This window comes from Biomphalaria glabrata, chromosome 5 (genome assembly GCF_947242115.1).
Source record: "Biomphalaria glabrata chromosome 5, xgBioGlab47.1, whole genome shotgun sequence".
In the NCBI taxonomy this organism is placed as follows: domain Eukaryota; kingdom Metazoa; phylum Mollusca; class Gastropoda; family Planorbidae; genus Biomphalaria; species Biomphalaria glabrata.
The window spans coordinates 19,999,726-20,237,873 of NC_074715.1; the positions used below are offsets into that span (position 1 = coordinate 19,999,726).

The following is a 238,148-nucleotide window of genomic DNA, read 5'->3' on the forward strand; positions in this document are numbered from 1 at the left end:
CAGATTTATCGATGGTCCAGGGTTCAAACCCTGCCCGCTCCCATCCCCCGTCGTCCTGCGGGAGGTTTGGACTAGGAAGTAATTATCTTCAACTCTGAATGAACATCCGAAACATGTAAAACATTAAAACAAAACAAACAAACAAACATCAGGGGAAATAAGTCTTATTAAAAAGGTCACAAGCTTCTTATTAATAAATCAAGCTACATTCATAGATTCGCGCATTGGTACAAAAACATTGCATCTAAGGTCACAATTGAAAAAGTATGAAAGTATAATGTATGAAAAATGGATCAATATATAAAAGATTTTTCATTTATTAAGTAACTCATGGAATAGCATACTGATTCAAATGTTGTTTTTTAAAAAGAATTTTAATACGAACTCGTTTCAATTGTAAGTTTAAAGACAAAAAAGGAACTACTTTATACCGCTCAGTTTTTACACATCTTTATAAAGCTATACACTTGACAACAATCTAAATTACGATAAATAGAGGCTAGACATAGATCTAGATTTAGATTTAATTGTATTAAACAATTTGAACAAAACTTACATTTATAATTTATAATAATTGTATTTACATTTATAATCCATTAATAAAATATTTTATCTTCTAACAGCTTGGGGGTAAAGATTTATTTATTATGTAAGCAGTAGTATCACATCAAGAAGTGAATCTGTAACCCTACTAATCCTGATCACAATACTTACCTAGATCTAGTAGATCTAGATTCTATTTATAGATTTCAAGATCTTGCCTAGATAAGGCTATAGATTTAGTTCTGGATCTTTATCTAGAGTCTATTTAGTCTAGCCCTAGTTTAGGATGGCTGCCTGGTCGCGCGGTTTGCGCACTTGACTGTCGTTTGGATTTATCGATGGTCCAGGCTTCAAACCCTGCCCGCTCCCATCCCCCGTCGTCCTGCGAGATGTTTGGACTAGGAAGTAATTATCTTCAACTCTGAAGGAACATCCGAAACATGTAAAACATTTTACAAACATATGGTCGAGATCTAGATTCTTGATCGAGATCTAGATAGATCTAAATCTTCAAAAGTCTAGATCCAGATCTAAACTAGATCTATATCATATCTAGAACTAGCCATGAAATCTAGATCTTGTCTAGATCTAGATTCTATATATATTCTATATTCTGGATCTAGTCTAGTCCTATTAAGTAGGCCTAAATATAGGCCTAGTAGTGTCTAGAGCGATTATGATCAGGATGAGTAGGCCAACTAGTGGTTAATAATATATTAGCCTATTCTGTTCGCATGGGGAACTGTTAAGTTGTGCAGGCCCTACTACGTCTACTCCAATGTATTAATCAAAATTGTTGGGAAGAAATAGGTACCTTAAAGCAGTGGCATCATTAGGGGGGGGGGCGAGGGTGCGGTCCGCAACGGTCTACACCATTTTGGGGGTGATAACCACAATGGAAAAAATATAGCTCCCCTTCTCTCCCTTCTCCCCTTTCTCACCTTCTCCCCATCGATAAGTCCGAATAACAGTCCAGTGCGCAGCCCACACGACCAGGCAGCCAATTACACTCTTAAAGTATACTATGTCAGTTACTAGTAGAGGTACACCAGATAGTAGCTCCGGCTCCGATTAAATAGTCGGCCATTTTTCACTATCCAACCATATCACTGCAAGATAGTTGGCGTATAGTAAAAAGTACACCTAGTACCTATTTAATATGCATGCATAAATTAGACATCGTTCCATTTAATGTCTGTTATAGAATGTATTAAGGTTTATATTTAAAACATAATAATGTGCTTAAAAATAGAGCCTGTATGAATATGCACCAAACATCTGTTATTATAAAGACAAGGCGTGTTAATATAAATAGAAATGAAACTTGAATTACTTTTTCTAACGTGTTAACTTCCGTAAGGTGTCTTGATTTGATAATGATATTCTTAATAATTTAAGACTGTCAAGTAACTCCTCGTTTTCACTTTTTTTTTAATACTTACGATGCCTGCTTAGCTACTATGTATCAGACAAATACATCCATAAACACTTACCGTGCCCTTTTGTTACAGTTACCACGATAAAATCCAGTAACAAATTGTTTTTTTACATACGTTCTTGCACAATAAAATAAAAAAAAAAGATGTGCATGTGTGTGTATGTTTGTCTTGTATTAAAACCTTTAGAAAGAAAGCTACTTTCATGGTTTGCAATTCTAATGACTTATTATAAGGGAAAAACTTAAAGTTCAGTTTAAAATCAAATAAAAGTAAACGACCTAGGTACCAAGGGGAAAATATGCTGAAGTGTTAATAAGTTCTTGACCTCTGTAACTAGTATACGGGTACAGTATGGCTGCCTGGTCGTGCGGTTTGCACGCTGGACTGTCGTTCAGATTCATCAATGGTCCCGGTTTCAAACTCTGCCCGCTCCTATCCCCCGTCGTCCTGCTGGAGGTTTGGACTAGGAAGTAATTATCTTCATCTGAAGGAACATCCGAAACATATAAAACATTAAAACAAAACAAACAAACATCAGGGAAAATAAGTCTTATTAAAAAGTGAGAGTGTGGATGAGTTTTTTTTCTTCTACCAGATCTAAACGTAAATCTCAATAATAGGCTTACAGACCACAATGTTTGGGCAATAGGCTTACAGACCACAATGTTTCGGCAATAGGCTTACAGACCACAATGTTTCAGCAATAGTCTCAATAGTCTTACAGATCACAATGATTCGGCAATAGGCTTACAGACCACAATGATTCGGCAAAAGGCTTAAAGACCACAATGTTTCGGCAATAGGCTTACAGACCACAATGTTTCAGCAATAGGCTTACAGTCCACAATGTTTCAGCAAAAGGCTTACAATCCACAATGTTTCAGCAATAGGCTTACAGACCACAATGTTTCTGCAATAGGCTTACAGACCACAATGTTTCTGTAATAGGCTTACAGTCCACAATGTTTCTGCAATAGGCTTACAAACCACAATGTTTCTGTAATAGGCTGACAGACCACAATGTTTCGGAAATAGGCTTACAGACCACAATGTTTCGGCAATAGGCTTACAGACCACAATGTTTCGGCAATAGGCTTACAGACCACAATGTTTCGGCAATAGGCTTACAGTCCACAATGTTTCGGCAATAGGCTTACAGACCACAATGTTTCAGCAATAGTCTCAATAGTCTTACAGACCACAATGTTTCGGCAATAGGCTTACAGTCCACAATGTTTCGGCAATAGGCTTACAGACCACAATGTTTCAGCAATAGTCTCAATAGGCTTACAGACCACAATGTTTCGGCAATAGGCTTACAGACCACAATGTTTCGGCAATAGTCTCAATAGTTATACAGACCACAATGTTTCAGCAATAGTCTCAATAGTCTTACAGACCACAATGTTTCGGCAATAGGCTTACAGACCACAATGTTTCAGCAATAGTCTCAATAGGCTTACAGACCACAATGTTTCAGCAATAGTCTCAATAGTCTTACAGACCACAATGTTTCAGCAATAGTCTCAATAGTCTTACAGTCCACAATGTTTCGGCAATAGTCTCAAGAGTCTTACTGACTACAATGTTTCAGCAATAGTCTCAATAGTCTTACAGACCACAATGTTTCTGCAATAGTCTCAATAGTCTTACAGACCACAATGTTTCAGCAATAGTCTCAATAGGCTTACAGTCCACAATGTTTCAGCAATAGTCTCAATAGTCTTACAGACCACAATGTTTCAGCAATAGTCTCAATAGTCTTACAGACCACAATGTTTCAGCAATAGTCTCAATAGTCTTACAGACCACAATGTTTCAGCAATAGTCTCAATAGGCTTACAGTCCACAATGTTTCAGCAATAGTCTCAATAGTCTTACAGACCACAATGTTTCTGCGATAGTCTCAATAGGCTTACAGTCCACAATGTTTCAGCAATAGTCTCAATAGTCTTACAGTCCACAATGTTTCTGCAATAGGCTTACAGTCCACAATGTTTCTGTAATAGGCTTACAGACCACAATGTTTCGGAAATAGGCTTACAGACCACAATGTTTCGGCAATAGGCTTACAGTCCACAATGTTTCGGCAATAGGCTTACAGACCACAATGTTTCAGCAATAGTCTCAATAGTCTTACAGACCACAATGATTAGGCAAAAGGCTTAAAGACCACAATGTTTCGGCAATAGGCTTACAGACCACAATGTTTCAGCAATAGGCTTACAGTCCACAATGTTTCTGCAATAGGCTTACAGTCCACAATGTTTCTGTAATAGGCTTACAGACCACAATGTTTCTGTAATAGGCTTACAGACCACAATGTTTCGGCAATAGGCTTACAGTCCACAATGTTTCGGCAATAGGCTTACAGACCACAATGTTTCAGCAATAGTCTCAATAGTCTTACAGACCACAATGTTTTGGCAAAAGGCTTACAGTCCACAATGTTTCGGCAATAGGCTTACAGACCACAATGTTTCAGCAATAACCTCAATAGTCTTACAGACCACAATGTTTCGGCAATAGGCTTACAGACCACAATGTTTCAGCAATAGTCTCAATAGGCTTACAGACCACAATGTTTCAGCAATAGTCTCAATAGTCTTACAGACCACAATATTTCGGCAATAGGCTTACAGACCACAATGTTTCAGCAATAGTCTCAATAGTCTTACAGACCACAATGTTTCAGCAATAGTCTCAATAGTCTTACAGACCACAATGTTTGGGCAATAGTCTCAATAGTCTTACTGACCACAATGTTTCGGCAATAGGCTTACAGACCACAATGTTTCAGCAATAGTCTCAATAGTCTTACAGACCACAATGTTTCGGCAATAGGCTTACAGACCACAATGTATCAGCAATAGTCTCAATAGTCTTACAGATCACAATGATTCGGCAATAGGCTTACAGACCACAATGATTCGGCAAAAGGCTTAAAGACCACAATGTTTCGGCAATAGGCTTACAGACCACAATGTTTCAGCAATAGGCTTACAGTCCACAATGTTTCTGCAATAGGCTTACAGTCCACAATGTTTCTGTAATAGGCTTACAGACCACAATGTTTCTGTAAAAGTCTTACAGACCACAATGTTTCTGTAATAGGCTTACAGACCACAATGTTTCGGAAATAGGCTTACAGACCACAATGTTTCGGCAATAGGCTTACAGTCCACAATGTTTCGGCAATAGGCTTACAGACCACAATGTTTTGTCAATAGGCTTACAGACCACAATGTTTTGTCAATAGGCTTACAGACCACAATGTTTTGGCAATAGTCTTACAGACCACAATGATTCGGCAAAAGGCTTACAGACCACAATGTTTCAGCAATAGGCTTACAGACCACAATGTTTCGGCAATAGGCTTACAGACCACAATGTTTCAGCAATAGTCTTACAGACCACAATGTTTCAGCAATAGTCTTACAGACCACAATGTTTCGGCAATAGGCTTACAGACCACAATGTTTCAGCAATAGTCTTACAGACCACAATGTTTCAGCAATAGTCTTACAGTCCACAATGTTTCGGCAATAGGCTTACAGTCCACAATGTTTCTGCAATAGGCTTACAGACCACAATGTTTCTGCAATAGGCTTACAGACCACAATGTTTCTGCAATAGTCTTACAGACCACAATGTTTCTGTAATAGTCTTACAGACCACAATGTTTCTGCAATAGGCTTACAGACCACAATGTTTCTGCAATAGGCTTACAGTCCACAATGTTTCAGCAATAGTTTCAATAGTCTTACAGACCACAATGTTTCGGCAATAGGCTTACAGACCACAATGTTTCAGCAATAGTCTCAATAGTCTTACAGACCACAATGTTTCTGTAATAGTCTCAATAGTCTTACAGACCACAATGTTTCTGCAATAGTCTTACAGACCACAATGTTTCTGTAATAGTCTTACAGACCACAATGTTTCTGCAATAGGCTTACAGACCACAATGTTTCAGCAATAGGCTTACAGACCACAATGTTTCTGCAATAGTCTTACTGACCACAATGTTTCTGTAATAGTCTTACAGACCACAATGTTTCTGCAATAGGCTTACAGACCACAATGTTTCTGCAATAGGCTTACAGTCCACAATGTTTCAGCAATAGTCTCAATATTCTTACAGATCACAATGATTCGGCAATAGTCTTACAGACCACAATGATTCGGCAAAAGGCTTAAAGACCACAATGTTTCGGCAATAGGCTTACAGACCACAATGTTTCAGCAATAGGCTTACAGTCCACAATGTTTCTGCAATAGGCTTACAGTCCACAATGTTTCTGTAATAGGCTTACAGACCACAATGTTTCTGTAATAGGCTTACAGACCATAATGTTTCGGCAATAGGCTTACAGTCCACAATATTTCGGCAATAGGCTTACAGACCACAATGTTTCAGCAATAGTCTCAATAGTCTTACAGACCACAATGTTTTGGCAATAGGCTTACAGTCCACAATGTTTCGGCAATAGGCTTACAGACCACAATGTTTCAGCAATAGTCTCAATAGTCTTACAGACCACAATGTTTCGGCAATAGTCTCAATAGTCTTACAAACCAAAATGTTTCAGCAATAGTCTCAATAGTCTTACAGACCACAATGTTTCGGCAATAGTCTCAATAGTCTTACTGACCACAATGTTTCGGCAATAGGCTTACAGACCACAATGTTTCAGCAATAGTCTCAATAGTCTTACAGACCACAATGTTTCGGCAATAGGCTTACAGACCACAATTTTTCAGCAATAGTCTCAATAGTCTTACAGACCACAATGTTTCGGCAATAGGCTTACAGACCACAATGTTTCGGCAATAGGCTTACAGACCACAATGTTTCGGCAATAGGCTTACAGACCACAATGTTTCAGCAATAGTCTCAATAGTCTTACAGATCACAATGATTCGGCAATAGGCTTACAGACCACAATGATTCGGCAAAAGGCTTACAGACCACAATGTTTCGGCAATAGGCTTACAGACCACAATGTTTCAGCAATAGGCTTACAGTCCACAATGTTTCTGCAATAGGCTTACAGTCCACAATGTTTCTGTAATAGGCTTACAGACCACAATGTTTCTGTAATAGTCTTACAGACCACAATGTTTCTGTAATAGGCTTACAGACCACAATGTTTCGGAAATAGGCTTACAGACCACAATGTTTCGGCAATAGGCTTACAGTCCACAATGTTTCGGCAATAGGCTTACAGACCACAATGTTTTGTCAATAGGCTTACAGACCACAATGTTTTGTCAATAGGCTTACAGACCACAATGTTTTGGCAATAGTCTTACAGACCACAATGTTTCGGCAATAGGCTTACAGACCACAATGTTTCAGCAATAGGCTTACAGACCACAATGTTTCGGCAATAGGCTTACAGTCCACAATGTTTCAGCAATAGTCTTACAGACCACAATGTTTCAGCAATAGTCTTACAGACCACAATGTTTCGGCAATAGGCTTACAGACCACAATGTTTCAGCAATAGTCTTACAGACCACAATGTTTCAGCAATAGTCTTACAGTCCACAATGTTTCGGCAATAGGCTTACAGTCCACAATGTTTCTGCAATAGGCTTACAGACCACAATGTTTCTGCAATAGGCTTACAGACCACAATGTTTCTGCAATAGTCTTACAGACCACAATGTTTCTGTTATAGTCTTACAGACCACAATGTTTCTGCAATAGGCTTACAGACCACAATGTTTCTGCAATAGGCTTACAGTCCACAATGTTTCAGCAATAGTCTCAATAGTCTTACAGACCACAATGTTTCGGCAATAGTCTCAATAGTCTTACAGACCACAATGTTTCTGCAATAGTCTTACAGACCACAATGTTTCTGTAATAGTCTTACAGACCACAATGTTTCTGCAATAGGCTTACAGACCACAATGTTTCAGCAATAGGCTTACAGACCACAATGTTTCAGCAATAGTCTCAATAGTCTTACAGACCACAATGTTTCTGTAATAGTCTCAATAGTCTTACAGACCACAATGTTTCTGCAATAGTCTTACAGACCACAATGTTTCTGTAATAGTCTTACAGACCACAATGTTTCTGCAATAGGCTTACAGACCACAATGTTTCAGCAATAGGCTTACAGACCACAATGTTTCTGCAATAGTCTTACTGACCACAATGTTTCTGTAATAGTCTTACAGACCACAATGTTTCTGCAATAGGCTTACAGACCACAATGTTTCTGCAATAGGCTTACAGTCCACAATGTTTCAGCAATAGTCTCAATATTCTTACAGATCACAATGATTCGGCAATAGTCTTACAGACCACAATGATTCGGCAAAAGGCTTAAAGACCACAATGTTTCGGCAATAGGCTTACAGACCACAATGTTTCAGCAATAGGCTTACAGTCCACAATGTTTCTGCAATAGGCTTACAGTCCACAATGTTTCTGTAATAGGCTTACAGACCACAATGTTTCTGTAATAGGCTTACAGACCACAATGTTTCGGCAATAGGCTTACAGTCCACAATGTTTCGGCAATAGGCTTACAGACCACAATGTTTCAGCAATAGTCTCAATAGTCTTACAGTCCACAATGTTTTGGCAATAGGCTTACAGTCCACAATGTTTCGGCAATAGGCTTACAGACCACAATGTTTCAGCAATAGTCTCAATAGTCTTACAGACCACAATGTTTCGGCAATAGTCTCAATAGTCTTACAGACCACAATGTTTCAGCAATAGTCTCAATAGTCTTACAGACCACAATGTTTCGGCAATAGTCTCAATAGTCTTACTGACCACAATGTTTCGGCAATAGGCTTACAGACCACAATGTTTCAGCAATAGTCTCAATAGTCTTACAGACCACAATGTTTCGGCAATAGGCTTACAGACCACAATGTTTCGGCAATAGGCTTACAGACCACAATGTTTCGGCAATAGGCTTACAGACCACAATGTTTCGGCAATAGGCTTACAGACCACAATGTTTCGGCAATAGGCTTACAGACCACAATGTTTCAGCAATAGTCTCAATTGTCTTACAGATCACAATGATTCGGCAATAGGCTTACAGACCACAATGATTCGTCAAAAGGCTTAAAGACCACAATGTTTCGGCAATAGGCTTACAGACCACAATGTTTCAGCAATAGGCTTACAGTCCACAATGTTTCTGCAATAGGCTTACAGTCCACAATGTTTCTGTAATAGGCTTACAGACCACAATGTTTCTGTAATAGGCTTACAGACCATAATGTTTCGGCAATAGGCTTACAGTCCACAATGTTTCGGCAATAGGCTTACAGACCACAATGTTTCAGCAATAGTCTCAATAGTCTTACAGACCACAATGTTTTGGCAATAGGCTTACAGTCCACAATGTTTCGGCAATAGGCTTACAGACCACAATGTTTCAGCAATAGTCTCAATAGTCTTACAGACCACAATGTTTCGGCAATAGTCTCAATAGTCTTACAGACCACAATGTTTCAGCAATAGTCTCAATAGTCTTACAGACCACAATGTTTCGGCAATAGTCTCAATAGTCTTACTGACCACAATGTTTCGGCAATAGGCTTACAGACCACAATGTTTCAGCAATAGTCTCAATAGTCTTACAGACCACAATGTTTCGGCAATAGGCTTACAGACCACAATGTTTCGGCAATAGGCTTACAGACCACAATGTTTCGGCAATAGGCTTACAGACCACAATGTTTCGGCTATAGGCTTACAGACCACAATGTTTCAGCAATAGTCTCAATTGTCTTACAGATCACAATGATTCGGCAATAGGCTTACAGACCACAATGATTAGGCAAAAGGCTTAAAGACCACAATGTTTCGGCAATAGGCTTACAGACCACAATGTTTCAGCAATAGGCTTACAGTCCACAATTTTTCTGCAATAGGCTTACAGTCCACAATGTTTCTGTAATAGGCTTACAGACCACAATGTTTCTGTAATAGTCTTACAGACCACAATGTTTCTGCAATAGGCTTACAGACCACAATGTTTCGGCAATAGGCTTACAGTCCACAATGTTTCAGCAATAGGCTTACAGACCACAATGTTTTGTCAATAGGCTTACAGACCACAATGTTTTGTCAATAGGCTTACAGACCACAATGTTTCAGCAATAGTCTCAATAGTCTTACAGACCACAATGTTTCAGCAATAGTCTCAATAGTCTTACAGACCACAATGTTTCGGCAATAGGCTTACAGACCACAATGTTTCAGCAATAGTCTCAATAGTCTTACAGACCACAATGTTTCAGCAATAGTCTCAATAGTCTTACAGACCACAATGTTTGGGCAATAGTCTCAATAGTCTTACTGACCACAATGTTTCGGCAATAGGCTTACAGACCACAATGTTTCAGCAATAGTCTCAATAGTCTTACAGACCACAATGTTTCGGCAATAGGCTTACAGACCACAATGTTTCAGCAATAGTCTCAATAGTCTTACAGATCACAATGATTCGGCAATAGGCTTACAGACCACAATGATTCGGCAAAAGGCTTACAGACCACAATGTTTCAGCAATAGGCTTACAGTCCACAATGTTTCTGCAATAGGCTTACAGTCCACAATGTTTCTGTAATAGGCTTACAGACCACAATGTTTCTGCAATAGGCTTACAGACCACAATGTTTCGGAAATAGGCTTACAGACCACAATGTTTCGGCAATAGGCTTACAGTCCACAATGTTTCGGCAATAGGCTTACAGACCACAATGTTTTGTCAATAGGCTTACAGACCACAATGTTTTGTCAATAGGCTTACAGACCACAATGTTTTGGCAATAGTCTTACAGACCACAATGTTTCGGCAATAGGCTTACAGACCACAATGTTTCAGCAATAGGCTTACAGACCACAATGTTTCGGCAATAGGCTTACAGACCACAATGTTTCAGCAATAGTCTTTCAGACCACAATGTTTCAGCAATAGTCTTACAGACCACAATGTTTCGGCAATAGGCTTACAGACCACAATGTTTCTGCAATAGTCTTACAGACCACAATGTTTCAGCAATAGTCTTACAGTCCACAATGTTTCGGCAATAGGCTTACAGTCCACAATGTTTCTGCAATAGTCTTACAGACCACAATGTTTCTGCAATAGGCTTACAGACCACAATGTTTCTGCAATAGTCTTACAGACCACAATGTTTCTGTAATAGTCTTACAAACCACAATGTTTCTGCAATAGGCTTACAGACCACAATGTTTCTGCAATAGGCTTACAGTCCACAATGTTTCAGCAATAGTCTCAATAGTCTTACAGACCACAATGTTTCAGCAATAGGCTTACAGACCACAATGTTTCAGCAATAGTCTCAATAGTCTTACAGACCACAATGTTTCTGTAATAGTCTCAATAGTCTTACAGACCACAATGTTTCTGTAATAGTCTTAATAGTCTTACAGACCACAATGTTTCGGCAATAGTCTCAATAGTCTTACTGACCACAATGTTTCGGCAATAGGCTTACAGACCACAATGTTTCAGCAATAGTCTCAATAGTCTTACAGACCACAATGTTTCGGCAATAGGCTTACAGACCACAATGTTTCAGCAATAGTCTCAATAGTCTTACAGACCACAATGTTTTGGCAATAGGCTTACAGACCACAATGTTTCGGCAATAGGCTTACAGACCGCAATGTTTCGGCAATGGGCTTACAGACCACAATGTTTCAGCAATAGTCTCAATAGTCTTACAGATCACAATGATTCGGCAATAGGCTTACAGACCACAATGATTCGGCAAAAGGCTTAAAGACCACAATGTTTCGGCAATAGGCTTACAGACCACAATGTTTCAGCAATAGGCTTACAGTCCACAATGTTTCTGCAATAGGCTTACAGTCCACAATGTTTCTGTAATAGGCTTACAGACCACAATGTTTCTGCAATAGGCTTACAGACCACAATGTTTCGGAAATAGGCTTACAGACCACAATGTTTCGGCAATAGGCTTACAGTCCACAATGTTTCGGCAATAGGCTTACAGACCACAATGTTTTGTCAATAGGCTTACAGACCACAATGTTTTGTCAATAGGCTTACAGACCACAATGTTTTGGCAATAGTCTTACAGACCACAATGTTTCGGCAATAGGCTTACAGACCACAATGTTTCAGCAATAGGCTTACAGACCACAATGTTTCGGCAATAGGCTTACAGACCACAATGTTTCAGCAATAGTCTTTCAGACCACAATGTTTCAGCAATAGTCTTACAGACCACAATGTTTCGGCAATAGGCTTACAGACCACAATGTTTCTGCAATAGTCTTACAGACCACAATGTTTCAGCAATAGTCTTACAGTCCACAATGTTTCGGCAATAGGCTTACAGTCCACAATGTTTCTGCAATAGTCTTACAGACCACAATGTTTCTGCAATAGGCTTACAGACCACAATGTTTCTGCAATAGTCTTACAGACCACAATGTTTCTGTAATAGTCTTACAAACCACAATGTTTCTGCAATAGGCTTACAGACCACAATGTTTCTGCAATAGGCTTACAGTCCACAATGTTTCAGCAATAGTCTCAATAGTCTTACAGACCACAATGATTCGGCAAAAGGCTTACAGACCACAATGTTTCAGCAATAGGCTTACAGACCACAATGTTTCGGCAATAGGCTTACAGACCACAATGTTTCAGCAATAGTCTTACAGACCACAATGTTTCAGCAATAGTCTTACAGACCACAATGTTTCGGCAATAGGCTTACAGACCACAATGTTTCAGCAATAGTCTTACAGACCACAATGTTTCAGCAATAGTCTTACAGTCCACAATGTTTCGGCAATAGGCTTACAGTCCACAATGTTTCTGCAATAGGCTTACAGACCACAATGTTTCTGCAATAGGCTTACAGACCACAATGTTTCTGCAATAGTCTTACAGACCACAATGTTTCTGTAATAGTCTTACAGACCACAATGTTTCTGCAATAGGCTTACAGACCACAATGTTTCTGCAATAGGCTTACAGTCCACAATGTTTCAGCAATATTTTCAATAGTCTTACAGGCCACAATGTTTCGGCAATAGGCTTACAGACCACAATGTTTCAGCAATAGTCTCAATAGTCTTACAGACCACAATGTTTCTGTAATAGTCTCAATAGTCTTACAGACCACAATGTTTCTGCAATAGTCTTACAGACCACAATGTTTCTGTAATAGTCTTACAGACCACAATGTTTCTGCAATAGGCTTACAGACCACAATGTTTCAGCAATAGGCTTACAGACCACAATGTTTCTGCAATAGTCTTACTGACCACAATGTTTCTGTAATAGTCTTACAGACCACAATGTTTCTGCAATAGGCTTACAGACCACAATGTTTCTGCAATAGGCTTACAGTCCACAATGTTTCAGCAATAGTCTCAATATTCTTACAGATCACAATGATTCGGCAATAGTCTTACAGACCACAATGATTCGGCAAAAGGCTTAAAGACCACAATGTTTCGGCAATAGGCTTACAGACCACAATGTTTCAGCAATAGGCTTACAGTCCACAATGTTTCTGCAATAGGCTTACAGTCCACAATGTTTCTGTAATAGGCTTACAGACCACAATGTTTCTGTAATAGGCTTACAGACCATAATGTTTCGGCAATAGGCTTACAGTCCACAATATTTCGGCAATAGGCTTACAGACCACAATGTTTCAGCAATAGTCTCAATAGTCTTACAGACCACAATGTTTTGGCAATAGGCTTACAGTCCACAATGTTTCGGCAATAGGCTTACAGACCACAATGTTTCAGCAATAGTCTCAATAGTCTTACAGACCACAATGTTTCGGCAATAGTCTCAATAGTCTTACAGACCACAATGTTTCAGCAATAGTCTCAATAGTCTTAGAGACCACAATGTTTCGGCAATAGTCTCAATAGTCTTACTGACCACAATGTTTCGGCAATAGGCTTACAGACCACAATGTTTCAGCAATAGTCTCAATAGTCTTACAGACCACAATGTTTCGGCAATAGGCTTACAGACCACAATTTTTCAGCAATAGTCTCAATAGTCTTACAGACCACAATGTTTCGGCAATAGGCTTACAGACCACAATGTTTCGGCAATAGGCTTACAGACCACAATGTTTCGGCAATAGGCTTACAGACCACAATGTTTCAGCAATAGTCTCAATAGTCTTACAGATCACAATGATTCGGCAATAGGCTTACAGACCACAATGATTCGGCAAAAGGCTTACAGACCACAATGTTTCGACAATAGGCTTACAGACCACAATGTTTCAGCAATAGGCTTACAGTCCACAATGTTTCTGCAATAGGCTTACAGTCCACAATGTTTCTGTAATAGGCTTACAGACCACAATGTTTCTGTAATAGTCTTACAGACCACAATGTTTCTGTAATAGGCTTACAGACCACAATGTTTCGGAAATAGGCTTACAGACCACAATGTTTCGGCAATAGGCTTACAGTCCACAATGTTTCGGCAATAGGCTTACAGACCACAATGTTTTGTCAATAGGCTTACAGACCACAATGTTTTGTCAATAGGCTTACAGACCACAATGTTTTGGCAATAGTCTTACAGACCACAATGTTTCGGCAATAGGCTTACAGACCACAATGTTTCAGCAATAGGCTTACAGACCACAATGTTTCGGCAATAGGCTTACAGTCCACAATGTTTCAGCAATAGTCTTACAGACCACAATGTTTCAGCAATAGTCTTACAGACCACAATGTTTCGGCAATAGGCTTACAGACCACAATGTTTCAGCAATAGTCTTACAGACCACAATGTTTCAGCAATAGTCTTACAGTCCACAATGTTTCGGCAATAGGCTTACAGTCCACAATGTTTCTGCAATAGGCTTACAGACCACAATGTTTCTGCAATAGGCTTACAGACCACAATGTTTCTGCAATAGTCTTACAGACCACAATGTTTCTGTTATAGTCTTACAGACCACAATGTTTCTGCAATAGGCTTACAGACCACAATGTTTCTGCAATAGGCTTACAGTCCACAATGTTTCAGCAATAGTCTCAATAGTCTTACAGACCACAATGTTTCGGCAATAGTCTCAATAGTCTTACAGACCACAATGTTTCTGCAATAGTCTTACAGACCACAATGTTTCTGTAATAGTCTTACAGACCACAATGTTTCTGCAATAGGCTTACAGACCACAATGTTTCAGCAATAGGCTTACAGACCACAATGTTTCAGCAATAGTCTCAATAGTCTTATAGACCACAATGTTTCTGTAATAGTCTCAATAGTCTTACAGACCACAATGTTTCTGCAATAGTCTTACAGACCACAATGTTTCTGTAATAGTCTTACAGACCACAATGTTTCTGCAATAGGCTTACAGACCACAATGTTTCAGCAATAGGCTTACAGTCCACAATGTTTCAGCAATAGTCTCAATAGTCTTACAGACCACAATGTTTCAGCAATAGGCTTACAGACCACAATGTTTCAGCAATAGTCTTAATAGTCTTACAGATCACAATGATTCGGCAATAGTCTTACAGACCACAATGATTCGGCAAAAGGCTTAAAGACCACAATGTTTCGGCAATAGGCTTACAGACCACAATGTTTCATCAATAGGCTTACAGTCCACAATGTTTCTGCAATAGGCTTACAGTCCACAATGTTTCTGTAATAGGCTTACAGACCACAATGTTTCTGTAATAGGCTTACAGACCACAATGTTTCGGCAATAGGCTTACAGTCCACAATGTTTCGGCAATAGGCTTACAGACCACAATGTTTCAGCAATAGTCTCAATAGTCTTACAGACCACAATGTTTTGGCAATAGGCTTACAGTCCACAATGTTTCGGCAATAGGCTTACAGACCACAATGTTTCAGCAATAGTCTCAATAGTCTTACAGACCACAATGTTTCGGCAATAGTCTCAATAGTCTTACAGACCACAATGTTTCAGCAATAGTCTCAATAGTCTTACAGACCACAATGTTTCGGCAATAGTCTCAATAGTCTTACTGACCACAATGTTTCGGCAATAGGCTTACAGACCACAATGTTTCAGCAATAGTCTCAATAGTCTTACAGATCACAATGATTCGGCAATAGGCTTACAGACCACAATGATTCGGCAAAAGGCTTACAGACCACAATGTTTCGGCAATAGGCTTACAGACCACAATGTTTCAGCAATAGGCTTACAGTCCACAATGTTTCTGCAATAGGCTTACAGTCCACAATGTTTCTGTAATAGGCTTACAGACCACAATGTTTCTGTAATAGTCTTACAGACCACAATGTTTCTGTAATAGGCTTACAGAACACAATGTTTCGGAAATAGGCTTACAGACCACAATGTTTCGGCAATAGGCTTACAGTCCACAATGTTTCGGCAATAGGCTTACAGACCACAATGTTTTGTCAATAGGCTTACAGACCACAATGTTTTGTCAATAGGCTTACAGACCACAATGTTTTGGCAATAGTCTTACAGACCACAATGTTTCGGCAATAGGCTTACAGACCACAATGTTTCAGCAATAGGCTTACAGACCACAATGTTTCGGCAATAGGCTTACAGTCCACAATGTTTCAGCAATAGTCTTACAGACCACAATGTTTCAGCAATAGTCTTACAGACCACAATGTTTCGGCAATAGGCTTACAGACCACAATGTTTCAGCAATAGTCTTACAGACCACAATGTTTCAGCAATAGTCTTACAGTCCACAATGTTTCGGCAATAGGCTTACAGTCCACAATGTTTCTGCAATAGGCTTACAGACCACAATGTTTCTGCAATAGGCTTACAGACCACAATGTTTCTGCAATAGTCTTACAGACCACAATGTTTCTGTTATAGTCTTACAGACCACAATGTTTCTGCAATAGGCTTACAGACCACAATGTTTCTGCAATAGGCTTACAGTCCACAATGTTTCAGCAATAGTTTCAATAGTCTTACAGACCACAATGTTTCGGCAATAGTCTCAATAGTCTTACAGACCACAATGTTTCTGCAATAGTCTTACAGACCACAATGTTTCTGTAATAGTCTTACAGACCACAATGTTTCTGCAATAGGCTTACAGACCACAATGTTTCAGCAATAGGCTTACAGACCACAATGTTTCAGCAATAGTCTCAATAGTCTTACAGACCACAATGTTTCTGTAATAGTCTCAATAGTCTTACAGACCACAATGTTTCTGCAATAGTCTTACAGACCACAATGTTTCTGTAATAGTCTTACAGACCACAATGTTTCTGCAATAGGCTTACAGACCACAATGTTTCAGCAATAGGCTTACAGTCCACAATGTTTCAGCAATAGTCTCAATAGTCTTACAGACCACAATGTTTCAGCAATAGGCTTACAGACCACAATGTTTCAGCAATAGTCTCAATAGTCTTACAGATCACAATGATTCGGCAATAGTCTTACAGACCACAATGATTCGGCAAAAGGCTTAAAGACCACAATGTTTCGGCAATAGGCTTACAGACCACAATGTTTCATCAATAGGCTTACAGTCCACAATGTTTCTGCAATAGGCTTACAGTCCACAATGTTTCTGTAATAGGCTTACAGACCACAATGTTTCTGTAATAGGCTTACAGACCACAATGTTTCGGCAATAGGCTTACAGTCCACAATGTTTCGGCAATAGGCTTACAGACCACAATGTTTCAGCAATAGTCTCAATAGTCTTACAGACCACAATGTTTTGGCAATAGGCTTACAGTCCACAATGTTTCGGCAATAGGCTTACAGACCACAATGTTTCAGCAATAGTCTCAATAGTCTTACAGACCACAATGTTTCGGCAATAGTCTCAATAGTCTTACAGACCACAATGTTTCAGCAATAGTCTCAATAGTCTTACAGACCACAATGTTTCGGCAATAGTCTCAATAGTCTTACTGACCACAATGTTTCGGCAATAGGCTTACAGACCACAATGTTTCGGCAATAGGCTTACAGACCACAATGTTTCAGCAATAGTCTCAATAGTCTTACAGACCACAATGTTTTGGCAATAGGCTTACAGACCACAATGTTTCGGCAATAGGCTTACAGACCACAATGTTTCGGCAATAGGCTTACAGACCACAATGTTTCAGCAATAGTCTCAATAGTCTTACAGATCACAATGATTCGGCAATAGGCTTACAGACCACAATGATTCGGCAAAAGGCTTAAAGACCACAATGTTTCGGCAATAGGCTTACAGACCACAATGTTTCAGCAATAGGCTTACAGTCCACAATGTTTCTGCAATAGGCTTACAGTCCACAATGTTTCTGTAATAGGCTTACAGACCACAATGTTTCTGCAATAGGCTTACAGACCACAATGTTTCGGAAATAGGCTTACAGACCACAATGTTTCGGCAATAGGCTTACAGTCCACAATGTTTCGGCAATAGGCTTACAGACCACAATGTTTTGTCAATAGGCTTACAGACCACAATGTTTTGTCAATAGGCTTACAGACCACAATGTTTTGGCAATAGTCTTACAGACCACAATGTTTCGGCAATAGGCTTACAGACCACAATGTTTCAGCAATAGGCTTACAGACCACAATGTTTCGGCAATAGGCTTACAGACCACAATGTTTCAGCAATAGTCTTTCAGACCACAATGTTTCAGCAATAGTCTTACAGACCACAATGTTTCGGCAATAGGCTTACAGACCACAATGTTTCTGCAATAGTCTTACAGACCACAATGTTTCAGCAATAGTCTTACAGTCCACAATGTTTCGGCAATAGGCTTACAGTCCACAATGTTTCTGCAATAGTCTTACAGACCACAATGTTTCTGCAATAGGCTTACAGACCACAATGTTTCTGCAATAGTCTTACAGACCACAATGTTTCTGTAATAGTCTTACAAACCACAATGTTTCTGCAATAGGCTTACAGACCACAATGTTTCTGCAATAGGCTTACAGTCCACAATGTTTCAGCAATAGTCTCAATAGTCTTACAGACCACAATGATTCGGCAAAAGGCTTACAGACCACAATGTTTCAGCAATAGGCTTACAGACCACAATGTTTCGGCAATAGGCTTACAGACCACAATGTTTCAGCAATAGTCTTACAGACCACAATGTTTCAGCAATAGTCTTACAGACCACAATGTTTCGGCAATAATCTTACAGACCACAATGTTTCAGCAATAGTCTTACAGACCACAATGTTTCAGCAATAGTCTTACAGTCCACAATGTTTCGGCAATAGGCTTACAGTCCACAATGTTTCTGCAATAGGCTTACAGACCACAATGTTTCTGCAATAGGCTTACAGACCACAATGTTTCTGCAATAGTCTTACAGACCACAATGTTTCTGTAATAGTCTTACAGACCACAATGTTTCTGCAATAGGCTTACAGACCACAATGTTTCTGCAATAGGCTTACAGTCCACAATGTTTCAGCAATAGTTTCAATAGTCTTACAGACCACAATGTTTCGGCAATAGGCTTACAGACCACAATGTTTCAGCAATAGTCTCAATAGTCTTACAGACCACAATGTTTCTGTAATAGTCTCAATAGTCTTACAGACCACAATGTTTCTGCAATAGTCTTACAGACCACAATGTTTCTGTAATAGTCTTACAGACCACAATGTTTCTGCAATAGGCTTACAGACCACAATGTTTCAGCAATAGGCTTACAGACCACAATGTTTCTGCAATAGTCTTACTGACCACAATGTTTCTGTAATAGTCTTACAGACCACAATGTTTCTGCAATAGGCTTACAGACCACAATGTTTCTGCAATAGGCTTACAGTCCACAATGTTTCAGCAATAGTCTCAATATTCTTACAGATCACAATGATTCGGCAATAGTCTTACAGACCACAATGATTCGGCAAAAGGCTTAAAGACCACAATGTTTCGGCAATAGGCTTACAGACCACAATGTTTCAGCAATAGGCTTACAGTCCACAATGTTTCTGCAATAGGCTTACAGTCCACAATGTTTCTGTAATAGGCTTACAGACCACAATGTTTCTGTAATAGGCTTACAGACCATAATGTTTCGGCAATAGGCTTACAGTCCACAATATTTCGGCAATAGGCTTACAGACCACAATGTTTCAGCAATAGTCTCAATAGTCTTACAGACCACAATGTTTTGGCAATAGGCTTACAGTCCACAATGTTTCGGCAATAGGCTTACAGACCACAATGTTTCAGCAATAGTCTCAATAGTCTTACAGACCACAATGTTTCGGCAATAGTCTCAATAGTCTTACAGACCACAATGTTTCAGCAATAGTCTCAATAGTCTTAGAGACCACAATGTTTCGGCAATAGTCTCAATAGTCTTACTGACCACAATGTTTCGGCAATAGGCTTACAGACCACAATGTTTCAGCAATAGTCTCAATAGTCTTACAGACCACAATGTTTCGGCAATAGGCTTACAGACCACAATTTTTCAGCAATAGTCTCAATAGTCTTACAGACCACAATGTTTCGGCAATAGGCTTACAGACCACAATGTTTCGGCAATAGGCTTACAGACCACAATGTTTCGGCAATAGGCTTACAGACCACAATGTTTCAGCAATAGTCTCAATAGTCTTACAGATCACAATGATTCGGCAATAGGCTTACAGACCACAATGATTCGGCAAAAGGCTTACAGACCACAATGTTTCGGCAATAGGCTTACAGACCACAATGTTTCAGCAATAGGCTTACAGTCCACAATGTTTCTGCAATAGGCTTACAGTCCACAATGTTTCTGTAATAGGCTTACAGACCACAATGTTTCTGTAATAGTCTTACAGACCACAATGTTTCTGTAATAGGCTTACAGACCACAATGTTTCGGAAATAGGCTTACAGACCACAATGTTTCGGCAATAGGCTTACAGTCCACAATGTTTCGGCAATAGGCTTACAGACCACAATGTTTTGTCAATAGGCTTACAGACCACAATGTTTTGTCAATAGGCTTACAGACCACAATGTTTTGGCAATAGTCTTACAGACCACAATGTTTCGGCAATAGGCTTACAGACCACAATGTTTCAGCAATAGGCTTACAGACCACAATGTTTCGGCAATAGGCTTACAGTCCACAATGTTTCAGCAATAGTCTTACAGACCACAATGTTTCAGCAATAGTCTTACAGACCACAATGTTTCGGCAATAGGCTTACAGACCACAATGTTTCAGCAATAGTCTTACAGACCACAATGTTTCAGCAATAGTCTTACAGTCCACAATGTTTCGGCAATAGGCTTACAGTCCACAATGTTTCTGCAATAGGCTTACAGACCACAATGTTTCTGCAATAGGCTTACAGACCACAATGTTTCTGCAATAGTCTTACAGACCACAATGTTTCTGTTATAGTCTTACAGACCACAATGTTTCTGCAATAGGCTTACAGACCACAATGTTTCTGCAATAGGCTTACAGTCCACAATGTTTCAGCAATAGTCTCAATAGTCTTACAGACCACAATGTTTCGGCAATAGTCTCAATAGTCTTACAGACCACAATGTTTCTGCAATAGTCTTACAGACCACAATGTTTCTGTAATAGTCTTACAGACCACAATGTTTCTGCAATAGGCTTACAGACCACAATGTTTCAGCAATAGGCTTACAGACCACAATGTTTCAGCAATAGTCTCAATAGTCTTACAGACCACAATGTTTCTGTAATAGTCTCAATAGTCTTACAGACCACAATGTTTCTGCAATAGTCTTACAGACCACAATGTTTCTGTAATAGTCTTACAGACCACAATGTTTCTGCAATAGGCTTACAGACCACAATGTTTCAGCAATAGGCTTACAGTCCACAATGTTTCAGCAATAGTCTCAATAGTCTTACAGACCACAATGTTTCAGCAATAGGCTTACAGACCACAATGTTTCAGCAATAGTCTCAATAGTCTTACAGATCACAATGATTCGGCAATAGTCTTACAGACCACAATGATTCGGCAAAAGGCTTAAAGACCACAATGTTTCGGCAATAGGCTTACAGACCACAATGTTTCATCAATAGGCTTACAGTCCACAATGTTTCTGCAATAGGCTTACAGTCCACAATGTTTCTGTAATAGGCTTACAGACCACAATGTTTCTGTAATAGGCTTACAGACCACAATGTTTCGGCAATAGGCTTACAGTCCACAATGTTTCGGCAATAGGCTTACAGACCACAATGTTTCAGCAATAGTCTCAATAGTCTTACAGACCACAATGTTTTGGCAATAGGCTTACAGTCCACAATGTTTCGGCAATAGGCTTACAGACCACAATGTTTCAGCAATAGTCTCAATAGTCTTACAGACCACAATGTTTCGGCAATAGTCTCAATAGTCTTACAGACCACAATGTTTCAGCAATAGTCTCAATAGTCTTACAGACCACAATGTTTCGGCAATAGTCTCAATAGTCTTACTGACCACAATGTTTCGGCAATAGGCTTACAGACCACAATGTTTCAGCAATAGTCTCAATAGTCTTACAGACCACAATGTTTCGGCAATAGGCTTACAGACCACAATGTTTCGGCAATAGGCTTACAGACCACAATGTTTCGGCAATAGGCTTACAGACCACAATGTTTCGGCAATAGGCTTACAGACCACAATGTTTCGGCAATAGGCTTACAGACCACAATGTTTCAGCAATAGTCTCAATTGTCTTACAGATCACAATGATTCGGCAATAGGCTTACAGACCACAATGATTCGTCAAAAGGCTTAAAGACCACAATGTTTCGGCAATAGGCTTACAGACCACAATGTTTCAGCAATAGGCTTACATTCCACAATGTTTCTGCAATAGGCTTACAGTCCACAATGTTTCTGTAATAGGCTTACAGACCACAATGTTTCTGTAATAGGCTTACAGACCATAATGTTTCGGCAATAGGCTTACAGTCCACAATGTTTCGGCAATAGGCTTACAGACCACAATGTTTCAGCAATAGTCTCAATAGTCTTACAGACCACAATGTTTTGGCAATTGGCTTACAGTCCACAATGTTTCGGCAATAGGCTTACAGACCACAATGTTTCAGCAATAGTCTCAATAGTCTTACAGACCACAATGTTTCGGCAATAGTCTCAATAGTCTTACAGACCACAATGTTTCAGCAATAGTCTCAATAGTCTTACAGACCACAATGTTTCGGCAATAGTCTCAATAGTCTTACTGACCACAATGTTTCGGCAATAGGCTTACAGACCACAATGTTTCAGCAATAGTCTCAATAGTCTTACAGACCACAATGTTTCGGCAATAGGCTTACAGACCACAATGTTTCGGCAATAGGCTTACAGACCACAATGTTTCGGCAATAGGCTTACAGACCACAATGTTTCGGCTATAGGCTTACAGACCACAATGTTTCAGCAATAGTCTCAATTGTCTTACAGATCACAATGATTCGGCAATAGGCTTACAGACCACAATGATTCGGCAAAAGGCTTAAAGACCACAATGTTTCGGCAATAGGCTTACAGACCACAATGTTTCAGCAATAGGCTTACAGTCCACAATTTTTCTGCAATAGGCTTACAGTCCACAATGTTTCTGTAATAGGCTTACAGACCACAATGTTTCTGTAATAGTCTTACAGACCACAATGTTTCTGCAATAGGCTTACAGACCACAATGTTTCGGCAATAGGCTTACAGTCCACAATGTTTCAGCAATAGGCTTACAGACCACAATGTTTTGTCAATAGGCTTACAGACCACAATGTTTTGTCAATAGGCTTACAGACCACAATGTTTCAGCAATAGTCTCAATAGTCTTACAGACCACAATGTTTCGGCAATAGTCTCAATAGTCTTACAGACCACAATGTTTCAGCAATAGTCTCAATAGTCTTACAGACCACAATGTTTCGGCAATAGTCTCAATAGTCTTACTGACCACAATGTTTCGGCAATAGGCTTACAGACCACAATGTTTCAGCAATAGTCTCAATAGTCTTACAGACCACAATGTTTCGGCAATAGGCTTACAGACCACAATGTTTCAGCAATAGTCTCAATAGTCTTACAGACCACAATGTTTTGGCAATAGGCTTACAGACCACAATGTTTCGGCAATAGGCTTACAGACCACAATGTTTCGGCAATAGGCTTACAGACCACAATGTTTCAGCAATAGTCTCAATAGTCTTACAGATCACAATGATTCGGCAATAGGCTTACAGACCACAATGATTCGGCAAAAGGCTTAAAGACCACAATGTTTCGGCAATAGGCTTACAGACCACAATGTTTCAGCAATAGGCTTACAGTCCACAATGTTTCTGCAATAGGCTTACAGTCCACAATGTTTCTGTAATAGGCTTACAGACCACAATGTTTCTGCAATAGGCTTACAGACCACAATGTTTCGGAAATATGCTTACAGACCACAATGTTTCGGCAATAGGCTTACAGTCCACAATGTTTCGGCAATAGGCTTACAGACCACAATGTTTTGTCAATAGGCTTACAGACCACAATGTTTTGTCAATAGGCTTACAGACCACAATGTTTTGGCAATAGTCTTACAGACCACAATATTTCGGCAATAGGCTTACAGACCACAATGTTTCAGCAATAGGCTTACAGACCACAATGTTTCGGCAATAGGCTTACAGACCACAATGTTTCAGCAATAGTCTTTCAGACCACAATGTTTCAGCAATAGTCTTACAGACCACAATGTTTCGGCAATAGGCTTACAGACCACAATGTTTCTGCAATAGTCTTACAGACCACAATGTTTCAGCAATAGTCTTACAGTCCACAATGTTTCGGCAATAGGCTTACAGTCCACAATGTTTCTGCAATAGTCTTACAGACCACAATGTTTCTGCAATAGGCTTACAGACCACAATGTTTCTGCAATAGGCTTACAGACCACAATGTTTCTGCAATAGGCTTACAGACCACAATGTTTCTACAATAGGCTTACAGTCCACAATGTTTCGGCAATAGGCTTACAGACCACAATGTTTCGGCAATAGGCTTACAAACCACAATGTTTCTGCAATAGGCTTACAGACCACAATGTTTCGGCAATAGGCTTACAGACCACAATGTTTCAGCAATAGGCTTACAGTCCACAATGTTTCGGCAATAGGCTTACAGACCACAATATTTCGGCACCATCTATGGTTGAAGCTATAAATATGTATACTTGTTGTTCAAGCTGTTAATAAAATATCGTTTGCCAATAAATATTAACCTACAACTATAGATTCCAACTATTAACTAACAGCTACAATGAGTATTAAGTCATTCATACCAGAACCAGAAGCGGTCCATGGCCTTTAAATTACCAGCCAGATGACCAGTTGCTGATCTCAAATTCATGAACACTAACATCCACCCACCATACAAGCCCCAGGGATTGCACGTTACTTTTGAAAGATTTATATTTATAGTTCAATATACATTTGCTATTTTACATTGACCATCCCACACACTACCTTTACAGTTGGTTTATCGTACACACAGACACACACACACACTCATGTTGAACAGAATAGTTTGTGATCTCTTAATAAACGCTATTATGATTTAATTCATCTATCAATACCAGAGTTTAAAGTAACAATGTAAATATAAGGAGAAAATTGTAATAGAAATATAGATATGTTATTTAACTGTTTTCCAAAATGTTCAGCAACACAAGCAATATACAAGACACGTAGGTATCCGGCTCTAGCCGAATATCATATTTTACTATCCGGTGATATCTGGCTCCGGCCGAATATCAGAGAGTGCTATCCGGTGCACACCTAGTTACTAGTCCTATCAACTATTCTTATCTCTAGAAAGTAAGAACAAAAAATACTTGAATAGGTTCCACCCACCAAGGTTCCATGACGTTCTGACTTGAATACAGGTATAGTAAAAAAAAAACTAATAAAGAAATGTGTATTAAATTAGTTTCTGAACTTAGTTGAAAAAGTTGAAAGATGTTTCATGTTGATTTTTGAAACTCTACGACTACATTATGTATGTACGTACTTATGTACACACGGCGAGATTAATTTGTGTACATTTGTACAGATATACTGTACTCCAAAAAGTAAATGCGACCTATAATCTTTTTGGATGACACCTACAGCAATACGTATGTCTGAAACGTCCTTCAGGTCACTGAAAACAAAGTAAGTCTGCGAGACGGGCAACTGACAAAGAATGCTTTTAGATATTTAACACGAATCTTTGCCTAAACACAATTCTGGATGCTAGCCATCACGGGTCAGCCAACGTAGCCTGGGTCAAGCAGTTTTTCCATAGTGTGTTCCCTGAAAGTGTCGTTAGACACAGACAGTGCATTTCTGAGCAACATGGACAAAACTAATGAAGTCTTCTTGAATACAATCGTCATCAACAATCCTAAGGCTCTAAGACAGTGTCTGAGATATCCCCAAAATACCCAACAAGGGCAGTTAATCAGCATGCTGCAGCTCGTATTTTTTGTTTTCTTGCTGCCACCAGTGCTTTGGTGATCCAAATCAACATTCTGACTCGGACGATGGCATGTGAAGAACTATCTTATATCCTCTGCCATCATAAACCGGTGGACGTGTTTAAGCTGTTATTTTATCGAGCACTATCACTAACCGCTATTCCGCAAAAAGTACATTAATTTGGCAAGATGACTGCACCTTTCACTGTTGTTTAAAAACCTTTTTATTTATCACATCGAAAGACAGTTGGCAAGGATTTCTCTTCCAGGAAAAAAAAACAACATATTCTAGGCCTTAACTAAATATTATATAATTATGTGACAATGAAAACAAATAGTCATGACTAACGTGCAATAGAATATTTCACACCCTTTAGAGTGCAAAGAAATACAAGGCTATAATAACGTATTTTAGGTCGATGTTATGGAGTGCACATGTTGCTTTTATGGTAACGATAAGCAATTGGTTGTGAATGATGCAACATAGGTGGCATTGTCGTCATTTGGTCTTAGGGGAGACGAATCCAGAGCATGAGACTGAAAGGTTGTGTTATTGTAGTTTTCATTACAGTTAGATTTTTTAAAAAGAAATATTATTACTAGTAGTCTAGTACATTTTTTATCATGATTTTATCTAATTATAAAAGTTGTATTTAGTTTTGTTCACAAAAAAAGTTATACAAGTTTTTAAAAGTTTTTTTGGTTAAAATATAATACGCCTACAATGATTTACTTGTCTACCAGCAGTTTGGTGCTACAGATCAAGGACCAGTAATAGCAGTCGGCCATCATCTCCCAATAGACACATTGTAGTATATGACCAAAAAATAGCTTATCCTTACAACTGCACTTTAATGGAAGCACTTTTTGTTAAGCTGTTACTTACAATTAAATCGGTTTGAAGGTGTAAGCAAGCAAACTAAAAACAAAAAAAAAGCTTATCTAAAGGGGTAGAACTCCGCCCTATATCTATCAAAAATGTAATGTACAAGTTATTTGCCTGATTTGATATCAAACATAATAATTAATTACCAATAATTAATTGGCTAATATTTTTTTTTGTTTAGATTCATGTTTTGTTAGGTAACATTTTAAAGTATCAACTTGATCGGAGAATGTGTGATGGAGAAATAGCGTTAACAATTATTTAAGGGGAATAAAGCCAACAATCTTGGTCGTTTCTGTGAACACTGAAGGATTAATTTTCCTTGTTGGTATCAAACAAAATGATTATTAATTAATTGACTGTTTATTTTTTTTTATTCATGTCTTGTCTGTGCCAATAAATTATTTTGAGAAGTTTCAACTTGATCTGAGAAGAAGTGCTGAATAAATAACCTGTACACACTTTTTACCAGACAGACAGACAGTCAGACAGACGGTGTAAATTGGATTTAAGCTTTGTAAAAATCGGCTAAATTTTGGATACTTAGAAAAGAAACCAGGGGTGCACTAATATGGTAGGCTATCAATTCCTGGTAATCATGGGTTAGTCTACACCACATATACTTATCCTTTCAACTGCACTTCAGTGGAAGCAATACTTATTCAGTTGCTAATAAGAAGTTAATTGATTTGATGATGCAAAAAAAGAAAATGGTTAGAATCTTGCTACTCAGAATATAGTAGGGTGCGTGTAAATAGATAGTAGATACTTATTGTAGAAAGACAGCATTAACTCTACATAATAGCGGATTTTCTTTTGGTCTCATAGTCATCGTACAAGTGATGTCCCAATAGTCATGAAACAAATGAAGCCCCAATAGTCATCAAACAAATGAAGCCCCAATAGTCATCAAACAAATGAAGCCTCAATAATCATCAAACAAATGAAGCCCCAAAAGCCATCAAACGAAAGAAGCCTCACTAGTCATCAAACAAATGAAGCCCCAAAGTCATCAAACAAATGAAGCCCCAATAGTCATCAAACAAATGAAGCCTCAATAGTCATCAAACAAATGAAACCCCAGTAGTCATCAAACAAATGAAGCCCCAATAGTCATCAAACAAATGAAGCCCCAATAGTCATCAGACAAATGAAGCCCCAATAGTCATCAAACAAATGAATCCTCAATAGTCATCAAATGAAGCCTCAATAGTCATCAGACAAATGAAGCCCCAATAGTCATCAAACAAATGAAGCCCCTTTGTTTATTAGCGGCCCCCGAAAGGGGAAAAGACGCTATTAGTTTTGTGCGAAATGTCTGTCCGTCTGTCCGTCCGTCCCGTTTAGGTCTCGTAAACTAGAAAAGATATTGAAAATCCGACATCACAATATTTTAGACCATTCAAAGTTCTGATGCAACGGCTACTTTTTTTTTTCTGAAAGCAAAAAATCTAATGTTTAAAATCAGTTATGCAAACTTTTTTTAAAGAAAAAAAGCTAATTAGTATGCATTATAAGTTAGACCTAATTTAAAATGAATAGTGATCTTATAAACTTCATTTTTCTGAACATTTTTTTTTATTGAGGAAATCTTTTTTTTGAATTTTTTTTTTGAGTATTCGAATAAGAGATTGAGCCTTTTCAAAACAATTAGATCAATTATAAGACATCAGTTAGGCCAGGGGAGGCGCGGTGGTTGAGCGGTAAAGCGCTTGGCTTCCGAGCCGGGGGTCCCGGGTTCGAATCCTGGTGAAGACTGGGATTTTCAACTTTGGAATTTTTGGGCGCCTCTGAGTCCACTCAGCTTTAATGGTACCTGACATTTGTTGGGGAAAAGTATAGGCGGTTGGTCGTTGTGCTGGCTACATGACACCCTCGCTAACCGTAGGCCACAAAAACAGATGAACTTCACATCATCTGCCCTATAGACCACAAGTTCTAAAAGGGGAACTAGTTAGGCCAGGTTCACATCTAACTTTACATTCACTTACACCTATCCTTTGATCTGCGGGACCGTTGGTGCACTACACAAGATCTGTCAACCTTCTTTCTCCATTCTTATCTCTCATTTGTCTTTGCTAATTTCATTTGGATGTTCTTTCTGAAAATATTGAAGCCTGCCTGGGTGGACCACTTCAGGGGCCGATTTTGAGTTTGTGTTTACACACAAACTGTCTTTTGTAACCTTGTTATATTATTACATTATGTTTATTATAAAAAGATTTGCATTTAATAAATCATTGTTAGAACCTCTACTAGCCCTAAAACTGATTCGCCAAAACTACCATAGCGTAAAAACGGCTGCGCCAAAACTTTGCATATCCCCCATAACCTGCAAGTCACATATAACTGAACAGTCAACCAAAGTATGTGGCAGTTGAAGCTTGTTGGCTTAGAGTTCGTGATAGCTTAAATCAAATAAAAAAAAAACAACATTCAATAGACGAGCATTAGGATGTAAGGGAGAGCAACATGTATACAGAAGACAATTGAAATTAATCATAATTAAGGCCAATTTCGCACTATCACAACCTTATAGAATACTATTGTAAGGACCCTGTAATCATTTGCAATGTTTAATTTTAATTTTTTTTAAATAAAATCATTCTTTCAATCTACTTATCTTTATTATTGATACAATTTGTCGACGTTTTGGAAAAAATACCAAATTTAAATCTGTCCAATAAGGGATTGTCAACAGTCATCTAACACTTATATGCTGTTTTTTCTTTTTTTAAATAACCTATTATATAAAAATACAATTTTTTGACGTGTTGGCAAAAAAATCAAAAGTTTATTATCAATCTTACACTATATTTAATTTTCTAGCTGAAACGCTACGAAAATCTAATTATCGTTAATCTTATGTTCCGAACTTTAAGGAAAACAACTTTCTAAAACCAAAGTATGGTATTAAAAAATCTCTCCACAAGGTTAAAATACATCTAATTTTCAAGCATCCCAACAATTTATTAATATTAGGCAGATTAGATTATTCCTGAATTAGAATCTATAAATTGCTATATATTATATTTTGATGTATATATTAAAACTATTGTGATGTTTTGGAAGGAAAATTAAAGGTTAAATCTAATTTTCAATATATTTAGTCTTTTTTAATCTTTGACGTCATATAGAATGAATGCACCAATGTCTAAGAACACAACTCTCTGGTGCAAATAAATACAGTTTTTAGTCTAATTAGTAGAATTGATATTCTATATTTTGATCTAGTCTATATAATTCTAGACGAGACCTAGAAATTCTAAATCTAGAATCTACAATGACTTTAATTAGAATTTAGATCTAGATTTATTCTAAAAAATCAAATCTAATCCAAAAAAAATATATATGTATATTTAGATTTAAATCTAGCGAGTAGATGTAGTAGGATGGCTGCCTGGTCGTGCGGTATACATGCTGGTCTAACGTTCGGACTTCTCATGTTCATACCCTGCTCGCTGCCATCCCACGTCGTCCAGCGAGGGGTTTGGACTAGGAAATAGATTATATTCAACTTTGAAGGAAAATCTGAAACATGTAAAACATTTTTTTTTAAATTCTTACAATGCAAAATGAATCTTTGAAATATTATTACTTTGGACAATAAAAAACATATCATGTTTTGAATATTCACTGCAAATTGGCGGATCGAATATGAAACCAATAGCAGCCGTCTCTGTGTTTGTGTGATAACACAATCTTTTTGTAATTTTGTTTACATTGATTCATGTGTGGTCAGGTAAAGGAAATAGTTGTGCGAAATTTCAGCTTGATCTGAGATTGAATGTGGGAAACTTTTTACCAAAGTGAGTTGATATAAGCTTTGTAAAAAAATAATTTTGTCTTATAAAGTAAACAAGAAATAGAACTCAAAGCTACAACAAAAATGTTGGTCTATTACTAGCCACTTCACCAGAACCTTAAAAGATCTAAAATAAAATGATATCGGATTTTCTTTTCTAGATTTTGCGGATCAAAACGGGACGTTAGGACGAACGGACAAACCACACAAAACTAATAGCGGCTATGCCCTTTCTGTGGCCACTAAAAATATTATAGAAAAGGAAATTTTAGAACGCAGTGATTTCTGTTCGATAAACAAACTAGGTAATACGCCTTTTAAATTATAGTTTATTTTAGCTACACATCTAAATTTATTGATATGTAAATGTTAATAAAAAAAAACAATGTTAAAACTAACATTCAAATAGAATAATTATAGGCCTACCATTTTTTAGCGGCCCCCGAAAGGGGAATAGATAAGGGGAAAAGGCGCTATTAGTTTTGTGTGGCTTGTCTGTTCGTCCGTCACGTTTACATCTCGTAAACTAGAAAAGATATTTGAAAACCGACATCATGATATTTACGACCATTCAAAGTGAGGATGCAACGGCTACTGATAATAGTGATAAAAAACAGTGAAAAAAACTGTCACGTGACAGCCTGTGTGTATTACGTAATTTGAAAAGAAGAGATAGAGAACAACGTGGCTAAATGTTATTTGTTTACGATTGGTGAATGAGGTCCATTAGATCAATTAGATAATTATTATAAGACATCAGTTAGACCAGGTTCACATCTAACTTCTCCTTCACTTTCAGCTAGCCCTTGGTATGCTGGAGCGTTGGGGCACAACACAAGATCTGTCAACATTCTTTTTCCATTATTCTCTGTAATTTGCCTTTGATAGAATTTCATTCTGATATTCTTTCTGAAAATATTGAAACCTGCCTTTTTACCTACCTAGCTGGACCACTTCGGGGGCCGATTTTGAGTTTGTGTTCCCACACAAACTGTCTTCGTAACCTTGTTTAAAACAAAAAAAACATTTACAAAAGTGTTGTTACGAAAACTCGCTGGTATGTAAAGAAGTTATTACATGAGTTTTAGTAAATTGTCTCTAGATAAAAAGTATTCCAATGTTCTAAATGAAATCGGCAAGCACCGAAAAAACGGTCCATCGGCATAGCGATCATTTTGAAAATGACCGAAAAAGAGGTCAACCGGTCTGGTAAGGAATTCCAGCTAACCGTCGCTCAGCGTGGCGCCTCCGTTGAAACGTCTTTTAGTGAAACTAGATATGCTAAGTACGAGTAGAGAAACAGGCCCTTGTGGGATTCCCTGGGTGAGCTTTTTTTTTTTTATCTTACTCGGGGTTTAAATGGAACAAACAGCCCGCACCCCAGTCCAAAAAGTCCGCCACGCCGTTCCACAAAGGGGACCGTCATCAGTGTCCGGTTAGCTGGAGTAGCGGTCTCTGCACGGAACAGTGGCGGTTACAGTATAGGAATATGAGACAAGCTCCCCAATGGTAAGTGCTGCTCCCGGCAGCTTATAGCGAGTGGACCCAGGACTGGGGGCGGTGCGATGTGTACGTGGTACGGTCCGGTTTTTTCCGCCCAGTCACCATTATGGCCGCTACTACTGAAAGCCCTCAGACAGGACACGGGGTGGAACCCCATGTCCAGGCCTGGTTGTTGGATAAAAGCCTTTCAACGGGATAATGGCGTCCTTGCAGGCGCCGATTCCCTTCTAGACTTCATTGAAGGTAGTGTTAACTACGACACAAGGTATCGCCACTCCATCGAGGACGTAGAAACAATAGACCACATTCTGTATGAATTTTCGCGTTCTGCATGAAAGACGGGACAAAGATTTGATAGAAAGAGAAAACTGGTTTGTGTGCAGCATTAGGGCTGTCCTTGTACGGGGACAAGGCGACCACTGCCCGCTTCCTTTCACGTGCTCTAAGGGAGTACTCTTAGTAATGGGGTTTCTGATTTGGTAGCGTTAAGTCGGAGGATTCAAGCTCTTGTCGCTTCAGCGTGGCGCTTCCGTGGAAACATCTAGTAGTGAAACTAGAAAGGATACCTTGGCTGAGCTTTTTTTTTTTAATCACTCGGGGTGGGGATGTAACACATAGCCAGCACACCAGTCCAAGTCCGCCACGCCGTTCTACAAAGGGACCGACATCAGTGTCCCGTCAGCTAGAGTGTTTGTCCCTGCACTAACAGTGGCGGTAACAGTCTAACAGAAAGAGAAACTCCCCATGGTTAGCGCTGCCCTAGGCCACTTTTAGCGCGTAGACTCAGGGCCAGGGGCGGTGCGCTGTGCCCGTGGTCCTGAGTCTACTTAATTTGCCCAGTCTAAGGCCGTTACTACTGGGAGCCCTCAGGACAGGGGTGAAGAGCCACACGTCCAGGCCTGTTCGATGGATAAAAGCCTTTTTAACAATCAATGGGATAACGGCGCAATCGGCGCCCGATTCCCTACTGGACTTCATTGAAGGTAGTGTTAAACCTGATAACTTCTCAGCACTTTATCTGTCTCAAAACATTTGTCGTAGGTGTGTTGCGACATATATCGCGCAACCAAACCCCTCTACTTTTCGAAATCAGCATTTGTTCTGAGCAGGATATCAAGAGCGAGGAAGTTCCAATCTGTTACGTGGTCCAGCCAGCATTTCTTTACACAGTGAAAGATGACAATTAGCCCGAATACTTATTTTGGTATTATTCAAACACCAGGTAGGAACTAGTGTGTAGTTTGATAGACTATGTAAAATTATCATTAAGAAATAAGAAATAAATAAATTCAAAAGAATAGTTTTATTAATCAACTAAGGCAGACAACATCTTCTCCTGTTACAAAGTTTAATGTTCTTAGCCAGAACTCCTGAAACTTATGATATTTTTTTTTGTTGAATCAACGTCAAATATTTATTTTAAATAATTTATAAAGAATAGTAAATATGCATACTAAAATATCTCAAACATTCATGTCACAAGAAAAGAAAAACAACCTTCCATCGTAAATATACAGTGGCATATTTAATTTTTAATATCAGATTCTCCTTGCAAATTAAATTAACCTAATTCCAGTTATGCGTAATATAAACAAATATACTTATAACTTAACAAGTTTATATGTATGTTATAAATAATATAAAGAGAGTGTCACATTTTCGCAACAACATTAAATAATTATAGTTGCCATTTCTTCTCTTGTCAATGTCTTGAAGTATGAAAATATATAATGACCCAATTTATCTAATCGAGTTATTTAAATTAAGATATCAAATACTTCAGAAAGTAAAATATCAAAATAGAATAATTTCGCATGAATAGTATAATTTTTGTTTAAACCTACGTTGAAAGGTATATTTTAAATGAAGCACTTTTTAGCGGCCCCCGAAAGGGGAAAAGACGCTATTAGTTTTGTGCGAAATGTCTGTCCGTCTGTCCGTCCGTCCCGTTTAGATCTCGTAAACTAGAAAAGATATTGAAAATCCGACATCACAATATTTTAGACCATTCAAAGTTCTGATGCAACGGCTACTTTTTTTTTTCTGAAAGCGAAAAATCTAATTTTTAAAATCAGTTATGAAAGCAGTTTTTTAAAGAGAAAAAGCTAATTAGTATGCATTATAAGTTAGACCTAATTCAAAATGAATAGTAATCTTATAAACGTCATTTTTCTGAACATTTTTTTTTGTTGCAGATTTTTTTTTTTTTTTTTTTTTTTTTTTTGAGGATTCGAATAAGAGAGTGAGAATTTTTCAAAACAATTAGATCAATTATAAGACATCAGTTAGGCCTGGGGAGGCGCGGTGGCTGAGCGGTAAAGCGCTTTACATCATGCCCTATAGACCACAAGGTCTAAAAGGGGGAACTAGTTAGGCCAGGTTCACATCTAACTTTACATTCACTTACACCTATCCTTTGATCTGCGGGAAGTTGGGGCACTATACAAGATCTGTTAGCCTTCTTTCTCCATTCTTATCTCTCATTTGTCTTTGATATAATTTCATTTGAATGTTCTTTCTGAAAATATTGAAGCCTGCCTGGGTGGACCTCTTCGGGGGCCGATTTTGAGTTTGTGTTTCCACACAAACTGTCTTTTGTAACCTTGTTTAACTTCTCAATTTAAGTGCATAGGATAGAACAAGTTTTATGTATTTATGTGTGTGTTTTTTTCAATATATGCTATATGCTTTAAAATCTTGGTTATTCCATTAAATTGTTTTATGCTTATGCTTATACTATATTATGCTTATATTCAATAAAAAAAAGTTAATTTTTAAACAATGAATTCAATCAAACGAAATTAATTAACTATTATAAAAAATGATACTCTCAGGCATACATTCTTTTGGAGTCTGTTGGTTTGAACGTCTAACACTGTTTATTGATTTGTCCATCTCCGACTACAACGTCCTCACAGTAAGAAACATTCACAGAATCACTTTGACTTATGTTGACACTTTCAGCCAAGGTATTGACGGATCCAACGTCAAGCCGATCAGTTTTTAGAGAGAGAGGTCCTGTATTGTTTAGACTTAAAAAAAAAATAAGCAAATATATAAAATAATAATAAAAACAAGAATTTAATGTAAGAACTGTATATTGGTAGCTATAACTATCAACACAATAATATATTTCCTTTAATCAATATCGAAATAGATTAATTAATTACCAATAATTAATTGACTAATTTGTTATTTTTTAAATTGATTCATGTTTAGTCAGAGATCTATTGATACTGAAGCTTTTTTGGTATCAAACGAGATAATTAACTACCTGTATTTAATTGGCTAATTGTTGAATTTTGTCATCGATTCATGATATTGCTAGGAACAATAAATAAATCTGTAGTTTCAACTTGATCCCAGAAATAGTGGGGGGGGGGGGGAGAAAATATGATTTGTTCCAAATTTGAAGCAAAAAGTGAGTTAATATAAACTTTGTAAAAAAAATGAAAGTCAGGAAAGATATAGTAAGAAAAAAAAAAAAGAAATGACATTAAAGGTTATTAGTGAAAGCTTCATTTATATCTACAAAACAAAATAATCGCGTGTTAATCAAAGCAAAAAAGGAGTTAATATCTCAAATATTATAACAATAATAAGGCTTGTCATCGAGTACAAAGATTAATGAGGAATGCAATATTACTCATGGCTACGCAATCCAAACTGTGACCTACATATTTTGCCACATCCAGGACAAGCATAACCATTGATTTTCTTTTGGTCTCAAATGCATATCCCGCGGCCCTTGTGAGTAACCTCCAGGCTCTAGCTGTCTCATTCTGAGGACGCATGCATTAAGGTGTTTTCTTCTATGTCATCTAAGGCAAGTTGACGCTTAAGCTGGTCTTTAAAGAGTTTCCGTGGGGCACCTCTGCTACGTCGACCACCTTTAAGCTCACAAAAAAAAGACTGCATACGTTTGTCCCCCATACTGGATACATGCCCTGCTTAGCGTAACTATCGGACCAATTGAAGTCCCTCTATGCAGTCCTTTCCAGCGTTCGCAAGGATATCGCTGTTTGTAGAGCGGTCATTCCACCGTATGTTCATATTATCTTTGCTGAAAGTGCTCAAGTAGTTTTTGTTGCTTTCTGTATAACATTCAGATCCGCTTGGTAGACAACTAGTACATATAGTAAAAAAAAAAAGTTCCCCATTCACACCTTGTGGTCTATAGGGCAGATGGTGTGTCATGTGGCCAGCACAACGACCAACTAACGTCAGGTACCAATTAGATTTGGGTGAACTCAGAGGCGCCCGAAGATTCTGAAATTAAAAACCCCAGCCTTCACCAGGATTCGAACATTTGACCTCGGTTCGGAAGCCATGCGTTTTACCGCTCAGCCACCGCGCCACGTATATACTTATTAATAATAACCCCTTAGAAAAGTGTTCTATGTTTGTGTTCATTTCTGTTTTTCCTCTTCTTTCACATTCACTTATACCTTGATCTGTTAAACCGTCCTTCTCCATTCTTCTTCATCTTTTTGCCGTGGCCAAAATCTAAATGGCAGGTCTGTCCAATCCCTCATGTGTCTTCTCATCGCTTTTTTTCTCTCTGCGTCGTCTTATTTTTTCTTGGTACTGTTCCCTGATGGAAGGAGGATTCATCACCCGTCGCCTCGGCGTGGCGCCTCAGTGAAAACGTCTAGAAGTGAAACTAGATAGGCTAAGAACGGGAAGCGAACAAGGCCTCTGTAGGATAACTTGGGTGAGCTTTTTTTTTTTTATCTCACTCAAGTTTAGGATGGAACGAAATTCAACGACCCAGTCCGAAATCCACCACGCCGTTCCATAAGAGTCCCGTTAGCTGGAGTGGTGGTCCCTGCACGCAATGTGGCGGTTACAGTATAGGAATATGAGGCAAACTCCCCATGGCCACTAAGAGCGAGTGGGGACCAGGACAAAGGCGCAGTGGAAGCGGTACAATTGCCTTACTTGATCCATGGTGTGTCCAGGCCTGTTCGTTGGATAAAAGCATTTCCTATGATTAACGGGGTAATAGCGCCTTCCGCGCCGATTCCCTACAAGTGTTTATCGAAAATTCCCTGATGGACGTTCTCTAAGAACCTTGCAATATCGCTCTGGAATTTTAGTTTGCGTATTTTGACAGGTTAACAGGTCATTGTGAGCTTCAATTGCTGTAATACTCCTTTCTCTACTCTTTTTGTTTGTGCAGCAGTCTTTGAATGAAATACCTAGGATCTCTCTATAGCAACTCATTTCCACTGCTAGGATCTTCCTTTCTAGTTCTGCAGTCAGCATCCAAGGTTCGTAAGCATATAAGACCGTGGCCATGACCAGGGAGCGCATCAATCTGATTTGAGTGTCGAAGGCTATACCTTTGTCTGTCCAGTTTGTTTTGAGTTTTGCAAGGGCTGTGCAATTCTGGCCAGTAATTCCTCTTCTTATCTATTTTAAAGGCACGTTTTGATCTTACAACGCAAATGTATTCATCGGGGGAACAATCTTTTTTTTTTTCTTAATTGATTCCTCCTAGACAAAACGATGACATTTTTATGAGCGCTAACTTCTCTATCAATAATGAATAAATGATAATTAAAAAATTACCCACTATAAATCTCCCTAAATAATATAAAGGCATATCCTGCAACATTAACATGTTTTAGTATTGACTAGAATAATGGATCTGGTTAAAGATAAAGATCTAGTAACTATATTATATATTGCTGAATATTTTAAATATTATAGACATGGATGTATATTGTTACAAATCTATTTTAGCACTTCAGCTAATGATTTCTAAATCAAACGGGGAGCAAATATTAAAATCGAGTACGCGAATTTTCCTATAATGTGTGTTCAAAATAAACTGAATTTATTTTAAAAGGATTTAACTTTGAAAACAATTAAGCTGTTTAGACCTAATGGGTACTATTTTTTATAAAGAAAAACATAAAATATTTTTTTAGGAAATTCGTTTCAGCAGTTTTCAAAATCGTTGTTAAACTAGTTTCTTTAATTCAATGCATGTATATTACCCTTTAAAAAAAAATAAAATACGTTTAAATATCTAGCATTTTAACGTTTTAAAAATAATTTTATATATTCTTTCACACTCATAGAGCAACGTAAGACACATATTGTAAGGTGATTTAATAGAAAGCAGGAGAGCTGCAAGTCAGCTATTTATAAGGTTTACTGATATCTACAAACGCGACATCACGCTCTTAAAAATCGTCAACAGTTCAAAGAAAGAGCTACTGGATAGATCCACATGAAGAGCTAGCCTTAAGGAAGGGTCTTTGATTGCAGATACGTAAACAGTAGAAGTACAATGAAGGGTGAAAATGATACAGTGTCTGGTGTTTACAGATGCCCACAACCTGTGACCACAGCTGTGTATCAAAGATTGGCCTCGTTAGTCACACAAGAAATCGCAAGGAAAACAAATACTCTATTGCGGTGTAAAATGCCAAAGACATAGAGCAGCACTGAAATAAATTAGTCTTTTGCATTTATAAATGCATCTAAGGCCATTAAAGACACGAGGGTGGGTGGAAAAAGAACATCGACCTACTATATCTAGTTGGTACACAAACTAAAATATGTCAATATATATGTTACTGGGTTCATTTACTTACACATTATTTATGTTGAACTGAAAAATACACTGTGTTTGATTATTGGTGTGCCTCATTGGACTGAAATCATTGAAATATTTTAAAATTACAAAACATACTGAATAAATACTAACTTCATGTGCTGTTTATCTATTCTAGCATATATTTAAATTTTAAACAATTCTTACTTGTTACTTCTCGATTGCATTCCAAATTTGTTTCTTTTGTTAACTTTCGCTCCAGAATCGGATAAAAGTTGCACGAGTTCACTTTCATTGTATTCGGCTGCCATCATGAGTGCTGTCCAGCCGTCTATATTTGTTTCATCCACTTTGGCATGGTGTTGTATTAGAAGTTTTACGGTTTCAATGTGATTATTCTGTGTTGCAATCATTAAAGGCGTATTTCCTTTGTTATTTTTCTCATTCACATTGGCTCCAGACTCTAGAAGTTTTTCAATGACATGAATATGTCCGTTTTGAGAGGCTAACATTAATGCTGTCATCCCTTTATGAGATTTCTTCTGTGCGTCAGCGCCTGACTCTAAAAGTTTATGCACCGTCTCGCTATGGCCATGACAAGAAGCGATCATTAGGGCTGTATATCCTTCATTGTTACTATCATTATAATACATTTGAGGAAAAGTAGTTTGAAGACGAAGAGGTCTGACAGAATTATTTTCTAAGGCATTTTGCATTTTAATTGGACAAGTCGCTCCAGATTTTAACAGTAATCTTGCAGTATCTATCTTTCCATTTTTTAAAGCAATAGTTAATGCATTTAAATTATTTTTGTTGGTTTCATTTAAATTGGCATTATATTGGATGAGGAGTTTGACGATTTTATTTTGGCCAGTTTTTGAAGCCATCATTAGAGCTGTTGTGCCATTTTTGTTTGATTCATTTACATTTGCATTGAACTGGATTAATAGTTTCACAATTTCAATATGTGCAGTTTGAGCAGCCAACATTAGTGCAGTTTTACCTTTGTGATTTTTGTCATTAACTCTCACATTACAGTTTAGAAGTGTCTTCACAGTCTGTAGGTGACCATTTTGAGCTGATTTCATTAACGCTGTCCAGCCATCGTCTGTACGTGTATTTACTAAAGCTCTGTGTTTTAATAGAATCTTCACCACATCATTGTGTCCATTTGCTGAAGCTAGTAAAAGAGCTGTCCATCCATTCCTTGCTTTTTCATCAATCTTTGCATTGTGTGTTAAAAGACAGTTCAGAATATCAGCATAACCATTTTTTGCAGCTATCATTAATGCTGTCCACCCAAATTTATCTTTTTCATTAATATTGGTATTATATTGCATGAGCAAATTTAAAATGTCTAAATGTCCATTCTGTGATGCTATCATTAGCGCTGTCCAACCAGAAAAATCTTTCACATTTACACATGATTTTGATTCTAAAAGTATCTTTAAACTCTCTGTGTTTCCCATATCAGAAGCTATCATGAGTGCTGTCCAGCCTTCATTATTATCTCCCGTTACACTTGCCCCATACTTTTGTAGAAGTTGAATTATTTTAATATGGCCGTACTGAGAAGCAATCATTAATGCAGTGAATCCTTTATTGTTTTTTTCAAATAAATCACCTTCGTTTTTCACAAGAATCTCAACCATTTCAGTGTGTCCGTATTTGGATGCTAGCATCAATGCAGTCCAGCCTTTTTTGTTTTTTTCGTTGACTCTAGCTCCAGATTTTAGAAGTGTCCTAACTGTATCAATGGTTTTATTTTGACAAGCCAACATCAGAGATGTCACGCCATTTTGATCTGTTTCATTTATTTTTGCTCCATTATGAAGTAACAGTTCAACCATTTGAATGTGTCCATTCTGTGCAGCAAGCATCAAAGCAGTTGAACCGCTTTTGTTTTTGGCATGGACATTAGCTTCTGAATTCAATAAAAGTTTTACGGTGTCAAAATTTCCATTTTGATACGCTTTCATTAACGCTGTCCATCCATCTTCATTTGCATCATTAACATTTGCTTTAAACTGTATGAGAGATTGAACAGCTTCAGCGTCTCCATATTCAGCTGCTATCATTAGAGCAGTATTCCCATAAATATCTGTTCCCGTAACATTTGCTCCATGTTCCATAAGTTGCGAAATAGTTTTCTTTTGGTTATATCGCGAAGCTTTCATTAAAGATGTCCAGCCGTTTAAATCTCTTTCGTCAACATGAATGCCTGAGTCCAAAAGAGACTTGACTGTTTCTACTTGACCATTTTTAGATGCTTCCAGTAAACTCACGGTGGTGTCAATGTTGTACTTCTCAAAATGTTTACAACATTGCATCAACAGTTCAACCATCTCTATGTCTCCATTCTGAGAAGCTACCATCAGTGCTGTCCAGCCATTGTCTACTTTTTTGTTTACATGAGCCCCAGAACGTAACAAAAGTTCTACTGTCTGAATGTCTTTGTTCTGTGTTGCTACAATCAGTGCAGTCAATTTCTTATTACTTTTGTTTACATTAGCTCCAGCTTGTATAAGAATCTCAGCAATGGAAGTATTTCTTTGTTGACATGCAATCATGAGTGCTGTGTTTCCTTTTTTATCTTTTTGATCAAGATTTGGTTTTGCTTTAATCAGAAGTTCAACTGTTGTTTTGTGTCCGTAATGGCAGGCTATCATTAATGCAGTTTGTCCATGTTTATTTTCATCATTAACTAAAGCTCCCGAGTCTAAAAGGAGGCCAACTGTTTCATTGTGTCCAATCTCACTTGCTGTCATTAATAATGTAAAACCGTCTTGATATATTTTATTGACATTTGAACCATATTCAAGAAGTACTTGAACAGTTGCTGTGTGACCGTTTTCACATGCCAGGAATATTGCTTTTGAGCGATGTTTGTTTACGAAATCAACATTTGTATTAGATTCCAATAGCAACCTTACAATATTTGATTGCCCTTTTCGACATGCTATCAATAATTCTTTGGGATCGTATAGAACAGTTTTATTCTGTGGACGTTTTTCTCGTGATGTATTCTCAATATTTTTATCTGTACTAATGGAAGAATTCAGTTTTAAATTAACATAATTTTCAGTTTTATTTTGTTCTACTTTGTCGCCTTTCTGATTCAAAATTAAATGTAAATCAGACTGAGAATTCTTTTTAGTTTCAGATATGTTGATAGAATCTTCTTGTATTTGTGTTGATGCCTCCATATCAAAAGTATTTTCTTCACATGCAGAACGCATACTATTTGAAGTTAAGTAAGTACGCTGACAATTACCTTCCTTTGCACATTGGTTATCTGGTGAAACGGGACTCATTTTGCAACTATGATATTTATCTGTATTATATTTTAAAAGTAGTTGATATATTTCTGGTTTACTATTTCGTTCGGACACTCTAAATGCTGAGTCACCATCTTGATTTTCTCGATAAATATTAGCTCCTGCATTTAATAACGCTGTAATTGTTGTTAAGTGTCCGCTTTGGCAAGCAAACATTAGAGAAGTCCAACCAAAAATATTTTGATCATCAATGTGTGCCCCTTTTTCGAGTAATTTTACCACCAGTTGAGTCAGTCCAAAATGAGAAGCTATCATTAGAGCAGTAGATTTATCTTTTGTTTTTTTATTGACATTAGCGCCTTGACTGATGAGCTCTAAACCGACTTCAGTTTGTAGACTTCTGCAACTAATCATTAAAGCTGTCCATCCTGAATCATCTTGGGCATCAATGAAATGTACATATGCCTTAGATTGTAGAAGTGTTTGAACTATATCTAGGTGTCCATGATACGATTCCATCATTAACATTGTCCAGCCATTTTTTAATTGTAAAATCTGAAATGATCCAGCATTTAGAAGAGCAACAACACTTTTGGCATCTCCCTTCTCACTGGCTAACATTAGGGCTGTTTGTCTATCAAAGCTCATTGTATTTACTTCAGCGCCTAAAAGTATTAAATATTTTACGATATCTGCAAGACCCCTTTGTGCTGCCAACATTATAGACGAGAACCCATCTTTATTTACCAAGTTTAAATTTGCTTGGCATTCGGATAGATATTTGATTGTTTCAAGATGTCCATTGAAAGATGCCAACATGATGGGTGTCCATAAATCTAAGTTTACCTCATTTACACTTGCCCCACATTTTATTAGAAATTTTACAATCACAATGTGACCATTGCTAGATGCAAACATTAGTGCTGTCCAGCCTTTCGAATCTTTTAAGTTGATATTGGCTCCTGTTCGTATTAAACGTTTTACAATGTTAAAATGTCCGTTTTGAGATGCAATCATTAGCGATGTGCAACCTTCTTGATTGCAACTATTTATGTTTGATGTCGACTTCTGGATTAGACATTCGACTGTCTTTAAACATCCATTTTGAGATGCATACATTAATGGTGTCCAGCCTTTTTCATCTTTCACATTGACATCTGCTTTTAATTCAATCGGAAACAGATACATATTTTATCTGGATGGTTCTTGTTATTAAGGTAATTGAAACTGTAATATTAAGAATGCATATTTATTTTTATTCATCAATCAATGAAATCTTGTGTTTCTAGGAAAAAAAACAGGCAAAATAAAAAAAATACTTTAAAAAAAAACAAACTTATATTAACCGTGTATCTATTAATTTGGATCAGTCATATAATTAAATTTGTAATATGCCTCAGACAGCCATCTAATAGGGGGACTAATTTAGTTTATACCACATCTTAAGTCAAGTACTATTTTTCCCTTGTTTAAAATACCAAACAAAGTAATTTATTACCAATATTTAATTAATTAATTGGTTATTATTTTAATTGTTTCTTGAGTTGTCAGGTAAAAGAAATAATAGTGCAAAATATTAGCTTGATACGAGATTGGTGTCTGAGAAATATCGTATACAAACTTTTTGCCAGACAGACACACAGACAGTGAGTTGATATAAGCTTTGTAATATTGTTAATTATTATCTGGTGGTTATTTTCTAACTTATATGCAATTTAATGCACTATATTCGCTCTCTCTTTTTTCCTCCCTCTCTCTCTCTCTCTCTCTTTCTCTCGTGTTAACAGGGCTACGCAGAATCAACTGTACTCCATATATTTTACTACCTCTAATGCACTGATTTCGCTGTCTTTGCCTGTCCTCTTCAGCGGTGGCTTTCGTTTGATCTCCCAACCACTGTGAATGCTTCCCATAGAGGCCGATCTCTTTGCTATTACCTGCTAGTAATGTTCTATGTTATAGAGATTTAGTCTTTCAAGCCTGTCCGTGGATAGTCATGTACAAGAAATAATTGTACAAAATGTTAACTTGTTCCGAGCTTAGGTTTGGCAGAAATATTAGTACAAAAAGTCTACTAGACAAACTGACAGTTAGACAGACAGGCAGTCAAACAGAAAGACAAAACGAATTGTAAAAAGGAAATATGATGTTGTAAAATTCTCGCTTCAACTTACTTTGTTATAACATTCACTTTTAGATATAAAATAATGAATCTCCCTTTTCAACTATAAAGAGATTCTGTCTAGACTATTGCTTTGTTATCTCCATTTTCTCTTGCCTAAACCAAACATATATAACAGAAAAAAAAAACGCATCTCGCGTCACTGTTTCGTATATATACATGTTATATCACCACAAATGACACAAAGTGTGTAGTACACAGTACTTGTAACCACACACCTATTACAACGAACATAACCATAATTTCCTAACCTGATAAGATATGTTTTTAAAGCACAAAACTGCGTCCTAAGTTTCCATAAATCTGTCTCTAGGCCCTAGTGTGCCAATAATAGGTACACCTTTCCGAGATAGTTCTTAATATATGTACGCTTTCTTACTGTTATGCCTGTTAAGTCCCTGTTCAATTTCTTGACACTTCTTCTCTATACACTTTTTCTTCGCTTCTTTCAATTCCCTTATCAACCCGTATGTTGAAGCTATTGTATTTGTGGACATATTTTGGATCTAACAACTTTTCCCCCTTTGAAGCTCCCGTCGCTTGTCACAGAGTTAAAGTATATCCTCTGTTACCCAGTGTTACCATAAAAGTTGAAATAAAAGCTTGCTCTTTCAAATTGGTCATTGAAGTTATCGTAATCTCACGACAATGTCTTTCTTCTGTAATTTACGTTTTAAGAAGCAGCAACGCTGACCTAAGAGACTGAAATATATTTTAAATCTTGAGGAACTGCCTATAACTGTCTAGCTTATTTTAAAGGTTGAAAAAGAAAAATATGAATAGATTTAATCTTCTTTGTTAAGAATCTAACTTTGAATTCTGACACTTGGAAGCTCATTTAATGGCTAATTTTTAAAATGTAGGTTAAGGGAAATAACCGCAACTCTAAAAGTGGAATAAATATATTAATATAAAGAAAATATACATTTCTTTGTTTTCTTAAAAAGAAAATGACAATAACATTGAGATAATCAATGGATGGCTTCCTGGTCGTGCGGTTTGCGCGCTGGACTGTCGTTCTGATTTATCGATGGTCCAGGGTTCAAACCCTGCCCGCTCCCCGTCCCCCGTCGTCCTGCGGGAGGTTTGGACTAGGAAGTAATTATCTTCAACTCTGAAGGAACATCCGAAACATGTAAAACATTTTACATACATCTGTCACGTAGATCTGGTTGCTCAACAGTAGGTCAATGATGTGTTAACCAGTACAGTGACTAAGTAACTAAAGCTATGGTCACTTTTGTATTTTATTTTTATAGTGATATCTTCGGTAGACTGTTTAATAATTTAAACATTTATAAAAGGTAGGCCTAAGATTTAAAATATTTTTAGTCATGGGAGAATCATTCGAAATTAAAGTATGTGTAAATAAATATATATATCTAGATTTTATATTTGTTAAGCTATGGCATCTGTAGTAGACGGTCATTGACTTGTAGCACCAAACTGCTGGTAGACAAAAAAACACCTTTGTAGGCATATTATATCTTAACAAATAAAACTTGAAATAACTTGAATATGGTAGACTAAGACTAAGAGACTAAGACTGCTTTATTGATCCTTACGAAATTTGTTGTGATTACAAGGACTCGTTTCTCATATAAAGACAACACAACAGAAAAATACACATAAATACAACAGACAACATAAAGAGTTCATTCAGCGACTACACACAGGTATCTTGGTGCATTTCATGTTCCCTGATCAATGAGTGGCGGTGATAGAGTCTAACCGAGTGAGGTACGAACGAGTTTTTGTACCGCTCCGTTCTTGTTTTGATTGACAGCAGTCGCCCACTTCGCGACGACCTGGCGTAGTTCTGATGGAGCGGGTGGCCGTTGTCTTCCAAGATTTTTTCGATTTTTCTTAGGCACGTTTGTTCAAAAAGTTCCTTTAAATGTGGTAATGTTGTGAGTGTAATTTTTGATGCTTTTTTAATGATATTTTCTAGACGTTGCAACAGTTTAGATGAGGCGTTGCCTTGCCAACAACTTATTCCGTATGTTAGCAGATTTTGTACAGTCGCGCCGTAAAATGTCTCAAGGATCTTCTTATTTAATTTAAAACTGTTGAGTTTGTATAGAAAAAAGAGTCGCTGGGCTGTTTTCTTTGTCAGAGTTCCAAGGTGGTCTTCCCATGAAAGCTTGTTGTTGATGATAATGCCTAGATATTTATATGCCTTTACTTGTTCTATAGATGTAGTGTTTATTTGCAGTTCACGTATAGTTTGTTTTTTCATGTTGAACAATCATAGACGTTTAATCATTACGTAACAAATAAGGTAAACAGAGGCTATCCAACCATCAATACAATTAGTTCTGTCTGTCTGTCTGTCTGTCACTCTTATTAACGTAGCCGGAATCAATTGCCTCCTCTCATTTATCTCGTCCCGAGACATGAAGTTAAAACTGCACTCCTCTTTCCTTAGCACTTTTGGAGCTCAAAAGTGCCCTACTTCTTTTCTATCATTGTGTCTGCCTCCTTTTTCTCAGTCTGCCTTCATTACCCATCACTCTGTCTCCTTATCTTTAAAATCTCAATATGTCATAGACCAGTCCTTTTGCCGTGGACTGCGAAGGGTAAGGGAGGGGGGGGGATAAAGAGATCCTGAAGTTTGAGTAGGTGTCTATCCGAGAATAAACTAACACAATACATCACTTTGGCTCCAAGTTCCTCTAGACCTGAGGCCAAGATGGCCCGCTCTGGGTCAACTGGCCGGTCACGCTGAGCTACCAGCATAGGTCATCGACCTATACAGGAGGGCAGTGGCTGGAGGGTCAATCAGGGAGCGGCTGTATCGGACATGTGTCCGATGCAGCAGCTGACTGAGTATGCCACTAGTGTAGCCCTGGTGGGCGCATTCTGTACATCCGAATTGCCCGTCCGCTTGTTGGACTCGATTGCGGGTCGGGAGCACAGGTGTCAAATTACTGCTAATGTCCATGGATAAAAAAAAAATATAAAAAAAACTATTTGCCACAGATTTGTGTCTGAGCAAAAGACGTCGAATAGAGGCAAAAAAGGAGGAGGCCACAAGAAGCTGTACTACCTGGCCATCATTTCTGTTAGTCAGGTGTACAGAAGAGGGGATACGTCTGACAAAGATTAGCCCTTTTCTCATCTATAAGGATTTTAAGTCAGTAGTGGAATAGCCCAAGAGTGTATCTAAACTACACAAGTCATCGGAACTTTTCTTAGAAGTTGATAATAAGATACACTCTGATAGGCTTCTACGATGCAGATTCATCTCCAAGTGGAAGTCATGCCACACAAGAGTCTGAACACCAACAGAGGTGTGGTCAGCTCTAGAGACCTGCTGGAATGTTCCGAGAATAAAATAGTGGAAGGAATAGAAGGAGTCACCCATGTCCGGCGCATTACCAGGCGCAGGGATGGTGAGGTCAAAACCGCCACTATTATCCTCACATTCGGAACTATGACACCACCAAAGTATGTGAAGGCAGGATACCTACGAGTTCCAGTGATACCCTACATATCTAAGCCCAAGAGGTGCTTCAAGTGCCAGGATTATGGACACGGCGCGGCAGTCTGCAAGAGGAACACTGTGTGTGCCAGATGTGTAATCTCCCCTCACTGGAACGACCTCAGCGGTGGAAGCTGAATAAAGCCGATTGGGACCAATTCAAAAAAAAAAGATGCTCCGAGGATTTCACAGAAAATATTCTTAATGAACAGAATCCAGCTGATACCTTTGCTATCAAGCCTTGATATTGTCAGGAAAGTTATTCCCTTAACCTCCACAAACCCAAAACAGCCTAGCAAACCATGGTTTGATACAACTTGCAAAAGTGCTATTGGCGATAGGAAAAAACGGCTGGCTTCATTTATTAAGAATCCTTCAAAGGAATTCTTGGAGAAATTTTGTCGGCAGTGTGGATGCCAAAACTTCTGCTAGAGCGGTTTGGAAGGCAGTAAAGAGGGTTAAAGGGAAAGAATCAAATGTAATAGTGCATTTGAAAAACCAAGGACGAACTGTTACGTCCCCCAGAGATATAGCTGACTGCCTTGCATCATCAATAGCAGATAAATCATACACTGCACAGTACAGGAAAATAATAAGAAATGCACAAGTAGATAGCTTTTATATAAGAGTATGTTTACTAAACAAAATGACCGCCGTTGCCATGGCAACAACGTTTTCAAACTTTTTTTTCTAGATTTTTGATAGGGTACTCATACATAACATTCCTGTATAATATCATTAGATTTGAAGCACAAATAAAAAAATTGGTCTCTAAGTGTTTCCCCTAATTAATGTGGCATGCATTTTTGTAATTTATGGGGAATCCACCCAGACCCTGAACTATTTATACACAAAAAGAAAATACAGACCCAAGCATACTACAAGTCCACTTTAGGGAACTGCAGTAGAGCTACGGAGATTGTGGCACCATTTACACTGATGGATCCAAAATGGATGGAAAGGTCGCGTGTGCCTGCTCCTTTCGGAACAAAAACGTAAACTCCCCGATGGCTGCTCCATCTTTACGGCCGAATTACATGCAATATCGCTTGCACTTATAACCGTCAAAGCATCAGACAGGAGAAAATTTATCATATGCTCCGACTCCAAATAAGCTTTGGGGCGGATGAACTGACATTCTATTGGTACTTAAGAGCTAAAGCTGCTGGACCAAATAGCAGCTGACCATAGAGATGTCACCTTCAACTGGATCCTCTCCCATGTGGGCATAGAGGGAAAAGAAACGGCAGACAGGGAAGCAAAGAGAGCCCAAAATCAAGCGGTGTCAGGAACCCAAATTCCCTGCTCGGACCTGAGACATAGTTTCGCCCCTGCTACCTATCGAGAGTGGCAGGATCGGTGGGAGGCTGAGACCCACAAAACCTCAGACAGATTGTGGTGGATGTCAGGTGGCAGCCCACATCTAAGTGTCTGACAATGCGTGGAAGCACGACCATGTCCAGACTTAGGATTGGCCACACCTACATCCCGCACTCCTCTGTGTTGAAGAGAGAGGTGCCCCCACTTTGTGAGTACTGTGACTCTCGTCTCACTGTGGAACATATCCTCATTGATTGCCCTAGATACCAGGATATTAGGGGAAAGTTTTTTAGAGCGCACAACTTAAAAACACTATTCGACAATGTCGAACGTGGGAAGGTACTGGGTTTTGTCGGGAGGTGGGATTGTCTACGAAGATTTGATTGTGAAATTATGTACATATAATATTTACAAAAGATTTTTACTAAATTATTTAATTTTCAATACCTTTATAATAATAATAATAATAATAATAATAATAATAATAATCGCCCGGATCTGCTGTTCATCGATAAAAAAGAAAAAACCGCTACCATTATCGATATCGCCGTACCACTGTCTCATAATTTAAGAAAAACTGAGATAGAAAAACAAAGAAAATATGGGAACCTAGGCTTGGAGATTAAGCGTCTATGGAAATTGTCCAAAATAACAATATACCCCATTGTTATATCAACCGAGGGGATAATAACAACTGACCTCACAGACACCTTCAAGGCCCTTAACATTCCTAGGAACATCTTCGTTGCCTGTCAGAGGGCGGTACTGCTGCAGACCTGCCACATCACCAGAAAATTCCTCAGTGGAAACTGTTAAAGGGACTACGATGAATTTTGTTTCTCTTTAGCGAAACTCAACCCTGGCAGCGCCAGAGAATGACTACTCGTTCATTTCTAACATAATAATAATAATAATAATAATAATAATCATAATCTTTATTGTCCGTATGGAAATTTGTCTTACAATGTGTGCATTACACCAAACAAAAAACATTATAACTATAAGAAACCAAAGTGTACATTCACACCAGACTCACTCATAATTTACATGTGACAAAGTTTATACCAGATTGTTCTTATTTAATTATTTGATTGCCAGGGGAACAAAAGAGTGTTTGTGTCTGTTTGTCTTTGCTATCGGTGTCTTGTATCTCTTTTGTGATGGTAAAATCACAAAATCTTGACACAAAGGGCGATTCTTTATTTCTAGGATCTTGTTAGCTTTTTTATAGATGTTTGTCTCAAACAGCTGCCCAAATGGGGTTTGTTTTTTGCCAATAATTTTACCAGCAGCATTTAGGATTCTATAAAGTTTATTTTTATTTTTAATGCTCAGATTGCCATACCATATTGAAACTTAAACTATTGCAGATGTGAGCGTAATAAAACATAGCCAAGGCCTTTTCGCTAACATTAAACATTACTATTTTAACTGTGAATAGACCTTGTTTTTATTAACTTAACTAAATAAAATTTAGCCCTTGTGGTATGAAGGGAGAGTACCTTTTAGGGATTACGGGCACGACATGGCCGATGCCGATGTGCCAAAAAACTCAAAACTCTTAACCGTCGGCCATTGAAAGAGATGAACTTTGCAATCTGCTCCATACATTTTTAAAGTCTGAAATGGTTAAATAACTACAATTCTACTATTTTTGAGACAAGAAAAGGTTTGCCTCCAACTTTCAAATTTGGCTCTAAATAATTAAACCAGCTTCTTACTATCCTCTATATTTAGCCTGGAACCTTTTTCATTATTACATATTTTTTCAAAATAGTAATGCCTCAAAATAATTAAGCCGCCACCCCCTTCTTTTTTGTCACCTGCAATTAAACTGCCCACATTTTATCGCTCCATGTTTGGCCTGTTAGTTCTAATAACTGATAAGTTTATACTGAACGACTCACTTTAAAAATACCTCCCAAACAAACTCACTTCTTGTAACATATTGGTATAATATGTACTTTTGCACACTAGCGCGTCAGTGCAACACAGCTTATGTGTACGTAATAAATGGAGTTCCTAATATGTCTTCCCCATAGACATAAATAAATATAGACTGGCCAATTAAAGAGTTTTATGAAACGAAAATTTGTGACTTGCAATTTTGTGTACTTTATTATAAAGAATTTATAAGCAGTATAAAAGTTAAGTATTCATTTCTATACACACCTATATATATTGTAAATAAAGAGGCAGTGTAGTTTTGTTTAATCTCTAAGAATGAAGATCATGCAACTTTTCATAATTCGGAAATCCGAATACAATAGATATAGATGTTTTCAAGTTACATGAAGTTACTTCCTTTTTCCAGTCTATATTTATTAATGTCTATGGTCTTCCCTCTTAAACACTAGTTTGTTATTTGTGTAATACACATATTTTATTGGAAATTTTTGTAGAACTTCTTCACCCCTCCCCCTTTAATCAAAATGGACATTGCTCAAATCCTTACCATTAAATCGGAGACATTTCCCCATTATTTTTTTCCGTCCCTAGAATATTCAAGCTTCAAGATTTTAATTAATTATTTTTTGGGAACATTTTGCACACCGTCTTGTAAGTCTACATCTAAGATCTATCAATGCAATAGTATCAAGTCTTGTGGTTCCGCAAGTTTTTTAACGCCGGAAGTGGTAATGGTTTTAAGCGCATCATAACCTATAAAGTGCTTCAAATGGCATGCATCTTAAATAGCCTCTGACAACTAGTCCATCTTCTGGCTTTCACGTCTGATTCAGATATTGAACCTGGCAGTTACCGGTTATAAGCTCAAATGCTCTATTGGCCATTTTCGTTGGTGGGAAGTATCCTAGGATCCCAATGGACAGCTACCGCCCCCCTTTAAGCTGGCAATAAGGTGCAATCCCGTCATGCGTCGTCCTCGTTGGGGTACACGAGGATAGAACCAAATCTGAAAATCAGGCAGAAAGCCAATGTACCAGTCGACATGAAGAAGAAAAATAGCTCCACTCTCAAACTGGGCACATGGAATGTGCGTACTGTACAAACTGAATTTAATGTAAACTTGCCAGACATAAAAGATGCCAGAAAATCTGCATTAATAAATGATGAACTGTCCCGGCTGAAAGTAGACATTGCTGCTTTTCAAGAAACTCGTTTAGCTGACTCTGGTTCAATTAAAGAGAAAGACTACACCTTCTTCTGGCAAGGTAAAGCAGAAAGCGAAGTAAGGTAACACAGATTACGTCCCGCAGATAGAACACACGGCTGAACACAGTGGACTGAAAGGAAAGGTTCAGAAAGACTCCTGTCACTACGTTTTCTATGACAACCTTTCGTCTACTTCTGAATGAAATTCCAAATACTGAACAGGTTATCGTTCTTGGTGATCTCAATGCGCGCATACTCGCTCCAAATACTGGCACCATCTAGATCTAATCCTGGTAAGACACAAGTGTTTCAAATTTGTCAAGCATACCTGGTCCTATCATAGTGCAGTGCCACTTTTGCGTTATAACAATCTACACATCAGAATGAACATCCGAACCATGTGAAACAACAACAACAACAACAGAACAACATCAGACAGACTAGGAGACGTGTTCCTAACTAAAACTACATCCTGGGTGTAGATCAAATGGTATGATTTGTGAAACATTCAAAAAAAAAAGTTTGGTGCGTGATTCTGTTTGATAAGTCAAGTTCAAAGAATCACAGAGTTTCTAACATCTACAATGTGACAAAATATAAAGGAATGAAAACACTAAAACGTCACTAAACTCGTATATATAATTATTACGTCAAGTACGGCATTATATCAAACCGTGACATAAAGTTATCACTATAATTTATTATTTAAAATATCATTATTATTACATTGCAAAATTTGACTTCGGATGCATTTACAAAACATGTCAGGAGTATTTTCTTTGCAATGAAACCTTTTAGAAAAGGAATGCAAACTTTGCTTATTTTAATCACATGACATATACATATATGTGTGTGTGTCTCATCTTTAGTTGAAAGCTGTAAGTAAAACATTGTCCTTTTAAAGTTTGACTTGACTCGTTCTGTTCGAAAGTTTGTTTGGGGTGCACGTTTCAAGGTGAGCCACACTCATTTTGTGTGATAGAATGTTTTCATTGCTTGTACCTGAGTTCGCCACTCTCTGTCTGTAGGATTGATTATTCCCCTTGCTTGATTCTGTGGTAGGCATTTTGGTTTGTCACTTCTTGTATCAGGACTAAATCTTTTTCTACCGTCTGATAAATTGATCTCTTTACATTGTTAATCTGCAGCCATCTTAGATCTATAGGATAGATTTATCTTATCATTTCTATCAGAATAATCTGCTTTCGTTATATATGATATATTTTCCCTTCTTGTATCATGATTTGTTATTTTTGTTTTGATACTTGTACTTGAATCGGTATTTTCTATCTTTGTACTGCGTGCTACTTTTTCCTGATTCTTTGTAACTGGGTTAGCCATTTTTGTTCTGTTTGATAGATTTATCTCATTACTTGTATCAGAATGTATTTTCTTTCTGTATGTTATATCTATGGCCCTATTTGTATCTCGATTAACTTTTTTTGTTCCGCTTTGGCTTTTTTAGCTGTATTTGAAACATTGTTTTCAGAACTTGAATCAGAGTTTGTTCTGCAGGATACATTGTTTTCATTGCTAATATCAGAGTAAACCATGTTTGTTCTGTAGGATACATTGTTTTCATTGCTAATATCAGAGTAAACCATGTTTGTTCTGCAGGATACATTGTTTTCATTACTTGTATCAGAGTAAACCATGTTTGTTCTGCAGGATACATTGTTTTCATTGCTAATATCAGAGTAAACCATGTTTGTTCTGTAGGATACATTGTTTTCATTGCTAATATCAGAGTAAACCATGTTTGTTCTGCAGGATACATTGTTTTCATTACTTGTATCAGGGTTTACCCTGTTTGATCTGTATAATGGATTGCTTTCTTTTATTGTATTTGACTTAGCCATGTTCATTGTGTAAGATAGATTGTTCTCATTACTTGTATAAGAGTTAGAAAAGGTCGTTCTGTATGATAGATTTCTTTCCTTATGTTTATCAAAGTTAGATTTCTTCCTTCTGAATGATACGTTAGTTTCATTAATGTTTTCAGAGTTGGCCATTCTCTCTCTGTGTGATACATTTTTTTCTTTGTAAGATAGATTGTTGTCAAAACTTGTATCAGAGTTAGCCATATTCGTTCTGTATGAGAGATTTACTTCACTAATTGTTTCAGGGTCGACTTCACTGATTGTTTCATTGTTATCACTATTTGCATCAGAAGTAAACATTCTATTTCTGTATGATAGATTGTTTAAGTTTCCTACACACTGGTAAGCCTTTGTGTTATCATCTGTGAATATTTGTGAGCTATCGCCATTCAGTGTAGACTCTATTAGTAGTTTCGGTGTGGTTCGAAGATGACTTGCTACCTCAGCATGGCTTGGTGTGTTTAGTTCATCATCCACACTGGCCCCGTGTTCTAGAAGCAATGTCACAATGTCACAGAATCCTTGTTTACTGGCCACATTCAACATCGTAGAGTTAAAGTTGTCCCTTTTATGTACACTTGCTCCAGATTGAATAAGCAAATGAACAATCTCTGTATGTCCATAATAGCAGGCAGCCATCATAGGTGTCCAGTTTTCTCTGTTGCCTTTGTTAACGTCTGCCCCATGGGCAATCAGTAGTTTGACCGTTTCCGCGTGTCCTTTTTCGGACGCTATCATCAGGGCTGTTTTACCAATATTATTTCTGGCATTAACATTTGCCCCGGATGTTATAAGTGTCCGAGCGGTCTCTGTTCTTCCTGCAAGGGATGCATGCATCAACGCATTCCAGCCATGGGCATTTTTCAAATTAACATTAGCCCCAGATATTAGAAGAACTTTAACAATGTTTGTATGTCCTAGGTAGGAAGCATCCACCAGGGGAGACGAGTAGGCTTCCCCTCGTCCCATTAGAGTTCTCTGCCGCTAACCTTGTTTGGTAATTATGGTAAAAGATAATCCTTTTGGTAATCTTTTTTTTATTATTATTATTGTTGCTTTCTATTCCAAGTAAAAAGATATGTCTTACTAGTGTTGCTTTCAAATGTTTATAAAATAAATTAAAAATTTCTTTGCTGTTATGTTTGTTAGGATTTCGAACTTCACAGACGATGTGTCGTTATATTCAAACTGGTTATTTTTCTGTGTTTTTTTTTTTACCATGAAACGTTGTGACCTAATAGAAGAAACGAAACAAAATATTATTGTCCAACTTTAAAATAAAAACGATATTGAAATATATAAGACATTGAAATAAACAAGACAATGAAATATACAAGACATTAGGAGTTCACTATTTACTGATATTGAAATACACCACGAGACTCCAAGTGCGTCTCTATTTGTGCTCTGATTTAGACTCTATGGAGAGATGACTTGCTTCATTGCCTGACTACGTGAAATACTCATGAAGATTGTGATGGAAAACTGGCCGAAATACTGAAAGGAGACATTTTGAAGGGCCCTATACAACAAATACATTAAAGGGTAAAAGGATCGAATGTTGTGGACATCCTGGAGTTGTTTGTCCTACTTAAGACCGCTGACGACAATGTTGTTTACAATGTTGTTTATTTTGCATCATTTACATCCAACCGCTAACTTCTTCCCACCGTCACCATAGAAACACACAAACACACATTCCATTACACCGATGAATTTTCGATTGCCGAAATTGTCAGATTTCAAAAGATTACCTTCCAAGAATTTAACAGTTTAAGTGAAGAAAAGTATATTTATGATAAGATAAAATGGGTCTGAGTGGTTAAAAGCTTGGCTCCCGTGTTCGAATCTCGGTGATGACTGTGATTTGGAATTTCGGGACTTTTAATTCGCCCCTGAGTCCACCCTATTCTAATGGATACCTGGCTTTAGTTGGTCGTTGTGGTGGCCACATGACACCCTGCTCATTAACCGTTGGCCATAGAAAAAGATGACCTTAACATCATCTTTTCCATAAATCGTAAGGTCTAAAAGAGAAACTAATAAGATAAGATAATAAGATATTGTGTTAGCATTTCAATGGAATAAAATTAACACTAGACGTAATAAAAAAAAGTTATTGAAGTAAAAAGTACAAACTATTTGATTTCAGCTTTCACATATTGTAGTCAATTACATTGTAAGCCTGAACTAGATTCTAAAAATAGATGCACTACTGTATACAATAATTACAAGAATTTAGGTCAGCGTTGTGTCTGGTGACAGATTGTGTCAGACTATGAAGTGTTGGAGTATTGAGGTTCAACAGTAGTATCAAAACTGAAACATTAACGAAGCATATAGCTATGTGTATTGATAAAAGACCGTCATCATTTGGTTCACATCGGGACATAATTATTCCAACGGGAGTACAGATGTAATCTCTAATTACTTTTCCTGATACAATTTTTCCCAAGCCTAATCCTATGAAGATACAACTAAAACTTCAGTCTCACGCGAGTTCCCACAGGTGCTCGGCTTCTCAGACACTCTCCAAATAACTTAACAAAACTTTCATCATTATGTTTTAAGTATTAATCAATTCTAAAAGTCTAAATAAGTATACTAGTAATAAACAGGCTAAATAAATATTCATACCTTAATATCCAGAAATGTAGAACTTGTCTAGCTCTTTAACAATTTTTTTAATGAGCCAACGTTCAGTTTAGTGTCATACAATTTCTGAAACTAAAATGTGTTTTTAGTTAATGAAATTCTGAACTGAACTACCAAGATCAAGAAACAGTTTTAAATAAGAAATCAATAGAGGCAGGATTTTAGCTTCTAATTACCCGAAAATATAAACTGCCCTTAAGTTCAGAGATCAGAGTTATCGGTCATAACTTGTTTTCTGACTTTTTTCTTTGCAAATTATTGGAAAAAAACAAAAGGAAGCTAAACACTCAAGACCATAAAATTTCAACTTACAAAGTTCTGAGTCTGCTTTTATGGATTGGAAATTCTAACTTCCGCAATGTAATATCTATGTGAATAAGTTTCTAGTATATAGGTTTGTTTACACTTAGAAAACAACTGGCGCGTGAAAGTCGCAGAAGTGAGACCTAAGTATTGCACAAACCAGTGTAGCACGTATTTGGTGTGTTTGAAACACGTTTCACATAATACACTAGAATCCACTTACGGTGCGTGGTATTTTATTTACATGCTTAATATAGTAAAAAAAAATGTGAACTCCAGACTTCAGAAATGTATCGCTAGCAACTTTCCGACAGGAAGTTAGTCAAATCGTGTGATAGTCAAAAGAGCTGAGCTCTTCGAACTCTAGGCGTGTAACTTTGCTTGAACAAAACGTTCTGTCTGGAAGAGGTCCAGTCAATGTCTATGTAAAACTTTGCTATTTCCGATATAACCGGCACTCCAGGCGCATGGACTAGAATGCACGGCCGAAGGCCGAGCACACTGGGAACCTCCGCCATTTTCATACGTTGTACCCAGCTAACCGTGCAAAGAACTCGCCTTTAGTGTAACGGTCCTCTGAGGAACGGCGCATGGATTTTCGACAAGGACCACACTGTGCAATGGGAAAACTCTCTCATTCCCTTGGACACTCCCACAGGAGTTTTGTTTGCTATTCGTTTAGCCTAATCACTTTCTCTAGTGATCGTTTCCACCAGAGTGCCAAGTTGAGGCAGAATAGCGTACCCGGGAGTTAGTCGTTAGTTGTATGTAAATTAGTTTGCTTTTCCCAGCCAGTAAGCATAGATTTGATTAGTAAGTTTTCTAAAGTCTAGAGTTTAACCCTTAACATTCCAAACTTATGGAACACAAGTAAATGGTGTTTTAAGGAAGATCCCCTTATTTTCATGTATATAGAAACTGCTATTTAAGAGATACAAGTTTAAATATTTTTGAAGAGAGGAGGGGAGGGGCTGAAACTACAATTTACAACATTAAAAGTAAAGTAAAATTCCCCTTTTTGATCTATGGAGCAGGTGATGTAAAGGTCATCTGTTTCGGTTGCCCACGGTTATTAACTAGGATGTCATGTGGCCAGCACAACGATCAACCTCCTTCACTTTTCCCCAACTGTCAGTTACCCATTAGAGCTGGGTGGACTCAGAGGCGCCCGAAAGGAAAAATACCAGTCTTCACCAGAATTCGAAACCGGGACCCCCAGGTTCGGAAGCCAAGCGCTTTACCACTCAGCCACGGCGCCTCCTTTACTACATTTACATATGGTAATAAGTCTCAGTATTTACATTGAATTAACTTATGTAACCAGACAATGGCTACTAATAAGCTTGTATTTCGATGACCACACAAAGCTTTATTGACACACATCTAAGCCCGGCATCATGTCATCTTATGAACATATCAAGAAACTTGATTATATTTGTGTGTAGACATGTACATGAACGTTTCGATTATTTTAATGAAATACAACATGAACATGAAATGTCCATCAGTGGACAGTGTAACCTTCTTGAAGACAATTCTGGAGACGGTGAAAACAAACAACAATCCCTGCATATATAATTCGTTTTAAATGTAAACTGTTTGAAAGTGACCTGGGCTATTCCCTCACGTCAGCAGACACATTTGTATCAAAGTATCTTGCAACCTTTTTGTTCATTTCGAAGCTATTTTATTTCCTGTGCACCGTCTTGTCTTTGAACATCAGTCCAAGAGTTTAACGTCATCAGAGAATTGATGACTATTTTGTTATATTGATCCAAACTGCATGCTCCAATGATCACAGTTAGGAATGTCAGTCTCAAGCACTGTACGTACATGTCATACAGGGCACTCATTTAGCAATGGCCACAACGACAAACACTTGAGCATTTTTAAACGCACTAGTTTTAACACTCAATAGAACATGTTATAAAAACCTGTTTCTGTTGTTGTCAGGGAAGATAACTTATTGCATCTATCATCGCAACAATCAACGTGATAATCGGACTCTGATTAGTTCCCTTAGTTTAGCCAAAAAAATAATGATCCTTCCCATATTGTCCAAAGACCAAGGATAAAATTAGGTCCTCCTGAGATACAACTTCTAAACTTACTGCTAGGCAACATGGGAGGTAACAAAACTAAACAAACAAGCATTACAATAAAGAAAATAAAACTGATCGCAATTAAAATACACATGATCTAATTTTATATTACCTAGAAATAAAATATGACTAATTGAATACCCACATACGTAAAATGATTGTAATAATATTAATGATAATAATATTGATAACAATGAAAAAAAGAAGAAGAAGAATCATGATAATAATAATAATCATAATGACAGTAACCTCATTAGAAAACAAAAGTGTAAATTTTAAGCAAATTGAGAATGTGACCATATACTACGGAGAGTGACATATTTGAAAATGTTTTGAAATGGCAAGGTTTAACATTGAACTTCAACTCTAGACCCACGATCCCTGCCTGCTTGACGAACCACTCATTTTTTGCGCCTTTTTTTCTTTCTTCTAATCCTATTATTTACAGTCAGATTAACCTGAACCTTTTGCAAGACCAATGATGAGAATTATTCCCCTCTATTTTTTGTCTAGGTCGTGAAATTTATAGAGTAAGAAATTTCCCGTAGTTACGTCATTTGTTACCCTGGCGTGACGAATCGTTCCATGGATAGAATAAGACTAATTAAATTTTATGTCCTTTATATTAGCACAAAAATTACTCTTATTTGTGACCTACATGTTTTGAAAAAAAAAATTACTATTTTGTTTCAATAGAATATAATCTTTAAGATAGTTGTCGCAACTCTGTAAGGAGGACTTGGACTTTGACTTAGTTCCTCCGGCGCCGTTGGATGTATAGGGCGGCAAGCTCTCTACACATAGATCGGGTTACATGCGACTTCCACAGCTTCCTCCCAACTGTCGCTGATTTCAGAAGAGGTGTTTTAAGTACGACGCCCTCATTATATATAGACAGCCTTGTTTCTGCTTTCCTCTTTTCTACGTAATGGCTGACTTTATAAAATGTGTGGATACATGTATTTTATACTTCGAAAAGTCTCTACTCAAGAATAAAAATCTCTGAACTAATATTTCCTTTCGGGGTAGCTCCGCTGTGAGTGTGATTCCACCATTCGTTACCACGCCCGAATACCATCACTGGAGCGCCGCTAGAGCCTGGACACGTGGCTGTGGTGTATGTAAAGCGTGTTTGACCAAACTGTCCTAGGCTCTCCTCTGAGCAATGTCCAAGTGTCACGCACTTTGCGCAGCCGTGTGGATGTGAAACAATGACAACCAATCTCTGGCCGTCTGGGCTAGCCAATGAATATTTCTCTTTCACCGTCTTAAAGAGGTCTCGGTAAATCCTCGACATCTGCCATAAGATGTCAACCACGCCAATATCGTGTGTGACGCAACGTAGAAGACATCTATCTCCGTCAGTGTCTGCCCTGCCTCCAACAATGTCAACCGCTTCCAAGTTAACGCCTCTGTCTTCATCCGAATCGTAGCAGAGAACGCACTCCGTAAACTCCGCCTCTGAATTGTCAAACACGACATGCGTGGCTGTGTGCACAATCACGGCCGCCCAAGTCTTTACGGGTTTTCCCGATATTTTGCACGCCTTGCAAGGGCAGGCTTGGTCGTCGACGTCTGAGCGTTTGTAAAAATCTACACATCTTCCGGTTCCTGTACGAGCAAACTTATCACTGCCTCGGCATTTGTGAAATGGATATGGCGTGGCAGTCTGAGGGAAAACTTTTGGTCTGTTTGCGCTCGTGAAAGAGACTTTGACTTTAACTGTCAGCTCCGACAGGACTTTGACAAGGTCTACTATTCGAGGATCTTGGTAACAGTTGGGGAGATTTCTGATACTAAAGTCATTGGCTGGTATGAATGACTCATGGTTGGGATTCTTTGTGCACTGCTTCTTGTACTTTTGAAGATCAGTCTCGTCAAGAAACGAGATCTCACATTCATGATGCCCTGATAGAAGAAACAAATAAAGAATTATATAAAATGTTTATACAATCTTTATGTTCATTTTTGATCATTATCTATTGTAAACTGGGAATTAAATCAAGTCCTTAGCATAGGATTAATTGCTTGGATGTCTGTTGACCAAAAACAACAAACGATTCAAATCCAATCCGTTGATGACAACAACGTTGAAGACGAAACAAAACATTTTTTTAAAAAAGTAAAGATCCCCTTTCAGACCTTTTGGTGGCAAATAATTCAAGGGATCCTTTTCAAATTTAATAGAAAACGTGTTAAAGATGAATGTAGAGAAATTAATTTGATAGCTTTATATATATATACATTTGTGTATAACAAAAAGTTTTTGTTTACTAACTATATTCCAACATTAACCTCATGAGAGTGGTTTCCACTTCACTTCTGGACAAAGGAGGAGCATGGATCTTTTTTTTTTTAATTCTGGTCCAAGGAAGTTTTTATTTCCTTCAAAATATTGTTCTGTTTCCTACCTTGTTGTTTTCGTACTTCATCTTCTAGCTTGACCCAATCTATGTCCAGGTCCATGACTCAATTTATGGTTCCTAAGACTCTGCAGACAATCAAAATACATTTTGTGGGAGTGTGTGATATTAACAGAGACGTAAAGACTAAATGTCCTTACAGCAACTAGACTTAACACTTGAGGTCCAGGTGGACACTTTAAAAAAAATATAATATAATAAATAATAAATAACAGGATTTCAATATCAGAGAAGAAATTAAGAAAATACAAATTTAAAAACAAGATGTCTTCGAATGTTCAACATATCTCTCAAGTCAATGAATGTCTACTGATATTCAACATATCTCTCGAGTCACTGAATGTCTACGGATATTCAACATATCTCTCGAGTCACTGCGTGTCTACGGATATTCAGCATATCTCTCAAGTCACTGAAATCTTGTTGAAATAATCCCAAGATTTTAACTCGTGTCTCATGCCATCAGTCGTCCACCTCTTTTAAGTATTTCATCTTTCAATACATGCACACATGTACTCTGTATGCGCAACGACACGATGCCAGAGACAGACATACCCTTTATATAATTTGTGAATAGTATTTCACAATCATATTATTCAGTGCTCTATGGTCCTATTCTACAAGTGGATAATCAGAAAGAAAGGGAGGGGATGTATACGTCAGGTTTCAGCGTGGTGCGGCATCCCCGTGCAAACGTCCGGTAGGGGAAACGACTATGCTAACTTGGATAGAACAATGCCTTTAGTGCAGCGGTTCTCAACCTTTTGTTCTCGGTGACCCCTTTTTACAATCCTCCAGTCTGCCGCGACCCTCCCTCCCCCCTGCATACACACTCAGCAATAGAAGAGTAGACAAAAACAATCCATTTTTCCAAAGGTCTTTGGCGACCCCTGGCAAGTCGTCAATCGACCCCCAAGGGGTTGCAATCCACAGGTTGAGAATCCCTGCTTTAGTGGGTCTCGCAGCACGTTGTACAAGGGGAGGTAAGCGTGGTGATGACCCTCCCATGGCGAGGGACGGTACATTAGAGAAACAAGGAGGAAGCCCCTCCATTGGCATGGAAGCAGGAACCCTTGATGTTGGCTAAGAGAGTCGTATCTCATTTAAACGGATTAATTCAAATAGATCATCTAGTTTAAAGAGGACTTTCTGACAGAGGGGTCGATACAGAATCAATCTCTCACTGCTGGCCTCTTGGTAAAAACCTTTCCTTTGGTTAAAGGGTCAGAAATGGACACTAGACGAATTGGTATAATAGTGATATGACTTTACCTGAGCTAGATACAACAATTTGAACATGTAAATCTTTTGTTTTGAAGTTAAAACAAGAGCTGCCTTAAGGCAGTCCAATGCAACTAAGTGTCCATTTGATTTGATTCAATTAGATATTTCTTTTTCTTGACCTTTTGTTTGAGTCTATGATCTAGATGTTGAACCATATTTTACAATCAAATATACACATAGATCTATATGTCACCATTCAAGATTGTCGCATGCCATAATAAATGCCAAATAGAACGTAGCCCTACCTGCTATGAATATGTAGATTACTTGACACAGTCTCGTGAACACAGTCTCGTGAATATGTCAATATAATATCAAAGTAACTAGAGTTTCTCTTGCTTATCACTGCACTGGCTAACACATCATTGGCCTACTTGTGTGCTGCCGGATCTAGCTGTAGCCGAACACAATGTGTTATCTCAAATTCTCAATGACATTGTCATGTCCTAGATAAGAAAACAGGGAATGAATGCTTTGTTTATGTAAATCCACGCAAAGCTGTGGTTATTTCCCTTAATATTACAACTTTATTTCGAAATTAGACATTCAATGAGCTTACTAGGTTCTAAAAGTTCTTTTCTTAACTTTTTCTCTCCTAATCAACGATACCATCGTTGATTTTGACATTAAATTAAATAATGTTTACTTTTTAAACTTGACTTTGAATTATATAAAAAGAACATGCATTTCCCTTTAATTCTATACCAAAAACAACAGTTTCTGATAACAAACAATGAAGCTATTGAAGCCCAATCATAACAGGGTAGTGAGATAGTATGAGCAAAATGAAGAATTCCTTCCAAAACGTGGAAAAATAATTACGGAGAGAAAGAGTTAACAAGGAATATAAATATATATTATTCCCCTCATTTGACAGCTAAAATAAAGGTTTTCTTAACATGTGGTGCATCGGGATACATATATGTGTACAGTGGCGAGGAGTGCCTGGGGGTACACGTGGGATTTTTTCCTACTCTTTACTCACATCTCTTCCTACTAGCAGAGAAACACACAGTTTGTGATATGCAGTTCTTCAAGACTTTAAATATTACTAGAACATGGTCGTGAGATTTTAATAATTTCAAAGCAATTATTGAAAAGTAGATCTAGGTACTAGCTGAACTTTTACAGTCATTAAAATAAATTCAATGTTGATATGTTAATGAGTGCTACTGATATTGTAATCCATCTTCATCCTAGTGCTCATAAATATTCCAACTCTGCTTTTTACCAGCTTTGTTGAACAAACATCGGACCCACGGGGCTGCCCTGTGAGATTCTATTGTAAAATACATTTTTAAGTTCTTATAAGATGTCTTCGGTCTTCACCTTTGTCTATATCATAGTCTGTTGAACCGTTCGGGCACCATGCATGATTTGAGGACCGTCTTTCTCCATCCTCTGTCTTTTGCCTGTAGTCCTCCCACCGTTTTCCTTGTCTCTCTCTCTTTTTCTTTGCTTGGTACTGTTCCCTGAAGGAAGGTCTTCGCGAGCCCTGGGGACCTTGTGATGTGGCCATTAAGTTATAGTTTCGACAGTATTCAGCAAATGCCATTGGTGGTCTTTTTTCGAATCTCCTCATTCGTGATGCGGTTTTCACGGGTGATATCTAAGATGATTCTATAGCATCTCAATCTCCATGGCTAGGATATGTCTCTTTAGTTCTACAATTAGAGTCCACATTTTGCAATCACATTAGAACGTGTTTAGATTGTGTATCTCAGTAGTTAGCAGGTATACGTTTCAACAGTCCATACGAACAAATATATATATATATCTTATTTCTCTCTCAAATCGTTAATGTAAAAGTCACGCTAAGAGGCACACTTCAGTTAAATAGCTACACATCTGAGTCATTCACACTTCAGTTAAATAGCTACACATCTGAGTCATTCGCACTTGTAGTCATTTTTATTAAAAATCTCAACACTTTTGTCCACACAGCTTCACACTTTTGTCCACACAGCTTCACACTTCTGTCCACACAGCTTCACACTTTTGTCCACACAGCTTCACACTTCTGTCCACACAGCTTCACTCTCTTGTCGACACAACTTCACACTTCTGTCCACATAACTTCACACTTTTGTCCACACAACTTCACACTTCTGTCCACATAACTTCACACTTTTGTCCACACAACTTCACACTTCTGTCCACACAGCTTCACACTTCTGTCCACACAACTTCACACTTCTGTCCACACAGCTTCACACTTCTGTCCACACAGCTTCACACTTTTGTCCACACAACTTCACATTTCTGTCCACATAACTTCACACTTCTGTCCACACAACTTCACACTTCTGTCCACACAGCTTCACACTTCTGTCCACACAGCTTCACACTTTTGTCCACACAACTTCACATTTCTGTCCACATAACTTCACACTTCTGTCCACACAACTTCACACTTTTGTCCACACAACTTCACATTTCTGTCCACACAACTTCACACTTCTGTCCACACAACTTCACACTTCTGTCCACACAACTTCACATTTCTGTCCACACAACTTCACACTTATGTCCACACAGTATACTCCCTATCAACAAAGAAAGATCTACATAATCGAATATATGCGTACAAATAATGAGCCCGATTTACTTTACCAGTTGAACTAGATTAAAAAATAAATCTTACAGATGATAGAGGAAAAAACAGGTGAAAACTAAATACAAGTAATAGCAGATCAAAGTTTGAAATACATCAGTCTGGTTGAGACAGAGACATTGCTCATAGAATTTACTTTAGGTATACTCGGAAGAAAAACAACCCAAACCGCAGGCTCAGTTTTGGTCAATGAGTTCAGTTTGAATTAACAAGACAAAATAGAAATCAGTCATGGAAGAAAAGTTCGAGCAAAAAGTTTTAACATTTTTCTTCGTAGTCAAAACTTTTGTGTTTTTTTTACTTCATTGACATGACATATTTTAGTCCAACTGTTTGCGACTTCACTTTCTGTTCATTAACGTTATCATCTTGATTCTAATTGAACATTTCCTATGAGTCATCCCATTCCCCGCTTGAAAGTTTATTTACTTCTTGGCTAGAAAAACTCATCTTGAAACGATTCTAAATGCGTATAATAATGTAATAGTGTCAGTGATTTGATAACTATGTACATAGTATATTATATCTAATATATACACCACCACTCAGGTATAGATGGGATAAATACTTTGAACATGGCAGCCATTTTTTGTGCTATCACTTGTGTACTGATTTCTGTTGTATCTTGCGATCTTCTATGTAAGTAAATTATATAATAGGAAACTTGTGTAATCATTGTTGTCAACAATAGTGTCATCAGACACCGTCTACAAAGTAAACATAACAGTCTATTCTAATAGCAACCATATGCAGGTCATGTTGAGCAACATGTTATAAATATAGACAAGACTTTTTACGCCAACAATCAGGCACGTTTACAATATGTATTTCTGAACATGAGTGTGATCTATCCATCCAGCGCATTACAAAAGATTATGCTCAAAAGCCTCGACTAGAGTTCACAATTTAGTATCAACCCGTCCCATGCTTTCTTCATTTAATTTTCTTTCTAAGCGAAACAGTGTGGTACAGGTATAGATCAAAGGATTTTGAGTTTGGAAGTTTACAGTGCAGGTCAACACTTAACCCAGGAGGTTACAGCCCAACTAGCTGGATGAGGTGGGTGCGGCAACGTAATCTATTCTAACTAAAAAAAAGTCAATCTCGATGTTGAACTTGAGAACAAAAATGAGATGTTTTCAAATATTAAACAATACAATACAATATGTCCTAAAAAATGTTAACATTAAATTTACATTAATTATAAACAATGCTTATTTTTCACCATATATTTTTTGTTGATCGCCAGGTATGTAATTTGGCATTAGGACAGTAGCGTCAAATAGTTTGATTTTAAAGTTTATTCATGAAATATAATTGGAAATATTTGTTTCTAAAATTGAGGAAGAAGCATAAAAAATTAATTTGATTATAGCCTCAAAACAATTATTTGATTAAAACATTCTGTTGATAAAAGCAATATCTCCAAACTAAAGTTTTTCAACATTTGTTCTCAATGACAGATAACAAAAGTCGCTTCAAATAAAAAGTTTCTCATATTTATTCGTTTGTTATTTGTTGATAATCAACGTGAATCCCAGAGCTTAAATACATTCATTTTGAAATGGTGGTGATTGGCATGGTCAGTTCTACCGTTTTAGGGATATATAGAACTGGATGTACTAGTAGTAGATCAAACATAAGTATCTATAACAAAATGTCAACATTTGTAGGCCTACCACACAAACTGTCTTTGTAACCTTGTTGTTGTTTTTCTGAAATACTTTGAGAGAATTTCTTTCATCCCATTCTCACATTTTCTTTCACATTAAGTTTTTGTCTCTCTCTCTGATCTGGGTTTATTGCGAAGATTGATCGTGTCTCAATTATCTAAGTTGTCTCTCTCTCTGATCTGGGTTTATTGCGAAGATTGATCGTGTCTCAATTATCTAAGTTGTCTCTCTCTCTGATCTGGGTTTATTGCGAAGATTGATCGTGTCTCAATTATCTAAGTTGTCTCTCTCTCTGATCTGGGTTTATTGCGAAGATTGATCGTGTCTCAATTATCTAAGTTGTCTCTCTCTCTGATCTGGGTTTATTGCGAAGATTGATCGTGTCTCAATTATCTAAGTTGTCTCTCTCTCTGATCTGGGTTTATTGCGAAGATTGATCGTGTCTCAATTATCTAAGTTGTCTCTCTCTCTGATCTGGGTTTATTGATCGTGTCTCAATTATCTAAGTTGTAGATTATTCTCGTCTATTCTCTTTGCCATCAACTATCTATTAACACAGACCAAACTGGGACAAGGGGAGTTAAAAAGTGGCCGTTTGAATGAGTTTAGGAGGTTTTGTAGTTTGAGAACAAACACTTGCACAAAGTATTTACATACAGGCACAGCGTTACTAATGCAGGCAACACATGATACATAGAGAGAATAGTGTACAATGTTTATTATACAAACAGAATTCTAATTAATAGAAAATATAAATTTACTCAAATACTGCAATGAGTGGAAGCGCAGTGGCTGAACGGTAAAGAGCTTGACTTCCGTACCGAGCGAGGTCTTGGAATCGAATCCTGGTGAAGACTGGGATTTTTAATTCCGGTATATTGTCCACCCAACTCTAATGGGTAGCTGACATTAGTTAGGGAAAGTAAAGGCGGTTGGTCTTTGTGCTGGTAACATGACACCCCCGAAAAACTGTGGGCCACAGAAACATCATCTGCACTATAGCTCGCAAGGTCTGAAAGGGGAACTTTTTTTTGCACTTTTACTGCAATGAATGTTAATTAAATAAGTAAATGAAATTTTATTTTATTTTTATTTTATTCGCTTATTAGCTTTTTTCCCCCTTGTCTTCAGGTACGAAGGAAATCAGTGTAGGCATACAAAATGAAACTTTAAATTCGGTGACACTATCACTGACAGTGTCAGTAGAAGTCAACATGACAAAGTGGACTGCGAGGGCGTGTAAATATGGAAATTCAAGCAATCAGAACTGTAAAGAAATATCTACTACTCCACATGACAATACGACTACTCTTAAAGGTCTTGACAGTAACACAACGTATCAATTAATAATAACTTTAACAACAGTGGATACAACATTGCATAGCTGCCCACATCCGTTCACAACTCAAACTTCGCCGAAGAAAAGAAAAAACAATACAAAAAATCCCCAAAAGTTGGACCCAAACGATTCTGATAGACTTCAAGCTTTCGATGAGACATTAATAAATATTAACATTAATAAAACGACCTTCACTTTGTCAACTGCCGATCTTGAGGGGACAACTGAAGCGCATCTAACAGCCAACTCGCAGACTTCATTTACAGATCAAACAACTACACTGTTCCAGTCATCCCCAACAACCAATTCAAATTTCGATCAAGTTCTAGAAACAACTGATGCGTCAACCACCAGAGCAAGCGTTTTAAATAGCACTGTCAAGGCCGTTGCTAGAGATGACACGAAACAAAGCACCATGGGACACGGTTTGGTTTGGTGGATAGCTGTGGTCGGTGGGGCCGGACTTGCAGTCATTATCCTACTCTCTTCTTTGACCTTCTTGTTCTATCGACCATGGCGGAAAAATAAGATGGTTCAACTGTAAGTACACAGTACCAAGCGATTCAATCTAGGTCCTAGATAGAACGAAACAAAAATAAGATGGTCCAACTGTAAGTACACAGTACCAAGCGATTCAATCTAGGTCCTAGATAGAACGAAACAAAAATAAGATGGTTCAACTGTAAGTACACAGTACCAAGCGATTCAATCTAGGTCCTAGATAAAACGAAACAAAAAGTCATAATTGTTTTAGACTTATTTGGTTGTAGACAGGTCATTGTTGGTCGCTACTATTATGTAACATGACTATTAGAAGACAAATAAAATAGAAACTAGTAAAATATATTTAATAAATACTTTTCTAAAGCTAACAATTCATGGACTGTTTCGTAAGAGCGAATATTGTAGGCCTACTCTTAATAACTACAGAATGAGAGATTTAAACAAATATGGAACATTTTTAACCTTACCCCAATCCTCCTTCGGAACTTCCCACAATTCTAATGATAGGCTTATAGATCTGAAAATAGAAGAAGGTGCGCAAATTGAATAAGGCCTATATGCTAAAATACCCAAAGATGGAGTCTGTTCATGATGAAGATTGTTTAATCATGTAGCCAAATTTATTTTTTTTTGCTTTGTAAATTGTAAATGTCAAATTAGATTTTTCCCAGTGTGTCCTCATAGCTAGTATTTCTTGTCCGAAAGGGTAAGAGTATATACAATTCAAATGATATGCCTATAGATCTAGACTTCAAAGTTATCAGCTGTCAAATTTCTAGGAAAATTGTTAGAGTGTTAGAGTCTTTTTTGAGATCCGTGTCCAGGTTTTTCCAGTTTTTTTTTTTTTTTACCCATGAATTTGCAAACTGAATAAAGGAATTGCAAAAACACTTTTATAAACATAGCTTATATTGAGAGAAATAATATCAACTAGTTTGAATCAATCTTCTAATTAATTGTAAGTAGAGCTAGACTTTTATGTCTTTGTATCTACACGTTACATGTTCACCGCTCTTTCATTCTTACATTTCTCAGAAAAGTAAACAATAGCAGTAATACAATCCCACTCATATCAAATCTATATATTTATACTATAGCTAATGCCTTATTTGAGCAGTCACATTAACCCTTGATAATCAATATTTATCCAAAATTTAATGTTCTGCCATTCATAATTGATTCATTTCTGTATTCAAACTTTTAATGTCTGAATCCAATCAGACGGCGACATCCTCCAAAGAAAACGAACGAAAACTTATACGGCAAAATGAAAACGTCTGCCAGGACGTCCAACAGTTTGAAGAGAATCCGCAAAAAGAACAGCTGCTACAGCAAAGTTCTGGACAAAGAAACAGGAGGAGAAGATGACCAGTACCAGAGAACTCAGAGTATCTTCAGTTGGGGAACAGAGTTTGATGCATTTGAGTAAGTAGTTTAGGTCAAGTTCTTTTACATTCAGCTTGTTTGAAATGTTAATTAACTTGTGTATGAAACTGTGTTCTGGAAACGAGGCATGGCTCAATTTGATTTAAAATAACATACATTTGCATTGCATGCTCTGTGGTAGAGTCTAACTCTCCAAGTAGGCCTAATCAGTAGATCACGACATTGGACCATGTTATTTATAGTATTTGTTCTTTCCTAATGAACTGAAAAGTGATCTATGCGACTGCTAATTGACTCATCTTTAGACTCGACAAAACCCAAGTAGGACGTCACGGAAATAGTAAAGTGTGTTCTCTTGGATCAGTAGCTGCTAGATCAAAATGAACCAAAGAGCTACTCAGCTATCACTATGAAAGAAAAAAGGGCGGAGACAGACAATCGTCATTTCCTGTTATTCCTAGTCTCCTGAATTTAATTTCGAACGTTTACATTGACTTATTGCTACTACTACTATGATTACTCAGATTTACTCGCCTATTGGACCAACAGTGAAAACTCTGGTTTGACAGTTATAATTCTTTAAAAAAACGAACGATCTTAAAATTAAATGAAGCTATTTGGTGCCTAAACTTGACTAAAATGTGTCTTTGTATTTTGAACATGCTATAGCGGGAATTCCCACTCTGACCTCAAATGTTTCTTTGTATTCAGTAAAGAGTTGAATAACGAAATAGACGTAGAGGAACATTTTGGACATTTTCTTATTTAGAACTGAGCTGGATTTAATTGTATAGCTCACTGGAAGGTCTCCTTTCCATATTGAAGTAATATAAGTAACGAGCCGACCCGCGGCCTAGCATACGCCCCTGTCCTTTTTTTTCTGAGCCTCGCTCTCTGTCACCGCAAAGGTTGCTTGGGGTAACTGTAGTCTGACTTGCAATTATCTTTCCATGACTTTTTGATCGAGGGTTAGACTCGGTGTGCTTTCGTGGTGTCCCGCATGGTTGTCGACGAAGATAATCATATATATATATATATATATTTATATATATATATATATATATATATATATACATAGAATGAGAAATTAAGTTTACACCAAATTCAGCTTCTTTACTTGTTGTGATGCTACATTTTGACTATTCAATACACATACAATGTAGATGTAAATACACAAGGTCTCGGTTACTAATTGTTAGTTTACCATCTAGTACTATTGCATATATTTGTATTATTTGTTAAAAACAAACTACACTGATGAATCCATTTATGAGGTAAAAGTAAGGGGAACATAAATAGCACGAAATAAAAGAGAATTTGTTTGTATGACTTAAGGACATTTGATTTCTTCTACTACCCAACAATGTGTTCATAATGTAAGCCTATTGGATAAGATAAGATAATTTTTATTGGTCCCAACAAATGCAAATTCAAGGTAAACAGAATTTTATCACTAGGATTCGTTAGCCTTTATAGTCGCTAACGTGACAGTCTAAATAAACTGTGACTTGTTTATGTGTTGCAGTGAGGTCTTCACTGTTCTGTCTGGTTAAATAATTACAAGACAATGACACTAACAACATTACGACAAGAATGTCTTTGTAATACCCTGCAGTGCCTGTACGTTGAAGGGAGAGTACTTGTTCAAACGACTATTAGCTCCGTGTGAACGATTGAGTCCCTTTGTTTAAAAAAAAAATACAATATTATTTCAACGCCTATCAACAGTTTTAATCAACACATAAACCATAAATATACTTAATTCGCTATTAGCAAATTGCTCACGTCTTTGGCAGCGATCCACTTTTGATTTCAAATGAGTACCAAACTACCATTCATTGCTAAAAGATGAGGATTACGTAAATGGGCTAATCAACCCTGCTGACCCCCTCCCTTTCACCAATTGAACTGTAAGATTAAATAGAAAAAGAAAACAATGGTCAATGGACTAGCGTATGTTGTTGCGTATCTATCGCTTTCAGTGTTTACATGTTTAGAATTATTTAATGTCTTCGCTTATCTGTGTAGTTCAATTCATTGATGCCAAAGACGGCAAAAGACGCTTTGCTATGCGGCCCGCCGAAACATAGGCGTAAAGTGTCGAGATGGGCCTTTTTTTTTTAAAATATGTTTTAATAACAATACAAATATGATGAATGTTTAGTAAAGTTATCCCAGAATTCAATACATTAAAACTTTTAAAATATTAAAATATTCTTATTTTTTACGATTAATGGTCCCTATGGTTCCCTATTGGTCATAGGCCTTGGTAAGTTGAGACCCTTCGTGTTATTGTCGCTACGCCGATTGGCGGTAATGTCAAACTACTAAATCGTTCATATTTTTATGAAATTTGAAACCATTTTCCGAGGCTAATGCGAAATGTTCTTGCTAGCAGTGATCTCGGCAATGTGAAGAATGCAGTTGATATCTTCAGTCTCACTATTACAACACCACATGGGGAAGTGTCTTCTTTATAACCTAAGGGACAAACTTCACGTTTCAGTGGGTTTTTCTATGCGGCCCGCGACATGAGAGTCGGACATTTTTTTGAAAGAAAAGAAAATGGTAAGGCATCACTGCTCTGTGTTAATTTCGGGTTAAGCTACAGGGAAGTTCGCGGCTCACGTTCTAACTGTATATTTATATATAGTCATTGTCACTTCAGTCAAGAGTGACATAACTGGAGAAGTGTAATATTCTAGTTAAAAACATATTCCGCTGATGTTTATACCGCTATAATCAAGGTCATCAAGTTGGATTAATAAACAGACTTTCTTAAATAAGTTGAAATCATTTGATTGATATGTTTAATATTTTTTTCGAACATTAGACAACACTTTCAGAAAATGAAATTTAAAAAAAAAGGGGGGGGGGAGTTGTTTTCCTTTAGCTTGAATAAAAAGCAAATAAGGTTGTACATTGAAGAAGTTTTCATTAGTTCTATCATAGTGTATGTATAAATCTACTCATTTCTTTTGGATTCCTCTAACGATGGTTCCTTTAATGTATTTTTAGCCCAATATCTGAACGAGACACTGTGTCCACCAAGGGAGGCTACGCCAATACTACGCTGTTGTTCAGCCAAGCGAACGTGCAGGCTCTCACTAATACTACTTCGTCTGAGTCTGACCTGGGAACCGGGTGCAGCCCAAACTGTAGCTCTGATGAACTGCTGGGCAAATATATTAATGCTAACACGATTGTTTAAACATTATGAAATCTTTGTTTAACTAAATCTGTCAAAATGAGCTCAGAGGATCAGACAGAGTCAATTATAAGTGTACAAAATTTAATTAGCTTAATTATTGGTAACTAATCCTACTCTTTGTTTCAACGTATAGTCTTAGATGATTTTGTTGCTTAATTGTAGCATGATTGCTTTACAATAAAGGTTACTCTAATAACGTCAGCCAACCTTTTACATATGATATTCTTTGACAGAGATAGCGTGTGGGCCTATGTAATAACAAATTCCCAGAGTTTAAACAAGAAATAGCCTTGGTCTTGAAGTCTTTGATCTAATGCCAGGGCACAACCTACAGACCATTGTAATGTACTGACCGTAGCTGCACCCTAGCCCGAGAGTCATGTGATATGCGTGTTTTTACAATATTTATATGACCATATAGCCTACATTCTAACATTCAACAAAATCTGTACTAATTTTTTTTATTAATTTTATAAGAAAAATGAAAAGGAATTCGTAGTACATTAAAATTACTTTGAAACTATTTTTTTTAAATTGACAATAAGATGTTTGTGAGGAGAAAGAAGTTTATCACTACTTTGAAATAAGTAGCCTATTTATTTGTTGTTTATTGTTAACATCTGTTAAGTTATTGTTTGACGCTATCTGGAATCTATCATCCGTGCAGGTCAGAACAGCGTCGTCAGCTAGAAATTCAAGCTCGTGTAGTGTTTCGAAGGGTAACTTGTGAGATGTCGTTCCAGGCTGTTCCCAAGCACATTGTCAAATCATCACTAGAGTTTATGTCACGTCGATAATTCTGAAGGTCTGTTAAGAACAAGCTACAAATCAAAGCACGCATTTTATTTGTGATCTCATTTGACCAGGGGCGTAGCTTGGGTGGGGTAGGGAGTCCAAATTCGAAAGTTTTCCCGGCCCCTTCTTGAGGGGCCCCAAAATAAATTTTCTATTTTTTTTTTACTTTTAATACTAAATATAACGCCGTTGCCATGTAATCTTGCTATACACATGGAGTCAAAACTATGAACAGCACGCCGTGAGGCGCTATGAATGACATTTGTCACGTGTTTGTCACGTATTTGTCACGTATTTGTCACGTGTGCATTATCACACCAATAAACAACGTTATTTTTTCCACTAAAAAGTCTTAATAATTATTTTTTGTTTATTTTACTTATATACTGTACCAATAAGATTTTAGACTTATCTATTTATTACTCTAGACAGAGTTGCAACTCGAGCCGCCGAAACTAATTGATCACCTGTCTGGTTATTATTTTCATCGTTTCATATATTATCATCAACTATGAATAATTGTACAAAGTTTCAACTTGATCGGAGAATGAGAAGTGGGAGAAAAAAACGTGTTCAAGATTCCACCCAGACAGATATAAGCTTTGTAAAACAAAAATACAGCATTTTACGTAACCATGCATAGTCACATGACCTTATAGAAGTGTAAAATTTGAGTCATGAATATACATACATACAAATATAGGTCAGGGGGACAAGAGTACGTAGGAGCTTGTTGTTTTGCAGACTATAACTATAAGTTAGGTCGACTTGGCGTTTTATTTAGTTGCTTTGACATAGCGCAACTATAGCATTCTCAGTGCAATATGGTCTTTTGTGGAAAGGGGGGGGGGGGGTAATGGGGTATATGGAAAAAAGTTTTTCGGTGCTGCCTTTAGGAAGTCGGATGTTGAGCCCCTCGATAGATAGCCAAGCTGTTTAAGCCTCTCAGTTAAACATCCCACAGACTTCCTAACCAAGCCAAACATGTAAAATGGCAATCCTAATTTCTCGTAGGTTAATATTTTACGCATTGTCCATTTTTTCTCAAGCACTCACGCTAGACATACTTTCAGAGACATGACGACATGTTTTATTCTTTTTGATTTGTAAAATCCTTGAAATCCATTTTTAAATAATTGAACCCAGTTTCATGGAAATAGTTGTTATTTGGACTACCACGAAAAAACAAACGTGAACATTTTCTATTAAAAGACAACGACACATGTAGGACACAGGTAGGACACAGGTAGGTCACATGTAGGACACATGTAGGACTACGTGATAAGCATGTCGTAAACAGCTTTAGCTTCCCGTGCTAGTTTCAACAGTGACTTCTTCATAACTAGGAGCAATCTTTTGAGTTGTAGCCTCGGTATCAACTCTGTCATTATCAGTGCCAGTTCTTTGGAGAGTCGTTTCTTTGTCATTGGGAACACTTGTTTCTGCGGTATATGCATGGATTCCATCATCCTTAGACGCTTTCCATTCTATTGTAGTTTCTGTTTCAGAACCATCTCCCAGCCCTGCAAGAAACATGTGATACGATGATACTATTGTCAATAATATTTGGACAGACACGTATAAATATATATCTTTCTGTGTGTATATTGACATTATTGTCTCAGAGCATCAGTTCAAACAACAAGTTGATTTCTTCGGAACGTTTGTCTTTTATTATGAATGGGAACAGATCAAGCGAAATAGGAAAAGTACTTTAAAAAATTTTTAGAGGAAGAACTCCACAAGTACAATTCTCTCTCTCTCTCTCTGTATATATATATATATATCAATAGTGTAGATGTTTTTCAATGTCGAACAAAATAATTACTTACCATTCATTAGTTGACTTATCGTTTTTTTTTTTTAAATAATTTCTTTTTTTGTTCAGTACAATAAACAATGTTGGAAAGTTTTAAATTGATCCGAAAATGGGTGTGGGGACATAACGTTTACAATTATCTTGGTAGACAACCTCTCTCCTCCCCCCCCCCCCCACCCATACACGTTGGTATCAAACCACTAACTGATCTACTGATTTGTTAATTTTTTTTTTTATTAATTCATATTTTATTTAGTACAAGAAATCATTCTGAAAAGTGTCCACTTGATTCAAGAATGGGTGTGAGAGAAAGAACGACTTTCATGACCTGGTTGACGTTCTCCCATTAGCAAACTTCCAGTGAGACAAAGAATAGAAGGCACTTTGTGGGAATCTAGAACTCTAGGACAGAATCTAGAACTCTAGGACAGAATCTAGAACTCTAGGACAGAATCTAGAACTCTAGGACAGAATCTAGAACTCTAGGACAGAATCTAGAACTCTAGGACAGAATCTAGAACTCTAGGACAGAATATAGAACTCTGGACAGAATCTAGAACTCTAGGACAGAATCTAGAACTCTAGGACAGAATCTAGAACTCTAGGACAGAATCTAGAACTCTAGGACATAATCTAGAACTCTAGGACAGAATCTAGAACTCTAGGACAGAATCTAGAACTCTAGGACAGAATCTAGAACTCTAGGACAGAATCTAGAACTCTAGGACAGAATCTAGAACTCTAGGACAGAATCTAGAACTCTAGGACAGAATCTAGAACTCTAGGACAGAATCTATCTTGAAACAAAAAGTCTTGGAAGAGATTGAGAAACAAATAGGTCAAATAAATAATGTCAAGGTCGCGCTATGAAAAAGAAAAGCTATCTTTTGCTACGTACAAAAGAGATTTACAAATTTGGGTCAACAGTGACAAAGAGTGAACAATAATGTTTTTAATAGTTCGTTTACCAATACCTTCATAGTCTGTACAACACATACAACAAGCAGCTTGCTAATTTTGTCTGAAAATCTACAATTTTGTTATTTAAAACAATAATCCTCGACAAAAACTTACCGAGGCTGTAATGGCTCAAAGCTAGTAAAAGCAACAGTAAAGACACCCAAGAAACCTATCAAGAAATTTAAAAATTTAAAAAATTGAAATGTCTTATTCAAAATGTCCAAGATCTTTATGCAATGTAATATGAGCAACTAAGGAGAGTTTGTATTTTCTTTTGACTGCAAGTTTGTTTTGCGCATTTAGCCAAAAGTAATTTTTTTAGGCTCTGAAAAACATAATTGTTTATACACATCAATGCATTGAAATATTCTATTCAGTTTCTCGTCTTGGTTGATTAAATATTGAAATCATTCATTATTAATAATGGAAGTAGTACATCTTTTTTTTTTATTAAAAAACACTTAGATTTGAGAAGGCTAAGAGGCATTAACCGCTGGCTGGTCTATTGAGGGGAGTTCGAGTTCTGGTTCTGTCTCGAGCCGAGTTTGCTGAGCATCTATAGGCAAGACAAAAACATTATCCCAGGTATCCCCCTCCCATCCCACCAGAGACTAGAGAGCACTGAGCATGAATTAAGACGCTAAGCAACTGTAAATTAAAAAAGAAAAAGAAACGTGTACTTCGGTACTAGAGTACTTGGTTAAAGATAAAAAAAAGTGCTGACAAATAGATCATAACTTTGAAAGCGTGTTAACATTGTTCAACTTGCGAGAACAGTGAAATACGAATGTGATAACCAAACAATGAATGGAGCAGTTAAACAAATATAAACATGCAGTTTTGTTCTTTTTAGTAGGTAATGTATCATGTATCATTTGTTCATCACTGATTAGACAGACAGACAGAACGATACATAAATATTTGTTTAACTCTTTCTCTCCGTAATTATTTACCACATTCTGTTGGAATCAACGCTGGTATCGTCAGTTAGGAGAGAAAGAGTTAAAGCATCCTCTGTCTTATTAGATTTGGCAGTCCTTAAGTATATCAATGTCTTAGAATGAATGTCCTCTAAATATAGTTCTGTCTTTTCATTTTGTAGTTCACTATATGGGTAGAACACGACGTACTAGACTCAAACCAATGCTCTTAGGGATCATGAAGCTGATCATCAGTAGAATTAGTAGACTTATGGCTTCTCGGAGGCTCCATCCAATATTCCATATAAGCGTCTAAGGGAGGGGTAAAACAATTAGGCAATGGTAATTATCACCTGCCAGCGAAAGGCTAGCTAAATACCATGTTATAGGCCATTCCATTATAATTCTAAACCATGTTATAGGCCATTCCATTCTAATTATAATACCATGTTATAGACCATTCCATTCTAATTATAATACCATGTTATAGGCCATTCCATTCTAATTATAATACCATGTTATAGGCCATTCCATTCTAATTATAATACCATGTTATAGGCCATTCCATTCTAATTATAATACCATGTTATAGGCCATTCCATTCTAATTATAATACCATGTTATAGGCCATTCCATTCTAATTATAATACCATGATATAGGCCATTCTATTCTAATTATAATACCAAACAAACAAAATAGTTTTCTAAAAATATACCACTTTTAAAAAAAAAACAGCTTATTGGAGGGAAAGAGTTGCACTTTCCCTACAAAAATCTCACTACCTTAAGATTTATTTTCCTTTTTTTTCTGTATGAAACAGAAATAATTAATAACCACTAATTAAGTTTTTTCTTATATTGATTTTCTTTTTAGAGAGAATAAATAGTTGTGCAAAGTTTCTACTTTCTCCGAGAATGGGAAGTGGGAGAACTTACGTGTACAAAATTTGTACCAGACAAACAGACGAACAAAGTTGGTATAAGATTTGTAAAAATGTTTCTTATTCTAAATGTAAACAATTAGATTTAAAACACGAAATTAATGGTGCACTAAAAGTATTTATATCAGAACGCTTAAAATTTCTGAGGAATATAAAGTATCTTACATTAGGTTTACTAAGTACGTACCATGCTCACGGTCAGTGTTTGTGTTTGTGTGGAGTTGTAAGTAGCTCAAAGCTTCAGCGTTTAAAGTGTCCGCTTTTTGTTACAGTTGTGGTCGAGGTCATAGGTTTTAGATTTCCATGCAGTAATTAAAAATAAACTAAAAAATCGAAGTTGTGTAATCAAACTTTGGTGGGCTAGAAGTCACGTCATTCAAAGTTACCTTTAGTACATTTTTTCTTTCAATTTTAAATTCCTTATGAAACAAACTATGATCAAACTATAGAGATTTTTCATTGTCAACAGCATGAAATGTGTGCCCTGCAAAACATTATTTTCATTATTACAAAACAATAAGTCTACTCATCAAGTCAAGTCAAGTCAAGTCTAGTCAAGTCTAGTCGAGTCTAGTCATTAGATTTTTGGACACGTCTAATCATCCACCTCCGTTAGACACAAGTGGAAGAGAAATGATTGTGTACCTAGACAGCGTCATGCAAGCGTTGGGAATGTCTTTCATGAGCTAGAATGCCGAATAGGGAAAAGTTAAAGCTACACATATTTATAAAACAAATAAAGCGTTACAATAACATTCAATAATAAATACCATGCAATGGTGTATTTCATTTTAAAGTAACATTTCCCGGGTTTTCCCCGACATTTCCCGGGTTTTCCCCGACATTTCCCGGGTTTTCCCCGACATTTCACGAGTGTTATTTTTTTCTTACCTTGCATATAACATTTTTAGTCAGTTGTTCTTTTTTAATAAGAGATATTATTTAAACTGAATATAACATTTAGTTTCGACAGAGCAGCCTAAAACTTATTACATTAGTATATGCTTAAAAAAGGGTATAAATACATCACTAAATGCTGCTTTTATTGTCATGACACTGTTTCCAGTGACAAATTTTCCATCTAGCCTATTGCATAGATTCATCCAGATTTAATTTATTTAATATTAAAAATGCGAAATCGACATAGACGTCAAGAGATTATCAAAATTGCAGATTGCAGGCCTACTTTAGGCTCATTATACAACTAAATCACTATACCTGCGTGTATGATATGCACATAATGTACATCTATCTTATGACTATAGGGACATTATAGGCTTCATCAAGTTTGCAAACTTTGGGATATAATTATGCTAAACAATATATTCCATCCTTATGTAATAAATTAGAAGAGTGGCCAGGGAAAAGGAGCGCCGAACCAACAAAAAGCTGAGAGAAGAAGCAGGCTTATCTGCAGCTGACCTAAACCACCCATGCCACGAGGATTGGACTTTACAGTCATCTTCGAGTACATAGGAAATGAAAAATGTGCTCATCTTCGACCACGAAGGAGGAGCTATAGAATAAATTATAGACTTGCCTTCAAAATAAGAAGATACTTGAGTCTTACACCTATTCATGTGGAGGGAGGGGTGTGCACCTGAGGTAGGGAGGACGAGAACCATTTATTTACACAAAAATTAATGATCTTATTGCGGTTATAAAAAAATGTTTGAATGATAACAAATTAAATGAAAACGTTTCAAAAATTGAAATTCAAATTCGAGACATTGTTTCATTTTCTAAGTAGGACGTCAGACAATATAATATAAAGTAGGTGGCTATAAGGGTGGCCACATCTCTCAAGAATGTAGAAGCTATTTTCCTTATTCGATATCGACCATAATAATTAATTACCAAAAGTTAATGACTAATTGGTTAATTTTTTTTATTGATTCGTGTTTTGTTAGGTAGCCTAGATAATTGTTTAAAGATTCAACTAGATCTGAAAATGAGTGTGGGAGAAATAACGTGTTCGATTATCTAAGGGGACGATACCCTACAAATTTAGACGTGTATGTGAATACGAAACGATTAATTTACCATGTTGGTATCAAACAAAATGTATTATTACCAGTAATTAATTGACTAAATGATTAGGTATTTTTTCTAATTGATTCATGTCTTGTCTGTTCCAATGAATAATTGTGTTGACATTTATTTATGTATTTGTGAAGTAAAAATGACCTTAACATAATCACATACCATTATAGACGCCATATATTCACCTCGAATGTCCCTAGCACTAACAGTATTGGCCAGTGCTGCCTCCTTGTTTATTAGACACTATTATTATTATTATATTATTGTATTATTATTATTAGGTTACCAGACACAAGCACACCCAGAGGAGGACAAAAGAGGACAACGCCGTACAAAGGACAAGCACACCCAGAGGAGGACAAAAGAGGACAACGCCGTACAAAGGACAAGCACACCCAGAGGAGGACAAAAAAGGACAACGCCGTACAAAGGACAAGCACACCCAGAGGAGGACAAAAGAGGACAACGCCGTACAAAGGACAAGCACACCCAGGGGAGGACCAAAGAGGACAACGCCGTACAAAGGACAAGCACACCCAGAGGAGGACAAAAGAGGACAACGCCGTACAAAGGACAAGCACACCCAGAGGAGGACAAAAGAGGACAACGCCGTACAAAGGACAAGCACACCCAGAGGAGAATAGCACTAGGGAAGAAGGAGTATATTTATACTATTTAATGAAACAGTCCAGCCAATCAAAGACTATATTTTGTTTCATCATTCTATTAGACACATTTTTGTTCCCGAGAGTACATCATTAGAACGTAAAAGTACGTTGTGGAACTCCATGAACGACATGTTTTGTTATTTAAATTGTACATTGTAACAAAAGTGCCTCACTCCGAATCACTGGAGGAGTTATGTCCCTCTTTTGCCCACTGCACGCTGATTAGCAACAACGCCATTTCAACTTTATTAAATCTCGGAATGCAAAAAAAAAAAAAAAACACTAGCATTTAAACTGGTTTTCTTTTGAACATCCTTGAAAAACAACATTTGTTCAAGAATGAAGTGGTCCAAAAGAGTGTCATCTTAATGCTGTCTACCTGTGTGTTGGTGCTGCTAATTCGGAAGATTAAGGATAAAACTGATTGATGGATAGTATGCCTACCCAGCTGTTGTGAAAAAGTCGGACGTTATTAATATATTAGGCCTGTGCCTGTCGGACGGAGGACAGGGCCTCAAAAAGCAGGACATTATTTCTTTTTACTCGACGTCTGGCAACTCGAATTGTATTAGGTAATTTTATTTTGTATTTGTAAGTTTTGATTCATTTTTTTAAATATATTTTTGATGCTTTGAAATTGTTTTTTTTTTTTTTAAATTTAAAGTGTAGGCTTCTAACAATTTGTGGGTGACTAAATTAAGGAAAATTTGAAAATAATTTAAATTAAGAACGAATGGCTGTTAGAAAAGTGGTTATAATAATAGTGGTCATGGGCGTAGCCAGGGGGGGGGTTGGGGTTCAAACCCCCCCCCCGAAAAGAAATCCCCCCCCTTTCGGGGGGGGGGACTCGGAATTTAATGACTGTTTTTTTGCTTTGATTTTGTTTATTTTAGGTGAGTTTTTAATACTAAACCATCACTTGCCCCAGCACAACCAAAGGGGTTTTGAGTTTAAAAACCCCTAACAGGAGGGGGTTTTGAGTTTAAAACCCCTACCAGAGGGGGTTCGAGTTTAAAAACTCCTACCAGGGGTTTTGCGTTTAAAACCCCCTACCAGGGGTTTTGAGTTTTAAACCCTGTACCTGGGGTTTTGCAGTTAACTCCCCCTCTTCTATAAAACAAAACAAAAAAAAATGCAAAGGAAAATACCCTAATTCCAAGAACACAGTTAAAACCCCTCTAAAATTTACGATAAACCCCCTCTTTAATAATAAAAACAAAGCAAATTATACACTCAAAATGTTATGAGTGTAGTCAAAGGGGTTTTGAGTTTAAACTCCCCTCCAGTGGAGTTTGAAGCTAAAAAATACCTCTTCAATATAAATAAAAGCAAATTACTCACTCTAAAATCTATGAGCGTAGCCAAAGGGGTTTTGAGTTTAAACCCTTCGTCAGGGAGGTTTGAGTATAAAAAATACATCTTCAGTGTAAGAAAAAAAGCAAATTACGCACTCAAAATGCTATGAGCGTTGCCAAAAGGGATTTTGAGTTTAAACCCCCATTCAGAGGGCTTTGATGCTAAAAATACCTCTTCAATATAAAAAAAAAAGCAAATTACACACTAAAATTATTTGAGCGTAGCCAATCCAATCTGGGGTTTTGAGTTTAAACCCCTCTTCTACAGATGGCTTTTTTAAAAGTTTAAAACCCCTCCAGATGGTTTTGAGTTTAAGATCCCCCTACAGAGCATTTTGAGGTGGAAAACCCCCAACAGATGATTTAGATGATAAAACTTCTCTTTTCGATATAAAATCTAAAGCAAACTACAGTCACTTAATTCCAAGAGCGTATTCAAGAGAGGTTACACATTTTTACCAGTGGCAGGGCTCCATTAATAAACTGCAGTGAATAGTCATCTGCCGAAATTGAAAAACTCTAAATGTGGCTCAACAAAGATGGCTAAGACAGATTTTAAGAGTCAGTTATAGAGATCGGGTCTAAATCAAGGAAATCCTATGCCGAACTGGGAGTCGACCCCTTAGTAAGATTGTGAGAGAGCGACGCATGAGGTTTGCTGGACATGTTCTCCGACAAAATGAATTATGCATAAGAAGAGTTGCAATGATATCCTAGTACAACTTGACGCCACTCATTCATGGAGGTCCTCATGGCAGGTAGGAAGAGGCTTCAGACATTACCAGTGACAGATTTTTATGGAAACAGCTTGACGTCAAATGCTCCGAACGGCGCGGGAGGGTCTAAGTCAGTAAGAATAGCACATTAGGTTTTTGAAATAAAACTTTTTAATAGCAGGAAAATGCAGTGTAGATACCTCAGAATATGCATTTTTTTGGCTTTCAATACAAGAAATAGTGCTTGGCGGCGGGGCTTCGCCCCGCGCTGGGGGAGCTCCTAGCGCTCCCCCAGACCCTCTTGGCGGGGAATCTACAATTTTTGGAAACAGCTTAACAGCAAATGCGCCGAACGGCGCGGGAGGGTCTAAGTCAGTAGAATAGCACATAAGTTTTTGAAATAAAACTTTTTAATAGCAGGAAAATGCAGTGTAGATACCTCAGAATATGCATTTTGTTGGCTTTCAACACCAGAAATAGTGCTTGGCGGCGGAGCTAGGAGCTCCCCAGACTCCCTTGCTAGTAATGGCGGGGAATCTACAATTTTTTCACTAACTCATGGAAGAACCTATTCTAGGGCACAATAAACGTCTTCCGAAAGAATGAAGGGTCAGAATGTAATACAAATTATGTACACACACACACACATGAATACCCTAACCAAACCCCCCCCCCTTTCCCCCCGAAAAAAAATTCTGGCTACGCCCATGATAGTGGTAATATATAATTATATATAATATATATAGGTCTGTGAAGTCATCTTTTTTTTCAACACTTGAGTTGCATCCCTTAATTTTTTGTTTGTTTACAAAGTTTCATGTTTGAAACAATCGTGTTTACAAGTCTTCAAGTCAAAGACTATGATGAATACTTCTAATAGTATGAATTTGGTAAATGAAGATCTAGATTTATTCTTTATTATTACACCACCTTGTGAAATATTGAAGATCTATATATAGATTATAATAGGTCTAGAGGTATGATTACCCTATATTCTATATTATATATATATAGTATACTACAGTATAGTCAGAGAGAGATCTAGTATATAATATATATAATATAGTTATAGTTATAGTGACACTAGATCTAGAGTCTAGTACGTAGTGACTAGTCACCTAGTGACTTACTCAGACTTACTCAGTTACTGACTTACACTACTAACTACTGACACTACTGTGACTAGACTCCTCTAGTCACAGTGACGGTGACCAACAGTTACAGTGTAACTGTAGTCTGTATATTATTTATTAATTTATATTTATATTATTTACACTAGTCTGTATTTTAGTGTTTACTATTTAATATATAGATCTAATTTAAATAATTTAATAAAGTGAAATCTAGATATACTATCACTACCTAATTATCTCTTTAGACTCTAAATAGTAGGATGGCTGCCTGGTCGTGAGGTTTGCGCGCTGGACTGTCGTTCGGATTTATCGATGGTCGAGGGTTCAAATCCTGCCCGCTCCCATCCCCCGTCGTCCTGCGGGAGGTTTGGACTAGGAAGTAAACTATCTTCAACTCTGAAGGAACATCCGAAACATGTAAAACAAACATTTTAAATACTCCAAATTCTTGAGATCACGAAGGGTATGCTTTTATATGTTAATCAGTGATGTGTGATAAATTTCATGCCTGCAACATTATAATATTGAAATTTTAAAGTCTAATACATCTACACTAGTATAGCCATATTATAGAAAACTACTTAATTTTGACTTAAATTACATTTTCAGCTTTCTCTCAGTATTGACACCTCTGGCCAGATTTTGGTATTATCTGGATCAAAAGCATTAAACCTATTCCTAGAAATAAACTAGATTTGCTCTATCTAGTCCTAGAAATAAACTAGATTTGCTCTATCAAATGTATGATGGTTTGCTTAAAAAAAATAGGTCTACATTTCCAAAAGCTATTAAACTTTATCAAAACTACAATATCTCAAAAGTTTTTTTATTTTTCTTTTGTCTCCACTGGGTAGGCCTAGTAAAAATGTAATTTATCGATAACCAACCAAGCCAATTTAATCTGTCAACAGCGGCCACTTGTATATTATTTAAGCATAATGTGGAAATTTGTACTGAATTTAAAAAAAACATTTCATTTAGCTCTCTTATAATTTAGCTTTTTATAGGCAAAATTTGTTAGTTTCAGATAGATGAAATAAAATTAATATCACAATATCCTGTACAAGTTATTTTATTTATTGTTGTATTTCATAATTATGTTTATTTTAGTGATAATTTCACTCAAACAAAACTATTTGTTTATTCCAAAAGGGTCTAGTCCCAATAATTTCAGGCTAACAGGACTCTACTGTATATTTATATGTGTATATATATATATATATATATATATATATAAAGAAGAAAGTAAGGCATGTATGTATGTGACGAAAATAAATAAAAACGACTTGACCAATCTTGATAAAACTTGGTAGAAATGTTCCTTGGGTACTAATTTAGACCGTAGTCGTGTAGTGTATGTATTGTAGCCCTAAAACGAACTTAAGACCCTCAAAAAAAGTAAAGTTGTCCGACTCTATTAAAGCTATAGTATTTATGGATCTAGTCTTTGTTTACAATGTTGACATGAGAAAAGATTGAAAGGATGTAGATCTAGATCTAATTTTAAGAACTAAACTTTGCACTTATAGTTTGTTTTTTTTGACACATGAAAATACAAAATTTTATATAGTCTATTGATTTCATTATTTAATAAAATTAACCTTCAAATTTGTGTTTCAAAAGCATTTTTACATTAATTCGTTATTTATATCTTTATATCTTCTTTCATTAGACATTGCCAAATGGATACAAATTAACACATCTCTCTACTGAATCTATTCCTAGTTGTAAAACTCTTATTCAACTCTAAGATGATAAAACTTCTTTTCGCAAAGATAGTTTTATGCTTTAACACATGAACATACTAATTATAGTCCATTCATTTCAAGTTTTAATCAAATTAACATTCAAATTTGTTTTTCTAAAGCATTTTTAATACATTCGTTCGCTGTTCGCAAATGCTGTACATGTAGCCGCGTTGAGATAGGCCTATATTCATTCATGAAAAAAGGTCACGCAGAGCAAAGCCTTCATGCAGCACAGAATGAACTCTATAAAAGCCATTTTTAACACTAGATTAGTCTAGATCTAGATCTTTGTCTACCTCAAGATCTACTTTATACTTTAACACATGAACATACAAAATTAAGTCTATTCATTTCAAATTTTAATCAAATATATGTAGGCCTACAAGTAAATGTTTTAATTTGAAAAAATGGATTTAAGTAGATTAGCTATTTTGATTTGATAGCTTCATTCACACTATTTTTACATTTACACATTCGCTTTATTTATTACATTATTATTTCGTTAATTGTTTTAAAAACACTCTCAGTGACTATATTGACAGTAATACGCAAATAAAGACCTGCGGGTCGCTGGTAAAATATGTCTAGTATATGTATATATATATATATATTGATCTATATAATATATTTGTATGTATATAGTTATTATTTAGCCTTAACATAGTCTATATCTATATTTTAGTACATACTATATAAATAATATTCTAGATCAAGTCTAGTACTAGACTCAGGAATTGCATTGGTCAAGATGTAGGCCTACTGAAAATGGTAGCCAAAATAATATGAATGGTTCTATTTAGTAAAGGAAACAAATCACACAATATAATTAATTAAATTTTTTTAAATATGGCAGCAATCTAGATCTAGATTAATACTGGCACTCAAATAATGAATTTTTATTCTATAAACCAAGATCAACTGATTTATTGACCTTGAAAAAAATAATTTCTGTAGGCCTACAGAAATGATTATGTTAAACCTAGGTTTAATTCATTGGGTAATATTGATATTTTCTCTATTTATAGTTATTTTTGTACACATTGTAGGCGTAGACACTAAAAAAAAAGAAGAATACAAATAAAAGAAACTCTGACAATGGCTCAAGGTTCAGAATCACAGTTTGAGTTTTTCTATTCCAAATCATCTCCATTCAGTCAACATCATCCTTCAAAGTTTGTCATTGATGGTATCACTTTCAACTGCGCAGAGCAGTACATGATGTACAGCAAGGCAGGTTGGTTTTATTTTTGTTATTTCAATTCATCATTATTATTTCTGTCATGGACTTGACTTGTTTTAGTTTCGAATCCATAGTTGTATCAACAACATGTTAACTTCCCACCCATAAAGACACATTCATCTCCCCTCATCTCACTCTGATGGGGTTGGGGGGGGGGGCATGGCATGGACTTTTATCCAATGAAAAGAGTTTTCCTGAATCTCTAGCTGGAGAACTGAACCCTCACATTGAGCCTGTAGTAAATAGACTTATACAGTAACACTGTTATCGTCTTCCTCATTCTCATTATCTCATTCAAATGATTAGACCAATGTACAAGATGAACTGCGCAGTGGTTTCCAAATGAGGCAGCTCTCCCTATAGATTTCTTTCTATATGGGTGTTTTGAGGCCAGTGTCTTGTTCAAGCCTCTTGGTAAAAAATGCAGCTTTGAAGGACATGGTCAGCATTCTCAAGTGATGGCAGATTTTGCTAGTTCCAATTTTTTAGCTTCTGGAACATAGGCTGTCTCATCAATGTTGTAATGTTTGTATTGTTATATTTGAAGTTTTCATATTTCAAGTAGGGCCTAGGTGCTGTAAGTCAAAGTATTCACTTTGTTATTCATTGAAATCCAGGTTATATACATTTGCATATTTGACAGAAAAAAATTAAGATATAAGACATGGAAATTCCTAACATGACCATTACAGCCTATTGTACACTAGTTTCAAAATAATATGGTCTGAATTACATGAAGGCAATTTTTGAAACAAAATGTTGAAAGACAAATTGGTCCTGAGAAATAAATAATAAATTATGTATAAATAATTTTAAAAATCCAACTAGCAATGTTGTAAAAAAAAATTCAGTTAATAACTATATATTATTAAATAACTATATGATATAATATAACTATATGTAATAATATAACTAACTATATGATATAATATAACTCTATGATATAACATAACTATGTGATATAACTGTATGATATTAATTAACTGTATAATATTAATTAACTGTATGATATTATATAACTATTAACTATATGATATAATAAAGCTATATGATATAATAATTCAGTGGTCTACCTCTTTTACTAATTATTTAAAGTCCTCAATTTTGTAAGTCTACACACTTCTATATCCTAATGCTGACTTAACCAAGCACAAGTTAATGTTTCAAGGTGTGAGTTCTTACAGTTTTAGCTTTGGGATGATTTTTATTAATAGACCACTTCTTATTTATATGCTTAGCAAAGTCAAACTTCAACTAGCACAATATTTAATCAAACTATTTGACTATTAGATATTAAAAAATGTTCCCATTTTAATTATTTAATTATTAATTGATCATGTGGGCATTATCCATCAGACCCTTTTTTTCATGTGGGTAGAAAGTTAATAATATAAAAATAATCATTCCAGTTTCTTTATAAATTGAATTACTCATTAAATGATGGACATAATATCTTCAACATTACAAACTATGAAGTACAACACTTGGTCACCATACAACATCATGTTTCAAGGTTCAAAGGTAGACTGAAAGAGAACATCCATCATTGGACAAGATGTTAGAAAATTTAATCACATTTTAGACTATCATAATTTTTTAATATTCAGGTTTAGTTTCTACTTGTGTTTACTTTTATGTAACTTTATGTTTTTATAGTGAGAATTTGATTACAGATACTAACATTTGTTGGAAACAAAAATATGTTGTTGTTTTGTTTTTCTCTGATTGTTGTTTCTTTAATTATATGTAATTTTTTTTTCCTTTTTTTCTTCGCATAGTTTTGTTCAATGACACAGAAATGCAACTGAAGATTTTGTCTGCTCCTAATCCCAATCAACAAAAGAAATTTGGAAGACAAGTTTCAAATTTTGATGAGAAAATATGGAAATCGAAATGTGAAGACATTGTCAAGAGAGCTTCAATAGCTAAAGTGAGTACCTAAATTCTTATCTTATCTTATATAATACAGACGTAACTTCAAAAAAGAAGATGATTACGTCCTACGCGTCATGCATTTAGTTATGCATATTAACCAATGACTTAAATTCTGCCAAGTCACTGGTTTTCCTGGCTAGCTCAGGCAACCCATTCCATGCTCTAATAGCACTAGGGAAGAAGGAGAATTTGTACAAATTTGTCCTAGCATATGGGACGAGGAATGTGCCTTTATCTTTGTGTCTTTCAGAGTATTTTATTAAATTTTGCTTTTGTATTTGAAGATTATGGTTCAGTGTTTTATATATAATTGCTACTTTACTTTTGAGTCTTCTGTCCTGAAGGCTTTCTAAATTTAGTGATTTTACTAAAGGTGTTACTCTAGTCAAATGTGAATATTCGTTTGTTATGAATCTCACTGCTCTATTTTGTGTCTGTTCCAGTTTCTTAATGTTTTCTTGAGTTGAGGGGTCCCAAACGGAGGATGCATATTCTATTATTGGCCTAACCAAGGTTAAATAACATTTTAGTTTTATGTTCTTATTTGATTTATAGAAATTTCTTTTAATAAACCCTAATTCTTTGTTGGATTTTTTTAAAGTTTCGTCAATATGTGGATTCCATGACAGTTTTTCATTTATTATAACACCTAGGTATTTTGCGTTTTTAGTCTGTGTTACTGGTTTGCCATGAATAATATAAGTGGAATTAATTTGTTTTAGTTTTATTGTTACTCTTAACAACTGACAATTTTCTGGGTGGAAAGACATGCTCCAATTTGATTCCCATTTCTGTAATTCATCTAATTCTCTTTGTAAAATATCTGTGTCTTGTGTTGTTTTTATTGTTCTATATATTATGCAATCGACTGCAAATAATCTGACTTTTGTTCCTGAAGTAATGCTATTTGGTAAATCATTTATGTAAATTAAAAATAGTAGTGGACCCAGACTGTTCCTTGAGGTACACCTGAGTTTACTGTTATCATTGTTGATTTAGAGCCATTTATTTATTTAATTCAGCTTTGCCTATTATTGATATTAACCTTATGTGCTTGAGGTTGTGTGCAATATCTTTCTGCAAGTCAGCCAAGTTTGATTGTTTGTTATGGTGGCCTACACTGTCATACAAAGTTTGATTGTTTGTTATGGTGGCCTACACTGTCATACAAAGTTTGATTGTTTGTTATGGTGGCCTACACTGTCATACAAAGTTTGATTGTTTGTTATGGTGGCCTACACTGTCTTACAAAGTTTGATTGTTTGTTATGGTGGCCTACACTGTCATACAAAGTTTGATTGTTTGTTATGGTGGCCTACACTGTCATACAAAGTTTGATTGTTTGTTATGGTGGCCTACACTGTCTTACAAAGTTTGATTGTTTGTTATGGTGGCCTACACTGTCTTACAAAGTTTGATTGTTTGTTATGGTGGCCTACACTGTCATACAAAGTTTGATTGTTTGTTATGGTGGCCTACACTGTCTTACAAAGTTTGATTGTTTGTTATGGTGGCCTACACTGTCATACAAAGTTTGATTGTTTGTTATGGTGGCCTACACTGTCATACAAAGTTTGATTGTTTGTTATGGTGGCCTACACTGTCTTACAAAGTTTGATTGTTTGTTATGGTGGCCTACACTGTCATACAAAGTTTGATTGTTTGTTATGGTGGCCTACACTGTCATACAAAGTTTGATTGTTTGTTATGGTGGCCTACACTGTCTTACAAAGTTTGATTGTTTGTTATGGTGGCCTACACTGTCTTACAAAGTTTGATTGTTTGTTATGGTGGCCTACACTGTCATACAAAGTTTGATTGTTTGTTATGGTGGCCTACACTGTCATACAAAGTTTGATTGTTTGTTATGGTGGCCTACACTGTCATACAAAGTTTGGAAGAAGAGAATTTGTAACCAGAACCAATTTAATGTCAATTAAACAAGCTTATGTGTTTGCTGTAATCTACTGTTGAAATAGCCTCAAATATGTGTTTCAAATTTTTTTTTAATAAGGCTTATCTTCAAGTCCAAAGATTAATGAGGAATGTAGTATTTCCTGTGACTTTGCAGCCCCAGCTGTGACCTACATATTTTGCCACAAAACAGCGCAACCATAACCATTGTCTGCAGGTGGTTGATTCATCAGATTTTCTTTCAGTCTCAAATGTATATTCCTGAGGCCTTTGTAAGTGACCTCCAGCTGTCTCATTCTGAAGCCACATGCAACCAGGTGCTCTCTTCTATGTCAGTTAAAGCAAGTTTCCGTGGGGTCACCTCTATTATGTCGGCCACCTTTCAGCTCACCAAAAAAAATACTGCTTTTGGCACATGTTCGTCTCCCATACAAGATACTTGCCCTGCCTAGCATAACTGTCAGACCATAAGAATTAATGTATTAATTTATTGCTGAACTATTATTAGATTGAAGCTGAACTCTAGTACTTCTGTTTTAAATACATTTTCTCACTGATTTTATTAAAGATGCTGCAAGCTTTTTATCTACATAGTGCCGACAAGTTTTAATTTTGTTCTAATGCTTTTTGCTGGCATATGTCTTGTACCATTTCACCAGAAATAAATAGGCATTAGATTAGTAAATCATATGTTCATTGTTGAATTTGATTAAAATTTAATGTCTTAAATAATGTAAGTTTATATCTACTGAATGTTTTTATTTTTATTTGATACAGAAACAATTATCTTTTTAATTTACCTTTTTTTCTTTCTTTTCTTTCTGTTCTTGTAGTTTCAACAAAATGAGGATCTCCAAGAAGAACTCTTCAAAACCTTTCCCAAATTACTGGTTGAGGCAAGTCCTAGAGATACTATCTGGGGCATTGGCTTAGGTGTATCTAATCCAAAGGCTCATGACAAGAAAACATGGCGGGGGCAGAATAAGTTAGGTTACATCCTGACTGAAGTAAGGAACCAACTCATGGATGACCAGTCTCAGGAAAAGAAATAAATACTACAAATGAACTTTAATTTCTACCCTGACAAAAAGAAAAAGGCCAGTACTTATGTTGAGGTATTGCAACCAGCTGTTCTATCATCATACAAGGGCTCAATGAACATTTTGTAACACTTACCCCCCTTTAAACAAAACAATAAGTGATATTATATAAAATATGTTATATATTTTATGATGTTATAAAATCTTAACTTTGCTGCAAAAGAGTTTTCAAATCCCTTTAGTAGACTCCCCTTTTTTATCTCCTTCCATATAAGCACTAAAAGCAAATTATCTCCAGTCAATTTTGAAATGCATACAGTCAATCAGGTAGCCCACATAATGATACAGACATGGCCTATGAACACGTCTAGAAAGTCCCAAGGAAAACTGAATGATTTCTATCAGGCATATTTGTTTCCTTTTCATTTACTGCTAGATAATCTTTTAGCATCACACTCTTTCAGAAATATAGAAATAAGTTTTGGTTGTGAACATGTAATAAGAAAACTTGATAACATTTCAAAATTGTCTCCCTCTTTCTTTTTTTAAATGCTGACTCACAATCACAAGAAAACAATGGTCCACACACCCCACTGTCCACACACCCCTCTGTCCACACACCACACAGTCCACACACCACATGGCAGAATGTTGAGTGCTGCTGTAATATCATCTATTATTTTATAATATATATATATGTATATTTTCTTTGATATAAATAAATGTTCCAACAAAGTTGTTTTTTGTATTTCAATAAATATTTTGTATTCCAATAATTTTTAACCTCATTTCATTTTTGTTGAATCACTATAGCAATACAAATTATTTTATTTTTGTATTTTGTTTATTCTAGCTGTGCTCTATGTCAAAGAGGGATTTGTTTTAAACTATGGCTAAATCAAACTGTGATGAGAAGTTATGATTGTTAAATTATGGCTGCAGCTTTAGTTGAAAAGAAGTTATGGTTGTTAAATTAAGGAGTCTTATTTTTACCTAGAAAAAAATTCTATTCAGGGTATAATTAAAAGTAAAATTTGATACAATTTCTAGAGTCACATGCTGTCAAGAATGAACCTTCTACTGCAATATAGTTTTTTACTTAATAGAAATCATAACTAATAAGATGGGAAAGAATTCTTCCTCACATTACAATAGGAGGAACAATCAGCATTGTGGCCCCTCCTACTGTCCTCCCAGATCACCATATAGATGAAAAAAAGTAAAGTTCTTCCTTCTTAGATGTATAACTTATCTATATACCAAATTTATATTTTATATAGACAGTAGATTAAGAAGGAATGCAGTATTTTTTTGTGGCTATAAAGACCTAGCTGTGATCCAGTGCAGACATAACCATTGTCTACCCATGGTCGGTTTAAGTTCTCTTTTCCTATGCCTGTTTTGGGCAGTAGATTTCCTTTTAGATTCAAATGTTTACCTTTACTCAGTCGTTGGATTGTGGCTCCAAACATCTAGTACAATAATCCGATGTAGGCTTATTTTATCTAAAATGTAGAACTTTAAATAACTTGAAATAAAGTTAAACAGACCTTAGGAGCAAACTGGCATAGAACTTTTAGTTAAACACAAGATTCATCTTGAAATGAGATATAGTTGGAATAGAAATGAAGTGATCATTTTAACAAATATCTAACTCACAACAAATGCATGTGTTTACTAGTTTCCCTAGATGTATTATATTTGAGACCTAAAGAAAATCAGCTGCCAAGGACAGACACAGACGGCGAAAAGAAAATCTCAATCAACCACTGGCGGACAATGGTTATGCTTGCCTTGAATGTGGCAAAATTTGTAGGTCACAGATGGGGCTGCGTGGCCACTGAAAACACTGAATTCCTCTTTAATCGGAGACAAGCCTTAGTATTATTATTAGATGTATTATACAGACTGATAAAGAAACTTTTTAAGCGTAACTAGTATTGCTTCTTGTTTTGTTTAGCTTTATAACTTTTTTTTTACTTATCTGTAGAAATGGCTTATAAATTATGATTAAAATTCAAAACTAGAGATATTTTTCTTGAGCCACACATTTTCTTTGCCTCCTTACAGCTGTCCATCTCTCTAGTTAGAAGAGAAGACAAATTTAAAATGCTCAAATAGAATTTAATTACCTGCTGTAAAAGCAAGGGCAACAACTGTAGCGAGAAAGTAAAAGCCCTGGGCCTAACATGTATTGATTTTACGCTACGGGCTCAAAGTTTTTGCAATAGAAACACTATTAGAGCGTTCACTTTTTTTTTTTTGTGTGCATAAAGCACTGGAGCTTAATTTTGAAATAGATTTTACGGTGCACTCCCACGATGTCACATGGAATCAAAATGACTTGAAAAGCTCATGTTTTTTTTTAAGTTTCACTATGGCAGGAGAAAAAAAGAAACTCAAGATGGAGTTGTTTTTTTAGTGTTGAAAGAAATGTCACAATTTATTTTTGTTTCAATTATTCTGTGACGTAACGCTGTAACTGAACTAAAAAATAAATAAATGTAAAGTAGTTGCAAGTACTTTCAATTGTAATCTCATCTCCAACTCTCCCTGGCCAAACCTTTTGTTTTTCTAAACATTTTTAATTTAAAATAAAAGATCATTAACTGTTCAGCCCATTTGTTCTGAAAGATTGGAAGATACATTGCTTCTAAAATATACTTTACTTAGCTTCTGAAAGATTGGAAGAAACATTGCTTCTAAAATATACTTTACTTAGTTTCTGAAAGATTGGAAGAAACATTGCTTCTAAAATATACTTTACTTAGCTTCTGAAAGATTGGAAGATACATTGCTTCTAAAATATACTTTACTTAGCTTCTGAAAGATTGGAAGAAACATTGCTTCTAAAATATACTTTACTTAGCTTCTGAAAGATTGGAAGATACATTGCTTCTAAAATATACTTTACTTAGCTTCTGAAAGATTGGAAGAAACATTGCTTCTAAAATATACTTTACTTAGCCTCTGAAAGATTGGAAGAAACATTGCTTCTAAAATATACTTTACTTAGCTTCTGAAAGATTGGAAGAAACATTGCTTCTAAAATATACTTTACGTAGCTTCTGAAAGATTGGAAGAAACATTGCTTCTAAAATATACTTTACTTAGCTTCTGAAAGATTGGAAGAAACATTGCTTCTAAAATATACTTTACTTAGCTTCTGAAAGATTGGAAGAAACATTGCTTCTAAAATATACTTTACTTAGCTTCTGAAAGATTGGAAGATACATTGCTTCTAAAATATACTTTACTTAGCTTCTGAAAGATTGGAAGAAACATTGCTTCTAAAATATACTTTACTTAGCTTCTGAAAGATTGGAAGAAACATTGCTTCTAAAATATACTTTACTTAGCTTCTGAAAGATTGGAAGATACATTGCTTCTAAAATATACTTTACTTAGCTTCTGAAAGATTGGAAGAAACATTGCTTCTAAAATATACTTTACTTAGCTTCTGAAAGATTGGAAGATACATTGCTTCTAAAATATACTTTACTTAGCTTCTGAAAGATTGGAAGAAACATTGCTTCTAAAATATACTTTACTTAGCCTCTGAAAGATTGGAAGATACATTGCTTCTAAAATATACTTTACTTAGCTTCTGAAAGATTGGAAGATACATTGCTTCTAAAATATACTTTACTTAGCCTCTGAAAGATTGGAAGATACATTGCTTCTAAAATATACTTTACTTAGCTTCTGAAAGATTGGAAGAAACATTGCTTCTAAAATATACTTTACTTAGCTTCTGAAAGATTGGAAGATATATTGCTTCTAAAATATACTTTACTTAGCTTCTGAAAGATTGGAAGAAACATTGCTTCTAAAATATACTTTACTTAGCCTCTGAAAGATTGGAAGATATATTGCTTCTAAAATATACTTTACTTAGCTTCTGAAAGACACAGCTGGAGAACACTTGTAAAGTTCGCGAGACACACAGGACACCAAAAGAGACATTATTGCTAGACGAAGAGAGAATGTTAACAGACCTATCTCTGTCTACAACGAGGTAGCGAATTCAGTTGGTCGTAAATGTCTTAACGTATTTACTCTTAATGTACTCCCGAACTCAAAGGCAAAGGCTATTTAACTCTTTAACCTTCAGTGACTTTGAGCCCAATAGAGCAATAGAGAAAGTGAAACAAAACAAAAGGTTAAAAAAAAAATGTTTATCAACTTTAAACAAAAAAATCCCACTAAATAGGAAGACAACAAAATCGTTGACATTCATTTTCATTCTGCAGGAAGAAGGAATAATCTCCCTTTGTAATATATATATATATATATATATATATATATATATATATATATATATATATATATATATATATATATATATATATATATATATATATATATATATATATATATGTAGTGGAGTGGATATCTTGTCAGAAAATACCGGCCACTCCGATATCCACGTGACCCTTCACCCTAGATGGCACCTTATGTCCGCGCATGACAAGGCAGACCAACGTGGGCACTGTCCATTCGACCGGCATCTCTGGTCGCTGTAATGTCCGTATGTTACTGGACCTAAGTCGTCTCCACTCCCTTTTGTGCTTGGTTCTACACCATGTGTTCACCTATGGCTGCAGGTCTTTAATGCATAATAAACAGTTGGAATCGTCCTACGAGTTCCTTTCATCATTTAAAATTTAGTTGTCTTCTGTGCCAAACCCACCACAGAAACTTGGCAGCACGAGTTGGGTCAGGAAGGGAGACTACACTGTTGGATCAGAAGACGTCTAAGAATCTGCTTCCTGACAACCGAAACTAAGAAAGTGACAACCAGACGTAGATGTCTACAAGTAACAGTTAGTTTTTCCTGTTTCTAGTTTCTTAAGACCTGCAGCCAGATGGAGAGAAATATGGTGGAACCTAGTTCAGTGAAGGGGAGAGACGTGGGTCCCATGTGCAGTGGAGGAGAGCCGGAGGGAATGGAATGTGTCACTAGGGGGATGTTGACTCGACTACAAGCTGAACTTGAGGCATTGAAACTGGCCTGTCAGCGTTCTCATTACATCATAGAACCTGCTAGAAAAATGAGACATTTCAGTGGGGATGGCAGAAATGATGAATTTTCAATTGAAGATTTCGTCAGAGAAATAAGAGATCTATGGGAACTTTGGCCTTACCTCTCGCCTCAAGAGAAGACAGCAACAATCATTGAAAAAACATAAGTGGTCCAGCTAGAGTAGAGGTAGATCTTCAGCCACCTCATATCAGAAGTGATCCAGAAGCGCTGCTCGATGCACTTACCTCTGCTTTTGAAGTAATCATACCGGTGTGAGAGGCAGAGATTACATTTCTGATGTCGCAGCAGAGAAGAAGTGAGTCGCTGCTTGAATTCTCTCACCGACTATTTAAGGAGTTCACAACGGCCATCAGACAAGAACAAAGAGAAGGCATAGAATGTTTCCAGGAGGAAAGATTGAGGGACCAATATGCCTATGGAATCAGTGATCCTGACCTACGTAGAGAGCTGTTTAAGTTCATGACATCCCCAGACAAGCTTTCAAACGCTACGAAACTATGCGTTCAAGTTGGAGAACCAGAACAAAGATGCAGTTCGAGCCCAAGAACATTGGCCTGAAGTTCTCTTAGCACAGTTCGCCAAACTAGAGAAGCAACTTGAAGAGATAAAGGGGTCCGGGTATAACAGTCGGCTAAGTTCAAGGAACCCACTCTCTAGTCAACAGCATAGTCAACGCAGACCAACACAAAGACACATGGAACATAGCCATCAAAACAGAATTCGACCAACAGCACCGCCGGGTCTTGTATGGTCAAGGACGAAGAGAGGATTCTTCCCATACACTGATGATGGATCACCAGTCTGCACCCAGTGCTGGGAAGTTGGACATGTAAGGCGTCACTGTCAGCAATTACCACAACTCACAGCTGAGGTTCAATCTGTGAGCAATAGTGAACCCATTGTTTCACAGCCAACCCACCAAGTAGAACAACGAACCAGTGAGCAACAAGCTGATGCAATGTACAATACAGATGCAAGTCACTCAATTCAAACATCGAGAAATAGAAACTTTAACTCTGGGCAGCCAAACAAGAACAGGCATAACAGAGTCCAGAGGCCAGACAGACAAAGAAGAAACTACAAGCATTTTAACCAGCCACAAAGACGATTTCGCTCACTGCTCCCTATCACACTTTCTACAGCTTCCCAGACATTATGTTTAGAGAAAGACAGACCACTTTGTATGGCCGATGGAACCAGCACGTTACAAACTGGAAAGATGTTTGTGGTTCCAGAAGACACTGACAAGAAACAATTGTTTCAGTTTTCAGAAACCTACTAGGCTAAACGCCCCGGGACGGGTCGTTTCAAGCTAGGGGCTCTGTAGTGGAGTGGATATCTTGTCAGAAAATACCGGCCACTCCGATATCCACGTGACCCTTCACCCTAGATGGCACCTTATGTCCGCGCATGACAAGGCAGACCAACGTGGGCACTGTCCATTCGACCGGCATCTCTGGTCGCTGTAATGTCCGTATGTTACTGGACCTAAGTCGTCTCCACTCCCTTTTGTGCTTGGTTCTACACCATGTGTTCACGTATGGCTGCAGGTCTTTAATGCATAATAAACAGTTGGAATCGTCCTACGAGTTCCTTTCATCATTTAAAATTTAGTTGTCTTCTGTGCCAAACCCACCACATATATATATATATATATATATAAATTAATCATCATGAATTGATTAATTTTTTAATTGATTTGTATATTGTTATCTAATATGACTAATTATGCAAAAGTTCAACTTGAGTACAGAGGCGTAGATCCAAAAAGTTCAGTGGAAAGAGGGGAGCTAGTGGGACGATGATAGTTTGTTGATACAAGCGTGCCCAATTTATCTTCGGCTTATCACGATTGTTCATATTTAATTTTTATCATTAGGGCCTACTTGCGAATGTTAATTTGTTAGTCTTATTGCAGAATTCTGTGAATAGGCCTACATAAATATTTATGTGCGCTCTTGTAATAAAACAAATCATGCATCAATGAGTGTAATGTACAGATCATGTCCAAATAATAGCCCACTGTGGCCGAAGTGTAGTGCGGTTAGCCTGAGCACGAGATAAGCATAAGTGACCCAGGAATGGTCACTCGACAGTCCAAGAGGATGAGTGAGCAGTTGGCAAGGAATGAACGCGTGAGTAAATGACTTTGTCGAATAGAGAACGCGCTGGTTTGTAGGCTATAATAATGTGCCTATTGTTTGTCCCACGGAAACATAATACCCCCGCCTCCCTTGTGCCATTCATCAGAGCCGTCATCTTAATTGTGACGTCGTAGGCCAGTGCAAGAAAAGGTCACATCTCAAGCTTAATTTATCTCGACAAGGCCCAGGCACTTCCGGTGCGACAGAAAAACAACACACTTCACTATCAAAGTTGGCACTGAAGACAGATAACAAAGAAATGGAGACGAAGGTACTGAAAACAACATAGAACATGTCATTTCGAGGATTAGAATACAATCGATTTATCTCTCGAGCTCTATGTTTGTAATACTAAAATGATACTTAAAATGTTGAGAAATTCAGGTTCACCAATTTCCTTTATCTATTTGGGCCCCGCGATGACCTGCTGACCACTGTCAAAACAAAAACGCAAGCTTAAAGGGTATGGCCATATCTCGAGGTCCTCAAGGCTCACAAAAACACTCCTTCAGAGAACAGTACCAGAACCATGAAAGAATGGACGGGCCTGTCATTGAAAGAGATTCTAAGTAAAAGTAGCCTAAATTTCCCCTTTCAGACCTTGCGATCTAAAGGGCAGATGATGTTAAGGTCATCTGTTTCTTTGGCCAACGGTTAACGAGCAGGGTGTCATGTGGCCAATGCAACGACCGACTGCCTTTACAGCTAAAGTCAGGTCACCAATTAGAGTTGGGTGGACTCTGGGGCGCCCCGAAAATACCGAGATTAAAAATTCCAGTCTTCACCTATATTCGAACCCAGGACCCCAGGCTTGGAAGCCAAGCTATTAACCACTCTCCCACCAAGCACCCTGATAAAAAATTATATTCCAGGCAAAAAGACAAAGCAATGAAAAAAAAAGGCAGTCGACTGATCATGTGTGGCATCCCAACGGTTCAACAGATGAACTGAATCAACTGCTATCAACTACATCTCTCTAAACAAATTCTGCGTTGAAATGCTTAGGGAGTGGACAGTAAGCTAGTACCCGGTACAGGCTAACTGATCAGAAACCATATATTAGGTAGTCAAGCTCTCTGACCAGCACTGTCCTAAATTAAAAGCAATCTTTAATTTAAAAATGAACATTGAATTGACTTACAAATATTTTGTAGTATAAGAGGAAGTTTTTATTTTCCGAAATTAAAAAAAAACATTAAAAACACGAACAAAGAATCCCTGATGAATTAAACCTTTGAACAAAATATTTTAAAAGTAGTGAATTTTGTTCAGATTATTCTTTTAGTTTATTTAAGACTAAATAAAACGTCTTATAGCTTCAAATAGTGCAAAAATAACAAACGCAGCAAAATATCCAGCAAATTAAAATTTTAGATCTAGGTTTATCAATATATATTTCCGTTTAATAAAAAAATATTAATACAAAATTAAACACAAAATGTAATGAAGATTTAGATCTATGTGGTTAACAAAAAAAAAAAACAACGCGGATTTTTCTTTCCATATCTGACAACCACTTGGAGCGTCCTGTCTTCTCCGCACTGCCACGCGTCTTTCTGTCTTGACCGTCTTGTCCTCTCTGGTCATCGCCTCACATACCGTAGCGAAAAACAAACACCCCCGCCCCCCCCCCACACACACACGCTCTCACCTCGTCATCATGTGTAAGCTCTTCAGTTCTCACATCGAGCACAAATCACTGGCTCTGGCCCCCCACCTCACGTCCAGAGCCAAGTGTCCCCGAGTGGTCACCAGTGCCAGACAACTGCCTGTGCCGAAGAGGAGCAACTTAAGATGCTAAATATATTCCACTAGCATTCCAAGGGAGACAAACCAGGCCTAACAAGAGCCCAGCCTGGTGGACCGTAGCGCGGTGGAGCTCATTTCTAACATATTTATATGCATTGGAGTGTTGGTGTTTTTTAATCCGTGAAATTATACTATGGATAATTTGGTATTCAAATGGATACAATTTCACACAACTTGTCACTAATAAATAGATCTAGTAAGTTATAGGTTTAGTTTGTGAAATGGGGAATATCTATTAAATTTGACAATTTTCACCACGTCGCTTAAAATAACTTATCTTTAGTTGTAGGTAAGCATTTGGTTCTGTCTCTATGTAAAGTCTAATGTTCTTCATTCTTTCAACATAATGTATCACAAGAGTGACTATGTACTACTTTTTTCTTTCCACTATCCGAAGTCTAAAGTACTTTGCGTTTGAGCTTGTTTTTTTTTTTGTTGTTGTTTTTGTGTTAAAAAAACAATATTAGTTTCAATAAACAAAACAATTAGTGGGATATGTGGCAGAGAGGCTAAGTATGCTAAAAGATGAGCTTGGCTATGTATCAAGGGGGCTCGGGGTTCGACACCCAACTCCAGAAGAGTTGTGTTTACTGGGCACCTAAAGGCAGCACGGAAAGCCTTCTCCCAGATACCCACTTCCTCTTCCCCAATGGTTCACAAATGAGATCGGACAAAGCGCTCTGAGATTTACAAAAGCATGAAAGTTGCAATATATAAAAGCAATTAAAAAATCACTTCTTTAAAAGCTTTTAACACGTGGCGCACGACCTCAAAACTAGAGTTGTATGTCATGATGGGAGTAGTCGACTAGGGTTCAACTCCACAACCTCCTTTTTTTTCCACATACGTCACATGACCACAAACGCCTCTTTTCATCTATAGGTAGAAACAAAATAATAATTAATTAACATTTTAAAAAGAAACAACTACATATTTCTTGCTCCTATCTTATTTTAACATATTATTTTTTTAAATAACGTTTGTCCATCGGAATTTAGATCTGATTCCTGTAACCATGAGGTACACTCTGTCTGTCGCGTTTAGGACACAAAAACTCAAAATATTATGAAATCTATACACATACATACCTACCATAATTTCATATAAGTTTTTAAACTACAGTATTGGGGACTGTCACAATTAAATAGAAACACATATGTCATTCCTTCTAGTGTGTGTGTTAATTTTGGATATTTAAGCCCCAATTTACATTCAAATACAGAAAAGAGAAAGCGATATTGATCAATTTGGGGATGATATAATAGCCAGGTAACCTAAAGAAACATAAGGGAATGTAATTGGTATATTAGGAAAGATTTTTAAAATAAATACACAAACAGAACTATGACAAGGACACGAGATAAAAAGTTCCAAGTTGCTTGCTAAATAATACTTAATTCCTTTGCTCTACACGCGAACGAGCTTTGAATTTTGATGTCATATTCCTTTTCAAATACATAGCTTCTTATAGTTTGTACACCAGGACTTTTGAAATATCTAATGCTTTTTAAATACTTCTCCATAGATGCAAATCTTGATATTTATAGGAGCGATTCGCTCTCAGTGCGACTGACACGCAGAATGTATGTGTAGGTTATATACAAACTGCCATTACCTAATTTTAAATTGCATTCACAAAATATTTAAATAGACTTTCATATCGTTACTTTCTTTTCTCATCAGATGGGGGGGGGGGCGAGTCGAAAAGGATCCATGCATTCGTAGCCTCTTTCTGTCATCTTTGTTTCCCTTTGAACGAGAATGTATTATGTAGCAGTATTGTAGCTCCTTATTGAATCCTAACGGCGTCCCTGTCAGTTTCTGAATACGAAACTAAATGCTTTGTCTTAAAAAAGAGCTTCTTCTTGTGTGCACTGACCTTTATTTTTCTCACACATGTGTTTAGTCATTGGAAAGAAGAAGTTCAAGGGCCAAAAGTGTTTCAATCTAAAAGAGAAACAAGAAAGTCAAATAATTACAAATGACATTTTCCCATGTTTAAATGAAAATCACTTAGAAACAGATTTCTATTCTTTGTAAATCAAAAAGGCGATAAAATTTATTTTTTTTCTTTATTTGTTATTCTTATAAAGCTTTTATCAACTCACTTTGTATGTCTGTCGGTCTGTCTGTCTGGTAAAAGGTTTGTACACGTTATTTCTACAAAACCCAATCTCGGATGAAGCTGAAATTTTGCACACTTTTTTTCTTTTACCTGAAAAACAAAAGTTAATAATAAAAACAAAACAAAACAATCAGTTTATTAACTTTTGGTAATTGATTTTTTTGTTTCGTATCTCGAAAAAGGGAAAGAAAGTGTACTTGACTGTTGTGGTGATACAAGTTAAACTAGTACTCTTTATATTTTACAGAGAGAAAATTTGGAAATTAGAAATAGATAACTATAAAACTTTCAATTTTTATAAGCATTTCTCTGGCAGTGTGGCTAGTATGTTGGCTTGAGGAGGCTTGAGGCCTAGAGTTCGAATAAAGGTCATTCAACTTTTTGTTTACAAATACATTTGAAAAGCGATCACGGTAAAATTCACACAGATACTCCCTTCTTTCTCTCCCCCCCCCCCCTTTTCCCAACTCTTCCAGTGATTGTATCCTAGTCTAGTGAGAAATCCAAAAGCAGGATATTACGCTAAACAAAACCAATTGTTAAAATTATTTATAATCGCACAGATTTATAATTGTTAGTCTAGATCTATTTTAAATGCAATTACATGATTGATCCAAACTAATTAATACAACCACGCTTAATATATTTTTTTTTCTTGTTTGTAAAGCTAACATGCAATTTGGTTTGGTCATGAAGGTGTTTGAAAAAAGTGTATGTCTTGCCAGCCTTAGTATCGTGACTTTCTTTTTTCTTCCATTGTTCCAGACACAAACATCTAATCTAGCTCAATAACTAATTAGCATTAATTGTGGGTAAAGTGGGGAAAGTTTATTATACTTGCCATATGATATCGTAGTTAAAAATACTCTCACATACTTTACATTTCACAGAGGGTTTCATGAAACACAAAGTGTTCAGAGTCTCTACATTGTCAAACTAAGAAGACTAAATACAATTAATCAGTAATGAATCTGAATTAGCCGTTTTTTTTGCGGCTAAAAATAAAATTTTAGTTTTGTCCTACAAGTCCTACATAATTCCTCGAAACAAAACACCTCTTGTATCTAAATAATAAGCATAATAATAAACCATTGAGCGAGGGGTTTAACTCAATGTTATTTGATGTGTTATGAAAGTGTGTAATGATTACGGGCTCTAACTTTCTTTTTTACATTTTTTTTCCAATGTAATTAATTGATGATTGTGTTGTTAAGATTGATAAGATTGTTAAGTTTGAAATTCTTGATATTTTTTTTTAGACCTTACTTTTTTTCACATTCATCTATCCCTTAGTCTTAGTCTGTTGAACCATTGGGGCACCACATACGATCTGTAGATCCTCTTTCTTCATTCCTCAAATCTTTTGCCTTGGGTAGAATTTCTTCCATGACAGGATTCGTTTATGTTGTATTCTCATCTCTTTCAGTCTTAGCGTTGAACGTTCACATCTATGAAGGAGTACAGTCATCAGATGCCATAATGCTCAGTCAAAAGCTTTTTATGACTCTATGAAACTGTGTACCTCATGTTTTTTTGGTGTTGAGGCATTTTTCGCTAAACAATCTTAGGTCAACTAATCGTTAGATAGTGCTTCTACCTGCAGCTGAATCCTGTCTGTTCTTCAGATTGAACTTCTCTTTGGCTTTCCTTTGAAGTGTGTTGACCATTATTCTAAGCATCATCTTGCTCGTTTTACTGATCAGACTTATCTTTCTCTAGTTTTGGAATTGTCTCAAGTCTCTTTTATTGTGCAGTGGACTAAAAAAAACGAATGGGTACATTTTTTTTTTATTTGTTTTTTCTTCCCAAATTTTTTAACCAATTTTCCTCAACATTTTGTTGTAAGTGGCCTGGGGTACCTCCAGGATTAAAAGGATGAAAGTAGCAAATAAAAATAAGGATGTAGATGAATTAGACATTGTATGGTACAGTTACCCGCTTCCTTAAACCTCCTCTCTTCTCCATACCGATTTCTTTGATATAAATTAGGTAACAAGGGCTTTGAATTATTTATTACTTTTCCTTTCTTTACAAGTCTAAAGAAGTTATTTGTCATTCGTCCTCCAGTTTTCCTATGCCACTTGAACCCCGAGGAGGTCAATCAAAATGACATTTGATGCATTTTTAATGACGAGATTAATCCAAATAGATCTTTTCAAATAAGAAATTCAATAACACTAGAAGTTCTTTTCAAAATACCCAGCTTTTCTTTGTGTTATTTTTAAATATATTTCTTGTTCAAACTAAAAATATTTTTAAAGTTTTTTTGTTTTTGTTTTCCTTTTCTGTGAGAAAGGAACTTAATAATAAATGGAATCAATAGTATGAATATAGTGGACAATGGAGTTGAAAATATGATAATCAATTATAAATAGATCACAATGCATAATAAGCGGCGAATTCACATCTTTGTTATAAAAAAAATGTTGACTCTGAGTGAATGAGACTGTTTTAATTGACGTCAGCCATAGTACAATGTTCAGTATATTTCTATATATCAGTGTCTACCTGGGTACATAAGAACAGTTAATATTTTTTATTCATAAAAAGCTATTCAGATATTTTTAAAAAAATGTTGACATGTCTCGTGGTCTATTTATATTTCAATGCAGCTCTTTGGTCAGTACATTGTCTTTTGTTGTTTGTCTCATCTGTTAGAACATCTTGGGGCTTATAGCAACCATGGAACAGTTTCTTAAGAATGAGGCATATGATGTTTAAATGTGTACATTTACAATAGTATAGAAGTAAACATAAGTGTGTAGATTTACAAAAGTGTGCAGATTTGCACACGTGTGTAGATTTACATAAGTGTGTAGGTTTAAAACTGTCTATCTAGCACAGGGGTTCGATTGACGATTTGCGAGGGGTCGCCTAAGACCATTGAAAATATGGATTGTTATTGTCTATTCTTCTATTGCTGTATGTGTGTGTGTGTGTGGGGGGGGGGTCGCGGCAGAGTGGGGGATTGCAAAAAGGGGTCGCCGAGCATAAAAGGTTGAGAACCGCTGATCTAGCATGACAACGTGACCAGATATTTAAATAATAATTAATGAACAATGTTGATTTATTAAATGTTATTTATAGTTGACCTCTTTAGTAACCTTTGAGCGCGTTCGTGATTATGTTATTGCGTTTGTATTTGCGTAGATCAGTGATTCCCAAAGTGGACTATGTAGACCCCCCGGTGTCTACGAAGACTTTTCATGGGGTCTACGAAAGTGAAAAAATAAATTGGGTGGCTATGAGATGTCCATTGGGGTCTACGATGATGGATTTCCTTTCATTTCATTTGTGACTTTAATTTTCACTCCCATTAATGTAATTATTTCCTACACTAATATATAACTTGTGCCTCAGTTAATTCTATAAATATTTATACTGCTATTCAAACGAAAAATTGTTGCATTAATTTCAATACTTATTCAAATATCTTAATTGTGTCTACATGTAAGTTATGTTTAACAACAAGAAATGTAAATTGTACACCGTTGATTATTTAAAATTGGGATAGATTCCTTCCTTGTCACAAGCGCTTGACTAAGTGCCTTTTTAAGACGATTTGAAACCTTTTACGCTGGATGATAATTTGAGACGATGCCACACTGATAAAAAGATAAAGGTTTGAAAAAAATCAAGTTCAGAATAGACCCACAAAATCTCTCTTCGACATCATTTAGAGAACTCAGAGAAGATGATGGTTAGTGAACGTCTTACCATCTCTCTTTACTTCTAGCCAAATACGGAGAACACTTAGGGTAAAACATTGATTTTACCGGCCGTTGAAGTAGTTTTAAAAACTTGTTTTACACAAACCTACATCTAATATTAAACGAATTTCTTTAAGCAACAATACAATTCAAGGGCATATCGGTGGTATAAGTTATAACATTAAAAGCTTCTTATATAATTCTTTGAAATCGACATCTACAATTTGGGATCAGCGGTCTAGCAGGCTCTGACAGGATGTAGCGCTGTTGTTTTTTTTACTGCTAACTGCCTAAGGGTTGCTAGCTCCTTATTTTTCCTCAGGGAGGACTCACAAAACCTTTCCGATGTTTGGGTATTTCTGTAAGGCAGCAGAGGTTTGAATTCTACTAGGTGGGTAGAAAGCCAAGGCTAATGAGTTCCGCCTGTCCAAAGCTGACTGGTTTGGGCGCCAGTTACTCGCCTTCGCCTCTTCTACTGTTAGTGAAAACAATTTTTGCGGACCCAATATTTGAGCCACACATGAAAGATCAAGAAATACAAGAGAAACTGATCTTTGTAAAAACGTTTACAATAATACCTAAAGCAAATTAATTAATTAATATTTAATGTTTCAAGGACTACTTCATAGAACAACAAATTCCTATAGGAAACATAATATCCGTAGCAACGGATGATGAGCCTACAAAAAAAACAAACAAACATTTCCAGTGTGTTTGATGATTTCAGAAATATATATTTTGTTATTTTAATTGGTGTTAACATTTAAATTGTATAAATACAAATGACATCTGTATAACTTTAAGTTACTTTTTCACTCTTTAACTCACTACAGCTAGAAATTAGTTTTAAAAAATGTTGATGAATTTGCTACAAGTTAAGCAGGTGGTCTACCGAAAATCAGAAACCATGGCAAGGAGTCTACGAGACAAAAAAGTTTGGGACCCACTGGTGTAGATGAAGATTTGACTAGTTTGATAAAAACACCTTGCTGCATCGCCTTACACGTGGTGTACTCACCCTATCTTTCAAGTAAAGGTCAAACTGCTCGTGTGAAGCCCGTGTGTGTGAGCGTCTGTTTAGGTTTAAGTATGTGTGAATGTATTCAGCAATGACAGGTAAAATTCTAAAGTTGACAGACGTGAGCTAAATGTCGTGATCAGAGTTGTATTTCACTCGGAAATATTTCCATCATTTGTTTTTTTTTGTTAGCATTAAAATTGAGTTAGCATTGGATGTGTGTGTGTGTGTGTGTTTGTTTTTTCTTCAGCTGAGATATACAATAAAAAACATAACATATATACAATAGAAAACATAACATATATACAATAGAAAACATAACATATATACAATAGAAAACATAACATATATACAATAGAAAACATAACATATATACAATAGAAAACATAACATATATACAATAGAAAACGTAACATATATACAACAGAAAACATAACATATATACAATAGAAAACATAACATATATACAATAGAAAACATAACATATATACTTGAAATGACATCAAATTCCTCTCTGTCCTTTTCACTTACCCCCCCCCCATCTTTCTCCTTCTCCTCTCTCCCTCCCTCCCTGTCTCTCTCCCTCCCTCGCTCTTTCTTTCTACCTCTCTCTCTCTCTTTCCTTTCCCGTATCTGTTTCCCTAGCTATTAATCTTCAGTCCATATCTCCTGTTACATTCTTCACAATTGTGATCATAAATAAAACAATCACAAGAGTGTGGGGGCTGATACATCTGGAAAAACAATCTTTTCAATAAACATTTTTATGTATAAATAAATACAACAACAACATCAAAAAACAATTTTAGTATTAGTGGAGTACCGAATACTACTTTTTTTTCCCAGTAGAAGATTACATTGCCAATAACACATAAGACAAAACCGTAAGTTGCATGTTTTCACAACCATTAAGGTTAACATTGTTCAGAAATTGTTCAAACTTGATGATCATTATTTGTCTATTGTCCTCTGTTGTAGACAAATGTATGTACACGTGTGTTATATATCCCAAACAATGCCGAAGTCCTTGAAAATGGAATTCTTTCGAAAGTAACTGTCTTAAGTTTCTATGGAAGTCCAAAAATTCCGAGAAACATAACACTAATTGTTTTTATTGGTGCGTATACCAGCTGACAAACATACATTCCTATTGTAACTGTTTTTATACACAACAGAGTGTACGTAGAACTGGGCTAATCGACGCTAAAAAGGTAAAAAAAAATAAAGACTGCTTTTGGCATACGTGTCCTGCCCAGCGTAATTGTCGGACCATAAGGGGGGTCCATCTATACCGTCCATACCGGCGTTCGCAAGGACATCGCTGTTTGTGGTCTACACTGTCGATATTTTTTCCCTCAAATCACATTTCCTAATATATATGATCTTTTTTTTGTATGAAAAATATAACTTTTAATGTGGAAAACAAAACATTTAATATATTCAGTTCAACATTTGAATGGAGACATGTATGTACATACAGAAGTACAGTTTTGTCAATAAACCAGCCATAGTTGAGTAGGCACCCAGCACCCTTGCACTCCAGCATCACATCACTCCAGCACCCTTGCACTCCAGCATCACATCACTCCAGCACCCTTGCACTCCAGCATCACATTACCCCAGCACCCTTGCACTCCAGCATCACATCACTCCAGCACCCTTGCACTCCAGCATCACATCACTCCAGCACCCTTGCACTCCAGCATCACATTACCCCAGCACCCTTGCACTCCAGCCTCACATCACTCCAGCACCCTTGCACTCCAGCATCACATCACCCCAGCACCCTTGCACTCCAGCATCACATCACCCCAGCGCCCTTGCACTCCAGCATCACATCACCCCAGCACCCTTGCACTCCAGCATCACATCACCCCAGCGCCCTTGCACTCCAGCATCACATCACCCCAGCGCCCTTGCACTCCAGCATCACATCACCCCAGCACCCTTGCACTCCAGCATCACATCACCCCAGCGCCCTTGCACTCCAGCATCACATCACCCCAGCGCCCTTGCACTCCAGCATCACATCAGCCCAGCGCCCTTGCACTGCAGCATCACATCACCCCAGCACCCTTGCACTCCAGCATCACATCACCCCAGCGCCCTTGCACTCCAGCATCACATCACCCCAGCACCCTTGCACTCCAGCATCACATCACCCCAGCGCCCTTGCACTCCAGCATCACATCACCCCAGCGCCCTTGCACTCCAGCATCACATCACCCCAGCACCCTTGCACTCCAGCATCACATCACCCCAGCGCCCTTGCACTCCAGCATCACATCACCCCAGCGCCCTTGCACTCCAGCATCACATCACCCCAACACCCTTGCACTCCAGCATCACATCACCCCAGCACCCTTGCACTCCAGCATCACATCACCCCAGCGCCCTTGCACTCCAGCATCACATCACCCCAGCGCCCTTGCACTCCAGCATCACATCACCCCAGCGCCCTTGCACTCCAGCATCACATCACCCCAGCGCCCTTGCACTCCAGCATCACATCACCCCAGCACCCTTGCACTCCAGCATCACATCACCCCAGCACCCTTGCACTCCAGCATCACATCACCCCAGCGCCCTTGCACTCCAGCATCACATCACCCCAGCGCCCTTGCACTCCAGCATCACATCACCACAGCGCCCTTGCACTCCAGCATCACATCACCCCAGCACCCTTGCACTCCAGCATCACATCACCCCAGCGCCCCTACGACGAAAGAGATGAAATGAGACTTTTGACTCCAAACTTCTAAAGCTAGCAAGTTCTCTAAGATCTAGATTTGTCATCAAACGTCTTGCAAAACAGTGGAAAGTTCATTTGGGGCATGCGCACAGTGATACAAAGTTTGGCGCTACTCAAACTCTATATTAACAATTATAGTGAAAGACTGTTAATTAACAAAGAAATGTTAACATTTATCGCATAAGTAAATTGAACGATTTTAATTTGCTTTTTTTTTCTTGATGGAAATAATTTATGTTTTACTGGGATTTTGTTTTATCATTAAATCCTGCGAGCATTTTTCATGCTTGCGCATGTCAGCATCAAATGTAAAAAAAAACTATTTTCATATTGTCACATAGAAATTGTATATTGTCTCAGAGAAATTACATATTGTCTCAGAGAAATTGCATATTATCCCAGAGAAATTGCATATTATCTCAGAGAAATTGCATATTGTCTCAGAGAAATTAAATATTATCTCAGAGAAATTGCACATTGTCTCAGAGAAATTAAATATTATCTCAGAGAAATTGCACATTGTCTCAAACATACCGCCTTGTTTTGTATCATTCAGCAATCAATATTTGACTTTCTCATTGTGTTACGGGCCTAGTGTTTCCTGTGTGTCTAGTGGTTTCTTGTGTGTCTAGTGATTTCTTGTGTGTCTAGTGGTTTCTTGTGTGTCTAGTGGTTTCTTGTGTGTCTAGTGGTTTCTTGTGTGTCTAGTGGTTTCTTGTGTGTCTAGTGGTTTCTTGTGTGTCTAGTGGTTTCTTGTGTGTCTAGTGGTTTCTTGTGTGATTTCTTTATAATTGTAATTCTAGCATGTTTGTGTGTCTAGGTGCCCTGTGTTCAATGAATGGGTCTAGTTACCTTGTGTATTTGATATGGATGAAGACCGGTATTTTGAATTTCGGAATTTTAGGCCACTCATGAGTTCCCCCAAATCTAAAGGGTACCTGACTTTAGTAGGGTAAAGTAAAGATGGTTAGCCATTGTGCTGGCCCCATATCACCATGGTGTTAACTGTTGGCCAAAGAAACAGATGATCTATAATATCATCTCAAGGTCTTTTTTTATTTCTGCGTTTAATAATAAAAACTCAATATAAATAGAATGAATTTGTCAGCAAATGTATTTTTTTAAATTCAAATATGTATTAATTATGCAGGTACTATTAAACTAAATGGTTGTTGATTTATTTTCTATATAAATAGCAGCATTTAAAAATATCTTGATTACACCTTGGAGCAATTTTTGTTAAAATAATTGTATCTACACTATAACTGAATATATAAATACTACTCCAATAATCCCTACCTAGTTATAATAGGTAAAATAAATTAAAAAAAAAACACTGGTTATGATTGTTGTAATTTTGTGAAATGTATGATTGTCAAGGCCCAAATAAAAATTTACCAGCGAATCCTGATTTTTCTTGTGCTATATGACCGAGCTATTGCTTTCAAAATACAAAAGAACCGAAAATATAATTTCAACATAAAATTGGTAGGCCTAAATTGCTCCGAAAATAGAGGTGAACTTCATTTTCAAATTTAGCTAATATATTATGTCTATTTAGAATAGAGGTCTGGAGAATGTGGCTAAATATTACCACCAGCATCGTTGACAACAGTGATGCAAATTAACATTACACTGGTTACTGACATAGTGGACTATTGAAATAAACGGATAAAATGACTTTTTTTTTGTTCAAACTATCATATCCTCAGCCATGACTTAGAAAGTCATTCTTGTCCCACAACGCATTTCATATTGCAATGTATCGCTTACATAGGCTGCAGACTCCTTAGAACACCTTGGCTATCACCACTTACAGAGCAGCCCGTGAGTCTCCATCATGCTCTGGCAACGCGCCAAAAGAAACGGGAAAAAAAAACAGGTTTTGGAGGCTGGGACTTTGTAAAAAGCCTAAGGAGTCTGGAATCCACACGAGGCGTTCTGACCGTGCCTCCACACATGGCTGCCCACAAGCTGTTGTAGTAGAGGACAAGCCGCGGTGCCGTTGGCTCATATTTGGCACTATTCTGGCTAAACTTTGACTCACGGTTGTGAAAAGGGGAGAAAGGGAAGAGAGAACTATGTCTCATATAATATTCGTTTTGACAGCCCCAGACATATGTGCATAGCGCACACCAACAAGGCTCCTGTCAAGGTCTTTTGAGACAGAGTAATGTAGCTTCCTGAGCATCACTGCAGTTACGAGTGGTAATTATGATGTGAGAATAACCTTGAAACCACTAACTATTATTACTTTGTTAAATTGTGCGTGCACAATTGTGGTGTCCACTTGTATGGTTTACAGTTACTTATTGTGTTGACACAGTGACCAAAGAACCAAGGTAGGTAATTTAGGAGGATAGAAAATAGTAGGTCGGCTAAACATTGTGAAGGGAGCAGCAACTTTAAAGTGTAGCCCATGTGACGAGAAGATGAAACGTTCGATTGATGACGAATTGAAAGAATTGTCTCCCTTTTTATTGCTAACCTATATATAGCTGAAAGTTCTTTTTTTTTTTTTTCTATGCCGTTCATTCCATTTCTCTCCGTGTATATTTCTCTTTTCTTTTCCTTCTGTTACCTCCCTTTTCTGTTGTATAGGCGACAGTACCTCTTACAGAAGGAGACTCGGTCTTTGGCTGGAAATAGAATCTATTAATCTGTCTAGAGTAGGTCCTGTAGTTAGATTATATGGCCATTATATCTTCATGTAATCAATACGCGACCAGGAATTCCACGCAAGAGAAATTTGTACTATCGTGACATTCACTGCTTTGAATTTTAATTAATTTACTATCTTTACATTTAAGTTCTATGACAAGACATTCTAGATGAGCCAGACATTCTAGATGAGTCAGACATTCTAGATGAGCCAAACATTCTAGATGAGCCAAACATTCTAGATGAGTCAGACATTCTGGATGAGCCAAACATTCTAGATGAGCCAAACATTCTAGATGAGTCAGACATTCTAGATGAGTCAGACATTCTAGATGAGTCAGACATTCTAGATGAGTCAGACATTCTAGATGAGTCAGACATTCTAGATGAGCCAAACGTTATAGATGAGTCAGACATTCTAGATGAGTCAGACATTCTAGATGAGTCAGACATTCTAGATGAGTCAGACATTCTAGATGAACCAGACATTCTATATGAGACAGACATTCTAGATGAACCAGACATTCTAGATGAGCCAGACATTCTAGATGAGTCAGACATTCTAGATGAGCCAGACATTCTAGATGAGTCAGACATTCTAGATGAGTCAGACATTCTAGATGAACCAGACATTCTAGATGAGCCAGACATTCTAGATGAGCCAGACATTCTAGATGAGCCAGACATTCTAGATGAGTAAGACATTCTAGATGAGCCAGACATTCTAGATGAACCAAACATTCTAGATGAGTCAGACATTCTAGATGAGCCAGACATTCTAGATGAGTCAGACATTCTAGATGAGTCAGACATTCTAGATGAGCCAGACATTCTAGATGAACCAGACATTCTAGATGAGTCAGACATTCTAGATGAGTCAGACATTCTAGATAAGTCAGACATTCTAGATGAGCCAGACATTCTAGATGAGTCAGACATTCTAGATGAGCCAGACATTCTAGAAGAGCCAGACATTCTAGATGAGCCAGACATTCTAGATGAGCCAGACATTCTAGATGAGTCAGACATTCTAGATGAGCCAGACATTCTAGATGAGTGAGACATTCTAGATGAGCCAGACATTCTAGATGAACCAGACATTCTAGATGAGCCAGACATTCTAGATGAGTTAGACATTCTAGATGAGTCAGACATTCTAGATGAACCAGACATTCTAGATGAGTCAAACATTCTAGATGAATCAGACTTTCTAGATGAGTCAGACATTCTAGATGAGTCAGACATTCTAGATGAGCCAGACATTCTAGATGAGCCAGACATTCTAGATGAGCCAGACATTCTAGATGAGTCAGACATTCTAGATGAGCCAGACATTCTAGATGAGTCAGACATTCTAGATGAGCCAGACATTCTAGAAGAGCCAGACATTCTAGATGAGCCAGACATTCTAGATGAGCCAGACATTCTAGATGAGCCAGACATTCTAGATGAGCCAGACATAGCAAGCTATACTTAATACTTTCAAAACACATTATGTTCTTTGTTTTTGAAATCAAAATAAAATACGACAGTGTAATGTCTTCTCTTATTTTATAGATCACAGACGTTACTTTAAAAAATAAGAAGATAATTACGTCCTACTCATTTCATGTGTCAATTTTGAAATCTATTCCATATACAAAACACTTGTCGCCATATGGCTCATTAATAACTCTAAATAACTTTTTAAAGATGTATCTTATCTTATTATCCTATAGAATACAGACCTTACCTCAAAAAAGAAGATGATTACGTCATACGCATCATGCATGTTAACCAATGATTTAAATTCTGCCTAGTCCCTGGTTTTCCTGGCAAGCTCAGGCAACCCATTCCATGCACTAATAGCACTAGGGAAGAAGGAGCTTTTGTACAAATGTGTCCTAGCATAATATAGATTACCTAGAGTTTTGAGATTGCAATATATGGTTTTGACCAATGTCCATTTTCTTTCTATTTTAAACATGTTTTAGACGCTCAATAATTTACTAAGAATTTGGATTAAACTAAATTGTCTACGCTATTAAGACTAAGACTAAGACTAAGACTGCTTTATTGATCCTTACGGAAATTTGTTGTGATTACAAGGACTCATTTCTCATATAAAGACAACACAACAGAAAAATACACATAAATACAGCAGACAACATAAAGAGTTCATTCAGCGACTACACACAGGTATCTTGGTGCATTTCATGTTCCCTGATCAATGAGTGGCGGTGATAGAGTCTGACCGAGTGAGGTACGAACGAGTTTTTGTACCGCTCCGTTCTTGTTTTGATTGACAGCAGTCGCCCACTTCGCGACGACCTGGCGTAGTTCTGATGGAGCGGGTGGCCGTTGTCTTCCAAGATTTTTTCGATTTTTCTTAGGCACGTTTGTTCAAAAAGTTCCTTTAAATGTGGTAATGTTGTGAGTGTAATTTTTGATGCTTTTTTAATGATGTTTTCTAGACGTTGCAACAGTTTAGATGAGGCGTTGCCTTGCCAACAACTTATTCCGTATGTTAGCAGATTTTGTACAGTCGCGCCGTAAAATGTCTCAAGGATCTTCTTATTTAATTTAAAACTGTTGAGTTTGTATAGAAAAAAGAGTCGCTGGGCTGTTTTCTTTGTCAGAGTTCCAAGGTGGTCTTCCCATGAAAGCTTGTTGTTGATGATAACGCCTAGATATTTATATGCCTTTACTTGTTCTATAGATGTAGTGTTTATTTGCAGTTCACGTATAGTTTGTTTTTTCTTTCTAAAATCTATTATAAGTTATTTAGTTTTTGTTACATTCAGTTCTAGAAAGTTGTCGGTGCACCAGTTTGTAAACTCTTCTATCGAGCTTCGATACTGAGTTTCGTCTCCTGAAATAAGACCGACTATGGCAGTATCATCAGCGAATTTAATGAGTTTAACTGAGTCATAGATGCTTCTTATGTCATTAGTGTAAAGAGTGTATAGTACAGGAGAAAGTACACAACCTTGTGGAGCACCCGTACATAGTACTCGAGTTGACGATTTGGTGTTATTGACTTTAACATACTGGGGCCGTTGGGTTAAAAAGTTTAGAACCCATGCTTGCAAGTAAGGGCTTACATTTAAGTTACTCAGTTTGTTTATCATTAGATGTGGCTGTATGGTATTGAAAGCCGAGGAGAAATCTACGAAGAGGACTCGTCCATATGTTTTGGGTATATCGAGATGCTTATAAAGCTGGTCCAAAAGCAATAGAATGGCATCCTCAGTTCCTCTAGCTGCTTTGTATGCAAATTGGTGAGGGTCTAGGCTGTTATTGACTTTTGCTACAAGTTGTTTAAGGATATATTTTTCAAAACATTTCATAACAATAGGTGTTAGTGCTACTGGGCGGAAATCATTTAAGCAATCTATTTTTGGTTTCTTAGGCACTGGTATGATTTCTGAAGTTTTCCAGATGTTTGGAATTACGCACATTTGCAATGACTGGTTAAAGATATGACAGAAGATAGAAGAAATTTGCTCCGCACATAGCTTGATCAGCTTGCCACTAATTTTGTCTGGTCCACAAGCTTTTGTTACGTCTACTCTTTTAAATAACAATGTCACTTCATCCTCCGTTACAAAATTGACGTAGGGCTCTTGTTTTCCTTTGGACAGAGTGTTGAAAAGTTCTTTGTGTAGATCAACAGTGAACAGTGAGAATATCTTGAGACATTTTATGCTCATTCTTTGCAAAAGAGCTGACAGCTCAGAAGCAAAACGCTGGCTAGAAGAAGAAGAAGATGTTCATTCTTATCAGCATACAAAATAATTGCTTCTAGAATTTCGTTCCTCAAATAACTGATCATCTCATCTCTGCCTGTCTTTATGTTAGGCGCTTCCACGCCATGTCTTATACACATGTCAAACGGAAGTAACACTCAAAATATGAAATCAAATAACACAGGCGAAAGGCCAACACTATAAGTTAGTCGACGCTGATAGAGAATGTCGAACAATGACGTTGGGAGCTGTTGAATGTCGTCAAGCTAAATCTCTACGTCTATAAAAGCTGCCTCTCTCTAAGCCGTCAAAAGTAGTCTGCTTTCATTTCGCTATTCTTCCGAAAACCCTGGTATTGTTTTTAATCCGTCGCGTCAGTGTCTCTAAGTCAAAACTTTTCATTTTTATGAAACTTACTTTTGCCGCCTAATTCCTAATAGTTCCCTAACAGGTTCCGCCTTGGGCATAGGTCACTAACCAGCTGCCTCCAAGCGTGTCGGTTCTAGGCTTGTCTCCCCAACTGTCCCCGCGACTTTCTCATTTGATTGGCGTCTGATGCATCAGGGAGCCATGTTTTTCTGGGCCGTCCCCTCTTCCTTTTCCTTTGGGGGTACCAGGTGAGACAAATCTTTATAGAAGGCCTAAATAAAGACCTACGACGTCGCAATCTGTGGGCAGTTTAGATCAATCGCTCGTAGCACACATGCTGCGACGTCGCAGGTCAGAGTTCAGGACTTTTATAACGATAGGTCTCTTTCCAGGTCAGAGCTTGTACTGTTGGAGGCAGACTTGCACAGGATGGGACTTCTCTGAACGATGTCTACTTCAATAGGATACAGGAATCAATTGTTATATCATACACGCCATAACTTCCTAACTAGTATTGTTTGAAATCGAAGGAAACGTTCGACCAGGGCTTACGACAATGTTACGACAATGTTACGACAATGTTACGACAATGTTATATTAGCGAAAGTACAACTCTTCTAGCCCCAGTTCTATACGACATTGACCAATTGTTGTTGTTTAATGTCCAGGCGTAGGTTGTTCTAGGTTTTATTTATGCATTGGTAATGCAATGTTAATAATTATTGCGAAATGGTGTTGGTTTATTTTTAAACTTTAAAAAAAATCTGTTCGATTGACATTTACCGTATCGTCTGTAATACAGGCTCATCCCACGAGCGTGTGTAGTAGGTAGTCTCCCCTCCGAAGGCAAGTCTTTGTAGTATGGAGGCGTATTATTCTTTAGTAGATCATGTGTCAAGGCCAGATGATGATGAATTAGTGTGCAACTTGGTTAGGGTGACCTCCGTTGATCGATTCTGACATCGCTGGACATCGTTCTGTTATGTGTTCCAAGTGAAAGTCTAGAACTGGTGGAATACTTCTATTATTAATGTTAGCTCCCTTTACTTCGAACCTAACCTTTACAAAAATATCTCAAAGTACGTTTGGTCATTGGACTAAACAGTTGAAGAAGTTTTCTTAGTGATGGAGTAGGTTTCAGCATGTTTCTTTTGTGATGTGAATTTAATTATTTTTTACAATACCTCTATTCAAGTCATAACTTCATGGAAGTCGAGTGGGCGGAACCTGAACGCTGATCTCAAAAACAGCTCTAACGATTTTTTCTAGAAAACTGAATCCTATTTCAATCTAAAACTTCGCAGATAGAAGTATGACTGGATAGCTAATTACACATTTTGTCCCGTGGTAAAAGAAAAAGCTGACATAATGACACTATGTACAGCAGTAAATGTAAATTGTTGCAATCATTTGCAAGAGTTTGTTGATTCAAGTCATTGTATTGCATATACTCCTAGGTCACTTCTAAGGTTCAGAAGAAGTCAAGCTTGTTCCAAAACCCAACGACGATAGAATGCATGAGATTCAACTGATGCGGACAGACACAAATGATTGTTCCATTCCTTGGTATTCTTCACATGCAATAGTTTTAACCCGTCGTCGTTGAAGAGAGACGTCGGAAAAAAGAAAGAAACGGCCCTCGAATGGCCAGGCATGATGCGGGCCAAACGATATATAACACTGTTGAAGAGCAGCTTCTTTTGGTGGGAAATCACAATGGAACATATTCGATACCATCAAGTCATGGAACTAATATTATGGAACACAATAGTTCCACCACGGACGATTACGACTATGAGCAAAACGATTTTGGTTTGGACGAGTGAGTACATTTTATTTCCCTTATTTATCAGTGTGTGAACGTTTCAATGTTAATTTTATAATACATATTGCGCACTGTGGATATATATCTATCATCTTCAGTAATCAAAAAACATATCAATCTCGGTAAACATCTCCCGTTAGCTTTGTACAAATTCCATATAAACAAAGTTAATTAATTGCGACTAAACGATTAACTAATTAATAAATGTGTTGATTGATTCCTGTGTTGTCATCGACAATGAATCATTGTGCAAAGTTTCAACTTGATCCAACAACGGGAAGTATGAGAAATAAAGTGTACACGATTTTTCCTGACAGACGGAGTGACTTTATATAAACGAGGTAACCAGTAAATATACTATCAATCATAAAACGTATAATACCAGTAAATCTTATCACATCTTTTTAAACACAGCATGTAATAGCTAGTACGTACTCCACTAGAGAACCATTTTAAATTTACTTTTAGGAGCACTGGGGCATTAATGGATTTATTGAAAATTACCTTCCAATTCCAACAATTTATTGATCTAATAATCTTATTGAAAATCAATACTATGTTTAAGTAATCAGATTTAAAACATCTTCCATCTTTGTCCCTTCCAGAGTGCCACTTGACGAACTGGTTCCGGTGGCCGTTGTGTACGGACTAACACTTCTGTTGGGAGTCATCGGGAATTCCTTGGTCATTGTCTCGGTGACTCGTTATCAGCGCATGCGCAGCATTACCAACATTTTCCTGTTGAGTTTGGCGTCTGCTGACCTCCTTCTGGTCTGCATCTGCATACCAGTCAAGGTACGTAACCGAGGAATAGCAATATATCTTTCAAAGTTGATTGTTATATGTCATTCTCAGCTCTCTCTCTATTTTCAAGTCTTACTTGCTCACGGCGGCGGCTCACGCTGTATCGTCAGTTCGTTTCTGCAGTAGCCCTGTTCTTCGTCTTCAAAGCACTAGACATTGGGTGCTTGAGTGCTGTGAGATAATATGTAAATGTTAGAGCTTGTTGTGGTGCTCAGTACATTTTAAGTAACCATCTGTAGCTTCTAATGAGAGCACACCAAACCACTTTTAGCCACTCTAAGGTCTACGCTTCAGGCAAACACATAGCCTTTTTTTTTAGCCTTTCTATGGTCACAGGCTTCAGGTCTACACATGACCACTTTTAGCTACTCTATGGTCACTGGCTTCAGACCAACATGTAGCCACTTTTAACCACTCTAAGGTCTAGGATTTATGCCAACACATAACCACAATTAGCTGAAAGAAGGTCTTGATGAGCTTTAAGCTCCATCTCGTTTGGCAAAGCCTTTTAGACGATTCAAAACTAATTTAAATCCATCACAGACATAAGGCTAGAAAATACGTCACGTTTGGGAATACCTCAGGGTGAAAATCATCATGGTTAAAATATACTGCTTGGAAATCATTTGAGGCTGTATCTACTAACTAATCAAAATATATAAAATACAATATTGGTTAAAGATATAGGCCTACTTAGACCTAAGATCTCCAGAGCAGGGCATACCTCTACTGAATACCCCAAGACACACGACCAATGACCAACAGAAAAAATATATACAGTTCACACAACACACAGCAAGGTCCAGTGGTCAAGCTGGGAACTAGGAACTCAGGAGCAAGTGGCAACTAAACACACTTTACATGGCCTTAAATTACTTTATTAAGGGGAGTCACTCCTGTCTTCACAATTACTAAAAAAAAAGTTAACTCCCCGTAATGTCACACCAACCTACAGTAAAGTTTGGTATCATCAACATCTGTAGACAGATAGATAGACAGACAGACAGACAGATAGATAGATAGATAGATAGATAGATAGATAGATAGACAGATAGATAGATAGATAGATAGATAGATAGATAGATAGATAGATAGATAGATAGATAGATAGATAGATAGACAGATAGATAGGTAGATAGATAGATAGATAAATTGATTGATTGAAAGGCATTTATTCGTGCAGTAACTATTTTAATTCTACCCAGTTAATTTCTTATTCCACGAGCTTCTCTCTTCCCTTTGTCAAATCCCAAACTGAGCTCTTTAGAACTGGGATAAAATTATCCTTAAAGGATGTGATCACCTAGCTCTAGTGTAATCATATAAGAGGAGGCCTGACCCTAATGACACAGACTCACGGCAGCATGTGGAGGATGAAGTCTTAATGCGGAGGGGGGTAGGTGGTTGCCATCTCCTTGCTGTGACGGGAATAGATTAGTAGCTGGTCCTAACTTCACGTGACAGCAGCGCTCACATCTTGCGATAGAATATGACAGGACTGCTTTTAGGGTCATCACACTGTCCGCTACTATAACATGACATGCGGTATGCTTCATTACACCTGGTCAAGATTTTCGTATCAAGATCTAGAGTTTCTTAGTACAAGAGTTGAACTCTATCATACGTGTACAATTGTGTCTGGCACAATGACAAAGAATTCAACTTGAATAACAGTCTTTTATTTTTTCTATCTATTTTATTCCGATTGTTGTTTTTTATGTCACATTTAACTTTATTCTTAAACAACGAGATAAATCTTTCTTTTGTCCTGATATGATATTATCTGATTGGATTAATCTCTCTCTCTCTCTCTCTCTCTCTCTCTATCTATCTATCTATCTATATTTCTTTCTTTCTTTACTTTTAACTTCAGTAACCAAAAGTGGATAATGGTGAGAGTCGCACGTGAAGCAAACAATACATTGAAAACTACTTTATATATATTTCTGTTAGGAGACTGTACATAACTAGCTTTATGGTGTATCAGGAATATAAGAATCTTCATCTCTGTATTTAAACAGGTTTACGATACATTTTGTAAGCACTATTTATCACAAGAAACTCAAATGATTGCTTCAAGAACAAACAATTGTATTTCTTTAGTTAGCTCCAGTCAGCTTTCAATATGGCGTCACTGACATTGTTTCATTTTCTTTCTTTCAAAATCTCTCCCAATTTTTCTTTGTTTTTTCTGTAGGTTTCCTTATAGCACCACCACAGTGCTCCAGATCGCCCTCTCTTTCAATGTAGCTGCATTAGATAGTTTGAAGAATGTAAAGCGAATCTTTCTAATCGAAATGCAAAATCCTAGAAATGTATTTTGAAAATCTTCAATAAAGCAAACGACTTTAAGTGATATAAAGAGATAAAAAGTATTATAAAGTGATAAAAAGTGATATAAAGTGATATAAAAAGATATAAAGTGATATAAAGAGATATAAAGTGATATAAAGTGATATAAAGAGATATAAAGTGATATAAAGAGATAAAAAGTGATATACAGAGATAAAAAGTGATATAAAGAGATATAAAGAGATATAAAGTGATATAAAGAGATAAAAAGTGATATACAGAGATAAAAAGTGATATAAAGAGATAAAAAGTGATAAACAGAGATAAAAAGTGATATAAAGAGATAAAAAGAGATATAATGAGAAAGTATTCCACAAGGCTATGCTAGCTGTGACCTGTATATTTTGTCTCCTCTAATGCTGACAAAGCAATTCTATCACACTTGAAAATTACTTTATTTCAAGAATTGAATTCCCAGAAATCCTTTGCTTCTATTTGAGCTTAGAAATCATGAACATTCTCAAACAAATATTTGAAAACATTGCGTATAAAATGTTTAAATTATAATGAAGGCAATGCCTTTAATTCCGAAGACAAAGGATAAGTGTTTCACATGATCACATCTTCAGTACAATGCCGTATTGGCAAGGGAAACATTTTTTTGTCGTCTTCAGTGCCAGACTTTGGCAAAGGCTTTTCTTTGAGCCTCAAATGTGTGTCCCGCGAACTTCTTGAGAGCACTTCAACCAAAGTCTGAATTATTGTGAGATTGTGGGTCAATAGAAAACTGTGTCTGTGATGCCCAGTTTGGGTGGTGAACTTCTATTAATGCGTGAATAGGATGATTCCACATGTTCCACTTGTTTACAAGAACCCTTTTTGTGATCTTTAATATTAGCTACACTGGACAAGGTACAATACACATTACTGCTAAAACAAAAAAAAAGATGATAATGAAATGTGATCTATGCTAAGATCATGTGAAGGTATAAAATTATAATCTAGGAAACACGTTAATAAAGATTAAATCGTCAGACTTTTTGTTTTATATGTTTTCATTGTGTGACATCACAACAGGCCCTGACTGTGACATGACAGAGATGACAAGCGCTCATTAGTGTAGCTGACAGATCTCAGTTTCATAGAGGAAATTATGTTTGACAAGAAACAGTGACTTGTCCAACGTGTTAATCTCGTGGTACAGTTTAAAGCTAGGTTGTTCTCAAGATAAAATACAGTTTTAAACCTAGATAGCTCTCAAGATAAGATACAGTTTTAAACCTTGTTGATGTCTTCGAGCCCTAAGTTTGAAAAAAAACCTGCTTGGACGCCAAACAGTAAAAAAAAAAAAAAACCTGTGTGAACACACAGTTCTGTTTGGGAGAGACCCTAGACAATGCCTATGTAAGGCATTGCTGTTGACCGATGCATTTGGCCCCCAACGCGTGGGCTAGACACGGCCGAAGGCCGAGAATACACCGGGATCTTCTGCCATTTTCCTTCAATGTACCAAGCTAACTGTTAGGGATCCGCCATTTATGTAACGGTCCCTTTGAGGAACAGCGCATGGATTGGTGACAGGTTTGTGGGGACTTTTTTACAGCACCGCCCGTGCAATGAGTGGACACTCGTCTACCCGTGGGCATCCCCACGGGAGTCCTGTGTTGCTACCCATTTAGCCTAGCCACTTCCTCTAGTGGCCGTTTCCACGCGGGCGCCACGATGAGGCAGGGCAACGTGCCCGCGGATAGATAAACCTAGATAGTTCTCTAGACAGATACAGTTTTAAACCTAGATAGTTCTGAGATTTAGATACAGTTTTAAACCTAGATAGTTCCCTAGATAACATACATTTGATTGAAATTTGCTTCTAATTTTTTATTTATTGTTTGTTATTTATAATAAATCTTTATTAGAACTTTGTATCTGGATGGTTCTCAAGATATGCTTATTCAAAATATAATACATTTTGTTATAAATAATACTGAATAAAATAACTTTTATTTACACTTGCTAAATAACATTTAAAGTAAAAATAAATGATTAAATGAGTTCAATGTCATGTGACTATAACACCAGAGTTTGTTTCAATTGTTTCGTTTCCTCTCAAGTATATTTACGAATCCAGCACTTTATTTCACCCACTGGTAAGAGCTATATTATATTCATTGATATAAATCAGTAAAGAGACAATTGTTATCTGAACACTTCAAGTCTTTGAGACATCGACGTTGAATGAATAAGGAAGATTCTTCCAAAATAATCTGCAAAACAGAACTGTTAATAACACAGAACTCAAAATTTTTGACTGTTGGTTCTAACTCAGCCTTGCTAGTTCTTACAACTAACTGTTATGTACAGAGCACAACAGACAAAGATCGAAAAGTACATTTCCTCCAAATGTATTAAGAAGCTAAAGCTAACTTTAGGGTCTCAGAAAAGATTCGAACATAATACTTCTGGGTTCTGAGGGTACGTCATCATCTAAAATCTTCACATTTTCCTGCATAGTAAAATCAATTATGTCCGAGTGTTTTAGATGTGTTCGTGTATTGCCTTGTATATCAAAGAACACATTCAGACGAGACTCCCATGTTCTCGTAAAAAAGTGAACACAACTATTGATTTGAAGCTTGAACAACGAAAGCTTCAGTTACGTATGGCGGACTTGTTTGAGATCAGAAACATTAGCAAGAAGTCGGATCAAATTGTATATGTATGACAGGACTCAAATGTCCACAAACTCTCATATTGAGTTGAAAATATTCAATTTCAAATACAGCGAAAGTTAAATGTAAAAAAAACAAACAACGCACACACTCAATAGTTTAATAGAAAAGTTTATAAAACGATCGAAGACGTCTGCTAACAGATCATAAACTTGAATTTAAATAATAAGGTCATGCTTTGAGAAACATTTCGCAATCTGGTTTCAACAAGATTTGTGTTATCAAATTACAGACACTGATTGTTAACTTCGCAGAAATACGATTTGCGGGTTCAACAAGCATCTTGTCCAGGAATGAGTGTGGCTAAAGGTGTTGACATGTGAAACGATTTTTTTTTACAGCGCTTATCAGATTATCTAATCAATTCTTATAAGTATTTCATTAACGCTTATCAGATTATCAAATCATTTCTTATCAGTATTTCATTGACGCTTATCAGATATCTGATCATTTCCTATCTCTATTATTGGATTTTCAACTGTGAAAGGTTAACATTTCTAATCTGTTTTCTTAAAATAGTTGACTTCAACTATGAAAGGTCAACATTTCTTATCTGCTCTCTCAAAAGAGGATCAACTATAAGAGGTCAGAGGTCAACATTTCTTATCCAAATTTGAAAAGTTATTGAACTATTTTTCCCTCCACCAGTTTGATCCAATGTTATTATGTTTTCATAGAAATCTGTCGAGCCTCCAACATTGACACTAAGCGTCTTGATGTACGTAGAAATGTTTAGCCTGGGGCCCTATTACAAGCCTGTACAGAGAGCTTATGTCCTAGAGGCCCCTATTACATTCTTGACAGTCTTCGCTAGGATAACTTTAACCAACTTCACTCCAATTGAGTTTTCGTTTCCGATAGACTAACTTTCCATTTCTAGACGATGTTAGTGGATCGCTGGGAGCGAGACATTGAAGTAAACAAGGAAGGGGGTGGGGGAGGGAGAAAGAGAGAGGGAGAGAGATTGATCAGCGGGTCTCACTCTGACATACTCTATACCCTCTTTAAGAGAAGGCTCTTTAAAAAAAATGACATTTCGTTATTTTTTTTTTTTTGTTGTTTTTTATTTTAGCAACATTACATGCATTTTTTTCTAATACATTAGTGCCCATATTTTTAGCGACCCTCGTAAGGGAATAAAACAGCTATTAGTTTTGTGAAGTCTGTCTGCCCGTCCGTGCGTCCGTCTGTAACATGTAAACAAAAAGTAAAAAATATATGGGAAATCCGATATCATGATATTTTATATTTCTGGTGCAACGGCTAATTTTTGTTTTCTGAAAGAGATCCGTTTAGTGTTAAGAAGCATTTTTTTCTCATAAAAATACCCCACTTTTTTAAAATAAAAAACTTCAGCTGAGGTAGGTCTTTATGATGCTTCATTTAGTAAAATCACTAAATTTAGAAACCCTTCAGGATAGAAGACTTAAAGGTAAACCCTAACACTAGCCTTAAAAGTAAAGTAGCAATTATACGTAAAACGCTTAACCATAATCTTCAAATACAAAAATAAAACCTATAAAAATACTCAGAAAGACACAAAGAGAAAGGCACATTCCTTGTTCCATATGCTAGGACACATTTGTACAAACGCTATTACAGAACGGAATGGGTTGCCAGGAAAACCAATGACTTGGCAGAATTGAAATAATTGATTAACAGGCAACAGACTAGATTGACATAGAAACAACAATAAGACGTAACCCTCTTCTTTTTTGAAGTAACGTCTGTATTTTTTAAGATAAGATAAGATCGAGTTCAAATCTCGTCTTCAACAGAAAAAAAATATTGCTTTGGTCAAGTCTACACGAAACCTTCTAGATTCCTTTTCCTGAATAGTTTACACAAAAATTATAAGATTGGACTTAGCTAAAATCATGCACTTTGCACTATAAAAGCAATTTAAAAAATCCAATCTCACCAAATTCATCATTGTATGACTTCATTTAGTAGAACCGGAACTATTCATTTTTAAGGTCCAAAATTTATTAAACAGTGGCTCGTGCAGAGGCGTGCCTTCCGTGTACACTGGGGGTTATGTTAGTCCCCAATAAGTGTTACATAGTCTGTGTTTCTTTTAAATTATTTTTAGCGGTCACAGTAAGAATATTACGCTTTTAGTTTTCTGTGCCTGTCTGTAAGTTTGTTAAGTTTGGATTGAAAAAAACAACAACCTAGAAATTCTTTTGCAAAGCTGACTCCTCTGTTTGGGGGCGGGGGGGGGCAAAGTAATACATCAGAAACTTCATTATCGATAATAGGCTGTTCAGTTTGTTTTTAAGTGAAAACATTGACAAATCATTGTTTGAAATCACTCTTTTGATGTTTTTCAGTTTTTTTCAAGTGAAAAAAAAACACAAAATTATTCTTTAAAATTACTCTTCTGAAAAGTCTTTCTTTTTTAAAGTGAAAAACAACGCCAAATAATTATCTGAAGTAGCTCTTTATTTATTACATTTTGTTTGCCAAACGGGTTAGAAGTTTCTTATTGATAATCGGTTGTTCAGTTTATTTTCAAGCAACAACAAGAATGCCAAATGGTTCTTTAAAACTCTATTACTTTTGACAGTCAAGCAAGATCTTGTTTTGAATATTCCATGAGCTGATCTGGTGGGGGCCGCCTGTGAGTTTGTGCAATATCACAAACTCCCTTTCTAATCTTGTTGGTTTTTTTTTTACTCTCGTAATAAAAGACGAATACAGATTCTAAGAAAATACAGATGTTTTTAACTTTTAGAATTTTGAGTGAACACTTTTATATTGAATGACTTTTTAGACTAACATCTAATAAGTATATGCGTATATTGGCTGTTATCAGAAACACGTTGAAACTAAAGAACAAGACAACGTTCTGAGATGAGATAAAGTTCATTTGAACATCTGTCTGTTTATACATTTGTAAAGTTCACATGTGAAACAAGAGACTACTACAGCTGTAAACACATTTCCCAATGACATTTATCTAATTAGTCACAAGCTCCAAAGAAAACTTGCTGAAATGGGACACACTTTTAGCACTCTAAAGGGTCAGTCTCTTCCAATAGTTGTCAGGATTTTCAGAGGGAGTGAAGGTCAATTTCATTGTATCCAAATGTACTATTAGTGTGAAAAGCGAAAGTACACAAGTTCCGTCCATTTGAGATGTTTAGCTCTACGATTATATGTTAAATCTTTGAAATGAATGGCTCATGGTTAGCTCTTGGGTTGTATGTTGCATCTTTGAAATGAATGGCTCATAGTTAGCTCTTGGGTTGTATGTTAAATCTTTGAAATGAATGGCTCATGGTTAGCTCTTGGGTTGTATGTTAAATCTTTGAAATGAATGGCTCATAGTTAGCTCTTGGGTTGTATGTTAAATCTTTGAAATGAATGGCTCATGGTTAGCTCTTGGGTTGTATGTTAAATCTTTGAAATGAATGGCTCATGGTTAGCTCTTGGGTTGTATGTTAAATCTTTGAAATGAATGGCTCATGGTTAGCTCTTGGGTTGTATGTTACATCTTTGAAATGAATGGCTCATGGTTAGCTCTTGGGTTGTATGTTACATCTTTGAAATGAATGGCTCATAATTAGCTCTTGGGTTGTATGTTACATCTTTGAAATGAATGGCTCATAATTAGCTCTTGGGTTGTATGTTACATCTTTGAAATGAATGACTCATAATTAGCTCTTGGGTTGTATATTACATCTTTGAAATGAATGGCTCATAATTAGCTCTTGGGTTGTATGTTACATCTTTGAAATGAATGGCTCATGGTTAGCTCTTGGGTTGTATGTTACATCTTTGAAATGAATGGCTCATGGTTAGCTTTTGGGTTGTATGTTACATCTTTGAAATGAATGGCTCATAATTAGCTCTTGGGTTGTTTGTTACATCTTTGAAATGAATGGCTCTTGGGTTGTATGTTACATCCGCATTATCGATTAATAGATGAACAAAAAAAGTTTTGTTTTTTTTAAATTCTATAAGTAAATGAAAAGTGCGTATTTAATATTCTTAAAGGTTGCATTCTTTATTTCTATCCTTGAAATCACCAATGTATCCACCTGAGATAGTCTCTAGGCCTCTAAACATTTCCTCTTTTCATAAGCAAGGATGAAGATAGATTTTATTCTCTAGTGCTAAGGTTCTGAAAGGCCAGAGTTTTCTGTTAATGCGTGGATGAGGAAATACTTAAATAGTATTTAAGACTTTTTTGTTTATTATTGTTTAAGAAATAAACTAAGATTCATTCTCCTGCACTTCCAGGGTAGACATTCATATTAATCCCTTTAAAAGTTTCCACTGAGGAATTTTCTGGTGATGTAGCGGGTCTGCAGCGTCTTAAAAGCAGCGAGAATCTTCTTCGGGATGTTTATGACCTTGAAGTTCTGGAAGTCAGTTGTCACTAGCATCGTTGTGATAGTTTAGTTTTAGTTCACGTCCAGAGTCCAACTCCAAGCCATATCTAGTTCGTTTATCATTTTCATTTTCCCTTTGCCGTGAGATACTGGTACTTCGAGGTCAATCAGGGTTAAGCATTTTCTTTTCTCATCAATACAGAGTAAATTAATTTGATTAAAAATACAGTCATGTCAGACAAAAATCTCCAAATAGATTTGTTCCGGTATAATAGGTTGACTGGAAAAACCCTTGTATTAAGAGGGCATACGAATCTCAATCAGAACATGTGTCAAGGCCAGGTATTGATGGATTCGTTTCGCAACTTGGTTATGGCGACCTAGGTGGCAGAGTCTGACAAAGCTGAGCATCCTGCCATTATTTGTTTTATTGACTCACCCACGTTTCTGCACTTTCGGCATGTCAATAACATCGATGTTCAGGATAGGTTGTGATTATTGTTATTAATTTCATTATTTATAATATTATTTTTATTTCTAATTCACAATGCAATGTCATACATTTCTAAGACTAAGTATTTTCAAGGGTGAGGCACACAATAGTAGATCTTCAAAGAGCTATCATGTTATGATGCGGGTAGGGTTCGAATCTGGGACTATCGAGATCGTTGAAGGACAGCCCAGTGTCCACATGCCTCACGACATAGGCTGATATGTTTACGTTTATTAAGTTAAACAAAAATGAAGTAACTTGTGTATTTGTGTTGTACAAACTGACATACGTTTGTCTGTGTTTGTTTTTAATAGTTCCAACACTAGAATACTTATTGATACACATGTCTTTACTTGAACTTTCCAAAGTATTAAAAAATCTGATTCTTTTTTCTTTCTACTGATAACTTGAATTAAAAAATCTTAATAATGAGAATTTGTCTGTTTTTGAGAATTACGAATAGAGTTTCGAGGCGTCATGATTTTGATAACAGATGATGTGATAATAGAGTATTGTTTAATCATGTTTTGTATTTCGAAAAATTAAAATAGAGCCTCTCCCTTTCCCCTTTGTTTTCTAATAAAATCCATTCAAGAAGAAAAAAACACATTCATTAATTAGTATTCAGAAGTTTTTTATAATTATTTCTATTGTTTTGTTGCATCAGTAAAAAAATTAATTTGTCGAAATTCTAATTAATAAAGTTTAGAAATATTACTAAATTCTCCGACTATAAGAACATGTTGAAAGAATTAGTTTTAAACTTGACAGAACCTGTCAACAAAAGTCATGAATATTGAATAATGTGTTGACCAATACTGCCAAGCTTTAAGCAGACAAGATAATTTTGGATAACAATGGGAAAATAGAAAGAAAAGTTAGGTCTGTTTTCTCCTTGACATAATGCACAACAAAGCTCCTGATATTTTCTGCTACTTCTGCTGAATGTTGAAATATTTGAAGATGATTCGTTGATGACATTTAGAAAAGTTGAAAATGGTTCATAGGCTGCTCAAGGCCGAACAAGCAAGACATTTGTGTGCGCACCATTTGAAAACGGAAGGTCAATGGAATATTTAACAGACAATGACCGTTTTATAGTAGGGTCATCGAGCCTTTCAAAGTAGCGCAACAAAGGAAACTAGTAGGACTATATATATATATATATATATATATATATATATATATATATATATATATGTTGAGAAAATCAACCACGGCCTATATATATAAATCAACATCAATAAAGAAAAGTATATTTATATATTAAATCAACAACGAATTGTATTTGTGCATTTCAATCCATCTTTAGTGTCTAAATGCTATTCAATAATAAACTTGTCTATATTTTCTTCTTAAACTCTAACAAAAAAAACAACAACCCAGAACCGTTAATTTAAAGTTTTGGATTTAATAAAAAAACAAGTCAAATGTTTTTCAAAAGTTAAAACCAGACACCTCCTCTTCTATGAACCTAGTAACTGTTTGGTAAGAGTCAAATGTTCCTGAATGTCTATAAACTCTGTAATGAATACGATAGACCTGTGCATGCGGAAATACGGAAGTACCCGAATAGGTAGTCGGTTCATGATAGACATTGTCGAGTACATTTAAATTATTATTTTTTGAATATTTTGAAAAAAAACAAACAAAAAAAAAAAGAGTTTTCCAAGTGTGGCAAAGTAGCTAGTAATTCTTTTCCAAAGATATACATCAACTGTGAAATTACTAGGAAAATCATTAGAGCAGTTTTCAAGAACCGTTTCCCCCCCCCCCTTCCCCAGGTTCTATTCACTCAGGTTCCACTACTGATGAAAGAAGAAATTGTTTTTGTCCACAAGCTGGACAAGTTTCAGTGATATAAGAACGTGTTGACCCCTAGCTAAGCTAGTCACGTTATCTGTGAATAGAGGTAAATGTCATTGAGACCTTGATGCCCTTTACATAAAAACCTCGTGCCTTCTCAGAAATGAAGTTTCAAGGTAATTGACATGCACTTTCCGAAAATCACTTTGTACCCTACATTTTGTACCCTACATTTTGTACCCTACATTTTGTACCCTACATTTTGTACCCTACATTTTGTACCCTACATTTTGTACCCTACATTTTGTACCCTACATTTTGTACCCTACATTTTGTACCCTACATTTTGTACCCTACATTTTGTACCCTACATTTTGTACCCTACATTTTGTACCCTACATTTTGTACCCTACATTTTGTACCCTACATTTTGTACCCTACATTTTGTACCCTACATTTTGTACCCTACATTTTGTACCCTACATTTTGTACCCTACATTTTGTACCCTACATTTTGTACCCTACATTTTGTACCATTGTTCCAACGACTTATAGTCAAGCAGTCTTGTTTTTTAACAGTGTCTAGAATCAAGATCTATAAAACACACGCTTTAATAGCAGAGTACAAGGCTCACAATTCCGGATATTTCCAGGACTTTTTCGTATATTTTGCAATTTCAGGAGATTTCCAGGACCTCCTGTTAAATCGACAGGAGGCCGCGGGAAATCTGTTATAAGTTATAAAATGGGTTAATTTAATAATTTATACACCGGGTCCTATAAAAGTGCTGGGCCCACTGCGGTCGCATAGGTTGCAGTGGCATAAGGTCGGCTCTGCAAAATAGCGGCGTATGCTACGCCGCCGGTCGACTATTTCTTATTAAATCATCTCTGTTACTTTACTGTTTGATGGAGTTGGTCGCCCGGTTACTTAACCCGGTTATGTAGAGGTAAACACTGTGTAGATTAAAAAGTGACTATTGTCTTGATGCAGAAGGCCGTGGTTGATTTTCTCAATACGTAAGAACCTAAAAGTCTTCTTGTCAGACAGAGAAATGATATCTTGGTTCTAACACTTCTTAAAGCCTAAATTAGCCTCTACTAATTTGTATAATGGAATGCGTCTGACCCTCATAAAAAAGCAGTTATTTATTGTACAAGTTTTGGACGTTAAATGAAGATTATTAGGCAGTGGGCGATATTCTAACTCAATACTAACATAATGTCAGTCAGAGGAGCGACTACACAGCTACACGACTACACAGCTACACGACTACACAGCCAGATTGTACACAATGCACATATAAGAATGAGTTGTTTTTGTTCTTTTCCAAGTGTTTAGTTTCTATTCAGTTATCTAATTTCGCGCTTACAAATTATTTAATAAGCAAACAGGGTCTTTAATATTTCTTAGATTTCTAAACACCAATCTATCACTTTTTAAAACGATAATGATGGGTATGTCTATAACTAAATTCTAAATCTAATACAAACAGACACAAAAATCTTGTACTGTGATGTCAGGGTCTTAATTATATATATATACGCTGCTGCTTGCTGCTTGTCTCTCTTGGTTGGTGTGTTTCTTGACTTGGCTCGTTAGGGTGTATGAATCCTCAATAACACTTAACAATACTTGCTTATTTACTCACATACGAACAGTTACCACTAGATAGCCTACACATCAACTCCAACTCCAAATCTCCAAGAATATAACAATATTTTAATATCCAATATTGCTCAAGTAAATATTAATAAACAAACACCAGTCCAGGAACATAATACAACTTATAAATACATAAATGCATAAATACCAGTCCAGGAAGTAAACGTCCAACCTTCCTGGACCGGGAGCAAGACCTTACTGACTAACACATTCTCTCGCACATTCAACGAAGACTTAATCACTCAGTTCACAACACGTGCAACACTTCGCATTCATAACAAGGGGATATAACAATCATACCAAAATATCAAACTAACATTCATTCTCGCCATACCTCTCCCTGACATGTGAGTCTCAAATGTCCCTGGCCTAAGTGACTATGGCATCCAATGTCCCCACGTTTAGTCATTTTCTGTTGCCATAATGAACACGGCATTGCCACCGTCCATTACATGACCTCAACGAAATGCGCGTGCAGGGAGGCACTTCCACCCACAGAGAGTGACCTCTTAGAGACAGACACAGACAGAAAAAAAAGTTCAAAGTTGAATGTAGTGATTTCCTTCATTGCGCTATTTCCGTGTAAACACTTCATAAAAAGAACAGCAAACAAATTAATTTATGAACACAAAAGTTTTGAAACTTCAACATTCTATATACTTGTTGACGTGAAGTGTTTTCCAAATGAAGCAACAGCTATGGATTGATTTGTAGTTGTAATTGGTTAATAAGACATTTAATAAGACATTTAATAAGACATTAATAAGACATTTCAGCGAATCTTCTGTTTTCTGACTAACTAAACGAAACCTGACAATGAGTACACCATAGAACTAATGCAATAAAATAAATGATACACACTTTCATCAATATACCAAACAACTTTAGCAGACATTAAAATCATATAAAAGGATTTCTTTAGCGGAGGTAAAAATATTTCATGACGAGCTCTGGACTGTCTACTCGATGGTCCCTGGCTCAAGATCGTCTCCTCTTTATCCTCCGTCGTCCTGTGGGAGGTAATGGATACAGTGTGATAATCTTCCTTTCTGAACTAATATGTTACAAACAGGGCGTCTCGACTGACTCTAACTTGGTTATGTACCTTCTTACAGTGTATACAAACACAGGTCTTTACTAGATAAATCTCGAATAGAAACTTCAGGTCTATTTACAGTGTATACAAACACAGGTCTTTACTAGATCAATCTCGAATAGAAACTTCAGGTCTATTTACAGTGTATACAAACACAGGTCTTTACTAGATCAATCTCGAATAGAAACTTCAGGTCTATTTACAGTGTATACAAACACAGGTCTTTACTAGATCAATCTCGAATAGAAACTTCAGGTCTATTTCAAATAATATAAGTATTGTCTAGGGACTTTAGACTCTAGACCTTGCAAGACGTCAAGAGTTATAAATTATTCATCATCATTTCGTTACTAGTTGAAAACTTTACTTTAACTGTTACACAGACGGAGGGGTTTATTTCACAGTAAATAAATAGTGTATAAGTTGCAATATTTTATGGTTCTGTAAAACAAAATTACTTAAACGTTTCTAATTGAAACACAACAATGGTTCTGTAAAACACAACAATGGTTCTGTAAAACACAACAATGGTTCTGTAAAACACAACAATGGTTCTGTAAAACACAACAATGGTTCTGTAAAACACAACAATGGTTCTGTAAAACACAACAATGGTTCTGTAAAACACAACAATGGTTCTGTAAAACACAACAATGGTTCTGTAAAACACAACAATGGTTCTGTAAAACACAACAATGGTTCTGTAAAACACAACAATGGTTCTGTAAAACACAACAATGGTTCTGTAAAACACAACAATGGTTCTGTAAAACACAACAATGGTTCTGTAAAACACAACAATGGTTCTGTAAAACACAACAATGGTTCTGTAAAACACAACAATGGTTCTGTAAAACACAACAATGGTTCTGTAAAACACAACAATGGTTCTGTAAAACACAACAATGGTTCTGTAAAACACAACAATGGTTCTGTAAAACACAACAATGGTTCTGTAAAACACAACAATGGTTCTGTAAAACACAACAATGGTTCTGTAAAACACAACAATGGTTCTGTAAAACACAACAATGGTTCTGTAAAACACAACAATGGTTCTGTAAAACACAACAATGGTTCTGTAAAACACAACAATGGTTCTGTAAAACACAACAATGGTTCTGTAAAACAAAAAAGAAAATATAAAGTCGAGATTTGAGACGTAGAAGATGCTGAGAGATTAAACTCGTGATGATTTGAAGAGCTCTGTAATACACTAAACATTTGGAATGCCGCCAATAGAGGAAGCACGGGCTGTGTACTGGATACATTGAAGTTTTACCAAGTGTGAAAGTATAAGGGGGATACTCTTTCATTGTGGTATAGACAGCGACTGCTTTGTTACAGCCAGTAGTACATTATCTTATTAGAAAACTGTTTAAATAAGAAACAACAGGTATCGGCCGTTCATAAAAAATGCAAATAGGCGGTCTGGTCACTGCCTGGAAATGTTCAGAAATAGAAAATTCTATTAGTCAGGTCATGAATCTAATTACAGAAGCTGGCTGTGGGAGGCCCCCAAGTTTGTTAGTCTGGCCAAGGGAGGTAAGAGGCCTTCAAGTTTGTTAGTCTTGATGTGTTTGTGCATGGAGTAGCGTCACGAAGATTGCGTGTTTGAAAGATTTGTATCAACAATTTTCTCTTTAATGGCCAAGAAAGCTTGAAAACATTGTCTGTTGATTTAGCTTAACGCTATGATCTGACTATCTGTTATTAGATCGCTAATATCTACCTATCTTTTTACTAGTCAAAATACCGACGTATTACAAAGCTTATATCAACCAATGCTTATATCAACCAAAGCTTATATTAACTCAGGGGGAACAAATGTGTACACGTTATTTTTTCCTACCCATTCTTGACTCAAGATGAAACTTTGCACAATTATTTATTTTAACCAACACGACAGGAATCAATTAAAACAAGGTTACAAAGACAGTTTGTGTGGAAAAACAAACTTAAAATCGGCCCCCGAAGTGGTCCACCCATACAGGCTTAAATATTTTCAGAAAGAACATCCGAATGAAATTATATCAAAGACAAATGAGAGATAAGAATGGAGACAGAAGGTCGACAGATCTTGTGTAGTGCCCCAACTGTCCAGCAGATCAAAGGATAGGTGCAAGTGAATGCAAAGTTAGATGTGAACCTGGCCTAACTAGTTCCCCTTTCAGACCTTGTGGTCTATAGGGCAGATGATGTAAGGTTCATCTGTTTTTGTGGCCTACGGTTAACGAGGGTGTCATTTAGCCAGCACAACGACCAACCGCCTTTACTTTTCCCCAACTAATGTCAGGTACCCATTAGAGCTGGGTGGACTCAGAGGCACCCAAGGATTCCGAAGTTGAAAATCCCAGTCTTCACCAGGATTCGAACCCGGGATCCCCGGTTCGGAAGCCAAGAGCTTTACCGCTCAGCCACCGCGCCTATCCTGGTCTAACTGAAGTAATTTGATGTAATTGTTTTGAAAAGTCTCAATCTCTTATTCGGATCATTAAATAGTTTCATTTTGTGTTTCCATACTTTTTTAAAGAAAATGCAGTTTACAAGAATACTATTCGTTTTAAATTAGGTTTAACTTATAATGCATACTAGTGAGCTTTTTCTCTTAAAAAAAAAATTGCTTGCATAAGTGATTTAAAAAATTAGATTTTTCCCTTTCAGAAAAAAAAAAGTAGCCGTTGCATCAGAACTTTGAATAGTCTAAAATATTGTGATGTTGGATTTTCACTATCTTTCTAGTTTACGAGATCTAAACGGGACGGACGGACAGACGGACAGACATTTCACACAAAACTAATAGCGTCTTTTCCCCTTTCGGGGGCCGCTAAAAATAACCAATTAGTCAATTAATTAATTATTATGTTTGATACCATAAAGGGAAGTTAATCATTCACTATTAAGTGATATGGTTAAATATATGAGGTTTTGTTTCCCTTATGAATCTTACATGTTATTTCTGCAACACCCATTCTCGGATCAAGTTGAAACTTTTACACTATTATCTATTTTACCTAGAAAAACATGAATCAATTAAAAAAAAAATAAGTCAATTAATTATTGGTAATTGATAATTTTGTTTGATATGAAAAAAGGTAAATAAATTCTTCATTATTTAGTGATATAGTTAGAAATGTGGAGTTCTTTCATTTAGAAAAGCTTTTTACAAAATATTTTTATATTTTGCTTGTTCTGCTTCTATGCGTTCTCATTATTATGTTTGAGGGGTCAGCCTAACAGTCCAGTATCAAAGCTGAACACTGTAGTACTGTCCAGATTTAGCAACCCTCCATATGGTGTTTCATGTAAAGAGCAATTTTTATTGACAACCTTATTTTTTTTCCAACTACATCTTGATGTCAGAATATTTCAACATTTAATCGACAATCTTACCCGACATTGCGAAATATTTAGTCGCAATAATACCGTTTAGAACTGTTTCAGACTAAAAGATAAGAGGAACCAATACACCGAGGGTCATCAAAGTTGGTTAGCTACTATCAGAGAAGGTAAATAGAGAAGCTATTATGAAATAGGGGAAATGCGCAGCTTCAAACTAAGAAACTAAACCTATATTGATCTTATTAGAGTCTGAATATAAAGTCAATCTTTTAGAACATTGTATTACTCATTGTTAAGAAACTATTTCCTCTGTGACATTTTTTTCTCAAGCATAATCTGATCAGAACTTCTTTGTGTACTGCAAAAACAAACAAACAACCTTACATTATAGAAAGCAATAATCTAAGATGGGTTCAATTCTAGTAAGTCAAAAACTTTCCTTTTCTGGTTCACTTTCTAAGCATAAATATGAAAGATTAACTTTTTATATATTTATAGCATTTTGTTTCAAGATCTTTTAAATATTTTCTTTTCTGTCTCAGCCAAATTACTAATAGAGTGTTCATAGTCCAAAATGTAAAGGCACTCTATTGAGTTACTGATATTGGTCTTTTCAGTGACGCTATGAAGTGTTAATTTAAGATTCTTAAAAGCTGGATATCTGCTACTGTTAGAAGTAGTGACCCGATCTTAAACTAACAAATTGAAACTTTTAAATAGATATAAAGTAACCAGTTTCAAGTATATATAAATACAGAGGAACTTTTGTTACTATAATGACTTGTATGGTAGTCTACGATTGTAACAAAAAGAGTCAATACGAAAGAAGAAAAATGAATAAATCTCAAAACGTAACCAACATTAGTGCCAAGCAAAAAACTTTCAAAACATTCATTACTTATGTTCAGATAAAACTGAAGTTTGTTTCGTTAAACACGCGTCTTCGTGGTGTTTTAGTCAGTCAGTGTGTACACTAGTGGAATCTCTTATGTTTTGTTGTGTGGAGGACTGCTTACAGCCTTGAGACACTCAACAGACTTAACTCGAGTTTATCTCTTTTACAACCTGGTAGTCTTCTTATGGATTTGAGTTCAACTCCCCATCCCCCCCCCCCCCAGGTAGTGAAGCTGTTTATGACACTCAGCAACTGGTCCAAATTGAAATACATGCAATCTTTTGACAATATACTAAGACATCTGGCATGTCACATGTCATATGGTGTAATACATTTGTCATATCTCTCTCTCTCTGTGACATTTTACGTCTCGAGAGACGATCTTTTCCCTTTGCAACTTCTTGTGTGACTAAAGAGGCCAATCCTTGATACTCAGCTGCGATCGCAGGTTGGGCATATCTAATCACCAGGCGCCGTTGCATTTTCACCCTTCTTTCTGCTTCTGTTGTGTATGACATCTGCAATCTGTGACCCTTCCTTTATGCTCTCTCTCCATGTGGATCTGTCCAGTGCCACCTCTTCCCAGTTGCCAGTGTCGATTTTGAAGAGCTTCATGTCGCGTTTGCATACATCCGTATAACGTAAAAGTGGGTGACCAGCGGTTCTCCTGCCTTCTATTAGATCGCCATACAGGACGTCCTGTGGAATTCAACCTACTGGCATATGGTGTAATACATTTGTCATATGGTGTAATACATTTGTCATATGGTGTAATATATGTGTCATATGGTGTAATACATTTGTCATATGGTGTAATATATGTGTCATATGGTGTAATATATGTGTCATATGGTGTAATACATTTGTCATATGGTGTAATATATGTGTCATATGGTGTAATATATGTGTCATATGGTGTAATATATGTGTCATATGGTGTAATACATGTGTCATATGGTGTAATACATTTGTCATATGGTGTAATACATTTGTCATATGGTGTAACGTGGGAAGCGTGGTCGAGAGGCTAAACACGTTTGTAGTTGGCTTGGCTACCTATGAAGGTTGCTCGAAGTTCGACACCCGACTCGGGCAGAGTTGTGTTTACTGAAAACCTAAAGGCAGCACGGAAAACCTTCTCCCAGATACACCCCTCCCCCACTGGTCCACAAATGAGATTAGACCACAGCGCTCTGAGCATGCTATAAGCATGAAAGTAGCGCTATATAAACGCTATGATATTATTTATATATATTCAATATGCCTGTGCGTAGCCGGATTTGCGATAGTATAAGACTGTGCGGCCTTCCCATTAAACAAAAATATATTTATTTATATTTATATTTTAACTACCACAAACAACTTATTAAATATATAAAAAAATACATTAAAGTACTATATTACTTATTTCGTATACATTTCTTTACTTTGATATGTCTAAATAGTATTAAATGCATTTATAGTACAGTTAGAAGAGGATATAAACCTCCACAAATCTCCTTCCCCAGGCCTCCACTTACTAAACTCGGGCACTGCATCTGTCAAGAAATGTAATACGTATCCTGTAAGTCAAGGAGTCTCACCAAACTAAGCTTTGTTTGCCGCTACCTATTTTTCATTGTCTAGTCATCGTGAAAGAAAGTTTGGGTCTCTATGTATTCAGCTTTTAGAACCGTTGTTTTCTTCAAGTTTGGGTCTCTATGTATTCAGCTTTTAGAACCGTTGTTTTCTTCAAGTTTGGGTCTCTATGTATTCAGCTTTTAGAACCGTGGTTTTCTTTAAGTTGCTCTCATCTAAGACAAAGTGACAAGAAAGATAACCCAATGATTGGTTGAAGAGTTGCCTCTTAATGTTCATCTATCATCTTAGTGACTAAAATCGATACTGAAGGACATATATTATAATGTAGAATAGTCGGCCCTTTCAAGAACGGCGATTTCCTTAACATAAATGTAAATTTAATAATTTTTATTTTAAGAGAACCGTAATAACATTATTTTATTTCAAAATAATAGAAATATTATCTAATACTGGGTTTTATTGTGCTACATATCAAAACTCTGTAACTCTACAAACTGGATAGCAGTGCACATACAAAGTAAAATATAAAATGAAAGAAAACTCCGCACTAACAACTATATCTCTCAATAATGTAGAAGCTAACTCCATTACTCGATGCACAACAAAAAAAAAATACCAATAATTTATTAACTAATTGGTTGATGTTATTTATTAATTGGTGTTTTAATTGGTACAATGGATAATTACTCAAAGTTTCAATTTGATCCGAGAATGAGTGTGGGAGAATTAATGTGTACAAACTTTTTTCCAGACAGACGGATAGACAGAGTGACTTCATATAAGCTATATCTCATTTATATCTCATTTATAAGCTTACTTAAGTACGACCTTATTTCCATGTATCTTAAGTTATTTAATATCTTTATAATCACAATCCTATAAGACGCAATGCATAGATGCAGTTACAAGAGAAAAACAATGATGATGTGGCCAGAACAACGACCAATTGCCTTTACTATTTGCCAACTAATGTTAAATACCCAAAACATCAAGATGGACTCAAGGAAGCCTTATAATTCCGAAATTCAAAACACCAGTCTTCAGCGTGATTCGAACCCGAGACTCCTTCGTCTGTAGGCCAAGCCCTTTAACTCAACAACCACTCCTCTAAACTTTTCTGTGCTAATATTTATTTCACTTCTGACAAACAATGTTAATGTGCGATCGTCACGTTGAGTTCCAGACAGCTAGTCCTACTAAATCGTGTGGGTGTATTATATTCTACACACACACACACACAGAGACACAGAGACACAGACACACACACAAACACACACATATATACTGTATTCCTCACTAATCTTCGGACTCGAAGACAAGCCTTATGTATATATACAGGTCTTTTTTGTGACACGTACCGGCACCTTTATGAATGTGGGGAAAACAATTATTACTTTCTAGTATTTTAACGTATATTATTAATTTATTAATTGTTAAAAGTTAGGCAATCAATCACTGCATACCGGCACTTATTTTTTTTTACAAAAAAGCACTGTATATATATGTGGAAATACAAGTGTCATAGGATGCAGTAATTTAAACAAAATACAACTCACTTTCTTCTTCTTCTTCTTCTTAAACTGTCTGGTAGAGTTGAGCCTTCGGCTCTTGGAACTCTAGGCCAGCAAAAGTGAACAAGAGCTCCCTTTCACCAACCTGAATGAGAACAGTGTACACTGTTCTGTCTGACGGGTGGGTCAGACTCGCGGAAAGAGACCGCGTACACTAAGACCCCCGTCATTTTCCTTTTCTATACCAGGCTAACTGTGCGGTACACGCCATTTATGTAACGGCCCCTTAAGGAACAGCGCCTGGATTGTGACAAGGTTGTGGGAGCTTTTTTACAACTCCGCGCAGTGCAATGAGGATGCTCTCGCACCCCACACGGGAGTCTTGTTTTGCTACCCTTTAGCCTAATCGTTTCCTCTTACGATCGTTTCCACCCGGGCGCCACTATGAGGCAGGGTAGCATGCCCGGGACAACTCACTTTAAAACTACAAGAAAAATGTAAATGAAACTTAGTGTGATTATTAAAGTTCATTCATATTGGAGATTTCCAACTACATAGCGAGCCGGGTTACAACATTTTTATTCATGGTCATGTGATAGAAGAACTCTACTGCGAGGGGAATTAGTCGAGACCCTATCAGACGATGGTAGAATGCAAGAGGAGTAGAGAGTATCCTTATCTTCATGACGTAATTAGTGACAATTGTTTGTTCAGACGGATTCATTAGCTGGCTGGTAGGAAATGCCTCACTGAGAACACAATGCGATAAGATCAAACTAAAAAAAAAGTTATTGATTTTTTGTGTTTTGATGAAGATAGAACATTCTTTTCGTTTGTAAACAAACAGTTTTGTTATAAATAGACACCTGTTATAGTACACTAATACCATGTAGTTCATCCATTTCTTTTCTTTGAATGAAATATGCACATTCACTAGAGGAACTTGAGATCAATTTTGATTATACTTTTGGTGATTTGATTGTCAACATTTCTCCTTTTCTAATATTTCGAGTTTATTCCTACAAAAGTATAAATAGGATTACACAAACATAAGCTTGAATTGATCAGTAAGTTTTCATCAATAAATCTTCCTTTACAATAAACATGCAGCTTTTTAGAAAATTTGATTTCTAACTAGTCTTAAACCAAATAATGTAACAGTGTATTGTACATATATTTGGTAGTCTTTATAACTATATCTGGTTATTTCTGATTTTTACAAAGCTTATATCATCCCTGTCTGTCTGGTAAAAGTGTACACGTAATTCTCGGATCAAGTTGAATCCTTGCACAATTATTTATTGGCATAGACAAGACATGAAACAATTAAAAAAAATTACCAATGAGTCAATTAAATTATTTTGTTTGATACCAACAAAGGAACCTAATCCTTCAGTATTCAAAGATATGGCTAAATGTGTTGGGTTTGGTCTCTTTATATAATTGTTAACGCTCCTTCTCCCGCACGCATTCTTCGATCACATTGAAACTATAAACAGTTTTTAATTGTACCAAACAAAAAAAGAATCAATAAAATAAAACAAGTAGACAATTAATTATTGGTCATTAATTATTTTGTTATCGAATAAGGGAAATAACGTGTACATTATTGATAGATATAATTTTAAGGTCAGAGTTCTTCGCCTTTAGATAAAGATTTTTTGTTTGTTTGCTTGTATGTCTTCTAATGAACACCCGTGTCCTGCAAGTCTCATCATCAAAGGGTTACATCATCATCAAAGGGTTACATCATCATCAAAGGGTTACATCATCATCAAAGGGTTACATCATCATCAAATGGTTACATCATCATCAAAGGGTTACATCATCATCAAAGGGTTACACCATCATCAAAGGGTTACATCATCATCAAAGGGTTACACCATCATCAAAGGGTTACATCATCATCAAAGGGTTACATCATCATCAAAGGGTTACATCATCATCAAAGGGTTACATAATCATCAAAGGGTTACATCATCATCAAAGGGTTACATCATCATCAAAGGGTTACACCATCATCAAAGGGTTACATCATCATCAAAGGGTTACATCATCATCAAAGGGTTACACCATCATCAAAGGGTTACATCATCATCAAAGGGTTACATCATCATCAAAGGGTTACATCATCATCAAAGGGTTACATCAACAAAATCTCCGACATTTGAGATCAGCGATTCCTCACGTCTACACCAAAACGTTTTCCCAAGCGAAAGGAGAACTCGCTGTGTACATCCAGGTCTCAGTACTGCTATTTCAACGGACTAAATCATGGGTACCGAGTTACTCAAAGCAGTGGTTAGAAAATCTCTTGAGCTCCCTTCGACTGAGACTTAAATAGTGCTATCACAGCTTGAAGACTCCAAGTCTTTAGAATCATGTTTTTGTTTTCTTCTTATTAGGTTTGGATCTCTGTCCTACTAGAACTAAGGACCACATTGACGTAATCCCTGATCTCCACATACAACCACTGTGGTTGAGAAAATGGAGCGGCAGACCAGTCCATGAAGCGCATAGCATGAGTTGGATGGAAGTTGGTGTGGTGGATAGGGGTTGGTGTGGTGGATAGAGGTTGGTGTGGTGGATAGAGGTTGGTGTGGTGGATAGAGGTTGGTGTGGTGGATAGAGGTTGGTGTGGTGGATAGAGGTTGGTGTGGTGGATAGGGGTTGGTGTGGTGGATAGAGGTTGGTGTGGTGAATAGAGGTTGGTGTGGTGGATAGAGGTTGTACTGGTGGATAGGGGTTGGTGTGGTGAATAGGGGTTGGTGTGGTGGATAGAGGCAGGTGTGGTGGATAGAGGTTGGTGTGGTGGATAGGGGTTGGTGTGGTGGATAGGGGTTGGTGTGGTGGATAGGGGTTGGTGTGGTGGATAGAGGTTGGTGTGGTGGATAGAGGTTGTACTGGTGGATAGAGGTTGGTGTGGTGGATAGGGGTTGGTGTGGTGGATAGGGATTGGTGTGGTGGATAGAGGTTGGTGTGGTGGATAGGGGTTGGTGTGGTGGATAGGGGTTGGTGTGGTGGATAGAGGTTGGTGTGGTGGATAGAGGTTGGTGTGGTGGATAGGGGTTGGTGTGGTGGATAGGGGTTGGTGTGGTGGATAGGGGTTGGTGTGGTGGATAGAGGTTGGTGTGGTGGATAGAGGTTGGTGTGGTGGATAGGGGTTGGTGTGGTGGATAGAGGTTGGTGTGGTGGATAGAGGTTGGTGTGGTGGATAGGGGTTGGTGTGGTGGATAGAGGTTGGTGTGGTGGATAGAGGTTGGTGTGGTGGATAGAGGTTGGTGTGGTGGATAGGGTTTGGTACTGGTGGATTTCGAACGAGGATAATACCGAAAGGTGATTAAAAATGTTTGAGCCGGGGAGGGGGGAACATGAACGACATTAAGTCTCTGGGCAATATAAAATGTAGTCAGTCCTACTAATGTCAACAATTCACAACTGCAGAGACTGGACTCAATTAAATAATGTTTTAAGTACAAAAATGACATTTAGTTGATAAGACTAAACATGAACTCGGTACCTTGAAACACAGAGAAGTTAGGACAATGGTATCTGAATATATTCGGCTAGACAAAATATGGTTTTAATAAACATACAAAATGCTTGGAGCTGGAAACTTATTGACATGACTTACTTAAAACTTTGTCACGATGATGGAATAGCTCGTCGATAAGTAACAAATAGTAATAACTATACATACATCATTTTTATATCTGTAACTTTGTGTAGCACAGTTCTATAGTTTAGTTCTTCATCGAAATGAAATCAACAACATTAGTTAAATATTTACGTCACAACTTATGGAAACTCACGTAAGCCAAGTTGTTATTGTTGACTCATGTTATAACCAAAATTTTTGTAATTGTTAAAAATGATAATACACTACTATAATCATTGGGTTTTGTAATTATTATTATTAGCTATTATTTTAAATGACCAAATTTTAGGCACCCTAAGGTTAATGTGTTATGAACAGATCATTCTTTAAGTATGTTGATATAGATCTACTGATTTCCCTGTCCTTTAGATAGCACTAAAGTCATTGTGTCAGGTGTTCTGGACATACAGCTGGAGAAATGAAATAAAATGTGAATGTCTTGTCAAGTAAAGACTAAAACAATAACGACTAATAGTAAGACTTCCATTTACTAAACCAATGCAAGGGAGATAACACATTCCAAATTACGAGATGACAAAAAACAAAACGAAAACAAAAAACGATAAACTAATGACAAGAGGTTAACACGAGACTCACAGCTAGCAACATTTAGCCAACATTTCTCCCTGCGACGCCTTCCCGGCAGAAGAAAAAGTACAAAGTAATGGAAACATAGACAATAAATGATTTCTCAGTGAAGTTTCGATCGAAAGATACAATGTTTTGGGTTTTGTGTGTGACCTATCACCAAGGTGCCAACCAGCTCCACTGATTATGTCTCTTTATTGCAGTCCACCATTAGTATGTTGTGTGTTATTTCATTCCTCTGAATTGGCGACAAACATCTGACATTTAGATGACATTTTGTTTGTCTGTTTCAGTTTGCTGGCTTTGCTACCTACACTTGGGCCTTCGGTGAGCTCCTCTGCAAAGGTGTACACTACCTTCAGAATGTTTCATCTGTTTGTTCTGTTCTGACCTTGACAGCCATGAGCATGGAAAGGTGAGTCCAATTAAATTATATGAAAGATAAGTCTAAACAAGTAAAATTTCATTACATACAAGACTCATTTCAGAAAGGCAGTTGCTATATCAGTCATGAAAGTACTATGTTTGGAATATAATTCGCACATAAATATCACTCAATATAATATACAATGTTCCTATTCCAATCGATTTAATATAATAATAATAGCAATAAAACATAAAAAAAAATACTTAAAACAAAACAAAACTTATACGAAGTGTAATTGTATCAATTAGTTTGAATCAGTCATGTAATTAAGTTTGTAATAACAATGATATATTTGTTTTAACGCTGTCATTGACAGAAAGTTTATTTGAAAAAAACTCTAATAATAATAATAAAATAGCCATAACAATGACCAACCGCTTTTATTTGTTTCCAACTAGTGTTAGGTACTCATTAGACCTGGTCCCGAAATAACAAATCCCAGTCTTCACCATTTAGGTTTATAAAAATAAAATAGGGGCTTTTAAAAAGTGCATATGTGTGTGTGTTTTTTGTTTTTTTTTTTGGGGGGGGGAGAGGAATGTATAATTCGGTTTGTAGAGATGGGTTATTGTAAATAATGTGTGTCTCTAGATGTAGATCAACAGCTGACAAAATAAAAGAAAAATGTGTAAAGTGTGGACTATATGGCGAATAATGATGTTTCTTTTTCCCAACTTTTCACTGGGAAGTGTCAAGATGTTCAGATTTATGGATCAAAACTTCTCAACTCTACGTATAAAAGATGTGCGAAAGAAATGAAGCAGAACGAGGCAATAAACAGGGCCGGCCTAAGGAATAATAATAATAATAATAATAATCTTTATTATCCGTAAGGAAATTTGTCTTACAATTTGTGCATTACACCAAACAAAAAACATTATAACTATAAGAAACCAGGATGCAGCCTAGAGTCTCTGGTAGGTTCCTCGCACAGGACAACAAATGGTGATAGTTGAAGTACATTACGTTAATCATAAGTTGCGTACTTTGAGTTTTTCGCTGTTTTTGTTTTTTTTTTCATTAATTTTCTATTACATTTGGAACCAGCAAGTTCACTTTGCCTAGGGCCTCCAACTATTTAAGGCGGGCAATAAGCCGCGCAAATCTATTAGTAGAGCCCATTTCAACTGTCCTACTATTTCTCGTGGTCTGTAGAGCGTTTAAAAGAACTATAGCACTATAAAACAAGCCAAATAAAAAAAATACTTAAAAAAACAAACTAAGCTTGTTTAAAGGAATAACCTCACATTTTAAATCATTATCTCTCAATACTGTAATAATTATTTCTCTTTTTTAGATCAAATAAAACTTATTAATTAACCATATTTAATAAACTATTTGGTCTTTTGATTGATTCATGGGTTGTTTTTGACAATTAATAATTGTGCAAATTGGTAACTTGATCCATGAATGGGAAGTGGGAGAAATAACGTGTTCAAAATGTATTTGTAACAGACGGACAGACAGAATGAGCTGATGTAAGCTTTGTAATAATGATTTTGATGAATCGCGAAGCAAACAACCCTCACCTACGAGGAAGGATTTTGTTCTTCTTGTGACGTACTAGACATGTCAAAGGGGAGACAACCTTGTTACTCATTAGTAGCCCTTGACTTCAGCCCATTGTAGTGTCACACACAGTACTCCGAAACCATTGCACTGTCTCAGAACCAAGAGTACTAATATGGGGAGGGGGAGCAAGTTGTAAGAGTGAGGAGGATTGGTGAAAGAGGCCGAAGCCAGAGCTAACTAGACATAATGTGTGGTAGAGGAAGAAAGAGGTAGAGGAAGGATACATGTGTGATCAAGGAAGAAACAAGAGATTCTGTTTGTTTTTTTATTGTTTGTTTTTGTTGTTGTTTTTGCAGCAAAAAAGTGAGAGTGAATGAAAGATCTACGAAGTACAGAGAATTCTAGAGAATGGAAAGAGAGAAAAGAGAAGAGAAAAAGGTAAAAGAGAAGAGAGAAAAGATAAGAGAAAAAGGCAAAAGAGAAGAGAAAAAAGAGAAGAGAAAAAGATAAAAGAGAAGAGAAAAAGGTAAAAGAGAAGAGAAAAAAGAGAACAGAAAAAGGTAAAAGAGAAGAGAAAAAGAGAAGAGAAAAAGGTAAAAGAGAAGAGAAAAAGGTAAAAGAGAAGAGAAAAAACAGAAAAGAAAAAGGTAAAAGAGAAGAGAAAAAGGTAAAAGAGAAGAGAAAAATGTAAAAGAGAAGAGAAAAGAGAAAAGGAAAAAGTAAAAGAGAAGAGAAAAAGGTAAAAGAGAAGAGAAAAAGGTAAAAGAGAAGAGAAAAGAGACAGAGACAGAGAGAAGTAACCAATGAGACAGTTTTGACGCTTATTAATTTGTTGATAAAGAAGATTGGGGCACTTATTGATCTGATCACTTCCTCAACAACTAGATGATGATATTGGAGAACTGTCGCCAGTGTGCTGGGGCACACAGGACTGGAAGGTCGCCGAATCTAAAAATAACCCAACACTCCACGACACTGACACTCTCCATTGATAACAATATCTCCACTCACGCTTAGTAATTTCAACACTTGAATACTAGATCTGGTTACTCTGAGGCAATTTTGGTTAATTTTTATTTTAAACATTTATTTTAACTATAGATAACTTTTTTTTTCTTCGTAGAGGTGTTGACATCACTAGCAGAAGATTGTAGGAAAGAAAGGGATCATTGTTTGTAAAATGTTTGTAAAATGTTTTACATGTTTCGGATGTTCCTTCAGAGTTGAAGATAATTACTTCCTAGTCCAAACATCCCGCAGGACGACGGGGGATGGGAGCGGGCAGGGTTTGAACCCGGGACCATCGATAAATCTGAACGACAGTCCAGCGTGCAAACCGCACGACCAGGCAGCCATCCATTGTTTGACATAGTGCTTTCTTTGTTTGACATGGTGTTATCATTGTTTATCATAGTGCTATCATTGTTTGACACAGTGCTATCATTGTTTATCACAGTGCTATCATTGTTTATCATAGTGCTATCATTGTTTGACACAGTGCTATCATTGTTTATCACAGTGCTATCATTGTTTATCATAGTGCTATCATTGTTTGACACAGTGCTATCATTTTTTGGGATAACTTCCAATTATTTGCATAACTTTAGAATTTTAGCAACATATGAAATTTGAGGCGTCGCATGACATTTTGGGCATAACGTCTTATAATAATAATACCTTTATTCAGGTCACTCGGACGCTGGGGGAGGCTGATCTCAAAAATGGCTCTGACGTTTTTCCTAAAAATTTAACAGTTGATGTGTATCGCTGAGAAAATAAATACTAGCTCATTGGTCATATGGGGAAAACTCTAGTTTGACCGTTAAAATTTTTCAAAGTAAAAATAAAAAAATGTAAATTTGGCTAGCGACTTAATCTAGGTCTATAACAAAATCTAGATCCTAATCGGGTTTGAATGGACTGTCGCGTTCTAGAATGGACTATCGCGTATGTAAGGCTTTATTGATTCATGAGTTTAATAAATTAATGTTCAGGGAAATTTGGCGCATTATCTTCTAGATCTAAATGCTTATCATTGGAATATTAAAAGATGTACTAGATATTTACATTCAAGTAACCAGGATTCCTTCTCAGGGAGAAGGGGCGATGGGGCGGGATAAAAAAAAATTAATCTGGCATTCAATGATTTGTAATAGAAAAACAATCGCTCAATAAGTTGCATAGAGAAGGTATTGTCTTTTTTGAAAAAGTATTTGAATGTTTCTTTCTGTTAAAACCTTTCTGAAGGGTGTTCCAAACACCATCGTTTCCTTAAACAATTCCTCAATAAAGTGTTCTCAGTCTACACTCGTTCAATAGGAGTCTAGTTCTTCTTCATAACCTCTACGTTGTCAATAGGGGGGGTCACTCAACAAGAGTACACACTGCTGTCCTCCTGACAATTTTCGTTGCTTTTTATTCAATGTCGTGAGAAATGACCTTAATGACCTTAATGACCTTAATGGTCTTAATGCTGCTCGACACCTTTTGTCCCTGCGTCTGTTTCATGTCCCCCTAGGAGTTGTGTGCTCTTTCTAGACTATTGGTGTTTCTGCTGAGGATTGTAATCCTATAATCAACTGGGACTAGTCAAGCTGTGACAAAGATGTTGACATAGTGCTTCAGAATGTAAACAGGATCAGAGAGTCTATGTGCTGTAGTTACTCAGTAAATCTCTTTTTCTGTACTCTCTTCTCTTTTTGTCATTCTCTATGGAATGTTGTCTAGGGAAAAAATAGAATCCATGTAATAGCTTTATTGAATTGAATTCAATTGAATTAATAAAGCAGTTTTTGTCATTGTTAATTTTTTTAAAAGTAAAGTTCCTCTCTAAGACTTTTGAGATCTATGGGGCAGATGATGTAAAGGTCATCTGTTGGAGTGGCTCACGGTTAACGAGGGTGTCATGTGGACAGAACAACGACGAAGCATAAAGATCCCTAAATACAAAATCCTACTCTTTACCACTATTCGCAATCGGGACCCCCAGCCAGCGTTTAGTAATCTTATTACTGAGTCGTAGGTTCGAATCCTGCTTTCTGCTATCTACTAACCCTCTACAGGAATTTAAACAGTAAAAATACTAGACCTTTCGAGCAATTTTTTTTTTTAATTCTTGGGCTAAAGAAAAAACTTTCTTCCACTTTTCATGATTGAGTCCTCTCTGAACGCGACACCTTGAAATGTAGTCACACCCGCTCTTTACATTTCTTCTCATATACCCCCCCCTTTGATTTGTATGGCTAGGCCAGTCCACGACCATGACTTGCAGGAACCTCTTAACTGTAAACGTCAATTCTGAGATACGGTACGTTTCTTTCATCACAAAGACCTCGGAACATGAGCAGCCTGCATAGAGTTTTGTTTTGCTTTCTCGAATTTTTATGTCGTTTTCAAAAGTGTTTCGAAAAATTAAGCACCTCTTTCAGACCTTACGATTTATAGGGCAGATGATGTAATGTCGTCTGTTTCTATGTCCAACGGTTAACGAGCAGGGTGTCATGTGGGCAGCACAATGACCAACCGCCTTTACTTTCCCCAACTAAAGTAAGGTAACCATTAGAGTTGGGTGGACTCAGGGGCGCCATAAAAGTCCCGAAATTCAAAATCCCAGTCTTCACCGAGATTCGAACCCAGGTCCCCAGGTTCGGAAGCCAAGCGCCTATTCACTCAGCTACCGCGCCCCCTTTTCGAAAATATATTGAGCTGAAAATTAAAGCATCTGATCAAGATATAGAAGTCCAAAATGAAAGACGTAACCTCTATGGTATCAGGTAACCCTCTATGGTATCAGGTAACCCTCTATGGTATCACGTAACCCTCTATGATATCACGTAACCCTCTTTGGTATCACACATTATTATTTGATGAGGAACATGATAAGCTCGTTTTGTTTTTTAAGTAACGATTTATGCTTTTCCTTTTATACATTTTAATTGTATATCTACCGGAATTTCATATTCATTCAGTTTAGTAAGAATCTATATGATGTACACTCTTTATTGTATAAACAATTTATAGCAATAAATAAAACAGATTAGATAGATGTGTAAAAGGTGTCTAATATGGGTCTTTATAATTTATACTGATCTGAACATTGCTTTCGTGTTTCTGTTTGAGTTCGTAGTAACAGACACACAGATCAAAACACAATAAAGTAAATCAAAATGTGTATGTAGAATATTAACGTTTAATCCAGAACCATAACAGTCAATCTCAGTCACTAGAATAAAAGATGTGACTTCTTTGAAAGCCTCTAACTGTCCTCCTATCTATCTCTACCCTATAATCTCGATTGTGTGTTCACTCCCAGTCACCTAAAGTACATCTTTACAGATGAAAGTCGATTGGTATCACCAGCTCATCACTTCAAATGTTCACTTCAGTTCATGAAATTGTACTTCAGAAAGTATTTACTGAAATCTGTCTCTGTCTAGATCTACAACTTGCTATTCACTTGAAATCTGTCTCTGTCTAGATCTACAACTTGCTATTCACCTGAAATATGTCTCTGTCTAGATCTACAACCTGCTATTCACCTGAAATCTGTCTCTGTCTAGATCTACAACTTGCTATTCACCTGAAATCTGTCTCTGTCTAGATCTACAACTTGCTATTCACCTGAAATATGTCTCTGTCTAGATCTACAACTTGCTATTCACCTGAAATCTGTCTCTGTCTAGATCTACAACTTGCTATTCACCTGAAATATGTCTCTGTCTAGATCTACAACTTGCTATTCACCTGAAATCTGTCTTTGTCTAGATCTACAACTTGCTATTCACCTGAAATATGTCTCTGTCTAGATCTACAACTTGCTATTCACCTGAAATCTGTCTCTATCTAGATCTACAACTTGCTATTCACCTGAAATATGTCTCTGTCTAGATCTACAACTTGCTATTCACCTGAAATATGTCTCTGTCTAGATCTACAACTTGCTATTCACCTGAAATCTATCTCTGTCTAGATCTACAACTTGCTATTCACCTGAAATATGTCTCTGTCTAGATCTACAACTTGCTATTCACTTGAAATCTGTCTCTGTCTAGATCTACAACTTGCTATTCACCTGAAATCTGTCTCTATCTAGATCTACAACTTGCTATTCACCTGAAATCTGTCTCTGTCTAGATCTACAACTTGCTATTCACCTGAAATATGTCTCTGTCTAGATCTACAACTTGCTATTCACCTGAAATCTGTCTCTGTCTAGATCTACAACTTGCTATTCACCTGAAATATGTCTCTGTCTAGATCTACAACTTGCTATTCACCTGAAATCTATCTCTGTCTAGATCTACAACTTGCTATTCACCTGAAATATGTCTCTGTCTAGATCTACAACTTGCTATTCACTTGAAATCTGTCTCTGTCTAGATCTACAACTTGCTATTCACCTGAAATCTGTCTCTATCTAGATCTACAACTTGCTATTCACCTGAAATCTGTCTCTGTCTAGATCTACAACTTGCTATTCACCTGAAATATGTCTCTGTCTAGATCTACAACTTGCTATTCACCTGAAATCTGTCTTTGTCTAGATCTACAACCTGCTATTCACTTTTCGTTGATAGCACTAGAAAAGCATCAAAACGGAAGAAAGTGGCAGCATTAAGACCCAGTCCTTTGGCGTGACCTCCCTCCGGGTCATTAATCAAACCCAGCCGTAGTGAGAGACCATGACTCTTGACCTTCCCCTCTCCAGGCTGCTCCTGGTCACGTCAGACTGCGCTACATTGGTTATCTCCCTCCTGCCCCCAGTCTGACAAGCTTGAAGTTTCGTGGCCTAATCAACTGGCACTTTGAAAAACAAATACATTATTTTGATGAAACAACCTTCGTCACGAAATATTGCATTTCATGGCCAGAATAAATCCACACATTTAAATGCAATTAATAAGGTTCATTAAATAAGAGTGTTCCTTCATTAAGAAAGTAAATAGCTAGAAATGAAGGGTTATAAATGTCAATGCTAACATTGGAATCAAGTTTACTAGATGTTGTTTGCGATTGTCCACTTATGGCAGCAAACTGCTGGCAAACAAATACACCGCTTTAAGAGTAAGACGTAGTTTAAATAACTTGTTTATTAACAATCACTAAAATATTAGCAATATATGAGAATTTGACTTCAGATGAAAAGAAATAAACTAGATCCACATTTTAAACTCGTAATAAAAACACGTTATTACATCCTGGCATCCTGGAGTGGTCTCCCTGAACTAAACCAGCAGTGCCACTTATCTTGCATCATTCACACCGCACACACACACACACAGTCCACAACATTAGTGATGTAGAATGTTGGTACAAGTATAATTAAATAAATCAACAGAGGCTTACCCAATGGTGTACATACAGAAAGAGGAGAAATGAAAAGGTTTGACTTTGAATTGACATAAAATTTTGTCTGCCTATATCGTCCTACGTTAGCACCAACATTTTCTTACATCATCACACAAACTATTGAAACTTCATTAGACGTATAACACTTGCTACACATTTAGTGCGCAATATTAATTTTATGGAACAAATGTATCTGGTGGAGTCACGTGACGCCAAATAAGCTTCAGTAAGTGCTCTCCTCGCCTGAACGTCGTCTGTAAAGTTACGGTCGAAATCTCCTTCTGGTCTAATAAGCTGGAAAATCATCTGTCTAGATTTCAATCTATTTAACTCTTTCTCTCCTAACCGACGATACAAGCGTTGATTCCATCAGTATGTGGTAAATAGTTACGGAGAGAAAGAGTGAAATCTTTGTGAAGGCGAGGTATAAAAGAAGGGGAATATCTTTGATTCAGATCAAGTTTGTGGATTCAGTGTTTTAACAAGACCTAGCAAACTCAGTTGCCTTAGAAATATTTGACCACATTCTGATGCAGACAAAGCCGTTGTCCGACGGGGGTCTCTTTAAGTTTTCAGTATGTCTTTTGCGCATGTCTTCTGCAAGGGCTTTACTTTGGGCCTTAAACGTGTGTTCCGCGGCCTTTAATCAGGGCTCCCAACTAACTATTAGAAGAAACTGCTACCAGCTGTTTCCTCTTTGTCAGTGACAGCAAAAAGGCGCCTGGTTTGATCTTTAAAGTCCATAGGGGTTGGGGGGGGGGGGGCGGCGCCTTTGTCACATCGTCCTCATTTACGCTAGTCTTTGGCCACTGAATTGGTGTCCGAACCAGGACAGCTGGTGTCAGGTAATTAGTGCTTCTACACTGTCCACACTGACCTTCAGAAAAACATCGTTATGTGTAAGATAGTATTGCAAGCCTTTGCTTATTATGGAGCCAAAGCTTAAGACATCTATGATTGAAGTTTTATATATATTAAAGAAAACTGAATACTGAGCATTAGAGATGTATATATCAAATAAATACTTATATTTGATTGGCTCTATTTCCAGTTGGGAGATATGTTTGGCAAATTTGTGTTGTCATTACACGAACACAACATACTCCGAACACAACACACTCCATAATATATAAAACACAGAAAACAATCATTTCAATTCAGTTCCCAAACCTTGTAACTATCTAGAGCAAACAAGAATACTTATTTGTTTAAATCACAACGTTGAATTTACACGAACTGTAGGCTTCATCGGTCACGCCAAACTCATAGCTGTATTCTTTTCCTTGTTAACAATCCAATATTAACTTCTCAAGTGATACAAGACATTTCTCTACCAGGTATAACGCTATCATCATTGGTTATATATGTCCACATTTCTGCACCAGGTATAACGCTATCATACACTATTTCTCCACATTTCTGCACCAAGTATAATGCTATCATACACTATTTATCCACATTTCTCCACCAGGTATAACGCTATCATACACTATTTCTACACCAGTTATAACGCTATCATACACTATTTCTTCACATTTCTTCACCAGGTATAATGCTATCATAAATTATTTCTCTACATTTCTCCACCAGGTATTACGCTATCAGGCACCCAATGAGAGCCAAGTATATGTGTACCCCTGGACGTGCGTGGCGTGTCACCTGTGTTCTTTGGACAATGTCCATCATCTTGGCCTTGCCAATTATATTCCAAAAGGTAAGTAGATAACATCTATTGTGTCTAAGTTCAGAGACTTTGTACAGACGTTTTGATCATGAAGAAGAGTTGAATGGGAACCGTCTCGTCTTACAAACTTACAAGCTTATAGGGACGTGATAGTACAGGTGAATCTTAAGTAATTCAACACTATACTCAACACTATACTCAACACTATACCCAACACTATACTCAACACTATACCCAACACTATACCCAACACTATACCCAACACTATACTCAACACTATACCCAACACTATACTCAACACTATACCCAACACTATACTCAACACTATACCCAACACTATACCCAACACTATACCCAACACTATACCCAACACTATACTCAACACTATACCCAACACTATACTCAACACTATACTCAACACTATACTCAATAACATTACCTAACACTATACTCAACACTATACTCAATAACATTATCTAACACTATACTCAACACTATACCCAACACTATACTCAACACTATACCCAACACTATACCCAACACTATACCCAACACTATACCCAACACTATACTCAACACTATACTCAACACTATACTCAATAACATTACCTAACACTATACTCAACACTATACTCAATAACATTACCTAACACTATACTCAACACTATACCCAACACTATACTCAACACTATACCCAACACTATACACAACACTATACTCAATAACATTACCTAACACTATACTCAACACTATACTCAATAACATTACCTAACACTATACTCAACACTATACCCAACACTATACTCAACACTATACCCAACACTATACCCAACACTATACCCAACACTATACTCAACACTATACTCAACACTATACTCAATAACATTACCTAACACTATACTCAATAACATTACCTAACACTATACTCAACACTATACCCAACACTATAATCAACACTATACTCAACACTATACTCAATAACATTACCTAACACTATACTCAACACTATACTCATCACTATACTCAACACTATACTCAATAACATTACCTAACACTATACCCAACACTATACCCAACACTATACCCAACACTATACCCAACACTATACCCAACACTATACTCAACAGTATACCCAACACTATACCCAACACTATACCCAACACTATACTCATCACTATACTCAACACTATACTTTACACTATACTCAATACTATACCCAACACTATACTCATCACTATACCCATTACTATACTCAATACTATACTCAACACTATACTCAACACTATACCAACACTATACTCAACACTATACTCAACACTATACTCAACACTATACCAACACTATACTCAACACTATACTCAACACTATACTCAACACTATACCAACACTATACTCAACACTATACTCAACACTATACTCATCACTATACTCAACACTATACTCAACACTATACTCAACTCATCTCCAAACAAAAAACAAATTCATCTAGTTTGCTACTTCCAGTAAAGCAGATAAACTGGAACAGAGAAGAGAGAGGTACAAGATAAAATAAGGTATATTTTGGAGAAAGTCAATGACGTTTTAGCTGTTGATATTATTTAGACTTCTATGTAGGTGTGTGTGTGTGTGTAGTGTGAGTTTCATAATGTGTCTACTAAATATGTTTGGTACATTTGTGCTTCATGTGCTATGTGTATGATGTGTGTTCAATGAATGTCAAATGTGCGCTCAAGTGCGCTGAATTAGTGGTGTATATGAGCTGCAGATGATTGTGTGACTGTCACTGACTGATGTATGTTTGTATGTTAATGCGTATGTGTAATTATATCAAGTTAAGGTGAATTGTATAGGTTCGGTTTGTTAAGCAATCTGAATGTTGTGATATATTCAAGTCAAGTAAACAAACGTCCAACATATTTTGTTTCAATTATTCTTAAAAGCATTGCGTCATGGTCAGGGTGAAAGAAAATTATTCTCACTTCAGACTAAACAGACGCTAATTCACCAGACTTTAACTTAGATCCTCCCGCGCCTTCCAGCTAATTAATCAGGGCAAGTTAAAAGAAACCAGTTATCTGTACTCCAGGCTCAAGCCAGTAAATAAATATTTGATCAAGTTTCCACCAAATATTTTCTAAACAAATGTGTCAGTGACGTCTCACAGTGGTAACCAATCAAAAGTATTTATTTTCTTGAACTATTAACCTACTAACTAATCTAGATTTGAAATTGCTGAGAGAAAGGCACAATTCTATTGTATGAATTGCTATGAATGTAGCCTTGTAGGCATTCAGTTTGGATTGATATATATATATATTTGCTCCTATTATATATATAAATTTCTTTTCAGACCTTTTTATCTATAGGGCAGATAACGTAAAGATAATCTGCGGTTAGCGAGGGTGTCATGTGGCCAGCACAACTACCTCATTTTTTCTCCAACTAATATCAGGTAGTCAGGTACTTATTAGAGCTGGGTGGACTTGCAGGCTCCTTAAAGATCCAAAATTGAAAAATCCCAGTCTTCACCAGGATTCAAAACCAGAACTCCTCAGTTCGGAAGCAAAGCGTTTTACCACTCAGCCACCGCGTCTCCCCTATTAGATATAAACAATAATAATTGTTTGAATTCAGTTGCCATTATGGGAAAATAAACATAAAAAAAAAAAATAAACATAAACACCTGAGCCAGCCAGGAAAACCAATGACTTTTCAAAATTTAAGTCATGGTTTAACATGCATGACTATATTGAACTAGGGACACGCGTAGGACGTAATCATCTTATTTTTTTTTTTGAAGTAACGTTTCTATTTTCTAAAATAATATAATATTTATTACTTCTGTTATTATGTTTATAAGTTTGAAACAGAGCCACCCGTTTTATGCTATGGTAATTAAAGAAGAAGTCTTTATGTATTCCTCTTCGTATATCTTGAAATTCCTGCCCTATCAATGTTCTATGATGACAGTAATAAGTACAATGTCTTGCTTCCCATTCCATTATTAATTAGTCGATAATATCAGTTGACATTCCATAACGTGATATCTAACATAGATCTATGTTTAGAAGCCTTATATATTTTTCAGTAGGACAACGTGGCGTAGGAGTTATGAAAGCTATTGAATTGAATCATCTTCCAACAAATAAAAAAAAAGAGTATTTGTCTATATTCTGTAAGTCATGACATAGTCACCCTACAACTAATCATAAGCCTACGTCATCGGATTGAACACTACGTGGGTGTTACATCTTCTGTTGTGTGAAGTTGTTGAAATCAAAGTAGTGAGTAAATATGAGACTAGATGGTACAAATAATAAGTGATTATGACTTATCAAGCTAGTTGATTATCAACTTCTCAGTCGCTGAACAACAATGTGAATATGTGCTACACATAAGACACAAAGTGACGTATGACACACGGTGCTCTCAGTGCTAAGCATAAAACACACTGTGTTACAAATAGAACCTTGCTGCACATTAGACACACAGTGCTACACATATGACACTGTTATAGACCTACAGAAGACGTAATGCTATATACACAACTCACTGTGCTTCACGTTGATACACATACAACACAATGTGCGTTACACATGTCAAACTTTGTTACATATATAGCAGAAAGTGCTACACAAAGTGCTACACTTGTGTGACAGTGGCGTACCTAGAAATTAGCCATCGTTTTGGGGTTCCGGGGGCTTAACCTCTTTGGGACCCCTGCATTTTGCGTAAAATTTAATGTAAAAAAAAACACTCATTCGGGTTCTCATTCAAGCGGGGATCCGGGGGAATTTCAAAATTCTCCCCTCCCTCCCCTCCCCTACCTACGCCTCTGACCTCTGACTTAGAGTGAACCACTAAGGATACACAGGGTTCGTGTTACGCCAGAGACACACGATACACGGCGGGAGTTCAGATTTAGTTGCCAATAAAGAAACCTATTGACTAGTTGTTTAGTGAATGTCCGAAAAACTGTCCTCTATGTGAGAAACATTGACAAGATTAGCATTAATAGTGGTCTCTATCAAGGTACCCGTAGACTAGCCACGACTCTTTAAGTCCTATGGATATAAAGCGACAGTCCACGCCGCTCCCTAGCCACCATTCTCTTGGACCAGATTTATTAAAAGCCCCTGCGTGGACTGCCTAACTGGTAGACATATAGCAAAGGACGAGAACTCGTGGCGTTTCGATCGATAACGCTGGTGGCCCCCTGGCTTAGTTGACTGTCTCCATGTGATGAGTTATTCCCAGATTTAGCGCTATTTTCTTTTAACCCCCATCGGCCATATCAACATAACACGTAAAATTCAGTTATTACATTTAGTCTTCCCTGGCAAGTTCTGTTTCGAAACGATGAGACTAATAGTTTTATAGTAAATATCAATCTCGTTCTATGTCTTATGTATGTTACATAAACTTACATTGTACCTACGATGTGTCAGCGGCCTATGAAAAAGACAACTATTTCGAACCTATGAAATCAGTTCATATATGGAAAAAAAAGTATTGCAAGATACAGTAAGTTCAATCAATTGTATGGAGGGCATTCTTCAGTGGCGTTTCGTCGTTGTGTTGGCTACATGACACACTCGTGAACCGTGGGCCACAGAAGCAAATGATCTTTACATCACGTGACCCGTAGATCGCAAGGAACTTTACTTTTTTAAAATTTAATCTTCTGTGTTACCCCACTTCCTAGACATTTGTTTGATTTATAAACTACTGGCATTACCCACCGGATTCTCCCGTTGATTTCTTCCCAGGCTATATATTGTTTAATTAGGCCTATCAGGTAGAGCAAACAAGAAGTGCTAATTGAGTATTATGTCGGGGATTTTTAAACATTGGGTCGAAATTGCGAATAAAGAAACGTTTTTGGTAAGTTTAACCAGTGCAGGGGGTTGATCGTGAAAGGTGCTTAGTTGTCCAAGGCATACGGAATATAGGAACAGGTTAAAATTTCTTTTTTTTTTGTTTTCGTCCACGCCAAGCGGGAGAGTTAGTGATAGGTCAGTGAAGCCAACAATCGAAATAGTAAATAGTTATAGGCGTTAATATCAAACTCAGATATAAATAAACAATTTTAACTTATGGTGGTGACCCAATTCAGTCAATTTTTAATTGATCAAAGAACTTGACAAGATTATGAACATCTTTAAAATAACATATCACTTAGCTCTGAACATGAGTTGTATACATTTGTGTCGCTAATGTTTCTGACTTTAGCTTTCTCCCACCCCTCTTTCTCTTCTGGCTTCTTCTTTTAATTCTCTCTTTCGTCTATCTTAATCTCCTTCTATCTTTTTCTCTCTACCTCTAACTCTAGCTTTTTTTCTCTCATCCGAAATGCCCTCTTTCTCTCTCTCTCTCTCTCTCTCTCTATTTATCTATCTATCTATCCATCCATCCATCCATCCATCTATCTATCTATCTATCTATCTATCTATCTATCTGTCACGCTCTCTTTCTCTCTCTTGCTGCCTTTCTTTACTTTAAATTTTACGTTTTGTTTTTAGTAGACACTCGATTGAATGGATACCATTTAACAAGTGAATTATTGTTCTCATTATTTATGAAGTATGTTCGACGACGTTTCAAGAAATCTCACACCAGGGTGTTTCATTTACACTTGTTCAGACGTAACTCTCTGATCTTTGAAGCTGGAGGGAGGGGAGGGGAGCTTCTGATGTCGAGCGCAAGAACAAGGCCAACTCTTAAGTGCGTGGGTGGGTGGGCTGGGCTAGCCTGTCGGAAGAGACTCTCTTCATGTGGATGTGGCAGGCGTGTGGTGGTCTGGCCTGACGAAAGATGCTTTTAAGCCAATTACTTTGACGTCGCTGTGTCAGGATTAGAGGAAGAGACCGAGAGCGATTAGCAGAATCCGTAGGAATTAATTATAATTTAAATAGGTCACCGATCTCTGTGGCTAGACCCTCCCCCCCCCACCCCGTCACTGGATTGACTTGATGAGCCTTGTAGACGGAGATGATTTGGCTGGGAGACAGGGGTCAATAGGTCAAGGCAGTAGTCAAAGTGTGTGGTGGAAAAGAGACTGGGAGAGTGAGTCGTTAGATCAAAGCAGTGGTCAAAGTGTGTGGTGAACAAGAGACTGGGAGAGGGAGTCGTTAGATCAAAGCAGTGGTCAAAGTGTGTGGTGAACAAGAGACTGGGAGAGTGAGTCGTTAGATCAAAGCAGTGGTCGAAGTGTGTGGTGAACAAGAGACTGGGAGAGTGAGTCGTTAGATCAAAGCAGTGGTCAAAGTGTGTGGTGAACAAGAGACTGGGAGAGGGAGTCGTTAGATCAAAGCAGTGGTCAAAGTGTGTGGTGAACAAGAGATTGGGAGAGTGAGTCGTTAGATCAAAGCAGTGGTCAAAGTGTGTGGTGAACAAGAGATTGGGAGAGTGACAGGGGTCGTTAGATCAAAGCAGTGGTCGAAGTGTGTAGTGGACAAGAGACTGGGAGACAGGGGTCGTTAGATCAAAGCAGTGGTCAAAGTGTGTGGTGAACAAGAGACTGGGAGAGTGACAGGGGTCGTTAGATCAAAGCAGTGGTCGAAGTGTGTAGTGGACAAGAGACTGGGAGACAGGGGTCGTTAGATCAAAGCATTGGCCTATAGATTACTCCATGAAAAGACTTTCTTAGCCTAGAGACTATTCCAAGAATAGACTTTCGTGGCCTAGAGACTACTTCATGAAAAGACTTTCTTGGCCTAGAGACTAATTCATGAAAAGACTTTCTTGGCCTATAGACTACTCCATGAAAAGACTTTCTTAGCCTAGAGACTATTCCAAGAATAGACTTTCGTGGCCTAGACACTACTTCATGAAAAGACTTTCTTGGCCTAGAGACTACTCCATGAAAAGACTTTCTTGGCCTAGAGACTACTCCATGAAATGCTTTCTTGGCCTAGAGACTACTCCATGAAAAAATTTTCTTGGCCTAGAGACTATTCCATGAAAAGACTTTCTTGGCCTAGAGACTACTCCATGAAAAGACTTTCTTGGCCTAGAGACTACTCCATGAAAAGACTTTCTTGGCCTAGAGACTACTCCATGAAAAGACTTTCTTGGCCTAGAGACTACTCCATGAAAAGACTTTCTTGGCCTAGAGACTACTCCATGAAAAGACTTTCTTGGCCTAGAGACTACTCCATGAAAAGACTTTCTTGGCCTAGAGACTACTCCATGAAAAGACTTTCTTGGCCTAGAGACTATTCCATGAAAAGACTTTCTTGGCCTAAAGACTACTCCATGAAAAGACTTTCTTGGCCTAGAGACTACTTCATGAAAAGACTTTCTTGGCCTAGAGACTACTCCATGAAAAGACTTTCTTGGCCTAGAGACTACTCCATGAGAAGACTTTCTTGGCCTAGAGACTACTTCATGAGAAGACTTTCTTGGCCTAGAGACTACTTCGTGAAAAGACTTTCGTGGCCTAGAGACTACTTCATGAAAAGACTTTCTTGGCCTAGAGACTACTCCATGAGAAGACTTTCTTGGCCTAGAGACTACTCCTTGAAAAGACTTTCGTGGCCTAGAGACTACTCCATGAAAAGACTTTCGTGGCCTAGAGACTACTCCATGAAAAGACTTTCTTAGCCTAGAGACTACTTCATGAAAAGACTTTCTTGGCCTAGAGACTACTTCATGAAAAGACTTTCTTGGCCTAGAGACTACTTCATGAAAAGACTTTCTTGGCCTAGAGACTACTTCATGAAAAGACTTTCTTAGCCTAGAGACTATTCCAAGAATAGACTTTCTTGGCCTAGAGATTACTCCATGAAAAGACTTTCTTGGCCTAGAGACTACTTCATGAAAAGACTTTCTTGGCCTAGAGACTACTTCATGAAAAGACTTTCTTGGCCTAGAGACTACTCCATGAAAAGACTTTCTTGGCCTAGAGACTACTTCATGAAAAGACTTTCTTGGCCTAGAGACTACTCCATGAAAAGACTTTCTTGGCCTAGAGACTACTTCATGAAAAGACTTTCTTGGCCTAGAGACTACTCCATGAAAAGACTTTCTTGGCCTAGAGACTACTCCATGAAAAGACTTTCTTGGCCTAGAGACTACTTCATGAAAAGACTTTCTTGGCCTAGAGACTACTCCATGAAAAGACTTTCTTGGCCTAGAGACTACTTCATGAGAAGACTTTCTTGGCCTAGAGACTACTTCATGAAAAGACTTTCTTGGCCTAGAGACTACTTCATGAAAAGACTTTCTTAGCCTAGAGACTATTCCAAGAATAGACTTTCTTGGCCTAGAGATTACTCCATGAAAAGACTTTCTTGGCCTAGAGACTACTTCATGAAAAGACTTTCTTGGCCTAAAGACTACTTCATGAAAAGACTTTCTTGGCCTAGAGACTACTCCATGAAAAGACTTTCTTGGCCTAGAGACTACTTCATGAAAAGACTTTCTTGGCCTAGAGACTACTCCATGAAAAGACTTTCTTGGCCTAGAGACTACTTCATGAAAAGACTTTCTTGGCCTAGAGACTACTTCATGAAAAGACTTTCTTGGCCTAGAGACTACTTCATGAAAAGACTTTCTTGGCCTAGAGACTACTTCATGAAAAGACTTTCTTAGCCTAGAGACTATTCCAAGAATAGACTTTCTTGGCCTAGAGATTACTCCATGAAAAGACTTTCTTGGCCTAGAGACTACTTCATGAAAAGACTTTCTTGGCCTAGAGACTACTTCATGAAAAGACTTTCTTGGCCTAGAGACTACTCCATGAAAAGACTTTCTTGGCCTAGAGACTACTTCATGAAAAGACTTTCTTGGCCTAGAGACTACTGCATGAAAAGACTTTCTTGGCCTAGAGACTACTTCATGAAAAGACTTTCTTGGCCTAGAGACTACTCCATGAAAAGACTTTCTTGGCCTAGAGTCTACTACATGAAAAGACTTTCTTGGCCTAGAGACTACTTCATGAAAAGACTTTCTTGGCCTAGAGACTACTCCATGAAAAGACTTTCTTGGCCTAGAGACTACTTCATGAGAAGACTTTCTTGGCCTAGAGACTACTTCATGAAAAGACTTTCTTGGCCTAGAGACTACTCCATGAAAAGACTTTCTTGGCCTAGAGACTACTTCATGAAAAGACTTTCTTGGCCTAGAGACTACTTCATGAAAAGACTTTCTTAGCCTAGAGACTATTCCAAGAATAGACTTTCTTGGCCTAGAGATTACTCCATGAAAAGACTTTCTTGGCCTAGAGACTACTTCATGAAAAGACTTTCTTGGCCTAGAGACTACTTCATGAAAAGACTTTCTTGGCCTAGAGACTACTCCATGAAAAGACTTTCTTGGCCTAGAGACTACTTCATGAAAAGACTTTCTTGGCCTAGAGACTACTCCATGAAAAGACTTTCTTGGCCTAGAGACTACTTCATGAAAAGACTTTCTTGGCCTAGAGACTACTCCATGAAAAGACTTTCTTGGCCTAGAGACTACTTCATGAAAAGACTTTCTTGGCCTAGAGACTACTCCATGAAAAGACTTTCTTGGCCTAGAGACTACTTCATGAGAAGACTTTCTTGGCCTAGAGACTACTTCATGAAAAGACTTTCTTGGCCTAGAGACTACTTCATGAAAAGACTTTCGTGGCCTAGAGACTACTCCATGAAAAGACTTTCTTGACCTAGAGACTACTTCATGAAAAGACTTTCTTGGCCTAGAGACTACTTCATGAAAAGACTTTCTTGGCCTAGAGACTACTTCATGAAAAGACTTTCTTGGCATAGAGACTACTCCATGAAAAGACTTTCTTGGCCTAGAGACTACTTCATGAGAAGACTTTCTTGGCCTAGAGACTACTTCATGAAAAGACTTTCTTGGCCTAGAGACTACTTCATGAAAAGACTTTCGTGGCCTAGAGACTACTCCATGAAAAGACTTTCTTGACCTAGAGACTACTTCATGAGAAGACTTTCTTGGCCTAGAGACTACTCCTTGAAAAGACTTTCGTGGCCTAGAGACTACTCCATGAAAAGACTTTCGTGGCCTAGAGACTACTCCATGAAAAGACTTTCTTAGCCTAGAGACTACTTCATGAAAAGACTTTCTTGGCCTAGAGACTACTTCATGAAAAGACTTTCTTGGCCTAGAGACTACTTCATGAAAAGACTTTCTTGGCCTAGAGACTACTTCATGAAAAGACTTTCTTAGCCTAGAGACTATTCCAAGAATAGACTTTCTTGGCCTAGAGATTACTCCATGAAAAGACTTTCTTGGCCTAGAGACTACTTCATGAAAAGACTTTCTTGGCCTAGAGACTACTTCATGAAAAGACTTTCTTGGCCTAGAGACTACTCCATGAAAAGACTTTCTTGGCCTAGAGACTACTTCATGAAAAGACTTTCTTGGCCTAGAGACTACTCCATGAAAAGACTTTCTTGGCCTAGAGACTACTTCATGAAAAGACTTTCTTGGCCTAGAGACTACTCCATGAAAAGACTTTCTTGGCCTAGAGACTACTCCATGAAAAGACTTTCTTGGCCTAGAGACTACTTCATGAAAAGACTTTCTTGGCCTAGAGACTACTCCATGAAAAGACTTTCTTGGCCTAGAGACTACTTCATGAGAAGACTTTCTTGGCCTAGAGACTACTTCATGAAAAGACTTTCTTGGCCTAGAGACTACTTCATGAAAAGACTTTCTTAGCCTAGAGACTATTCCAAGAATAGACTTTCTTGGCCTAGAGATTACTCCATGAAAAGACTTTCTTGGCCTAGAGACTACTTCATGAAAAGACTTTCTTGGCCTAAAGACTACTTCATGAAAAGACTTTCTTGGCCTAGAGACTACTCCATGAAAAGACTTTCTTGGCCTAGAGACTACTTCATGAAAAGACTTTCTTGGCCTAGAGACTACTCCATGAAAAGACTTTCTTGGCCTAGAGACTACTTCATGAAAAGACTTTCTTGGCCTAGAGACTACTTCATGAAAAGACTTTCTTGGCCTAGAGACTACTTCATGAAAAGACTTTCTTGGCCTAGAGACTACTTCATGAAAAGACTTTCTTAGCCTAGAGACTATTCCAAGAATAGACTTTCTTGGCCTAGAGATTACTCCATGAAAAGACTTTCTTGGCCTAGAGACTACTTCATGAAAAGACTTTCTTGGCCTAGAGACTACTTCATGAAAAGACTTTCTTGGCCTAGAGACTACTCCATGAAAAGACTTTCTTGGCCTAGAGACTACTTCATGAAAAGACTTTCTTGGCCTAGAGACTACTGCATGAAAAGACTTTCTTGGCCTAGAGACTACTTCATGAAAAGACTTTCTTGGCCTAGAGACTACTCCATGAAAAGACTTTCTTGGCCTAGAGTCTACTACATGAAAAGACTTTCTTGGCCTAGAGACTACTTCATGAAAAGACTTTCTTGGCCTAGAGACTACTCCATGAAAAGACTTTCTTGGCCTAGAGACTACTTCATGAGAAGACTTTCTTGGCCTAGAGACTACTTCATGAAAAGACTTTCTTGGCCTAGAGACTACTCCATGAAAAGACTTTCTTGGCCTAGAGACTACTTCATGAAAAGACTTTCTTGGCCTAGAGACTACTTCATGAAAAGACTTTCTTAGCCTAGAGACTATTCCAAGAATAGACTTTCTTGGCCTAGAGATTACTCCATGAAAAGACTTTCTTGGCCTAGAGACTACTTCATGAAAAGACTTTCTTGGCCTAGAGACTACTTCATGAAAAGACTTTCTTGGCCTAGAGACTACTCCATGAAAAGACTTTCTTGGCCTAGAGACTACTTCATGAAAAGACTTTCTTGGCCTAGAGACTACTCCATGAAAAGACTTTCTTGGCCTAGAGACTACTTCATGAAAAGACTTTCTTGGCCTAGAGACTACTCCATGAAAAGACTTTCTTGGCCTAGAGACTACTTCATGAAAAGACTTTCTTGGCCTAGAGACTACTCCATGAAAAGACTTTCTTGGCCTAGAGACTACTTCATGAGAAGACTTTCTTGGCCTAGAGACTACTTCATGAAAAGACTTTCTTGGCCTAGAGACTACTTCATGAAAAGACTTTCGTGGCCTAGAGACTACTCCATGAAAAGACTTTCTTGACCTAGAGACTACTTCATGAAAAGACTTTCTTGGCCTAGAGACTACTTCATGAAAAGACTTTCTTGGCCTAGAGACTACTTCATGAAAAGACTTTCTTGGCCTAGAGACTACTCCATGAAAAGACTTTCTTGGCCTAGAGACTACTTCATGAGAAGACTTTCTTGGCCTAGAGACTACTTCATGAAAAGACTTTCTTGGCCTAGAGACTACTTCATGAAAAGACTTTCGTGGCCTAGAGACTACTCCATGAAAAGACTTTCTTGACCTAGAGACTACTTCATGAAAAGACTTTCTTGGCCTAGAGACTACTTCATGAAAAGACTTTCTTGGCCTAGAGACTACTTCATGAAAAGACTTTCTTGGCCTAGAGACTACTTCATGAAAAGACTTTCTTAGCCTAGAGACTACTTCATGAAAAGACTTACTTGGCCTAGAGACTACTTCATGAAAAGACTTTCTTGGCCTAGAGACTACTCCATGAGAAGATTTTCTTGGCCTAGAGATTACTCCATGAGAAGACTTTCTTGGCCTAGAGACTACTTTATGAAAAGACTTTCTTGGCCTAGAGACTACTTCATGAAAAGACTTTCTTGGCCTAGAGACTACTTCATGAAAAGACTTTCTTGGCCTAGAGACTACTTCATGAAAAGACTTTCTTGGCCTAGAGACTACTCCATGAGAAGATTTTCTTGGCCTAGAGATTACTCCATGAGAAGACCTTCTTGGCCTAGAGACTACTTCATGAAAAGACTTTCTTGGCCTAGAGACTACTTCATGAAAAGACTTTCTTGGCCTAGAGACTACTTCATGAAAAGACTTTCTTGGCCTAGAGACTACTTCATGAAAAGACTTTCTTGGCCTAGAGACTACTCCATGAGAAGATTTTCTTGGCCTAGAGATTACTCCATGAGAAGACTTTCTTGGCCTAGAGACTACTTCATGAAAAGACTTTCTTGGCCTAGAGACTACTTCATGAAAAGACTTTTCTTAGCCTAGAGACTATTCCAAGAATAGACTTTCTTGGCCTAGAGACTACTTCATGAAAAGACTTTCTTGGCCTAGAGACTACTTCATGAAAAGACTTTCTTGGCCTAGAGACTACTTCATGAAAAGACTTTCTTGGCCTAGAGACTACTTCATGAGAAGACTTTCTTGGCCTATAGACTACTCCATGAGAAGACTTTCTTGGCCTAGAGACTACTCCATGAAAAGACTTTCTTAGCCTAGAGACTACTTCATGAAAAGACTTTCTTGGCCTAGAGACTACTTCATGAAAAGACTTTCTTGGCCTAGAGACTACTTCATGAAAAGACTTTCTTGGCCTAGAGACTACTTCATGAAAAGACTTTCTTGGCCTAGAGACTACTTCATGAAAAGACTTTCTTGGCCTAGAGACTACTTCATGAAAAGACTTTCTTAGCCTAGAGACTACTTCATGAAAAGACTTTCTTGGCCCTAGAGACTACTTCATGAAAAGACTTTCTTGGCCTAGAGACTATTCCACGAAAAGACTTTCTTGGCCTAGAGACTATTCCACGAATAGACTTTCTTGGCCTAGAGACTACTCCATGAGAAGACTTTCTTGGCCTAGAGACTACTCCATGAAAAGACTTTCTTGGCCTAGAGACTACTTCATGAAAAGACTTTCTTGGCCTAGAGACTACTTCATGAAAAGACTTTCTTGGCCTAGAGACTACTCCATGAAAAGACTTTCTTGGCCTAGAGACTACTTCATGAAAAGACTTTCTTGGCCTAGAGACTACTTCATGAAAAGACTTTCTTGGCCTAGAGACTACTCCATGAGAAGACTTTCTTGGCCTAGAGACTACTTCATGAAAAGACTTTCTTAGCCTAGAGACTATTTCATGAAAAGACTTTCTTAGCCTAGAGACTATTTCATGAAAAGACTTTCTTGGCCTAGAGACTACTTCATGAAAAGACTTTCTTAGCCTAGAGACTACTCCATGAGAAGACTTTCTTGGCCTAGAGACTACTCCATGAAAAGACTTTCTTAGCCTAGAGACTACTCCATGAAAAGACTTTCTTAGCCTAGAGACTACTCCATGAAAAGACTTTCTTGGCCTAGAGACTACTTCATGAAAAGACTTTCTTGGCCTATAGACTACTCCATGAAAAGACTTTCTTGGCCTAGAGACTACTTCATGAAAAGACTTTCTTGGCCTAGAGACTACTTCATGAAAAGACTTTCTTGGCCTAGAGACTACTTCATGAAAAGACTTTCTTAGCCTAGAGACTACTTCATGAAAAGACTTTCTTGGCCTAGAGACTACTCCATGAGAAGACTTTCTTGGCCTAGAGACTACTTCATGAAAAGACTTTCTTGGCCCTTAGACTAAGTCCCACCATTAAATACTTAAGTACAACTAAACTTTAGTAATCCGATGTTGTTGTTTTGGCTCCCATTACCCCTCCTTTCCCGTAACCGTCGGACTATCCAGATTTTTTAAATTTTAATGTTGATCGTTCACAAATCTGTTTAAAAGGTATTATATGTAGGCATAGGGAAAACCTTGATAAAAAAATAAATAAGCCAATATAGAAAATCTCAAAGAGGGCCTAACCGGGTCCGGATTTAGAATTGATAAGGCCTAAACTATTTGAGAAACAGTGGTCCCTCATAAAATCACCTATTAGCCAAAATGTCATTGCTTAATACTGTTCAAGTGTTGTTTGTTAGCTATGACTACTGATGATGTTATTTATATAGACAAATACAACAAAATGTTGAAAGTATAAATTAGAACAAAAAGTTCGTCAAGGTTGCTGTGTGTGTTTGTGTTTGCTGTAGCAAACTGTTTGACTCTGTGGCTGTGACAAAATGAGAACTAGTAAGGGCGCCACACGATCCGCCACCCTTCTCCACCTCCTCCTATGCGCCGTAGTGTCTCTAATATCCTGGAGACATCTCGTGGTCTGACTTTAATTGCCAATTTAAAAGTTTGAAGAAAATTTTGGTAGGAGATATAAAGTTTGCCCTGAATAGAGAACACAGTGGTGTTTATCTCTTGCTTGTTTTAATTGGTTTAGGTTTAAACCCAGAAAGATTAAAAACTATTTGTTTAGTGTTGTAAAGGGGAGGGCTAGTAATATTCTATTCAAGAAATGACTACATAGGAGACGCGTGAGGTAATAACACCAACTAGAGAAACCTTTGTTTGAACTTTGCTAGGTGGAGGCGTCCAGCATATTGTTGATTAATCCAGCACATTGTCGATGTTCCCAGCACATTGTCGATGTTCCCAGCACATTGTCGATGTTCCCAGCACATTGTCGATGTTCCCAGCACATTGTTGATGTTCCCAGCACATTGTTGAGGTGTCCAGCACATTGTTGATGTGTCCAGCACATTGTTGAGGTGTCCAGCACATTGTTGATGTGTCCAGCACATTGTTGAGGTGTCCAGCACATTGTTGGTTGATGTTCCTAGCACATTGATGATGTGTCCAGCACATTGTTGATGTGTCCAGCACATTGTTGAGGTGTCCAGCACATTGTTGGTTTATGTTCCTAGCACATTGTTGATGTGTCCAGCACCTTGTTGGTGTGAATAAAACTTGATTGATATGTACACAGGTCTGATGATATCTACTTTTTGTTTTTAGAGTACTTTGTTAATATATGCAACACGTCTGGATTATGTTTTTGTGTTTGACATGTTTCGGATGTTACTTCAGATATGAAGAGTATTACATCTTTGATGCAGCCTTCCACTGGAGCACATCACTTTTTTATATGCATAACCGTTTGGTTATGACTACATAGTTTTGTGGAGAAATTCAGTACCTTGTACCTTGTTTGTTTGTACAGAACCTTATGATGTGTATACAATTTGCTCTTTCTAATCATCAGTTTGTTGAAATGTATAGAATATTTTAAATTCTAGTTATTATCAATATCATTATTATTACTAATGAAAATGTTATTATTATATTGTTATTATAATATTACCAATATTACATTCAAGCTTAAAAAAACTGACAATTATCTAAATCAGTCTGTCTTTGGCTAACTTTAAAAAATGTATGCATACTAAGGAAATCCTTTTTATCTTAAATAACTTTCTTTCAAGAAATACATATTTATGCATTTTTAGCTAACATTCTTCATAAAAAAAAAAACTACAATTTTCATAAGACTTATAAATATATTGATCCCAGCTTCAAGATACATAGCAGGGAAGATAAACTAAATAACACCAAATATAAGGTGTTAGGATGGTTCTGAATGTACTCGATTTGTTCAACCAGAAATTCCGCTATAAACATTTTCTGGGGGAAGGTCAGTGATTTGTTTGATTTAATAAGTACCCTATTGCTAGGAGTCCCTTCTAGTAGTTGCTACACGTTACGCTGCGTTATCAGAAGATAATAGCAAGGAGAAGTGACTGAAATATCAACATCCGCCCATACAGTGGGGCATAGATGTAATCGCTGCCTCCCCTGTTTAAAGAATACTTTTTAAAAATATCTACTCCACTTCTCAAAATTTGAATATTTCAATCAAATCCCTAATTAATAACCAATCCATTTTAGGCTATTTTCCTTCTCCAAAAAGAGAGCGTTCCATTAAGATTTACATCCCTTGGATAAGGCGGTTATTAATTTATATAGTGGTCATTGATTAACAATTTATTTATAGAGCGCTGTTTACCAAGGGGAAAAAAACACTGCTAATTGCTGTGCTGGTAACTTTTTTTTTTCTACTTCCCACTTTACTTTTTTTTTTCCTTTTTAAATAAAATTAAATGCAAGTCTATTCATTCGTAATAAAATTGTATATTTTTTAATGTAAATTTTACATGTACTTTAAGAATAAATGTTGTTTTTTTTAAATTAAATAACCAGAAGCAAGCAATAGAAAAAAGTAGCATACATTGTTACCGCATCATCCAAGTACATCACTATTCATCATGCATTAGTAAAGTAGATTGCATCTATCAATTACTAAGGTCACGGCTTTTTCACTTATCAAATCAAATGTTGACTAATTTATTGATTGTTGGGCGCGTTGGCTGAGTGGTTAAGCGCTTGGCTTCCGAAACTGGGGTCTGGGTTTGAATCGGAGTGAAGACTTGGATTTTAAGTTTCGAAATTTGTAGGGCGCCCCTGAGTCCACCCAACTTTAATGGCTACCTTACTTTAGTTGGGGAAAGTAAAGGCGGTTGGTCGTTGTGCTCTTTAACCATTGGTCAAAGAAACCGATGACCATTAACATCATCTACCCTATAGACCTCATTTATCTGGGAACGTTATTAATGATTTGACATTAATTAATTAGTATGTACACACAATCCAACATTTATCCAATCAACAACTAGACTGTCTCAATATCACTTACGTCACCTGCGCGCTGCCTGCACGAGACAAGCTTCATCTGCAATAAGGCAACAACCAAACAGTCTCGAGTCCTGCAGTCTTGAAGCAGGTTACTATGGTAAACATTGGAACTTGAACATGGAATAATTTTACTTTTATTTTTCTTTAACTATCCCATTTGATTTTTATTAAGAACATTGATTAGGAAATGATCTTAACTTATAAAGTAAAGGCGTATCTTCAAAGAGGAAGATAACTACGCGCTACGCGTATCCATGTATCAATCTGGTCTTGCCTGTTAAACAGAAACTATTATAAAATTCTGCTTAAACAAGCGTCTCACTGAGGCAAACAACGAATTAGGTCGCCTCCTAGTGAGACTAGGGCGGAACAGGTCTCTTCACTAACCAAAAAAAAAAATCAATGTTTCTAAAGCAGTGGTTCTCACCACGCTTTTGTAGGGCTCTGAGACCTGTGTGTCCATCTAAGGCTCCTCGAACGATACGATCTGAGTGCCTTCGCTTCCTATTGTTCATAGGCTGACTAGACCAGGGACCATGATCTGACGGAGGCCCGTGTAGACAGTATAGAAGTTCTACTCAGCATTCCACAGCTGCGCTGGGATGGACACTCATCCTGAAGTGTCTCAAATTTAGCGATTTTAATAATTGTATTGTTTTTGTCAAATGTGAATATTCATTTGTAATATGTAGTTATGTATTCCTTTGTTATATGTAGTTATAGTATTGTTTTTGTTTTTTTTACTGGATCAAAAATGTTCAGTGGACAATCTTGGGATGAAATGAATCATTCTAAATTAACATTTTACATTTCATTTTTTTTTACTAAATACTACACCTATCATAAGTATTATTATTGAGCTCCAAAATGTGAAACAATTATCGCTATTCATCCAATCTGAAAGGTTCTTATCATACCCCATAATGAGAATTTTAAAAAGTGTGACTCGGAGTAACAGAATCCAAATAAACAATCCCCCGAAAAGTTTTGACAGTGGAGAAACTGGGTTTGAGCAGACCTCGTCTAGCATCTGATAAATTCTTGTTTTATATCTGTGTGAGTCTACATCTGATAAATTCTTGTTTTATATCTGTGAGTCTACATCTGATAAATTCTTGTTTTATATCTGTGAGTCTACATCTGATAAATTCTTGTTTTATATCTGTGAGTCTACATCTGATAAATTCTTGTTTTATATCTGTGTGAGTCTACATCTGATAAATTCTTGTTTTATATCTGTGTGAGTCTACATCTGATAAATTCTTGTTTTATATCTGTGTGAGTCTACATCTGATAAATTCTTGTTTTATATCTGTGTGAGTCTACATCTGATAAATTCTTGTTTTATATCTGTGTGAGCCTACATCTGATAAATTCTTGTTTTATATCTGTGTGAGTCTACATCTGATAAATTCTTGTTTTATATCTGTTTGAGTCTGTATCTGATAAATTCCTGTTTTATATCTGTGAGTCTACTCTACATCTGTTAAATTCCTGTTTTATATCTGTTTGAGTCTGTATCTGATAAATTCCTGTTTTATATCTGTTTGAGTCTGTATCTGATAAATTCATGTTTTATATCTGTGTGAGTCTGCATCTTATTCCCCCCCCCCACCCCAAATAAGACCAAGTCCCTACACATTAAAAGAAATCGTACTAATGAAACAATGACAATAAATAATCAGAACAAACGAAATTCAAATGCATTTAATGACGCAAATCTTTCATAAGTACCCAACATAGGTACCTGTCTTAAGCACCAGACATGACTACCACTCTTAAGCACCAGACATGACTACCACTCTTAAGCACCAGACATGACTACCACTCTTAAGCACCAGACATGACTACCACTCTTAAGCACCAGACATGACTACCACTCTTAAGCACCAGACATGACTACCACTCTTAAGCACCAGACATGACTACCACTCTTAAGCACCAGACATGACTACCACTCTTAAGCACCAGACATGACTACCACTCTTAAGCACCAGACATGACTACCACTCTTAAGCACCAGACATGAGTACCTGTCTTAAGTACTAGTTTTCTACAACCAGTTTTCTTAACTCTTCAAGTTTTTTTAAACTGCTGTATATCACTACTGATAAATTGGTCTGTCTTGAGCTATATAGTGGACTGTTTTGTATAAATATGTCCACCCTATTCATTTATTTTGATTCTCGTCGGGAGTAAAATGAATGAAAAATTAAATTTCAAAATATGTCTTTACCACCCCCTTTTTTTCTCATTAACAAACTGTCATTTCTTTAATCCCAATACAAAACTGCTTATTTAATCTCATGTATCCCAATCAAAAACTGTCTATTTAATCTGTTGCATTCCAATAACAAATTGCTTATTTAATCTCCTGTATCCCAGTAACAAATTGCTTATTTAATCTCCTGTATCCCAATCAAAAACTGTCTATTTTATCTGTTGCATTCCAATAACAAATTGCTTATTTAATCTCCTGTATCCCAGTAACAAATTGCTTATTTAATCTCCTGTATCCCAATCAAAAACTGTCTATTTTATCTGTTGCATTCCAATAACAAATTGCTTATTTAATCTCCTGTATCCCAATCAAAAACTGTCTATTTTATCTGTTGCATTCCAATAACAAATTGCTTATTTAATCTCCTGTATCCCAGTAACAAATTGCTTATTTAATCTCCTGTATCCCAGTAACAAATTGCTTATTTAATCTCCTGTATCCCAGTAACAAATTGCTTATTTAATCTCCTGTATCCCAGTAACAAATTGCTTATTTAATCTGTTGTACTCCAATCACAAACTTCCTTTTTAATCTCTTGTATCCTAATCACAAACTGTCCAATTAACTCGTTTATTCCCTGTCACAAAATGTTTGACCACAATTTTCTGGCACTTCATGGCTGGCTTAAGGTAACGTTCCGGAAAGATAAAAGACTCCCTTAAAAAGAGAAGCAACTCGTGTCAAGAGAATCAAGAAGGACAAATGAGAATAACATTTGTGTGCTTTCCGTTCAAGTTTGTCTCCCTTCTTGCAGGCTAAAGGTCAGAGATCATCATTAACAATGTAATAAAAAAAAAAGGTTAATCAAATAAATTCCTATAAAAAAGTCTAACTCTGCGATGCACGAGACCTGATTGATCTAACGAAGCAGACACAATGTCACGATGATTAACTTTAGATTTCATGAGCCAGCAGGGTTAGCCGGAGATGTCAAAGGTTATTAGAAATTCAAATTTCAAGACGCTTTCTTTTTAGCATCTTTTTTTTTTTCTTTCTTCCGACATTTTGCTATCAATAAATAGACACTTTGATCAAGTACAGCAACTGTCTGTAGTGTTCATGAACACAGGCTTAAATATTTAGAGAGCTCTGTTTGCAGGGGAAATACATCTGATTTGGTTAGTAGATTACTAGCGGAAAAAACAGTCTATTCCAGTTATTCTTTATCATTCATCGAATGAAGAAACTAGAACAAATAAAAAATAGATCAGTGAAATTTATAACAAACGAATTTGATTAGAGTAACACCATTAGTAAAATCACTAAACTTAGAGACACTTCAGGAGAGAAGAATACAAAGTAAAGTAGCTTTAATATACAAAACACTGAACCATAAACTACAGATAGAAAAACAAAACCTAATGAAATACTCAGAAAGACACAAAAATAAAGGCACATTTCTTATTCCATACGCAACAACAAATTCGCACAAGTGCTCCTTCTTACATAGTGCCATTAGATTATGGAATGGGTTGCCTGAATCAGACAGGAAAACCAACGATTTAGCAGAGTTGAAGTCATTGATTAACATGCATGACTAGATTGACACATGAAGGACGTAATTATCTTCTTTTTTTGAAGTCACGTCTGATCAGCTAAGATAATCTTAAAATCAGCAAGCGCCGTAATCCGTTTATAGAAATCTACTCTTCATGTGTTGACCACTGGCGGATCCAGGGGGGGGGGCGGACGAATTATAGTATAGAATTCACACAATTTGTATGCGAATTTATTACTTATGTTAATAATATATACTAATTATTTATATTTCAACCTATTTTTAGATTATTTCGCCCCCCCCCCTTTCTAGTATTTTGGCCGATTTGGTAGGGTCGGGAGGGGGCGATGGCATCAATCCGCCCCCCTCCCACCATAAACGTTCGAGTGGGGGGGCGGTCCTATTTATTTGTAGAAATCACAGCTTGCTAACAGAATCATTTAAATATCTATATGATTAAAACTTGTTATTGGTATTTTAACCGGTCTTTATATAATTTCGTTCACCTGTTGGCCGATTGGAAGGGGAAGCGAATACCTCCACCGCCCTTCCCATCTAAACCCTTTGAGTGGGGGGGGGGGCGGTCCTACTTTTATGGAGAAATCATAGTATGTTAACAAAATTAGTCGAATATCTATATAATATAAACAGGTGGAAGTGCGATACATGCAATCCCCTTCCCACCATCGGACAAATCAATACTTTTTCTTTTTGTATTATAGTAAGAAATTACAAAATTAAAAAAATCTGTCACTAATATAATTTATATATGCTATAAAGTAAATTCTTATATCGAGTCGCCCAACCCCTATTCCTTAATGCAAAATGCAATCAATAGCAGAAATTATAAAAAGGAGCGAGAATTAATCGTTTTCATTTTACCGCCCTTGCCCTTTCCAGACAGAGTTTGTGTAATTTGACATGAATTTATCATAACTATTTTAAGAAAGACTTTGCTTTGGAAAAGTTATAATTCAAACGAAAATTTTCAATATAACAGTCACGGTTGAGATGAGTTCAAAAGCCAAATAATATTTTCCTAGTCGACTTTTTCCAACCTTTACTCTATCTCATATTTTTCTAGTTAAAAAAATTTAGGACTATAACTCACAATGTATGCTAGAATTTTGATATATTTATTAATCGAATTTTTTTTTTCGGCGGCGATCATCAAAACCTTAATCTAAATATGTGGGGTATTGTGATGTTGCTTATTCAGGCTGTCTTGAAGTCAACCAATTACTCTGCAATCGTTTGGGTGTAATTGTTCGGGTGTATTACGTGTAGTTGACCAACAACACAAACAAGAACTATACAACACCTGTTTTAACAAGTGAAGAGATGTAGTCAACGATGATGAACAAGTTTATATGGATTTATTCTGATAAAAGGCCACAGTAGAAGTCTCTGTCACTAAACACGTCGTTACCCTGGAGTGTTCTATCGCTAACTGATTTTCCGGTCTCTAACCCAACATATCCCAAACGTCACTAGTCCCGTTCAATATGCGTCTACTATGGTGCGTCGCTAAATAACTAAAATAACTAACCTATATAAATAAGGTGTGCTAACAGATTCCTCCCCCCCTTGAAAAAAAAATATGTCAATATTTTTCCACTACTGTCAAGTCTTACAAGGGCATTTTCAATTTAAGGGGAAGACCACAAACATAAAATCTTGACATCTTCATCTTGACATCTTCATCTTGACAGTTCCTCATATTCATGTCAATGTTCATAACAGTTCATAACATTCCAAAATCATCTTCATTAGTACACAGTTCATCATAAAAGAAAATGTGGCATCTTATGGGCACGTCACACATCACAAATGTTCTTCACTGGCAGTAATCTGATAAAATACAATATTTCAAAAAAAACAATTATAGACTTTATTTACACATTCAATAAATTTTTTCTTACCACCCTTTTATACGCTTTTGTCCATTTTTCTTTTATACTCACCCTTTTCCATAGAACTAACTTTCGTCAATGATATATGAAATGATTCACACAAAAAAAAAATATCCATACTTACTTTTAAATGCTTAACATCAAATTTACTTATCTCCCTTTTCCATAACATTTAAATGGTGTCAATATATTAATATATATTACATACTCAATATAATCATAGTTTATTTACAAAATTATTTCACTTCAATGTCATTCTAGACAATAGATCAGCTACAATATTCACAGATCCACTAATAGCTTTCACTTCAAATTTATATTCCTGTAGTGCTAAGAACCATCTATAAACACGACTGTTTTTCATGCTCTTTTGCTGTATATACTGAATAGGTTTATGATCAGTTAATAATATGAATTTCCTTCCTATTAAATAGCTCTCTAGCTTAGTAATTACCCATATTACAACTAAGGCTTCTCTTTCAATGACACTATATTTTTTCTCTGCCTCTGATAATTTCCTACTTACATATAATATAGGATGTAAGTTATCATAGTTCTGCATTAGACAACCACCAATAGCATTACCAGATGCATCAGTTGTGACATAAAATATTTTGTCTTTATCAGGTAGTCTTAATATTAATTCATGACTAAAAACATCTTCAATTCTGTCAATAGCTTTCACACATTCCTCATTACAGACTACTTTTTGAGGTTTTCCTTTTTTAAGTAAGTCATTTAATGGATTCACTATTTCTGCTAAGTTCTTTATAAACTTTCTGTAATAATTTACTATTCCCAATATGCTTTTAATTTGTCTTTTTGTTGTAGGTATTTCAATATTAAGTACTTTCTTTATGTTATCTTCAATAGGGCTAATCATGTTGTTATTTACTTTATGTCCTAGAAAAATTATTTCCTCCAATCCTATTTCTACTTTTTCTGCTTGAATTGTAAGTCCACTTTCTTTTATTATTTTGAACACTTCTTTTACATCTACCAAATGTTCCTCCCAACTATTATTAAAAATACATATGTCATCCAAATAGCAAATAACATTTTCTTTGTTTCCAATTATCATGTTCATCATTCTATTAAATGTGGCAGGTGCATTTACTAATCCAAAACTCATATAATTCCATTGAAAAATACCATATGGTGTTACAAATGCTGTGTAAGGTTTTGCATTTTCTGTTAAAGGTATTTGCCAATAACCTTTAGTTAAATCCAATTTAGTAAAAAATTTTGCTCCATTTAATTTATAAAAAATATCCTCTATATTTGGCATTGGATATGGGTCAAATTCTGTGATGTTATTAAGTTTCCTATAATCAATACATAACCTTATATCTCCATTCTTCTTTTTGGCTATCACAATTGGTGAAGCATAAGGAGATGTTGATGGTTCAATTATACCTGATTCTAGTAAATTGTCTCTTTCTTTCTTTACTTTGTCTTGTAAATGTAGCGGTATTCTATATGGCTTAAGCTTGATAGGTTTTGGGTCTGTTACTTTAATGTCATGTTTAATAATATTTGTTTTTCCTGGTATACTGGAAAAAATTTCTTTGTATTCCTGTATTATTTTAGTTATATCTTTTGACTTTTCCTTAGTTAAATTATTAAGATTAATCTTTTGCCAAGTTTGATTCTCTTTTGTTTCTATTACAGGTATTTCCTTAATATCATTTTCATTGTGATTTTCATTTGTTATTATCATCAAGCATTCTTCTCTTTCTGAAAATGTATTTTCTATTTCCTCCTGAATGTTTTGTATCAACTCATCTTCTCTATCATGATACAGTTTCAAATTATTTATGTGATATGTTTTAATTTTCCCATTTATTTCAATTTGATAATTCACATCACTAATTTGTTTTATCACTTTAAATGGACCTTTCCATTGTTTACCAATTTTATTTTTCAGGTCATTTATCAATATTAATACATTGTTTCCTACTTCTAGTGTTTTCAATTGTCTTTTCTTATTTAGATTCTCATGAGCACTTTGTTTGTACTTCTTATTGTTGTTATATGCTTGAGTCCATATTTCTTTCAATTCTGTTGTGATTGTTGTTTCACTGTCATTATTTAATTTATTCTCATTGTCTATTAGATTTTCTTTAAAAACATCTAATTCATCTCTGGGTTTTCTTCCATGTATTATTTCATATGGTGAAAATTGTGTTGCTTCATGGATGTTGTTTCTATGAGCAAATAGTACATAGTTAATGTAATGATCCCACTTATTCTGATTATTCTGAATTATCTTTGTTAGTGATCTTTTTAATGAACCACCATATCGTTCACATAAACCATTACTCTCTGGGTGGTAAACCGAAGAGTATATGTGTTGTATATTGTATTGTTTAGTCCATTTCTTAAATTGTTCTGACTTAAACTGAGATCCCTGATCACTCAATATAATTTTAGGTATACCATGTCTTGTAATTACTTTTTGAGTTATGGCATTAATGATATTCTCTGCACTTGTATTTGATAATGGGATTGCCTCTGGGTATCTACTAAACATGTCTATTACTGTTAGAATGTATTTGTTATTATTTTCAGTTTGAATTAAAGGACCTATTAAATCAATAGATACTTTCTGAAATGGTGCTGTAGGTTCATCCATTTCTTGAATAGGTGCTTTATTCACTAGACTTTTGTTAGATCTCTTTTGACATATGTCACATGAGTTTATGTATTTGTTTATTGTTGCTTTCATTTTTGGCCAAAATACTTGTTTTGACAAATTCCTATAACATTTCTTTACTCCCCTATGTGCTGCTAAATTATTATCATGTGTCATGATTAAAACATCTTTCCAATATTTCTGTGGTAAGACAAGTTGTTTTATTTTCTTGTTATCATTACTTGTTTGTCTAAATAATATTTTATTCTCTATACAAAATTTCTCCATTGGATTATTATTGTTTTTATCTGATATTCTTGAATAAATTTTCCCAATAATATTGTCATTCATTTGTTCTAATGCAAATGTGGGTATTGTTTCTTTTTCACTTTGAGATATTTGTGTTTCAAGATTATTTTGTGTTTCATTTTCTATCTCTCTTTCCTTAACATCTGTATTTTCTATTTGTATTACATTACTGGTTTCTTTTTCTTTATCATTACTTATTACATTTATTGTATTTTCCTGTTTCTCATCTTTTTTATCCATTGATCTTGTTATTATCATACTTGTTATATTTTGTGTTTCTATGTTTTCATGATTTTGTCTTATGTTTTTGTATTTGTTTTGCCAGTCTTCTAATTCTTTTCTTGAACATTCTTTAACTCCTTTTATGTTTCCTACTAACATATCATATCTCATTTCTGGTATTGCAATGCCATCACAATAACCAGTGAAAAATGGAGTTTCAATGTACACCCTTATAGCTTTAAATTCCCTTACGGTGCCATCTGCTAATTCTACTTTCCTAGTAAACCCTTTATACCAATGAGGTTTGACAAATTTAGTTTTTACTGCCAAAGTGTTACAACCTGAATCCCTGATTAATTCCACTGGAATTCTATCTACAAACCCTGGGTACACTGCAAAATTGTTCCTATTTCCTTCCATGAAATATATTCTATCTGTACCTTTGTTTTTGTATTCCCTACTGTAACTCCTATTTCTATAATTTCCCCTGTCATTCCTATCTCTACTCCTATAGCTACTGTTATTTTGTTCATTGTATCTATTTCTACTTCCAGACCTACTATTCCCTCTTCTACAGTTAGCTGCTATATGACCTTTTCCTTGACATTTAAAACAGGTTATTTCACTATATTTTCTATTTCCACTATTTGATCTGTTTCTATTTCTACTTCTATCAACATTTTCTTTGGTGTATCCTATTAAATCTACTTTGCTCTTATCCCTATCAGAAAATGGTTTATTTGGATAGGCATTTTTGTATACTCTCATTATCTCTGTTATTTCATCTATAGTTTTTGGATTTCTTTTTCTAATAAAAGATTGTAACTGAGGATCACATTTATTTACAAAGTTGTCCACTAGAATAAAATTTTTTAATCCCTCATAAGAGTTTGTCACTTTTTCTAATTTTACCCACTTATTGAAAAAATCCTTTTCCATATTAATGGTAGTTTGGGGTTCTATTCCTAATGATGGTATATTGTCAAAGTATTTCTTTCTAAAAGTTGTAGCATTATGACCATAGGCATTCAATAACTCTCTTTTTAAAACCTGATAGCTATCATCAATATGATGGTCATGATTTTGGCATATTGTTAGAGCTTGACCATGAACAAAGTCTATCAGTATTTCAGACCATTCTTCTTCAGGCATATTAAATGTAGACATTTTTGCCTCATATCTTTTCAGGAAATCACCAATGTCATCCTTCTGTTCATCAAAACTTTGTATTTTTCTCTTTAGCCATGTTTGTGAATTAGGGTTGTCTCTTTGACTGGTATAATTATTTGAGTTATTTGTGTTATTTCCTTGTTCAGTTTGGGCTCTGGCTTGTGCTGCATCCAATCTCATCTTCTCCATTTTAGCTTCATGTTCTCGGTCCTCTTTTTGCTTCTCATATTCTTCCTTTCTGATCCTATCTTGTCTCTCTATCTCTTGTCTTTGACGTTCTTCTTGTCTTTCTATCTCTTGTCTTTGACGTTCCGTTTCCTCCTTCACAACTTGCTGTACATAAGCTGCTAAGTCCTTTCCTTTTAACTCCATGGCCTTTCCATCCTGCATAGCTGTTTCCTTAACCTCCTTAAGGTCCACATATGATGATGTAGCCATTGTGTTTTATATTTTATATATATTTTTACTTAGCCTATATTGGTTATGGCTATACTTTAAACTTATTTTATATTTAGGTTTTTACACACTTTTATACAAGTTTTAAGTGTTATGTCTCTATCTATAGATTTAGTAAATGTATAAATCTAGTCTGAGTTATTATGGTTATATTCAAATCTGTATATTAGGTCCAGTATTACACACAAATTTAAATCTAGTATATTATAGTATGTATAATAATACTATTTAGATCTATAGTTATCACGAGCACTATGACTTTTAGATCTAGAATGAATAACTATGATCAATTTTAAAATCTGGTATGACTGAAGTCACAGTGAAGTGTTTAGAGTAAATTCAAAGACTGTCTAGAGTCTAGATCTAGAGTAGATTATGGTTCTATTTAACCATACGAAACAAATATGTGTATACAGTGTCAAATATATCTTCAACAAGATATATATATCTAGAATGTACTACCTTCATTCATCTTCCAATTAATAATATTTCAAATTAGAGTCTAGATGATTTAATTGTACCAAAGAGATGTACAACAATTTGCAGATCTAAATTTAGCCAGACGATAGTGTTTGACTACATAGCCAGTTTCGGCATTATTCTCATGGCAAAATCATATTTGATTTTAACCGCTCAAACTAAAATTATTTTAGTCTGATTCACAGTAAAAGAATCCTACCCGCACTTTCTATCATTAAGTGAAAAAAAAATACAGATCTAATTAAATTAATAAAAATAAATAATTTAAAATAATATAAACAAATGAAATAATTAAATGAGACTATCGCTATGGGTTGGGATATGACAATATGGCACACAATGATGACGTCACGAAGTAACCAGGCAACAACGGATATGACGTTTACACAAACAAAACAAATTACAACTCTAAACGTATAATATAGCTTTTCATCTAAATTATGTCTTTACCCCGAACGGGTTTAAGGCTTCAGCACCACCTGAATTTACTCAGGCTAGCATACCAAATTTAGACAAAATCTATTTCTAAGGGCAATCTAAACATATACTAATAAGAAAAATGGCACTTAGCTTTTGATAAGAAAGATCCCTTTGTTCGGACTCCCGAATATGCTAGATCACAACAAATTCCACTGCCCCTCTTCCAGTTCTGACTCTGTTCTCCGGTGCTACCAGTATCCCACGTAATGCCACAGATGTCCTGATATGCCACAGCAAAATGTTTCAGTTCCTTCGGCGACTGTTGATGACCGTATGTGTAGTTCCGACGACTTTGTGTACACAGTTACTGACGAATAGGTTAACGGTTCTTCTGGCGATGACTTGACTTGTGTAGACGACTACTGACAAATAACAGTCTCTTGACGGCAACTTGATCTGGACGACTGACGAATAACGAATTTCTTGACGATGACTTGATCTGGGCTGACGAATAACGGCTTTCTTGACGATGACTTGATCTGGGCTGACGAATAACGACTTTCTTGACGATGACTTGATCTGGGCTGACGAATAACGGTTCTCTAAAATAGTTCACTGCTTCTGCTGCTACTCTGGTAGTACGACGAAGTTTGCTGTTGTACTCTGCTTCACTAGACCAAACTGTCCAATGTAGACTAGGTGAGACCAAGGTCACCTCCGACGACGTTCCGTTAGACGATTAACGGTTTTCAACGAAATTAAGTGGATGTAGCTATTTCCACAACTTCACTGCTAACAAGTCTAGGTATGGTCTAGACCGACGAATATTAAATAAATCAATGTCCAGCAAATACGATTTTACTAACCTTCCAAAGGTTAAACACAGTGACCGTTATTAACGTGGCAAGCAACCGGTTCAATGAGCAAACTGCTCCACAAGAATCTCTCCAAGGGTAAGACGACAGAGCGATTTCGATTTAGTTAGCTACCAAACTTGTAGTACTCACAATACTTCTGACAGCGGGCAAACTGTCCTTCTCGAAACTGACGAGGTAAAACTTGATACTCGATGTGGCTCCTATGACGAAGAAAAAATATGTCCAACAGGTTCACTAACGATCTCTCACCCGTTATGAATGAACGGTTTCTCTGGTTGTAGGTCGATTCAGCATATGAAGATCAGGCTTTGATAATATACTGGTTAAGTAGACCAGACGTTGCGATGATTACGGTCCTGACGAAGGTCACCCTGAGTTAACGGCTCGTTGAACGTGCGATCAAGAACATGTAGATCTAGAACAAAGTCACTCTGCGATGATGCTGTGTTCAGCCGTACTCCGATGAAATCTTATATCTTCGAGTGCACGACCCTCACCTGAGTAAACGTTCTGCTTCGAGGTCCGGTTCGATGTTCGGCTTCGAGGTTCGGTTAATCCGGGCTTCGGGCGTCGGGGTCGCCACTGTGATGTTGCTTATTCAGGCTGTCTTGAAGTCTTGAAGTCAACCAATTACTCTGCAATCGTTTGGGTGTAATTGTTCGGGTGTATTACGTGTAGTTGACCAACAACACAAACAAGAACTATACAACACCTGTTTTAACAAGTGAAGAGATGTAGTCAACGATGATGAACAAGTTTATATGGATTTATTCTGATAAAAGGCCACAGTAGAAGTCTCTGTCACTAAACACGTCGTTACCCTGGAGTGTTCTATCGCTAACTGATTTTCCGGTCTCTAACCCAACATATCCCAAACGTCACTAGTCCCGTTCAATATGCGTCTACTATGGTGCGTCGCTAAATAACTAAAATAACTAACCTATATAAATAAGGTGTGCTAACAGTATCTAATCTTTTCAAAGAACAAATCGGTTTTATTTGCAATGTATTAAGGGACTATAAATTCATATTAGAATATTTTTCTCATTATTCAAAAGGCACTTTATAATAGAATGAATAATGAGCTGTAGGGCACGAGAATGCGTTTCAGCCGTGAAAAATGCAAGAAAACGCTTTTGGCGTCGGGGCTTTGCCCCGAACCCCACTGATAAATAATGAGCTGTAGATGTCAGAAGAATGCGTTTCTGCAGTGAAAAATGCAAGAAAACGCTTTTGGCGTCGGGGCTTCGCCCCGAACACCACTAATAAGTAATGAGCTGTAGATGTCAGAAGAATGCGTTTCTGCAGTGAAAAATGCAAGATGTCAGAAGAATGCGTTTCTGCAGAGAAAAATGCAAGAAAACGCTTTTCGGCGTCGGGGCTTCGCCCCGAACCCCACTGAAGAAGCTTACAGCGCTCTCCCAGACCCCCAAGCTTGCAAGAGAAAGACTGTTTTTTTTCTGTTTTTTTCGCCGAAGATTGAGAAACAGTCTTATTTTATTCTCATATATCGAATATATATATATATATATATATATATATATATATATATATATATATATATATATATATATATATATATATATATATATATATATGCTGTACGCACGTTTATGCATAGGGTTAGGGTTTACTGGGCGTTAGGGTTAGGGTTTGGAAAAAAATCGCCCCCCCCCACTCCAAAGTTCTGGATCCGCCAGTGATGTTGACTCACCTTAAAATGTGTTCGATGTGCAGCTTCCACTAGAGTCAACATGAGAGGTATAGCAATACTTCCTCTTTAGTTCTCTCACAGAAGTTTACATGAAAGCACTGTAACTAGTGTAACTCATGTCATTGCAAGTGTCTACTCATTCGGTATTCTTCTGAGCTCTTGTGTACAAAATAATGTGTGCACCAAATCATAATGTTTTGTGTTTTTGTTCAAGCGGCGTTTCACATTATTGCTGCCATACAGAGATCTCTATGGGGCCGTGATACCCATCCTTTTAAACCTGGGGCCATATTAAGTTAGAACAAAAGTGTCAAGGGCCACATAGACACAAACAAAAATCGTCCTGTGGAATCCAGACTCTACTGCGGCATTATACACTATGTCATTGACTATGTACACACGTTTCAAGAAGGTATGATGTTACAGAGTGAATGATGTCACAGAGTGTATGATGACACAGAGTGTATCATGACACAGAATGTATGATATCACAGAATGTATGGTGTCACGGAATATATTATGTCACAGAGTGTATGATGTCACAGTCTGTAGGATGACACAGACCTCGACACGTAAGCTAGTTCACTGGTCAGTGAAATCGGTTTTAAATTCTGGCCAGAACGAACGATTGCAGCCAAGTTGTACATAGATCAAGGAAGTAATCGCTGTTGAATCAAACAGGGTATTGATTTCTAGATCTAGGTTTAATCTTTCCACTGCATCATTTCCTGGGTTTAAATTGTCCTATCTATCGACCATATATCTTTCGTCTGAGATTCAATGTGTCTGTGTGTGTGTGTGTTGATATATAGAACCAATTTTTTTTTATAAAATGGAAAATGGAGACATAAAGTTTCATGTCGGCGTGGAGTATGATTAATGATACTGTGAATATAAAATAACACAATGGCTATCAAAACACTTGTCCGTAGAGACAATGTATTTAATTTCATATACTGCATCCTACGAGTTTATACCTTCAGCAATGTCAGAGTCCAAATATCTATAAAGTTGATTGACTACTTCGTGTAACTATGTAGGAAGAGGATTCACTTTTATATGTGAGCCGTGTGCAATCATTCTGAAAACATTGCCTCTGTTTGGTTTCTACAAAGAATATCAACTCTTGTCCATTGATCACATTCATTCAAATACTGATTGCGCTCTTCAATTCAAAATGGAGATGTTTCTTCTTATATAATACAGAAGTTACTTCAAAAAAGAAGATGATTACGTCCTACGCGTCATGCAATAAAACAATGATAGGACGTGAGTTTCGTCTTATATTTACGAGAGGCTAGTGGGGCCAGCAAACGTTCAAAAAGAGGACAATCCATTATGTGCAGGTCAAGTTGTTAGCGCTTTGACGTGTTAAGTGGTGGGTTGTGTGCTCGAGAGGCTAAGTACGTTTAAACTTGGCTTGACTACCTATCTAGGGGCCTCGAGGTTCAACACCCGACTCGGGCTGAGTTGTGATTACTTAGCACCTAAAGACAGCATGAAAAAAAAACTTTTCCAGATACCCTCTCCCCCCACTGGTCCACAAATGAGATTGGATCTTAGCACTGTGAGCATGATATAAGCATGAAAGTTGCGCTATAGTAAAGCTATTCAAAAGTCAGTGCGACATTTTTTTTCTGTTGTCTGACGCCACTCTATCAGACTTAGAGCAAATGTGAGTCACACTTTTACTGACACTTCATCTCCAAACGGAGGTAACAAAATTGGAATATTAAAAAACTTTGGCTTAAAAGTTTTAACAAAAATTTGTTTGACATCTTAAGATGAGTGATACCATGACAATATAAGGCATGATGAAATCATGACAAGACAACTCACGATGATATCATCACATGACTATACAAGACATGATGATATCATCACATGACAAGACATGATGATATCATCACATGACAATACAAGACATGATGATAATATGACATGACAAGACATGATGATAATATGACATGACAAGAGACGATGTTGTTTTCAAATGCAATTTTCAACGGATGAATCATCTTTTCTGTTCATCCTTGCCCATATATCATCATGTGTTGCTAATTATACATAAATATATTCAGTTTTAAACAATTCCTGTACAAGGAATGATCATGCCCATGATAACTAATTTCGTTGGTATGTTTATGAGATATTTTAATTACCTGTTAGAATACTCTCATAATAAAACTAAAAGTCAATCATCAAGCGCTTGACCTGGTGTCGTGTCACAGCTCATACCTCAGACAATGACGCATCAAAACAAAGGTCGAAAGTAGAATTCAAATGTCGGCTTAGCAAATAGACTCTGACCTATATTTGAAAATGATTCGTATTACAAATCCAATATAAAATAGGAGTGAAACTTAAGACGCACACACAAACAACATTGACCCACAAGGACATTCAGAAAGTACAAATCAGATATCACATACCATATGAAGAGCTATCTAGACAGATCCATCTCTACAACTTCCAAGTTCAGACTTCACAATGAGAATATTGACCCACACAAGATAAGAAAATTGCCTTGTCTAGTCAATATCTTATAACTTTAAAATGTTCCCTTTATTTTAAAGAGACTTATTATAGTTCTATAGAAGTGCATGTAATTTATTAGACTTTTGCGTAACGACTTTCATTGTATGAAATCCTGTCCATTCTTGCCAACTCTACTCAAGCCGTGTTAGCATCCAAGCAAACCTAAAGATAGTGGCCAAGTCATAAAACGGGGAAAATGTTAAAAACAAAATACAACAATGCAATGATGGTTTAGAAGTGATGACCAATGTTATTCAACCCGAGGGCCAATTTAATTTCCGGCACCCGTTTCGCGGGCCACATCGTCCCAAAAAAAAAAAAATTCCTTTTTAAAAAACAAAATTTATATTAAGAGTAGATGAATCAATTAGTTTGGATCAGTCATGTAATTAAATGTGTAATAGATCTAGACTAACAGTAATAAATCTCCGCGATAGCATATATTTTTACCAATTGTTTTTGTTTAGCGCAATTTCATTCTTTCGGGATGAGCTTTTTGCTACGATTCTATCACTTGTCTAGACCTGTTGGAAATGTGCAGGGTAGAAAGAAGGAGGTATCTGGGTGATCGCTTTTTAAATGCATTTTAAAAATATTGAACGAACTGAATTCAAACTTGAGAGTTAAAGCCACCTTAGCTCCTCAAGCCAATACACTAGCCACTCTGTCAACCAGTCACTTATGAAAATAGAGGGTTTTATAGTTATCTATTGTTAGCTTCAAACTTTAAAGCGGTTACCTACAAAGTATAAAGGGGGCTAATTCAACTTATACCACCACATAGTAAAGTACAATTTCTTTCCCATGATCGAGATATCAAACAAACTAAATTAATAACTAATAGGTAATTGTCTTATTGATTCTTATTTTGTCAGGTATAAGAAATAATTCTGCAAAATTTCAGCTTGACCTGAAATTGGGTGTGAGAGAAATAACGTGCAGACAGAGTGAGTGGTGTCAGGAGGGTTTTGTTCCCGGGCTCATCTAGGGTATGATGTACTTCGCCGGGCACCCCACCTGAACAGTGTTTATTAACTTTCTTCCGGGGTTGTAATTTAGCCTTGGCTCGTCTGCCTGGGCACCCCTAACAGTCTAGCAATCTATTTATGCAATGAATATCCAGGAACAAATAAACCAAATATAAACGTAGTGAATAACAATATTTGCATATAACAACAAAGGTTTAATGGGTTAATGATATGATGAGGCATACATTACGAATAAATATCAATAGCATTTACAAGGCAAGTACAAATTACATTCAAAGGAACTATAGCACACCTTCATCTCAGTGCAATAGTCGATCCGGGCTCACAACGCCCCACCCAACGCCACGGGCAACAGTCAAATACCAAGCCTACAACTCAGACTTGAGTCCAGCAGAGTCCCAAGCCTGCGTCCCTAGATAAGAAAAATTCACACTCCTTTGAGACCGCCATTTTGCACGATTATAAAAGAAACGATTTTAGATCATTCAGAAGGTAGTAAACTAAACTAACTTACCCAATACTGGGGCAAGAAAACCACACAGAGAACTCCATGTCAAGGCAAAACAAGAGAGCAATGACACCATTATAGTGCATCCTTAGAAACTAAAACTAACAAAACCTTATGGTGCTCAAAAGAAAATACCAAGCAAGATGCGCTCGACAAGTGGAACTAAGCTTTGTAATATATAAGATCAAAAGATAAGAAAAAGAAAATGATCTTATCATGATTGTATAAGAAACCCGTGAAACTAGATCTAATGTTTCTATTAATTTATGGTAGGTTTCGATGTTTATCTACAACCAACTTTTGAATATCTGGCTGGATAAATGAGAGACCAAGTCGGCTCCCCTTTCAGACCTTGCGATCTATGGGGCAGATGCTGTAAAGATCATCCGTTTCTTTGGCCTACGGTTAACTAGGGTATCATGTGGCCAGCACAACGACCAACTGCCTTTACTTTTCCCCGACTAATGTCAGGTACCCATTAAAGCTGGGTAGACTCAGAGGCGCCCAAAGATCCCGAAATTAAAAGTCCCAGTTTTCACCAAGATTCGAACCAGGGACCCCCGGTTTGGAAGGCAAGCGCTTTACCGTTCAACCAACGTGCCTCCCATTACACTGTGGAGTTAAAAGTTGTTAGTTTTCTTTTTAAACACGCCGCTCAGAGGGCCCCATTGACAACAGAATAACATAAAACCTTTAATAACTTCATACTTTTTATAGTAGCATTCATACAACCTTTGAGGTGGCATTTGAACAATGTCTATAAAGCCAGTCAACCAACAGCAATGTATGAAATTAAGTCACCCATCTTAAAATTATTGAATTAAAAAAAACAACTCAAACTAAATTCAGTTGTCAAAAATTTTAAGACAAGAACAGTCCACTTACAGCTAATTAAGAGATGTTTTATTTTGGGCAGAATACAAAAGTTAAACATAAATCTAAGTGAAATAAACTCAAGAGTGAAACCAGAGCCTCCAGTATAACCATTTTGTTTTTAAACATGTATTTTTTCAATGCTCTACTTTGTTTTTTTGTTTTTTTGTTGTTGTTTTTTTAAATTGCTCTACTTCGTTAATTGTCTAGATTAGTCTAGATCTATCACTTTTCTAAGCAAACAATGATTTCAAGAAATTCTTCCTTGTTCGTTTGTCTGTTGTAGTTCCCTATGTGTCAGAGAATAGCCAGCCATTGCTTGAGGCTGTGTACAGACATGTGACTAGAAACCTTTGCGTTTCTTTGTTTTCAAACGTTGTCAGTCTTCAGGGCACGTTCACACGAGGCGGCTCACTTTCATTGCCATACAGACAGGCGAAAACAACAAAATTCGTACCAGCGAAACTTTAAGAGACAAATGTACATTGATGTACAAGTTGTACAATTTGTTCATGTAAATATCTCTAGCTTGTGTTTCGGCTCCATCAGGAAGTACTATTTATGTAGCAGTGCTTCGAAAAAAAAAACAACTCACAATATCTGTATGACATTAAAAACATTTGTTTTTTAAATATAAGGGCTGTGAATGAAACAGGTATCAATCCAGGTATCAAACCTCTGGCAGAGCCCCAACTTATAACAGACTTGACCAGGCTTGTTTTCAGATTAAACCTAACACTGTCTAGCAATGTGTTGACAAATGACAGGATGATACTAAAACAGTACATAAGACTGTCTAGCAATGTGTTGACAAATGACAGGATGATACTAAAACAGTACATAAGACTGTCTAGTAATGTGTTGACAAATGACAGGATGATACTAAAACAGTACATAAGACTGTCTAGCAATGTGTTGACAAATGACAGGATTATACTAAAACAGTACATAAGACTGTCTAGTAATGTGTTGACCAATGGCAGGATGATACTAAAACAGTAGCACGAAGAATAAGAACGTCGGTGAAAGGTGAAATCAAATAAAAAGAAAAAATACATGAATTCTTCTCTTTCTTCTGTTGGAAGCAGTGACTTATGGGACAGGTTCCTTACATTTCCTTACTTCTACACATTCTATTTTATAAAATATTTTTTTTATATAGAGTGTTTACGTAAACCCCCCACAAGGCATGACTCTGAACTAGGAAGATATCATTGCCACAACTCTCCAAGAGTGTCAAGCACAGACCTATATATCATCTGGACAAGGCTTAAAGATTATCAAATAGAGATATGTATAACTTTTTTTCCAGATAAACTATATGGTTAAAAAAGCTTCTAATACAACTAAATATCTAGAATTAGAGTTAGGCTCTATGCAATAGCTAAAATGACTAGCCTATAAAAAGGTTATCCCTTGATACTCAAAGTGTTGTATCGAGGCTAGTCATCATAGAAGGCCTGAACACTGAACTGTGACGTCGCAACCTGTGGCCAGTGGAGGCCTATAGCTCGTTGTCACATCACAGGTCTGGACGGCGTGTCAACAAGGTTGTCGGGGCCTACTTTAACGACTGGCCTCGGTTTCAGTAACGCCACGCGAGATTTTACATTAATATTTGGACAATATGTCTATGTGACAATTAGAAGCGGCGTGAATACGTCAGTCCCATTATTTCACGACTTTCTCAGGTGTCAGAGATAAAAAGAGAATGATCGCAAAGAATTGATGTCGTCTTCTATTTGATGAAGAATCAGGAAAATGGGGATTGTGTTTTATATAGTTTCTAAAAAATTAAAGTCTACATCACAAGTTTTCTATTGGGTGAAAGGTTAATTCAAAGAACTATTAACGGACATTGTTTTTCTAAATTAGTTAGCATATTATATAAACGAATACAAATATCTCTTTCGTCGGTCTATGTTATACTATATCTACGAATTAAACTAATTTTTAAAATGTGTTCTTTTTTTAATGTGATGGCTAGAAAGAAAGATTAATGATAAGTGTGCGTATCTTTGTGTGTGTGTGGGTGGGTCAGGTGAGTTTTTAGTCAGAACACTTCATATATTATTAATAAATCTGATCTGTGTCTCAATACTTGACCATTGTTGCAACATCAAGTCAAGTCCTCCTTGGGGTGTTTCAAGAACATTGTCCGAAATTACAAAGTAAACGATTTCACTTTCATTTATTTGATCCGGACTCAAGGGAGGTAACAGAAAATTGGCTCGCGTAAATAATTCTGGGATTTGTATTACACGTGTGGCACAGTTTAAACGTGAGAAAATAAAACCACCGGAGAATCAAACGAAGAGTGAACATTGAACGATTGAATGTGATTTTCCGAACAAAAAAAAAAATGTACTTTGATTTGTTCATCCCCATGAGAAATGGTCTTAACAATATTTTCCTTGACGCCTTTTTACAAAACTTTTATCAACTCACTTCCCCTGTCTGTCTGTCTGTCTGTCCGTTCACATTATTTCTCCCACTTCCCATTCTAGGATCAAGTTTAGACATTACACTAATATTCGATGTCCCTAACAACACATAAACCAATATTAAACAATTTGTTTGATTTTTAAAAAAGGAGATACATTTTACAGTATTAGGCGATTTGGCTGTAAGTGTTTCAGTTCTTTCCAATATATAAGATTTATGTTTTTTAAAGTATATTTTTAATTTTGTATGTTTGTTTACTGTTCTTTGTTGTATTCACTTTCTCATTTTGTCTGATAGTACTTATTACCTCCCCTGATCTTTTTGAACATTTTTATACCCAGTACATAGCTCATCTTCCTGTCCCGTTAGGCTAACCATCTATCTATCTATCTATCTATCTATCTATCTATCTATCTATCTATCTATCTATCTATCTATCTATCTATCTATCTATCTATCTATCTATCTATCTATCTTATTTAAAGAATGAAACATAATAATCATATCATGATTGCAACATTGATACCTACGTTTCCATGTATCAACATCAAATCCTCCGGGCACAATTCGAACTAATGCAACAGGAAACTATTGAACTTTTATTATTTTAAATGAATTCACTTGGTCTGCTCTAATACGTAAGAAGCCTCCAGGGCATGGAAAAGTCACAACGTTTTGAAGTAAATATAAAAAATGAGCAAGTTAATATAAAAATAAATTATAGACAACTAAATTGAATCAACTTGCACGAAGAGGAGGGTAGATTGAATTATAAACTCGAGGACATTGAGACTTATCAGGTGATATGGAAATCTGCTGAACTTAACCAGGAGGTCGCGCAATCTGCTTCTGTTTCATTCCTCTGACCAGGTTTGAAACGTGATGTAGACCCTATGATAAACTGTCACGTCGGAAGACTAGACAATGATTGAGTTGAAGAGATAGATAACTTGAAGTATCGCTAGGTCTTATGGAGCAAAACAAAACAAAATTGATTTTTTTTGTTATCAAGAAAAGTTGCGGCACGGATAGGAATGTTCCGGATAATGGCAATCACCCGATTAGTGACTCACTCAATTAGTCATAGTGTTGAAACATGTTTAATTGATTTTAGTCGTGAGAGACTGTCCTAGTGTTGTGGGCGGTCGTTGATTTGTAGCACCAAACTGCTGGTAGATAACTAAACCGCTGTAAGCCTATTGTATTGTAAGTTGTAAGACTTTAAAATAACTTGAACCACTTCTTTGTGAACAAGACTAGATAAAACTTTGATTACAATATAGACACATTTAACTTGAGATCAAATAAAATAAATGCAGTGGACTTAAGTTATAATATAAAATGGTATTTTGAACAAAGTGCAGTTCAGTACAAAGAAAACACACGTGGACACGTCTGGTGTATCCAAGACAGCTTACGACAGTCCCACTTATCTTGCATCATCCACACCGCATAGCCACCAACAAATCGCTAACGTCTTCTCACCTTCACCATAGAAACACACACACACACACACTCACCATCACATCTAGAGTGGCATATTGTTGTGCCAGAAAACCGATCTTCGATCCTACGTAATACATCCACATACAGCTCACTTAGTAGACTAACCGTTTAGTTGTAGCCTCACATAGTTAGTCCAATTAACCAGAGTAGCGCGTATTAATCTAATTTGTGACATACTCCTGGATGTAACTCAGACAAAAAAAACATTTAAAAAATCACATTTAACTTTTATTTATAGATATACACAACTTTCTATTTCAACAAAGAAAGAAATGTTTGAAAATACACATTGAAATTATATGTCGAATGATTTGAAACAATAATTCAATTACTTGAAAACGTCTGCTATTTAGGTAACAAAGTCTTCTGGTCATCCTGCGTCTCATCTTCCTACAACTTTCACAGACTTTCATTTATTCTTCCCTTATTTCTCCCCTTCATCTGCGAAAGACTTACTCATGATTACATCAGAACCTGTCAGCCAATACCGTTAAGCAATACACATTTCATAACACTGATGAATTGGTTTAGTCAAAAGTTATGGTTGAACTTAGACCAGGAGTACTTTCTGCAATAGTTTTAATTTTCAAATTTGCCTACGTTATGAAGATGTGTAATGATATCGAAGACAAAAGTCTAATTACACACCAGAGGTTTGGGATGAACTAATACAAAAGTCTAATTACACACCAGAGGTTTGGGATGAACTAATACAAAAGTCTAATTACACACCAGAGGTTTGGGATGAATTAATACAAAAGTCTAATTACATACCAGAGGTTTGGGATGAACTAATACAAAAGTCTAATTACACACCAGAGGTTTGGGATGAACTAATACAAAAGTCTAATTACACACCAGAGGTTTGGGATGAACTAATACAAAAGTCTAATTACACACCAGAGGTTTGGGATGAACTAATACAAAAGTCTAATTACACACCAGAGGTTTGGGATGAACTAATACAAAAGTCTAATTACACACCAGAGGTTTGGGATGAACTAATACAAAAGTCTAATTACACACCAGAGGTTTGGGATGAACTAATACAAAAGTCTAATTACAAACCAGAGGTTTGGGATGAACTAATACAAAAGCTTCATGACTGTACTGTGCCCCATGCGATAGTTTATAAATCCAATATAAAAAAAAAAAAAACACTTTTTACATTATAATAAAGATATGCAAATAATGGCTTTTAATCTTGCCTGGAGTTGGCATCTCTTTAAAAAAAACAACTGAGCTGATGTAGAAAGAACATCAAAATCTAAGAAGCTTCATACGAGGAAGAATTTAGTCGCCATAAAAAAAAAAGGGTCTCTGTATGTAAAAGACATTGGACGAGAGATGAGTTCCGGTTTAAATTTGTGTAGGCTTTTCTTTTGAGCTGATAAAATGGTAAAAACTTCCCCGAGGGTGCAAACTTTGCTTCGAGAGTCTCTGCTAATGAACATTTTAAATTTCTTAATGGCGTCATCAATCCCTGCCTCTTTTTTTTTCTGTGCAGCCTACACTTGCAATATGTGTCTGGGCAGTGAGGAAGTAAGATAATAATGGCATCTATTTAAGACCTGGATGTTTGCATTGCATTGGTACTTCCCCTATCGTCTAGATCTGTCAATGTGCTCAAGTTAATGAGCTATCTTTGTGTGGACCAACCATTGAGTTTAAAAGTTTAAACATTATTTTTAGGAACATTTACAACTGAGAACTACCAATTGAGTGTTCTGTACCGGCGATTAGGCCAGAAGAGAGTATAATCTATAGCTTATGTTATATATGTGAAAATACACTACAGTCTTCATCTCTATGAATTATAAGTGAAACTTGTAAGTAATCGTTTCATATTTTTAAAAAATCTGATAGCGTTCTCAGGAAAATATAATACTTCCTAACAATAAATTCATAAAATTTAGTATGTAATATAATTAATACATATCTTTAAAGTGAGGCTAAAGGAACGAAGTTTATAAATAAATTTATGAAGTTTAAAAAGAAGACTTGTTAAATGAGCATTTTGATTTCGCCATTATTAAAGCTTTGTTACGTCCCTTGAAGGCATGTTTTATCAGGATCTAAAATTTGTTGTTGTTGTCATTATGTACTTCCGGTGGTGGTTGGTGACAGTTGAGTGATATTTATTTGTTTACTAGCTGGATGTGGCTCGTGGACCTTAATTTGGGTATTACTGATCTACTGGATTGAATTAAAGATCTATGTCTAACATACAGAATGTTCCCTTCATATTTTGTTTATTATTTTGCCATGAAAATAAAAGTAGTGTGGGAAAATGGATTACCCGTTCAGCCTTATATGTTCCTATCAAATACAGAATACTGGGAAAACGGTTTATCAAGGTTGGTCAAACGGTTTCGATCTTTTATTCGGGACATACATTCATACATACATACATACATACATACATTCATACGCCTTACTTTCTACTTCATATATTAGATATTTAATAGTATAATACATTTCTTATGATTGATGTTGAACATATGTCAGAATGGCTAAGCTCGTTGAGACTTCAACATTAATTGATCCACTACTTTACTGTCACTAGATCTGAAGGTAATCAAATAGGAAGTCTTCCACTCAAACACTTTGTACTTTCTCACTGACACAATCTAACGAAGAAAATATTTTGTCAGCCTGTAGAATTGTCGTCTTAACTCTCAATAACAAAGTGACACATGACATCATTCAGGTCTATTCGTTTTCACACAGTCACAAGCTGATTAAAGTTTATGTGTTTGATCTAGTGCTTTCATTGTTTTATTTCGTTAACTAGAACTGAACCAGGGATACATAGACGTATCGAGACCTAAGGTAGATTCTATCGAGTTATAAGTATAAGTAGAATAAGAAGGCTGTGACACTTCTATATGTCTTCTATATGTCTTCTATATGTCTTCTTTATGTCTTCTATATGTCTTCTTTATGTCTTCTTTATGTCATCTATATGTCTTCTTTACGTCTTCTATATGTCTTCTTTATGTCTTCTTTATGTCTTCTTTATGTCTTCTATATGTCTTCTATATGTCCTCTTTATGTCTTCTATATGTCTTCTATATGTCTTCTATATGTCTTCTTTATGTCTTCTATATGTCTTCTTTATGTCTTCTATATGTCTTCTATATGTCTTTTATATGTCTTTTATATGTCTTCTTTATGTCTTCTTTATGTCTTATATATGTCTTCTTTATGTCTTCTATATGTCTTCTATATGTCTTCTTTATGTCTTCTTTATGTCTTCTTTATGTCTTCCATATGTCTTCTATATGTCTTCTATATGTCTTCTATATGTCTTCTTTACGTCTTTTCTGTTCAAGGTTTTCTATAAAACTGATTCAATCCTATTTTACATTTCCTTATTTCATGTCAGTGATTTCTTGCGGAACAAATCTCATGTACACAGTAGTTCTTGCGGAACAAATATCATGTACACAGTAGTTCTTGCGGAACAAATCTCATGTACACAGTAGTTCTTGCGGAACAAATCTCATGTACACAGTAGTTCTTGTGGAACAAATCTCATGTACACAGTAGTTCTTGCGGAACAAATCTCATGTACACAGTAGTTGTTTATATTTGTTTATGAAAGTTTTAATCTGCTACACAATTCAAAGTGGAACTAAGGATGGCTCGGAATTCTACCAGATGCATTTTGTTTCATTGTTGTTTTTTCTTGTTGTTAAAATCAACTGTTACCAAGTGAAATATCTAGCCTCCAATCTTCAAATATTTGTTTTAATGCACAATCGTAGAACAAAGAGTATCAAGAATTGTAATAATATATTATTATTATCATTCGTATTGTCTATTGACGTCTATTGTCTGTTCGACTCTGTTGATATAAGATATAAAAAGAACAGTTAGTATCATATACTTATCTGTAAGGAGAGGAAATCAGATCTAACATTTTTTTTAATTAAATCATATTTAGTTGTAAATGAAAAAGTCATAATTAGACTTTAAGCTTCTCCCCTATCAAGTGAAATATTCAAATAAACAGAAGCTAAAGTTGAACATGAATCTGAGAAGAAAATGTTGCGACATGTTACGTATTTTAGTGTAACATAATCCTCCACTTTACACATTATACTCAGCGTCATTTCTAAGGCGATGATATAAAAAAAAAAGGTGATGAACATTTGTAAGGCTATGAGCAATTTCAAACCCTCACAAACTTCATCATCTACACAAAGTGTGGAATGAATCTCTCTTTGTCTCACTCTCTCACACACACACACGTCAGTAACATCCTCCAGAAATCTTCAGAAATGTGGTTCAATTAATTTCTTAATGAGACCAATGCAGTAGGTAAAGAAAATGAAAAATAGTTTCGTAATTATACCAACAATTATTAAGTTAGTAAAATATCTATAGCATACAGGTAGTCTGTAGTTTAATCCTTCATCTAATCTGTGTATACTTTTTATATTACAATTACAATTTGAGATTAGTATGAGACTACACTGAAGCATTCCTATTAAAGACAAATATCAGTTTGAGAAAAATTCCTAAATGGGACTAATTCAACTTACACCACCACATATGTCAAGTACGAGTTCCTTTCCTTGTTCAAGATACCAAACAAAATAATTTACTACAAATAGTTAATTAACTAATTTTAATCTCGGTGAAGACTGGGATTTTGAATCTCGGGATTTTTAGGGAGCCCCTGAGTCCACCAAACACTTTTTGCCCCATCGATCGCATGGTCTGAAATGGAACTTTACTTTTTATTTTAATTAACTAATTGGGTTTTTTTTTATTGATTCTTGCGTTGTCAGGTAAAAGAAACAATTATGGAAAATTTCAGCTTGATCCGAGATCGGGTGTGGGAGAAATAACTTGTACAAACATTTTACCACACAAACAGACAAACAGACCAACAGAGAGATTTGATATAAACTTAGTGCTTAAATATTTAATTTAGAATCATTTTCTTTTTAAGTGAAGTTATAAAGATCAGAAATATATCATACAACTATCTAAATTTTTGTTTCTTTTTAATATAAAATTATAGCAAAGGAAAACCGTCATGCAATCATTAAATGTTCTTCATTCGATCTATTTGTATACATTACTTTCAAACTTGACTTCTAGTCAATAGCCTGGCTGTTGTCATGAATATAAAAAGTTGTGCATTCCACATATGATAGTAGTTTAAAATAAAAGCATTTTAAAAATGTATATTACGTTATTCAATATTGGTATTTAAAAAATCAAGCTAGATCATCTTTTATGTTCTCCTTTTAAGGATTGATCTAAAAAACATTTAAACAAAACAATTTCAGATCTTTAGTATCCTATTGTCACGTTTAGCATGGCCGAAGTAAAAACTTTGAGAGTCAAAAACAAACCAGTGCCATAAGACTTAGCAGAAAGAAGTCATGATAAATCAAGTTTGAATACATCAGCCTTCCCTAGCTACACCAATGCTACTTGCATTCATTCTCTAAGGAAGGAAACATTCCAGATGTCACACGACCAGAGTTCAATGCTTGTAATCCGATAAAACATATTGTCAAGTAGCTCATTGTGTGGTGATCCAGAGGCCAAACAGACTAAAGGAAAGGTGAAAGTGAACTGTGTTGTGGAAGTTTGGAATATGGTGAAGACATATATTTTGGCCCCCTACACTCTCATTCATACACTTTACTATTGTACATTTTTACAACTTTGAATTGATTGTTAATACGTACATAACTTTTCACGTACATAACTTTTCACGTACATAACTTTTCACGTACATAACTTTTCACGTACATAACTTTTCACGTACATAACTTTTCACGTACATAACTCTTTTCACGTACATAACTTTTCACGTACATAACTTTTCACGTACATAACTTTTCACGTACATAACTTTTCACGTACATAACTTTTCAATCGTTAATTCTGTTTTGTTTACCACATTTTCAGTCACATGGGGGTCAACATTCATACATGTTCTCATAATTTAAAGCGACCCAAACCACGGTGGCCCCACTTGGCAATATGGACATTAGCCCAAATACCCACATGACCAGTCCGCCCCTGGCTTGAAAGTCTTAGTCCAAACTTAAAAGAATCAAACGTGTATGCTACAAAACAAAGACACAATTCTGCTCGATTGAGAACTTCAAAGAACAAGAAAGATGAAATACTGACCACTGACCATATCTATCTTTTGTATTTCAAATGTCTGGAATAATAAAGTAACAATGTCACATTGCCTGATCTATGATTTATTACCGCTGATAGAGATGAAATATTTATTCAATTTGCATCACTCTAATGTTTACCTATTTACAAAACTGCTGGTTTTCTCGGGCAATATCTTCTGTTATTATGAACAGTCTGTCCTAGAGAGGACATGACACACCAGATCAGGCAGCAGTTGTTATCTAGCATTCAATTGGCATGCCTTACACTTGGACCGGATATTTATTGTGAAACAGATCAATAGCCCAACATCCAGGGGGTTTGTTTTTATTCAATGTTATTACAGTAACAAGAAAGATCAAATGGGCAATAAACATAAAAGGGCGATACTGTAACGGCAACTGTTGGGTAATTAAAAGTAACATAAAATTGTCTGCTCTTGAAATAAGGGTCCAATCGTGGACATTGTAACAATGAGTTATCGCCTATTTATAGTATCAACAAGAAAATAGCATTATCGTATAGCAGACGTTTGTAGACAATGATGTTTTGGTGTTGAGGATATGCTTGTTACTGATTCATAACGACAAAACCAGTGTATGTTCAGTATACACTATTATGCAAGTCTTGTAATCTAAGTTTACATCATTTCATTATTTCTCTTGTATACCTATCTGTACAACTAGTGCTAGTTATATCAGACCACTGTCAGTAGCCTGATGGTTAGAATAGTGTTTCCATACTGTGTTCCGGGGAACCCTAGTGTTCCGCAAGGCCTGAATAAGTGTTCTACAAACCACTGAAATAATTAACTAGTATTCCACCAATGAATAAATCTCTAAAAAATAAGTAAAGTGTACCGCTGAATATTCCGAATGTGCGAAGTGTTCCTCTAAGGAAAATGTTTGGGAAACATTGGGTTAGAATGTTAGTCGAACATCCTATTGTCATAGATTGAATATCAAACCTGCAGATAAGTTTTGATCACACTGCAATCTACTGTTCATTATTTGTTCTCAAGTTCTCTTTCTCTCTCTCTCTAGTTATTTTTTCTCTTTACCTTATTCCTCTTTTATCTCTTTCAATCTCTCTTCATCTTTCTTATCTTTAATTCATTTTTTTTTTTAAATCTAATTCGCATTTATTTTCATATTTTTTTTAAAGAAAAAAGCATGCCATTTCCATTTTCTCTATCTCTCTCACTCTCTCTCTCTCTCTCTCTATTTTCTTTAACTTTCTATGTTATTGTCTTTCTCACTCTCACAGAATGTGTTCATAGGAATGCATTGTGCTGGCTCTGAATTTTCCAATTAATAAAACATCCCTCCTACGGCTTGGCGTTCAATATCTGAACCAAGCTATAAACTTTGTCTGGCTTTCCTTCAGCACTTTCAGGAATTGTTTTCTAATGGGAACAGACAACAGACAACAGAAATCTATGCAAGTGATAAAATGAGATTTATGTGTGCACATACAGATGTGAGTGTATTTATGTGTCAGTCTTTGAATATATCTGTGCAAACGTATGTGTGTGTGTGTATAAGTGAACTAATGATTGTATGACACTAAACAAATATTTTAAACTTTTATTCAAAGTTTCGCTTTCTATGTGCAATTTGCACATTAACGTGAAGACGATTCTAGATGCTACGCTAATACAAAAATATGACAATAAGTGTATATACATAGCGACAAATCCATGGAAAGCTTTCTTGGATGGGGGAGAAAGAACGGGGTATCTATGTGATCGTTTTTTAAATGTATTTATTTTTAAAAAAGTGAAAAAGCCAACACGAAACCACTCTGCTAGCAAAGAGCTTATGAACATGGAAGATTGTATAGTTATCTATTGTTTCTAATTCATGTTTGGGTTCCACTTAGCCTCAGACGTCGACCTATTAAGGCTTAAGGGGAACTAATTCAGCTTATACCACCACTTCAGTCAAGTACAAGTTCGTTCCCTCGTTCGAGATACCAACCAAAATAATTAACTACCAAAAGCTAATTAACAAATTGGTTTATTTTTTTTTATTCTTGTGTCGTCAGGTAAAAAAATAATTGTGCAAAATTTCAGCTTGATCCAAGATAGGGTATAGAAGAAATGACGTGTACAAACTTTTTACCGGACAGACAGACAGAGAGAGTTGATATAAGCTTTGCAAAAAATACGTAAAATACTTCACCAGTCACGTGATCGTTTGATAATTTTAATAAAATCATTCACTTCTTGTCTCTTGCATTAGTTAGAAATATAATTGAATTGTTGAAAATGTCACTAGGTGTCATGTGCTTATACACTTTGAACAGTGTAACATTGTGCACTACTCATGCATGGACATGTGCACTAGATCAGTGGTGTCAAACCTTTTAGACATGTGCACTAGATCAGTGGTGTCAGGCCTTTAAGATTTGAGGACTTATTGAGTGTTGGCAAACCTTAAAGATCTGGTGACCAGATCAGTGATGTCAAACCTTTAAGACATGTCTACTAGATCAGTGGTGTCAAACCTTTTAGACATGTGCACTAAATCAGTGGTGTCAAACCTTAAAGATCTGGTGACTAGATCAGTGATGTCAAACCTTTAAGACATGTCTACTAGATCAGTGGTGTCAAACCTTTAAGACATGTCTACTAGATCAGTGGTGTCAAACCTTAAAGATCTGGTGACTAGATCAGTGATGTCAAACCTTTAAGACATGAGGACCAAATCAATTTTCTGCACTCGCGTCTCGTGCCGCATCATTTATAAAAAAAGTTCTTCAATCCAGAAAAACTGAGTCTCAGTCGATTCGTAAGGCACAGTGTGTAGTGATTGTGAGCAGTAGATATCATCGCGTCACTGACAGGATCTGGCAGTCGGATCATACTTTTGCAATCCCTGAATTTGCCTCGTGGCTTTGTTTTAATCCAAGTTCACGTTTGCATTACCTCCATGTTTCTGTTCTAAAGGGCGATAACCAGGATGAAACGTTCCGCGCGTGTACATACATATTGTCCAGCTTGCGTGTTTGTTGATTAATGCCCCTGATTTCATCGGTCTCGCGCGGCCACAGCAACCATCCCAATGTCAAGGAACATGATCGCTCTTTTGTATCATTTCCGGTATGCTACATTCCAGAAATGTACCCACAAACTCTTTGCAAAGGATGTCAGCTGATTTGAAATAGCGCCAGACAATAACGCCATAATATAATCTTTGAAGAAATATGAGATCTATTTAAGAATACAGGTCCTATCATTTACATATGACAAGCATGCATGTTTACAGATATTTCCGAATGTATTGAAGAAAAACAAACAGGATTCTCGGCTTTGCGTGACCTCTCAGAAAGCATTAAATTAGCGGGTAAGGGAGGGAAACAGCTCCATGATGTCTATCTTCCATGTTCCCTTTCTACCACGTAAGAGAGCAACGAGGTCACCCTGTTTACGTTCATGGGTTAAGGCAGGGCCGGTCTTAGATAATTGAAGGCCCTAGGCCAAGTGAATTTTCGTGGCCCAAAATGAAATAATAAAAACAACAACAAATAGCACAAATAAAATGACATAATTTATTTAAAATCCAGTGTACTGCAAAAATAACATTGGGCACAAGTTTTGCTTTTTCTTCTAAAAAAAATTGTTTTTATGTCCTTTCGAGGCCCCCACCAATCGGAGACACCAGGCGGATGCCTAGTTTACCTATGCCTAGTATAATATATAAGTTAGAAAAAAAAGTTGTTGAAGGAGTGTTATTGAGATTATAACTTATTGTTGAAAGTAAAAGTCTAAGAAATTCAAGACTTGAATGAGTTTGATGTGATTTTATGAGTGCATTTATGTCCAGCTCAAAAGTTTGATAGTAGCAGCCGTGAATACAAGTATGTAGAACTAGTAGGCTTGACTTCAATAAGAAAAGCTTGTTTGTGCATAGCCAAAGGCATTCCAAAAATAAATAGAGTCAGAAATTATCGACCACCAACAGCTTCATAACGAAGAAATTGATTTTCAAAAAATAAATAAATTATGACATTTTTACATGTCAGTTATCAGCAGTCATAGAAAGTATAAAGAAATTAAAAAGATTGAATCTAACCGAATATCAAAGTTGAAACAGTAATGTTATAAACTGTGTGTGGAACTTCAGACCAATGTTGGCATGCTGATTATCAGTACTAGAGGAGTGTTGATTATCTGTGCCATCTTACATTTGAATTTATTTAACTTGCCCTTTGCAACTTCTCATATGAGGCTAATTCTAGAGATACATTCGTGGTCACGGTTTAGGCATTTGCTGGCATCAAATCTTGCATTGTTTTTAGACTTCTTCCTACTTCTGGTGTGTACACCATCTGAGATCTAGGGCTCTTCTTATTGCTTTGCCTCCATTGAGATCTGGCCTGGGCTTTGTTGTCCCAAATGTTTTGGTCGACTCTGAAGAGCTTCATGTCGCGCTGACATACATCAGCAAAGTATTGATAAGCATGGTTTCCTAAGAGCTTTATTCATGATTCAATTTGAATGTCATGTGTCTTATAAAAAATCTAAAAATACTTGAACTTGTAATTTACAATTCTTTTCGCAAGTTGCTCAACGATGACTTCAATATTTGTGCATTCAGATTTGCTGTTTTAAAAGTAAGGGAAAGCTAGATTTTCATATTTTCTATAGCAAAACAAAAACAAAAAATAAATTTAATTTGCAGCGTCTGATAAATTAAAAATTGTATCTACCTTTTCAAACTGATCCAATGTTTCTAATATACTTAAGCTCCCAAACGACTTAAATTATGAAAAGCTTACGCTTCAGAGCGCTCGCAAGTAGGTCTGCACGAGCATTATAAACATATCCTCAAGAGCTCCCTAAAAAAATGTACCACGACATCCACGACTGGGAAACATTAGCACTTGATAACTCCTCGTGGCGTGAAGCGAGACTATTCATTATAGAAGGCCCCAACACTGACCTTCAACGTCACAACCTGTGGGCAGTTTAGACCAATAGCCTATGGGTCTGTATGACGTGGCAAAAAACTGTTTGTCTAAACAGCCCACAGAAAGTGAAGTTCCAGGCATGGGAGTTGCCGGCGGGATGGGGGTTCAACCCCTCCTCCCCCGAAATGAAATCCCCCCCCCCCGGGGGGGATCGGAATTTATAGTGACTGATTTTGCTTTGATTCTGTTTAATTTAGGTAATATTTTAATACTAAATCATCACTTGTCCCAGCGAAGCTAAGGGGGTTTTGAGTTTAAAACTCCCTACCAGTGGGGTTTGCAGTCAAATCCCCCTCTTCTATAAAACAAAGCCAAAAAAAAAGAATGTAAACGACAATACCCTAATTCCAAGAGCATAGCTAAGGAAGATTTTGATTTTAAAACCCCCTCCGAAATTTACGATAAAACCCCCTCTTCAATATAAGGTTATCCATACCTTAGTCACCAGATTCTATGAGCGTAGCCAAGAGGGGTTTTGTGTTTAAAACCCTCTTCCAGAGGTGTTTAAAGCTAAAAAACACTCTTCAATATAAAAAAGCAAATTACACACTCAAAATTCTATGAGCGTAGCCAAAGGGGTTTTGAGTTTAAACCCCCATCAAGCGGAGTTAAAAGCTAAAAAAAAATTGTTCCATATAAAAAAAGAGTAAATTACACACTCAAAATACTATGAGCGTAGCCAAGCCAAGGGGGGTTTTGAGTTTAGGAGGTGTTTTTTTTTTAAAGTTTTAAACCCCTCCTAATGGTTTTGAGATTAAATATTCCGATACAAAGAGTTTTGAGGTTGAAAACCTCTCTCTTCAATTTTATTCTAAAGCAAACTACAGTCACCTAATTCTATGAGCCTAGCTAAGAGGGTTTTGAATTTTTAAAAAAATCCACAGATTTTTTAGTTTAAAACCCCCCAAAATGATTTTGACAGTAAAATTTCCCTTTTCGATATAAAATCTAAAGCAAACTACAGTCACCTAATTCCAAGAGCGTAGCCAAGAGAGGTTACACATTTCTACTAGTGGCTTGGCTCCACTTAAAAAAGATTAAATGTGGCTTAACTAGGTTTTTGTTTTGCATTCACCCCCCCCCCCGAAAAAATCCTGGCTACGTCCCTGGTTCCAGGTAATTATTCAGGCCTTCTATAACTGCAGAGAATGTGGTCACAAAAACGCTGAGAAAAAAAAAAGCGGCATCTTTGCAGCAGACCAAAACTATCCGAGGAAAAGGTGATTTTAAATGGCCTCTGGAAAATTTTGATTTTTTGTTAAAGCTGTATATTTCTGTGCCCTACAAGCAATAAAACAGATTTCAACAGAGTCCATCTTTTAACGAATTAGTTTCTTAAGAGTCACGTGACGGCTTAACACAAGAAAGTTTAGATTGCTGCTTGCCTACAGGGACTAGTGAAAATAAATTGACTCGTCTAATGAAGAAAGACAGCAAGTCGCTCATAGGCCAATCCTTTCTTTAATAATGTACGAGTAGCATTGTTCACTTCAAGCTATGGTATATTTAGCTTTGTTATTTAATGGCAAGACATAAGAGATAATCTCTTTCTGGGTCAGCTATATATAGGTGTGGGCAAATCTCAAAACTTTGTTGGTATCAGTTTCGTGTGCTGTGCACATTCTAAGTATCTGTTACGATTTACTATAAGGACTGAAGAAGACAGAAACTAATATAGTTTTGCGTAACTTGAACATTTTTGTTTGTCTCGAACTCAGATGTACTTATACTTTCTGGAATGAAAACAATAAAGCAAATCATTAACACGTTCAAAACGGTGGAAAATAATGACCTTATATATTTTAAATAGCCAAAAAAAAAACCCATTAATGTCGTTGGTTCAATCCCCATCTGGTTAATTTGCTTTTTTTTTTCAATGAAAAATAAAATACACAATTAGTTTGCTTTAGTATTTTAACATAAAGTTTCAATGTTATAGTATATTACATGTTTTAAAATTCTGGATGCCAAAAAGTGAGTTTTTTTTTTTAACTAATTCTGTTTTAAAAGTCTCAGACACACACCCAAAGTTCAAATTAATTACGCCTTAAATCAAATTCCCTTCATGATGTCAAGACATGATTGTCAGATGTAGAATTTGACATCTTGGTATCAGTCCGTAGCTCATACCACGGGGCAAGGCAGCAATTTATTCTGTTAAATAATGAATTAATTATGTCTATCGCCGTCTCCAGTGATACTGTGAACTCTGCAATATTGAGCGTTAACATTCAAGAAGATCGAATCAGGGGCTTAGTATAGCCTAAATACCCATTAGCGCAATATTACGCCCCTGGTTTTAACATAATAAATTGATTGTAACTCAAAAAGCTGCGCAGTGCTACTAAGAATTAACAGAGAACCATCGTCCGCTGTCTCGTAGAGGAACAGATAGGACAGGAACTTGTCTTGACAACGGAAGTAAACAAATGGCGCTGCAATGTAAAAACGTGTCGTCGGTTCATCTGGTATCGAGGCTACACTACTTGGTCACGTTTGGTTGTACCGCGTGCTGGACAGCTGGAGTTTCAGTACGCTCTACGCGCGCGACCCAATCATTACCATAATGATGTGTTTGTATGTTACACTCTATTGACTTGAACTGTACAGGAATGTGATAAATGCACTTTATCAAGGCTATAGGTCTACATAATAATAATCTTATAGAGTATAGACCATTAGCTGATTAATTTACTAGGTACAAACCATTATGGGCAAATTTAATTTTTTTTTTTCTCTTGACTTCTTGCGTCTGAAGAAATCGGAATGTTGGACTCTTGATCTTGTCTTGATGGACCTCATTCACCAATCGTAAACAAACAACATTTTGCCACGCTGTTCTCTATATCTTCTATACAAATTACGCAATCCATAAAGGCTGTCACGTGATACGTAATTTTTCATAGTTTTATCAATAGTATCACGTGGCTAAATGTTGTTTGTTTACGATTGGTGAATGAGGTCCATTGTCTCATTCCACATGTCGAGGGTTGGAATCAAATGAAAGGAAATTTTTGTTCCTATCTTGTCAGCCTTTCCACACAAGATATGGTGTTTTGTGTGTGTGTGTGTGAAGGGTGAAACGCGGTACCTTCAAGTGGACATGGGATGACCATATAAGCGTTTCACATCTTGCCTCCCATCCGTTACAACAGTTCTCCCTCCATCATGTCGAATGTTTATCTATTAGTAGCATGTCTTAGAAACGTGAACTAAAGCTATAGATCTATAGATCTAATTGATAAGATCAACTATTGTTCCTCAACCAACGAGGGACAATCTCATGGAAAGTAATTCACTCACATTAGTGTCAAGTGTAAACATGTTTTCCCATTCTTAAGAGCTCTAGTTGGTAGCATCTAAATTTATTGCAATGTCATCTAATTAATTGCGCGTCGAAAAACTTAATTTTTTTAAAATCTAAAATGAATTTGTCGATTCGCAAAGCTTAAAAGTGATTTTTTTTTTCAAACAAAAATTTTGACCTTTTCTCTTTGACCTGTAGGCGAAAACTAGCGCCATCTGGTGTTAGATTGAAGTTCGTCTCAAAGCATCAGATTTTAATTCCGTTATTTTTTTGTCTTTTGTCCATTTTTCTTTCTCCTGCGGTTTTATTTGAAACCAATGAAAAGATTTAAGCGAGAAAGAATGTCATTTATGTCTACAGGCTGCTTGCATGGATTGTCCGGCACTGGGCGTCCAGATGACAATTCAGCCACATTCATTTCACATGATCGAACTACAATTAAACTCAGGAACTGACAAGATGTAATGCAAAACAAAAAGCGGGCCTTCAAAAAAAAAAAAAGATTCCACAACTCTTTCTCTTTGCACTTCTTTTTTTTTTTTGTTTTAAAGTTCAGAATTTGCTTTAATGTCTTCTATTTAATCTTCACTTGTCTGTGTGTGTATCTGTCTATAAGTATGTGTGTGTGTGTGTGTGTTTGTGGCAATATGTGTGTAACAGTGTTTTTTTTTCCCTCTTGTTCAATCTGTGAGCTCCTTACAAGATGGCAGTCTCTAAATGTGAGCAAATAATGTTCAGACGTTAGCAAAACACACAACAAAATGAAAAAAAAATCTTTTCTAGCTCATCGATACATTCTCATCGATACATCGAGTGGCGTGAAGTACCGATGTATGTTCATAATTTTTAATTCAATGTGCTGAGCTAATGACACCGTTTGTTTTCTGGAGCTAATGACACCATTTGTTTTCTAGAGCTAATGACACCATTTATTTTCTAGAGGTAATGACTTTTTGTTTTCTAGAGCTAATGACCATTTGTTTTCTAGAGCTAATGACACCATTTGATTTCTAGAGCTAATGACACCATTTGTTTTCTAGAGCTAATGACACCATTTGTTTTCTAGAGCTAATGACACCATTTGTTTTCTAGGCTAATGACACCGTTTGTTTTCTGGAGCTAATAACACCATTTGTTTTCTAGAGCTAATGACACCATTTGTTTTCTAGAGCTAATGACACCGTTTGTTTTCTAGAGCTAATGACACCGTTTGTTTTCTCTAATAACACCATTTGTTTTCTAGAGCTAATAACACCATTTGTTTTCTAGAGCTAAAGACACCATTTGTTTTCTAAAGCTAATGACACCATTTGTTTTCTAGAGCTAATAACACCATTTGTTTTCTAGAGCTAATGACACCATTTGTTTTCTAGAGCTAATGACACCGTTTGTTTTCTAGAGCTAATAACACCATTTGTTTTCTAGAGCTAATGACACCATTTGTTTTCTAGAGCTAATGACACCATTTGTTTTCTAGAGCTAATGACACCGTTTGTTTTCTAGAGCTAATAACACCATTTGTTTTCTAGAGCTAATGACACCATTTGTTTTCTAGAGCTAATGACACCATTAGTTTTCTAGAGCTAATGACACCTTTTGTTTTCTAGAGCTATTGACCAATATCCACTTATCTTATAAACTACAGAAGTTCCTTCTATGTCTTGTTCTAGTCACACGTTACCTATAAACTTAAACTCTGCTAAGTCATTGCTTTTCCTGGCTGATTCAAGCAACCCAAGTGTTCATGTTTACGTGTTTTCGACTATTAATATAATCATATTTCCTCTTAATTGTCTTCTATACAACAAATACATTGTTCACTCCTTTTCCCTTTAAATGTTTCTATAGTCCTGCCTAGCAGTTCATTTTCATATGTAACAAATGGTCGCGAATTTTAGAACAGGCGAAAGTGACGTAACTTTGTACTAGAAGTATGGGCTTATTAGAAAGCTTCTATCAACTCACTTTGTACTAGAAGTATGGGCTTATTAGAAAGCTTCTATCAACTCACTTTGTATTGTACAAAGTTTGAACACGGAATGTCCCCCACACCCATTCTGGGATCTAGCAGAGACCTTTGTAAATTATTCACTGACGTAGATATACATGAATCAATACAAATGTAACAAATTAATAATTAAATTACTTGTTATTACTTTGTTTGATAAGAACAAGGGAAATTAGCCTACTCAAAGATATGGTTAAATATATCCATTTCGTCCCCTTAAACGATTTTACAGGTTATTTATCGCATACCAATTCTCGGCTTTTAGAAGACTAGGTCGATTGTGTCAAAACTATGTATTTTGTTGTTCTAGAAATATTGGTTATTTGTTCTTGAAAGCTTAATATCTAGAACACTTGTTAGAAAATATTTGATTGATACATAAATGTTAGCAGTTCGAAAAGATGTATGCATTGACCCCTTGACAAATTGTCAAGTTTTGAATTGTCTCTATTACTAGCACTGATAAAAACACATAAATATACAAGCTATCAAGCAAATATTCATTGAATTGTAGAAAGACTCCATCTTGAAGTGATGATCCAAAGTAGCAGAACTAGAGAGAGAGATAACAGACAACAAAGTTTACCTGTCTAGTCTCCCAACTGTTCTGACTCTTCAAGTGTCTCTGTTCAAGTCTCTGAGAAACCCGAAAACTTATTTGAATGAGAATCGACGTAAATAATGTTTAAACACTCGGAGTCCAAGAAGGGAAATAAATCAAGAAAAAAACATTAAAAATACTTTAAGACAAAAAAAAGACAATACCTTCTTGGTGCCCCTTATAGAACGACTGTTTCTCTCTTACACATGAATGAATGTTTGATTACAAATACAATGCAACATTCTTTAAACCCCCCCCCCCCTTTTTGTCCCCGAGAAAGAATCCTGGTTAAGTGAATGCATAGATCTGGTACACTTTCTAATATTCCAATCATAAGCATTTAGTTGTAGGCTTAGAAGACAAAGCGCCAAATGTTCCCGAACATTAATGTATTAAACTATTTAATTCCTGTGTGACCGACAAGCTACTATTTGTTTACAACTGTTAAATTTCCTAGAAAAATCGTTAGAGCCGTTTTTGAGATCAGCATCCAGGTTCATTGGCATTCATGAAGTTCTGACTTGACTAGAGGTATTGTAACTAGTCTCTTAGTGCTGGGCTATTAGAGATGAATCATTGACCCTGGGAGTTTGGGATTTGGGAGTTTTATGAACTAAGTCAAAGCTACTTTTACATTACAGTTAGGCGTTTAGAGTCACGGGCAGCTACATGGCATACCGAGCAATATATAGGAAAACATTCACTTAGTATCTTTGTTTCTGCTGTTATCTCTATGACTCTGGTGGATGCGACTATTTAACAATTACAACCAAATTTTTTATTATGCCAGCTAGAAATTAGCTAGTTCGTCATGGTGGTCACATTATGCTTTCATTATTCATTGACCACAAACCAGTGGTCAGCTTTTCCTCAGCTGTCCCAGAAACCTCTAAGTCTCAAGGGAATGTTACTTGCTAAAGTTATGTAGACTTAAGTGCTTTGTCCCCCTTTAAGTACACTTCAACACAAAGACAAGAGAAGTCTGTCAGAGTTACGTTTCCCTGGAGTATAGTGTGTCCTGACTATTCAGTACAGACTATGCGATATTCCTCACTATAGAGTAAAAAAAGTAAACATTTTTCATATCATAAATAATTTATTGATAAAAAAAGAAGTATCTGTTAACAATTCACAGCCTCGGATATGCAAGTCTAGTTCAAATGAATGGGTGAAGTTATTGTTCAGTACACAAATCTTATGGACTAAAGCTTAGAGGGTTAGTTGTCAAAAGTAGTCTGAAGCTCTGGCACTTATTGTATTGTAAACGTTGCGTCTTTGCTTTAACAAATATATCTACAGTGCAATCCTATCTTGTCTAGTAGTTTGGGGTATTGTCAGGGGCAGGGGCAGGTATGGCGAAAGTAAATATTTTACTTTGTTGATATTTCGGTATGATAGTTATATCCCTTTCTTTAGGTTTGTAAATAGCCCCCAAAAATGTCAGGTTTTTTTTCTTGGCTCGTAATGGGTTACTTACGTACAATTAATTACTACTAATAAACTCCACAAGAAACTCCAGCTATCCTGGATAATAATAACTTAAATATAAAAAAATACATAATGACAGCAACAGTCTGAGAAAATACAAACCGCACAAACACCAGTCCAGGAACAACTGTCCAACCTTCCTGGACATGTAACAAGGCCCCAGTGACTAACACACTCTCTCTCTCTCTCACATCAAGGAAGACTAAATCATTCAGTTCACATCACATGCAAGACTATTCATATTCATAACCTGGAAGTAGATAAACAAGTGGATATAACTATCATACCAAAACAAAGTAAAATGTTCACTCTCGCCATTACTTGCCCCTGACAGTCATGTATATTCTTGTGTTTTACTGTTATGTTTACTTCTGTATGATCTTATAGACAAATATACCTATTTCAAAAAGAAATTACAAAAATACTCTCGTAACCACTTAGAACCCTCTATATTTATAAAGCTTATAAGAACTCTGTCTACCTAGTAGATTGTTTGAACATGTTTTTTCCTATTTCCCATAATGTGATGAAGTTACAACTTTTCACAATTATTCATTGATTCCATAAAAAAAAATTAGTTAATTAATTGTTGGTGACTAATTGTTTTGTTTGATATTGAAATAAGGGGAATAAATGCTACTTAATGAGAGACTTGTATGTATACCTATATATATAATTCTCTTCATGATTCAACAGTCTGTACACCAAGAAGTCATTTATTTAAGTCGGACTAGAGTTACTCCACGTAACTTTAGCGGCGAAAAAAAAGAACGGGGGGGGGGTGGGGGTGGGTGAAGAACAATTAGTATTCACCCGTCACTAAATATCAGGGCCGGACTTAACCATTGTGACCAAGAAGTCATGGAAAGATCACTCTTTTTTTTCTGCAAGTCGGTCTAGAGTTACCCCACGTAACTTTAACGGCGAAAAACAAAAACAAAAAGGGCCGGGGGGGGGGGGGGAGAACAGTAATCTACTCTGTATTCACCCGTCACTAAAAAGCAGGGCCAGACTTAACCATTGTAGAGCCCAATATGAAACGGATTTCGCGGGGCCCAGTTTGGGTAGGGATATGGATAATAAGTTAAAATTAAGAGTTTGTATTACAAAATTAATTGGTCTTTGCATTTTATTCATTCGTTATTACGTACAGAATTACTTTACGAGCCTTGCGTGTTGCAAAGTCATACAGTATATCATAAAATTTATATTTCCTACACAGGTCACGCTTAATAGCAACAATTACCAAAAGTTTCAATCTATCTACGAGAATTGTTGACCTCAAGTTATTCCTCATTAGTTTGAGGCGCGAGAAGCTTCTTTCACCAAACTCCACAATTATGGGTATTGCATAATGCCTTTTTTTTAATCGCGCGTAGGATTGGCGTTTTCCAAATTGAATGACACCCAAAAATGACAATTTTTGTCTATATATTTCTGGAGATTTTTATGAGTTTTGAAAAGATTTTTTCTAGGACTTTTTCTTATATTTTGCAATTTCAGGAGATTTCCAGGAGCTCCTGGTGAATCAGGAGGCCGCGGGATATCTATTATAAGTTATAAAATGGTTTAATTTAATAATTTACACTTAGAGTTAGCGCAGGTGCTTTGAAAGTGCGGAGCCCTTTACTGTCGCATAGGTTGCAGTGGCCTAAGGCCGGCCCTGCAAAATAGCGGACTATGCTACCCCGTGGGTCGACTAGTATGGATTTATTCCCCCACTACGTTCGGACATGTTTTCTTCCTATTTCCTTATCTTAGATCAAGTTGAAATTTTGCATAATTACTCATAGTCGATGACAATACACAAATCAATCCAAACATTAACCAGTTAGTTAATCGTTTCATCATCATCATCATCATTCCTTTGAGTTCCTCATGGAACATAGGGCCTCACTAAAATCACGCCACTCTCCACGGTCTCTAGCTAGTTCCTCATGGAACATAGGGCCTCACTAAAATCACGCCACTCTCCACGGTCTCTAGCTAGTTCCTCATGGAACATTGGGCCTCACTAAAATCACGCCACTCTCCACGGTCTCTAGCTAGTTCCTCATGGAACATTGGGCCTCACTAAAATCACGCCACTCTCCACGGTCTCTAGCTAGTTCCTCATGGAACATTGGGCCTCACTAAAATCACGCCACTCTCCACGGTCTCTAGCTAGTTCCTCATGGAACATAGGGCCTCACTAAAATCACGCCACTCTCCACGGTCTCTAGCTAGTTCCTCATGGAACATTGGGCCTCACTAAAATCACGCCACTCTCCACGGTCTCTAGCTAGTTCCTCATGGAACATTGGGCCTCACTAAAATCACGCCACTCTCCACGGTCTCTAGCTAGTTCCTCATGGAACATAGGGCCTCACTAAAATCACGCCACTCTCCACGGTCTCTAGCTAGTTCCTCATGGAACGTTGGGCCTCACTAAAATCACGCCACTCTCCACGGTCTCTAGCTAGTTCCTCATGGAACATAGGGCCTCACTAAAATCACGCCACTCTCCACGGTCTCTAGCTAGTTCCTCATGGAACATAGGGCCTCACTAAAATCACGCCACTCTCCACGGTCTCTTGCTAGTTCCTCATGGAACATTGGGCCTCACTAAAATCACGCCACTCTCCACGGTCTCTAGCTAGTTCCTCATGGAACGTTGGGCCTCACTAAAATCACGCCACTCTCCACGGTCTCTAGCTAGTTCCTCATGGAACATTGGGCCTCACTAAAATCACGCCACTCTCCACGGTCTCTAGCTAGTTCCTCATGGAACATAGGGCCTCACTAAAATCACGCCACTCTCCACGGTCTCTAGCTAGTTCCTCATGGAACATTGGGCCTCACTAAAATCACGCCACTCTCCACGGTCTCTAGCTAGTTCCTCATGGAACGTTGGGCCTCACTAAAATCACGCCACTCTCCACGGTCTCTAGCTAGTTCCTCATGGAACATAGGGCCTCACTAAAATCACGCCACTCTCCACGGTCTCTAGCTAGTTCCTCATGGAACATAGGGCCTCACTAAAATCACGCCACTCTCCACGGTCTCTTGCTAGTTCCTCATGGAACATAGGGCCTCACTAAAATCACGCCACTCTCCACGGTCTCTTGCTAGTTCCTCATGGAACATAGGGCCTCACTAAAATCACGCCACTCTCCACGGTCTCTAGCTAGTTCCTCATGGAACATAGGGCCTCACTAAAATCACGCCACTCTCCACGGTCTCTAGCTAGTTCCTCATGGAACATTGGGCCTCACTAAAATCACGCCACTCTCCACGGTCTCTAGCTAGTTCCTCATGGAACATTGGGCCTCACTAAAATCACGCCACTCTCCACGGTCTCTAGCTAGTTCCTCATGGAACATTGGGCCTCACTAAAATCACGCCACTCTCCACGGTCTCTAGCTAGTTCCTCATGGAACATAGGGCCTCACTAAAATCACGCCACTCTCCACGGTCTCTAGCTAGTTCCTCATGGAACATTGGGCCTCACTAAAATCACGCCACTCTCCACGGTCTCTAGCTAGTTCCTCATGGAACATTGGGCCTCACTAAAATCACGCCACTCTCCACGGTCTCTAGCTAGTTCCTCATGGAACATAGGGCCTCACTAAAATCACGCCACTCTCCACGGTCTCTAGCTAGTTCCTCATGGAACGTTGGGCCTCACTAAAATCACGCCACTCTCCACGGTCTCTAGCTAGTTCCTCATGGAACATAGGGCCTCACTAAAATCACGCCACTCTCCACGGTCTCTAGCTAGTTCCTCATGGAACATAGGGCCTCACTAAAATCACGCCACTCTCCACGGTCTCTTGCTAGTTCCTCATGGAACATTGGGCCTCACTAAAATCACGCCACTCTCCACGGTCTCTAGCTAGTTCCTCATGGAACGTTGGGCCTCACTAAAATCACGCCACTCTCCACGGTCTCTAGCTAGTTCCTCATGGAACATTGGGCCTCACTAAAATCACGCCACTCTCCACGGTCTCTAGCTAGTTCCTCATGGAACATAGGGCCTCACTAAAATCACGCCACTCTCCACGGTCTCTAGCTAGTTCCTCATGGAACATTGGGCCTCACTAAAATCACGCCACTCTCCACGGTCTCTAGCTAGTTCCTCATGGAACGTTGGGCCTCACTAAAATCACGCCACTCTCCACGGTCTCTAGCTAGTTCCTCATGGAACATAGGGCCTCACTAAAATCACGCCACTCTCCACGGTCTCTAGCTAGTTCCTCATGGAACATAGGGCCTCACTAAAATCACGCCACTCTCCACGGTCTCTTGCTAGTTCCTCATGGAACATAGGGCCTCACTAAAATCACGCCACTCTCCACGGTCTCTTGCTAGTTCCTCATGGAACATAGGGCCTCACTAAAATCACGCCACTCTCCACGGTCTCTAGCTAGTTCCTCATGGAACATAGGGCCTCACTAAAATCACGCCACTCTCCACGGTCTCTTGCTAGTTCCTCATGGAACATAGGGCCTCACTAAAATCACGCCACTCTCCACGGTCTCTTGCTAGGTTTTTTATGGCTTCCCAGCTCTTTCCGGTTCTTTCGGCTTCCTCTAGTTACTGCGCCGCCATGTTCTGTTTGGTTTTCCTCTACGTCTTGTTCCCTGGGGTTCCACTCTAAGGCTTGTCTAGCTCTGTTGCTGTTATCTTTTCTAAGGGTGTGACCAATCCATCGGCGGCGCTAAAACGTCCTGCTTCGTTTATTTTAAGGCCTACTCTTTTTCCTACTTCACTTAAAGTTGTGACCTTTTCTTGCATATCCTGTAGTCTGTGTGATAATAGGGCTATGCCATCAGCATATTCCAGATCTTCCAGCTTTTGTGTGAGAGTCCATTGGATTAATCGTTTAGTACTAATTAATTAAATTTGTTTTCTATAGCTGAAAGGTATTTGAACTCTTAACCTTAATGCCAAATCTGAACATTTAATCTATTACACTTTTAGAGCTCTTTCATCCTTTCCGTCATTTCATCGTTATAAGCATTGCCTCAATACGTTTTATTCTTATCTTATAAGTGATGTCTCTTCGTTGGTTTTCTTTTTATTCTAGCATGTTTACTTTAGCTCAATAGAAAGAAAGAGAGAGAGAGAAAGAAAGAGAAAGAAAGAGAAAAGAAAGTGTCAATAAAAATACAAACTGGGTGAGAAAAAAAAAAAAGAAAGAAAGAGATAAAAATAAAGAGGCAACAATTTAAAAAAAAACAACGACAACAACGCTACGTCTAAAGGCTCGCGTGTAATCTTTCCTTAATGAGACCCATGTCTGTTACTCACCCCAACACTTGGCCCATCTTGAGCCCTCACCGCGGAGGCTCTATCGGTTACACAATCTCTTCAGGACGTTTCCAAGTGGTCTGGAGTAGATTACACCTCAATCCCTCATCAGCTCGAACCCCCCCCCCCCCACCCTTTTCACTTTAGCCATGTTTCTTTTGGAGACAAAAAGAAGATAAGAAAGATTTGAGGGGAACATGGTTGTCGAAATATTACTCCGCGTTAGGATTACTTTTCTTGCGCCATGACACCAGCAGTTTAAAAAAAGCAACATGCATAATGAAAAATAAGACGCTCTAATACAGCTACAATACTCAAACAAGGAACTATTCCAGATGGCTCCGAAACGCCTAGTTTTATGAAAAATTCAAATTGAAAGGCATTACTGTCAATAAACTTATTTTAGCCTTATTTCCAACTAAAGATAATTACTGCTGTACAATTAGACATTAAAGTGGAAGAAAAATAGTTTTTAAAATACTTTTTTTTAACAAAGCGTATATCAAGAGTATATTTGTATCGGACAGCTGGAGGTCACTCACAAGGGCCGCGGGATACCCATTTGAGACCAAAAGAAAATCCGCTGTTGAGGGCAAACGCAGACCGCGAAAGGAAAATCTAAATCGACCACCTGCGGACAATGGTTATGCTTGCCTTGGATGTGGCAAAGTATGTAGGTCGCAGCTGGGGCTGCGCACCCACGGGAAATACTGCATTCCTCACTAATCTTCGGACTCGAAGACAGCCTTATTATTATTTTTATCCTAAATTTTGAAAAAGAATGGGGTATCTGGGTAAAGATTATGGTGATGGCTTTTTAAATGTATTTATAAAAAAGCTATGCCCCTTGAATTCGATTCGACGGCTCAAGCCTCCTCTATCTATTGTAATATCCACTGTACCAGTGAATAGCTTATATGAATAGAAGGCTTTATGGTTATATAGTGTTAGTTTCAAACATTCAAGCGACAAAGTATAAAGAAGACTAATTCAACTTATACCGCCACATCAGTCAAGTACGATTTCTTTCCCTTGTTCAATGTCAAACAAAATAATTAATTACCAATAATTAATTAAGTAATTGGAAACTTTTTTTTTTACTTTATTAATTCTTGTTTTGTCTGGTATAAGAAATAATTGTGCATAGTTTAAATTTGATTTGAGAGTTGGTGAGGGAGTAATCACGTGTTCAAACAGACAGACAGACAGACAGACAGAGTGAGTTGATATAAGATTTGTAATAATAAAATGTACATTCCCGTTTCAAACTCTTTCTATGACGTCATTCTCGTCTGCGCTTCACTTCCCATTGGTTAAAATAGTTAATGCTGCAGACGACTCCATAAATTTACAATTATTACATTTGTTACACGTTTTAAAATAGATTTTTTTTTCAGGTTCACAAGGAGGTCGGGAAAAATGTCAAGGCTTACTGGTGCGTCAACAACTGGGACGCTGTCCTGTACAGCCGGCTGTACGAGATCTACATGCTGTTCCTAATGTTAATTCTGCCTTTACTCATCATGACATTCGCCTACGTCAGCATTATACGTGAACTCTGGACCATGGCCAGTCTCAGGTCAAGCATGACCAGGTAAGATAGAACAAGAGCCCTCTTTAAAAGTTCGAAACTAAACATTGCTATTTCTGCCGAGAAATCAAATCAGAAGATACTGTACAGACTCACGTGATTAGAAATACAGGGAACTAACACACATCCAAGTGAAATTACTTCTTCTCCTGAACTTGTTGCTTAAGTCCCCTTGCAATCATTCAAAGTCTATACCTATACCAGGGTTATATAGTAGCGTGTGGCTTAGTGACATCAACGGCTAGGCTACCTATCAAGGGGGCTCTAGTTCGAATCTCGTCTCGAGCTGAGTTTGATGAGCGCATAAGGGCAGCACATAAGCCTTATCTCAGCAAGCCCCCCTCCTGCTCATTTCCACTAAAGAGTATGGACCTTAATGCCAGAGAAATACACTACTACTGTTCATATACAGTTATTCTAGGATATTTTTTTTTTTTACTTATGCACGATTTATCGATACAAGGTTTTAGTTTTATGAAAATAATAAAGAAGAGGACATTGACCTAAGAAACTGTTTTACAATTTACACTTAACTAGACGAGCTAATTTATTTCATGGCTGGTTGTTTTTCCCTCTATTTTGAATATTATGTGACTATAATGATATTTGACTGCCCGAAAAGGTTAATGACACAGAAAGTAACTTGCACCTCGATGTCTTTATACGTTTGATTCCATATAGTAGTCCTATGAACTGATTAGTCCTATGAAGTCATTAGTCCTATGAAGTCATTAGTCCTATGAACTCATTAGTGCTATGAACTCATTAGTCCTATGAACTCATTAGTCCTATGAACTCATTAGTGCTATGAACTCATTAGTGCTATGAACTCATTAGTCCTATGAACTCATTAGTGCTATGAACTCATTAGTCCTATGAACTCATAAGTGCTATGAACTCATTAGTGCTATGAACTGATTAGTGCTATGAACTCATTAGTCCTATGAAGTCATTAGTCCTATGAACTCATTAGTGCTATGAACTCATTAGTCCTATGAACTGATTAGTCCTATGAACTCATTAGTGCTATGAACTCATTAGTGCTATGAACTCATTAGTCCTATGAACTCATTAGTGCTATGAACTCATTAGTCCTATGAACTCATTAGTGCTATGAACTCATTAGTGCTATGAACTCATTAGTGCTATGAACTCATTAGTGCTATGAACTCATTAGTGCTATGAACTCATTAGTCCTATGAACTGATTAGTGCTATGAACTCATTAGTCCTATGAACTCATTAGTGCTATGAACTCATTAGTCCTATGAACTCATTAGTGCTATGAACTGATTAGTGCTATGAACTGATTAGTGCTATGAACTGATTAGTGCTATGAACTGATTAGTGCTATGAACTCATTAGTCCTATGAACTCATTAGTGCTATGAACTGATTAGTGCTATGAACTCATTAGTGCTATGAACTCATTAGTGCTATGAACTGATTAGTCCTATGAACTGATTAGTCCTATGAACTCATTAGTGCTATGAACTCATTAGTCCTATGAACTCATTAGTGCTATGAACTCATTAGTGCTATGAACTCATTAGTCCTATGAACTCATTAGTGCTATGAACTGATTAGTGCTATGAACTCATTAGTGCTATGAACTCATTAGTGCTATGAACTGATTAGTCCTATGAACTGATTAGTCCTATGAACTCATTAGTGCTATGAACTCATTAGTCCTATGAACTCATTAGTGCTATGAACTCATTAGTCCTATGAACTCATTAGTCCTATGAACTCATTAGTGCTATGAACTCATTAGTCCTATGAACTCATTAGTGCTATGAACTCATTAGTGCTATGAACTCATTAGTCCTATGAACTCATTAGTGCTATGAACTCATTAGTGCTATGAACTCATTAGTGCTATGAACTCATTAGTCCTATGAACTCATTAGTGCTATGAACTCATTAGTCCTATGAACTCATTAGTGCTATGAACTCATTAGTGCTATGAACTCATTAGTCCTATGCACACATTTTGACCCAAAGTTAAACAATTTTCGACTATCAAACTTTCACTGACATTTACATTGATACGTTTTTATGACAATAACTGCAAGTCACACCTTGGATTGGAACCTTCTGTGTGGGTGGACGCGATTCTCGAAAACGGCTCTTACGTTTTTTCTAGAAATTTGACAGTTGATGTATATTGTTGGGAAAAGACCTACTCGCTCGTTGGCCACAGTGGAAAAACTCTAGTGTGAATGTTATAGTTTTTTAAGCGTAAAGAGAAAATGATTTCAATTTGGCTAGAGGACTAGAACATACTTATCTTGAACAATGTCTTCGGGTATTTCCGCATGAAGGCAACTAATCATTTAAAAGTTAAATAAATACATGTTGCGCACAGTCTTCTACGTCTAGACCAAAAGGCCAATAAGTGGAATATTATAAAGTCTAGTAGATTTATACATTTTCTTAACCAGGATTCTTCTTTGGGGTGTCGGAGGAATAGGTCGGAGTAAAAACAAAATCCCTTTTGTTAAATCTAACATTCATTTTTAAGAGCAAACAAATCACTCTATACGATTTATAAAGAAGATTTTTTCTTTTAAAAAAATGTACTGAAATCAGATTTATATCTATTAAGTGTTTGTAAAAGTACATAGAAAATAAGTAACTATTCATATTAAACAGCTAGTTTAGATTCATACTTTGGTTTCATTTTTAGTTTTTCGTGCATTTTATATTTGACCAATTCGTTTTGGATACCTCAATGTTTGTAATATGTTTTGTGTTCAAGCCGAAGTTACATTGTGAAAAGAAATAGCCAAAATAATACTACCAATGGTCAGTGTAGCGGAGTGACCAATGGGTCCAATACAGCTTGGTCTGCTGCTAGAGGTGTTGGTGGTGGCAGTGCCAGATTCGCTTTCAGGTAAATAATGTCCGGTTTTTTCAGATAAATTTAAAATTCTGATGACCATGATAATATTGTTCAGATTTTGAGATAAATTTAAAATCCTGATGACCATGGCAATGTTGCCCTGTTTCCTAAATAACTTACAATTCTGATCATTAGAAACACGTTGCCATTTGTTCTCAATAAGCCTGGAATACTTTGGATCATGTTAATATTGTCGAAATTGTTATAAAATTTTTTATCATATTATATTATATTATATTATATTATATTATATTATATTATATTATATTATATTATATTATATTATATTATATTATATTATATTATATTATATTATATTATATTATATTATATTATATTATATTATATTATACCTAAACAATGTAAAACATTGGTTCTTCTTACACTATGAAAATGACTTTGTTCAAAGTACCAGTGTGTTAGCCTGGCTTGAGACTCTGCTTTGTTTACACGCCACATCACCTTTGCCTGTGAATACCCAGTGGAGTTAATAGTACTAATGCAATCAAGCGAACATGGCCATGAATAACAATCACTGGAGATACAAACTAGGACAAGATTTACATTTCTGAAACGTCTGGAACAAGTCCGTAGGATCATGACCCGGCAATAAAGGGAGATAACCTAATGTTATCAACACCGTATCAACAAGATTACTCCAATAACTCGTTCGCCACGAAGGTTCTGGGAAATGGAAGTTCTATATCTTGCCCTAAAAACTGCAATAACCTTTTTTTGTTTTTGTATAGGTTGCTTACACTTTTGCTAAGAGCAATTCTAGTTAAGACTAAACAACTGTTTTTTTTCATATGACGATCTTTTTTCTTTGTTTTACATATGTCTATTTATATTCAACAGTGCGCTACTTTATCAAAGTTTATTACCAAATTATATAAGTCTTACTTGAGACATACTACATACAGACGCACAATACGAACATATAGATTCAAACCTTATTCCAATCATTACTTTCAGTCGTAATGTCTACTTTCAGAACAAAAAACTCTACCGGGGCCACTTGTCATTCAACAGGTGCCTCGTGCCACTCCACACCTGGTTCCAGCCCTGGCAGACACAGCGAAAGGTCGCCGGTAATACGCGCTCAGCCCAGGGAAGGAGATGACGACAAAACAAAGAAACAGGTGAGAATCTTTAGGTCAGTGATGTTCGACCTACATACGATCCGTGCAAAGGTGCACCCGGCCCCTCCATCTCTAAACCTCCGCCACAATGGTGACGGTTGAACATTTCCTGAAAGACACAGTTGTCCAAATGGGGTGGGTGGTTGGGCGACGTAGAGAATTATATATACAGGGAAGTTAACTTGTTCTCTCCCCTCCCCCCTCTTTTTTTTCTGAGCCGCGTTATCTGTCGCCGTGAAAGTTATGTGGGGTAACTCTAGTCCGAATTGCAGAAATAAAACTTATCTTTCCATGTCTTTTTCATCGAGGGTTAGAGAGTCGGCATGCGTCGTGTCCCGCATGGTTGGGCGACGTAGTGAATTATATATACACATTATTTTCTGTGACATTAATATATTTCAACAAACGTCCAAGGTGCATTGACTCACAATGTATTCGTTGACTGAGATCTGTGGGTAGTAGCCTGGAGTTCATTGCTCTGAAACCTCTAGTTTCTTTAAGGGGAGACGACTCAACATTTTAATGAACCAAGGCCAAAGGGTACATAACATTACTAACTCAAATTGAGATCAAGAAACAAAAATAAAGCCTTTAATATTAATTGAACTCATATTGACAACTAATTTTTTTTTCAACTTTACGCTTTCAAACAGTTCACGCACCAAGAAACACGCAAAAGTTGTGTATCTTTCCTACCCCAACCTGCTCGGTACGCTTGTGTCAAATCTCTTGAGTGGACCAGTGGGGGCAGAGGGCAGCTAGGAGAATGTGCTGCCTAGTTGTTGCGCTTAACATATACAACTCGATCCAGATTTTAAACTCCGGTCCATTTGATAAGTAGCCAAGCGGTGTATGTCTCTCAGCTACTTGTATTGTGCTGAACAAGTATCTACTTATACTGTAGTAGTCTTAAGCAATACAAGGATAAACAAAGCATTAAGTTTGTATGTATATAAATATTTCCTTAGCTAAAGATTGTTTATTGTAATCTTCGTAAAGTTTTCCAAGTTGAAGAAGTTTTCTTGATTTGCTAACCGCCATTTTTACAATACCTCTTTTCAAGTCACTACTTCTTGAAACCTGGGTGGAGCGGGTGGACGCGATTCTCGAATACTGCTCTAACGATTTTCCTAGAAATTTAACAGTGGATGTATATCGCTGAGAAAGAAATTATTAGCTCATTAACCATATGGGATTAGCTCATTAACCACATGGGAAAACTAATAAACTATAATTTTTCAAAGTAAAAATAAATGAATGTAAATTTGGCTAGAGACTAAGTTTAGGTCAAGACCCTACATCGGTTTTGAAAGGAATGCAAGGCATACAAGTGTATAATGAATAAATATATATGTATGGCTCCTTCTGTCTCGGAAGACATTGGATGCGTCCAGATGAGTCACTGCTTATGTCATATCAGGCTATATTATTTACAAAATACTTAATCTATATTATATCATAAAATTAAGTAACTTAATTGAAAAAAAAAAGGATTGACACTATCAGTACAATATATTAACCTCATATAAATGCATAGAAAAACAAAACGGTATGAGCCCGAAGCATAAGCCCACCCCGCATAAAACAAAACAAAAAACACTAGGGCTTGAACCTGCACAAAAAAGTGTTTCATTTTAAAAGGTGTTGTAAATGAATTAGACTACTCAATCAAAACAGGAATAATAACGCACGTAAAATAAAAGAATATAAAATGATTGGGTCATTAAGTTTCTTGACCAAGACAACTGACCTGCTTCACGTGTCCTGTGGCGCTCGACCTGGACCTGATCACATGAAGATTTCCATCGAAATGACCAAATGTTAAAATACTTTTAATTGAAATTTGTTGTTTGTTTTTAAATTTACATTGCTATCGGACTTATCTCTCTCTCACACACACACATACACAATAAAACACAAACACACAGACGATCACAGTGCACTTATAAGTCAACAAAACTAGATGTAAAGTACTAAGTCTTGTCTATTTCCTCTTTCTCTTAATTCTTAACTCCTTTTCCTAAACAACTAAATCCTATGTCTTTCTTGTCCTAATCTACTAAGTCCTGTCTATTTTCTCTTGTCATAATCTACTAAGTCCTGTCTATTTCCTCTTTTCCTAATGTACTAAGTCCTGTCTATTTCCTCTTTTCCTAATCTACTAAGTCCTGTCTATTTCCTCTTTTCCTAATGTACTAAGTCCTGTCTATTTCCTCTTTTCCTAATCTACTAAGTCCTGTCTATTTCCTCTTTTCCTAATCTACTAAGTCCTGTCTATTTTCTCTTGTCCTAATCTACTAAGTCCTGTCTATTTCCTCTTTTCCTAATGTACTAAGTCCTGTCTATTTCCTCTTTTCCTGGTCTACTAAGTCCTGTCTATTTCCTCTTTCTCTTAATTCACTAAGTCCTTTTCCTAAACAACTAAATCCTATGTCTTTCTTTTCCTAGTCTACTAAGTCCTGTCTATTTCCTCTTTTCCTAGTCTACTAAGTCCTGTCTATTTCCTCTTTTCCTAATCTACTAAGTCCTGTCTATTTCCTCTTTTCCTAATGTACTAAGTCCTGTTTATTTCCTCTTTTCCTAATGTACTAAGTCCTGTCTATTTCCTCTTTTCCTAATGTACTAAGTCCTGTCTATTTCCTCTTTTCCTAGTCTACTAAGTCCTGTCTATTTCCTCTTTTCCTAATCTACTAAGTCCTGTCTATTTCCTCTTTTCCTAATATACTAAGTCCTGTCTATTTCCTCTTTTCCTAATCTACTAAGTCCTAGGTACTTTTTTTTTTTAATTTACTAAGTCCTAGGTCCTCCTTTTTCTAACCTACGTCTACTAAGTCCTGTTTATTTTCTCTTTTCCTAATCTACTAAGTCCTGTCTAATAGGTAAGGCACTGACCTAGAAAATCAGCTTAAAACCTATTCATTGTTTTCCTACCATTTTTTCGTCTTTTTCCAGGTGATCAAAATGCTGGTGGCAGTGATCGTCGTGTTTATCGTCTGCTGGGCTCCCATCCTGATCAGCCAAGCACTGACCGCCTTTGACGTGATCAACAATCTGAACTACGGCTTCCTGAAGCCCATGCGGCAGGTGTTTTACCTGATGGCCTACGCCAACTCCTGCATCAACCCTCTCATCTACGGGTTCATGTCCAAGCACTTCCGGAGCACCTTTTACCACGCGCTCTGCACCTGCTGGAAATCTCCTCACAGTCTGAGGTCCCGTGTGCTGCACCGGCAGACGTCATGGCAGAGCCGGTCAACTCACATTCGGGAGCTCGGTGACCTTGAACTTACTTCGGTCGAGGTCGGCGGCTGTGGCTCGTGCACTCCCAGCAACGTGTGAAAACACAGCACGTGCGACTTGCCACGTGACACAGTATGGGAGTCTTTATTTACTACATAACCCCACAGGAGCGTCTTGCTACAGGACACAGTATGGTAGTCTTTATTTGCTACATAAACATAAACATAACAGAAACTCCTGTACGAAGTGTGTCCTTTAATTCTGTATGGCCTACACAGATATAATGAACACAAGTGAACACCTAAGATGGAAATGTTCCAAATATGACTTAGTCCAGCAGCCTGTGGAGACAAATGTTTTGTAGAAACTTAATTTAGTCCCAATTCATTGGATTTGGTTTTACTTTTAATGGATAGTAGAAGTAGGCCATTAATGAAATGATGTCAAAGTTGAACAAGTTCAATATAAAACTTACTTTTGTTTTAGGTCCTCGCTTAGATTGAGTGAAATCGCATCAATTATCAGGAAACGATTCTCTAGGAAAAGGTTTCTGTGCTGTATTTTCAAAAGCAATTTTTTAACAAATCTGCTCGAGTCAGATTCGTACTCAACGGGCTTTGCCACTGAGCTATTCATATAAAAATTGCAGGTTTTGTTAGTTATTAGTTAGTTTTAAATTTTTAACGAACGACCTAATTCTCTACATAAATGCGATTATTTTCATGGGTCGCCAGTCATTGAATTAGTACATTTTCCATATACAACCTGATTACTTAATAACGACTAATTGATGAACTAATTGGTTAAATTCCTGATTGATTTCTGTGTTGACATTGGCAGTAAATAGTGAGAAGAAGTAATGTATAGCAGCTTGTGACCAGACAGACGGAGTGACTTGATATAGGGTCGAGAAACGTTGTGAGAAATTCTGATAGCTGCTGAATGATCAGAGCAGGGCCAGTTTTAGGCATAGACAAACTAGGCAGCCGCCTAGGGACTCCAAATGGTCAGGACATTGCACTGAACTAAAAATAAATTACAGAAAACATTTCGAAACTTCGATCAGATCTCAAACATAAAATTCTAACGCTGTCTCTACTAGGAGATATGACTTTCAGTATTTGTCGATGTAGATATAGATGGTCAGGTTTTTAATAACTTGAGTAATTTTTTTTCACTGTGTCTTTTTATTCTTTTAAATTTTATGTGGCGGGCCACCTAATTCACTTTGCCTCGGGCCTCCAATAATCCAAGGACCGCCATGCTCATAGAGATGTAGTCTCAAGCTTTTTAGAAAACTGAACTCCATTTTATGATTGAATACATTTTTGACTAGAGTTATTGCCATCAAATATATTGCTGTATTTTTTTTATGTTCTTTGATTTTGAAACAAAACATTAAACTTGACTGAGAAACGTTTCAATATTTCAATCAATCATTCAATCATCTGTGGTAACAGAAAATAAAACTTGTACAGAACCAAATTACTTTGATAGTGGAAATGTTTTTGTAAAGAATTGAAACAATGAATAATTCAACTGAGAATGATACACGTTTAAGTCTCAACAAAAGTCTTTCGATAAAATGAAAACAAATATATCTTCCATCAACACTCTACACATCTACTGTCACACTTCTACACATCTGCTGTCACATTTCTACACATCTGCTGTCACATTTCTACACATCTACTGTCACATTTCTACACATCTACTGTCACATTTCTACACATCTACTGTCACATTTCTACACATCTACTGTCACATTTCTACACATCTACTGTCACATTTCTACACATCTACTGTCATATTTCTACACATCTACTCTGACATTTGTAGCTTGATACTTGTGCTTGGTGTAACGTACAGATGGTAAGACTAGAACTTTTGACGTAAGTCTCTACTGAAGTTTCAACTTTGTAAATATGTAGATATGTTTGATCGTCTGGCTTTCTTTGTTTCCATAGAACTGTAAATAGATTTATAGGATGTAAGACTCGACCACTAATGTAGAATTGTAGAAGCTCAAGGGTCACAAAGCCCCGATGTATGATCGATAATTATAATTTTATGGAAAAAACATTTTTAGCATAGTTTGTTAAATCGTAATTATCACAATAAAAAACAAAACAAAAAACTACTCATTTGAATAATTTTTTTTTAAATGTAATAGATCAATATTAAAATTTTATTGTAAGATTGCCAAATGCATTTCTTCTGCATGCAGTCATTCTCATTGACCTTGTTACCTAGATGAATTTCACATTGTACGCTACATTGTGCATGAATATTTTGAATGCGATACTTCAGTAGACTTAAGTAGACGTCAGTAGACTTAAGTAGACGTCAATAGACTTCAGTAGACTTAAGTAGACTTAAGTAGACTTCAGAAGACTTAAGTAGACGTCAATAGACTTCAGTAGACTTCAGTAGAATTAAGTAGACTTCAGTAGACTTAATAGACGTCAATAGACTTCAGTAGACGTCAGTAGACTTAAGTAGACGTCAATAAACCAGTAGACGTCAGTAGACTTCAGTAGACTTAAGTAGACGTCAATAGACTTCAGTAGACTTCAGTAGACGTCAGTAGACTTCAGTAGACGTCAGTAGACGTCAGTAGACTTAAGTAGACGTCAATAGACTTCAGTAGACTTAAGTAGACGTCAATAGACTTCAGTAGACTTAAGTAGACGTCAATAGACTTCAGTAGACTTAAGTAGACTTTAGTAGACTTAAGTAGACGTCAATAGACTTCAGTAGACGTCAGTAGACTTAAGTAGGCGTCAATAGACTTCAGTAGACTTAAGTAGACTTCAGTAGACTTAAGTAGACGTCAATAGACTTCAGTAGACGTCAGGTTTCTTTCTACTCATTGTACTATTTGTAGTATCACTAAATCAGGACAATCTCTCACTGGGTGTATATGTAGGCCTACCTGTCTAAATCAATGAACCTTGACCTTTCGCATATTTTAATTTAGCAACTGATCCCAAACATTTGTAAATTAGTTTTGTGTAATTAGAAACAAAATGTAAATATTAGTTGTGAAATTAGCGCTTTACTAACTTATTTCAGTCTAATCATTTTTTTTATTTCCTACCTGTACTTGCAATTAGAAATCAATTGTTTGGACAAGTCCTTCCTTGACAAGCTGTAAATATTTTGTTTTGTTTTCATTTCTGGAATCATTTTTTACAACTGTTTTTTTCTTTTTTCAAGATTATTAATTGGTTTAAAAAAACGTGTGGGTGGATACAGATTTCGAAAACGGCTCTAATAGTTTTCCTAGAAATTGGACGCTTTATCTTTGAACAAAAAAAAGTAAGCGAATTGGCCACACAGGAACAACTCTGTTTGACCTTTATAATTTTTAAATTCTAATATTCTACACTTCAATTTGTCCAGGAGGGGTAAATCTTTTGAGCACATCTACGCCAGCGGGTATTCCCGCAGAGATTCATGAAAGAGATCTGGTATTCTAGTGTCTTTTAATGTTGGCTTACTAAAAGCAAAATAATCGCTCTGATAAAATTTTATCAGCTTCGTAAAAATTAAAAAAAAAACACTTTTAAATGTTACGTTTACAGAAGTTCTTTAATAAATTTTGTCTGACGATTTGTCAAAATATTTTATTTGTTTCTTTAACTAAATTCTGTTTACAAATCTCTGCGTCAATTAGTTTTAAGTCGTTATTTTTTTGACTTTGGTAGATTTGCTGATTTTTGTTTTTTAGAAATGGAAAAATCATGTAATAATTAAAGCATTTCCTTAAATTAAACTATCATTCAATTGAAATTTCTTTTAGTTTTGAGTGCCCCGAGAACAAGAAATTGTTTTAGAAAAAGAGAAAGAAAGATAGAGAAAGACTGAGACATAGACAAATTCAACAATGTTTATCTACATTCTTAACGCCCACAATTGTGTTTTTGTCTGTAAAACAACAAAACTGCCAAAACTGGAGAGCAGACGTGAAGAAAACAAAATGGCCTTGTTTCCCGAACATGGACTCGATACTATTTACTTCAGAACCATGGATCAACCAAACCTTTCATCTTAGTCACAAGGAAACTAGTTTCTTTGTACCCACGCTGAAGAATTTGTTGTTTTTTTTTAATCCAACGCCACTGAACATAAACACATACACACACACACATATACATCTTCCCTCTCCTCAACAAACATTCACACATCCATTTTTACAAACGTTTAGAGGTCATGGTCAAATAATTTTGTAGACCAATGTCTCATTAATAGAAGTTCTTTTATGTTGCTGGTAGACTGAGTTGATCCGTTAACACACACACACACTATATATATATATATATTACCCCCCAAAAAAAGCTTATAGGAAGTGTAGGTGTATCAATTAGTTAGGATTAGTCTTGGAATTAAATTTGTAATAGATGTAGACCAACAAAAATAAATCTCTCTGAGATTAGAAATATTTTACCAAATGTTTTTGTTTAGTGCTATTTCATACTTTCAGCTGTCTCGATATTCTATCACCCTATCATTTGTTTGGACCAGTTGGGATAATAAGTTGTGGGGAGGGGGAAAGGTGGCGTTAACAGTCATAAGTTTTTAAAAGCATTTATAAAAAAAAAGGGGATGAGGAGAACGACCTGAATTCGTACGCGTGGCTCAAACCTTTTGGGGCAGACATGCTAACTACTCTGCTAGCGAGCTACTTATAACAATAGAATATTGTAAAGTCATATATTATTTGTTTCCATTTAGAACGGTGATCTCTAAAGGGGACTAATTCAGCTTATACTGCTACTTCAGTCAATTACAACTTCTTTCCCTTGTTCAAGATACCAAACACAATAATTAATTACAACTAGTTAAATAATTAAATGGCTTTTTTTAAAAATTATTATTGATTCTTGTGTAGAAGAAATACTTGAGCAAATTTCAGCTTGATCCGAGATAGGGTGTCGGAGAAATAACGTGTACACCTTTTTACTAGACAGAGTGAGTTGATAGAAGCTCTGAAAAAAACTGTGTCACATTTAGTGTGGGGATAAGGTAGTCCCAGGCCAACTATAGCCCATTTCTTAGGATAAGAAAAGTTATTTGACAATCTGAAACAAGTCATTGAAACTTCACATATGTATTGCAAGACAGGATGGGATCCAAAATCTTTGTCTAGGCCAGTTGGCCAGGAAGTACTGGCTGTGCTATGGGAGAGTTTCATACATCGCGACCAATCCATCAATAGGACCAATCCATCAATAGGACCAATCCATCAATAGGACCAATCCATCAATAGGACCAATCCATCAATAGGACCAATCCATCAATAGGACCAATCCATCAATAGGACCAATCCATCAATAAGACCAATCCATCAATAGGACCAATCCATCAATAGGACCAATCCATCAATAGGACCAATCTATAAATAGCTTTTTGGTGTCTCCGGTGTACAGACTCATGGAAGTGTCGATCAACTTTGTGTCTTCTTCTCAAGCGAGTGGATCATTTCTGTTCACATTGTAGGAAGGAAGAATCACATTTCAGTAGGAAGAATCACATTTTAGGAAGGAAGAATCACATTTTAGGAAGGAAGAATCACATTTTAGGAAGGAAGAATCACATTTTAGGAAGGAAGAATCACATTTCAGTACGAAGAATCACATTTTAGGAAGGAAGAATCACATTTTAGTAGGAAGAATCACATTTTAGGAAGGAAGAATCACATTTTAGGAAGGAAGAATCACATTTTAGTAGGAAGAATCACATTTTAGTAGGAAGAATCACATTTTAGGAAGGAAGAATCACATTTTAGGAAGGAAGAATCACATTTTAGGAAGGAAGAATCACATTTTAGGAAGGAAGAATCACATTTTAGGAAGGAAGAATCACATTTTAGGAAGGAAGAATCACATTTTAGTAGGAAGAATCACATTTTAGTAGGAAGAATCACATTTTAGTAGGAAGAATTACATTTTAGGAAGGAAGAATCACATTTTAGGAAGGAAGAATCACATTTTAGTAGGAAGAATCACATTTTAGTAGGAAGAATCACATTTTAGGAAGGAAGAATCACATTTTAGGAAGGAAGAATCACATTTTAGGAAGGAAGAATCACATTTCAGTAGGAAGAATCACATTTTAGGAAGGAAGAATCACATTTTAGGAAGGAAGAATCACATTTTAGGAAGGAAGAATCACATTTTAGGAAGGAAGAATCACATTTCAGTAGGAAGAATCACATTTTAGGAAGGAAGAATCACATTTTAGTAGGAAGAATCACATTTTAGGAAGGAAGAATCACATTTCAGGAAGGAAGAATCACATTTTAGTAGGAAGAATCACATTTTAGTAGGAAGAATCACATTTTAGGAAGGAAGAATCACATTTTAGGAAGGAAGAATCACATTTTAGGAAGGAAGAATCACATTTTAGGAAGGAAGAATCACATTTTAGGAAGGAAGAATCACATTTTAGGAAGGAAGAATCACATTTTAGTAGGAAGAATCACATTTTAGGAAGGAAGAATCACATTTTAGGAAGGAAGAATCACATTTTAGTAGGAAGAATCACATTTTAGTAGGAAGAATCACATTTTAGGAAGGAAGAATCACATTTTAGGAAGGAAGAATCACATTTTAGGAAGGAAGAATCACATTTTAGGAAGGAAGAATCACATTTTAGGAAGGAAGAATCACATTTTAGGAAGGAAGAATCACATTTTAGGAAGGAAGAATCACATTTTAGTAGGAAGAATCACATTTTAGTAGGAAGAATCACATTTTAGTAGGAAGAATTACATTTTAGGAAGGAAGAATCACATTTTAGGAAGGAAGAATCACATTTTAGTAGGAAGAATCACATTTTAGTAGGAAGAATCACATTTTAGTAGGAAGAATCACATTTTAGGAAGGAAGAATCACATTTTAGGAAGGAAGAATCACATTTTAGGAAGGAAGAATCACATTTTAGGAAGGAAGAATCACATTTCAGTAGGAAGAATCACATTTTAGGAAGGAAGAATCACATTTTAGGAAGGAAGAATCACATTTTAGGAAGGAAGAATCACATTTTAGGAAGGAAGAATCACATTTCAGTAGGAAGAATCACATTTTAGGAAGGAAGAATCACATTTTAGTAGGAAGAATCACATTTTAGGAAGGAAGAATCACATTTTAGGAAGGAAGAATCACATTTTAGTAGGAAGAATCACATTTTAGTAGGAAGAATCACATTTTAGGAAGGAAGAATCACATTTTAGGAAGGAAGAATCACATTTTAGGAAGGAAGAATCACATTTTAGGAAGGAAGAATCACATTTTAGGAAGGAAGAATCACATTTTAGGAAGGAAGAATCACATTTTAGTAGGAAGAATCACATTTTAGTAGGAAGAATCACATTTTCTACACTCTTTTGTGTTTCTTTTAGAAAGTTGACATTTAAATTACTTTTAGAGTTTTTCACGTTGTTTGGTTTATAGTTTTAAACAAATCTTTACTGTGATGGAATTGAGATGCTACAGAAAGATTGTAAGTATCACATACAAAGACCGCATCACAAACGAAGAGATTAGAAACAGGATTAGTTCAGCTATGGAACCCAACCAAGACCTACTAACTACTGTCAAAAAAATATTTTAAAAAAATAAACTAAAACTATATGGCCATATCAGAAGGTCCTCAGGGCTCGCGGAAACCTTCAGTGAATAATACTAAAAACAAAAAGGCAGACAGAGAAAACGAAGGGAAGACTACATAAATGAATTGACGGGTCATTGAAAGAGATTGTCTCATAAGCAAAATACAGAGAAGATTAGAGACAGACGGTCAACAGATCTAGTGTGGTGACCATCTTTCCAACGGTCCAACAGACTAAGGTGAAGCAGAAGGTAAACAAATCTCTCCATTATAAATAGGATTTACTTTGCGCTTCCCAGTTCCAGGCCTTCTTTATTAGTTTCTTAAGTTCAAGGCAATAGTCTGCCTTAAAT

At 36.6% G+C, this 238,148-nt stretch overlaps 8 protein-coding genes across 19 annotated transcripts; 6 read left to right on the forward strand and 2 right to left on the reverse strand.

Annotated features, from left to right (window-relative positions):
• Positions 1-237: 237 nt before the first annotated feature.
• On the reverse strand, positions 238-44,982 carry LOC106077358 (serine/threonine-protein phosphatase 6 regulatory ankyrin repeat subunit B-like). Of its 3 annotated transcripts, XM_056029985.1 has the most exons (5): positions 44,705-44,982; positions 39,460-43,757; positions 39,293-39,352; positions 35,525-35,716; positions 238-2,466 (listed from the first exon to the last, which is right to left on the reverse strand). In XM_056029985.1, the coding sequence occupies exons 2-4, from the start codon at positions 43,716-43,718 to the stop codon at positions 35,554-35,556; spliced, it is 4,482 nt and encodes a 1,493-aa protein (XP_055885960.1). In that variant the 5' UTR covers positions 43,719-43,757; positions 44,705-44,982; the 3' UTR covers positions 238-2,466; positions 35,525-35,553. The 3 variants fall into 3 exon arrangements, with proteins under 3 accessions (XP_055885960.1, XP_055885959.1, XP_055885961.1); XM_056029984.1 differs by lacking the exon at positions 238-2,466 and having other exon boundaries at positions 34,336-35,716; XM_056029986.1 differs by lacking the exons at positions 238-2,466; positions 44,705-44,982 and having other exon boundaries at positions 34,336-35,716; positions 39,460-43,782.
• An 8,328-nt stretch (positions 44,983-53,310) lies between these two features.
• On the reverse strand, positions 53,311-63,695 carry LOC106065549 (ankyrin repeat domain-containing protein 17-like). 7 transcript variants are annotated; one of them, XM_056029988.1, is made up of 5 exons: positions 63,523-63,695; positions 61,982-62,061; positions 57,478-61,478; positions 57,148-57,237; positions 53,311-55,744 (listed from the first exon to the last, which is right to left on the reverse strand). In XM_056029988.1, exon 5 carries the CDS (start codon positions 55,477-55,479, stop codon positions 54,040-54,042), a length of 1,440 nt encoding a protein of 479 aa, XP_055885963.1. In that variant the 5' UTR covers positions 55,480-55,744; positions 57,148-57,237; positions 57,478-61,478; positions 61,982-62,061; positions 63,523-63,695; the 3' UTR covers positions 53,311-54,039. The 7 variants fall into 7 exon arrangements, with proteins under 7 accessions (XP_055885963.1, XP_055885964.1, XP_055885962.1 ...); XM_056029989.1 differs by having other exon boundaries at positions 57,342-61,478; XM_056029987.1 differs by having other exon boundaries at positions 57,148-61,478.
• Positions 63,696-66,245: 2,550 nt separating this feature from the next.
• Positions 66,246-75,148, forward strand: LOC106065593 (uncharacterized). Of its 2 annotated transcripts, none has more exons than XM_056030000.1 (4): positions 66,246-66,530; positions 68,696-69,443; positions 70,629-70,832; positions 73,812-75,148. In XM_056030000.1, the coding sequence occupies exons 1-4, from the start codon at positions 66,467-66,469 to the stop codon at positions 74,002-74,004; spliced, it is 1,209 nt and encodes a 402-aa protein (XP_055885975.1). In that variant the 5' UTR covers positions 66,246-66,466; the 3' UTR covers positions 74,005-75,148. The 2 variants fall into 2 exon arrangements, with proteins under 2 accessions (XP_055885975.1, XP_055885976.1); XM_056030001.1 differs by lacking the exon at positions 66,246-66,530 and adding an exon at positions 66,812-66,950.
• A 9,822-nt stretch (positions 75,149-84,970) lies between these two features.
• On the forward strand, positions 84,971-94,019 carry LOC106065608 (N-glycosidase YbiA-like). 2 transcript variants are annotated; one of them, XM_013224467.2, is made up of 4 exons: positions 84,971-85,111; positions 88,149-88,336; positions 90,121-90,272; positions 93,025-94,019. In XM_013224467.2, exons 2-4 carry the CDS (start codon positions 88,198-88,200, stop codon positions 93,241-93,243), a joined length of 510 nt encoding a protein of 169 aa, XP_013079921.2. In that variant the 5' UTR covers positions 84,971-85,111; positions 88,149-88,197; the 3' UTR covers positions 93,244-94,019. The 2 variants fall into 2 exon arrangements, with proteins under 2 accessions (XP_013079921.2, XP_013079929.2); XM_013224475.2 differs by having other exon boundaries at positions 85,019-85,198.
• Positions 94,020-100,359: 6,340 nt separating this feature from the next.
• LOC129926237 (mucin-2-like) lies at positions 100,360-111,846 on the forward strand. The gene is made up of 2 exons (XM_056028832.1): positions 100,360-100,413; positions 110,596-111,846. The coding sequence occupies exons 1-2, from the start codon at positions 100,360-100,362 to the stop codon at positions 111,844-111,846; spliced, it is 1,305 nt and encodes a 434-aa protein (XP_055884807.1).
• LOC106065568 (somatostatin receptor type 2-like) lies at positions 102,245-231,601 on the forward strand. 2 transcript variants are annotated; one of them, XM_056028359.1, is made up of 9 exons: positions 102,245-102,520; positions 120,052-120,416; positions 121,025-121,214; positions 147,514-147,635; positions 157,098-157,221; positions 222,703-222,899; positions 225,656-225,790; positions 226,794-226,941; positions 229,894-231,601. In XM_056028359.1, exons 2-9 carry the CDS (start codon positions 120,238-120,240, stop codon positions 230,278-230,280), a joined length of 1,482 nt encoding a protein of 493 aa, XP_055884334.1. In that variant the 5' UTR covers positions 102,245-102,520; positions 120,052-120,237; the 3' UTR covers positions 230,281-231,601. The 2 variants fall into 2 exon arrangements, with proteins under 2 accessions (XP_055884334.1, XP_055884332.1); XM_056028357.1 differs by having other exon boundaries at positions 102,245-102,427.
• On the forward strand, positions 114,528-115,197 carry LOC129926238 (uncharacterized). The gene is made up of 2 exons (XM_056028833.1): positions 114,528-114,546; positions 114,668-115,197. The coding sequence occupies exons 1-2, from the start codon at positions 114,528-114,530 to the stop codon at positions 115,195-115,197; spliced, it is 549 nt and encodes a 182-aa protein (XP_055884808.1).
• On the forward strand, positions 115,370-115,974 carry LOC106065559 (uncharacterized). Its single transcript, XM_056028834.1, has 2 exons — positions 115,370-115,373; positions 115,568-115,974. Exons 1-2 carry the CDS (start codon positions 115,370-115,372, stop codon positions 115,972-115,974), a joined length of 411 nt encoding a protein of 136 aa, XP_055884809.1.
• Positions 231,602-238,148: the final 6,547 nt, after the last annotated feature.

What these genes read in the sequence shown, in the direction of transcription:
- LOC106077358 (XM_056029985.1), bottom strand. Translation starts at nt 43,718, where the DNA reads ATGTATCTGTTTCCGATTGAATTAAAAGCAGATGTCAATGTGAAAGAT. An exon ending in ATGCAATCGAGAAGTAACAA is followed by an intron (nt 39,353 to 39,459) that starts GTAAGAATTGTT and finishes CAATGATTTCAG; the next exon opens with TCCAATGAGGCACACCAATA. An exon ending in CAGTTCAACATAAATAATGT is followed by an intron (nt 35,717 to 39,292) that starts GTAAGTAAATGA and finishes TTTTTTTTTAAG; the next exon opens with TCTAAACAATACAGGACCTC.
- LOC106065549 (XM_056029993.1), bottom strand. Translation starts at nt 55,479, where the DNA reads ATGGGACGAGGGGAAGCCTACTCGTCTCCCCTGGTGGATGCTTCCTAC.
- LOC106065593 (XM_056030000.1), top strand. Translation starts at nt 66,467, where the DNA reads ATGGCAGCCATTTTTTGTGCTATCACTTGTGTACTGATTTCTGTTGTA. An exon ending in TGTATCTTGCGATCTTCTAT is followed by an intron (nt 66,531 to 68,695) that starts GTAAGTAAATTA and finishes CCTTGTCTTCAG; the next exon opens with GTACGAAGGAAATCAGTGTA. An exon ending in ACAGAGTTTGATGCATTTGA is followed by an intron (nt 70,833 to 73,811) that starts GTAAGTAGTTTA and finishes ATGTATTTTTAG; the next exon opens with CCCAATATCTGAACGAGACA.
- LOC106065608 (XM_013224467.2), top strand. Translation starts at nt 88,198, where the DNA reads ATGGCTCAAGGTTCAGAATCACAGTTTGAGTTTTTCTATTCCAAATCA. An exon ending in CATGATGTACAGCAAGGCAG is followed by an intron (nt 88,337 to 90,120) that starts GTTGGTTTTATT and finishes TTCTTCGCATAG; the next exon opens with TTTTGTTCAATGACACAGAA. An exon ending in AGAGAGCTTCAATAGCTAAA is followed by an intron (nt 90,273 to 93,024) that starts GTGAGTACCTAA and finishes CTGTTCTTGTAG; the next exon opens with TTTCAACAAAATGAGGATCT.
- LOC129926237 (XM_056028832.1), top strand. Translation starts at nt 100,360, where the DNA reads ATGGTCACTCGACAGTCCAAGAGGATGAGTGAGCAGTTGGCAAGGAAT. An exon ending in AGTTGGCAAGGAATGAACGC is followed by an intron (nt 100,414 to 110,595) that starts GTGAGTAAATGA and finishes AACCAGCCATAG; the next exon opens with TTGAGTAGGCACCCAGCACC.
- LOC106065568 (XM_056028359.1), top strand. Translation starts at nt 120,238, where the DNA reads ATGGCCAGGCATGATGCGGGCCAAACGATATATAACACTGTTGAAGAG. An exon ending in TGCCAATTATATTCCAAAAG is followed by an intron (nt 157,222 to 222,702) that starts GTAAGTAGATAA and finishes TTTTTTTTTCAG; the next exon opens with GTTCACAAGGAGGTCGGGAA. An exon ending in AGTGCCAGATTCGCTTTCAG is followed by an intron (nt 225,791 to 226,793) that starts GTAAATAATGTC and finishes GTCTACTTTCAG; the next exon opens with AACAAAAAACTCTACCGGGG.